This window comes from Perca flavescens, chromosome 1 (genome assembly GCF_004354835.1).
Source record: "Perca flavescens isolate YP-PL-M2 chromosome 1, PFLA_1.0, whole genome shotgun sequence".
NCBI lineage: Eukaryota > Metazoa > Chordata > Actinopteri > Perciformes > Percidae > Perca > Perca flavescens.
In genome coordinates this window covers 652,398-903,438 of record NC_041331.1, presented here as the reverse complement: position 1 = coordinate 903,438, position 251,041 = coordinate 652,398, and the positions used below count along the sequence as shown (strand labels likewise).

The 251,041-nt window shown below is 40.7% G+C and overlaps 1 protein-coding gene across 2 annotated transcripts; it reads left to right on the top strand.

Annotated features, from left to right (window-relative positions):
- The first annotated feature begins 42,483 nt into the window (after nt 1-42,483).
- On the top strand, nt 42,484-247,256 carry ntrk3b (neurotrophic tyrosine kinase, receptor, type 3b). 2 transcript variants are annotated; one of them, XM_028586038.1, is made up of 18 exons: nt 42,484-43,154; nt 80,240-80,314; nt 83,888-83,959; nt 123,391-123,459; nt 136,814-136,968; nt 137,599-137,741; nt 140,495-140,636; nt 146,096-146,401; nt 150,877-150,932; nt 152,868-152,970; nt 195,227-195,415; nt 224,820-224,950; nt 228,269-228,441; nt 230,349-230,592; nt 231,631-231,693; nt 231,942-232,010; nt 242,678-242,836; nt 246,746-247,256. In XM_028586038.1, exons 1-18 carry the CDS (start codon nt 42,913-42,915, stop codon nt 246,929-246,931), a joined length of 2,577 nt encoding a protein of 858 aa, XP_028441839.1. In that variant the 5' UTR covers nt 42,484-42,912; the 3' UTR covers nt 246,932-247,256. The 2 variants fall into 2 exon arrangements, with proteins under 2 accessions (XP_028441839.1, XP_028441847.1); XM_028586046.1 differs by lacking the exons at nt 231,631-231,693; nt 231,942-232,010.
- The last annotated feature ends 3,785 nt before the right edge of the window (nt 247,257-251,041 follow it).

Sequence of the window (251,041 nt, the reverse complement as noted above, 5' to 3'; positions counted from 1 at the left end):
AACTGAGGAAGCTGCAGATGTGGCTCTTATCCAGCTCAAGTCAAGTCTGATTATGTTCAGCTCCATAACTAAAATGAAAGTGGCTTTGCTGGTCACAAGTCCACCATATTCTGACTTTTGTTTACTTCTAAATGAATGTAGATCTGATAATGTGGTTTCTTCTACCCTAATATTGCATATTTAACATGAAGCGCTCTGGTTTCTCTGGTTGCTCTGGATATGACAGCTGTCAGAATTGTCATCAGTAGAGCTCAGGATTTTAAGTGAGGAGGTGGTGGGAAACTCACACGTTCCTGAGGAATCTGTCATGCTTAGCGCTGATATCAGAAATAGCAATAGTATACTGTCTGACTAAAGCACCAGAGGGACAGATGGCATTTTTTCGTGAATCACCTTTCCAACATGTTTGCGACCAGATGGTCCGGTGGCACAGAAAAATCCACAACAGAAATGGTAAAACTGAGTAGAGTAGTACTTATGTTCTTATGAATTACAGAATTTGACTTAGCAGTTTAAACCTTTTACATTAACATCTTTACCCAAAGTACAGTACTCTGTTAGTTGTTTTAGTCTCTACCAACTCTAAGGCAAATACTTGGCTTTTTGGCAGCTTAATGTAGGCCTGTAACAATTATTACATAATTATACATTTTTTTGCCATTTCTTTTTTTTTACATAATCGTGGTTACTTTGTTTAACCGCAATTAATTGCTAACATAAGCAAAGGTCTTAAAGTGCACATATTATGAAAAAAACACATTTTCTGGGATTTGGGGTGTTAGTTTGTGTCTCTGGTGCTTCCACACGCATACAAACTTTGAAAAAAATCCATCTATGGTGTTCTGAGTGAGATACAGATTCTGAATGATTCCTGCCCTCAGTCTCCTGGTGAGCTGGTCAAAATCGGCAGCTTTCTACGTCACTAGCCGAAACGAGCTGGCTAACTGCAACGGTTAGCATGCTAGCGTTAGCATGCTACGTCGTTCTCAATAGCAAAGCACTGCTACAACACACACAAGTTCACCATAATCTACAAAATAACTACTTCCATGTGCGCCCTCATTTAGAAGTCTCCCAGCTAATCCTGCCTTGTAACTGACTGAAGTTGGAGAAACCGTCTTTCTTTAACTGTCTATGGAGCTAGCTGACATGATCTACAATCTGAGCTACTGAGCATGTGCGAGTGAGATCAAAGATGGTACAGAAGAAGAAGAAGAAAAGAGGTCTCACTCTGTAGCTAAAACAGAGACCAGGTGAAAAGAGGAGCTGCAGCAGTGAGAGAGAGCTGTGCAGTACAACAAGAAGATGGTGTTTTTTGAAAATGAAACCATGTAATCCTATTCTGGTACAACCTTAAAATACAATTATGAACCGGAAAATGAGCATAATATGGGCGCTTTAAGGCGTATACTGGTAACTGTTGATTTTGTTTTGATATGCCAAATCGTAATTATATAAGTGATTATTGGTCAGACTATATATTTTTATTATTATTTCAATTGTTAGTTGTTGGCACGTGTCCTTATAAACATTCATAGCAACACAAATGACAAGGGGGGGTGGGGGGATACAGTTAGGAAAAAAGTTTGATGATAATGAAGTGGAGTGGTTTACTTCATGGGCTGTTTATTTGTGTTATTACATTATGTGTAAAAGTAAACCGTTAGCTAAAGCGTTATAAAGCACAGTAGAGCTGAGGGAATAGGGTGATCATTTTCTGTAGGTTCATTACAAGCCCCTTTCATTTAACACATCATTTGACATATTTCTTCTTCTTTTTTTTAAGATTATTTTTTTTGGGGCTTTTCCCTTTATTTGAAAGTAGATAGACATGAAAGGGTAGAGAGATGGGAGATATTTATTAGTGCAGCTTTAAGGTAAGGATATCTTGGATGGATTGTTTTGCTTATATTATTATATCTATAGTAACACCCCTATTCCTGCACCCACTTTTCCTTACCTGCAGAAACAAAAGATTAGCCATGGACAGCCTGGTCTGAAACCCCATTAGCAGTCATCCTCTGGTCTGCTGGCGATTGCTTATCCCCACGAGCAATGCTGCAAGTGCCTCAGCACCAAGCACGTGTCTAGTGGACAAGCCAGAATGGTCTTTATGCAGAGAGGTGCCGCCAGTGTTGCAGATATTTTGGTTACTCCCCCGGGCTGCAGTTGGAACACAATGATAGAGACGACCTTCTGTGCCAGAAAGAATGTGTTCAGGCTCTGCCCGACAAAGGAAGACTCCACGCCACCAACTGGATGACTAATGCCCTCTTGGCCATGTTTGCTCATTCAAAGTTATATTATTCTGTTACTCCAGCTTCTCCTCTACTAAGAAGAGATTGTTTTCTTCTACTAAAAGCAAGGACAGACTGCAGGAGCTGTAGACCGTGCGATAAAAGCACCTACAGCTTGTTTTCCTGCCACCCTCCACGCCTCAGCTGTTCATAGAGCGAGCCTAAAGACAGGTGACAGGAGTGAGACCTGTCTCTGTCTTGTTACCCCCACCGTTGCTGACATATGGGATAGGTAGAGACCTAGGAAACCATGTCAGTGCTCCCTCCCATACATATGTGCAGGGTTGATTTTTGATTTATAGTTTTAGTTTATTGATTTAACCCATTGACATCAATGTCAAGTTTACATTTTTGTTTTAATTACTTTAGGACACAGAGCTCCGATCACAATGGGAAGGTTTGCAGTGGAAATAGACTTCCCTGGTTTCTTGATGTACCAAATTTATTATGACTTGAGGAGTTCACATCTTACACTAAAACCTGATGTACACATGTTAAAGCCTGATTTTGATCAGTTCTTTTAGATTTGCTATATTTAACTTTGACTATTTTTAGACAACAATTTTTTTTCATTAAACAAATGTAGTTTTCCTTCACCAGTATTATATTCATAGCAATGACATGAGGCTTTAAATCAGCATTTGGACTGTCACATTTACAGAAAATATAGAAGTCATTTAAGGAAACGTGGAAAATGATTAGAGTGGGGCTGGACCGCACTGGAGGAATTAAGTCTTGTGTCAGTATTTCTGAAATCCTAATTACGGGCTCTAAATATGTAATTACAACTTTGTCTAACATATACATGAGATTAATGAGCATTTCTTCAACCTGCTACACGTTGTCCTCACTGTCAGCGAACACTGCCAGCATGCATACTAAAATCATGTACTACAGGAGAAAACACAAAGCAGGCAAAGATCTTGCTACAAAACATTTTACACTTACATTACACGTAGTTTAATAACCCGATAAAGAAGTAGAAATCCATCTTGATGGCCTATGCTCAAGAAAGTCTGAAATGTTCAGTGCTCACTAAAGCCGTTGCTGCTATCAGAATCAGAAAAAGATTTATTGCCAAGTGTAACACAAGGAATTTGCCTTGGTGGTTGGTGCGCACATAAACAAACATATTAAATATGAAATAAACAATAAATACAGAAACAAATGTATACAAAATAGCTGTTTAACCTAAGAAAAATGAGGCTGAACTGTTTAGTGCAGAATTTGTAAAAAGATATGATACATGATACTATAGTATCATGGATCATGTCATGAGCCTGTCCACTGCCACTGATGTTCAGGTGAATGGTTGTGGTGAGCGGCTGGTTGTTTGTCTGCCGTATAGGCAAACAATTCATCCCCCTCGAAGGACACTGAGGGTTGTGAGGAGGTGAAGGTGACCACTTTCACGTAGGTTTCTCATTTCCTGAGAGCCATCGGGTGAGTTCAATCTCCTCGCTGCTTCATGGGAGTGCAGCTGAGCACAGTTATGCTGCTTTTAAACATGCTGAGCTCTACACTACAATTAATACATTCATTTTAAAGGTTTATTGTTGCAGATAAAGTAGCACTGCACATAAAGTATTCATGTTCTTTGTTTTGTGTGAGAAGATAAGGCAATAATGCTGATATTAAAGATTTTCATTTTGTCGCCATTCCTCTTTGAAATTATTCGGCGAGGTGACGGGCCTCTTTTAATTTGTGAAGGATCTTCTTATTCCTCCCACCTCACATCTCGGAGGAACAGCATAATCAAGCAAGTCACTGCACACAGTACATGCAAAACTGCACTTTGTACCTGGAAACTTGAAACCTGACACTTGCTTGACAAATCACTAGCAAAAGGAAACTCAGATGTCATGCTTTATTTAACCTCTTGTAACCGATGTGTTCTAACTGTTATATTTCACCAAAAATCCATGTTTGTTGATATTTTGTTATTTATTTTCATATAAATCTGGTTTTGTGTGTATTTATTTTGGGGAGCTTTTATTTTGTTAATTTTATTCTGGCGGTGTGACCAGCTGCCTGTTAGTGATGTCACTTCCTGTATTCTCCTCAGTAGCGGTACGCTATGGTGAGGAGAGGTAAGACAATCTGAGCGCTCTGGTTTAAAGTGACTTAAAACATGTTATTTATAGCATTGGAAAATAAAAAAAAAAAAAAAAAAAAAAAAAAAGAAGAGGAAAAAGGGGTTTTGAAACTGTTCATTCTGCTTTTGCTGTCTTAAGAGTAAAAGTTGTCGTTTCAACATATTGTATTGTGTATCTAAGTGTACAGATAAAATGACAAATGCTACTGGGGAAATGGCTGAGGACAGTGTAACAGGTGACCGTTTTAGTTTTCCTCTTGGGAGGGGGAGAGCGATCAGTGGGTTGCCCTGTACTCCATTGCGAGGTGCAAGTAATGTAGACTCACCAGCTTTTAGTTCCACCCGCATACTTGGTCATGCAGCTAGCCATAGTCAGGGTGATACTCTTTCATATTTCCCAGCCACTAATGATCCAGATTTAAATAGTTTGATAACACATATCACTCAGCAGGTAGGACAGACTATAAGAGATCAGTTAAAAGGTGAATGTGAAGGGAGCAATGTTAGTGGTGCGCAAGCTCAGAACAGTGCAGACCAGCCATTCAGTGACTCCACTTACCTCAACTTGACCGGTGCAAAGCTCGTCCTACAGTCAGATGTGAAAGAGCCTCCCGCCTTCAGGGGAGATGGGTCTGACAAGAACACAGTCTGTGAGTGGGAAGATTTAATGGAAGTGTATCTTTGGAAACGTGGCATACCTCTGAAAGAACAGCATTCTGAGATAATGTCTAAATTAATGGGCAAGGCTAAAGACATTGTGAGGATAACTTTGAGAAGCAGCCCATCCATGAAGCCTCAAGAAAAACCAAAAGTCATTTATGACATCCTCCGACAACATTTCAGTGAAGTGACATATTCTTGTATGCCTATGGCTGACTTCTACAGCACAGCCCCAGTGACAGGAGAGTCCCCTGTAGAGTACTGGGTTAGGCTGAACAAGGCGGTTGATGCGGCAGAAGAGGGCTTGAAAAGGTTGGGACGGCGCATGGAAGATCCTTGTCAGGAAGTAGCTATGATGTTTGTTAAACACTGCCCAGATCCCACACTTGCCGCTGTTTTCAAGTTTAAAGCACCAGATAAATGGGCAGCCAGTGAGGTTCAAGAGCATATTGATTGCTACCAAATTGAAATGAAAGAAGTGCTCTCCAAATCAAAATGCCTCAGACCAATAGCAGTACACACTCAGGCTCCTACACTTGACGAGTCACCTGTGCAGAAGGACATCACTGTGACCAGACCTACATGCAATGATGATTGTCTGAAAGTGTTAGTAAGCCTTTTTGATCGTGCACTATCACAGAACAACCATTTTGCACAAAAACCTGCCTTCTCTGATCAGATACAGCATAAGTCTTGCAGGGTCTGCCAGTCATCGCAGCACTCCACTCTCGCACACTGCAGGCAGAAACGTCTATGTCTGGCATGTTTCGAGCCAAATCACATAAAGAGAAACTGTCCTAGGCGGCAGCCTGGCCAAGGTCAGATCAGCACCTTCCCTCCCCAAAGCCCCCAGACCTTAAACTAGTTGGCCCGCATTTAGAGAGGGAATGTGTGGGCACAAAGGACAAGACCCTCAATAGTGATATTGAGCAACAGTACATAAGAGCATGTGCAGCAGCTCCCACTGGTGCTAACGTAATAGTGCAAAACACACAGAGAGTGGGATCCTATGATGAACTCTTTTACACCTCTGTCACCATAAACAATGTTTTCCAGGTCCAGGGGATGCTTGACTCTGGTTCCATGGCCTGCACGCTAAGTGAGCAAGCAGAGCAAAAAATGTAGAATGAGCTCCCAGAACCCATTTCATTGACTCAGGAGGTGGTGTTGGTAGGCTGTGGCGGGTCACTGAGCCGACCCAAGTGCATGTATGAAGTGGAGATGGAACTGTACGGAGAGCGTTGCATCGTACCTGTCCTTGTGGTGCCTGGGCAAAGCGACGACCTGATCATCGGCACAAATGTCATCAGATTTCTGATGCACCAGCTCAAAATAACCAGTGACTATTGGCGCCTTGTGTCCAGTGGCAATCTTCTTCCTGAGTGTGAACAGTTTCTCGACCTCATGGCAAATTCATCCAGGTGGAGAGGCAAGGAGCTTCCAGACAGAATCGGCACTGTTAAGCTCCAGCAGTCTGTCACCCTGCTGGCGAGACAAGAACATCTAGTCTGGGGAAAATTGCAGAGTAAAGTTCCCATGTCACCAGGCAGCACAGTGGTAGTTACACAGTGCGCGTTATCACACCTTTATGGGGCGATAGATGGGTTCCTATGAAAGTCGCCAACATGTCAAACAAACCCATCACATTGAAAAGAAACAGTAAACTGGCAGATGTGTCTCCTTGTGTAGCTGTGGAAGATTTGGAGGTTTTCCAGGGCACCAGCCAACCTGAAAGAGACAAACCAACGACAAAGCCTGACACTGCCAGATCCACAGACTTAAAACAGCGACTGCAAAATGTTGGGCTCAATGATATTGATGTTGATCAGTGCCATGCTGGTCAAGTGGGCAGAGAGAAGCTGGTTGATCTGCTTGAAAGGTACAATGACATTTTCTCCATACATACACTACCGGTCAAAAGTTTGGGGTCACTTAGAAATTTCCATTCCACTCCATTCCAGACACAATACCTGCTGAGATCAGTTGTATGGTTTTTTTTAACCAGGGCAGCAGTTTTCAGATTACATTATTTGCTTACATAATTGCAAAAGGGTTCTCGACTGTTGTAGAAAGAAGTGGCTGAAGAAACACTTGAAATTCATGCTTTTTGGTCTAAACGTCATACCCAAATTAAAAGTGGTACAGCTCCCATATACTTTGACACTCAGGGTTGTGCCTGATATCATTGGAAAGGTGATTGATGTGGGTTTGTTTGTGTATTTGAGAAGTGTTGTATTTTGTAGTTTTTTTGGCTTTTTATTTGCACTTTTCAAATAGAAATAAAAAAAAACGCACAGACATATTTGTAGAAAAGAATTCATATAAAATCCATTTTTGAGTCTTTTAGCTTCTGAATTTTTTTCTGTAGTAAGCTGAGACGTGGCTAATGCTGTGTTGTCTGTCACCTGTCAGATGTGTTTACAGCAGTGTATTTTAATAATTTTACAGATTTATAACTTGGACAGAAATAAAAAATCTCCATTCCAGCCTCTGTAACTCTGTGTCAGTAAGGCCTAGAATCACCCTGACACAACTTGAGTGTTTCCTTTCCAATGATATCAGGCACACCCCTAAGTGTCAAAGTATATGGGAGCTGTACCACTTTTAATTTGGGTATGACGTTTAGACCAAAAAGCATGTTGGGGCTGTTAAGGCTCTCATGGGGGTTCACGACCATTGGGAAGTTGCTGCTGAGACAAGAGCTGTGGAGTTAATTCAGTCTGTTCAGGATCTGTCACCGCCAGGGCAAGACACCCTCCCTATGTTCACATTAGAGGACCTCCAGCGCAGCCAGGAACTAGACCCCTCCATCTCGGTTATCATGCCATTTGTCATACGCGGAAGGCGTCCCTCCAGGCGTGAAAGAGCAAAATGTGACGCAAAAGTGATGGTGCTCATCAAACAGTGGGAGAGATTGAAAGTTCAAAATGGTGTCCTCTACCGGGTTACTAAGGACCACATCAGCAAACAAAAGAGACACCAGTATGTTCTACCTGACAGCCTCAAAGAAAAAGCATTGCAAGGCATTCATGATGCTGCTGGACATCAAGGGCAGGCAAGGACCCTCCATCTAGCACGGCAGCGGTTCTTTTGGCCTAAGATGGAGTTTGACGTGAAGGAGTATGTCAAGTGCTGTCAAAGGTGCATCCTGGCTAAAACACCAGATCCCTCTGCTCGAGCCCCACTTGAAAGTATCAGAACGTCCGCTCCTATGGAGCTAGTGGGCCTGGACTTTTGGAGTGCAGAGGACAGTAAGCAGCACTCAGTGGATGTTCTTGTGGTGACAGACCATTTTACCAAGTTGGCTCATGCTTTCCCATGCACCAATCAAACTGCAAAACAGGTGGCCAAGAAGTTGTGGGACTGTGTTTTCTGTGTGTATGGGTTTCCTGAACGTGTCCACTCTGATCAGGGAGCCAATTTTGAAAGTGAGCTCATAGCAGAACTGCTCAGGCTTTCCGGTGTCTCCAAATCCCACACTACCGCATATCATCCCATGGGAAATGGAGGAACTGAGAGGTTCAATCGAACGCTTGGAAGCATGCTGCGATCCCTTCCCCTTAATAAGAAACATAAGTGGCCTCAACAGATACAGACATTGACATTTGCTTATAATGCGACAGTACATGGGATACGCACCGTTCCAGCTTATGTTCGGTCGCATTCCAAGACTCCCTGTGGACGTGATGTTCAAGCAAGTGTTGCATGATCCAGGGGTTGTTGATTACAAAAGCTATGTGAAAACACTAATGTCCCATCTTCATGAAGCAGTCAGAATTACTCAAACACATGCTGTCAGAGAACAGGATAAACAGGCAAAGGGCTACAACAGGAAGGTGAAAGGCACACATCTGAACATAGGAGACAGAGTACTTGTGGCAAACAAAGGAGAGAGAGGAAAGAAGAAGCTGGCTGACAAATGGAATGCAACAGTGTACAGTTGTACTAGTTGGCCTATGAAGGGCAGTCTGTGGATCACATCCAGGGCTCTCAATGTGACCAAAGCCACGCAGGGAGGGACTTTGATCTGGACAGTTTAGTTGCAGAACCTGCCTCAGACTTACTTTCCACTCAGTCACACTCAGCAGACACAGAGCAGGTAGTCAGGACTCGAGCAGGCAGGGTCAGTAAAAGAGTTAATCGACGCATTGAGTCTAAGGTTCAAAAGCCTCTTGGCATCAGGGACTTAGCAGTTTCTGTTCGCAGAAAGTCTCAGTCACTTCTAACATTGTTTTAGAGGGGCAGATATGTTTGTTTACTTTACATGTGTACTTGTCAATATGCATTTGAAGGATGTTGTGATTAATGTAATGTATATTAAGTGTGTAATGTACATTGAAGTGACCAGATGTTTGTATGGTGTAAAAGGCATCATATTAATCTAGGAAGGGGCTAAGGCTTGATCACCCTTGGTTCCCTCTGAGCCGTTACTAGGCAGCTAATACAGCTGATGTCAGAGTTTAGAACTCTTCAGTGAACCCTGGTCAGGTTTTCACACTCAGTGTTCATCTCCCGATGTTGCCATTTGCTTATCCTGAAGGTATGGTCTGGATTTTGGTGAAATCTAGGAGGGGTGGATGTAACCGATGTGTTCTGTTATATTTCACCAAAAATCCACGTTTGTTGATATTTTGTTATTTATTTTCATATAAATCTGGTTTTATGTGTATTTATTTTGGGGAGCTTTTATTTTGTTAATTTTATTCTGGCGGTGGGACCAGTTGCCTGTTAGCGATGTCACTTCCTGTATTCTCCTCAGTAGCAGTACGCTATGGTGAGGAGAGGTAAGACAATCTGAGCGCTCTGGTTCAAAGTGACTTAAAACATGTTAAAACCGCTAAGTAGAAGTTCTTACTATACTTTAACTGTCACTAGCTTTGTTCATTGTCATGGTGATATTTGTTTGAAGGTGTACATACAGTTTTATTATGTACGGCACTTTTTGTGTGAGATGCTAGCTCACTTCTCTCAGGCTAGCTTAATGAAGAGCACACGTGTGGATTCTTATGCGCTGGTTCTTTTCTCCCTCTCATTTAAAGGTGTGCGACGTGCATGTAGGAACCCAGAGCTGCTGTACTGATTTAATTGTGTGTTGTACACAGGTATGTGGGTACTCCCCTTGTTTTTTGTGATGAAAATGTTATATTTATACATGTAGTTTTTTGTTTGTTCATGTTTAAATTTTACATTTATTTATAAAATATAAAAATTGCCGTTGGTATGTGGGGAAATGGTTTTGATTTTATAATGACATTTTGACTATACGATCACATTGAAATGTATTTTGTTACATTATTTTAATAAGAACACTGCACGTGTTACTGAGTAGCGGTACGCTATGGTGAGGAGAGGTGTGCGACGTGCGTGTAGGAACCCAGAGCTGCTGTACTGATTTAATTGTGTGTTGTACACAGGTATACAAAATAAACCCCCCGTCCAACTGGCAAAGCAGAAGATGTCTGTCGTCCATTACTACGCATACTGAAATTGAGGGAGTGTCAGGCCAGACCGGCTACACTCTTATTAACAGCCATAATGTTTTCTAGTAAAAAAAAATGTTTTGTGGTGCTTTGTTAATGAATGTGCTAACACTGCTATGATGGTGGGTTAAATTCTGTGTGCAGCATGATGGGAAGAGTAACTGTCAGAGTTCTGGACTGGTTCTGGTTCTCTATGTGACTCCTGTATGCACTCCTACACTCATACTTTAAGAAGTTCTAGTTAATGAAAAGATTGGTATACGTAGTATGACTTATAGCTGGTGATCAAAGCCTTGTGTTCTTTTAAAAGAGGTCTCTGTAGAGCAAATGTTTGGCAACCTGAAAGTGCTGCTTAGTTTGATGTGTGTGAGGTGAAGTTCAAATAACCTAACAAGGCAGTTAAATTCCTTTTTTGACAACATGGTAGCTGACAGAAACACAGAAGTGGAGTATTAGCAACCACAAACTTTGGGGTAAAAGAATCGGGACTTATGTATTCCCACAGCCATCTGAATAGCGAGTTTGCGCCTTAGTCGATGTAGCCAAATGTGCATGTGTAACAACTTCAATATCCAGATTTGATTTGTGTGGAAAAAAAGGTTTTCCTGGATTTAAAGGCAAGGTTGGTTATGTTAAAGGGATATTTCACCGCTGGAAAGATGAATATATCTTTAAATTGGGTCACTAGAAATGTGAATTTCCTTTAGAAATTGGTGCCTTCTAGGCTGAGAAAAGCCAGAAAATGTGTTTTTGGCTCATGTAGATGAAAGACACCAAATCCCAGAATGCACTTGCTTCACTTCACTACGAGGCCACCCCAAGCCACGCCTACCGCTTACAGAGAGGCAACTGAGTCAGGTCTATTGTGTTTTATTGTCATTTCAACCATATACATGAAACGTTTCACCGTGGCTCAAGTGGTGTTACACATTTAAAATATATAAAAACGACATTATAAATTTATAAAAACAACATACGAAACAGGCTACATTTAGTACACACACATTATATGCTCCGTAAAGTTCTGCTAACGCTTTGGTATCACTTGGTGGGCTGTAAACACGAGTATAAACACAATGTAATGGTCGGCATTTAACAGTCACAAACTCCACCAGCAGTTAGCAGTTAGTTGGATCCAAGTACCTGTCCGTGTTAACACAGCCCACCTCCACGAGTTTTATCTGGTGACAGAGCAGCAGGCCTGGTAGCTGGATAGTCCGGTACACTGTTGTTCAGCCACGTTTCCACAACAACAAAAACACAGCAGTCTCTGAACTCACGTTTGGAGTTTCGTTGAAGTCTGTTGTCTAATGAGCGGACACTTGCAAGCAGGATTGATGGAACAGGTGGCCGGCCAGAGGTAGCTTTCCACCAGCTCTTACTTCTGCACACCGCTGTTGAGGTCCCTTTCCCCGGTGAGCAGTGTCGGGCGACACCGGAGGCTGAGGTACTGGTCTCCGTAGCAGGCTGAGGTGCTGGTCTCTGTAGCAGGCAGGCGAAGCTCGCGTAGTGTGTGGAGTATTCCGTCTGTAATAAAGTGTCCTGCATATTCTCAGATCTGTCCCAATGCATCCCGGTGGTACACATGTGCGGTAGTTTGAATGCATATAATTGTTGTAAAGGTTTGCTACCGAAAAGACAGAGGCTGTTAGCGAAGATTCAAGATGGTTGACACTCGTTTTGCTTCGGTAAACTTTGGATAAAGACGACAGTCCCGCCCCCTATGGGCGGGTTGAAAACATGCGGAACTTGCTGGCTGTAATCCACAGACTCTGGGCAAAAATGCCTCAGATGACGCTAAATGACGATTTTTGTGTCATTGGAAGATTTTTTCCAGACCCACAATACAGAGATCTCTCGTCTCAGGATGACATGAGGGAAGGAAGCACGGCCATTCGAAAATACTACCGTGTTTCAACGGATACAAAGCTTAATGTTAAATCGGTGAAGTATCCACTTAAAGGTGCCATGTCATTTCTCTGACGCTCCATTGTTCCGACCTCTCAATAACCCGAAAAATTCCCTTTGGTCCTACAGCCCACTAGTCCGAGCAGTGAAATTACGAATCCCACTATGGCCACACCAAGACCCGCCCTTCAATAGCATTTATTGGCCAGTCGTCCATGCTTACGTGAGGTAACGTAAGCCCATTTGTACAGGTCCTGTCACCTGACCAATTAGCTACCCTAACCTTAACCATTCAAGGTCAAATGCCTAACCCCAACCAATCGAGCTGCTTCGTAGGGCGGGTCTTGGCGTGGGATTCGTAATTTTGCCACGAGCGGGACGTCACACTAGTGGGCTGTAGGACCAAAGGGAATTTTTCGGGTTATTGAGAGGTCGGAACAATGGAGCGTCGGAGAAATGGGCAGTCCCCAATGTTAAAAAGCTAGCAAGATTTGAAAGTTAGCATCTCCTCGGGACTCCATCTAACCCCTCCTCCTGCCCTCGGGGCTCCGCCCTCACTAGGGTGACCAGACGTCCCCGGTTTCGGTGACCTGTCCCCGACTGGAGCTGTCCCCGGAAATGTCCCCGGTTTTCACTGTGACTGACAGACTCAAAACTGGAATGAAAGAAAGAAAACATTGACCAAACGCGCACCCTACGCCTGCAGGCTCAAGACAGCCAGAGCAAGCGCTGCTCAGAGATGTTCTAGAATGCCCATATTTTACGATGCTAAAATCGAACGCAATTTTGCTGACTTTTTTATGTTTTAAAAAAGAATTTTACTCTTTAACAGAAAGGTCAACCTCCTTAGAAATCCTTTCCATAATGTTGTCAGACACTTAGAATAATAATCTGAGTCTGTCAGTGGCAAAACAAGCACTTTTATGAACGTAAATACAAGCTGGACAATTGTCCTATTAACTTACATTGTAGCTTGTTTCTCCGTTGCCGACTGCAGCATTCTCGTTTAAAACTGGACCAATATGTCAAAGGAAAATAATTCCTCAATAGTTTTAATTGTATCCGATACTCAATGAGCTGTTGCAGAAACAAGCCCAGCGAAAGCCAAAGCCGTGAGTCTGGCACAACCACCTCAACCAGAAAAAAAGAGAAAAAATTAACATTGAACTTACATGAAATGTTATCATATTTGCATTTTGCATAAATCTCTGCACACCCATTACTCTGTGAAATATTTCACAAACTCTTCACTCAACACATGCATCGGTACAACATGTGGTTCCTGAGTAATCTGGTTTTGAAATTGCAACAAAATTTCTACATGGTCTCCAACTTTGGGCCAAAATTATGATGTATCCCACCATAATTATATTTATTATACGTTATTATATTGCCAGATTCCAGACAATCCCACTTACAAATATGAATATATATTTCTACTGGTATGCTTCCTAGTGACATTAATGCAAAAATATGAAGAAAAAACTATTCCACCTGTGTGTGCATGGTTAAAATTCTGAAGTGCAAAATATTTCAGGCCACAGCGCAAATATTTCCATCCATAGATAAGAATAATCAAGTCTAACCTCTGAATTTCTTTTCAAAGTGCACAAGATTGATGCATTTAAACGTTAAAATAGACAACATTTTCTTACAGGGGAGCATGCCCATGGACCCCCCTAGGGGGGCTTGTGCCCCAGTGCAGCTCTAGGTCTAGTGATGCCCCTGGGGCAGTGTCCCTGTTTTAAGTTTACAAAGATAAAAACATTACCTGTTTGGGAGGTATTTATGCTTCTGAGCTGAAAATGTCCCCGGATTTTGTCTCAGAAATCTGGTCACCTTAGCCAACACACAGATGTCCATGAGCAGAGCGGAGAAAGGACCAGCTTTCCATCTGGAAATTTTATCTCAAGTCTCAAGTAAGCCACCCGCTAATATTACCATTCCGGATGTAAAAAACAAACATTTATTTATTTATTTGAAAGAAAAAGGGGAACAATACATATTAATGAACATTTTCACAAATGTAAATATGCCAGATTATAGCCTTAGGCTAATTTCCATCTGCAGACCCCCTGGCAGGTTGGTGTTACACACAAATTAATAAATACATACAGAGACACTATATGCAGACTATATACAAAGAGACAAGGACAAGAACAGTAATCACATCATGTTAGGACAAACAATAACAAGAGTGGACAACAAGGGACATATAGAAAACAGGAAAGCATCGACTATAGTGGACAAACCACAAACATGACTACTGTTAGCAATGCTGCGACTACGCACACTGAGCTCAAGTTAGTACAAGGCAGAGGTAGATACACTCATCAGGGCAAGAAAGCATTTCATTGGTTCGGACTTAGATGGAGTGATTGGTAGGCGTTTTTTTTACAAGATTACACAGATTTTTTTCGCTTCTTTTCAGAGCCCATATGTTAGTTATTGCTGTCGGAGTGTAAAGACCATTTCAATCTATATACAAATAAGTATATATTGGAAAAAGTTACCAACCCTGCCTTTAACCTGTACATGCCTCCTCCATACAGGCTAAAGTTCATCTGGTCATTTCAGCTACTGTATCTGACAAATGTTGGTCTCCGACATGTGTGCATACATGAGTCCATTTGGTTACATTTGCCTCCAGAAGAATATTTTTTACTTCATATTGTGTTGAAATTAGATGAGTGTTTAAAACATTTATCTGTGAGCCCATTCTCTCATTATCATGTGCATTCCTTTATGCCTGGAGTTACAGAACATTGTGTTGGGGGCTTCATGTTGCCTTTGAACAGATGGCATCTGATAGTACTGCAGTTCTCTGGGCTGGATATTAACCGCCAAGATGATAACATCCTTCGACAGTGACCCAAGTAATGACATTCCCATTGCACTCTCCCCACACTTATCCGACGTACATTAAAGTAGTTTCCAAGTACTTTTCAATGATGGTGCAAATTGTAGTTGTGAGGTCTCCGTGTGTGAGTCAGCATTGCAGCATGCACTTTAGCCCAAGCCAGTCCTACTGAGTTGGCTGCCATACAATCCCTCCTAATATAATAGAAACCAATTAACTGAGTGGGTGGCTTTACCCAAATCTTGATTTAAAATGGAGCTTTATTAAAAAGAGTTACAATGTGGCATCACGCTTAACCTGACTGGTGGCAGAGATATGATAAGGAATGTAATCCCTGAGGCGAGAGCTGATTAGCTTATCCAGTCAGAGTCACAGCTAGTGCAGAATAAAAATGGCTGCCGTCTTGGGGGAAAAAAACAAATCTGTCATTTAAAGAAAAAAAACATTTTTGCTTTGTTTTGGGGGACAGACAGAAGACTGAGCTCAGCTGCAAGATTATTATTGCCTATAGTGACATTTACCTGGTACCTGGCCGATTCCACCCTGCAAATATGTGATTGACTTCCTTTATTCAAAATCATCTTGCTTTTCTGTTTAGGTTTATGTGCAGATAAACCAGGACTTGACCACCAGCAGTAGAGTTCAATTGTGCTCCACAGTTAGAGAGTGTAACCCTCATGGGCACAGATTGTTGGGGAGGATGAGATGCTAATAACATTTTAATAAGGTATCATCCATCTATCCATGCATGCGTGACTGAGAGGTAGTGATGTTTAATGTATAATAATCCATAATGCATTATGTTTGTTGCTATGAAAAATGCCCTTGCTCCTCACACAAGGTGGGCTTGTGTTTTATCCTTGCCAAAGTCCCTCAATGTCAATCAAGCAGTGAATGTAAAATATCATGTAAATGGTTCTGTGTTAGCAACCTCCAGCTGGCTTGTTTGACTTGGCTGGCTGGCACTCTGTATTGTAGGTACAGCCCTCTCTTACTCCTGCAGGCTTCCTGTTTGCCTGCTCCTTGTCAGTGTTTATCTATGGATTACACCTTGTCTGCTTGTCTGCATGTCACACTCCAATTGCTGCCACGTCTTCTTGCTGAACAAGCATCTCTCTTGGATGGGCACTACGGTGCAAATGAGGAGAACAGCATCTTTTTACACAAAACAGGATTTATGGGAAAGGTGTTTAGGATTTAGTCCTTTTTTTCTAAAAATATAATTGTGTTCCGTTAAATTGGCAGTATTACATTAAACCTCTTCCTGCAAGCTGAAAATTGAAATGCGTACAATGGAAAGTATGTGTCACTTCTGCAGATTTTGCGGGGCCGACTCGTTACTTGGAGTGGCTGTGCTTTAACATACCAGCTCAGTATCTTTAGGAATTGTTTCCATCTAACTAAAATGGAAGGAGTCTGTCTGTATGTCTGTCTTTCAATTTTCTCAACAACCGTTCATCTTATCGAATTGGTGGGTGTATTGCTGCACAGATCACAACTAAACCACCATAGTGCCCCTGTAATATTCTGTAAGCGGTGTTGCTTGAATCTAATTTTATTTTTTGTTCCTGAGAGAATTGGGCAACATCATTGAGACTCCCAGAGTTAATGCCCACTGTAGTCTGAAATGAATGGCACTAATGTAAACAACACTTAAAGTTCTACAGCAGGGGTATTAGATTACAAATTCAATTCGGCCTGATTTTAACCAGGAAATGTAGCCAGACATTTTCAGCAGCCTATTTAATTTTTAGCGTTTAGTAATGACAGTTTCTTAACAGATGCAAATGAATGTAGGGACACAGGGGACAAATCCACATTAATATTTGGAACACATGCATTTGTCCCCCACCCCCAAAGAAAAACCATGAAAGTAGCAGTGAACTTTTATTTCAACAAACAGCTAGAACACGAATCATACACTCAACAATGTATCCGGTGAACTAAGTGGTGGCAGTATGCAACCTTAAAAATAATGGTTTCTATGGGCCATAAAACGGAAAGCAGAAGGAGCAACAAGCACGGTTGAATCAGGAAGTAACGTGACATTTCTCCCGTAAATTGATGCAGAAAATGCTCACATTGGTGCATAAAAATTCACCAGAATGCAGGAAAGGAAGTGTTTGATGCTCTAAATGTATTTGGGGACGACCCCCAGACGCCCACTTAATATGTCCCCTGCAAACCACCCCCTCCCCACCTGCACCCTGCTAACCGCTGGCACTTTCCGAACACAGCGTGACAAGCTTCTATTAGACTCTAATTTTAGTTATCTTAGTAACAACAAGTCATGTCACCTCTGAATGAATAAAGTAATTACTTTTTCATGTCCTAGCTGTAATTTTTATTTATTCCCTTCATTCCATTTGGTTCTGGTCAGGCTCATTACTTCACACATAGCCCGCCTACACTGGATAATAGATCAGTGGCTGATATAGGCCATGATGACAGACTGACCTGAATCAATCTCCTTTGCTATGTATACTTTTTTCTTATACGCAAAAAAAAACAAACTCAATTCCCCAAAAGGAAGAAAAATCACACTGTGTCAAATGATAGTTCACATTTTTAGACTGACAGGCCATTGCTTGATGAAACATCCACTTGACAGAGACTGAATGCTGCCAACATGCACATTGATGCACAGGAGGCTAATTGCAGGGAACCGCGGTGGAACGTTGTTTGACACCACCTGCTGCGATGTAAGTACACAGAGGTATCAGACACCAGACTACTGAAGATGCTCGCTGAGAGAGAACCAGGTCACCGTTTTATTTTGCAACCTGCTAAATTCTCCTCCAAGACAGGGCTGTCTTATTTTAGACAATTTAGACATTATTAGACCTGCCTTGATAGTTTTTGATCTGGAAGTGTAGGAAAACACGTGCTCATATTATGCTTTCTGGCTTTTCCATTTCCTTTTATTGTATTATATTTCTTTTTGTGCACGATATAGGTTTACAAAGTGAAAAAGCCCAAAGTCCCCCCCCAAAGGGACTTACCATCTCCACCAGTAAACACTGTTCACAAACTGCTCCAAACAGCTCTATTGTAGTCCAGCCTTTACTTCAGTGACAAACGTGGTCACTTTGTAACACACGTTATAATGCTCGCCTAGCTGCTAGCATGGCACGCCCTCATACTCTGCTTCTGACTGGCTAGTAGTCCTTACCTAGGTACTGTCAGGGCACACCCTCATACTCTGTTTCTGACTGGCTAATAGTCCTTACCTAGCTACTGAGCATGTGCGACTCCCAAAAAGATTGAACAGAAGTGAGATGTCTCACTCTGTAGCTAAAACAGAGAGCTCAACACACAGGGTGAAAAGAGGAGATGGAGCAATGCGCAGTACAACAAAAATATTAAAACTTAAAAAAAATTAAACCATATAAACCTATTCTGATATAATCTCTAAATACAATTATGAACCTGAAAATTAGCAGAATATGAGCACTTTAAGATTTAAATTTGCACCTTAAATACTCAATCTCTTTTAAGAAGAAACCAATAAGTGCAACAATAATAGCTTGACTCTGATTATCAACACTAAAGGAAAACAAACAGTATGAGGCATAGGGGTCACAGGCATACAGTAGAAACCTTTAATTAGATGCAATATATATTTCCCAACATGGGGGAAAAAGGATATATAAACAGAACGGGGAGGTCATACGTCTGTTTATACTTTTGATGCCTCACATATGAGTCCAATAAAATAACCTCACACACCAACTTAATTTCACCCTCAAGCAGAACGCCGGTTAGAACATGAAGTGTATTAGTGTTGGTGTGGTAACCCAGGGGTTAGTGAAGCATTGCTATACATGCTGTAATCCTCTGATGAAGCTGCACATACCTGTAGGCCAGAAGACTGTTGGTAGACAAATATTAAATCATAATTTCACTCTTGCCTTAAGGCGAGGGGCAGTTTTCTGGAGAGAGAGAGAGAGAGAGAGAGAGAGAGAGAGAGAGAGAGAGAATGTATTCGTCGGCTTCTTGATGCGTGTTGCCAATGTGTGTGTTTGGTTTGAATTATGTTTTGATATTTATTTGTTATTTGCCCCCACGATCGCTTACCACTGCCAGAGTTGCAATTGAAAGAATAGGCTAAAGCAAAAACTGTTTATGGAATGCACGAGTGTAATTGTGGTCAGATCTTGCGTCGGCTATTTTTTGCCAGCTTTCCTTCCTGTGTTTAGGAAGCAGCGACTGAATTGCTTTTTGGCTGTATCACGTGTCTGTGTTGTTCATATTTCTGTAGGATTATCGTTTGCTCTTCTTGTGTAAAATATGCCGCTGGTAGACTTGTCCATGTTTGTGATTGGTCATATGGTGCAAATCCCGCCCCTTTTATGTGGTCGCTGGATCGGGAAACCCTGGGTTGACTGAACTAGTTGTTAACCACCATCGTGACACAGCTTATGCGAGACCACGTTGTTAGGTTAGGTGAAGCTGGGTAACTAAATAAATCCGGGGCATGCTGATCTTGACTCGTAGTACAGGCCTCTGTACGAGTACTAGTCATTCATTTCAGTCATCCAAATTGTGATTGTGATCCCGATGCCGTTATATAGCGGTAATGCTATGAGAATTACTGTCCTGTTTTCTTTGCAAACTTGTGGGCCTGCAAAGCCCTTTTGAAATGACATAAGGTGTTCCACCGAGCGGCACACAAAGTGGAACATCGGCCGGTGGCAAATGTTTTAGCTTAAGCCACACAATGGACATCAGTGGACTGGGAGGCTGCTGAGGTCCTTCTGGACTCACTCACTAACTGTAACTGGACTCAAAGTCATGGCAAAGTGCAATATATCTTTTGTACATATCATTTATAATATAACCTCCATTTTGCACACCCAATGCACATACTGTATGCATGCACATTTAAAGGGCAGACTTTTTTGTTTACTTTTTTACTTTTAATTCTTATAATATATTAGTACTTGTGAACTTACATTAGCCACAGTCATGAACCTTTGGCTACGGATAGCAGAAGGCAGAAGTCTATTTTTTTTGCAGTGTAGGCAGTTGTTACCTATTCTGGATTAGCAACTTTTTTTTTGCAAGATTTTCTGCCATTGAATCATTAAATCTAACCCATTTAAGGTAGAGGCTTGTGTGAGGTATAATTGACCTCAGCAGAGAGTTCCTTCACTGACGCAACCAGAAGTCCGCCATTTTGAATGAAATGTTTGGAATTAGTGTGATTTTGGCCATTTCCACATGTTGTACTTTAACGAACTCCTCCTAGAGATTTCATCCGATCAACTTCAAATTTGGTCTGTACCATCTTAAGACCTTAAAGAGTTATTTTGTGAATATTGATTTTAATTTTTAAATTCAAACCAGAACTGAAAATACAAACAATCATGCCTAGAGAATCTGGAAAAACAATACACATTTCAATCAAAACATGCCATGGGATAATTAATGATGCCATATGATACTTTGAACTTTAAACTCTAATGTTCTCTGGCTTGCACATAGATTCATGATGACTGAATGGAATGCTGCAGATCACTTGCTTAATTTAACATGTTTAACCTCTGAACTAAACCGATGCCCTGGCCTGTATTTGACTAATCAGACTCATCTTCAGAGTCACAATTCTGGCACACATAAATTGCCTGGCCTTAGTTGCAAGCATCATGGGCCCATTTGTTTCATTTTACACATTTTACCCAGGTCTCTTTTGGACGACTGTTTGAAAATGGCTCCACACAGACGAGGCAGAAGCACTCTTCATCATCTGATGATGACTCTTGTATAATTTTTCTTCTTTTAGCTTGTTCTTTGTAGGTCAAAATCTTGACCCCCTTACTTCCATTTCTTTTGAAACAGCTTTTTGCTAGATTGAGCCTTATTCTTTTCTATTTCTAATTGCTGCTTCACTGGCGTGTCAGTAAGAATTGCTGTTTTGCGTCGTTTTCTTCCTTTGCTGGCTGGTCACATGTGACAACTTGCCCCAAAGTCATTGAGACAACTTGCCCCAAACTGACATGTGTGCTAATGTTGGTTTAATCTCAAGATTAGCTCAACATAGCACTTCAGCTAAAGTATCAAAAGACACGTTATTGTCTCCTCTATTTTGAGCAAAATATATATATTTTTTAACATTCATACCTAACAAAGTTGTATAGCATAAAACTTAAAGTACATTATTTTTACTTTTTAAGCGGAAAAATAAGAAAATTGTGCTAACCTCAGATTATAGCTGCCTTGACCACATGTGAACAGGAAGTTGACTATAGAGCCTTTAGTGGTGGAGTTACGAACAGTGTGACAACTTACCCATCACATTTGTTGTTTTTCATTTGGAGGCCACAGTTCTAAGACAAAAGGGTTTTAAAGGGGATAACTTACCCCGCTCTCCCCTAATGGACTCATATAGCTGCTGCTTGGTAACGTTACTGGCTCTTCATTGTCACTGTTAGCAGCAAACTGGACTAGTGGCTGCTACAAGAAAAAGTTTGATTCATAAACATGAACAGGCAATGTTGTATTGTTTTGCAAGACCGCTAGCATCTTGCACTGCTCCTAACTATCTTAGCTTACCCGTCTCATCATCTTCATTTGGCGTTTCACTCTCGCTAGTTTTTATGAAAAAGTTCATCTGGCCGCGTCACTTTCTAGAGCTCTCCTTTTTAAATAGTTGCCTTTTCAGTGCCGTTTTGCGCTTTCTATTACCTGTTTAAATCAGCTTCTTTTTGCTTGCGGTCACATCCTCTTAACAAGCACCAGTGACTGAAGTGTATGAGGTGACTCTGTTTTGTTTTTTAGCAAGGTGCCGCCATCGGAGCACTCAAAACATAAATACATCAACATTAACGAGACTGCACTCTGCGAGTGGGCTGTATGAATGTAGAGAACAGTGGGCTGCAAGAAAAAATAAATACTGTAGATACAAAGAGTGGGCTGAGAGTGCAGGCAGCCTAGGGACCGCATCCATGATATTTAACTATGATTTCAACCCAGTGCCATACCTGAACACCGGCCCTCACAACAACAACCAAAAAACCAGACCGGCCCACCAGGAATTCTCCCGGTGCTTCCGATTAGCAAATCCGGGCCTGCATACAGCCAATTTTCTTGCCTCCTGAAATAGAAAGAGGCCTATTCAGGCTCTTTGGCCTTATATAAAGCTCCCTCTCATTTCTCCACACTGTTGTTTTTTACTCTCTGCTACCAGTGCTGCCTCTTCCACTCCACCCTGCTCCTCCTGCTATTCTGGCCAAGCTTAGCAACAACTGTCCCACATGCCATGTCTGCTGGATGTGTGAACAAAGCTCGGAGGGAGCGAGGTGCAAACGGACCTCTTAAGTGAGTGGGACGCAGTCAGGCGGGATGGTTGGAAATGTCTTCCCCTTTGATTCCCTGGAGAACAGAGATGGAAAACAAATGGAGTCTGACTCCCTTATTTTCTCAAGGTCCTGGAAGTGACCTGCCGGCGCTGCAGAACGCGGGTTGGAGTGCTGATGTTCACCGCCTGGGCGTTGAGCTGTCCAGCGGTCTGTCAGCCCGACACAATGGAAAGACCCCTCCACCCCCTTTCCTCATCCCCATTCAATCCCAGCCAGAGCCCACAGTGGCACTGCTGACAACTCAGTCGGCATGCTCACACGGCAATGACCCAGTGAGTAATTGGTCGATAGAAGTCGGCGGGCATCGACTTGTGTGGCTTTGCAGGAGGTGATGAGTCATTGTGTGTTCTGGCCATGCTGCGGACGCACATGCCTGCTCTGAGAACAATGCGAGATCCTGAGGGATAAAACAGATATTCACAGACAAATAAAAATATCCAATGAATAATTAATGCAACAATAACCGCATACATGCACTCACATTTATCTAATCATTCCGCAGTGGGAATGTGTACATAATAAGAGTATTATCTGTCAGCAGCGAGGCTGCCAACAGGCTTGGCCCATTTGGTTGGGAACTAACAGAGGAGTTTGGCTACCAGTTATCATACTGCTGCATCTCAGCAACTGGATAGCTAATTCTGTTAGATGAATACAGGATTTTCACATGAGAGCATTAAAGGAACACGCCACCGTTTGTTGAAATAGGGTTATTCACCGTCTCCTCTATATTTATATAGGTGGCAAACGCATTTTTGCATGCATTGTCTTAGTCCGGCAGCGCCACTGCTAGCTTAGCTTAGGGTAGTGAATGGAATCCTTTGTTGCCGGTTAGCATGTCGTGAGTAAAAGTGAGCGAAAAAAAAAAGAAAGGATGGATCAATGCCGAGAAATCCTCAGTAGCTGTGACACAACTGCGGGCATGCTCATCTTGATCTGACACGTTGAGCCTGGTCATCGATGGCAGTACCTTGTCCCACTCGCCACAGCACAGACACTCTATTTCAGTCGGCATAGCTTGGTATATTCCCCCACACTCACACCACCAGATCGTGTCGGCTCTCATCCTCACGTCCCCGGGCTGTTGAGCAATCACAACCTCCTCCTGTCGTTCTATTTCCAAAGCATGCAGCTCCTCTTCTGAGAACTCTGGTTCGTAGAGCTATGCTTCTGGATCTTGACTGTCTGAGAAGTCATCCTCTTCGTCGCTCACAAAATCCGCCATGTTCATCACCATTCATTGTCTACTGTAGGTAAAAGCTATTCACATCGGTATGTTGACGGAAGTTGGAGGGTTTCAGGTGCTGCATGATATCTCTGTGCCCGAGTATCAGTGCTTCGGCTGTGCTTCCACCCAATATAGTCCCAAATCAATATCTGCCTAGCATATCATCTAGTCTTAATCCACATTGCTATTTGTACTTGTTGTGGCCACAAGAAGTAATTAGGTTTTTCTTTTTTGTTGTTTGATGCTAATCGGCAACAAAGGATTCCATTCATTACGCTTAGCCAAGCTAGCGGCGGCGCTGCCGGACTAAGAGAATGCATGCACTGAAACTAAAATGCGTTTGCCCTCCTATATAATAGGCTAAATTTGGATGTGTAAATTTGAAACCGTTTACTGACACGGTTGCCATATCAACTTAAAAGATGATAATATCTAAGTGTAGTGTTTACAGCTTGTTGACAATGGCCTCAAGTGGCCAAGAAATCAGTTAGATTCAAGGTTTTGGAAAAAGTGTTTACTTTTTCAAAATTTAACCAAAACCATCAACTCCATAGTCTGGCTCCGCCTTCCTACGTACTTCCGCTCAATTTGCATTTTCCGACAGTACTCTAGTCTGGGTTTGCGGTATATTCTTGGGTTTTCTCCGACCAAATATTTGGAGGTCCAATCAGCGAACAGAGGGAGTTGCTGAGAACGATGACGTTGAAGTTGTGACGTGTGCTACTTTGGGTTATAGTTCCGTAATGGTGGCGGAGAAAGATGCGGTCCGTTGTGGCAACGCTGCCAAATATCCAGAAGTTAAAGCCTGAGCAAAGAACAACTGTCATTGCTGAGTTGTGTTTGTGGCCATAATATGTTGGTGTCGGTCTCCCCTCTTGTTAACCTGGTCCTACCAGACAGTACGTAGGAGGGCGGAGCCAGGCTACCAGAGTGGCTCTGGGCAGATCCAATAGTTTTAAACTTCAACAGAGTACCCGCCTTCAAGGAAGTTAACACTTGTCAATGGAGAGTGGCCAGACTCTCTGTACAAATGAAATGGACCAGAGTCTGGTAGGACCAGGCTATCAACTCCATCCTTTTTACAAAATAATTCTATCTTTTCACACCTGGATCTGCCCGGTGTGACCTCAGTTGTTTTATTTGTGACTGCGGGTGAGCTCCCACTTTCACTGCTAGCTGAGTCATTTAGGTGTTAAATACATTGCTTAATGGCACCTTGACAGGAGGCGAGTGTATGAAATTATCCCAGCAGGTCACAGAAATTATACACAACCTTATGCTCACAAACCCACATCTTTAAGGCATGTCAGGGGTCTCTTCACTCCAATCACACAGCCAGTGAGCGAATTGTGAACCATCTAGAAATCATTTGTTATTCATTTTGTATTTTCCCTCTCTCCACAGTAGGAAGGAAGCATGAAGAGCAGTGCAAAAGCTGCCGAGAGTTTGTCAGCCCTTTCTGTTTATCTGCCCAGTCTTAAAATAATATCAGGAATCATGGTTGGACTTGTAAAGAGTGTTGTTGCTACATGCTTGCTGCTCTACAGTGGGACTGTGTTTATGCAGAGGGAAGAAGTCCTTTTGGAAATCCAGTAAAGCAGTTCAAAAGACAATGTTTGTGTGGCAGTGTGCACATTCTGTTTCTGGAAGGCTGACATGCTGAAAAGATTTTAAAAGCTTTTGTTCTAATCACCAATCCAATTGGTCACAAAAATGGTCACATTTATTAAAAGAACAGTTGGTAATCCAAGCTTGGCAGCACAATCAATCACTTTCAACCTATCTTTGGATGCACACACTAATGCAGCGTTCCACACAACTTCGACCTCCTACTAGAAAATGTACAATATTGCCACTCAAAGTGGGAGTTCCTACTTGTAAACTCAGGGCAAGTCCATCTACCCCGACTTCATGAAATAGCAGTTGTCTGACATTACACAACAATGGCAGGACCCATGGAAGTGGTAAATGGTAAACCATAAACTAAAAGGCAATGTTGAGTATATTTGCTAGGGGTGTCCCCGACTAAGGATTTACACATTCGAATCAGAATTGACGAATCTTTCTATAGTCGACTGATAGTCGAATAATCTGTGTGTGTGTGTGTGTGTGTGTGTGTGTGTGTGTGTGTGTGTGTGTGTGTGTGTGTGTGTGTGTGTGGGTTGGGAGGGGCACGACACTAGTCACAGGAGGGTAACATGTAAACCACAGGCGCGTATGGACGCGTATTTCGCATCCGCCGCATGCATAACCGTCTCTCTTTTGGGAACTGTGTATCCTGGCTCAAGTGTGCGCATTAATTCTTTATAACCTTCACCGTCCACAACATTCACTGGCCTCATTGTGAAGGGAAATAAACTCTGCAATTTTGTCCGGGATTTCTCTTTTCCTTTTCTCGGGCAATGGCGGTCTCAAATCTAGCTTTCTTTGAGTTAGTTTTGGCGCAGCTCCGGTACTACTACTACTACTACTACTACTACTACTACTACTACTAGATGAACTGCTGTCGTCAGTCTGATACTGTGGGTGGATCTAGAAAAAAGACTAACATATTTTAAGTCCCAACATATGATATTGCTATTCGTAAATTAAAAGCGCCATTATATATGAAAAAGTATATTGATGCATTGAATCTTTGACTATTCGGGGTCACCCCTAATATTTGCTTCTTTTTTTTTAAAGTCAAATAATATTTAAGGAATATTTAGATACTTTTCCAAGTATAAAACTGATATAAAAAAATGTACAATGGTATTTGTTACCTCATGCTAATTTTTTCTCCAGCTGTTTTGTTTATGTATGTCTATAGTTTATATAGGCTGCACTGCTGAGGGTTCAAATGTGTGCAACGTTACATTTGCATAAGACATGTTGGAGGTCTGAAGTTGAAAATTCCAACCGGGAAATTCCCACCTCTGATGACTGGAACACAGCATAACACTGGACAATAGCACATTGATAAAAAGGTAAAAAAAAGAATTCCCTGTCATATTTCCTATTATTTCCCTTTCAAAAACCTGTTAAAAATATTTTTTTACTCCTCTAAGGTTGTCAGGCAACAGACAATCCAGGCAGTCACCAACTTAAACTGAGTGAATGAAGCGGCGGTGTCAGGGCTCTGCTAATTTGAAATATCGAAAAACCTCAAATCTATCAATGCTTGTGATGCAATTACGTTTTAAATAAGCCCAGGTGATAAATTGAATCTCTATACTGTTCTGCCCATAACCAAACTTAATGAATCCGTTTTTAATCAGTCGGTAGCAGGGAGGTGCCTTGATGTTTCATTTAACCGCGGCTGACAGCTGAGACCGTCACGCCTTTGTCAGAGTCCTGCTCAACATTGAGACAGGCAGAAAGACAAGAGATTTTCTTACATCACCTTTTCAAAAACCCATTTGATACCTAGTTTTGTCTGCGTGGGGACACTGAGTGCTTACATATATTCTAATGATGGTGGTGTGTTTGTGTAGGTTGATCTTACAGTAAAGAATGACCACCTTAAAGCAGCCTGCTCGCTTCAACTGCTGTACAGTAGGTGGGCGAGATTACAGTCCAGCTAAGGAGAATTGCTTCTAATTATAGATGACAGACAAAGACTCCCCCAACGTCTTCCTCCTCCCAGTGGCCACGCCGGGGAGAGAAACACTTCAAAATAAAGGAAACTTTGCCCTCTCAAGTTGCAAACTAAGAAGCTAAATGCAATATGAGGCCCAGTGATACATTGCGTACTGAATATAGAAATGGCTGTTGTATTATTAAAGCAAGATGGGGCAAAAGGCTATAGTGAGTTTACAGTAAGTCGTGGATAGTAAGAATTGTACTTCAGTGCAAATTCGAGGTGCTTGTACTTCACTTGAGTATTTCCATTTCATGCTAATTTACCTCTACTAGAATTCAGGGGGAAGTGTTGTAATTTTTACTCCACTACATTGATTTCACATCTATAGTTAGCAGTTACTTTAAAATTAAGATTTTACATACAACAAATAAAACCTACAAAATATGATGCAACTTTTGCTAAACAGCATCACACTCTGGCAACAGACAGCAATTATGGTACAAAGGTAAAGGTTTTTGGCTACTTTTCCTTTTTTTTTTTTTTTTTTTTTTTTTTTTTGAGGCAGTTTCCAGTACTGAATGTTAGGCTATATTCCAATAAATCTGCCTGTCCTCTGCTCGAGTAGGAAGATGGCAGTGAGACCAGCACGACACACAATTATTGATAACCAAATAAAAGCTGAACTTTTTTCCTTTGCAACATATTATTCTGTCAAAGCTCTGTGATAAAAGACTTGTGAGAATACATTTGTTCATATAGAGTTAAACTATCTAAAAGACTTTGTGTTATTTTATTACTTTATTACACTCATTGTAACCATGATTTTCATTATACTGATAAAACTGAGGCAACAGGATTAATAATTTTTCTTCTTGCTCGTATACAAAAAGACTTTTAATATTAAAATTAAAAAACATTTACAGTATGATATTTGGGTGAGTTCCAGGCTCTGATTGGGCTATTTTTTGTCTGTCTAATCTAGCAACGCTGTACGTCAGTTACAGAGCAACATCTATCTAATGTTTAGCTAACATTAGCCACCATACGCTACTGGTCATACCAGACCAAGAAAGGCTGCAGCAGCAAACCTGTGAAGAAGATTGTGTTATTGAATCATTGCTTGCTTTAATCTATCCACCCGTATAGAACAGAGGTGTCAACAGACTACAACAGTAAAATGTGTCACGGCACAACCACAACCCTGAAAACTGGAAACCTACTACTCTCATTATGTCTAGGGCTTACAGAGCATGGTTTTGCTCATGCAGTTAAAAACTGCAGAAGCTAACGCTGGACTGCAAGACTGGAGTTAAGGATTAGAGGCCTACATTTTTTATCGTTGACTCCTGGCGACACTTCCTCCTCTGCTCGGTGGCCAGCTCGCTCCTTGTTGTGGTGTCAAACAGCGTGGACAGTCAGTTGACAGTCAATTTGTAGACAATTAAGATGTGGACATAACAGTAACGCAACCTGGTGGGGTAATGTCACAATAAATCAGAAACACAATCCTTGTCCACTGACTCTACGTCAGTCAGTCTCTCACTGCAACTGTTCCACAGCAACATGTGTCCCTCCAGTTTGCTTCATGTCCCTTTTTGCAGACTCTATGACGCTGGTAAGCCACACCCACCCCAGCCCGGCAGACAATAGAAACTAACAGGTGTGTTATGACATGACAAATGCTTCCGAGACACATGCTCAGTATAATTAAAGGGTAACTAACTTCAACCTGGGCCCCATTTCCCCATGCATTTGTGTCTAATAGACTGATGTGACCAAAAATCTTTGAATTTGGTCTAGTACTGAGTGAGATCACGACGAAGAGCCGGCTCGAACCGAGCTACAATGTAACCTAATGGGGCAATTGTGCAGCCTTGCTTTTTGTCCAATAAAAGTGATTTGTTTTGCTACCAAAAGTGTCTGACATCATTATCGATCTCAGGACGTGACTTTTTGTCCGAAGACAGCGGTGTGGAGAGTGGAACGTGAGACGAGAAAAAGGTGTTCAGGATGTCTGTTGTTTTGGAGTAGGCTACAGAAATGATAGGTTCCTGTTATCCAAAAGATTTTCAATGTGATGGCTCAATATTTAAATGATTTCGACAGTGTGGATGAGGTCGTTATAATTGAATGGCCACATTCATTTGAGCCAGAGTAGGCTATGGATGAAGTATGAGGATTTGGGGGTGGGGGTTGGGGGGTTAGTGCACGGAAGGGAGGGGGAGGGGATGGGATGAGGAGGAGGGAGGGGTGAACTAGCCTCAGTTTTGTTTGACAATACTTTGAATGTCAAAAAGAAGTGCCGTCACCCAACATTGCTTAGAGCAACTTTCAGTTTTGTCTTAAAACACATTTTTATTTTTTGGCGTATGATTTAGTTTAGAGACATTTTTATAGAAGTGTGTTTGTATGATGTTCATTGTGTCTATATTTTTATTGTCTTCCTTTTGTTTTTACAACATAATATAACTTTCTACAGCACTTTTTTCAGCCTAGGTTGGTTTTAAATGTGCTCTATAAATAAATTGACCTGACTTGACTTGAATTTTCCTCTTTTGGAGAAGAGAGCAGATGAGTCATGTGTAGCTGCTGTGCAAATACATTGGATTTTCAGACTAGCTAGTTACAGTTCAGTGTTATGGTACTCAATGATATGAATTCACATCTAAAATCATAAAATCCACCATTTCCACCAAGAAACATGAACTGTCATCAGTCTGAGGGGATTACATCCTTCTTCTCGCGGCAGAGGCACTGAGGGGCGTAAATCTCAGGTCAGGATGTCAATGTCTAATGCACCTTGACTAATTGATTGTAGCATTTTGAATGGCAGGAGCTGAATGGATGTGAAAACAAAGAAACTATAGGGGCTGTTGTGGAGCAAGGTGGGGTCTATTTACTGTACTTACTACTATTTCTTCCAAATCCTCCTTTTAGTCTGTCATACTCATCTCCTCTTTCCTCCCACTCTCCTCATTTTCAATTCTCATGTCATTTTTTTCCTTGTCATTATTGCTTTCCTTTTCACCTTCCCCTTCTTCTTAAAAACTTGTTTGCATGAACGGGCTTGTACGATATCGAACGTAAATGTATGCATACCTTGCTTGTTGAGTTTAGCTGACAAAAAGTGAGCGTTTCCTGGGGGAAACTTTTGTTTTCCCAGTGAACTCCGCTCCCTGGCTTGAAAGCGTTGTGTTTTATAAGTTTAGGAAAAAGATCATGGTTTGGATTAAAACACTCCTGAGGTTTCCTGGGTGAAAGTCTTCTACGAAACAGTGAAACATCAGTTGCTAATCACTCCTCTCCTCTTTCATCTGGTGGAGGAGGGCAGGGATTTTACTTTTTGAATGATGTTGTTGACACAATCTTCAGTCAATCAGTCTTTCTGAAATAGAAAAAAAGTTAAAGATCAGTACATATAAAATAAGCACTGGGTGGAGAAGTTTCATACCTCTCTGCTGAACAGGGGCATCTGCTCTACGTTTGGGCATGCATCCCTCTCCGGGATACAATACAGGTGAGGATAACAGGATCTTAATGAATCACTTAACCGAAAAGAGAGACGTGAGTGAGAACTTTCTCTGAGTTGAGACCTTCCAAACCGAGTACCTTTCTTCTGTGTGTGTGTGTGTGTGTGTGTGTGTGTGTGTGTGTGTGTGTGTGTGTGTGTGTGTGTGTGTATATGTGTGTGTGTGTGTGTGTGTGTGTACTAATCAAATGTGGTAAGTTCCTCCATTAGTCTTGAGCAGTACACAGGAAAATGGATTCCCTAATCTCTTAAAACAAATTATAATCCTTCTAATGCAATATCCAAATTGACTATAAATTTGATGGAAATTTGATTTTGACCAGATGGAACTATGATCTACTTCCAGAGGAGCAAAAGTTAAACACGGTTTGTCTAACTGTGACTTTGGAGTTCTTTCATGTGATTATTCAGGGGAGTTTTAAGTCTGTTTGGCCCCATGATGTTGCCAATTCCAATCAGTGTTGAGCTGTCAGCCCGTGGGTGCAGCCTGGTCATCCTCTGCCACCACAGAGCAGATCCTCCCGAGTAGCTTGAGGTTACACACCTTGCTTATAGACATTACTGGAAGAGAATACAACACTTTTCATTTACTTACCCAGCTCAAAATATGAAGATTCACAGTATTGTCTTAGGTTGACTTATCCCCATGAATAGAGAAATCAGAAGTGATTTGACATTTGGTCCCGTTTTATCAAAGACAACCCCTGCACATGCACAAAACAGGGTGGCACCAGAATACGTAATGGCATCTTCAGTGCATAGTAAGCATGCTTATTGCTGAACAAAGTGGTTAGCTTGAGTCTATGTTTGAAGTAACTGATAAAGCATTACTTGTTGGAAAAGTCACAAGGCTCAGTCAAAAGTAGGGATGTTTATTTTTTATACTGATACTTTAAAAGAATAGTTTGACCTTTTTGCAAAAGATTTATACAGTACTCCCTCTATTGAAATACTTATACAAGTTTCATGTCTGTGCAGAAAATATGAAGCTACAAGGAGATAATTAGCCTAGCTTACTACAGAAAATGGAATCAAGGGTGAAACAGGGATGGGACAGTACAGTATATCGTTGTCCATCTTTGTGCAATATGAGAATCGACACGCTGTCGCCAAATATCAGGGGAGCGCATCTATGTTCCTATGTACCCCATCTTATTCTTAAAACATCTTCTTTTCTTATTCTAGTTATATTGTAAATATTTGTCATGGTGTCTTTTACATATGTTTTATTGTAATATTGTCTGTTGCAAAACTTTGCTTTATTGTTTCTTTTCTTTTAATATGTTTATGTACCAAAACCAAGGCAAATTCTTTGCAAGTGGAAACATACATGGCAATAAATCTGATTCTAATAAATAACCTAAGCTGCATTTCATTATCGGGAACTGAAAAAAGGAAAAAATCACAGAGGAGAAGAAAGTTCCATAAGGTTACATGTTATTCTGGACTTCCGGGTTGCTCTATACAGTGGACAACAGAAGATAGTGAAACACTGCAATTACCTGCAAGTCATACCGAGAAACAGCATCCCTAATTCTGCTGAGAGACAAACCAACACACAACATAGACGGAAGGCCAAATTGTGAACTACGCTAGTTCACAATTTGCTTCTACATGTAGTTTTATTTTTATTTTTTTAAATACTTTTGACTTTACTGGGTCATTTTCATTTTCAACTTAATTTGACCAATCTCTCTTTAGTCATTTTTGTAAATGGGGTTAGGTTCACCGCAAGTTTAAGTCCTTTCTCTCAATTATTTTGTGGGATTTACTGCCTCTTTTGTAAAAAGACAAGCCCAGCAAAGCAGCATTTTGACAAACAAAAAAAGTTTGTGGGCAAAGTATAAAAAACAGCAACAACTATTCTCTATATAAGCTGGAAATCCATCAGTCCAGTAGTGAGCCAGCTGGGTCAAATGCCGAGCCAACTGAGACCTGGATAAACTACTTTTTAAGTTTGTAGTTTATTCTGCAAACAGACAGGCCAAGCCACAGAGTTTCAGGGTTTTTCAAAATTCCTCAGAACAGTTCAGAAAAGTAAGTTGTCCATCCACCAGAGACACACTGCTCAATATAACAACACATTTTCAGCTACAGAAACAACACTGCGGTTTCAATTGTTGCATTACTGGTTAAGTAAAAGTTGAAACTCTAGAGACATAGCCTAGAAAAAAATTTGTTTTAGCTATTCTCATTAACCAGATCCCATTTGAATGAAATCAGTTGTGTAGTGCTGTAAAGATTCGATCCATAACTGTAGTATGAAAACTTATATGGAAACGCCATCAGTGCACTTGTGGGTAATTTAACTACTACTTTGGTGACCAGTTAGTGTGGGTGCTTCCTTCATTTCCTGTATTATAACTAATACATACTCTCATTTCAGACACTCTCAAGCACTAATCAGCTTCTTCTTCAGCTATATTGCCGATATGATCAGCACATGATGTAAAACTCTTTCCAGCCAACACTCAAGATACAATATATTATCAGTGAAATGTCAACTCATTTTCAGGATCTTTGTTTGGATATATAAAACCCAGAAAATACCATTGTAAAATGTAAGGCTAAGAAGAGGAAAGAACTTCATGTGCAGAGTTAGATGAGAAGATCAATACCACTCTCATGTTTGTCGATTCAATATGAAGCTGGAGCCTGCAGCCGCTTAGCTTAGCACAAAGACTAGAGACCGGTGGAAACAGCTAGCACTAAGGTAACAAGATCTGCCCACCAGCGCCTCTAAAGCTCACTAATTCACACGTTCTATCTCGTAATCCATATACAAATTGCTGTTGCACAGGGAGGTTTGTGTCAGACTATTTTGTGGTCGTGCACAGTGACTTCCTGGTGTCATAAAAAGTTGTCTAAATGTGTTCAAAATGACAGAGTTGCATCGTAGCATCCTTCAACATCTGAAGACAGCAGTAGACGACATGATGCTGAAAGACAAACATACATATAAAGCTACAAAGGAGCAAATCTATGTTGTTATATTCCTATCTTTATTCAAGAGCGCATTCTTTCAATTTGAGAGCATTTCTCACTGATATTACGTTCAGATTTTGTAATAATTTCCCTCAAAACCTTGCTCTCACACTCAAATGGTCATGCTCGCGCTTGGATTTGCTCTGCTTGTGCTCAAACTTTGTGCTCGGACTCAGATATGTTGTTCTGTGGACAGATTTCCTGCTCTCAGCTTTGAACCTTCTCCTCGCGCTCAGCCTGATTCTGCGCGCTTGCATATCTGCTGCTCTCGGATCTCTCCTGCGCGCTTGGATTTTTCTGTGTTACAACACTATCAAAATTCCACAACCAATAGAATGCCAGGTGTAGTGTTGACCAATGAAATGATCCCTGCCCCGTTGAGGGTGCGTTCGTTTTATGTGAGAACCTCCGTTGCGGCCGGCTCCTATGTAACCATGGGTCTGTAACCCAAGTTTATTTAACCCCGCCGTCCATCGCTTTATTATTAGTATATGTCAATAATGTGCACAGAATGGTCGACGGTCTTTCACCTGCACCCATCAGGAAACGGGAGAAAGCTTTGAAGTGGGACATATCAAGTTACGTAGCTACACAACTATGAGGGTGAGTAACATAAATTAAGCACATAGCATATGGCGCTAGCCATAGCTAGCCTAGCTTGATGTCTGTAAACAAATAGCTTTTCTTTAAATCAGTAGTTTAGCTAGCTAGATTGAACGACATATGACGGACAGTATGTGTGTATTTACAACTGGTATTTAATGACCCCACTTTGTAAATTTTCCTCGTTTGGTTAACCATGTTCTTGGGGATTTGGCTAATTTCAGACATGTTAGAGGCAATTGTAAAACCTAAACTTTAATATAACTGAAAAACAAAAGAAACTGGATTGTTTGTATCAGTTTTTACATCACTGTTGCATGTTTTTCAGATGTTCTAAATTCTTATAACATTATTTTAACAATAACATTCATATATAGGGTAACCCAGGAGAGACAATTACTGTGATGTCCACAAATCCAAAGCAGAGAAGAGAAGGTAAGGTAAGATAGTAATGATGTTAAAGAAAGCTATGTACACCTAATACCTTATGTGTTGATGTCTATGAATTTGTTTTAAATAGGAGCACACTATACAAAGACAACAGTGGAGAGTTGCTGGATCGGTCTGTCCTCAAAGTGCCAGAGATCTACAAGGACTTCACCCGTTTCTGCACCATCACCTGCATAATCCAAGTGATAAAAGAGAGAACTATTTTGTTCTCTGCTTACATGAATAGGTGCCTGTAATGTCTGCACACATAAACAATCAATTAATAAATGTTAAGTATCACTGATATTTCTTAAATCATTGTGGTTTTTCAGAGCAATAAGATTATTAAAGCCATGTTCATACTTGCAACAAATTAAAACCCTTATCAAGGCAAATAGGTTTTTCATTTTCTGTAATCTAAATCTAAAAACAGTATAATTAAATTTACCAGAGTGGACACTTGCAGGTTGTTAAACAGCTTTAATTTACCTTGTCAAAACAATAAGTAATTCATAACCAACTGCACAATATTTGACACAAAACCTAAAAAGCGTATGGTTCATACTCCTGTGAAGCAGTACACTTTGCCTGTAGGATTTACTGTAGCAGGAACATTGATATTGGCAAACTGATGACCCAGGTACAGGTGAGTTTGTGAGCAGGGTTATGATATGAACTAAAATAAAGATAAGATAAGCCTAGTGTTCACAAGAGGGATAATTCAGGTATTGCAACACAAGTTATAGAATAATTGAATTAAATAGGAGGTATATATAACTAGTAGAAAATAAATTAACTAAACAAGAGCAATTAAGGCAAAGTTATGAGGTAGTAGCAAGCTAAAGTGACGTATAATCAATAGCAGTGAGTCACATCGACAGTGTACACCAGAATAATATATACTGTGATTAAGTAATGATACTTAGTATTGTCTGTAGACTACTAATATAACAAAACAGAAAAATAATATAGTGTACGATGCAGTATGGAGAACAACCGAGTCCCATATGACCCCAAGAGACTTTAATTGCAGCTGTTGATGATGTTGCAGATGGTTGTAGTCTGTAGCCAGTCATACAGTAGGTAGATCTGGAGCAGCAGGGTGACTTCTAGCTTTCATGGGCTGGTGATAAGACTCTGCTGCTATGATGCAGCATTGGTCGAGCCCTTCATTCTCAACTGGAAGAAAAGAAAAGAAAAGAAAATGCTTGTTTTTTCTGTTCAGTTTGCTTTGTATTCATTAAAAAAAACTGCTATTTAAAAAATTATTCTAGATCTGTTTTTTAAGTGATAACATTGTACAAATTATTTTTATACAGACTGATATGAATTTTTTTCAAACTTATATGAAGAAATGAAAACTAAATTCTGATGAACAACACACAACAGTGATGCAAAAACAATCCAGTTTCTGGTGTTTTTCAGTTATATTACAGTTTAGGTTTTATATTGGCTCTAACATTAAATTTCAAAGGAGAGGTTAACTAAAAAATACACATACTGTCGGTCATATGTTGTTCAATCTAGCTAAACTATGAAAAAATATATTTGTTTATTAGGCTGTATGTTAATGTCTGAAATTAGCAAATCCCCAGGAACATGGTTAACCAAAAAACAAATTACAAAGTGGTGTCATTAAATACCAGTTGTAAATACACACATACTGTCCGTCATACAGTATGTCGTTCAATCTATCTAGCTAGCTAAACTACTGATTTAAAGAAAAGCTATTTGTTTACGGACATCAAGCTAGGCTAGCTATGGCTAGCGCCATATGCTATGTGCTTAATTTATGTTACTCACCCTCATAGTTGTGTAGCTACGTAACTTGATATGTCCCACTTCAAAGCTTTCTCCCGTTTCCTGATGGGTGCAGGTGAAAGAGCGTCGACCATTCTGTGCACATTATTGACATATACTAATAATAAAGCGATGGACGGCGGGGTTAAATAAACTTGGGTTACAGACCCATGGTTACAGAGGAGCCGGCCGCAACGGATGTTCTCACATAAAACGAACGCACCCTCAACGGGGCAGGGATCATTTCATTGGTCAACACTACACCTGGCACTCTATTGGTTGTGGAATTTTGATAGTGTTGTAACCATAGACAGTATATAATGGACCCATAGACCCCGTTGCTCTGGACGGAGACCAGTGAAGGCTATTAGAAGCACTTTTCCAGTGATGGCCAGCTTTACTGCGCAGCCTCCAACTGAGAGAATGTGACGTGAGCAACGTGTCTGAAAGTTGTAAGTCTTCTGGTAGCTGTGCCAAGAGAAATCTCAATCATTCCCAATCTTACAGATACGGAGACTGTAGGTGTATGTAAGGAGATAACATGGGCACAGGCTAATTATTGATCACTAACATGCTAGTTAACATTAGTAATTAAACCTAAACATCTCATGTAAATCGAAACTGCCTGTGAGCTTCTCCTGTACTATATGGTAATTCCTCTACTATGCGACAGTAAGTCACTTGGTTATGACACAATCGTTAGCCTATTTTTACAAAAACTTCTGCTATGGAGCCATAACGTGAGGTACAAGGTAATGGAGCCTTTTATACATTGTCGTGTTTCTTTGGAACTAAACAACGGACAAATAGAGTCTTTAAACGCTTCAGATGTAAAGTTATTCGCAGTCAAGTGACGTAAAAAAAAATGGCGGTCAGCGGAATGCTAACAGGAGGTGATGGCCAGTTAGCAACAAAATGGCGCCATGATGGCTTGAGTTCTGAAGCGAAGCTTACCCCCTTGGTTGTAACACAGAAAAATCCAAGCGCGCAGGAGAGATCCGAGAGCAGCAGATTTGCAAGCGCGCAGAATCAGGCTGAGTGCGAGGAGAAGGTTCAAAGCTGAGAGCAGGAAATCTGTCCACAGAACAACATATCTGAGTCCGAGCACAAAGTTTGAGCACAAGCAGAGCAAATCCAAGCGCGAGCATGACCATTTGAGTGTGAGAGCAAGGTTTTGAGGGAAATTATTACAAAATCTGAACGTAATATCAGTGAGAAATGCTCTCAAATTGAAAGAATGCGCTCTTGAATAAAGATAGGAATATAACTCCATACAAATCCATATGTATGGTGTGGTGCAGAACTGTTTCCTACTTTGCTAAAAAGCATACTAAAATTCCCATCTTGTATTGCCATCCCACATATTTTAGTATTTGGGTCTGTGGACATGAACTCTCCAGAAACAGTAGTATTGTACGTCTTTCTATAGAAGGAGTTTGTTGGGAGAGCTAATGTCTGGAAGCACAATGTTCTGCTAAATCATGTGATTCGTTGCTGTGGTTCTGCAATGCAGACTTGCTTATTGCTCTTTTCACTGGTGCACACAAAATCTTACTGTGTCGTCTTTTAAGTTGCTCAGTTTGGAGAGATGGCACCTAACACTCCCTCCACTTAATTAGTCCTCTACAACTCCATGCTGTACTCTTGCAGCCCTTCATCTTCAGCTCGACCCTTTGAAGGCTGTACAGTCCTATTGGGTGTTCCTGATTGATTCTAGCAGACCAGCTGAGCTGGAAAAGAACTGAAGGGAGGTGGATGTCACGGTAAAAACACATTTGAAATGAGACAGGCTTTTTGAACGGTAGACGAGCCAACGAATGGTGATCATTGATCAAGCAGGAAGAATTAGACCGAGGCGTCAGGCTGCAGGTGGTCTGGCTTCAGGTGTAGACTACTCTATCACAGAGAGGCTGAGCGGCTGTGGCTCAGGAGGTAGAGTGGGTCGTCCTTTTAATCACAAAGTTGGTGGTTTTACCTCCGCGTGACAGTGTCCTCGAGTAAGACACTGAAGTTGCTCCTGATGGGCAGGCCAGTGCCCTGCATCATTGGTGTACAAATGAATGTGTGAATGGGTAGCAAATTGTAAAGTGCTTTAACTGGTAAGGTAGAAAGGCACAATATAAATGCAGTCCATTTAGCATTTTACTGTTGGGTGACAGCCACAGTAATGGCAGCCTGTTTGAAAGAGATCACCTGATAACCCGGAGATTTTAAAATCTAGTGATGCCTCTGAGAAGTTCACTGGAACAAGAGAGTGATGGCTCCACTCATTCTCGTTTGATTGGAGATAGAAAGGTGTCATGTGTCATGTGGTCTTTAGTGAGTTTTGGGGAAATATTTCAAAGACAAGGACAAATAGAACTTCAGGATGGGATCAAGCGGCTGGGTGGCATATGAGGAGGAACCAATCACGTTTTGATAGAGCTCTGGATGACACTTGAAAAGACCTTGAAGGGCTTTCATATGTTTGGTTTTTAAAAATGAAACTTCATCTCAGATTAGGTCAGAGGGACTGTGACAGGTGGTTGTTACTATCAGCCGCATATCTGCCCCAAAAAACCTTTCAGAGAGGATACGAATGATATTCATAACATAACTTTCAAATGGAATATTAAATGTGACAAAATGATTTCAATGAACTAAAGGTGAAATAGTTAAACAAATAAATGATATATATTGATGAAATGAAAACTTTAAAATAATAATAATTATTATTAATATTATGTATTACATTAATGACACATTTATGAAAATAAATCAATATAATATATTTCAATACAAAATGTGATACTGACAAATTTCATTTCACATATATAGTATCCCATCACAATTATTGAATTGTCTGTTTTATATTTTAATGTAGGGAAATATATGTATTATCATTTGACTTTGAATATATTTCACTTCATCATTTATTTATTTTCATCATTATTTTTTATACTTTTGTCACATCTTGTCTTCAACATGATATGACAGGACAGACCTGGAAAAAGAGATGCAGTAATGAAAGTGATGGCACCTCCTGACATATAGCAGTATATGTTAATGGGACTTGGAAAAGATGATCAAAATGTAGTAAATATTCCAACATGTAGAAATGGACTGGCATTTAGACTCAGGTATCCACTCCAGTGAGTGCCACCTACTCTTCTCTTCAAGTCTTTCATATTTTATTGGCTTTCAGATTTTATTAGCTTTATTTTTATATTAGAAGTTGAATGAACATGCTTGGGGAGAATTGTGTAATGGCACACAATAAAATTGCACATTATTATTATTACTTCATAAGTAAAGTTAGACAGAGAAGAGTAGAAAAGAGAGTCAGAGGGGAGAGGTGGTTGGGGAAATGGGATGCTAAAGAATACGCATGAGAAGTGATTACAGCAAGAAAAACTTGAAAAATGTGAACTTATCTTTTAATATATACAATCTGATTATTTTACATAGAGGCATGTATTACCAGTAAATTGCTGCAAATAGTGTACATTATTTCAATAGAGGGTATACTGTTAAAATGAAAATAAGTTGTGTTGTAGAATGTGAAAGCACTTATGTATCCATAATGGTGCCTTGCTGGTCTCTGTCAGATAAACAATGCAGGAAGAAAGATAATTTAATTTGATGCCATCTAGTCTCAAAACTGCCTCGATAATTACATTTAAACATTAAATCATTTTGATTCAGCCTCCCACTAAAGCGGACGTTTCCTCATTGTCAGAACTTCACAGAATCCAACGCAGAGAGTACCAAACAGAACCATAATGTTGTAGCCCTTTACATCTCTAATCAACATGACAATATCATGACACAGGTAGTGTTTGCTTAAAATGTCAATAGGGCTGTGGATATTGATGATCGTTATAGCTGAGCCACTTTTAACCCCACATCCTAACCAATGAGTTTAGAGAAGGCTTCTGACTTCAAAGGTTATAGTTCCAGTTGTGATACAGTATAGTCAAATACAAATCTGTAAAATCAACTATCAAAAACACAGCATTAATACTCATATTGAACAAACAAGCTTCTATACATACACCTTATATTTTACAAATATAAAATAAAAATACATGTCTGCATAAGTAGACTATTTGCCATTTCCAAATCAGTATTTCGATTCACCTTTTGCAGCAATTCCATCCTTGAGTCTGTGTGGCTTGAGCCTGAGACACACCGCGCCGATAATCAGCCGTCAGCAGTCTGGCGAGGTCGGTGACTCGAGTCTGTCCGGTGGGTTCCATGCCGTCGTCCGTCTGAGGGGCCGTCGGCCTTCATTTTGGCCGATTGGACATGTTGAATCGGAAGGCGGGCACTGCCGGCAGTCAGATTCAAATGACCCATCTGATTGGTGGAGTGCTAACCCGGAAATGGGGAGCGGGATGAGCGTGACTAGAGTCTCTCAAAATCTGAGGAAAATCTTTTAAAGTGACCTTTGTTGATCTGAAATGAAGACAGATTCAGCAACTGCACGGCCTATTTCTCTCTTCAAATGTTTTCAGAAACATGTTTCAGTGAACTATTTTAGTACAATATGAGATCGTATTCTGAACGAGCCACCATGACAGTCTGGCTTTGAATTTCTGGAGAAACCAGACCCACGTGACGCGTTCGTCCAATCAGCTGCCGGTTTTCATTTTTGGGCGACAATACAGATTAGCGCCGCCTGCTGTTATGGAGGCGTATTACGCTTCGGTGTGTTCCGAGGCACTTTTTTGACCAACTCGGGGAGACTGATCAGTCCAACTGCCTTTTCTGCAGAGGGTCGGCCGTCTGGTTGGTGTGTCTGGGCCTTAAGATGTCCTGTATACTCACTGTTCTTGCGCGCCAGTGTGACGTCATGGGAGCGCTGCAAATATTTTTACTTGCACGTGGTGGTCGCGACACTAGATGCAGTCTTCTCCTGAACAGAGGTGGCGCTAATGAGGAAAGGCTACCGACTTTACTATTTCTACGGACTAGAAGAAGAAGAGAAAGGTAAACAATTGGAGCACTTTAAATACTTCAGAATGTCTGCACAACGATTCAATGACCTACTTTGTCAGATCCAGCACTTAAAATCCTGGCACACCAGCGAGATCGACGTCATTTTGACGTCACATTGGCGCGCGACAGGTCGGGAACGGTGACTAAAGAAGCCTAAGTGTCATTCTTCTTTACATAACTGCTCGAGCTCTGTCAGGTTTCATGGGAAGCATGTATGCCTTTTTCAATTCTTAATTGGATTGAGATTGGGACTCTGACTCGGCCGCCCTGGCACATTAACGCTGTTGTTTTTAAAACAACAATGGCCGATGCCTTACATGCCTATTCAAATCAATTAAAACTACAATCTCCATTTAAAGATTATTTTTCTTGATTGGGTTTAAAAAAAAGTTATTTTACAATATAAACTTCATTTATCCCTCTGTATATTTGTTCTGTAGGGATTAAGTGATGTTTTATTGAGATGTATCTATAAAGATATTATTCAAATAGTTTATAGGCCTATATTATTCTGTCTTTTATTTAATCATGATCAAATGAATTAGCCTATTCTTTATCTGTATGTTTATTTGTGTCTTTGATCTTATAATACACTCTGTTGCTTTGTGGCACAGCCATCCTCATATGAAAAGTCTCGTTGTGATCACTGTTGATTGCATGCAGTTTCTGCAGGTGTCAGTATGACTGTGTAGCCGGTAGGAGGGACTTGATGCTCCAACTTCTCATTTTGTGTCTCTGTGCTCTCCAGCCAGTCGTCCTGGTCCTGCTTGGAGAGAGACGACGGCATCAGCAGCAACAGCACGGCATTCCGGGGAAACACCATGCATCTTAGGCTGAAAAGACGACTGGAGCCAAACATCATTTCGCTTTCTTATATTTGATTTCCGTATATTTTTTCTTTCGTTTCGTCCTTTTTGTTTCTCCTTTTTTAGCCAATTTCTGACGCGCAAGGACACTACAGCATCCATCCACGGCAGACACGCTCACATAGAGCCTCCTCTGTGCAGACGCACCACCATCCTCCTCTTTCCTTCCTTCCTTCCTTCCTTCCTCCCATTCTCCTCCTCTCCTCTCTCCTGTTCTGTTCTAACCCAGAGGACATCGGGACCTCTTCTCCCCCCGTCTGCCCGGAGACATGGATCTATGGTTTCATTCGATCCGGATTTGCTGGTGGAGGGTTTTGTTTCTGATGAGTGTTTTCCAGGACTATCTGAGCTCCATGCTGGACTGCCCGCCGACCTGCAGCTGCTCTCAAACAGAGATCTATTGCAATAAGTCCGACAACGGCAGGTTTTTCCCTTTACTCGCCCTGCAAGATACTGGGAGCAATGGGACCAGTGTTGACATAGCAGAGTTATTCAAAAACATCACCTCTATGTAAGTAGATGCGGATTATGTCGTGCAGTTATTTTTTATTTTTTGAATCATTAATTGATCATGTCCTCAGTGAGGCGTCTGTGCTTTCAGGGTGTCTGTTGCTTTCCTTGCACTGATCTGACTTGTTAGCTGATTATCCCTTATTTTGAGACTTTTTTGCACTTCAATCAGTCTTTTAAGTGACCTTTTATGATAATACCATCTATGAGTCTACGGTAATCGGTCTTGCACGGAGGATATAGGTAAATGCGCTTATTATGTATACCCAGCACAAATAAGACCAATCCATTGCAACCATTTCAGACGTGACGACAGACTCCTTCATCTTGAACCTTGTTGTAGTGATATCGTATTAGTTTGTGTGTGTGTGTGTGTGTGTGTGTGTGTGTGTGTGTGTGTGTGTGCGCGCGTGCGTGCGTGTGTGTGCGCGTGTGTGTGTATGTCCTCATAAAGTTGCTCCTCCGCAGCGGCTCCGCAGGCCCATACACGGCCAAATGACAGTTGGGATGTTGCGGCTTGCCCATCACTTGACTCCCCGTCCTCTGCTAGAGCAGACTGGGCTAAATGAAACAGAAAGAAATGGTGCAGTGAGGTCAACCAGTTACATCCTCTGAGACCGATGCGACCTGACCGAAACTTTATTATGTTCCGATGATGCGGGCGGGGGTCTAGAGGAAGTGGGGTGTTAAAAACTTCACTTGTGGCTCCCCCCCCCACCCTACCCCACCCTACCCCACCCCCAAAGAGGTGGACATGAAGCAGGATGCTTGGGTTTCACAGGATTCATAAAATGTTTGCTTAAAACAGAGGAGCTATGGCAGCAGGCTCTAGAACCCCCCCCCCCCTTTACCCACACACCCACATAAGTAGGCTACATTTTCATTCTGCATTCTCCCCCTCCTCCTTCCCCTCTCTCTCTCTCTCTCTCTCTCTCTCTCTCTCTCTCTCTCTTTCTCTTTCTGTCTCTCTCACACTCACTCTCTCACACACACACACTCTCTCTCTGTCACTCACTCACACATACACACACACACACACACACACTCTCTCTCTCTCTGGCATCGACCCTTCCTGCCAACATCAAAGCTTTCTTTCTTGAAAAGTCAGAAAAAAGCGGAGCTCGGGCCTTAAAATAAGACCTCTGGTGTCGATGAGGCTGATTTGCATATAAAGTAAACATCTCCACGCACTGGAATTCCCCGCACGCTTCCTCCGCCTCATCTCACGGCACACAGGACTATCGCCCCCCCCCATCAGTTTTAGTATCCCTGTTACCCTTTATCCGTTTGAGACAGACAACTACTTATTTTGTGACATGGTTCAACGCTTTCCTGGGCCACTAGAGGGTAGCCTGGTACCCTACACAGGGAACCAAGTGCTCCTTAACACGGGAGTCATTTACGTGACTGTTTTATCAGAGAGAGTATTTAGTCACATCAAGCGCCAGTTTACAGCTACGCAGCATTAAAAGCAAAGGATGGTGAAGAGATAAAGGGCCAGAGATCACAGCACAGTCACACTACCAGTGATTAGTGTGACCCTAGAGTGAACCTCGGATATAGATTTCCTCTTTGTAAAACCTCCTGTCATTTATCTCTTCTCTCTATTGGGATCAACAGTAGAATACATTACTTGCTGGATTTTCATTGTGGAATGCCCAAATTCACTTTATAATAAGCACAAAGCCACACATTGATTGCTCTTTTGCCTTTGAGAAACCCTAATGAAATTGACCCAGGACTAATTGTGCATTTCATGGCCCCTGTGCCAAGCAGGCCTCTTGTATTCTTGTTGCTCAGCATGGACAGCAACCTCCACCCAGCACCACCAGCCGCTCAATGACAGCTTATCAGATTCAATAGCTTCCAATGACGTGTCGGTTTACACATTTCTCATAGGAACTGATACATTCAAATCCCACAGAGATTTGTATATGTTGTGTATAATCTCATAATCAACTATACATGTGCAGTTATGTGTGTGGTAATTATAGTTAAAAGCATACATATTATACACAGTTATGTGGCTTAAAAGAATAGCACACTATCATTTACAACATATTTCTAAACATATATTGTGCTATGAAAACATATAAATGAAGTGTGATTAATAATAGTAGTTAAAGGCTTGTGTGGCAAAAAAAACATGCTCTTTAAAAATAATAGCCTGTAACCATAGTAATACAGAGCGGTCAGTTATTGAGGACACATGCAGCACAAATTGTCCTCGGCCCTCTCTCTTTGTAAGGTGTTAGATGCATGGGTTTTGCTAACGAGAGGTCTATTTCACTCATCACAAGGGAAACAAGAAGAGATGGGGACAATTCATGGAGATGGAAAACTAGAGCGAGGGCTCTGAGCAGCAAGTGTGGGATGAGTGGCCAGCCAAAGAAAACTGCCAAGTCCAGATAATAGTTTTCCAGTTCTCTCACATTAGAGATTCATCACAAGAAGCATCACTGTTTGGAGTGGATAAGATAAGGCCTTGCTGTGATATTTCATAGAAAAAAAGGGTTTTCTGAGAGCAGCCGAAGCGTTTCACAGGTTTGTGTAAGTGCAGCTCTGACTGCAGGTGCTCCCTTCTTTGCAGAAACCAATCAGCGTTTCCACCTCTGGTGATGACGTTTGGCCTCATTTTGTTTTCCCTTTCTTTTTGTAACCTTTGAGAGCATATTTGTAAGGACAGGCTAAAAACATCAGACCAATCTGTACAAGTCATTACTGTGGTGTCTCCTTCTAAATGTCTCCAACATAGATTAAATAAAATCATCCCTCTGTCCTCCTCATCTCCTCTGCTCTTAAGTACATTCCATTCAACTCCTACAATACTAATAATCAATCTTAAACTGTGCTTTTAGATGGTAATATAACAATAAAACGGCTATGTAATGTAATATCGCCATAATGATTCTACACTTGTCTGTACTTAAACTATGGGAACTAATGGAAAGATGGAATTTTTGTAATCTTTCAGGATAGCAAGCCACCATCTTTAACCAAAACTTAAGTACAATCTAAATTTTACAAATAATTATAAGGTTCCACGTGCTGTCCTTAAAATATGCAGATTTTAGTTAGAAGTAGTTAAAAGTTAGCAGTTTACAATTCTGTGTTCCACTTATCCACATCTGGCAAAAAAAATTTCCCAGTAAACCTGCACTACTTTTAGTGAAATTATAGCACTTGTTCCAAAATGACTGTAGTATAATGCCCCCGCCCCACCACCACCACTGCCACCAGATATCTCTTAAAACATATTAAACACTACTTTGAATAATAATTTATGTCTGATATAATTCCACAGGACAGGTTATGTTGTGAAAAAAATCAAAGTTGTCACATTCATCCACACCTTTTACCGGCTGCATGCCACTTACAGCTGTTGCTTTCTTAAAAAGTTGTTTGGGAAGTTTTTTCTCTCTTTTTTCTTTTTCACATTTTAAAACAGCTCAGCTCTGCTTGAAAATATCGATCTGTGAACACCTTCAAATACACATTTTATATGAAACCTGCCAACTAGCTGATGCTGCCAAAGAAACCTGTTTAAAACAGGAATGTTTCCAAGGTCCGCTTATAGGTGACTTGTGTGGGCTGCAAGTGTCCCCCGGTTCAGACGCTGAGCATAACTGCATTACATAAATTCAGCATTTTCTCTACCTCTCAAAACTCCTGTGCAGCCCACATAAGTGTGTGACTGTGGCCAATAGCAACTTCAAATATCCAAATATCTGCTCTACAATTCTTGCGTAAGTATTCTGAATGGGAATTGACAAGTTAACTTTTATAGAATTTAACTAAAATTGACGTCAGAAGTGTGGTATTCCCTGTTAAACTGAGAGTATTTGCTAAAGTGCTAGAGTACTAGTTCACCACACAATGAAGATCTTTTGTACATATGGCTCATGTATTTATAGGGATGCTCCAACAATGTGGTATTTCATTTCCATAAAGGTGGGGACAAAAAAAAGAATGGTTAAAGTTGAAGCAGCGCAGGCAGAGTCCCTAGTAATTGGTTAAGCTACAAAAATGCTGGAACCTATTTTCCCTATAATGCAGCTCTATATTGGGAGGCCTCCTCCTGCTATGTGTTTACAGCGTCACTCATCTCCATGTCAGCCCAAATAACATTACCTCGCGAGGCAACCAGATTTGCGAGATCACGCAAGAATCATGAGAGAATCAGAAGATAATTACAAGATCATGTGAGAATCATGAGTCACATGAGAATAGCTCTCACGAAGGAAACGGTATGCCAATGTTTTTGAACCAGGATGGTGAAGGTATGACTCGCTCTACTCTACCTCTGATTGGCTAGAAGCTACTCAGGCCTTCCTTGGTTGGGTTGGTTAGGTTTAGGCAAGACGAGTGGGATTGGTTATGGTTAGGGTAAGAATGTCAGTGTAAACCAATCAGAAGCAGAGAAGGGCAGGACATGCCTTTGTCATCCTGGGAAAAAATACTCAAACGGTATTGCCAAACTCTAATGGTAGACACCATTTTACCTTGGCATGTATTATAGCCTATATAGTCCAACCCTAGTGAGCTCCTTCTGGAGCTTCAGAATACATTATACAACTGTCTCAACTTTTCCTCAACTTTCACAAGCTAATTAGGACACTAACCAATGTGTAAAATCAGTGGCGGGCCCTTTAACACTTTAGAAATAATAATATTAACGATTTAGAAATACATGCTCAAATAAAGACAAAGGATTGGACTAAATAATGGGAAATGCATTGATTAATCCAATTGTGCAAATATGTGCAGTAAAATATATTTATTTCTCAGCCTTGGGACCTTAGAGGAGTGTTGAAGGAGCATTCATCACATCAAAGATTGGTCAGTGGAATAAAGGTGCTGGATTTTGGTAGATTTAATGGCGACTTTAAGGGTAAGGGAGATACCCGTGACTGTAAAGAAATGTATATCTTCTCAATATGAAACATAACAGAACATCTAAAACATTTTATATTTATTTTGGACATTTTATGATGTTATCTAGTCTAATTGGTAAAAGCATACTTGCAGACTTGACTGTGTGAATTTCTTACATATGGGAAAATAACTGTCGATGTCCAGTCAACCGGAACCCTGTCACAGGGTTTTGTTCTGCCCCCTAATTTGGGATGTTAGATGGATGTACAGAATGGTGTGCTCCCTCCATCCACAATAACTCCAACACTTTGATTGTGCCTGAAACACTTGTACATTCACTGCCTCACTGCTAGCATATATACAGTATTTATCCCCCCACCTCCTCCCTCCTGCTCTTTATCCATATCTTTGTCTTTGTTCTCTGCTCAGCTGTGTGGAGTTTTGATGTCTGGGTTTCTGATGCCCACCTGACCTGTATCTGTTTGTCATCTTGATTTATTTTCTTTGTCACCTTGATATCTCTCTCTGTCGTTTCCATTTTATTGAGTTTAGTTATTATTTGTTTTGCTCTTTATGGGTGAGATGTTTTCACAAGCCTGCTGGGGTTTCTTTGTGTGATCTGCAGTTTTGGATGTGTTATTTTCATTTGAAGGCACAAATACATTATACCTAAACCTCACTTACCCTCTGTTAGCTGCTCATGAGGAACGTACATAGCTCAACGCTTTATACCTGTCTGACATCAGCCTTTAATATCTGCTTCATATCTAAGAACATATCAAACAAATATCACACTCTGTAATGTTCTAATGCAACACTGCTGCACCGTTACTCTATATTTGAGAGGAATTCTTTGGAAACTGGTTAATGTGTTGCTGTTTGAACAGGGCTGGGTAAGATAAGATAAGATCATCCTTGTTTAGTTCCACAGCAGGGACATTTTCAGTGTTACAACAGCAAAGGGGATAGTGCAATAACAATAGTACCCGTAAAAAAAAAAGTAAGTCAAAAAGCAGTAAAAAGAAAAATAATTAGACAGACTGAACGTCAAATTCACAGTATTGCACATAGGAAACATGTTTTCCATCATGGGGCATACCAGGACAGAGCTGGCCTTCTTAACCAGTCTGTTAAGTCTCTTCCTGTCAGCAGCCAAGCTGCTGCCCCAGCTGACCACTCCATCGAAGATGGCTGATGCCACCACAGAGTCAAAAGAGGTCCTCGGGAGTGCACCCTGCTCTCTAAAAGATCTGAGTCTCCTTAGCAGATAGAGTCTGCTTTGTCCTTTCTCATACAGTGCGTTTGTGTTATCCGTCAAGTCCAGTTTATTATTTAGGTGAACACCCAGGTACTAGTTGTGCGTGAAGTTTGCAGTGTACGTAGAGGGTGTAAAGATAGGGTGACAAAACCACTGTTCCCTGTGGGGCCCACAGGATCAATCCTGTTAGGTGTTGGTCCACCTCTGTGCATTCCAACCTGTACTTCAGAAGCATGGGCTGTGAAGGCACTGGAGAAATTAGAAACCATGATTCTCACAGTGCTCCCAGCCTTTTCCAGATGAGAGAGAGATCTACATAGGAGGGAGATGACAGCATCATCCAAACCAATGGCAGGTTGATAGATGAACTCAAGAGGGTCCATTGATGGACCAGCCTCTCCAAGGTCAACACTTTCTCAATTATAACTTGTTTATACTGACCCTTGCCAATGCAAAAATCACCCTTTAGCATCCTGTATGGGACGCACCAAGCATAGCAGCAGCTCGACCGCGGCACTATAAGATGACATAGTATTAAGAGCAACAACGGTAGCGAGTAGTATGAAAGACCAAAAATCCACGTAAGGAGGTTGGTTGGAGTGGTGGATGGATCAAACAATACAGCTTGTGCTTGTCCTGCATGTCACTGAAACGTACCACCCACGATCTTTTCCTAAACCTTACTGTCCCATTCTTGCAAGTTGAAAAATTATGACCAATTGGTCCCGACCCAGAGCATCAAAAGTGACGCCAAGAGTCAAAAAAGGAAGCCCCACTGTGTCTGACTGAGACGCTAAAGGAGACTTGTTGTGAAAATGTGTTGCCAGGGTCTTCATCAGGTGGTCTAAGTGCCACCGGCCTCTAGCTGTGGAGGTCCTGGCATACAGAATCCTTGGCACTGGTACTACGCAGCAGGAAGTTTTTCACAGCTGTGATTTGTCGTGAGTGACAGATTGAGGCAGGGGAGCTGCGTGCTGGAGGTTGTGGGTGAGGTGATGGGGCATTGGACAGGAAATGCAGTGGATGTGCAGGGTAGTGTTCCATTTTTTTTACGTGACCACTGAAACGATACCTGAGGTCTGGTACTGATACCAAAACAATACTTTTTTTAAACCTCAGTTTGAGAAATACAAATGTTTTTCTTCAACCTTGTTTAAATTTTTTATTATTTACTGATTTTAACTTCTTAAATGGCTAGTGTCAAACACAAGCAGTCGTACAAAGAGTTTACTTGAATAAAATAGTCTCAAACTGAAAAAATGTAGATTTAAATCAGAAAATATCTGAATGAAGAATAAATAAATGAGATTTGAATTCTGACCAGACATAACTTTTGGTATCATTATGATGGATTTCTATACTCACAAAATTTTAATTGACACACTTTTTACTATACCAAAGACCTATAGAGGTTTGACAACCAGCCTTACATTTTAGTCTTTAGAAGTTGCAAAGAATGGTTTTGTAAGAAGCAGGTGGATGCTAGATTTAATGGCATCATAATTTGCTACCACAATTTACAAAAAAATAATTGGGCTGTACTCAAAATTCTGAAAAAAAAACCCGCGTCTCTCATAGATCTTTTCCACAATATGTGAAATACCAACATTTTTTCCATGGTTACATGCACGCTTGGTCTTACTGGCTATCAAAACAAAGAACAAAAAAGCTTGGTATACAACACACACACAGGGAGAGTGACTTCATTTTCAGCTCAGGATGCCATTACTCCACTATATCTTTACATAGCAAATATTTGTGTGCTGCTATATTAATATTCTGAATGTCAAGTACATCCCCTTTAATTAATTAAAATGAGTAATACCTTGGAAACGCAATAGGCCTTTTTTATGGCTAATGACCAATCAAACAACTTCTGAGTAGGGCTAGGTAACTGAAGTTCTCAAATGTTAAAGGGCATCTAAACACTGGCAGACACACAACTCTGGCTCAATAAAATTGTCATAAACTGGCAAAATTATTAGAATGAATAAAGAACATTATTTCTGGCCAGGCATTTAATGGCAACTTTTGGTACTTACAATACCAGTTTTCGATTCTCTGTACTAAACACATTTCGTCTGAAAAAAACAAATAAAAAAACATTGCGGTTGGATATGCAGCCCCAATTTTATGCCTTAAGAAGTTTCAAAGATTTTGGTAAGACATAGCAGAATACATGATTAGATAGTGTTTGTGGCAATCTGCTTACTTAGCCACTAATGTAACTACAGTATTTCAAAAATGTCTTCAGTAGCTGCAGTATTTGCTAATGCGAAGAGATGCAACAAGGAGGACATTTTTGATGTCTGCTATTGTAGTTTCACTAGAGAGCTATTTAGATTAATTCATTGATTATTGGCTTGTCTCAGGCTATTAAACTACTTTGAAATGAAACGCTTTTCTTATGGGGTTCAGGTGATCTTGACAACCTTTAAAGCCCTTATTGTGTCTCCTGTCCCATGCTGTGTCAGTGGCATCACCACAAATGTCGTTTAACCACCCAGGACGGAGTAGCTAACACACGTCCTGTGTTGGTCCTCACCGTACAGACCCCCAGCTGCCTCCGCAGTGCGAGGCTCACCCCAGGCAGTGCAAGTCGGGCTCCTCTGTTATAAGCATATCATCAAGTTTTCATGAGCCTGTCTTTGTGTAAAGTAGGTCACGGCTGCCATCTGAGAATTAGGAGGAGAGAGCGGCGGTTTCGTTCAGATCTTCTACATGCGGGGGTGCAGTGAGATGTCCCGGCCATGTGACTGACCCAGCTTCTCCCACGCCCCCACACCACCTCAACTCAACTCCTGCATCCGCAGGCAGTCTTCCCTTAAAAGATGCATACTAATGAAGCACCCCACCACCCCCCCCCTTTAACAATCAAACGATGCATTGAGGATCGAGGGGTGAGAAATACTGAAGGCTCTGCTGTTTCACCCAGGATTAGAAAAACCCTTTAAAGCCTTGCTGCGGCACTCCAGGGGCTTTCTGTTGACATTTAGTTGAGCTTCTGCTTTTATACAGAAGATTATGAGTCAGTGCCGCTACTGTGGGCAACAGTTTCTCATGTCAAATTTGGGAGATTGAAGGCAGCTGAAAAAATCATTTATCCACCTATTTAAACTGCAATTTGTTCCATGGTGGTATGGAAAAACCAACTGAAAAATTTCCCTTGTGCATAATCCATCAATTTACATCTATTTACATGCATTGCCTTTTGCTGGATTTTTGTATTTCTTATTATGTGCTATGTGATTGCTCACTAGTAAGGAACAATTATCAAGTACCTGCTGCTGTAAGATATCTATTGATGAACACAAGGCAGACAGTTGTATGTCTAATTAGGTGGCATGAGCTTTACTGAAGGTTTATTACAGTTAATCATGTTTAAACATGATATCTGTAGGCTCAGCGAAGCCCCGCTGAAAGCAGCATTGCAGCTTATTCCTTCTCCTGCATCCTTCTTCATAATGTGTGATGGTGGTGGCTTAGAAACTCTTTTTTTCTCTTGATCTCTTTCTCTCTCCTCTGTGTCGGTCCATCACTCACACACACACCATTAATTTCCTCCGCGATAACTTCTTCCCAGGTGAGGATGTGTGTCTGACCTCCACGGTGTCCATCACCGTGTGCCGTATCCCACCAGACATCACAGACACGAGACCCCACCTTCCTTGTTTCTCTCCCGGGACCCTAATAAAGCTCCTGCTGCCTATTATTCATGTGGGATGTTTTGTGTTCCAAAAAACATCAATCATCATGTATTATCAAGTAGGAGGAGCCACCCCACTGTCCTCCATGTCAGCGATGACTGGCAGAGCTGTGTGAATAATGCAGCTCTCTCAGTTGTCACTGAGCTTCAGCCATGCTCTCCTACACAGTGTGCATGTTGATGGATGCTATTCAACGGCAATCTCTCTTCTTTTTAGTGAAAAAGGAAATGCCTATTTTGAAACAAAAACAAATTGTTCATCTTTGTGCGCCTGCACTCCTGTATCGTGTGTGATTGTCTGCATCAAAATCTCGCTTCAACATGTCTCAGCGTGACCTCAGATGGCTTCTGTTCAAGATCACTTGGGAGATGAATCTTAACCTAGCTTTGCACTAGACTATTATTATTTTTGTTATTCATGTTTCATCAATTTTCAAGGCCATGGCATTTTGGTAAGCTCTGAACTAGAAAAACACACTTTCTTTTAAAACCTGAAAAGTAGTTGCTTTGTGGTGTTTGGCCTTTCTTTGATTGAACAAAGCAATACATTAGCCCCAGTGAGCCGCCGTCCCTTATCTGTCCTTCAGCTTTCCATCTGTACAAATGAGATCTGTTTGAGGCAATATGTGTGCTGATGTTTAAGCGGCAAACACTCAGAATTAATTAATAGCTCTACAATCATGGCTGTTTAGCTTCGACCCCAGCATTATTAGTGGTCTGAGGATGTAAAGTGGTGAAAACATAAAGCATCGCAGCACAAACGCATTTTCATATTTCCCAGAAAGCAGAAAGATATACTGTATAATATATATATATATATATATATATATATATATATATATATATATATATATATATATATTTTGGCCCTGAGCAGCCTCTATTTATTGATTACCTCAGATGCTCTGATATCTGTATTTGCTTGGTTCTGTGTGCTATTGGTGCGTATTGCACTACATCGAAACATTATGGACCTGGCTGGCAGACCATTCAGCTATACTCACTGATCATTCTCAGTGAGCCGAGGACTCTCGGTGGCGGTAGTCAAGAGCACCAGGAGGGTTTTTTAGGACCCCGATAGAGCTTTGTGTGGAGGCATATGAGAACGCATTAAAAGTAAATGGTCCACTGGGACTCACCTCTCCTTCCTACTGGCTCCATGTTGGTGCAATGACCTTGCTACTCCAGTCAGAATATTACATTCACTCTCCATCTTCCTTCATAGGCTAAAAAACTTATCTTTATAAGAAGCACCTGACATCACCCTCTCTTCCTGCTAAGCTCCCTCCTCTAATATTCTCTCTCCTTGAAGTAAAAAACAAACACACCATAGCTGTTATTTCTCATATTCCATTCCTAAAATTAAGACTCTACCTAAGTTCACAAACTTTTTAAAATCCTGGCCCCCCTCCATGCACATACACCCCAATGCACCCACATATACATGCGTCATAAATGTCACATGCATATATGAGCTAATATCTATAATAAATAAAATATGAGCCTATACAAGGCTACAGCCTACAGCTGTGGATAAATAAAAAATCTGCTCTCTTATGTTGCTGTGTTGCAGTCCATCTGTGCAGATACATTTTGAACTTACAGTAAGTATTATTATTTGCTTTCTTGGTGAGAGTTACATGAGAATATTGAATCTTATCATGGTACTCTCGCCAAGAAAGTGAAAACTCACATTTCACACACACTTTTTCTGATTCTGTTTTTCTAGTTGCTTGAAGTATCTAGTATCTTTGCTGTGTCTTATTTTAAGATGTCTCCTGAGCTTCTTTGGTATCATTGCTGCACTTGACATTTGTTCCCTGCAGATGGCGCACTATGGTGCGCTACAGCTAGCTTCCCTCCTCCACGAAAAGCTGTAAGCAACGTAACTTTAAGTCTGATTGGAGTTCTTTTGGTCAACTCAGGTTCTCAGCTGCAAATGCAAAAATAATGAAGGGGTGTTGTGGCTCTGAAGTGTGCACTTTACTTGATGAATTTAATGTTTCAGTTAGTCATCTGGGAATTAGTTATTCAGTTGCACATCAAAAATAAAAAGTGGATTGGGAGAGTGAGCATTGCATTGTTGATGAAGCGGAATGGAGACATTTTTGTGGCTGCTGCTATGACTCAGATGTTCTTTAGGGACAAATGAGTCTGTGACAGCAGAAGCTTCAACTGTACGGATGTTTGTCCGAATTGTTTGACCAAATTAGCTATAGCATTTTGCAAAATTAACATTAGGGAGCATATGGCGTTTGCATTGACTGCTGAGATTGTTGTAAAGTAAAAAAAATCCCAGCAAAATGTGTTAAGGTGTTAACACATTTTTAGCATTCATTTGCTTTCTTTTTTAAATTTATTTTGAAGAATTATTAAAGGTGCAATATGTAATATTGTGTGTAATACTGGCAGCTAGCGGTTAAAATAGTTACTGCACTACCAATTCAAAATACTGGAGAGTCGTCTCCCCCGCCCCCTCCTGCCCAGACTCCAAGTTCACGGGGGTTGCCAGGCTGAGACCGCAGCATTCACAACAATGTTGCTAGACGCTTTTCTCACATAGCCAGACATTACTCCACAGCACAGCAGAGTAGCTAACGTTAGATGCTAGTCTCACATAGCCAGACATTACTCCACAGCACAGCGGAGTAGCTAACGTTAGATGCTAGTCTCACATAGCCAGACATTACTCCACAGCACAGCGGAGTAGCTAACGTTAGATGCTAGTCTCACATAGCCAGACATTACTCCACAGCACAGCGGAGTAGCTAACGTTAGATGCTAGTCTCACATAGCCAGACATTACTCCACAGCACAGCGGAGTAGCTAACGGTAGATGTTGGCTATATTGACAGTCATAAAAGCCCGTGCTCACGCAGAGCTCTGTAACCAACTGACAGACACACGTTTTCGGCTTAAAATGACAGTATGAACCGCTAAAAACACAACAACTCACTGTCCTCTCCACACGCCAGTCAGGCACACTTCCTCGGCTTAGAATTACAATACGAAACGCTAAAAATACCACTACCTTGCCGACGGAACACACTTCATTGGCTTAGAATTATGGCAACAATCGCTAAACACACTGCAAACTCACAGTCCTCTCTTTCCGATTTACAGCCCCCCTCTCGTGGTTTAAAATAACTCACCGTTGTCGGCTCCAGCCGCTGAAGAGGCTACACGCTGTAAACAGCCATGACAACAGTTAGCAGGGTTAGCATGGCGGCGTTAGCCAGGACCAGTCGGGTACTCTAGCTATATAATTCAATGTGAGTACACAAATGTTGAAATGACAAAAAATGCCCATCCCTAGTAGCTGTGATAAATTAGCCTGAAGCTAATGCTTACCTGTTCAGGAGAAAATAAGCCAACTCTGCGTCCTTTTGGGCTCTAAGCTGTCTCCATCTTTCAAATACATCTCCAATATTTACCAGGGGTTGTTACGTCTCTGGTCACGCAACTTGTAGAAACATGCTGTTTTCTTTTTTTGTCATGTAGAATCTATCTCTGTTGATCCTGTTTGTTTGTTTGCTGCTTTCATGGCTGTACTACCGTTACAGCTGTAGCGCGCTGGGTTTACGTTTTTACAGGTATATCTGGCAACCCGGCCTGGCTGTCAAACTGGGCCGTTGATAACAACACACAGATCAAAACATAAACATAAATTCCGTCACGGAATGTAAATTTCAAAAAGAAAAAATACTGACATTAGCATTGTTGTCAGAAAAGATAGTATTTCAGTTTAACATGTTTCCTTAATATCTGATGAGGCATTGGTGTCATTTTTGGATTTATTACAGTATAAATATTACATATTGGACCTTTTTTATTTAATAATTATTAATATTGATGATATTACAACAAAATGACTTTGAAATACCTTTATATGCACAATTTGCCAATGCTAAATCACTAAAAGACAAACTTTGTTGACCTCATACAGCTAAAACCAGGACACAGGAAATTTCAGCAAATTTCATCATCCCATATTTCATGCACTTCATGAAACACAGGTTGGTTTATCATTTATTAATCATGTGAGGTCACCACATTATGGGAGTCAATGTCAACAGAGTCAACAGAGTTAAACAACAACCAGGAGTGTATATACTGTATTAAGAGTAGGAGTGGCACTTTTGGTAGTTAAGCTAATTTGGTGCTTTAGCTAAATTAGCCTCCATGGGGAAAACTGGTATGTGCTCTTTGACAGGACTTTGATGGAGAAACGGATGGCACGTCAGTCAGGGGAAATGACTTGCGGTGGCAGCTGTCTACATTTGACACTGTGAACTGTGGAGGCTTCTTGTTTACAGAGGAAACCATCACCTGTCAAGCATCACTAATGTGTTTATTGTTACTGGAAAGATCATCTTGTTTGCCTCTGGTTATTTTAGGGAGGAGACAGTAGGAGTGTCAGTGATTGAATGTTCAGTGGTGTGCAGTTTTTCATGCTGTTGACGTGCATTCTTTTAGAGCCTTAAAGTTTTTTTCCTAAATAACCACTTTTAACATAGTCTGATGTGATTGGATAGATTATGAGACAATGGGCCCCTGGGCCCCCTCCCCTAGATAAGAGCAAGACACCACGATTGATAGACAAAACGACTACCCTGTTGTTAGTCCTTTTGTGTTAATTCACGGTGGTTTTGGGTCTCATTGAAGTTGTTTTCTTTCTTTGTAGTTGTTTTGCATCTCTTTGTAGTCCTTTTGTGTCTCTTTGTAGTTTTTTTGCATCTCTTTGTAGTTGTTTAGTGTCTCTGTAGTTATTTTTTGTCTCTTTGTAGTCCTTTTGTGTCTCTTTGTAGTTGTTTTGCGTCCCTTTGTAGTCATTGTGTGTCTCTTTGTAGTTGTTTTACATCTCTTTGTAGTCATTTTGCATCTCTTCCTAGTTGTTTTGTGTCTCTAAATCACTTTCCAACAAGAAATGTTAATAGTCCCTCATGACAAAGGTTCTGGACCAGGGCCCCCTGACCCCTTAGCCCTGGGGCCTATGCCCACTAGGCCCGTTGAATAATCCATACATGTGTATGTGTAAGCTTGTCACCCATGAAATGTTCAGTAGCACTTCAGTAGTAGTAAAACATGCACAGAGATGTGATGGCCAAGTGCCAAGGCTTTATGTCGTGAGGTAGACTGACGAGATGTGTCCTTTGGTTGCCCTGTCTGGCTGGACGGATTCATGGACTGCCATTTTGATAAATTACTGAGTGTGTATGTGTGTAAAACAGAGTGTGTCTTTGTCTGAGAGAAGCAGTTACTTAAATGGAAGCAAGGAGAAAAATAGAAAACAATCAAATATTCAACAACCTTGAGCTATCTCTCTCTCCAGTTCCATCTTTCATTCTGGAGGTAATTGCTTGACACTGTAGACTTATGTGAGAACTGTAGTATGTGAGGACTAGATGTTAATATATTTCACATCTCAGTCAGAAAACAAGAAGAAAAATCTGGGAGGAATTTAACAAGAACCTTCTAAGACTTCCCTTTCTGCTCATGTTTCACTAAATCAAAGAAAGTTGATGCTTATTGATTTGCCCAGAAAGATAGAATCGTAGAAGTGCAGCTTTATATTTCTTGTGTATTGTGTTGTAATGAAAGGATTATTCTGCCAAACACTGACAGTGTCAACGGCATCTATTCTGTCCACCTTTTTGAAATATTATTAGGCCTGCATGTACCAGCCTAAAATGTAACTGCTCAGGATTGTTAAGACAGTTCCAAGTGATCTGTTACCATTGTTGCACACATAAACTAAATACTTTCTGGTCTGTGAGTTTCCTATGTTTCAAAATGTGAAAACATTTTGGTGTGAATTTAGATGGAACATTTAGAATTATTTTTCTACGTTTCTGGCATAGATACGATTTAATTTAGAGAAAAAACAAACTCCAAATGTTTTAACCCTTGGTCAAACTAAATTAAAGGAGTAGCTCAAACTTTTGGGAAATTTTTTCTTTGCTGTCTTACCAAGAGTTTGATGAGAAGATTGATACAGTACCAGTCTTGATTTTTTAAGTAATATAGCTACCATCAGCAGCCGGTCTGCTTAAAGATAAAGATTGAAAATAAGGGGAAACAGCGAGCGTGGCCAGGCTCAAAAGTCCACCTACCAGCCTCTCTATAGTATCTATCTCATCAGTTGGATTAATCCACAAGTTAAAATGTAAAAACAAATTGTGTCCACTGATAGACTTAATATAATTTTGTTAAAGAACATGCATGCTTGTATAAATTGTTAATTGCCCATTTGCAGTCAACACCAAAATTCTCTGATCCTTTGTTTTAAGGACATGATAATGCTGTTTTTTTTTCCACCCTCCTTCTACATCTCGGTGTGTTTTACTCCCCGAAACAGGACACCTTCACTCACTGTCAACCCTGTTAACCAATGTCTGTGTTCTTGCAAAAATAGCATTCTGTTATTTTGACACCTGGCTAAATATCACCGCAGCTGAATCTAATTCCTGCTGCGAGCCTCGTTCCATTGCTGCATGTGTAAATTCCTCCTGTCAGAGTCCTTCGTCTACATGGAAATGCTAATTTATCGCGAGCTCTAATTAGCGCAAGGACTGAGGTGGAAAAGTGTCACACACGTGATACAGCTTAACCTTTTGCTTTGATTTCCCTAAAGCCTTATTTCTGATATTCACAGGAAAACAATTCTGTTTGCCCCTGTGGTTCTAGCTATGTCATATCACTGTGTATCATTTTGGAACAGTGTTCTCCATTTTTGTTATAGTTAGTAACCACATATTAATACACATATATCAAATAATGATGTGGTTGAAGAAACCCTATACTCTGTCCTTCTGTTCCATGACTCATTTAACTGATGTACATATCTTCTTTAAAGAAGGTGAACGCTCACATGAAATAACTCTTCAGACTTTTTTCTTCTACCTGAACTACATCCTCTTCCACTTTGCCCTTTTTACTCACCTTAATTTAGTCAGTTAAAATACACTTTTAACAAAAAGAAGCAGAGCACAGGGTTCTAAGCACAATGCTCCAGGATCCTTGTGAGAGTTGACATAATACAAAATGCAGACCATATGTTGGGAAGATTGTCTCACTTCAAGGAGAAAAGAATGTGTCAAAAGCAAGAGCTGACAGACTTGTTTCACCATCTGGACAATAGTGGACTGAAATAAAATATACGGACAGATATGTTTTAATATCATACCAGCCCTGAATTCCTAGGAATCATTCATATTGGATGATTGAGTGCCAATTCAGGGAGGTGTGTGCTCTACAGTATACAGTGTAGGTGGAAAGTAAGGGTGTGGAAGTTTGGGTGGCTTGGGCTGGGGTCTGGTGGATGGGCACCAGTTTGCCTCTTGTCACAGACCTGCAATTAACGCTTGATTTGTAATGTAAAGATACTTTAGAAAGAATTTTTAAAAGGTCACAGAATTAAATATTTTGCAGAATCATCCAATATCCACATTTTTGTCTACCGATATGGTTGGATCATATAATTTGGCAATTTGGAGATCATCATTTATATCGCTCATATTATTGTAGCCACTGCAGCTGGTGCCGGGTGATCTTGGGCTCAATACTTCTGCTGTAAGAATGTACCAATGTAGAGCAAACCAGTAGACCTGTTGACTCATTAGATGAGTACGGAATGTACAACTCCTCAACACACACATACCTTTCTGGAGTAGACTAGCCACAGTAATACAGAATCCCATTTCTTGCGTCCTTTCCCATATTTCCTGCATCTGTTCATACTGTATCACTGTGCTAGGACTCTGTGCTGCCCTGTTACACCAGATGTCCTGTCTGCACCTGCAGTAGTGGCTGTAAAGTGTGTCATTGGTGCTCCTGAAACCATGAAATGCATATGAGTATTAACATTCTAACCACGTTTTAGCATTTTAGCCAATTATTGCAATGCCTTGCAGTCAATGAGTACTATAATCATCAGTGTGTAATCATTGAATATCGGGGTGTGCTCCTGCACCAAGTTTAAAATTGCTGAGGAGGTATGTATAAACTGGCAGTAACAATATTGTGTTCTAGGATATAAACCACTTTTCTTCTGTGAACCTTGTAAATCTCAGGCTAAGAGTGTCTAAGAGAGTAATTTGCTCACTTTTCTCTTACAAAGCGATGGGGAAAATAATTATGATATTTTAATGAATCACTTATACTCCTCAGGGATACATGGATAACTTTGGGCTGCAAAAGTAGGCTCTAAACATAAACATTGGATGGAAAAATAAGACATTCATTCATCATTAATTCACTGGGCTGTCTCATTCTAGTACTGAGCAGTGAAGTTGTTAGATCAGAGTCCCGATTATGTTTTAGGCATGCAGCTTGTGCTTTATGCTGAGTGAGTTTTTAAGAAAGCAACAATGAAACAAGCATCATTTTCCAGATCATAACAAACAGCCAGTTATAAAGAGGTCAGAGGTCAGAGCATCTAGAAAAAATGGATGATAAAGAACAGCCAGATAAAGAAATGAAAAATGAACAGAGAAGTGAAAAGATCTTTAAATGTCAGTTTTTACTGTAAACTGGAAGATAGAGACAGACCTTATTCAGACCAAAATGCTGCGATGGAGTGCAGTGGAGTGTATCCCAACCTAAACCCAGTAATTACTTTTTTCTTCTTCAGATGATGGGATTGCCTGGATAAGAAGGTGGCAGGCTGCTCATAGCTTTTAAGTCCCCAAGTGTCCAGAACCTATATCAAAATGGGACTTCGGCAACAGAAGATTACTTTATTTTAATTGTGCAGTAAAAAGCAATATTATGGCAACTCTGAATATAATTTATTGTTGAAATGCTATGTGGTGCTGTCTATATTCAGCTAGATTCTCAAAGTCCAGAATCAAATGAACCGAGATAAGAAGTAGACACACATTTAACCCCGGTAATTCCTCTGTTTCATAATTGTAATAATTGGCGTGCCTTTGTCACGTAATCTCAAAATAGAGATTCTTATCAGATGCTATTAAGGCTTATTATACTATTGTAAATGTACTCTAGGCCATTCAGAGTACATTTAACTGATAATCGAGATGTGAAGTGATAACAGAGCAGAATTATCGATCAGTCCAAAGGATCTGTCACGTCTTGCCAAGTTTGAAAAGATCACAAAGTTCCATAAAGGTTATTTTGACATGTTGGCAGGTGTCTGGGGCGTACATTTACTTCACTCCCCGGCCCTCAATCCAAACCGTCACTCATATTTCAATCCAATTCTAAATTCAAACTTCTTCTCTCCACAATGACACCCAGCCTTTTAAAGAGTGACTTTAAAAAGAGGATGAACTCTGAGCCTGGCTAGTCAAATCAATCTCGTCACGGTGGAGGAACGGAGCGGTTCATTACTGGGAGGGCTGAGGAGCTCTCCGATCAGCTCTCTAATATCACTGTGATCCTCTTCTCTTTTCTTACCTAATTGAATTCTCCAGGAAAGATGCCCCTCAGCTGCAGATTTATCATATCCTGAAATTGGAAGAGACTAGCTCCATGAAGGACGTGCGCAGAACATTTAATCCACTCCTCATGCTGTAAGCCGAGCTCCGTGGTCTCTGCCAGGACTTGACTTTGTCACACTGTGGACCACTGGCCTTCAGAGACTTCAACTTTATTTGTGTCCCTGAAGGCCGATTAGGTGTGCAGCAAGTATAAACACATACAAGACACATAAATACATACAAGTTCTACACACAGTCCAACTGGGACACAACCGTAACAGTACAGGGACAAATAAATACCAGTACAAGGTGCATGGATAGCAGCGTCAAAGTAACCTACATAGGGTCGGAAAAAGCGCATATCAGCCTACAAAGTTGACACACTATAATCAGCAATGACCATCGTCAACAACATCAGCATCCATTACATTACATCACCAACCCTTTTATCAACGTTTCTGACATCCTCAACACATAGTCAACAGACTAGAATATATAACCCACCAAGGAGTAAAGAAAGAAAGAAAAGAAAGAGGATGAAATGAGGTAGCCAAGAGATCAAAGAAGACTCCTCTCCTCTCCTGAACCCTATTCATGAAGGAAATGGATGCAGGTATAAAGGAGTACTGGTACCTGTTGCTCCTTACAGATGGACATCTTGGACGGGAGTCAGACGGCAGTGACTGAAATTCTTTCCTGACTATCTGACCATGGAACAGGTCTGAAATGTGCACTGTTGGACACCCAATATCTTGTTGCTCATCTTCACAACTCTGTTTAGTGCTGTTTTGGACTTGATGTTAAGATTTCCGAACCAGCAGAGAAGGGCCAGGACAGATTCAATATAAGATCTGTAGAACAGAATCATGAGGGACTTGTTGACATCAAACTTGGACAGTTTCCTCAGGCAATACAGGCGCTGCTAGCTTTTTTTGCATAACGCTTCAGAGTGGAAAGTAAATTTGAGCTTGTTATCCACTATGGTCCCAAGATATTTATAGGTTTCAGCAGAGTATACAGTCTGTCCCTTGATAGAGAGGCGTCTATATTCAGCATTGGCCAGGATGAACAGGAGCTGCAGCAGGAGGTGTACGCGTCCCATATCAAATATGCTGCCTGTCATGTACAGCATGACCACCATTCACAACAGATGGCATTGTAATCTGGTATCAAAGCCCCTTAAATGCAGCTCACGGCACAATATGTCTCTCTCCCCTTCAAGTCGTTCTTTCTCTTTACCTCTAACTTTCTCTCTCCCTGCAGTGTGAGACATTTAGCATCTCCTTTCCTTTCCTCTCTACATTGTAGTAAAGTAAAGGTTTTGACATCAAAGGTACGATAACCGGCAGGATTGTTTTTCAAAGCCACTTCATCAGGAAGGTGGTCAAATGTACTGTAGGATGGGCTGTCTTGTTAACATAAAGATCGACTGCAGATAAGTAGGTGAATCAGAAAGAGGAGGATCTAGAGGACAGTTGCACACGGTGGAAATCTGCAGGGGGCTGTTTAAATTGTTGAGGATCATGTCACAGTGGCAGATCCCATGACTAACACCATAAAGAATTGTCTCTCATTATTTAGATAGATGGATATTTATTTGTCCTTTCGAGAAATGTATCATGTGCCATACAGCAATCAGCAGATAAATAAACTGACAACTATAATGCCACCAACAACAACAGCACTGACACCAAACAACCGACTACCTCAGTGTTATAGAAACATTCACGACTATTATTAAAGTGCTCTACATATTATAGGGTGTATTGTTCTCACACACATAGGTCCAGCTTGTTTGACAGTGCAATAGTGGTATAGGCACATATGATCTGCAAGTTCGGTTGGTTCGGAGGGATGGCGCCTCATAGTGTCAGCCTGATGGTAACAGCTCGTATCAGTAAATAGGGGATGTGGTACATCTCTACTGGTTTGGATCAATGGAAGTACATTTCCAGGATAATTGCCTGACGGGATGTCACTCACCTTCCGCTCTCTGTGTGTTGCCGTTCTCAAAATCCCTTTGCTTTGGTAAACAACAATCTTTGAGCTAGCAAGCTACATGCTGAAAATGGCAAGTTTTTAAGAAAATTTGGATTGTGCAATAAAGCAGGCCTGCTTGGTTTTTGGGGGAAATGATTGTAAAGATTTACAAAGAAAATGTTTACGGCATTTCCTCTTTAACTGGGAAGTTTTGGGAGTGATTGGTGAGTTTGCTGTGGACAAAGTACACACGGCGATACACTGGTAAGAGCCAATGAGGTTTAACCATGTATCCGCAAATTTAAAATCTCACGTTACTGTATTGTGTCAACAGTTAACTTTATTTAATATTGTATGTGGTGTTTTCTATTGCGGGTGCAAATGTTCCACCAAAACCAGTTCCTTCCTGGGAATATTTAGCAGCCACCGTCGCTGCGTCTGGACCATTGTGATTGGTTTAAAGAAATCCAAACAATCCAGAGCATTATTTTCTCCTATCCCAGAATGTATGTGTGGTGTAGCCAGACCTTCAGACTTTACTCCACTGTGCTGTGAAGATCTGGCAATGCAAGACTACCTCTCTAATAAACGCCTGCCCTCTCTTTGCCCCTCAGGACTTACAGGTCATCGTCATGCAATTTCGCTGTTCAGCAATCGTACCGGAGATATTGACTATCTTACGCAGTTTGTTTTTAATATTCACCAACAATGAAAAATACCAGGCAATAGAAAGTTAAAAAGCTCTCCACAAAGGAGCGATAGAAGAGGACCAATATATGTCTGTCCACTCTAAACTTCTAGATAGCATCTGTGTTTGAATTCCATGACAGTTTGCCATCTATTATTGTTCCTAGTCTACCACTTCAATAGCCTTCAAAAGATGATTTCTGGACCTCCACCAACCAACAAACTGATCTACTCACACACAGTGGCTGGTTTCATCGTTATCTTAAATCAAACCCCTGCCAGTCATCAGAGAATTTTAATTGTAACATGATCAGATGTGTTGCTTCTACATTCATTTCATTTGTATATACAGTAAATACAGCTGGGGAACTGTGCTACCCTGTAAAGCCCCAGTATTAGTGGTAATAGGAGAAGACACTGCCCCATTTACTCTGACACACTGTAATCAGTCAATCCTAAAGGAGAGATAACAATTAGATGTGTGGCATTCAGATCCTGTCCCAGTCTATCCTGTTACTTTACTATTCTGTTCAATTACAATACAATGTTATTTTACCTGCCCTAAAGTTTTGTATTGATCTTATTTTCTTTCCTATATCATTCAAATATATATCCTATCCTATGTAATTTCCTTTCCTATCCAAAGCCTATTTATTCTTCACCATTTTATCCAATCCTATATCCTACCCTATCCCATCTTAGGATAGGATCCTATCCTGTAGCCCATTCTATCCTTTATTTTGAATCTATTCTATCCACTTCTATCTCCTGTTCTATCTTAGATTGTATCCTGATCTTATACTTTTCTATCCCATCCTGTAGCTTATTCTATTTTATATTCTGTCCTTTTTGTATCAAATCCTACCATGTCTTCTAATAAATCCTATCCTATCCATTTCTATGTTATCCTATGTTCTATTATATCTTATCTCCTATCCTATCCTATCCTCCTATCTTGTCCTGTCCTGTTCTACTTTTTCTCAGCGTACATTGCCTTCCATAGTATAATCAGAAATATAACCATATATACTTTACTTGTATAGTCTGCCTTTTTGAGATTTTGTCTAATGTGTGCGGAGAATGCTAAGTTTGAACGAGATCCAATGTATACCATTCCAATAATTGTGCACGTCTCCAGATGGGATGTATATTAAGTAGACTGTATATATGTGTGCTTAAGGTCTGCCACATTTGCATGCATTATGGCTTTTCTGGCAGAGATCCAGTGCTATAGGACCACATATTTGATTAAACATTATCATGCTCAGCAAGACAGTAGAGCTCTAAGAAGAGTTGAGGTATAACTGCTGACAGCAGCACAAAGCCTTGTGAATCATGTTAAGGTTTTTATTGTCATAGTGAATGGGAAGATCTGCTCTTCATTTTATAGTTTCTCATGTGGAATAACCTTGAACCTCGCTGTGATTAGGATTATTGTGATTTTTTTGTATGTCATCTTACATTTTATATTTTCTCCTCCCTTTTAGTGTTTTGTTCATTTTTTAATGGGTTCATTTTTCTAAGCTTCCCTTTTCTAACAGTTGAAAACAAAAACAGAAAAAGGCTGTGCTGTGAACTTGTTTCATCTACGATTTGCCTTGTTCACATGGTGACAGACAGTCCCTGAAATAGTTTCCGAAGTATTTTATTTTGACTCAAGTTTTGATTCAAATGTGCCAATCAGTTCCAAAATGAAATATCCACTGATGAAAACTGAATGAAACGCTTATAAGCAGAAATAGTACATTAATTTGTGTTCTTTTGTTAGAAATAGCAGTTGCTGTGCAAATCAATCTTATTTACATTAGACTACTTATGGCTCAGTGAATACATGCAAAGAGTTGCTTATGACAAAAACCAAAGAGAATTACCACCCAGCTCTGCAATTTCCCTCAGCTCTAAACTGCATTTAAGTGTCTTTAGACTCATTGTTTTAGTTTTATGACTCACAACTCTACTCTTTGGATTCACTGTCACCATTCTCACAACGTTTCTAGGTGCAGTAGATAGCTGTTTTCAGCAAGAAAGCTTTGATAAACCTACTCAACTACCTGCTCAGCACTAAACTGCAAACAGACAAAGTAAGCAACCAGTTGGAGTATAGTGGAGCATTTAGCAGCTAAGGAGCCAGATATTTCCCTCAGGAGTTGGTGGAGACCAAACAGAGCTTGTAAATATTGGAGATGCATCTGCCAGGCTGCCAGAAACACAACTTAGTGTGTGTTTATAGACAACTATTAGCTAATGTAACAGCTTCATAAAGTGATAACTTGTTAACGTGCTATTAGCTGGTTCTGCTGCCCCCCCAAGTAGCCTAAAAATCAATTATTACTGCTTTAAGTTCTTGAGTTCAGGAAAACAAAGCAGACTGACTCCTCTAAATGTTATAAATATATTTTTTTAATTTATGAATGACGCATTTACATGCGGCTACTGCACTTTTCAAATGGCCTATTTTTAAGATTCAGAGCATTTAATGGTGTAATGATAACTTTGGGTTGACAGTGTTGACGTACTTTGCTTATTATCCCGCACAGATGGAGGTGTACAGGGTTGAAGGAGACATCCGTTGATGTGCAGATCCAGCGTTCTGAGCTACTGCTGAGTAACTCCAGAATGGAGCTGAATCCGGAGAGGATCATAGCCTGATGACACTTGGCAAAATGGCACACTAATTATAGTCATTTTCATTTTGGGCAGAACGGCTTGAGCTTAGTCATGTGCGAAGTGTTGATACCTTTCAGAGCATGGACCAATGCTCCCACGACGTTTAGCCCTGCCAAGTCTCTGCTGTGGATTGGCTGAGCCTGTGGCGAACACTGACACTCAGAGGCTTAGGTAGTTTCCACCCAGGGCTGGATCGGCAAACCAGTGACACAGAACAGTCTGGGGGCAGCCATGGGACGGCATCATGGCTGGTAATATTAGCAGTGTTAAAACACTCTGAGCTGATGGCTCTGGCATGGCTTCAGAGCAGCACAACTCATGCAGGAAGGGAACTAAATGGTAAACTGGCTGAAAGTTAATTTTACTGTTTAGAACTGCACTTTGAGTTTAGTTAGAGACTATATATTTATACATATATATATATATATATATATATATATATATATATATATATATATATATATATATATATATATATATATATATATGAAAATAAATTATTATAGTATAAAGTATCAGGGTTTCATAGTTAAATATTTTCACACAATGGAGTCAAGATCCTGTAGTTTAGCTGTTACACGCACACACACACACACACACACAAAGACACAGATACACACACACACACACACACACACACTGCAATAGCCTTAAGGCTATGTCTAGTATATGCAAAGCCCTCTTAACGAAATGAATGGTCAAACATTGTTAGACTTTGGGCCCTATGTTGCACTCAGCGCAATTGCCTTTGTACACCGACGCATGTACTGTATCATTCCTATTTTGCACCCGACGCACAGCGGACTTTTCCCTCCACAGCTGCACATCGGTAAATTAGGGAATGTATTTGCGCTCCCGGGGGCGGTTCAGCGAAAAGAGGAGGCGTGTTCAGGCGCAAACGTTCCCTGATGCTATTTTGCAGTTTCAGAAAACAATTCCGCCACTAGTGATGGGACAACCGACTCTTTTACGTGAGTTGGTATTTACACACTCATACTGACCGACACTAGACTCACGCACTGGCCACGGTTACATTCGGTGGGCGGTCTCCTTATGACAGTCTAACTACCATGTAGCAACATTCACTTCTAACATTTAACTTAACATAACTACCAAGATAATGTGTATTTGTATGTGATATCATACTTTTCCCTTGGTAATGTAATGAACACAATTCTAAAATGCACGAGACATAAAGGCTTCTGCTATCGGTAACTCAAACTTGCCGAGGACCTAGACACCCGTTTGATTACATGACTCAAGCATTAGGCACGGTTACGGTCTCTTTCAGTAGCCTCTCCTGGTGACAGCCTACCTATCACGTAACAAACATTTAACTTAACATAACTCCTAAGATAACATGACGTGCATTTGAATGTGATATCCATCGATAATGTAGTCTATGAATTTGTATGTACACGATCATCTAAGATGCACAAGAAATAAAGGCTTCTGGTTGATAAGTCAAACTTGCCGAGAACCTAGACACCCGTTTGAATATAGACTCGTGCAGTAGCCTACCCTCGGTTACGGTCCTTACGGTCTCGTTCAGTAGCCTGGTCTTGGGTCTCCTTGTGACAGCCTAGCCTAGCTACCACGTAGCAACATTCACTTCTCTAACATTTAACTTAACATAACTACCAAGATAACATGACGTGTATTTGTATGTGATGTACTGTACTTCCCCATCGATAATGTGTGAATTGCCGTGAACACAATCCTCTAAGATGCACCAGAAACAAGGCTTGATAACTCAAACTTGCCGAGAACCAAGACCCCGCTTGATTACATTAGACTCGAGCGGACCAGCCGGTTGCACGGTTACATTAGACTCGAGCGGGCCGGCAGGTTGCACGGTTACATTCGGTCTCGTTTAGTAGCCTGGTGTGCGGTCTAGATAGCTCATTTCCTGATTGATTCTACCACCACCACTCCAGTGGAGGCGCTAATGAGCTAGATTACTACACACACAGTAGCAGAAGAATACCAGCTACACACAACCATACATCCATGCACACAACGGCACAAATGAAGTAAAAGAAAAAAAACAGGAGTGAGTCGGTTCATTGACGTATGGCATTCGAGTCTCCCGGTTCAGTGACACGGGTCGGGTTAATTAACCGGCTCTTCGGTCAGTTCGTCAACACTATCCGCCAAAAAAAACCTGGTCTAAAGTCAGTGGCGCTAGTCTAAAGTCAGTATTCAGATGCTATTTTAGGGGCACATGCTTGGCCATAATGTAGCATGCGCAAAACGCGCATACACTTTGCTTCTCTCATCTACACGGACGCAGTAGTTCCCAGTTTTGCAAACCATACATAATTACAAGGAAAAATATTACTGAAAATGCGCTTCAGGTGTCTGGATAGGTCAGGAGGCACTTTACTGGGACAGTCCTCAAGAAGTCGTAGGATTCTTTGTGGCTGAACTACGGCGGGATTGGACACTCCAGCAGGATCTGGTCCGGGAGTGGCGATGCGCTCCTGGTGGAGCGGATGGACGGAGATGGAGTGGGGGGAAGAGGAAGGGGCACAACAGGTGCAGGTGGTGCGTTTTGGAGGCCCACGCTCCATGGCCGCAGCAATCCTCTCCATAGGCTACTGTGGAGATGCGCCCGAGAGGCCGCAGCAACATTGCCATCCGATCAAGACGGGCATTTATTACTTTGCCGCATCCCGGACAGCTCCCGCTGGCATGCGCCAGGCAAATCTGCCGTCATAATACTACTACATACTATCCGCCATGCAACAAGCGCGCCTGCTCTTAAAGGGAATGTGAGATGACGCTCTGATTGGTTTATTGCACGTTACGCCCAAACCACACCTAGCTACTTCAGACCAACCCATTTTAGATTTGCGTCGGGTGCAAGACTCATTTATCCCGCCGGTATCATAGCAACAACGGCCGAGATCCGCCCACAAAGCTACTTGCATTTCACGTTTGAAACTTCAGATCGTTAAAATAGGGCCCTTTATGTGTTTCTCATGGCTTAACAACTTAGTTAATAACTAGGAACAATACTATTCTCTAATAATATTATTATTAGAATCAGGAATAGAATATGATCCTCTTTTATACCGAGCGTAAGAAAAATAGGTTTAATTTGAAGAATGTTGGAGAATAAGGACTAAAAGTATGATGATATCACCAACTACAGCATTCTCAGTGTGACTGTTATTGACAAGACAGTTAAGGGGTCTGAAGGCAATGGAGAATATTTAGGTAGGCATCAGTACACAATAACTACCTACACAGTCTTTGCAGTCCTCTTAAAACTGGCCGTAGAATGCTGTAGCCCAAATCATGGCCAGGTCCACTGAGACCAATACTTAGTAGAAGCAACTATTTGGCTGGTCAGTCCATATTTCGGGCCATCCCTCCCCTAGAGGATCAGTCCCTGGGAAACCTCTGATAACTGAAGCAATCAATTGAAATGTCATTCCTGCTATTTTTTTTAATTTTGCTTTGTACTGATCTGTACTCTCTGTCTCTCCCTCCATTTTATCTGTCCCCATGGATTTTCAGATGCAGTTGCTGGAAAAATTGGGCTCCATCCTTAGTGCTGAATCCATTGTTTCTATGCAGGAGAATAATTTTTAATATAGCTGTAATTTGGTCAATTTTGCCTGTCACTTTAATATCGATATCATATTCTCCAGCTCACAGTCTCTGCTGTTAATGTAATTGAGACAAATTGTCACAATTTGCCCGGTTTTCATATTTTTCCAGTAAAAGTGCAGCGGAGAAGAACAGTGTGCCCATTTGTCTCCATGATGTTTCTATCTGCCAATATGAACACTGAATAATTTTACAATTTTAAACTTTATACATCAAAGAAAGACTCCCTGATAATGCATGCCTGCATGCTCATTTAATGTCTCGTGGCCCACACAGGGACGAAATAAGAGAGGAAAACGAGTTATAGATGCCTTTCTCCACCACAGCCTTCGTATGCACAGCAAAAGCTATTAGCGTACACTTGAAAGGCAGTCCACACCGACTCCTCCCGTCAAGCTTCTCAGTGTCCATCACTGTGTGTGGAGTTGTACAAACATGAAGCAGGGTGGGGCTCAAACATCCCTCTATGGAGAAATAAAGGTGTAAGAAAGTACACTGTGCACCCCAGTTGGGTTTGTATATTAATACGGTTGGATGCCATTTCATGAATCAGATTCTGACCAACAGATGGAAGGTGGATATAATTTCATAGGCTCATACATTAGGAAGGAAGCCTCTACATCTGTCTGCCTGTGTGTATGATTGCATTTGCATATAGGTAACAGGCGTGTGTTTGTCTCAGTGAGAAACCGGAGAGATCCTAATACTTAATTTTTATTTACACGCTTTGAGTGCCAAATAAATGTTGAGGGAAATAGCTTCCTTTCCTCTGGTTTTCATCATCGCCTCTTCCTCTGTGTCCTTTTAAAGCGTCTCAAGGCTCCATGTTAACAATGCAGCTTGCAAACACTTATGAGTCAAGGATAAAAAAAAAAAATACAAAACAGGTTATCTGATTGATGTAAGGCGTGTGCTTTAATCTAGATGAGTGCTACTTCACCACCACATCCCCACCCTGAAGTGTTTGGGCTGTAGAAGACTGCTGCTCTGCCTCTATAAAACTGAGAGGGATGCAGAATGTAGATCAATATCCTAGAAACACACCAGAGACATTCTATTTTATTAAACATTTTCCCATTAAGGCGATGGTGCGATCGTTGTAGATCATCCCAACAAAGTCGTAAATCACAGGCAGACAGCGGTATTGGAAACAATGGGCAGAATCAGAGGAGATTACCAAGAAACAGAACAGACATGGTGTTTGTGCTACTGGGAGCCTCATGTATCTTGTTCTTGTATTACCACATATTTAAGCTGAGGGATTGGTGTATTGCTAGTGTAGCATCAAAATCATATCATATTCATCACAGCACAATACACATCTTCATGTCACAGGCATGGCTCACAAGCTAATCACCTCTTTCTAACCTTATTCAAGACAGACTGAGGTCGCATTGGTTGCCCATTCAAACCATGCTTTCCTACTGTTTGCAACTGGCTAGACAATGTCCTAAGATACAGAAGCTTATCAATGACAAAACTACTATGTGAGCCCAAAGCAGATTTAAAGCTGCACTGATCATTTATTTAAATCAACAATTGATTAAATGGCTATAGATAATGTGAAGGGAGACGCTACTCAGTTCTACAAATTGTTCCAGCGTCTTTCAGCTCATTGTTTTGACCTCAGGGCCCAGAACTTTGCTGTTTTGGTCTCACTGCATTCATAAATCTTGTTTCTAGCCGCATAAGGCAGCTGTTCTTGACAAAAAAAAAAAAGCAACGCATTCTCACTCCTAACTTGTCACGATGTACGTTTAAACACACAGAACACAAAGCCCGGTCTCCTGAGTGAAAGTCCTATGTTGTTTGACCCATCCATCATCCAAACCTTCTTCCTTACGTGGATCGGTTTTTAATACTTCTCCCTACGCTTCTCCCTCGCTCTTAATACCATGTCATCTCACAGCACCGGGGTCGAGCATCTGCTCTACCCGGTGCGTCCTATACAGATGTGGCAAGGTGGATTGTGGGTTGATATTTGACGCTGAGGGCCACTGAACTGGCGTCAGTATGTTGACTAGTTGGGAATGAGAAACAAATAGTAGACAAAATTGCACATAGTAGAACATTGAGTCACTTAAGATAAAGATATTTCCCTCAAGAGTTGGTAGAGGCTAAGAGTACATATTGGACTTACATTTAACAGGTGGCCAGAAGCATGACTCCAAATGAATGCTAATGTTGCTTACAGTTTGCAGGTGTGATGACTTTCTGACGTGTATAAGCAACGGTTTGCTTAAACGGTCCCCATATACATTTTAAAGTTAATACGTCAGTTGTACAAAGTATTTATAGCTTGTTCTGCTGCCCCAAGTGGCCACAATAAATCAATTATTACTGCTTTAAAGTGATGGTTTGAAGTAATTTCACCCTAGGGTCCTTTGCACCATGACCTCGAGCCAAACACCCCCCCAGAAGCTTTTTTCACCTGGGTCGAACATTGGGAGAGTTAGCTCAGAGTAGCGTTATCAGCTGAATAGCTTAGCGCAGGGGCTAATGGACCCACGTTTGTATCTCGTAAGTTACCCCACTAATGATACCAAATGTCTACAGTAGTACAAATAGGTTATGCACTCATAAAACTATGGATTGGAAAGTTTGTAAGTACACCAGAAGTTTATGAACACTTGCCTGCTCTCTTCTACTAGCTGCTGCTGCTAAGTGCAGTAAGACGAGTGCTTAGGGCCGTCTACAAATTACAACACCGAAAAGAGATATAACAAAAATATTTATTAATTTAATGATTAAATAAGGTAATGTCTCCAAACTTAGCTCAATTATTACTTCTCTCCTGCTAGTTATACTACAGCACTTACTTTAAAAAAAAAAAAATTAAATTAAAAAATATTTTTGTTGTATCTCTTTTTGGTGTTGTAATTTGTAGACGGCCCTAAGCACTCGTCTTACAGCAGCAACAACAACAGCAGAGCGCAGAAGCCAGCAGGCAAGTGTTATTTACATAAACTTCTGGTGTACTTACAAACTTTCCAATCCATCGTTTTATGAATGCATAACTTATTTGTACTACTGTAGATGTTTGGTATCATTTCGGGCAGTATTAGTGAGGTAACTTACGAGATACAAGCCTGGATCCATTAGCCCCTGCGCTAAGCTATTCAGCTGATAACACTAACTCTCCCAATGTTAGACCCAGGTGAAAAAAAGCTTCTGGGGGAGTGTTTGGCTCGAGGTCATGGTGCAAAGGACCCTAGGGTGAAATTACTCCGAATCATCACTTTAACAGGACATACCCATATGTGTTGGGGTACCACATTTTCCACAGTTAAATATAAAAAATGGACATGCTGATGGAGCATACCACATCCTGGCACTAACAGGGTGGTACTTTACTTCCCCGACAGTTCCAATGGAGTTTGCTCTGCTCTCAGTTTGTGTTAACCAACACGGTCTCACAGCAGTTCGTGAAATGGTCATGTAATTTTTTATCTATTGATTTGTGTACACAGACACGTTTATCTTGTTTTTTTCGTAGTGGTCAGCACGTAATTGGAAGCATCTATACGGAGGTTGTGTTAAGGAAAAGAACAACGGGGAAAGGAAACGTCACACGCAAGCCATGATCCCCGGTCTCTGGGGTGAAAGTCCTGTGTTGTTTAACCCATCCACCACCCCAACCAACCTCCCTGTGCGGATTTTCGGCATTTCATACTACTCGCTACTGTAGTCATGCTGTGATCACAAAAGATGCTTCCCATTGAAATACATTAGTTTAAAAAACGTGCTGACCACCACGAAAAACAAGATAAACGTGTCCGTGTACACGAATCAATAGATTAAATAACGTGACCATTTCACGAACTGCCGTGAGACTGGGTTGTGTTACAAATAGCCAGTGTGAGAGAATGTACATAGACAGTACCAAGCAAACAAAGTCCCAATCTTTGCTAAAAAAAATCCTTCCTGTGGTCCCCTCTCATTCTGAATAGCACATTACGGTTCAGATTTGTTCTGTGCTCGCTCAATAGTTTTGTCACTAATACACTTCCATACATCAATAGCAGTTGCTAAAGGAGAACAGAGAGCTTTTCATTGGCTTTTAATCCAGAGCTATCCAGTTTGTAGTGCTCGGATTGTTATCTCTTCTTTTGAATTCTGTCTTTGCACTGTTATTTGTTGTTTCTACCTATTAAGACATGAAAAACTGTTCCTTTTTTCATATTCACAGGAGCTCAGAACAAGATAGCAGGTAGGGGTTCAGTGGGTTGCCCAGGGCTGCTTCAACACAACAGATGGCTGTAGCTGAGACCGAATCTGTTACTGTTTGGTTCCAGGGTGTTCTCCTCAAGCACTGAACCACCCTGCCACCCAGTTCAGATTGTACTTGGTTGGAGGCCATTTTCTAAAGCAGATGGAAGATGGCTGTAATTTCATAGTCTTGTACGTTAGACAGCAAGCTGGTAGATCTGCCCGTGCAATTTGTTTTGATAGTATCCTGCTCATTTCCTTTGTGCTTACAAGTTATTAATCAAGTCCTTTCAAGGCAAATTTATTTAGAAAGCCCTTTACGAAAACAGAGCCGTTATAAAATACTGTACAGATGTACAGAGAACCAATAATTAAAGAGAGATACGAGAGAAGAAGAGGCAGAAATGAGAGAGGCAGACTTTCATTCTAATCGCGTTGCAAGTAAGAAACCTCACATCTCCATTGCTCAAATCTCCCTTTTTCTGTGCAATATTCATTTAGACAAAGCAGCGATTTAAATAGACTCATTTTAAGTCTGGCTGAGAGAGTCTACTTGAATGCCTGAGATGTAACATTTTAGCATCTCCATTACTTTTGGAATTATGTTGATTTTTATTTTTGAACAATTTTATTTGTGCATCCTCCGAGGATGTGGGAATAACAGGACAGTGATTAAATGCCCGTATAATCATGGCATCTTTGTTATTCATATCCATCTTTTCACAGCAGTCTAATCCACATGCATATTCAATGTGCCGCGGACAATCAGAGGTTCTGAGCACACACCATGCTCAGGTCCGCAGGGAGGTTGTTCCCTGCTTCCTCTCTGCTGTTTGTTGACAGCAGCCTGATGACAATTGGGATAGTGCTAAATTCGATCACAGAGCATAAAGTGGTGCTGCAAATGAAAACATGTTGTGCTCACATAAATTATACTTTTTTTTCCCATCACAATATTGCATCAGTATCTCACAAGGGAATACAATATTGTTGAAATGATGTCCCACTGATGCAAGCCGGTCATATTGCCTTGTGTATTTAATCATTGTAGATGTGAAATTCCTGATAAAATGTCTATAATGAAGATAGAAATTATATAAAACGGTCAACTAGAGTGCGAATATAATAAAAGTATATGAAGTGTGAATATAAACTGCTAAGATCTGAACAAGGTCCAGTGTGTATAAGCTCTTTAAATATGACAGGAAAGTGCTCAGCTGTTTATTATTTGGCAATCATCAGTACATGATGGATAACAAAAAAAGGCTTTGCTTTCACCTCAGTTGTCTTGCCCAAAACTTAAAAACTCCCCTTATTGAAAAACTATAAAAATTTTCAGTTGCTAAATATTACCCCTCTTTGGTCCCAAGATAAAGATACGTCAATCTTGGCCACTAAGTTCCTTAGGAAATGGAAAGAAGCGGTCTTATTTTCAGATGCTAAGATTTTAGCATTAGAGTTTTTTTTTTTTAAAGATATTCAATAAAAGAGAGTTTTGGAGTTTTAAAACCAAACTTATGTAGCTGTTGTTGTTTTTACTCCACTTACAATTCTGTGACCCTATTATCTTGTGGTTTGTCTTGTCACTTCAATGATAACGTTTGGTTCAGTACTTTTATTTAGAAATGTCTGTATTAGAGGTGCAACATGGTTTAGAGGCTGGCCAGACATGTGTTTGGTCCTTGTTGGATAATTGCCAAAGATTCAGCCGTGCTGTATCTTTGATCTGCAGCAAGATGGGTTGGTTGAATGAAGTGCAGACTCTTGCTGTAAGTTAGCTCTAGTTGCCTTTCTCTTTTTCTCTTTTCTGTGACTTGAGTTTTTGTGTTGCATGTCTTCTTTGACCTGAAAAGGTACAATGATGTTGTTAGAATAAATTTAAAAAAAAAAATTAATTCTGTAAAGCCAAAGTTTTAAACATGTCATTTCACCCACTGTTAAAGGCATATGCAGTGGAAGTTTAAGTTAATTGACTGGATATTTATTACAGTTGACTGTAGTAAGGCTCTTCTGCAGTCTTCAAATGATTCATCAACAGAGAGATGTATTTGTTTTGCCCACCTGGAAATGTTTAACATAAAACACCAACACTAAAAGCTACATGATTTGGACTTTTTAGAATTTTGGAATATAACCTCACCCATGTTGTCAGTCTTTTGAAAGACCTCAACCTTACCTAATAGCACATGAGACCTGCCCGCTCTCCCGTCGCTTGGGTAACATAACATCACAGTGAGTAAGCAAAATTGCGAAGGGGAATCCGCCATGTCTGCTTGCAGGTCACATTAATGACTCAGCTCCCTGCCTTCACAATCAGCTACTTTCAGTTCAACACTAATCTCAACGTCAGCAATGTTACTCTGTCGGCGTGAAGCACTTACAGTACAGCTGCCACGTTTTCAGCCACACTTACTTTCAAATTTGCAGACGCACACACACATTTTGCCTTCATGTGGCGGTAGCCTTTTAGTGCCTTCACAGTTTTGTATGATTGTTTGTAGGATTTTCTCTGTGAATAAGTGACTACCTACAGTTTGAATGGGCTTATGAAACAGTGGTAATGTTGGCAGTGTTTAAAAGCCCCCAATAACTGCCCCAAATCTTACATTTCATACTATTGCCAACAACACAGATTTAAAAGTTTGTCACCTTTGTATTTATGTAGCTCAGCTGACTTGTTCTAGTTCTAATAAACACATGCATGTTGGGCAGATCAGATAGCTATCCTATATGAAATATATATTAAAAAAGTTAAACATAATTCATCCAAGCATTCAAACGGATGCAAATCTGATTGTAGATGCATTTTGGCTAGATGTTAAAAATACATGCAACAAAAACAGCACTGAGCTGTAGCATTTATCTGATCCCTGATCTGTTTGACCGTTGAATGATCTGTGTGAGTGAGAGTGCAACGTGAAAGACAATACAACTTTGGTCTTGCTCCTAGTTCATAAAAGCAATTCATCCATGTGTTTGTGTTTGGATAGTTGTTAGCGAGCTAGCTGTTATTGCTAACCACTTATACTATAGCCTACTGCTAAAGTGCGAAAGTTATTCTTCTTCTTGTGTTTTTTTTAATCAGATAGCTTTAGATGCATTACCATCACCCTGTGGACTGGAGTAGAGCTGCCATTGATTTCCATGTGGCCTGGTATAACCGGATTGCAATTAGATCAGTGATCTGACTGATTGAAACGCATATATATGTATGTGTCTATTTTATATACATTCTATCTGGATACGAGATGCTTGAAATGACAAATGTAAATGGGGCCAAAATGGATGGCAATGGTGCTTCCTGGAAACGGTGGTAAACAGGTGCATTTTGTTTACAAAATGTTGATGCTAGCGATTGTGGATCAGCGGTAAACGGTCTCAGTCACTGCTTCACTGAGTTTTTATGTCCCAAACCATTTGGCAAATCTGAGCTCAATTTCCTGTGACTCCACTCACATTACAATCTGAATTGCTGGTATTCTGTAATCATATATTTTAAGACTCATCTACTGAAAAAAACACCCTGAAACAGCATCACTCATGTTCTCGTACTGCTAACTGCTCCCACCAGCCTTCATAAAAACATTGGCAACACAGTTGCCAACAGTAAAGTCATGCACAACGGGGATCCACCAGTGCAGGTTACATTTGGCAGACCTGTATCCTCCTCTCCACCCAAGCAGGTGATGCACCCCAGAGTGCAGTGCTCAAATAAACAGAATGTCTCAGAAGCTGCCTCATCATGGTACACCAGATGCACTAGAGCCAACAGATATAATGGTACAGGAGCAAGTTTGCCAGAAACCAATTGCAGTAATGTTATTTTCCTGCTGTTGTCATAAAATACAAACTGCAAACGGATCTGATCGCAGAACTCATTCTGAACGATGAAATGTGAGGGCAATGCAAATCTTGGGCTTACCGTAGGCTACAAGATCGGTGTATGTGTATATGTGCATGTATATATGTATATTTATTTATGTGTCTCTATATCTATTTTGCTGTAGCAAAGTGCCAATCAAAAATATGTATGTGTATCACTGATTGTTGTGTTCATCATATTAATTTTAAATTTAACATTTAGGATAAAGTTCCTTTTAGTGTTTAATGATTTTTACCTCTATCCAAAACAAAGCAATGAAGCCTTTGTCATGTCTACCGCTACATCTCCTCATTTCCCCGGCTTAATTGAAACCGGTGTGCCCTACGTGTGTTGCCTATTTCATTTCCAAAACCATAACAAACAAATCATTTACAAATGCTCTCTTTGTCCTGAAGCTAATTTAAAGGCACCAGCATCCCACCACACAGAAAATAGTTTCCCCTGGGAGTCTAGAGATATTGGAAGAAGTAAAGTCATCTACAGTATTTATTTGGTCTGCCCCCCCCCCCGCACATAGATTAAGCTTCAGCAGCCGCCTCTTGGCAATTAAATCTATCAGAGGGCAGCAGAGAGCGCTCTGTCAGAACTGTTCCAATAATTGCAATTTAAATGACTATGGATTCAAAAAACGTTGACAACACATAGCCAGTTGTTCTGTAACTTGGGACTTACTTTCTCCTGTCATAGCTCCTTGTGTGTTTTTCCTTTCGCCTCAGATAGACAGGAACCTGTCATTTGTCATTCTCTTTCTCTCTGTTTACAGACACATAGAGAACTGGACGGGATTGCAGACTCTGAGAGACGTCGATATGGAGCTCTACACTGGACTACAGAGGCTGTGAGTGTTGATTATCTGGAGGGGGGGGGAGGCCGATGATAGAGACACTTCACTGTATTGCAGTCCCACTGTGTTGCAGATATGGAAAAGGACAGTGGGACCTGTACCGCTGTTAATCCCTGTTTTCCATCAGGTTGCCTGCCTGTTAACTGCAGAGAGGCCAATGGTTTTCTCCTTGAGATGAGAGCAGTAATTTAGCTTCGAAACACAAGTGGCTGCCGATGTGGCGTCACCGGCAAGGCATCGGGATTTATTGTCCGATACTTTTCTGAATGTGACACAAACCCGGCTTATTCTCAGAGGAGATGACAAGGTGTTAGTCAGGCAGTGAAAGAGAGAAGAGGGAGTGAAGGGTGTGTTTCTGATCCTAACACAAGCTGATGTTTAAACAGGCTTTTAATTCTCGACAGTCACGCCGGTGGAACATCCTCTTCGCTTTGCTTAGCCACTGATCAAATAATGCTAAAAAGCAGCAGGGAAAATTGAATTAGGGGTCCCTGCTGTAGCGTTGTAATTTTTTTTCTCATCTCTTCACTTCTTAAAGCAATGTTACGCTCCTTTCCTTTGCCTTACACTATAAGGCCACATCCTTTACATTCCTCTCAGCCCGCCACTCCTCCCTCATCCGCTGCCGCCTGACCTCCTCTTCCTATTCATTTTTTTTTCTTTTTCTCTGCAGAGAACCGTATTCTCCTTTGCCCTCCAAAGTCAGAGCTGGCCTCTCCCCTGATCCCCTTGATCCCTCATCAGGGAGGCCAAGTGCAATATCTCCACAACTAAATTAGCATTTTTCTCATTACCACCAACTCTCTCCTGCTGCCTTGTCTGGGGACGCTGGCTCCTCCCTGGCTGGAGTTGGGCCTTCCTAGGGAAGGCTGTTAGCTTGTGTGATGCAGCCTTGTGGGGCGGTTCACAGTGTGGAGGGATGAGTGAGAAGAAGTCCCTAAGATACCTTCCATCACCTCATTTTACATTGTCCCTCATTCATCTTTATATGAATCAAATGAAAAAGGATGCAATAATTCATTAAAATAAACATTTGACTTATTGAATATTTTATAAACTGTACAGTTCATCTCCTGAATAAGACCTGACTGCATTCCTCAACTTTATTTTTTATATTCTATAAGGACTAGAGTAGCTTATCTTCACTGTTCTACAGATGGAACATTAAAAACCTTAAAAGACAAGCTTGGGGATATTGTATACTTTTGTTATCTACAAATTCCATGAAAAGACCAAAAGTCCATGTCTCAAATCTTTCTGACTTCACTGGCCTTTCTGCAGCACTCAACCCAAGGCCCATTGGTTCCTAATGGGGACATGCATCTTTGAAAATGGGTCACAAATGTATACTTTCATTTAAAAAAGATTAAATAATTTTGTAATACAGCTGGGCACTGCAATTTTGGGAAAAATATTTTTTAAAGAGGGGTAAATAGTGCATTTGTTTGGGACTATTTTCAGCTACGGACTAATACTTGTTGCACTAGTGAGTATGACGGTGTATGTGGGATTGAATCACAAACAAGTTTAGTGTGTGTGTATTTTCATGGCAATAAACATGTCACCCATTGCAACAATGTGGCTCATTGATTTTGAATAGCTGTTGGACATGTACATGTATATCACACTTTGGCTAAACAGCACATACTGTAGTTGTTAGTGGGATCAGTTCATTGCCACTTTTAGTCTTTTAATGGGAATTGTTGCAATAAAAAATATAGAATATAACCAAACTCATCCCTGTTGTTTTGGTGCATCAATGTGCCAACATGTGCTAAAATGTGTGCCTTTTATTTTCTACCCGTTCTCACTCCCAACTCGTAAAATACAGATGCTTGGTCAGTGGCGCTCAGCATCGGATACCAACACAAAAAAAACCGTTTGCTTCCGGGCAGAGCAGCAACTCGACCGCGGCGCTGTAAAATAACGTAGTATTAAGAGCGAGAATGGTAGCGAGTAGTATGAAAGCCGAAAATCCACATAAACCTAACTGTCCCTTTCTTGTGCCGCATGTCAGTTAATTGTATGTCCTCTACCAGAGCGTCGAGAAGTGATGCCAAAAGTCCCAACCAAGCGCGTCTAAATATGACGCTAAAGGAGACTTTTTGCATCGATAACAAACGCCAAAGGCATCTGACCAAGGCTTGCTTTTTGACGCAATGGGAGTGAGAATGTGTTGTTATTTAAAGCTGTTGGCAGTTAGCAATTTCATGCTCGAGTCAGTCGGCTTTTTTCTATCTGGCCAATATTTTACAGGGTAGTTCAAAAGCACCCTTCAAGTAAACACGTTTTGGTGAAGTGCTGTGGCCTTTCATTGGTTCTTTGTGGTTTGGAAAACTTAATAACACAAAGATCAAAAAGGTCCTGTTTTATGACTACTAAAATGTGTTTTGGTCCAGCCTCCAAATCTTTAAAACTTGTTTAAGAGCTCACATTAAATGCAGCAAGCATCACACTGTTTACGGAGATGATTGTCTTCAGTATAATTGTCATTACTGCTCGAAGGATAATAACCAAAGCTCAACAGTCATCCTTTCAAATTGTTGTGCTAATTTCTATGGAGTGAAGTAATGGTGAAGTTATTCTCGTTAGTATTCTGGGAAACCCATCAGAAAGTTTCCAAGGGCCCAAATACCCTCTCAAGGACCCTTAAAGAACTTTTGGGTGATGAAAGGCGACATCCCAGTCAAACACCACAGCGGTGTGATCAGACTTTTCGAAGGTAACAGCTGGATATAATCAGCACACTGCGTTATGAGGCGCTCACTGATGATGTCAATGACTTCTTTTGGAGAGAGACATCTGTGATTACAAGATTAGAAGTCATTACTATTGTAGCCCAGTCACCCGAACTGGGTCACTGGGAATTCCAGGACTCCTTGAGAGGATTCCACGGGGTCCCCAGCAAAATGAGGATTAGTTTAATGTTCACAGTTATTTCACTATACATACAACGCTGTGGAAATGTGTTAGAATGCATGCTCTAATCCGAGGTTTCACTCGCTTTACAGTAAAGAGACACAAGTTCACAAATCTTTCATCAAAAGGTTGTTCAAAGTGAATTTCCATTTCAGTGCCAGCTCTGCAGGGGTTACACATGCAGATCAAAGTAGAAATAATTGGAATAGACACAGATTTGTTACAGTGGACTGCTGCAGCAGATGTGAAAATATGTAAAAATAGCTTGAAATGCACTATAAGACCACCATTTTGTGCATTAAAAAACAGTTTATTTGCCGTTTTATTCAAATGCCAAAACATTTTCAAAAGGGGAAAAGACACATAATGAAACAAACTTGGACACCACTATGACTAAAATGTTAAAACGATTCAATATTTGTTTTTTAAAATGTGGGAAAAAACGAGCAAAATGTGGAGCAGAGAGGCACAATGAAATGCAGCAATAACAAGGAAGGGAAATGGCAAAATAAGTCAAACGGCCTTGATGCATGGTGATCATAACACTGGTGCTGTGTGCATGTGTTTGTATGTGCCCACACTGAGAAGAAAAGACATGTCTTTGTTTAGGTTGTTTCATCTGTATTTTATTATTTTCTCCCATTTCAGAACTATCATGAATTGCAACCTGAGGGTGATCCAGGCTCGAGCGTTCGCTCAGAATCCACACATACGCTACATGTGAGTAAATATTCTATCTTTGACAACCATGTTTCCCGTGCCTTCAAAACATGTGTTATGATCTTTAATGCTTGACAGCTTGTGGCATATGGCTATAGATGAGTTAGTGTTGAGCAGAAGATGATGCAGTTGATACAGAGTAGCTTCAGGATGATTGTGGCGCTGCCATTACTGCCGCAATAGCCGCACATCTTAAATGAAACCTTCATTATTTGCCTTGGATAATTGGATTCCTATTTGCCCCGGTTCTTTGTGCTTTGGTAGAGCAACATGCCAAAGATGCAGTTCCATTTAGTCTGCACTCACCAAATGGACAATTTGTCCAGGAGGCCGAGCATCAGAGAGCTGTGCGAAGAGCAAAGTAATTTCTTTAACAAAGGCTGATGTGTCACCGTATGACAGCCTGTTATTCTCCAATTTTCCAGGAGTAAACACGGTGAGGAACTCAGTCACAGTCTTTTTACCTGAACACATTGCCATTTGCAATTTGCAGTTGTCAGCTGAGAGGCAGTTTGGTCCTCTTTTCTTCTGTTAGACTTGAATGTGTGTGTGTATGTGTGTGTTTGTGTGTGTGTGTGTGTGTGTGTGTGTGTGTGTGTGTGTGTGTGTGTGTGTGTGTGTGTGTGTGTGTGTGTGATAGCAAGCAGCAGTTCATAATCTTGATGCTAAAGTAAAGAGGACTTAACCCGTTCTCACTCCCAACTCGTAAAATACGGACACTTGGTCAGTGTCTCTCAGCGTCGGATACAATGCAAAAAGCATCCTTCAGCGTGTGAATGGAAGACACCGGGCAGAGCAGCCGCTCTGTGGCGCTGTAAGATGACATAGTATTAAGAGCGACAATGGTAGCGAGTAGTATGAAAGCCCAAAATAGTTTGTTTGGGGTGGTAGATGGGTCAGACAACACAAGACTTTTACCCAGGAGACCGGAGTTAATGTCCTGTTCTTGTCCCACGTGTCACTGAATAAAGTCATTTTATAACCCCACCCATGATTTTTTCCTAAACCTAACATTCCCGTTGTTGTGCTGCGTGTCAGGTAAATGTACGTCCAGACCTATAGCGTCTAAAGTGACGCCAATAGTCCCGACCAAGCGCCTTTAGATAAAACGCGTTTAGATCTGACACTAAAGGAGACTTTAAGCATCAATAACAACGCCAAAGGCTCATGCCCAAGTGTCCGTATTTTAGGCGATGGGAGTGAGAATGTGTTGGATTTAGCACAGACAAATCTAGTCCGAGTCATTATCTTCACTATCTTAGTCACTATCTATGTGTTTAGACTTACACTAAGTATTGCTTGTCTCTTTATCTAGTTGGGTGACTGGTAGAGCTAATCGAGCTCATCAACATTTAATGAAAGTTATTTGAATCCCCCTTTCTCTTTAATTGTATCTCCAGAAGATGGATTAACTAACACAAGACTGCAAAGAAATACTTTGTAAAAGAGTGTAACCTCCTCATCTCTGCCTCCCTTAATCTTAGTAAAACGACATCATTGCTGTGCAGTGTTAGGGACTTAAAAAGAATCAAGATGTGCAAAAGATATAAAAAAAGATTAGGTGAGAGGGTGATGATGCATTTTTCCCTTTGTTGTAATGTTAAACAAAAGTGGGAATGTAAACAATTATAGCAAAACCAAAAGTAAAATATTTCCACAAAAGTGTTATTTTTTCTCTTTAACTAAAGATATATCATGTTATATGAAATTCTCTTTAGATTCAGGGAGACTGTCCTCGCTTGAAAAATGCCCACGTCAGTTGTTTGTTCAAGCAGCTGTTACGACGCATATTTACATTTTATAGTGGCGGTGCCCTCTCGCTGCTTTAGTAAGGTGATGAAGTATAAAAGTGCCAAATTCCACTTAAAGAGGCTGGTTGGGTTGGTGCATGGGTCAAACAAACTGGGATTTGTGTCACTTTAAAAAAATAAAAGTAAATGGTGAGTTTTTTCTTTACTTTACGGAACAAACTGAACTACGTCACGTGCAGAAGTGAAGTCACGTATATAGTAATGTATATAATCTTCATGATTTTAACCCTAACTTAATTAAGTAGTTTTGGTGCCTAAACCTAATAAAACTGCGAATGTGTCTTAACGTTAACGTGTTTAAAACCGTGACGCAAAACGCTCCTGTATGGACGCACAATGATCCTGTGGGTCGTATTTCCTGCCACTGCTAGGTTAATGTTAATGCTAAGTTATGAAACGCTTCTGTGGGTCGTATTAGAGGGAAAAAAACGACCTATATCGTTGTATGGATGGAGGACTTGTTGGATTCAGGCTAAGAATGTGATGAATGCTGTCCTACAAATAGAAACAAAAAGATAAATCAAGTGAGTTCACTTCATCTTCACTTCTCCCACATGGAGACATTTGAACTGTAACCAGTGAGAGGCCTAGCCCAGACCGTCCATGACCGGTTCCTTTCGTGGTCTCATTAATGCTGACAGACAGTTGCTAGGTGACACAGAGGATGATGATGTCAAAGCAGATTAATTATTATGCCTAAACTTAGCCTCAGAAGGCCGACCTCATTGATGTGTGTGTCAGAGAGGTCTGCTCAAAGCCCAGGCCATCCAATACTCAACTGGTTGCTCTTTTGAGGAGAATTAAAGCTGTTCTCATGATCACATGTTCAGACATGTTAAAGATAGAGTAATCTAGGGCAGTGACAATAGATTTTATTTTCCTCTTTTAACAAAAACCAAAGTTGAATAATACACTTCTAGAGACAATATATCAAGAGACATTTCTAAAAAAATATTGTTTTCTAAGAAGAATGCACATCTCACGTCAGTCTAACATTTATTTCCTTTGTAAAGAAGTACATAACATGTATTTTTTCTGCATTTTCTGCTTTCACTCTGTTTGCTGGAAACAGATAGGATGTAGTCGCCATCAGCGGTACAGTATGAACAGAAAATATTTAGGTGAATCATTGGTAAAAAATTAATTCTGATTGTAGGGAAAAGAAAAATACGCTCTATCGTGATACAGAAAAATCATGATATATATACGATTTTTGATTTTCTTTTCCCACCCCTATAATAAACCTTATGACTATAACTAACACCACTTCACACTTAACGCTCTCTTTTCAGATCATATTCTTCTACTGTGTTACATACCTTTTTACTTGACAATTGTACAGCAATTGTCCAATCACCGGTTAGCAACTGTAACTAGGCACAGCAGGTCTGTCATGTTGAAGCTGTGTACACGGGGCTGTAGTGAGAGAGATGCTCTTAATTCCTATTTGATGATATGAATTAGCTTCCAGACCATCAAAGCAAATATCAGTTTAGTGATCATTTGTGGTGACTGCAAATAATGTTAATAACTTAATAATGTGCATCATTGTAATGGTAAGTTAAACATCAGTGCTCTTTCATTTTCTCACCATCAGGCTAAGCGATACCTGCAGTGGATGTGATGGTGTCAGGTCATATGAACTCCTCATAAATGTGGACGTGTGTTCCCAAATTTATAGAAGGTTGACTGAGCCAATCAGGACCATGACTTTTTACTTATTTACTATAGCCAGAAATTGTGACTGGAGGGACTGGAAGTTGGAGGAAATGTAAAAAACAAAAACAAAAGGTCGACATGGTAACACCTCAATAATCAACCAAAACCAAGTAAAGCTTTTACATGAATTATTCAGACACAAATGTAAAAAACAACAAAATGCTGTGTAAAACACAGCACAGCACTGACAGCAGCCTCACAGATGTCAAAGTACAGTACACAGCTTACAAGCTTTACCAGATATTCTGGCTAAAACATCTGCCTGGTTCATTAGAAATTAACTCTGCCATATTTAATATCCTTTTTTGTAGCCTTGTTTATTTTCCTAACGGCTCTTGTCAAAGCATTAGTGGTGTAATTATGAGGTGACCTCTATGGGGCCACCTTATTTGAGCTCAAAATAAAGCTAATTAAGGTATACCCGTATGAGCTAATTACAGTTTACCTGTATAAGCTAATTGCAGTGTACCTGTAATCCTGAGGGAGTTCTGTGTTGTTATCAGCAGGATGTTGGTGCATAAAGGAGGTGCAGAGATTGAATCCATGCAGCAGCCAATATGTTGAATAAGCCTATATTCTGCAGATGGTGCTGTGCCGTAATTGCACTAACACTAAAGTAGCGCAAAGATTGAACATTAAACTTTATGGCTTTTTTCTAACCATGTATTTTGTATGTATAATGCAACTTTATACTTCTGAGTCATTCTTTTTTGGCTCTAACAAAAACAAATTCAATCTAAATAATAATAAAATCTAAACCTTTCTGAAAGACTGAAACTAAAATTAGCAAAACATACTATGAAAACTAACTGAAATAAAAATGAAATAAAATCTAATTAAAACTCAAAACTATTTTGACCTTGAGCTTCTGAGTGAGACACAGAAGCTCTGCTTTTCAAGACAACTCAGATGAGTTCCAGCTGAATGACATAAAGGTAAATGTACATTGTGCAAAGCTCCGGACAGTGATTAACTCTCCAGCACTAAATCGGTGTAACATACACTCATGACAAAAATATTTGAGCAGCATTCTGAATTAATGTGCTTGCAAGATGCAAACAGGAAATCAACATGTTATATTTACTGCTTGCTGATGCTTTTTTTGTGAATCATTTACAATTAGTGTGACAAGCTGAGATTTCAAGACCACAGGTACTACAAGCAGCCAGTGGTCAAAGGACCAATATGGGGGGGCGTTTGATCAGAATATAGCATTGAAAACCTGCTTAGAGATATAGGAAAAATTGGATAGGATAGAACAACACAATGTAATTTTACTAAATAAAACACATCACATTCATTATTAATTTCACTTATTTTTATTTTCAACAAATTGTGTATCCAAATATACACATTTTCTGTGGGCTCTTAAGGCAAAAATTTGGATAGTCATCATGGAAACATTAATAGGTCATGACTCATGTGACAAGGGCTGGGAAGATTTATTTTTCTCAGAACCGTTTAAAAATAAAGTGCAATACACTTAAAATAAATGTAATAAAACACTTTCCTCAAACTTCAACAAAGAAAACCTTGCTGTACACAGTTTTCAGAAAACAGGAAACAGAACAGAAATAAAGAAAAAGAATCTAATCTAGAAGTGTCAAAATGGCCCATTGAATTTTTAGGCGGGATTATGTGCCAGACTAATTCTTGGTCTAAAATTCACTGTGAGGTTGCCAGGAAAACAGTGGCGACTAAGCTGGAGCCCCAGAAACTATTTCCTGATATTTTAAACAGAAAAGCAAGATCAAAATGAGTTATATGGGTAAATGACAGATATTCGGTTCATGGATAATACCCTCCCAACGTTGTACATTCCATTCACCTCAGGTGGGGTTATTTGTTACATAAAGTGCAAAGACATATAATAAAATGGTCTAAATAATTCAAACCCATTGAAATATTAATACAGTTCTTCCTAAGTTAACATTCAAGTCATATCTAGTCATATAACCATTCTCTAAAGGCTCTGAGTTTACCCTGTTCATTTTTCCAAGAGTTTTTTTCATGATAGGGTGAGGGAAATGTTTGCTAAGTTAACCCATAAGTGCATACATATTTCTTTGGGGGTTTTGTCTTAAAACAGACCACTCATCAAGTTAATATATTAACATGTTTGTCTAAGTGGCGCCAGTGACTCAGCAGCAAGTCCCATCTCACCAGTTGTTGTGGTAAAACTGATGAAACAGCCTTGAACCTCTTTAGCACCATAAGGGGACATTAAAGGATCAGTAATATTTTGCACGTTCTTTGCAGAAAATGACCATACTCAGCGCCAGTAAGTCCACAATTACATCAATGGCTGGGGAGATGTGAAGCTGTCTTTTCTGTACTCCATATTTTATTTCATGCATGTCCAACCTCTGCTCCCTGGACTACCCCGAATGTGTGCCACCAAACTTTGCTCAGTTTTATTTGTACATTTGTGGAAGAACATACAGCTACGACAAGGAAAAATTGTTCGTTTGGCAGTTTCACATCTTAATTTCACACCACAAAAAATGTAATGAGACTGTTTTCCAGTTATAGCTCTTTGTTATCTGCAGGCATTTGTTTACGACTTTGAGAACGCCTTGGACCGCTGTTGAACGTTGCCATGTGAACACAAACCGACCATGGACAAATGCAACAACTGTATAATTTTAGCCCTTGAATGGAAATAAAACGAAAAAGCTACATGTGCGAAAACGCCCTTCATCTCCTTCAGAATGTGCTTTGAGATTACACACACACACACACACACACACACACACCTGGTGCCACAGAAGGTTTTGTGCTACATGCCCTGCATTGCTGCCATGCCAATGATCTAAAGGACATCATCTCGTGTATTGCTGCTATGGAGATTTATATTAGAGGAATAAATTGTGTTATCTCAGCATGGTGATGGGACTGTACTGGGTTAGCTTCATTATCATTTACATCATTAAATTTATTGCTCATTGTGGCCTGCTCTGTGTCGGTCTCTCCCACGCTCTCGCAGTTCTAAGCGTCTGAGGAGTGGTAATATGACCTTGCTCTGCTCGGTCAGGCAGGCAGAGCGGGCGTGCCATTGAAGAACGGTCCCACGATGCAGGATTGTGCATCAGCAGTTTAAAATGCAGCGCGTTCATCGAGGCTTTGGGTCGGGTCATGCAGCCACAAATACTTTTTTCCACAAATATTTCTTTCCTGTGATAACCGTATGTGTACTTGACCATTGACCTTTTATATAGCCCCACTCGCTTTACTGGGACTCGTGGCCTGCTTGTTGCTCGGACCATAATGGTCTGTATACCAAGACGCTGATTACTACATGTAATGATGATTTGAAAATGTAATGAAGAGTAATTTTTGAAGGTTTGAAATACAGAGTAGTACTGTTTTGAAAGTTGCCCTGAGATACGGTTTGTCCAGGATAAGTTCTCATCCGTAAAGCCTTTTCTCTCTTAAAAATGAAATATTAAGTACTTTCAGTAAATAATGTAAGTGACATACTCCCACACTCTCCTGTTACAGTCTTGATGTGGTCAGAATGAGCTCCTCCATGACATTCTGTGACAGCTGTAATTCTTTGCTGATCAACAGAGTATTTTTATTTATTATATCATTATTATTATTTATTCTCTCTGGTTCTTTTTTAACATGTAAAAGCAACACACACTTGCACATGTGTGTGTATGTGTATAGTACAGTATTTATATTTATATATTTATATATATATATATAGATAGATAGATAGATAGATAGATAGATAGATAGATAGATAGATAGAGGAAGGAGGGAGAGAGAGAGAGAGAATGTTAACAAATAGAAATGAACAATCAATATAATACTGCAAAATATACAAAATAAATGACGCCAACACTACAAATGTTAACTATTGTACAAACAAGGTGTAACGAGGAATAATTAACACCATTTCTAATGAATTCATGAATCTCATTGGAAAAAAGTAAAAATTATAATTCAAATTAAAGATTTTACTAAAGGCAACCCAACAACAAATATCAATTATTCACACACAAAAAGATAAATTAACAATTAATATTCAACTCTACTGAATCGCTAGTTGCCTTAAATTAGCTGTTCCCCTATGGGAGTTCTGCTACCAGTGCCGGCAGGTCACGCCAACCGTTATGCTAGCCGGAGCAGTTTGGTGACAATACAACATAACAGACATAACTCAATGCTGACTGCAGAGGATTCAAGAAGAGAATCTGGGCGACCAGCAAGTCAACTTAACACTGTACAAAGTGTGATGAGCCCTGCATGACAGTGATATCAATCTTCTCATCTAACTCTGTGCAAGAAAGACAATACGGGTATTTCCCAAATATAATACTTTTCCAAATATAATTTCCCAAATATAATATGTCTTATAATACTAAATATAATAAGACAATGGTGGACTGCTAGCTAGATGGAGACCTAGCCAGCGTAATTTTAGTCTCGCATTGCCAGACCTTCCTCCACAGCATTCTAGGATGAGAGAAAAACGTCCTCTGGTTTATTGGCATTTCTTTAAATGGAGCCACAGAGTCTCTGCAAAATAGCCTCAGGAAGGAACTTGTTTTAGTGGAACATGTGTACGTTCAAAGTAGTTTTAGTCGTGCAACAGAAAACTCCGATTGGACAGATAGTCTAGCTAGCTGTCTGGATTTACCCTGCAGAGATCTGAGGAGCAGTTAACCTGAACAATACCGGAAATGAAACGTCGTTGATATAGACTACCGTTATTTTAACAGTCACTTCCTGTTCTGCTGCTCCATTTGATCCCTCCTTGTTTCTGGGTGTGAAGACTCAGTATTCTAGCTCTCCTACTACAACATTCATCTCACATTTATCCTACACTCAAAGTACCAGGTGGAAATGTAGTCAATAAACAAAGACGCCACTACAAGCTCTTGTTCTTTCAACTCATTTCTGCCCCCGCTGGGTCCAGTTCTCCATTCGATGCTCCTGGCCGGCCAGGCGTCGTGCGCTGTGCTTGTCCCCGCCTGTGTCAACTTAAAGGTCAGCGTCTGGATGGTGAGGCAACTCCTCCCTTTATTCCAGTGCAGCCGAGGGAGAAGCACAATAAATCTGGAGGGAATGTTGTCACCAGGGAGTCGGAAAGGTCACTCCCCACAGGGAGAAGGAAGTGGAGAGACACACTCTCATTAAATCTTCCCAGCTACTTGTTTTATTTTATTTTATTTTTTTATTCCTAAATGTCATTTTCATACTCTGGCCAGTTGGCCAGCGAGCCTGAGACCACCTTTTAATTAGAAGTCTGATTATTCTCGGTTTACCGTGTCGAGGCTTTTAAACTCTCTGCTTTTTCTTTGGCATTCCTTTAAAAATAACTTCCTTTTCTCCTTCCTCCTCTGTGTGTTTTTGAAAGAGTTACTGGCTCAGGTCTTTAGGTAGCCTATTCACTTCAGGCAGTGGCTGCCTGGGAAATGAAACCGTTATCCAGATGACTGCTGCAGTCTCTAGTGTTCTGCCTGGCCCTTCCACCGGCACATAAAAATAGAGTTGTGATTTTAAAGGTGTAAATGAATGCTAAACCCTGATGTACTGTCTGTGTCAAGCATCTTACATTCACATTTGAGGCAGTTAGCTGACGCTCTATCCCAGAGAAAGCAGGAGGGGTCCAGTGTAATGCTGGAGGTCATTTTAACCAAACAGTGCTGTCTTGACTCATTGGCTGTTGATAGGACTGAAATCGAGACCTTTTTTATGAGACAGTTCTGCAGTCATAGCTTAGACAGGTCAATTGTTAAGTGTGTATTCACTGTTTTCTTTTACTTGGTTTCAAAGGCAAAAAAATCAATTGAAGAACAGCATAACCCTTCACTGTTGTATGAAACAAGTTGAGGTGGCAATAGCCCAGTAGTTAGAAAAGTGGACTAACCATTATGGAGAGCTGCTATTTGGAAACCCAAACAAACTGGTTAAATCTGTGAAAAAGTAATGAGACATATATTTCCTGTAACCTATGCAAGTGCTTCATTAGAGATGCTCCGTTGTACTGAGGAGCTCTTAGGGTGAGTGTATGTAACAGTATGAATATGAAACAGGATGCTGTTAAGAAACAGAATCCACTGAGCTAAAGTTTTCTGCAAAAAATAGTAATGTACCAGCTGTTTTACTCTCACTCTCACTGGGTATCAGGGAGAGTCTTTAATTTACAATATATGAATGTAAATGTGAACAAAGCCCTGTTATTATAAAACGACTTTTTTCGTATACGCATGTAGAGCTTTTAAAGCAAGGCCAAACCTCAGTCTAGTTTTAGCAGTTAGTTACATATCACACATTAATGTCTCTTTTTAAGATGGTAATTACAATTTCTGAAATCAAAATCTAATAGTGATTCATTAATGCCATCAAAGTAAATGTTAGGGAACTAAAATAGCTGAGGGATGTGATTAAAATACATCTACCTCTCCCAAAAGGAAAACATATCCCTCTGTCTTTGGATTTCTGAAAAGGAATACAGCAAGGATATTCAATAAAAATTCAAAGAGGTCCAGTTACTAAAATGTTCTCCCAGCTTTGGTCTGAACCTCATGTAGTCTGAATGGCGTCCTCTAGCCAACCCCTACGTCTGTCAAATAAAATCAACATTGTACTTTTCCATATTATTTCAACAATATTTTTAGATACTTTCAACATACAGACACATTGAACTTGTATAGAAAAACAAATAGCTATCTTTACCATGAATACAATCAGTGCTAGCCCAATGAACCAATGGCCAATATTCAATAAAAGAAAACAAGACTGAATCTTCTAAATAATGAAAAGTGCAAACAGAGCTTTTGAGCAGCCCCTTTTCCCCTCATAATGTTTAAATATACATTGCTACTTCCTTTCCTATGCTGTTGTTCTCTCTTGCAAACTGTCTAAACACGATAAGCAATCAATTTGATTGACTGAAGTTATTGCTGTATTAACTGGATTAGCTGCACACGCGGTCTATAGTTGTGACCGTCAGGGGTAAAAAAACAATGCACCATGAAGATTATTATTTATTATCATTAATGTATTGAAATACCACGGCCCACTATTCAGTAATGTCGGCTACCATAAATGTTTTGCTTCTACCCATCCTTTCTCAAGTTGATCATTGCCCTGGAGGAGGACTACCTCCTACAATATACCCTTTGATGACCAATGTTGTTTATTCCAGCAAGCCTTCATTTTCATTAAATAATGCATATGCGTATGCTATACATACTGGCACTGGATGCACATAGAAATGCAGAATCCACCCTTGAATCAACAGTAATTCAGCTGAAATCATGCTCACACTCGGTTCCTGCCCACTGTGCTCTGTGTGGTCGCGTTCCTGCTTTCCAAGTGTGCTAAATTGAAAGTTGGCAATGCTCTGCGGGTAAAGGTTGCGTGAACCTGATTTCCTCCCACAGGCTGGCCTGCCGCTCTGCTCTGCCAGAGCTGGAGCCATGTGACTGTGGGGGATAGCTGATGAGGAGGTGTAGGGTACTTCAGGATCTCCCTCTAACATTAGATTTTGTAGTAGACTGCCCCCGCCATTTAAAAAAAACAACCTTACCACCGACAATGCACCACATGAAATCATTCTTTAGTGTGGGAAACGGACCATTGAACGTGTTGTTGCTGTGCCAGCTGCTGTGTTGCTACAGTGTGTAAACCAAACTGGTGTTTGATCATGCAGACTGCTTGGTTTTCAAGGTATTATTCTGGAGTGGTGGTAATGGATTATTTCCAATGTAGAAAAAGGGACTTTTTCATTTAAAACAAAAAAAAACTGCAGCTCTACAACAGAGAAGAACACAGGGCATATAGCAAGGCTTATTTCCCAGACGTGGAGGTTTGGGAGAGCAAACAAGCATTCCAAATTGAATCAGCGTATTCATAAATTTATACGGAGTTCAAATTTACAATCCATCCTCATGCTCGGGTGCTTGGATGTGCGTGTGACTAATCTCACTGTAAACACAAACATGGAGGCTTGCCCTGTGATAGTGGTGTCATGGAGCATGGTATCTGCCGGCCGTGTGGACTGCAGGGAGAGACGCCTGGCTGGTCACCGGCCGACTATCTGCCACAGCTTGACCACTGGGACACTTGCCGGCTGTGAATGGAATGCATCAGTCCATGCTCTAGCTCTATACTGGTTGTATTTATCTATAGAATGAGCTCTGTGGCCAGAAGAGATTGTACAGAGCTTAAACAGACTGATGCTGAGGGAGTACATCTCAGAATACAACATGCAGACAAGTGGCTCCAGTGTTCTGTCAAACAGGAAGCCCTGTCAGACATGGCAAAGGCTGCTTTTTGTGCACAGGGTTTCTTCCTATTTTATTTGACTTGAGACATTGTCACCATTTGTTTCACAGGCATTCCAGCATTTAACTGCATGCTTGTTGTAGTAGTAGGATTGTGCACCACAGCCAGGACTTATCAGTAAAAGCCTTTTAAGCCAACTGAAGTTAAAGGAAATTGACTGAAAATTATTCATTTGAGATATAAAGGAGTTTTATTCTCAAATACACCACAATGAATATACTACTCTCACAGCTTTCACAATCTGATCATACCCAGCATGAAGTTGATTGATAATTAGTGACTGTTAAAATCAAATGTTTTCTTTGTGAGACAAGGCAAATGAGGGAGTGCTCCAATCCCATTTTACTCTGTTTCCAATGGATGTATAAAGAGGCAACTATTTGCCAGAGGACTTAAATGGATAATTTTGTGTTTTTACAACTTGTATCTTGTTTTGTTTTTTTTAGCTTTGGCCATCTTTTCTATTGGTCATGATAACACTGCACTCACCAAAGTAAAAACTGAGATCTGATGAAAAGGTTGCAAGCCATCTAACATTAAAACAGTATAATTATTTGATGTAAGCAAACCTGTTAACTTCAGCAGAAGTCAAAGTTGAGTTAGGTTTGGATAATAATTTTTCATTATGCCTAGTTAAAATAAGCAAATAAGTTTGGCTGACCTGGGGGATCTAATTATGTAATTATTTGGCTACTTTTTGTCATCCCTAAAACTCAGCAACTATTTTGTGTTAACAGTGTTAGCAAAACCAATATCATAAATAATGTCCAAACCTTAAAATAAGACCCACATGACTGGCTTTGTTTTTGAGTATTATTACCTCCTAGTGGTCCTAAATCACTTAAGGCAACTTCAGGCTAAATGACTAGATGGACATTAGCGTGTGTGTGTGTGTGTGTGTGTGTGTGTGTGTGTGTGTGTGTGTGTGTGTGTGTGTGTGTGTGTGTGTGTGTGTGTGTGTGTGTGTGTGTGTGTGTGTGTGTGTGTGTGTGTGTGTGTGTGTGTGTGTATGTGATTGTGTGAGATTGTGTGTGAGATTTTATGTGTGTTTCTATAAGGCCTTAATTACTTTTCTTGCTTTACTCAGTCAACGTCTCGACAAATTGATCTTGGAGTGATGCATGGCTATGAAAAGCCCAGGCTTTTCATAGCCATGCATACAATATACTATAATACATTATCAAAGTATAATGGTTATAATACATTGTATTGTAAAACATTACTCATAAAGCACTGTCCTGTGATTTGACGGATGGTTATTTGACACTAAATCAGACTTTGATGCAAGATTGCAGGACTGAGTCAGTGAAAGAAAATCACAGAAAGAGGAAAAGGTGGGCAGAAGAGAGAAACAGGCTCTAACCAAGCCTGGAAACTAAGTGGGGAAGTGATAAAGAAGACAGACAGAAAGAGAGATTCAGAAATAGAAACTGAGACATAGGCCATAGTAGATAATGACGGGAAGGAAGAGCAAGAGACAGAGAAATTAGGCATGAAAGCAGTACTAAGGGAGAAGGAGGCCTTCACCTCGAGGCCCATTCAGAGAGACAGAGAGTGGCCAGGCTGCGCTGGCGATCTTTACATCCATAATCACAGAAGTCTAACGGAGCCTAATGCTTTATGACGGCTGGTCCTGAGACTGCGGTGGGTGGTTGTGGGTCATGGTGAGCCACAGGAATAACGGCTTCAGTTAATCTGCAGTACAGGACATTCAGTCTCAAGGGTCTCCATGTCAACTGGCGTGACTGGATCGATAGCGTCTGTAACACTGAGCTCTCTCCCACCCGCCTCAAGTTCAAACCTCCCACCGATAGTTCATTGCATCCTCACCTCGCTTCCTTCCCTTTCCTGGCGTCGCTTTTGATCTCTTGAGTGTTGAACAACCAAAAGGGTGGGGGGGAATGATCGAGGCAAGACAACATTTTCTTTACCTGAGCTGACAGAGCGGCTAAAAATAGTTGCTTTCATCTCGGTGAGGGATTGTTTTTTTGCGGTGTGCAGGAGCATCTCTGCGGCGCTCCGTCCTCTTAGCCAAGGTGGTGGAGTGCTTTCAAGTCGCGGTACAGGGGTCGAACATGCAGTGTCATCATGCTCCACTCGCACAGTGTTAAATAACTGTGTGCCTGTCTGTCAGTGCCTGCAACTAAAAGCTGGAGGAGCAGAACCAGCAGCTTCTCTCTCTGAGGCAGCAGAATCCCACAGGCCAGATGAGGTTCTCTGACTCCTGAGGCAGCACTTTGCTCCGGCCACCCTCCCCTCCGCTTACTTCCACCCTCTTCCATCCTCCCACATCACTCGCCACTCAAGCCGCAACCTGTGAACTGACAGACAATTGTCTGGCTGAGGCCTGACATTTGGTGTACACAGCGCCAAGTCCTCCGACACAGGCGCTGTCAATCAAATGACAGTGGCGAGGAAGCCTCAGATGTGTTTGGACAAGAGGATGAGGATTTCAGCCGAGTAGATTGTTATTTACTTTGCCACGAGGGGTGGGGATGGGATGGGGGGGATCGGGCCTTTTCTTTCCAGTCCTGTGGCTCCGATGCCTGGCCTCTGGTTGGAGCCTCCGTCCTCTCATGCACTGATAGTGTGCGGTGCGGTGAGAGTGCGGCAGTGGTCTGATTTCCTCTTGACAGAGACAGATAGGAGAATGACTTGGATCATTTCAAAAAGGAAATACATTTTTTCCCTTCTGTGTATCCAGGGAGGCTGATAAGATGGCTGTTGGGAGCGGTGGAGTTGCAGTCTGTTTCCATCTCCACACTTTCACAGAATCATAGATTTCAGCTTTAATAACAGATTGTAGAAATCAATCAATTTGTTCCCAGATTTAATCATGAATAACAACTGCAATCTATTAGAACAATTTTGGCCATACTAATTTTACTTGGCTGCACTATTAATTGTTTTAAATTCAAATCGTGGTTTGAAAAAGTGTAATTTTCAAAATGCAGGAGCGGCAATTTGAATTATTACCTACATAGATAATAATGTCATAACAAGCTGTTGCACTTTAATTGTTAATTTCATTTACTAGAATAACTGTCTCCGTAAAACATTAGTCAATGTGAATATTGTGAGTTGGCAAAACAACAAAAATGACTTAACTGCTTACTTGTTAAAATGCTCTCTGCTGGTCACTGTCTGATCCACACGCTCAGACAAAAATGGTTTGGTCAAAGAGGAAACCTCACTCTGTATCATTTTGATGTTTGGGCTATGCTGTTTTTTGCTGTTCAAAAATGACATACAAACAATCTAGGTGTTAATTCCAGACAGTTACAGTAGTGGCGGATAGATCTGCAGTTGTTGAGTGCACATGAAATACCAACAGTCGTAATAAGTTGACAGAATCTCCCATTAAACATTAAATGATGACATGATGTGCTTAAGAGTTCATTTCTGTAAAATATGTGAATTGATAAAAGAATCCGAGCTGTGAGGTAGCTCATCCTGTCAGTCTCTGTAGCAAACGTTAGCTTTAGCAGCTACAGCACAGAGCTGTAAACAGTATCATTAATGGTTATGTATAATAATGTTGTCAGACATGACATACCACAAATGTGTCATCATTATTGTACATGGGAGATTAAGTAGCTGTTATCAATACAAATAAAGCCACTTTAGAATGTGGTATTTATGTTGGAGTAGTATAAATTGATGCCAAGTACTGTAAACCCACTGATGTAATGTGGTCATGCATGTGGACTAAATTAGTCAATTATTCTATAGAAAAAAAGTTTGACTTTTTCTCTAACTGAAAAAAAGAGTCCTGGAATGTAAGCTATAACAAAATAGCCTAGTAGCATATGTGTGTATGTTATTATCATGACACAATTTAAAATGCGATCAAATGAAATGTGCCCTCAAAGCCAGTAGAGCGTGTATGGATTATTGAGACTCCACATTGAATGGTTTTACTAGTTATTTAGCTTTACTAGTTTTATTAGCAAACTAGGTCTAGCTATTGATCTTAAAAATAGCTAGCACATTTCACAGAAACAAAAGTGTATTTGAGCCCCAGAGAAGAGACAGCTCGAGTAAGTGCTCGTTCTCAGAGGTGCTATAACGCCCTGCCTCTCTCCAAATGTACTAAAGACTCTGAAGTGATGTTAGCAATCACAGCTTAAGACTCACTGAACCCTTTGATAATCAGTAGAGCCTTCTCTCATAAATGTCACCATGTCTCACATTCTGCTGTCATTATCACTGTCCACATCAGAGCTGGTTTTTGTCTTACAATCCATTTTTTAGTGGTGTGTATCCGTCTTATTGAGACAATTCAATCTAAAAATGTAGTCCAAATAACAACAACATAATATTGTGATTCAAAGTGTGAGTAAAATAAATTATTTCCTCAATTTTTGTTGAAAACTGAATAAAAAATGCCTTAAAAATGACATCCTCTGCCACATAAACGGTTACAAACAAGCTGATTGATACACTGGATAACTGTTTAGTCAGTCCCTGAGAAGGATTAATTTAGTCACGAAAATGCTGATTGGGCATTGCTTCCCTCAGTTCCTGTCCCTTGTACCTCATATCAGTGTAAATGAAACAGCACATGGCTTCAGTTACCGGAAGCGGTTGCAGCATTAGCAGTATATGCTACCATTAGCGTACCTTGACTGCAACAATGAACGACTTCTCAGTTACTTTCCTCTCAGTGCACGTCATCTTCTTCATTGAGTAGCGAGGTTTGAGGTAGTGCTGGTCGGCTATATTTTATGACACAGTTGCTCCTTTTGAAGACTGCATAATGCAATGGAAGGATTTGAGACAGTATCATGAGTCGTCTGACATTTCTTTCAAGACAGGAATTCAGTATGTATGCAGTTATGTATGTATCTACGTAAGCAGTCTTGATATGGAAATATCGTTTTTTTCCAGATTCCTTTTGTTTTTCATGCAGAATTTGGGTTGGATCTGTGGTTGTGCATCAATTTATCAGAATCTAAGTTTAATAATTTGAATCTATTTTTGAAGTATTCTGTCATTTGTTGGTAATGAATTTGTGTCTTCAAGAATTGAGAATGTTTCTTGTTTGGCAACTACAAACAAACTCCCTCGGGACTCCCTCAAGATATGTGAGGACCAGTCCATTGCACCCCCTTTCCTTGACAAACTGCTCCATTTTCTTTCAGCTTTTGATATTCGACCAAGTTTCCCAGGTGCAGATTTAATGCAAACCATTCAGCTCTGGCTGTAATTAAATCTGTTCTGCTAACGATCCAATTAAATCTGAAGAAGTTACAGAAAGGCTATGGCACTTTAATTAAGTCATGTCAGCGGAGAGTAAAACATTGGCGTAGCCTTCCTTGGCTTTCCAGTTGGCTTAGTGGCTAACTGGACAGCATTGCTCTGGCCTCTGGTTTGAATAGTGTTCCTCCTGCACAGCTCAATGCTGCTTGCTTCCATGTATAGATGCTCAACACATTAATCTATATGTGTATGTATGTATGTATGTATGTATGTGTATATATATATATATACAGTGAGGAAAATAAGTATTTGAACACACCACTATTTTGCAAGTTCTTCCACTTGGAAATCATGGAGGGGTCTGAAATTGTCATCGTAGGTGCATGTCCACTGTGAGAGACATAATCTAAAATAAAAATCCAGAAATCACAATGTATGATTTTTTAACTATTTATTTGTATGATACAGCTGCAAATAAGTATTTGAACACCTGAGAAAATCAATGTTAATATTTGGTACAGTAGCCTTTGTTTGCAAGTACAGAGGTCAAACGTTTCCTGTAGTTTTTCACCAGGTTTGCACACACTGCAGGAGGGATTTTGGCCCACTCCTCCACACAGATCTTCTCTAGATCAGTCAGGTTTCTGGGCTGTCACTGAGAAACAGAGTTTGAGCTCCCTCCAAAGATTCTCTATTGGGTTTATGTCTGGAGACTGGCTAGGCCACGCCAGAACCTTGATATGCTTCTTACAGAGCCACTCCTTGGTTATCCTGGCTGTGCTTCAGGTCATTGTCATGTTGGAAGACCTAGCCTCGACCCATCTTCAATGCTCTAACCGATGGAAGGAGGTTGTTCTCGCAATACATGGCCCCGGTCATCCTCTCCTTAATAAAGTGCAGTCGCCCTGTCCCATGTGCAGAAAAACACCCCCAAAGCATGATGCTACCACCCCCATGCTTCACAGTAAGGATGGTGTTCTTGGGATGGTATTCATCATTCTTCTCCAAACACGGTTAGTGGAATTATGACCAAAAAGTTCTATTTTGGTCTCATCTTACCACATGACTTTCTCCCATGACTCCTCTGGATCATCCAAATGGTCATTGGCAAACTTAAGACGGGCCTTGACATGTGCTGGTTTAAGCAGGGGAACCTTCCGTGCCATGCATGATTTCAAACCATGACGTCTTAGTGTATTACCAACAGTAACCTTGGAAACGGTGGTCCCAGCTCTTTTCAGCTCCTCCCGTGTAGTCCAGGGCTGATTTCTCACCTTTCTTAGGATCATTGAGACCCCACGAGGTGAGATCTTGCATGGAGCCCCAGTCCGAGGGAGATTGACAGTCATGTTTAGCTTCTTCCATTTTCTAATGATTGCTCCAACAGTGGACCTTTTTTCAATAAGCTGCTTGGCAATTTCCCCGTAGCCCTTTCCAGCCTTGTGGAGGTGTACAATTTTGTCTCTAGTGTCTTTGGACAGCTCTTTGGTCTTGGCCATGTTAGTAGTTGGATTCTTACTGATTGTATGGGGTGGACAGGTGTCTTTATGCAGCTAACAACCTCAAACAGGTGCATCTAATTTAGGATAATAAATGGAGTGGAGGTGGACATTTTAAAGGCAGACTAACAGGTCTTTGAGGGTCAGAATTCTAGCTGATAGACAGGTGTTCAAATACCTATTTGCAGCTGTATCATACAAATAAATAGTTAAAAAATCATACATTGTGATTTCTGGATATTTTTTTTTTTTAGATTATGCCCTCACAGTGGACATGCACCTACGATGACAATTTCAGACCCCTCCATGATTTCCAAGTGGGAGAACTTGCAAAACAGCAGGGTGTTCAAATACTTATTTTCCTCACTGTATATATATATATATATATATATATATATATATATATAAATATAAATAATGATTGTTTATTTTTTATCAATTTACAAAATGCAAAGTGAGTGACCAAAAAAAGATCTTAATCACATAAATATTTGGTGTTACTACCCTGTGCCTTCAAACCAGCATCAATTCTTATAGGTAGACTTGCAAAAATTCAGGGATTGTTGAGGATCGTAGACGCAGTGGTCAGCCAAGGAAACTTAGTGCAGCAGATGAAAAACACATCAAGCTTATTTCCCTTCGAAATGGGAAGATGTCCAGCAGTGCCATCAGCTCAGAACTGGCAGAAACCAGTTGGACGCAGGTACACCCATCTACTGTCTGGAGAAGTCTGGCCAGAAGTGGTCTTCATGGAAGAGTTGGAACCAGGAGCCATACCTCCGACATTGAAACAAGGCCAAGCGACTCAACTATGCACAAACACGTAGGAACTGGGGTGCAGAAAAAAGGCAGCAGGTGCTCTGGACTGATGAGTCAAAATTTGAAATATTTGGCTGTAGCAGAAGGCCGGTTGTTGGCCGAAGGGCTGGAGAGCGGTACACTAATGAGTGTCTGCAGGTAACATTGGAGCATGGTGGAGGTTCCTTGCAAGTTTAGGGCTGCATTTCTACAAATGGAGTTGGAGATTTGGTCAGGATTAATGGGGTCCTCGATGCTGAGAAATACAGGCAGATACTTATCCATCATGCAATACCATCAGGGAGGCGTATGATTGGGCCCAAATTCATTCTGCAGCAGGACAACGACCCCAAACATCCAGCCAAGGTCATAAAGAAGTATCTTCAGCGTAATGAAGAACAAGAAGTCCTGGAAGTGACGGCATGGCCCCCACAGAGCCCTGATCTCAGCATCATCCAGTCTGTCTGGGATCACATGAAGAGACAGAAGGATTTGAAGAAGGCTCCATCCTCAGAAGATCTGTGGTTAGTTCTCCAAGATGTTTGGAACAACCTACCAGCCCAGTTCCTTGAAAACCTGTGTGCAAGTGTACTGAGAAGAACTGATGCTGTCTTGAAGGCAAAGGGTGGTCACACCAAATATTGATATGATTTAGATTTCTCTTCTGTTTATTCACTGTATTTTGTTAATTGATGAAAATAAACTATTAACACTACACTTCCATTTTTGAAAGCAATCTTAGTTTACAGCGTTTTTTCCATACCTGCCTAAAACTTTTGCACAGAGTTTTATTTATTTCTATTTTATGAGATGACTATAATTTTAACGATGTTTGATGATTGTTTGTTTGTGAAGTGACCTTGGGTGTCATGAAAGGCACTTTAAATAAAATGTATTATTATTATTATTATATAAATTGAATAAATAACAACACAGTATGATATAAATTGAGCAGTAGGTCACTATAAGGCTATCATAGGGTTATGCATCTGCTACGGGTGACAGGTATTATACATTGAATGTTCCTTTCCTCTTATTGGCCTGTTTTCATTTTCTCCTCAAGAAATTGAAATTGAGGGGAGCAACTACCGATGTGGTCTTGACCTGCCCGCTTAAAACCTCTATTAATTTACTCAAGGCAAATAACAGGAAGGGTTGCTGTAGACTATATTATTACATGGCTGGTGGCTTTGCACACAATGCACAATACTTGGCTTTATATGTCAATAAGAGTACTCATTCTGTATTGTTCAAACATAATTTTGTGGTTATACATGTAAAATGATAAACATAATGTTACAAATATTGTAATCAATTTAGTCTAGACTGAAATATCTCAAAAAACTATTGGATGGATTGCCATTACATTTTGCACAGAATGTAATGGTGATTTTGATGATCCCCTGACTTTTCATCTAGCGCCACAAGCAGATGGAAATTTAAATTCATACAAAAACTTTGGTTTAGTGTATGTCCAAATACCTTAAAAACTGACATAAGCAGGTGTTAGCATGCTAACATGCTAAACTAAGATGGTGAACATGGTAAACATGATCCCTGCTAAACATCGGCAACTCAGCATTGCAATCAGGTTGTTGCATTTAGACAAACAGAATTACCCCCAATAGAATGTTTGGCAGAGTGCTAGCCAATGACCTAGGGGCAGCTGGGAGGATGGGCTGTTTGAACGGTCTTTGCTGGGCCTGGATCTGCTTGGCCCGTGGTCCTCTGTCTCCAGTGGGGTGATGGGAATTAAGATCTGGTGGGTCAAGGTGGCTTCCTGCTGTCTGAGACTCTCAGGGATGCCCGGCTCAATGCCAGCCATGTCACCCCTGCCAGTTTAACGGTACCATCTGCCCCTGCTCCTCCTTCCACTCAGCCAGCCTCGTCAAAACAAGTCAGGATGGCGGCCCCAGGTGGCTGTGTATGACAGCTACTGCAGAGGGGATGCAAGGAGATGCTGAGAGCTGCTGTGTGGTAGTGGCAATCATCCAGGCAGGTCCCGGCTGGTGTTATACCATATCACCACCTCAACACCTTCTCAGCTGCGAAACAGTGATGTAGCAACCTGCTGCCCCCTCCACCGGACAGAGCCCTGGTTAGGGATTTTAAGTTAGCTCAAAGGGGCTGGCAGACTGCCTCTACTCTGGAAAGTGTGGACTGCCACAGTTTGATTTCTAAGCTGCTGTTTTGTCTTTTGCTCCATTTCTGTTTCTTGTAATTTAAGTATTACGCTCTGGAAAAAACTTCAGTGGACCTGAATTCAAATTAGTGGAGAGTGGCAACTGTTATGAGACTATTCTGGACATGTTGAAAAATTCAATATATTATATACCTAAATTAATTTGACTGTGGTGACTGTAGAATACACCATTGTGCTATGAACTTAATATTCTATAAGTTGCTTTAATAGCTGTTAAATAGTTGATTACTCTCTACGGAGGCTATTTAAAACATGCTAAACATTTTCCATGTGCTAAACTTGAAGGAGCACAGCTGGCACTAGTTGATCGACTGCTTTACTAAGACTAAATTGTCTGGGGTGAGAATGGACCAGCGGTGGTGTTATTAAATTGATACGTGTGTTTGGATCATGTGGGCTGGTGTAAGCCACCTAATTAAGAGGAAGAGGTAAATTAAGCTGGTAATGATTATGAGTAATGAGTTAGAGGAATTTTTGGCGCCCAGAGGAAAATGACCAGCACCAAAATGATAAGTATTGAGAATAAAAACAATTCAGATCCTCTCAGAATATGTTGCAGAGCAATTTACCAAACAACCCTTGAACCAGCAAAACATTAACTTCAATATGAGAGCTAATCTCAGTTTTGTCTCCAGAGTTTAGCTGTACCGGACTCTCACAGGGATATATTTAAATATTAAAAAGATTTTTTTAAAGCAGTTTTGTTAATTGGGGTTTTATTTACTCAGACATAATACATATATTTGTTTATCAAATTGTCAGAAATAAATGCATATATTTCTGTCAAATAAGGTAACACAGATTCATTGCCTGTACTGTACGGTAATACTGCCATGCGTAGTCCCCCCCCCCCAAAAAAAGGCCCATTCTGAGCCAGGAAAATCCCAGGTTATATTAATTCCTCCATAATACATGTGGTTGCTTTCATTGACCAATGTGATTCCACATATCAACAGGTGCTGAAGTGGAAATCACTGTGCCCCATCTGTTCTCATTCTACAGCCCTTCTATGGCCTTCTATGGCTCCATTACAATCTAGCACCAAACTGATTGACAGTACAGCACCATATGCACTTTTTGCACAGTTTGTAATAGTTTGCACAGATTGAAATGATTTATTTTTGTCTGAGACCCATATGATGTTTACTTTGACTGCACTTGTTGTGCAAGAAAACCCTAACTTCTTCATATAATAAATTTATAAATTAAAAATAACCTTATTTGGTGTGGTAGTAGACATTCTGCAGCTTCAGTTCACACATAACAGGGTGAGAAGTTGACAGTTTCAGGTGTGAAATAAAAAGGTTGAACTGCTCCCCTGAATGCTAAATTTCCTCACAGGTGACGTCATCATCGTCTACTCTTTTCATCTTACATCCCTTCATCTTTCACCCTTCTTTGCTCCCGTCGCGCTCAGGAGGAGTTTAAACCCTGCGCACCTGAGTCAATGTGATTCTTTAAACCATTACTCATTACTAGGAACGCTGAGAAGCCGCCACTTGGCCAAAGGCGCCCTGATGTGTGACGCATGGCAAGGCGATGGTGTTATTGTTGCAGGAGTGCAGTTTGATGAAAGCATAAATGGATCCTCCAGGCTAATGGAGGGAGGCGGCTCAACCTGCAGCCTACTGACTGGAGTCAGCTGCAACTGAGCTGGGAGGAACCTCTCCGGCTGGGCGGCAGAGCTGTATTTCATGTTCTGAATGTCGCCGTGCTCATTTCTGCTGCCGAGAGCGGGGAATGATTTGGATGTCACCTGCTAGGGTCCATCCACCTGAATGTATCATTGTCATTCAGCTCACAGAGAGAAGCTGCCAGCTGTGCAGATGTTAGACATGACAAGTCTGGTTGAGCTGACAAACAGCTGCTGTTTACTAAAGCTCTATGTATATATACTGAACATTAAGAAGGAAACACTTTGTGTTTGGAGGATAAATTGACTCACTTCAGCGAGGGGACACTTGATGGCAATATTAACTGCCATTTCTTTTAATAATCGCTATTATTGTTTTCACTTTGTGCTACTCTGTGAAGTCTCTAAAACACCTCATATTTATATTTCTTTTGGCATCAGGCAGGATGTGACTACATTACAAAGTTACAGTATTTCCACCACTTTAATCTGCTATGCTTTTATGAGCAATTCTCAGCATTATTGTGGGGATTGGTCAAGTAATTACTTCCAATTGACTGGCTCTGGAATATGATTAATTTTGATGCAGCTCCTTGGTGAATTTTAGAAAATGGCTCTTGCTGGATTAATATGATTATTTCTTCTGAATAGAATTCCAGAAGTGTTGCTTTGCTCGAAATAATTTGCAGTAGCTCATTTTCAGGATAACCCCTCATTGTGTTTTTTGAAAACTGTCCTCACCCCAAAAATGCCTACACACGTTGTTTGTTAATGCAGCAATTACAACTTCTTTTTCTATTTCTAATGGCGTCTAATATGTCTGATTTTATCCCAAACCACAATCTTTTTCTAAACGTGACTAAGTAGTTTTGAGGCCTTAACATAACCAAACTGCAACTGTTTCACAACGTTAATGACATATTTAAAACCACAACCGTTACGTTCTCTGCTTTAGATATACGGTTGCCTTTCCTGTCACTGCTAGGGGAGTGGGATTATTTGTATATAATATTGTATTATAGGGTAGGAATAAATTACCTATATTGTCGTATGGTTTGGAGGACTTTCTTTTGTTACCACGGTCTATGTTAACAATTGGCATGGCTGTTTGTTACTACTGCTCCTGCACATTTGATCATAAAGAATGCAGATACTACACTCATCATCTATAGGCAAAATGTGGTTTATCTTGTTAGTTGAAACAAAAAACGTTATCAAAGTATAATCAAATGTATCTCTTTTTAGCTAGGTGTTTGCCTGCCCAGCTACAATTAATAATGAAATTCATAAAATAAATTAATTTAGTTAGTTTAGTTAGTTTAATTTAGCCACACAATCGCATACATACCACTAAAGTCCAAAGCTGAGGTGGTATAAGGAGAAGCTATCTACCTTTAGCGGGAGTTTAGCTGGAGTTTTTTTCCCCATCATGATAGGATTTAGCTTCTGCCCCATTTAATTATGTGGAATAATATGACATATATATATATATATATATATATATATATATATATATATATATATATATATATATATATATATCAGTTTATCAAAATGGATATTTTTTCAGCAAAAATCAACAAAACAAGTAATTTTAATTTTAGCTAAGGCTAGCTGTGGGACTCTCTCCAGCTAGCTTTAATATGATAAAGCTCTGTTGCTTTAACTGTCTGTCTGTTGACTTCCTCTCTGACCGGAGAGAGCAGTAACTGAAATGAAAAATCTTTTTTTTTTATAATTATACCTAATTACACAGCCAGTGCAGTTACTGGGGTTAAGCTTGTCATGGTTGTTTTAGCCCCATTTTAAAGGTCTGCAGTATACATTTGAAAAGCTTGTTCACAGAAATGACACAGTCCTATGTATTAATACATTTTTATGGTGTATATAGTAAAACTGAAAGTGAAATTTAGGTCCTTGTTGTCAAAATTGTTCCTTGCTTTTCATGGCAAAATTGTCCATCACCTTGGCAGTCATTTCTTTTATGTATGTGTGATCCTGTATAACATGAATAATAAGCGTTGAGCTTTCTGAGCCCCCCGCCACCCATTACATATCCATGTTATGTGTCTGCAGTAGCAGAAAAAAAATGTGGGTGGCAGGCCATCACTTTAATAAAGACACATTATCGGAAGATGCTTAGACAGTAAATATTGATACCACACACCCATACCTGTATTTCCATAAACTGGCATCATTGTTGTGTTAGTAAGTGGGGCATTGGGAAGTTGACAACCTTGAGGCTAGTGTTTTTGACCCGTCAAGGAGAAACTGCTCTTCATTTTATATATATATATATATATATCATTTCATGCATCAGATTGTTAACATACTTGAAGGCGCTAAAGCATACACACATACACACACACACAAACACGACACCCTGGGTCACTGGCTGTCTTGCTCTTGCACACTACTGTATACGCAGTCAAGGAGCTGTTTGGACAGTAAATAGGAAGTGCACACTGAGCAGATGCTTTCACAAGACGCATATAAGCTTTCTGGCTTCATTATAAGAACAATCAACTATAGAAAGACACTCGAGTCTGGCATAAAAACAGCTAGATTTGAAGAAACGTGGAGTGTACTTCATGACATAACCCTTTATGTAATGAGTGCATCTTATTTTTTTTATATTATATCTGTATGTCTCTATTGGGCAGTAATGATTGTTTTGTGTCCTAGAACTGCTTCAACAAATTAAAATTTAAACAGTATCAGTTCTTGCTGCAGTTAGTCTCCTGGTTTCCACAGTAACCACTACTCACACATTCTTGAGACTAAGCTACACTTCAGCCATAAGAGGATGGCTTCCTTTGAAATTAATGAAAGATTCTCCATTACTACAAAGTGTTGGCAATGTCTCACACTGACATGGCATTGGTATTACATTCCTGATGGAAGCAACCAAGCACAAGCCTCAATAGTTGATGGGTGCATTTATCTTCTTATAGTGCATTAAAATAACCACATAACCATAAAGTTGCTTTTTGTGTATTGATGATGTAAACTAAATTATAATATGGACAGTAATGCTCACAGGCTTTGATGTCTAATTTACAAAAGATGGATCATCTGTAACCATCTGTAACAAACATGACTGCAAACTGTTTTTTAATGTTCTACAGTTATAGACACTCTGAATCCACTTCAAGACCACTCCAATGAACAAAATCAGATTCTTCCAAACTATTTTTCTTGGGGAAGTGTATTCGGAGTTCAGCAAGTCTGCAGTATAAACTGTGATTTCTGCAATAGTTCACTCTGCAGCTTCTGACGGGCACAGGATTCCCCTGCTCTACATCTAGGTGATAAGAGCTTTGATTGCACAAGCCTTCAGCGCTCTAAAGAGTTATGTCCATTTTTTTGCAGCCCCTATGGCTGTTGTCTTGGTTATTGGCGGGGAGAAACAATCATTGTGGCAAAGACAGAAACAAGGGCCAGGCCTGTGGCTTGGTAGAAATGCTTTAATTAACTGAAACAATGCTTAATCCACGCCTCTGGACTGTGGAATTACAAATGGGCACTGCAGAAGCCCAGTGTTGCACTCTGGTCTGGCTGCCCGCTCCAGGCAGCAGTGGAATTGTATTCAGGTCCAACTCATATAAATGACTTCTCTGAAATCTCTGAATTATGACTAAAAAGTACTCACTCACAGATTTAAATAGTTATGCTTTTGGGAAAGATGCCAAAGACACACGGTCTTCTTAAATGTCTTCCCTTTGACTACCTTCATATCTTTATTTTCTGGATGGAAATTATTGGAGGCAAATATTGTCTGAACCCAATAACAAAAATCACCTGGTCTTGAGGTTCATTATTACCTCTGCTCGAACACATAGGAGAGTATTTTTCAATTATGGATGTTGACGTTTTACTATGTAGCAAACAAATACAAATAGGGATTGTATTTCCTATGAGCAAGCTGTGTGGACTTGCTTGCTGCAAAAACACTCTGAGAAACAAGGCCGGAAGAGAGGCTGAAAATGTTTCTCGCAGTCATCTGAAGAAAAATACTCGCGGGGGTCTTTATTGGTGTTTTAATCAACTCTAACATTTTATCGATTTCAGCAAGAGGCATTTCATAAAGCAGCAGGCCAGAACAGGTTGGCAGTGTGTACCCTCAGCTGAACAAGCAGCAAACTTCTCTCCATGGGAACCATGAGCCCCGGTTCACTATCACAAAACTCCACCGCAGCCCACTACTGACTCTCTCCCCGCTGTTTCTCTCCTAGAACACATACATTTGTTTGCATTGCATTTAGTCAGAGGCTGTTCATATTTCATCTCTTCATAATTAGCAAACGCAATCAGAATTATGACTAAAAGGTTCAAGTCTACCTGTGGCATGCTGTCAGCCCAGTGGCTGTTCTGTCTCTGCTTGTCTCATTAGATTAATGGCAATTTTCATTACATTACTCAGTCTATATTTACATCTCCATCCCTATCTGGAAAAATAATCAGAATCATGGCTTAAAGGCTTCGTTTTCTTGTGTCTTGGAACGTTGACTCACATCTCTCCCTTACCATCAGCAGCGTAGACGGATGACTGTGCACAATATTGTCTTGCATTAATTACACTGGCAAACTGAAACCTCAAATGATATTGATATTGATACCGTAATAGTGCTAACCTGACTTTAATGGCTCAGTGAGTTTGAATGTAAGGTGCCTTTCCTTATAGGGGAATTCATAAAAAAATACTGAAAAGGCAGGATTAAGCTCTTATTAAAGGTAATCATTCCTCATCATTAGCAGCTGTTGCTACAATGAAAGTAACAGATATTACGAGCTGTTTACAGATGTTATTGGGCTGAAGATAAACATCTACTCTCAAATTGTGATTAATTAAGGTAGCACAACTTTTGTGATCCTTGGTTTTTTCTACTATGACATCATCAGGTCAAAATTGTACTTTGTCCAAATAATTTGGTTTATGACAAAATACCTACACACTGATGACAATGATGCAAATTGGCAAAGGTTAGCATGCTAACCAACTAAACAAAAATAATTAATGTACAAGCGTTAGCCCATATACCTCAGCTGTAGGCTGTTTAGCTAAAATTAGAAAATGTTAGCATGCTACCTGCTATCTGCTAATAATCAGCATGTTAACATTATAATTCTGAGCATGTTCGCTAGTGTGGCTGTGCTGTATATTCAGACAGACCACTATAGAGACACAATACAAATGCATACAAACTCAATTGAACGACACAAAATGTGAATTTGCCTGGGGGCTGCGTAAACTGAGAGAAACTGCATAAAGATTCGGAAACGTATCAACTTAAACAAAATAGGATTTGTGTTTAACCCGTGGGGTTTATGAATCTTATAATACAGACTGCTATACTGTTTATATTCCAAAGCTGCAGTTGGACTCATTAAAACAGCAAAGGGTTATGTACCTTGCTCAAGAGTGCGTTGATAGTACTTCCAGTTTCATGTTATTTAACCTGGTTGGATGTGGAGGAGGAATAAACAGGTTTAAAAGCAGATGAGAGGAATTCTGCTGCGAGATTAGCGAGACACATGCACACATACAGTATACCACAACCAGAGGATTTTTCTGAGATTAAAGAATCAACTGTTTTTATCCCTCTTCCCCAGGGCCAACCTTACCTATGCTTGATGCAGATTTAGGGCAAATAATTTCTTGATTTATAATGAAGTGGTGGCTGTTTGAAGTTTCTCCATGCCTGTTTTGACAAAATTAATTCCATATGGTACCTCCAACACAATTAATGGATCTCACTCGCCCTCTCCCTCTTTGTATTTCCAGTGATTGAACTGCCTATGGAGGGAGATTTTAAGTACATTCACTTTAATTCCTTTGTTGATAATCCTATGCAAGCACGGTCTCACTGAAGCACATCCATCAGTAAGATACATCAGTGAAATGTATTTATTATTTCTCATAAATGATTTACGGCTTGGCCTCATTAGCTCATGGTGGATTAGTGGTAGACCAATCTGAGGAGATTTGATAGGACGTTTGAAATGGAAGATAAATATTAGTACTAAGAGTGTGTTGTTTATACTGATAATTCCCAAATATATGAGCTTCGTCAGAGTGAAAGCTGACCTAAAGAAGGTCCATCAGCGATGACAAGTGATTGTTTTCCACTTGTGTACTAGCCCCCGAAGACCTCTCCAGGGACACTGCACTACGCTGCAATCTGTTGCTTCTAGTGTTGGGATGATAGTCCATGTCCTCAATGTATAAGTAGGGAGGGATATGTGTAAAAATGCATTTGCTTTGTGCAAATTATTGTAAGTTTTCATTATGTTCCACTTTTCAGCATTAATAATTCACTATCTCATTAACTTTGAAACATTTGGGTAATGACTATAAACAAATGAGACAATCATAGTCACCTGTCAGTTCTTCAGTTCTAATGCATTGCATTTTACATAAAGTTAAAGGTTAAATTGTGCCCAAATCATCTGGATTTCTTTTTGTTTTTAAACATGATTTAAATTAAATTGTAATTACATTGCTGGTAGTGATTTGATCCATTGTAGAGCAATGACAGGAAGTCCTGTTGGGACATGTTTGAGAGCAATTGGTAGAGTTTTTATTGAACACTATATACTCAGCCCAGTCTCTTAGGATGATTTTGCAGTAGTACAGTATTTATGCCCACTGCAAATTCAGGAAGTAGTTGGACATTCTTTTAGCTCAGTAATAAGTAAACCTGTAAAGGTCAGGGTGTTAGGTGGGCATAGAAACCTGAAACCTGATTTAGTATCCTGTCTCTTTACAGCTAGTGTTCATTTTTAATATGAACATCTATATGAACTTATTTTTAACCATAGAAATAAAGCTGTACCTTTTACAATTCAGTGAGAGGAACTTGGATCAAGTAATTTACCTTTTTTTGGTTATACAACTATCTACAATTAGATTTGTGTGAAAAGACTTTGCTCTTGAAGGAGCTGTCAAAGAATCCAAGCAGAAACATTATTTACAGTAATTATACCACAATTAGCACGATTCATTTGACAAAGTTACTGTATACTAAAAATTATCGTGTCATTCTGATACAAAAACGGTTAAATGATCATTAAAATCAAGTATAGCCAACTAAAGGTTAAAGACAATTAACAATCATAGCCTGAATATCATTAGTACAGAGGTCAAAAGCTCAACCAGACAGTTCTTAATGTGTGTAGCCTACAGTATCTAGCCTACATTGAATTTCACCATTTGCTAAGAACAGCTCTGTTCACCGATTGCACCTGCATTGATTTTTTTGGCTTGCCGGCGAGCGCCTGGTGGCCGGGTTTGCCACGGAGCCCGGCCGGGCACAGCCCGAACAAGCTACGTGGCAACTCCCTCTCCATCCCATGGGCCCACCACCTGTGGGAGGAACCGTTGGGGTCGGGTGCGATGCCACATGGGTGGCAGTGAAGGTCAGGGGCCTCAACGGACCAGACCCGGGCGGCAGACGCTGGCTCTGGGGACGTGGAACGTCACCTCTCTGTGGGGGAAGGAGCCGGAACTGGTGCGGGAGGTGGAGTGCTACCGGTTAGATCTGGTGGGGCTTACCTCTACGCACAGTCTTGGTTCTGGAACCATACTCCTGGATAGGGGTTGGACTCTTTTCTTCTCCGGAGTTGCCCAGGGTGTGAGGCGCCGGGAGGGTGTGGGGATACTCACAAGCCCCGGCTGAGCGCCGCTGTGTTGGAGTTTACCCGGTGGACGAGAGGGTCGCCTCCCCACGCCTGCGGGTTGTGGGGGAAAACTCTGACTGTTGTTTGTGCATATGCACCAAACAGGAGTTCGGAGTATTCGGCCTTCTTGGAGACCTTGACTGGAGTCCTGCATGGGGCTCCAGTGGGGGGACTCCATTGTTCTGCTGGGGGACTTCAACGCACACGTGGGCAATGATGGAGACACCTGGAGGCGTGATTAGGAGGAACGGCCTCCCTGATCTAAACCAGAGTGGGTGTTTGTTGTTGGACTTCTGTGCTAGTCATGGATTGTCTATAACGAACACCATGTTCGAACATAGGGATGCTCATAAGTGTACCTGGTACCAGAGCACCCTAGGGCCGAAGGTCAATGATCGATTTCATAATCGTTTCATCTGATCTGAGGCCGTATGTTTTGGACACTCGGGTGAAGAGAGGGGCAGAGCTGTCAACCGATCACCATCTGGTGATGAGTTGGGTCAGAGGGTGGGGGAAGACTCTGGACAGACCTGGTAAGCCCAAACGTGTAGTGCGGATAAATTGGGAACGTCTGGAGGAGGCCCCTGTCCAACAGACTTTCAACTCACACCTCCGGCGGAGCTTTTCGTGCATCCCTGTGGAGGCTGGGGGCATTGAACCCGAGTGGACAATGTTCAAAGTTTCCATTGCTGAAGCTGCGGCGAGGAGCTGTGGTCTTAGGTGCCTCAAGGGGCGGTAACACACGAACACCGTGGTGGACACCGGTGGTCAGGGAAGCCGTCCGACTGAAGAAGGAATCTTTCCGGGATATGTTATCCCGGAGGACTCCGGAGGCAGTTGCAGGGTACCGAAGGGCCCGAAGGGCTGCAGCCTCTGCCGTGAAAGAGGCAAAGCAGCGGGTGTGGGAGAAGTTTGGAGAAGACATGGAGAAGGACTTTCGGTCGGCACCAAAGTGCTTCTGGAAAACTGTTCGCCACCTCAGGAGGGGGAAGCGGGGAACCATCCAAGCTGTGTACAGTAAGGATGGGACACTGTTGACCTCAACTGAGGAGGTAATAGGACGGTGGAAGGAGCACTTTGAGGAACTCCTGAATCCGACTAATACGCCCTCTATGTTAGAGGCAGAGCTGGAGGATAATGGGGGATTGTCGTCGATTTCCCAGGCGGAAGTCACTGATGTAGTCAAACAACTACACAGTGGCAAAGCCCCGGGATTGATGAGATCCGTCCAGAAATGCTCAAGGCTCTGGGTGTGGAGGGGCTGTCCTGGTTGACACGCCTTTTCAACATTGCGTGGAAGTCTGGGACGGTGCCAAAGGAGTGGCAGACTGGGGTGGTGGTTCCCCTTTTTAAAGGGGGGACCAGAGGGTGTGTGCCAATTATAGGGGTATCACACTTCTCAGCCTCCCTGGTAAAGTCTACTCCAAGGTGCTGGAAAGGAGGGTTCGGCCGATAGTCGAACCTCGGGTTGAGGAGGAACAATGCGGATTCCGTCCTGGTCGTGGAACAACGGACCAGCTCTTCACTCGCAAGGATCCTGGAGGGAGCCTGGGAGTATGCCCAACCGGTCTACATGTGTTTTTGTGGATTTGGAGAAGGCGTATGACCGGGTCCCCGGGAGATACTGTGGGAGGTGCTGCGGGAGTATGGGGTGAGGGGTCTCTTCTCAGGGCCATCCAATCTCTGTACAACCAAAGCGAGAGCTGTGTCCGGGTTCTCGTAGTAAGTCGGACTCGTTTCAGGTGAGGGTTGGCCTCCGCCAGGGCTGCGCTTTGTCACCAATCCTGTTTGTAGTATTTATGGACAGGATATCGAGGCGTAGTCGGGGTGGGGAGGGGTTGCAGTTTGGTGGGCTGGGGATCTCATCGCTGCTCTTTGCAGATGATGTGGTCCTGATGGCATCATCGGCCTGCGACCTTCAGCACTCACTGGATCGGTTCGCAACCAAGTGTGAAGCGGTTGGGATGAGGATCAGCACCTCTAAATCTGAGGCCATGGTTCTCAGCAGGAAACCGATGGAATGCCTTCTCCAGGTAGGGAATGAGTCCTTACCCCAAGTGAAGGAGTTCAAGTACCTTGGGGTTGTTTTTTTCGCGAGTGAGGGACAATGGAGCGGGAGATTGGTCGGAGAATCGGGCGCAGCGGGTGCGGTATTGCATTCAATCTATCGCACCGTTGTGGACGAAAAGAGAGCTTAGCCAGAAGGCAAAGCTCTCGATCTACCGGTCAGTTTTCGTTCCTACCCTCACCTATGGTCATGAAGGCTGGGTCATGACCGAAAGAACGAGATCCAGGGTACAAGCGGCTGAAATGGGTTTCCTCAGGAGGGTGGCTGGCGTCTCCCTTAGAGATAGGGGTGAGAAGCTCAGTCATCCGTGAGGAGCTTCGGAGTAGAGCCGCTGCTCCTTTGCGTCGAAAGGAGCCAGTTGAGGTGGTTCGGGCATCTGGTAAGGATGCCCCTGGGCGCCTCCCCTAGGGAGGTGTTCCAGGCACGTCCAGCTGGGAGGAGGCCTCGGGGAAGACCCAGGACTAGGTGGAGGGATTATATCTCCAACCTGGCCTGGGAACGCCTCGGGATCCCCCAGTCGGAGCTGGTTAATGTTGCTCGGGAAAGGGAAGTTTGGGGTCCCCTGCTGGAGCTGCTCCCCCCGCGACCCGACACCGGATAAGCGGACGAAGATGGATGGATGGATGGATGATTTTTTTGGCCACTTGGCGCAACAAGCAACAACCCGCAACATGTTGGCAAACAAATGCTTTCTTACACATCCAGCAAACACGGAGCGACATTAGCATTCATTTGGAGCTGTGTTTCTGGTCTCAAACACTGTCCTTTTTCTTGGGAGAACAGGCTTGTTTCTGGCTGCCTGGGAAATGTAAGTCCAATACTCACTCTCCTATTAGCTCTGTTTTGGTTTCCACCAACTGAGGGAAATATATGGCTCTAAGGTAATAAATCAAGGCAGAATTAGGGTCAATTTCCCAAAGGCTTCTAGAGAAACAAACTTCTTTTTGCAACCAGTGGAGTTGCCCCCTGCTGGAAATTTGATAGAATGCAGGAAGGCACTTTCGCATTTGCTTCACTTTTCAGACTCTGAAGCTTCGTCCATTTCTTTTTACAGTCTATGATAATATCTCCAAATGGCTGAGAAGGTGAACTAGGAAGGCTAAGATATTTTACATGAGCTTTTCGTGCCTGTGACAGAGGCATTGCGATTTCCATTTCAACATACATTTGATACTCTATCACTATGGGCATTCAGGCAGGATACAGTTGTTGGTTTCAGCTTTAAGGGGATGGAGCATTGGACCATGGATACATTGTGAGTGGGATGAAAAGCATGAAATAAGTTGTGAATATTAACACATTCAGAAGGCTGCAGTTATTAGTAGCTTATACTTGTATTTTTCACTGTGTTTTTACGTGACCTTCAAGCTATAGAACAGTCTCAGGGCTGTAGTACATTCAACCTCTTCAAAGGAGGGGAAGTATTTCTTTTTGTGAATATCTTTGGTGATAAGTGGTAGATGCTTTGATGTTTTAGGTAGCCTACTGGATCAAGATAATAAATAGAGAAACGGCAGAAGAATACATGGCATCTTTGAAACTGAACGCTGACATTTAATATTCTTGGAGTGAATGTTTCCAGGTAAAGAAGGATCTTTTCTTTGGATGAAAACAAGCTTGAATGCGAACTTGACTGCAGGCTGAATCACTGTTGTGTTGCATCAGTCACTGATAGAGAGAAGCAGAGAAAACCGGTTTGGATTTGATGTATTTGATGTAATACTGTAATTACCCTGTTCAGAAATCTGAATTATACACACTGTACTGCCAGTTTCCTGTTTGAGACAATAGATGGCCTAGATCAAAGTACTTCTACCTTTTTAAAATTATTTACGCAACATTATTTAATAAACTGCACATGGCTGCTGTACTGTAAGAGAAAGCTCCCTTCTCTAAAATGTCAGCTCTTCAGGACTGGAGAAAACCAACTTTCTTTTAAGATTGACACCCATAATATTTTAAAGTTAGACATATTTTGAACGGTGTGTTTTTCCATCTCACAGTCATCAGAGTTACTTATAAGATAAAGAGCTCGGAGGCATTCCAGGAAACAAAATGCTGTAAAAAAAAAAAAAAAAAAAAAAGAATGGAGAAAAGGAAGCAATTTAGTTTATGTTGCCGCGGCAAATATTAGCAGCTTCTCCACAGCTTGACAGATGACGACTAGATTTCAGGACGTCCATAGTGCTGATCCGTTGCGACGCCTCGTTCAGCGGCTGTCTGGTTCTCCTCTGTGTGGTCCTGAATGTCAATCTGCAGCGCTCCCCCACACTCAGACACTAGCTACCAGTGATGCTGCACTAATTAGCCAACCCTCTCGAGTAGCCAAGCCCTCCCAACGGCATCTGTGCCAAACAGAATTATTAAAGAAGGAGGGAGGAGGAGTCGCACCTCCTCTGCAGAGGAGCAAACACCCAGGTTTCAGTTTAGCATTCACTTCGTCGCCCTCTGGCTGGGGAGCCGACGCTGTCATCAATATTAACACCTAGATACATCCGTCGCTGTAACGCATATTTTTTTGCCCCAAACTAATGAAAATTTCATGTGAATCCCATAATTATAATTCCTTATTCAAATGAGTGCTGTCTGGAGATGATTTGGTGGCACAGTGAGTGAAAAGCAGCCGGATGCTGCTGCTGGTGGAGATCTCTGGCTGAATATATACGGGTGTTTGTTGGCTGGGCGACATGTCCTTCACTGGCTGGAAACTGAGCTTCCGTGCATCTTAATGGATTATTTTTCTACACTACTAATTTTTTTTATTTAATAATGATTGCCCCCCCCCCCCACAGTGCTTGGACTTCCTCACCTCCTCTCTTTTGGCATTCTGTCAGCTTTGATGGCTTATTTGCTGATTTGTTTATATATTTATTAATTCATTTACCCCTCCCAATCCAATTTTAGCTGACATTTCTTGTCGAGATGCGAAGGATGACCTTCGAAAACGAAACACTTCCTGCCAGAGATGTGAAGGAGGTCTCACTCTCTTCTCAGAAAACACTCCTCCTCTTCACTCGTCTGTATACAATAACAAAAGGTGTAAGAGACATTAACATCTGTCAGTTAATTTAAAATGCTTATACCATCTTTAAAGTAGATTTGTTTGCTTTTACAAGTAATAACTAATGTGTATTTTATTAGCCACATTTGTAACTGAAATGTCAGTGTCTCAGCAAGCATTTCAAAAGAAACTGGCATAATTGTAAATAGCATACATGTAATTTGAACAAACATATAAAGGGTAAAGGGAACAATACAAAGTTGTAAAATTAAAATTACATTTTTCAGGGAGTCAGATGAGAAGATAAAAACCAGTGTTATATCTGGAAAGTGGTATCAATCTTCCAAGAAAGCAAATAAGCATATTTCCCGAAGCTTTAAATGTATCTAAGAGAGTGGCGTATTTAAAATGAATCAACATGACCTCCAAACCATACAACGATAGAAGTCATTTATTCCTACCCTCTAATATGAGCCACAGGAACATTTCATAAAAGGATCCCTAGCGCTGGCAGGAAATACGACACACAGGACTCACGGCTATAGTTTGAAACACGGCGTTAGCGCTGTGAAACAGTCACAGTTTGGTTATGTTTAGGAAACAAACGTTGTTAGTTAAGTTTAGAAAAAGATCACTAGATGGTCTAATAATAGCATGTAAATGTGGGTTAATTTGCTGCTTGTACAAACGATTTATCACATGAATAGGCTACTAACTCATTTAGTGGTCTTTGTAGTTTTTGGCGACTCGGCTAATATTAGCTGGATAATGGTCTATATCCACAACGTTTCATTTACAGGATTGTTCAGCGATTCCGCCGGATAGCCCTCATTTTTGCACGGATGTTCCTCACCTTCGGCTTTCTTTGTGTTGGCATTCTAAACTCTGGTCGATTCGGAAAACGTCCTCTGAGCTAGAACCAATCAAATTACATTTGTCTTCTTTTGACTAAAATTCTCATTACACACTAAACAGCCATTTTATTATGAGATCTGTGTTCCAAATGTATTTTGGGGGGTGTGATTTGCCCTACATCACCTAATGAGCTGCTGTTTGCTCGCCTCCTGCTTCTCTCTCTCTCTCTGTCTCTCTGTAATGTATTCTTTTAGTGTATAATACAGTCCCTTTGGGACCACAGGTTTTCTTTGTGAGGTGAAATTCCATGCAGCATTTTCACACATTCTCATACATCCCCTGTATTCAGAGCAGCAGTGCATTTGCACAAGCACACATTTCAAGGTGAAAATATTTAACCAGTGTGTGAGTGACTTCCTGCAAACGTACTTCTGTGGGTTTTACCTGTGTTTCTGCACATCTGTGTTTCCCCAGGTGTGTGTGTGTGTGTGTGTGTTTGTGTGTGTGTGTGTGTGTGTGTGTGTAATTGGGTGTGTGCATGTGAGATATCACAGGAAATAAGAAAGAACATCCTTAGCTCCCTGTTGCCATGGTGACACTTCTGGTAACAGGAGCATCTAATAGGTCTTTCATACAAATTAACCTGCCATAGAGTATGTATGTAGAGTATGTGCATTAAATACTATACAATATTTATGTATATAAACAAATAATTAAAATGCCAATATTGATTAACATTCAGTGGTATATAAGTGATCAGCAGTATATATATATATATATATATATATATATATATATATATATATATATATATATATATATATATAGTACTGTGCAAAAGTTTTAGGCAGGTATGGAAAAAATGCTGTAAACTAAGATTGCTTTCAAAAATGGAAGTGTTAATAGTTTATTTTCATCAATTAACAAAATATAGTGAATAAACAGAAGAGAAATCTAAATCAAATCAATATTTGGTGTGACCACCCTTTGCCTTCAAGACAGCTACAGTTCTTCTCAGTACACTTGCACACAGGTTTTCAAGGAACTAGGCTGGTAGGTTGTTCCAAACATCTTGGAGAACTAACCACAGATCTTCTGAGGATGGAGCCTTCTTCAAATCCTTCTGTCTCTTCATGTGATCCCAGACAGACTGGATGATGCTGAGATCAGGGCTCTGTGGGGGCCATGCCGTCACTTCCAGGACTTCTTGTTCTTCATTACGCTGAAGATACTTCTTAATGACTTTGGCTGGATGTTTGGGGTCGTTGTCCTGCTGCAGAATGAATTTGGGCCCAATCATACGCCTCCCTGATAGTATTGCATGATGGATAAGTATCTGCCTGTATTTCTCAGCATCAAGGACCCCATTAATCCTGACCAAATCTCCAACTCCATTTGTAGAAATGCAGCCCCAAACTTGCAAGGAACCTCCACCATGCTTCACTGTTGCCTACAGACATAGTTTTTAGTTTACAGCATTTTTTCCACACCTGCCTAAGACTTTTGCACAGTACTATATATATATATATATATCTCAAAATAAATACATTATTAAATACATTGTTCTGTTTTATTATTGTAAATTTGTCTTATGCCTTTGTAACTTACCTCTACTGTGCCCTTAAAATGTATCCAATTTTTGGTACAAAGTCATAGCATGTTATAAGGTGAACACCTGAGTCAACAATAATCTTGAATTTGTATTCCAATTTAATTTTTGATTGCTATATTTTATTGTTATTTAAAAGACCTCTGAGTTTCTTATCTCACGCTGTATGTGGCTGAATATATGAGTCCTTGCTGCCCAGATGTGATGTCATGTGTTGTGTTCAAAGTCGCCGTAATGTGCAAAGTATGTGAGTTATGACCCTGTATTTAGGCAAAACCATGCACATCAAAGAAAACAATGTCACTCTTTAATTTTTCTTTCATGATGTAATACATGGACTCATAATAGGATTTGATAGTGTAGCTTATGACAAACCACTGTGCAAATTATCTCATGGATATGTTGTATTTCTTAATATCATGTCTGATGTTCATTTTTAAACTGATTGGATGTTCTGGTCAAATCACTTGTAAGTCTCTGGCTATTTGCTATTGAATTTAGTGGCTTCCTGAGCCGGAGGGGTTCCTTAAGTCAATTGAATTATTTGACTTGAAAGCGGTCAACTTTCTTTTATTGAGTTGGCTGAGCCCTGAAGCTCCACACCAGGCCTGTTTCCCTGTCTTTGTCAATAGTACTTTGCCTTATTTACAGTCATTATTGCAGGCCCGTATATCCACTTCTTCCCTTGCTTATTCTATTTTATTGTAGTTTAGTTGAATTTATTTAATTTGACTGATTTAGTTTATTTTATTTTACATGCAGATAAACACCACTGCACTGTAGATATAAGTGCACAATGAGAGTGAAGTTGGGACAAGAAAACCCAAAGAGACTGAAAAATCAATTTAACTTCAAAAGCAACAGATAAAATATCAAAATGACCCACAGAAAGATTTTCTAATGGGGTTTCTGAATCCAAAGGACATCAAAACATAAAAGTTAGGGAAATGACACAAAACAGAACAGACACGACATCAAGCAAGAGTCATACAATAATTTATATAAAATAAATCCATTAAACTTTTGCTTTGTTTTTCTTTCCTCTGCAGAAACTTGTCAAAGAATCCTCTCAGCACTCTGTCATGGCAGCTCTTCCAGCACCTCCAAATCTCCGAGCTGTAAGTCTTCTTCTCTCGTCTGATCTCTCTCGTTGGCTTTTGTTTGTATTTTATTAGAGCCATTTATCATCGCTCCCTGCACTCTATCTGCCTCAATACAAATTGTCTTCACTGCTTGCCATTATAATTCCTGTCTTTGTTGTACAAAACCTCTAATTTGTCTGAGCACATAAACGACTGAACCTATAGGCAGTATGGTGGCACTGTGATCTTTCGAAAGTCATTTGTTGACTTAATTAATTCACACATAGGAAATGTATAATGGTCTTGTAGGAGGAGGCAGTCTCACCCCATTTTCTTGTTTGTTATGAATATTTTAGCGATCATTGTGTTCATGAAATGAGTTTGCTCTTTCACCACCAGGGTGAACATTGTGATGTCGACCCGCTTTGTAATTTACACATCATTACAAGTGTCAGCGCTGTCCATCATTTGAGCCTTCGCTGTGCGCAGAACGCAGCCGCTGCTTCCTGCGCCTCCTGGCATATAAAGCTGAGATATTGCAGGATGTATTTCAAGCAGGCCTCCTTATTGTGCTATTTTCAGAGGTAGAAGCAGGGCAGGTCCTCTGAGAGCCCAGCACAATGCTGATCTGGGGTTGTCCGGTTGCTGTACACTCCAGGCAGCAAAGTAGAGGAAAAGCCCTGCTTACATTGACAGTATAGCTTTGCATTTTTTTTTGGCATTTAGCTTACGCTGTCATCCTGAGGAAAAGTTACACACACACACGCAGGACCCACCGATATTACAGAGTGCTCCTTCTTATCCATCCTGTGTATGAAGCAATTCACAGAGGACCCCACACCAGTGCTACACAAGTGTCATCTCACTATGGGCCCTCATCCGAGGCAGATGGGTCTTTGAATCCCTCATTGTGCCTGTTATTGGGTTGTGAATTTCATTCTTCACTGGATTGTACAAGTTCTGTACTTTTTTTGTCTTACCAGCTATCCAATTCTGCTTTTGTTGAATCTAGTTTGGCTTTTAGCGTCTCTCATTGCTGCTGCTGCTGCTCTGTTTAAGTGTTCTATCCCATGCTTCCATATGTACGGTACAGTATGTTATGTAATGTATTTAGTGATGGAAAAAGTTATCTAGATCTTTTACTTCACAATACCGCGCATCAATATCACAGTGTAAAAAATACTCCATTACAAGTAAAATGTAGCTTTCTGAATTATACTTAAAGGCCCTCAAAATATTTGTTCTCATTCAACTTCTTAGCACCCTGCATGAACACACTGCCTTCTGCCAAAGTTGGAACAGCTTTGGTTATTTTACATAAGAGATTTCAGTATTTCTGTTTTTCTTTACTCACCAGTGGTTTGTAGTGGGCGTGGCCGAGTTAGGAAAAGGTGATGTCGCTACTTCCGTGCACCAATCAGGATTTAGCAACATTTGAATCTGATGGTGGGTTGTTTTACTGTCGATCAGTCTAACCCATACAGGCCTGAAGCAGATTATCTTTTGAGGGTATAACTCAAATAATAACTAAATATGTTTTTTTATTTTTTATTATTGGATTATTGTTGCGAGGTGTAAGCAGCATATTGATGTTGTATCTGGTGAAGATGGAGTAAGTAGTTTAATCTATAATGATGTATCATGTTATAATCCGATCATATGCTTCAGTTACCACCATTGCATACATGATATAGTGTAGCTTTAATACTTTATACCAAAAAAAACTAGATCAGGGCCATGTTGCCTACAGAGTACAGTATTAGAGATGAGCATTCACATTTCCTGACATTCCTCAACAGACTAAATCCCATGCAACAAACTAAAATAACCAGTGCATATACTTCCTTAACCGAATCACCATCGCAGCTCACAGAGCACGATTTGCTCTGATGTGCAATCCTATTTATTCTTAAGCAACCATTTTAGATGTGTACAAATGGAGTCTTTGTTGTTCTACATGAAAAGCATGGCCAGGGTGATGCCCGTGTTTCCCAGAGAATGCTGATGAGGAGTGAGGTTTATGTCTATTCCATTTGGTGGGTTTGGTTAAGAGGTGTCAGTTGGAGTGGCGTGGCGGCAAAGACGTGGGCTGAGGCGTTGTGCAAGTAGGAAGCCATGTGGAATCAGGCCTCGCTAATAGGAAATGAGTCACTCTATCATGGGCAGAGTCTGCGACGTGGCCCCTGACATCATTATTGCACTGTGTTCGCCCAAACCATATTAGCTTGGTAAGTGCCAATCATTCAATCATGCCAAATGAAGCGTGCTCATCGGGCGACTATTGCCTTTAATTATTAGAATAATACACAATGCAGTATCAATGATAAGTGCCCACCCGTGCTGCAGAACCACTCTGATATTATGTTAATAGAGAAAGATCAAACCAGCTGAAATAATTTGTTTTATGTGGTGAACGGAGAGCATGGCCCTTTGCCATGACGCTGTTGCTACACCGTGTTATCTCACTCACTCTAGGCACTGTTATTGTAATTGTATTTCATGTTCTTTAACAATGAAAGAGTTCCAATTTCAAAGCTGCGATGCGGTGACAGTGACCTGCAATGAATAGGAAATGTAAAAATAGTTTTGTAAGCCTGGAAAAGCCTTACAAAAGCATTAAAATACCAATGTTTTCATGGATTAATTCATTGTATATTTCATCAAGGTCCATTGTTTCATTTCACTGCTACGCTTGAATTGCTTCCACAACTTCTTGTAAATAAAAAAATAAAAATAAAAGAAATGAAAATAAGGGGGGAAATGAGTGCACACAGTGGCATATAGAAATTACTGTGAAGAACAGAGGTAATTTGTACACATCAAGCATGCTGATCAAAAAGGCAATACAAACAAAGTGACGCAACACTGAAATCACCATTAAATATGTAGTTTCATCAAATCATTGTGATTGGCCAAGTTTGGAATTAATCCTACATTTCCTGCTTTTAATTGCTACTTCGCACATAATTAATAAGGTGGAGAACAGGTTGTAGCCAATAAAAAAAGGTGTGTAACTGTTAAAGAATTGTTTAATCAGCTACTTTACCATGAAGGCAGGACTTCTTTGTTAACATCCAACAGCCACTGAGTGTGTGGTCCAGTGCTCACTCACTATGTGATCTTAGGTGTCGCCTTCTATGGTTTAGAGGAGATGATTCTTGTACCTGGTTCCACAATTAAAATCTGATTTGGGAACAGCAGTCATCCTGTATGATGAGGCAACAGTAAGGTACCTCCTATCAGTCAATGTGCATTTAGTCTGTTTTTCCGTTATCAGGCACTCCTTATCAAGCCTTGTGAAGTGTAACTGCAAAACAGTTGGTTTGTTCTGCAGGGTTTTTTACACTCCCTGCAATATCTTAATATCAGTGACAATGACAATACTATCAGTGACATCTCAATAATCTCAAGTCTTTTGTGGCTCCTGTGAAAAGGCCCCAACATCACATTGAAGCCTTACAATAGATGTCTGCTGTGTGCTGCCTCTGGATGAGACACAGATAATCGGCTCTGCCTCTTTGTTTGTGTGCCCTTTAGCCAAAGGACCAGAGCTGCTGCAGTGTAGTGCACAACCAAGCCAATCACAAGCGAGAGAACTGGGGGAATGGGGGCAGTGAAATGCTAAATCTGCCGCTGTGGCATCCAGGGTGATAATATTGGATATTATTTGAAGCTGAGTTAGTGGTCATCACCGATACAAGTGTCTTTGAGGAAGCCCATTCTGTCTGGTCCACAAAAAGAGGAAAATATTCTCCTTCTTTAGCAACTAAAGCGATCCGCCTGAGGCAATGTGCATCCCGAATCCATTTATTCTGTTAGCGCTTCTTTAATCCCAGCTCTCTGGGAAGCAGGGGCCGACGCAAAGTCAAACATTTACGCCTCCTAAGAGCAAAATGGAATTTTTCTTTGAATATGGATGAAATATGAATAGATCAGACCTGTAATCTTCTGATATGACTCCCAGTGGATTAGGATGGATTAAACATTACATTTCCGTGGGCTGCATGACAGGTACATTACTAAATTTGAACCTTCATTTTATTGGGGTCCAATTGCACTCAAGGCAGACTCTTTCTGAAATTACATGACATTTACTCTTCAAAGACATGAGAAACGGACTTGCAACGGAGATGTTCATTGTAGTAGAAGCGACTGGATTGGGGGCAGCAGTGGCCTAGACATCGCAGATGTCACCATCTTAAAACCCAGACTTTATAGCGCAATCCATTTAGGGAAAATGAAGAAGAAACCCTTGCTTATAATGACACAAGGCCAAATGCAAATACAGGACATTTCCCTTTTAAAAGCAATATACCTCTATGCCCTGTTATATTTATGGAGTAGGGAGAGAAGTTATGCTTCCAGATTATGTCTGCACAATAAGTTGATATGAGTGCAATTAACTACAGGGAGTTAACCAGCTGAGAAGTAGTGCCTTCAATCATGTACAAGCAGCAGTGGATGGCATATGGTTAAGAATCACCCATTATTCTAACCTTGCTCAGGCTCTGCCTTAATCACATTACAAATTGTATGTTTAAGGTACCCTCTACCTTTTGATATGACTACTATTGAGTATTTTAAGTCACTCTAGATACTAGGCCTACAGTATGTGAATTCTGTAAATGTAACTAAAGCCACAAAAAATGTCCCTTCCGATACACATACTACCATACTTTTCAGTATGCCAGAAAAATATTTACTATGTCCCAATACATAGTATGTCAAATGCAGTATGCCAAAAATACCAGGATCTCACACTGCATCCGGTTAGATTTTGTGGTATGAAAGCCAGCATGTTTTTCTGGCTATTGTGACCCACAATCCTTTGTTCAGCAAGATGTTCAAAGTTCAAGGTGCAATGTTATGAAGAAGTAGTATGTCCCACTTGTATGCCTACTGCATGCAACAGTACATAATTTGGAAGGGTAGCTGCAGTACATACTAAAAGTAGAAAGAAAAGGTATGCAAAGTCACAGTGCATTTGTGATAATATCTTGCCTCAGTAGGCATAAAAACATGCATAGGTTAGGACAAAAACTGGATACCAAAAACATACCTTCCCCAGCAACTGCAATTAAACAACGACTAGTGCACCACTTCATGCTTCTACTGACGCATGGCTTGAATGAAGCCACACAATTACCAAACAGGCACTAAAAGAGAAGAGAAGAGTTGCACTTTGACATGTTTGTGCCTCTGTGCATCTGAATGAAATGCAGTCATCTGCTTTGTCTTTTAGTTTGTTTTAAAATGTATGCTAAAGTTAGAGTATGACAATATATATAATTAGAATGGTACTCAGAGAGTGCAGACCTCTGCTATTGGTCCAATTTCCTGAGCTGGGAAGTGGTTATTCCGACTTCTGTGTGTTTTTTAGCAGATGTGTTGTATTGTATTGTATTGTTCAGAGCGTATAAACAACACATTCAAGTATTTGCGTGACAACAAAGAGCAAAGGAAACGGATCAGGCGAACCATGAAATATGATAGGGAACTCATTTGTCCAATTATTCCAATATCGCATGAATGCAGCACAAATGCCCTATCTCGCAATGTTAACAAAAGTGAAAAATGATTGTGTCTATCCGCCCAGTGATTCAGATCTCCTCCAAACTTTAATGAATTCTTCCTTGGCCCATGCTACTCCCATCCACCAAGTTTCATGGAAATCAGGCCGGTACTTTTTCAGTAATCCTGAAAACAGACGAAGAAACAAACCAACCGAGATGAAAAACAAGACCTCCTTGGTGAAGTTAATTAGAATAATTGTTAAAAAAATAATATACAATTGGTCTTGCAAAGACAGTAAAGTAACACCTATCCCTGAAATACATTGAAAATGCACAGCACAAGAGAGTACACCATATATCTTAGGCTATAAATGGATAGTGCACCTATCACTATATCATCCATCCTGAATATACGATATGAATGCACACATAAAGGACCTCTGACAACATCAATCCTCTAAAAGATAACCACCAAAAGTATCTGTGCATGAAATGTCCCTGCTAAAATCTTTGACTCTGAAAAAGAAATTGCCTGAAGCTCCCGCTCACTTTGTCCATTTTTCCTGCCTGAAGCATTCCCTGACCTGACTCGGGTGTCCCTTCTCCTTTACATGATTGCAGTGCAGGTGGTGTTGACAATAAGCCAAAGTCAGATCTGGCTCCTCAGACAAATAAAGCCGTAATGGTTGGAAAAAAGAGGAGGAAAGAAAGTCAGGCAGTGAGAAAGCCTGCAGGGACGCTGACCGGCCAAGTGGCTGCAACCTTACAGAAAAGCAATGATGGGACAAAACAGTGATTTATTTATTTGCCGCATACTGCTTTATCCATGACACAAGCAAAAGACACAGTGTGTGAGAATGATGGAGCGGGTCCAGAGACAACCAGGAGTGTGGTGAAGCAATGATACACACTTAGTACGGTTTGGTAAAAGCAGCTGTTTAACAAATTTAGAAGGATCAGGGGAAATGCTTATGTTGTAAAAGCTGTTGCTGACGAGAACAGTATTAAATTTGACATTGGTTGAGTTTTTTCCACATTTATTCCCCCTCATTGATTTATACTATGTTTTTTCTCAAAACTCTAATCTCTCCAACCTGCTGCTCTACAATGACAACTGAGCATAATTTGACATTTCTGACAGAGGAAGAGCAACTGTGCAGCAGTGATTGTAGCAAACATGCAGTTAAAGATGAGACCAGTTCTTGGCTACATGTGATTATTCAGCCTACAGCCTATGAATAGATGTCTGACTGTCAATCAACTGCTTCAAGACTCTGGAAGCCAATCTGATGGCATGACAGCTAGATTATCTCTTTTTCACGCAATAATAATAATGGCTACTGGCCACACTGGTTGATTGACAAGTGATTTATGGGAAGAAACACGACCCCCCATTAGTGCTTTGTATCAAAGATGGAGACAGAAAATAGACTGATATGATTAAAAAAATAGGCAACAAAAAAAGACAATTCAATATACCATCAAAGAGAGAGAATTAACTGTTCACTAAGCACCGCTTATTACTGTTAGTACGCCTGTGGTTCTTTCCTCTTGTACAGCACATACCTATATACAGTATACAATGAAAATGATGTTTAAAGCACACAAAAAAAACATTGTTTTGTTGAAAAACATAACAGCAATGTTTTTTCATAATGTTTTTTCCAGAAATCATGACTCAGTTACTCAGGATTACATGCAGACCTCTTTGCAGTTTCATGTTGGAACTAAAAAAATTAGTATACTGTACATGAAACTGCTCACAACAAATCTGTAATTAATCAAAAAAGGCATCTCTATGGCCGATATCTCCAAAACTCCGCTGCTCACACCAAAACAATCTATGATAAATAGCACTACAGGAAAAATATTTATTTTGATTTTTGGGTAAACTGTCCCTTCAACCTTGACTATATGAATGTTAGAATAATTGAATGTTTAATTTATTAGCGGTAAATATTTTGCTGAGAACCTCATTAAAGATTAAAGTTATCTCTTAATGTCACTTTTAATAGATAAGATTTCAGGTATTTCCAATTGTAAATATGGCTACTAAAATGTCTTGGACATGTGCATCTGAGGGATATCATTTTCTATGTACAGTTTTAAAGAAGTATTTCTGCACACTGCCTACTAAAATCAGTTTAATAAAATACTATGTGGTGTTCCAACATTGGAACAATAACCTACATGCAGGTTTGATGACCAAAACATGGTATTCAACAAAGCTAATAGTAAAAAAGACATGGGACTCTCGTCTCATTTACAATTACTGGCTTTTTCTCAATGCTCTTATCTTGTGTTTTTAACTCACTGGCATTTTTTAAAGTTAAGGTTTTTTATGAATCCTTGCAAATGTGGACAGTTGGGATTTTAATGTCTGTGCGTCTTTAACACGTCTTTAGTTGACGTCTACACACTGTCCAGAAAAGACGTATAAAAAACGTTCATTCTGGTTCCTGTGAGAACGTCTTCTAGATGTCTAACAATTACGTCTTTAACACATCTTTTATTGACGTCTATACAACGTCCAGAAAAGACGTATAAAAAACTTTCATTCTGGCTCCCGAGAGGACGTCTTCTGGATGTCCATAAATCACGACATATTCTAGATTACTTTTTGCTCACTGAAAACCTTTTTTATTTCAAAATGTGAGGCCTAACTCTAGTTTTCAAGTTTGTCCTGTATGACGTTACAACCTTTTCAATGTGGCGCTTGTAGGGGTCAATCGCTATTAAGTTTGACGTATGACACTGCAGCTTTGGGTGGATTGATCACTGGTGTAAAAAGGCATTGTAATTCATAGAACGTTCATCATATTAAACTATTCTATGACACAACTGGTTCCATAATGGGTTAGCTGGAAATCCCAATGGATTTCTGCCTGGCATGCCCTTGCCTGTTATAATATAAGTTATTCAGTTTGGGAGAAAATTAAAAGAAAGGTCACATCTAAAGTCAAAATGCATTGTACCATGTCATATTTTTTCTCATTTGAACTCTCACAAAAAAAAATCCTTTGGAGTTATGCTGTGTTATTGATAATATAAACACATGAAAAGATTTTACTATACAGTGTTGGAGAAAATTAAAAGGGAAAGTCACTTCCAAAGTAAAAACTATACCACTAACAACACTGCTGACCCTGGCTCCCACACAGTGAGTTTTTAATGTAACTCCAAATAATAATATAGTTAGCCAATGAAATACTCCTTAATTTCTTTGGAAATAAAGCTATTTTATTACTATCTAGTCAGGGATATATTCACAGATAGATTTTACCTATTAATACGCATTAACATATGGATGTATTTTATTGTAGTAAAAGTGACAATGTTACGAGCAGAGCACCTCAGGCACGCTTCTTTCTGCTGAATTACCACAAAGCCAGGCATCACAGGAAATACAACCTACAGTCACACCCAAGATCAGTAGCACTGTGGTAAATAAGGCGATTTATTAAACACACAGGATTTTAAAAACCTCAAATAATTCCCGACAGCAGTATAAGGAGAGGAAGCAGTGCATTCAAGCTGAGATCAAAGCGCACGAGCAACAATGCGGTATATAGCTCATCGTTGCCTGTGATCCACGGCTCCTCAGCCAAAGCACCTGTGTGTACATTTCCCAGAAAAACAGCCTCCGGTGGTGATCATTACCTCTCCTCTGGAGTAGCTGGGTGGATCGTTAGCCAGCTTCAAGGAAACACCATGCTGTTAGCCCTTTGTATCTGGGGTCACACTGCTGTTTGCTTTTGTTCTTTTCAAAGACTAATCTGCTCTCCTCCAGATATTTATCAACTTCCAGCTGTCAGTTCGTTGTTTTTTCCCCTCTTTTGTTTGTGTTATAGCTTGTTTATGGTATGATGGTGGAGCTGTAAAATCATAACCATGTTACAATGTTACTGTACTGCTCAGACTGGGCACACGTTTGAAACGACTTGACTTGACTTTTGGTGCATTCACAAAATATTAACACAATGAGATTTTTCATTAATAATCATCAGTAATGTGGATATAATAAGTAAGTGTGTGAAGGCAAATAATAGCACAGCTAGAACAGTCTGGTAAGTTCAGGTAAGTGTAGCCTTTAAAACCAGGAAAAGACAACACATGTCATATTGCGATATTATGATATCCAAAATTTAAGATGATATTTAGCCTCATATATCGATATCTGCACAATATTGATATATTGCCCAGATTAAACTACTTTTAGGCCAGCAAAATGAGTAAAGGTCATTATGAGATTCAGTATTTATTCATCCTTATTTTTCATCATTATTCCTTTCCCTTACTTTTACTCCAACTGTGAGAGTGGAGAGGCCTTTGAAACCATATGGACCTTCATGTTGGGAAATAAAATGGCAATGCTTGATATCTCGGGGCCGTGATTCCCCAATAATTTTCCAAAACGTTTCCTAGAAAGAAATATACTCTGTTACAAATTACAGAGAAAATAGTTAGTAATAGTAAAAGTTGATTACATTTTGTCTGAGATAATACCTGAAAAGTAGTCATGTACATGGTGTATGTGATCAGTTCTGAAGAAAATAGTTTTGCTGCTTTTGTTGTGATTTAATTTTTCTCCATTCAAAAGTCCTATTACGCTTATTATAAAAGAAAAATGGTTTCCTTGCCCAATGAAGGTTCTGTAATCAAAAAACAAATTGCTGCAATTGAAGACACAATGGATTTGTTCCCTTTTAGATTTTAGATCACCATGCAAAATGTTTTGGTAGGTAGCGCATGATGGCTCCGTTCCAGTGTAAAAGAAAGAGGGGAAAAAAGCAAGCAAACAGGAACCAAAAACCATTACAACAACACACCCAAAAGGAAACAGTTCATTGCAGATTTGATCTTTTTGGTTGTTTTTTTCCGAGATCATAAACTGATGCACAACTAAAGAATTATTTTTATGTGCACTTACTTTGAGTCATAGATTTTGACTTTGATCATTAAGTCAGTATTGGCATCAGTGTTTGAGTTCCAAATGGATATTTCTTCCCCTAAACCACTCGGATGGTTTCATTTGAATAACTGTTTGAGACCCAAAGGGATCAACTTATCCAAAATGTCTTTTTTTTCTTCTTTCCTCTCCCATTAATCATATCATGAGCCCAACTAATAATCTTGTAACCTTTGGAAGGGCCTGACCCACTGGAGTATCAAACACTGATGCCAATACTAAACTAATGATCACTGTCAAAATCTATGACTCAAAGTAATTGCATAAATAAAATAATATATATATGCTGGAAAAACAACCAATAAGATCAATTCTGGGGAATTGAAATGTATATTTTTAGATTCATGTGTTTCCTTTTTGGGTGTGTTGTTCTAATGGTTTATGGTTCCTGTTTGCTTATTTTTTTTTCTCTTTCTTTTGCACTGGAACTGAGCTACCATGCTGTACCAACACTGTAACACACTGCAAAACACATCAGAGGTAAAGAAAATAATTCCAACGCTGACTGCAATCAGAGTGCACCTGTAAAGAATATCTGCTAAAGTCATTAATAGGTCAATGAGTTTTTTTTTGCAGGAATTAAAGAGAATAGGATGGACACATATGGGGTTCCATCCCATAGCTCAATGAGTATGCTGCCATATAGAAACTGTGAACAGACTCTGCTCTAACTACAGTATCAGATCCAGTGAGCTTCTGATAATAAGCTAGACCCACCTGCGGAAATCTATTCTCATTACTTCATATAGCATGGTGGACATCGCGCATACATTATTCATGCTTTCTGCAATATCTTATAGACCTCTGTCAAGGACATCTGGACAGGCATTCATCTTGACAGAATTGGCCAATCACAGCCTCCAAATTGGGCATATGCAAAATGCAGAGGTGGGATACAATGTAGAATAATGTGACTTTCAAACGGCACACTGCTGAGAGAATGAAACTCACGTAAAGAGGAGCCTGATGATACCTGCCTGCTGCTAATAAAGCCTGACACTGAGAGCCTTACCACTGCTGTGACCTTTGACCTGCTCACATTTGAATGCCGCGGTGCTGTCCTTCATTGTTTTTCTTCTGTTCTGTTGATTTGAATAAATCCAACAATGATGAAACTATGGGTGTAACGATACATTGATCTGGATCGAATTATCGATTCAATTATCAATGATCCAATATTATCGATACAAAGTGAAAATATCGATTAACGGTCTATTACCCTTCTACAGAGAAGAATGGCGTCACTGTTTAGATTTTTGGGATACATTTGGGCCTTTTTTGAAGAAATGTAAATAGTTTGTCATTTATATGAGTTATAATGTTCATTATGTTTATTTTTGCACTGGATGACTCCAAATATATAGGAGAATTGTTTTAGACAACACAAATGCTTGTGTAGCATTGCTGTGTGTGTGATATCAATAAATATGACATTATTATTTTGATTATTGGCAAAAGCGTCTGGACTTTTTTTGAAAAAATTTATATATTTTGTCAACTGTATAAGTTATAATGTTTATTTCTTCACAGTTTGACACCCAAGACATATTGGAACTGATTTAGACAGGAGATTGGCTTAGCTGTTATTGCTCTGTGTGTGATATCAATAAATATCTGTGAGATTAATTTTCTGTTTTATTTATTTATTTGTCTTTAAGGTCATACAACCTTTTTTTTACATTCAAGTGACCTCACTACAGCACAAATATTCTAATAGCCCAGGTTTTCCTGAAAGAAATTATGTACATTGATTGACTATAGACAACAGGGTTGATGTTTTACAAGCTTTTTTAGAAAATAAAACCAGACGGACAAGGAATTGTAAAAATGGCCTCAGGGTGATATTACATATTATATATACAAACCAGACCAGTGTGGACTGGTTGTTTGAGGAATGGGATTTACAAATTGTTAGAAGAAGAAGAATGCCTTTATTTATCCCGCGAGGGGAAATTCACAATTTTTAGTATAGTTGCACACACATTGAACGAAGGCCTGAATGACAAACATGCTCAGGACCTATACATGCTAAACACACTAGTAATGGAGAGACGTTGGACGTTTAGTTATATTTTTAGGGCTATTTATGTAAACAATGCTTCACCTGTTGAATGTCACTCAGCCTAATTTAGATGTACAGTAGGCTGCCATTTAAGTATGAAAAACAATACAAAGCTTTTTTTACAGTAATAATGGCATTTCAATATTGGGCTATAGCTATGACGGTTGCGTTGTAGCATTAATTGAGGACCATATGATAGTTTTCATATCTTAAACACAGGGGCACACAGATGCCCCAGATTTTGACGAAAATTCCCGGGAAATAATGGGATCTAAATTCCTCGTATTCAACCCTACAAAACATCTGTGACTTGCTGTCATGCTAAATAGTGTTATTTTTGCTGTTGTTGAAGAGGCTTATTGTCTTCAGTTGTAGACGGCTGTGTCACTGCTACAGTAACATGTATGTTGCTGAAGATATGAACTGAATGCAGCTTGGTGTGTTTATACTAATCTCTCTTCCATTATTTGCATGTTTTCTCGAGATACCAGTGTGGAAAGTGTTTGGCGTCTGTATTTTTAGGTAGATGGTAGGTTTGCTAAAGAAAATACAATTAACAACACATAACAAAACCTTTTCTTAAAGTGAAAAAGAGGTGTCTCTTAAACATCAGATTTAGACTTTTGTCAATAGCATTCTCAATTTTAATCATAGACTCGTCAAACCAACTTTACATTCACATTATACACACAACCTCCAGTGTTTTAAGATAAATCATGAAGTATGGCCCCAGATATTTCTGTGACATTAAGAGATATGGATAGCACCTTTGCATTACATCCCTAGTGGTTCGACTGGTGTTATTGTCATTGCTGATTATTTTGTTTCTTAATTGTGTGTTTCCAGGCGCCTGGAAGGCGTGGTGTTTGACTGCGGCTGTGATATCCGCTGGATCCAGCTGTGGCAGCAGAGAGGAGAGGCCGGGCTCCACACACAGCAGCTGTACTGCAAGAACGGAGCCTCCAAGATACGACTGCACAACATGTACATCCACAACTGTGGTAAGAGGAGGAAGAGAGGGAGAAGGAGAGTGTGATCTGCATATAAAAAGAGGAAAAGAGAAAGGAAGATGAAGCAGCAGAGGGGGGATGGAGGGGTTAGAACAGAGGAGAGCAAAGGAGAGGGAAAAAGGTGGAGGGTGAAAATGAGTGCTTGACGGAAGGAGACAGGAAAAGCAAGAGAAGGAAGGAAAGGGTTAAAGGTGAAATAGAGGAAAGAGAAGAGGAGCAGGGAGACGAGCGGAGGCGGGAAGGGGTGGAGGTGTGACAGAGTTCAGAGGGTGAATCTGATGTGGGGAGCTGTGTGTTGATTCTGACAGAAGCTGTAGACTCTGCAGTATTATCTCCTGGTGGTGACTCATCCCTGTGACATCTTGTGTGTGTGTGTGTGTGTGTGTGTGTGTGTGTGTGTGTGTGTGTGTGTGTGTGTGTGTGTGTGTGTGTGTGTGTGTGTGTGTGTGTATCCCATTGCTTCCTTTGTACTAATTTTGTTACATTAATGAAAAGTGATTACTTGATTTATTGTGAAAATATGTAGACACATGCAGTGACAGGTGTGTATTAACATGAACATACACTGTGTGTGTGTGTGTGTGTGTGTGTGTGTGTGTAATTGTATGTGTGTGTTTTCAGACTTACCAGAGATCAGCGTGAGCCACAGCAGTGTGTTGGTAATGGAGGGCGACAATGTGACCGTGAGCTGTAATGGATCTGGATCACCGCTGCCTGAAGTGGACTGGACTGTTAGCGGCCTGCACTCCATCAATACACACCTGGTCAGACACACACACACACACACACACAACCACATACACAGAGCTATGGATACAGTGTTATCAGTATGTTTTCTTTATATCCAAAATACCCAACTATTTATGGAACATATATTTGTTTATTTTTATTTTGGACCATTAGGGGTAACAATTAGCTAGTTGAGGTTGGGCAACGTAAAGGCAACGTGAGTAGAGAGTCAAAAACAAGATCAACACTCACGTTGGCTAGGAGCTGATCATGGGTTTGCACTTACACAAGGTACAGTAGGTGTGTTGGGAAACCTCCCATCATGCACCAGGGTAATAGACTTAGGGACATTCATTGTGATGTACAGTATGTCTGTTCCGGCATTGTCATTGGTGTTATTGTGTTGTGCATTGTACACCACAATGTTTTCCACAATCCCATTATGTATGCAGTCAGTTATTGAGTGAACCCAGTTACACTATGACTGATGATGTTTACACTATTAGTGAGGTTCTCACAAATGTGAGAGCAAAACATGTGTTGTTGCAGCATCATAACACCACTAATGACCCACCTGGTGGCTAGGACATAATATTCATACCTCTGACAACTTGCCATCCCCTGATCTTATACCAATTCAATTCAATTCCATTTTATTTATAGTATCAAATCATAACAAGAGTTACCTCAAGACACTTTACAGATAGAGTAGGTCTAGACCTCACTCTATAATTTACAAAGACCCAACGATTCCAGTAATTTCCATAAGAGCAAGCATTTAATGCAACAGTGGTGAGTAAATCTTCCTTTTAGGGAGAAACCTTGGACAGACCCAGTGGCAATTATAGTCACAATAAATACGCAGGGCGTAGCGGGGTGTAGCAGAACATAGCATGACGTAGCAGGGCGTAGCAGGAAACCGCATGACCTAGCTGGACGTTGCAGGGCGTAGTAGGGCACTGCAGGGCGTAGCAGGGCACTGCAGGGCATAGAAGGGAGTAGCAGGGTGTGGAGCAGAACCACAGTGACGCTGCAAACATGATTTAGGTGCCACCCTAATCCAGGGAAAACTGCAGGGCAAGAAAACATAAGGGCTCCGGAGAACAAGCGCCCCAGACCTAGGTTAGTAACAAGCTTTTACCCACAGATAAAAAGAGAGAGGAGAGAGGAGCTCAGTGTGCCAAAGGAAATCCGCCGGCAGTCTAAAACTATAACAGCATAACTAACAGCTGCAGAGATAGGGAAGGGGCGCGCCGTGACTGTGGCTACACACCCTCCCCTGCCGGTGGAACGCTGCAACTCCTCACTCACTAACTATAAGCTTTATCAAAGAGGAGAGTTTTAAGTTTACTCTTAAATGTGGTGACGGTGCCTGCCTCCCGAACCCAGACTGGGAGCTGGTTCCACAGGAGAGGAGCCTGGTAGCTGAAGGCTTTGGCTCCCATTCTACTTTTAGAGACTCTAGGAACCACCAGTAACTCTGCATTCTGGGAGCGCAGTGCTCTAGTTGGACAATATGGTACCATGAGCTATTCAATATATGATGGTGCTTGACCATTTAGAGCTTTGTAAGTCAGAAGAAGGATTTTAAATTCAGTCCTGGATTTTACAGGAAGTAAATGCAGAGAAGCTAATACAGGAGAAATATGATCTCTTTTCTTAGTTCTTGTCAGAACACACGCTTACCAACATGTCTTTTTGCTCATGTTATCCAAAACTAAATTTCAATTGGTTCTTTTTTTCGTGTAACTATTTTATTTTTATTGTATACTTCATCATGTATAAGTATTTAACACTTCACTGAAAAAAATATATTGTGATAATTACACCAACAGATTGTAATGGTTTCTGAATAACCTGCATATTCCCATCTAAAATCATAATTATATCATACTGTGTCTAAAAATGAGTTAATTTGTCCCTAAAAACACACAATCCAGCTAACTGTGAATTAGCATGGACCTTTGCAGGTTTGGGCTTTTGAATGTGTTGCTATGACAACAGCTCCAGATACACTTTAAGCTTGCTGTTAAAAAACAGGCTTGTGTCATGTCATCATCAATTAAGTCAAGCTTCCTCACTTATTGTCATATGAAGAACAGGGCCTCGGCTTAACCAGCTTTGTACAGCACTCTGATTAGCTGTGCAGCATTACCATGATGATCTACTGTACCTGCAAAAAAAGCTAGATTTGTGAGACAGAGTCCTGGGTTGAACCCACAGTGTGCCTGCTAACCCAGGCCCCAGGGACGCCACAGCAACAACAACAGCAGAGATAAACAGCAAGAAGAGGGGAACAGCAGTTTGTGAAAATGCAGTGTGGCTGTATTTGTCATCTGTCTTCAAAGCTTGCAGTGACTTTACAGATGAAAGTCACCTCAGCCTCAGGCTCGATGTTTTAGGGTAGACGGATACTGTAGCTCATCAGGATGAGTGAGGTTTTGGGGAACCTGGCCAACTGAAGACAAGAAGAGAAGCATAAGCATTGTATTTGGTTATCTAAAGGTGAAAAGCTGTGAATCAGTCACATTAGAGCCAAAATGTACAATATATCACGCTTTTTTGCTGTAATTCTAGCACTACATTAATACGACTAAATCACTGCAGTAATTAATTCCCACTGGTATTGTATACTCTATCTATTTTAATCAATCAATAATTAACTTTAATTTTAATTTTGTGATTAAATATTTAAACCCCTAGTAATATAACTATTTATGCTGTATATCCTTCACATACCTAAATGTCTCTCTTTTCTCTCTCTGTGTGTCTTATTTTCTTTCTCTAGTCCAATGTATACTGGCCGAACATCCACTCTATCAACCTGACTCTTTTCAACATCAGCCGAGATGACAACAACTTCCAGCTGACCTGCATTGCAGAGAACGTGGTGGGGATGACAAACTCCTCCATCCAGCTCAACGTACAATGTGAGTTGGATTTCTCCTACAGTTCAATCAAGGAAAACTCTGGCCATGCCCTGCAGAGGGGACAGGAGTGAGCTAAAGGCAACATTTTAGCTCATAGTGGACACAATAACACACATTTCAAATCGACACTTCAGGTTTTTCTTATAGATTACCTTGTGCATCTTGTTACTTACATTTGCGTGTTATTAAGAAAACATTATTCCTTTGAAATGATTAAAGCTCTGTATTGCTTTAAGATTCAAAGTTCATATGCTATGTTTTGCAAAAGTAGGTATGTTGACAGAAAATAGATGCTCATTCTCTTCTAATTTGCATTATTTAGTATCTTGGCCCAAACTGAACACATTATGTATAGTAATATCACCAGGACAACAATAGCATAAGGAAAAAAACAAAACCTGGGTTAAGAATTGAGTCTTCTGGGTGCTCAATTTTGCGGGATGTCACATTGTTGGCTAATGCACTTAATTAGAATATTTTTGGAAGTAAAAATTACTTTACAAACTTTAACACTGTTGTATTTTTTTCCAGGGTTTATTAACCCAAAGTTAAGAGATGTTGATTTTCATTTGACTAAGAGTCTACAGCCACGCAAGCAGCTCTGTGAGTCTGTACATAGGCACAGCTCTGGTTTGAGCTAAATGCTAACATGTTCACAATAACAATTCTAGTTTAGTGTATTAGCAGGCTAACATTTACTTATTAGCACTAAATACAAAGTGCAGCTGAGGCTGATGGGAATAGCATTGGCATAGCAAGTAAAACCAAAGTATTGGACAAATTTTGACCTAATGATGGTGAAATGTATTACAATTTGAGGGAAACATGAATGTCTGTACCAAATTTCATAGCAATTCATCCAATAGTTGTCAAGACACTTCTCTTAATGCCAAATATGTCAACGTCATGGTGGCGCTGGAGGAAAAGTCCAAAGTGGTGGACTGGCAGACCGATATTGCCTCCTCAGAGCTAAGCTGCTGGTGAGCCCAGAAATGCCAGGTTGTCATGTTGTATGCTGTTGATTAAATGCAGGGTCGGTACAGATTAGCCCAGTGATAAATGTAGTGTGAACATCTGTATTGACTAACAATCTCCATCAATCGTGCAATAACAAAAAATCTCATCAATTCGCTCACCACAACACCTGTAGTCATCTTTCTTGGGTATTAGATCTCATTTGCTAACTTTTCATGGATGCTCTGAATAAGACTCTAATGCTTAAAATGTGAAATGATGCGGCTCTGTGTTTGAAGGTGCTAATCAGTGAACGCTGCCAGTGTAATGATTGTAAGGAATGAAATCTCAGCCAACCACTGAGCTAGTGGTTTATCCACATTAGAGGCCATCAACTCGTCTGGGCACTGCCATGGTTTGGCAGCCAGGCTGGTACGATTTAATAATCCAGTGCACCAAAAGACCACACAATTTGAAAATACTGGTATTTACTTTGAGTAATGAAATGACAGTTGACAGCTTATTTGTTAGGCTTCTGCCAGTCAGGTGAGGCATACATCAATGTCCTACAGCTAGTGTAACTATTAGGTCATAGCCAAGACAAGCTGGCCTGGCTGGGTTTAAAGGCAGTAAATCTGGTGGTTGGGATTTTGTTAAATCACCTTATATTATCTAAAATCATAAACAACTTGTTGCATGATGCTAGATCAGGATTATGATATAAATTATGTATGGATTTAGCTATATGGATATATTATTAGTAATATTAGTAAAAAAAATGTAATTCTCCTTTCTGCAGTACGCAGATCGTAACAGGAATGGTCATCACTGCATTTTAGTTTAAGTGGACAAAGTGGCAGTCAGCAAAGACCAATAATGAGTCAAGAAAAAAAATCTCATGTAGCTGGTATGAAAACTTGGAGGCAAGAACACCAGTTTTCTTGTCTTTCTTTGTCTTTTGTGGCAGCTTTGATGGACTTATGTTGGGAACTGAAATAAATCTTGCATTACTGACTTTACAGTCTAAGAGAATAATTTACAACAGGAAAAAAAATCTCCTTTATCAAGCAGAACAACCAAATTATGCAGGTACATTTAAAATGCAATGAGGTGTTGCACAGTAACAAACCAAGTGAAATTGATGTAGCCAATTAGCAAGAATATACCCTCCAGCCCACATGAAAGCTTTGCCTTGATCTGAGTGGAAAGAGAATAGGGAAAAAAAACACAGAAATGATAAAACAATGATTTGGTAACCATCAGATTGTTCCTCTGATGTCCTGACCATGAATTACACTGTATGTCAGCTCTTATATAAGTTTACCTTGTGGATTGTCCCTGGGCAGATTTGGGACGGACTGTATTCAAAGCCAATATTTATTAAAGGTGCCTGACAATTTTGTCTTTGTAGCAAGCTGGCTGTAAAGCACAATCTATTGTGGCTGTTTGCAATGCATCACGCTACAGGACAGGGGAGATTTGTCATCAATTCAAATACTCCTTTCTGAAGCAGAGCTGCTAAGCACCATGCTAGAATGACAGATTGACTTTGCAACACCTAGTCTTCAGGGCTTCCTCCACACGGCCACTCAATGGATGTACATCTCCGGGCATTTCTTTTTCTGTTGACACTCTCTGCTGGTGCTGCAAATTAACATATTAATTTTACACCACATGCTCCGATGGTAATTACATTTCCTCCCATGTGCAGCCTATTGTCTCTGGAAATGTCATAAAATAGCTTAAACTGCTGCTCTGATTAGGGAGTAATCTGATTGACAGCGAAATTACCAGCCGTCAAGTAACATTCTCTGCATTCAAAGATGAGTTCCCAATTTTAGCGAAACTGTAATTAACCACAATTTAAAATTCTGCAGACCCATTATTCTGCTGCTGCGTGGAACAATAGCAGCTCTACAGCATTGTGGACTCACATACCATGTTTTTTCCTTTAGCCCTACTGTATAGGCATGGTGTTACTATCTCTGGTTAATAGTTCTGTTCCTACTCTACAGGTAAAGCAAGGCATTACCTCTAACAATGAGTAATTAATGAGGAAATTTTGTGACTGAATCCCTCGGGAGATTCGACATAATATCGCTGTGCTGCTTCTTACAGGTTAAAATCTTAATCACAATGTGGTTAAACCTAGAGGGAATATGTGGCGATATCTGTCCCATGATACTCGCCTGTCACCGCCAGCTATGTCGTCCTATCTGGCTGGAACATGGCATTTGGTATATGCCACCAGTGTTACCACTAGATAACATTGCATTCAGTGTTCTCACAGATCAAAGGAATGTAGTTATCAAAGCTTGTCATCTATCTGAGCGCCACAAGGACACCATGTTGTTACAGAGCAGTATGGAGCGCAGTAATGACTTGTATTGTATTTACTGAGACTGAGGTGACAGCCATGCTGAAGGAAAAATGGATTGGCCCCTAACTGTCCGTCAACAAGAGAATTTCGTTTTCTCACGCTCTCTCTCTCTCTCTCTCTCTCTCTCTCTCTCTCTCTCTCTCTCTCTCTCTCTCTCTCTCTCGTTGCCTTTAGGCTGTACAGCTATATACCACCCTCACTTCATGCCAATCTTCCTCCCTCTTCTCTCTTTCGTTTCTTTTCTCTCATCTCTATCTTTTCTCTTTATTCCTGAGCTCACAATCACAGCTCTGCACACGCCCCCACACCAGCACTTACACACATACACTTGCCTTAGCCTTTAGTGCAATTCAATGAGTTTATTGTCACTATTGTCTAACAGGAACAATATCACCAAAGCAATTTATCAAATAACAGCTTACAAGCACCAATACATACTTTTTTCCATCATTTTAATGGGTGATTATTTTGGTTCGAAAACATCCGTTGGTACACAATCAACAACAATGAATGACATTTATGAATTTAATCAATCAGTCTATTACTGTCTATTAATGATAAAGCCCAAGTGCAGTGTGTACAATTAGTTTGGGGTTATGCTAGAAAAGAAGTAGTTTGTACAACATTTGGTTGTTTGACCACAAAAGTGTTTGTACCTGTTCTAAGCAGTCACACTGGAATTGACAAAGCTCCCATGATGGATTACCAACTGGTCGAAAGGTGCCAAGGGGGCAACTGCCCTGCGCTCATGGACCCCCAGGAGCCACAAAAGCTCCACGTTCAATGGGCGTCAAAAGGTTATATTTAATTTAAGTAAGTGTGAATTTGATTTATTGCACTGCAAAAGTATCAGCTGAGACAGACTGCGTTATAACCATCTATTGGCCTGGTGTAGTAGACACATTTTTAGCCATGCTAGCTGCATTGCAATTTTGCTCTGTCTACACCATTGGTCTAGACTGCAATATCTTTACAACTTTTACATAGATATCCATTACACTTGTTCAGCCATTCATGGTCACCAGAGAATGAACCCTAATGACTTTGGGGATACCTTTTCTTTGGTTTTTAGGTCAAAGTTTGTGTCATCTGCCAGATGGCTTGGCACCAATTCTTTTTACAGACATTCATACCCAGAGATGAATCCTACTGACTTTGGTGATCTTCTGACTTTCCTCTAGTGCTCATTGAGGTTGACATTTGGGCTTTTGAGTGAAATACAGGTAAATATTGCGGCCATGCAAATCCCCCATTTGGGTCCTGTAATTAATAAATTACTTCATTAACCCCGGCCCTTTTTCTTAATTCAAATTATAAACGGAAAACATGTACTACTAAGTAGCACATTGCACAGTGTTGTCTGACTGAAAACAAAAATACACACATGCAACAATGATCTAGCTAATGTAAATAGCATTGCTCAGACATGATCTATTATGTCTGTGTGTGTGTGTATGTGTGGGGCGTCTGGTATGTAGAACAGACACAGAGAAAGACTGCCAGGTAATGCCATCTGCCAAATATTTCCTTTTGATGATAAAGCTGCAAGAGTAACTCATCGCAAAGACAAATCAGTGGATGAATTGTTTATGAAATGTATCTGATGGTATTAAATTGATAAATTGCCTCTCAGCTTAGCGGAATTGTGGATTTAGAGGTGTTTCTGCTGCACGTCAGAAAAGGAGGTTATGTGCTATGTGCTATATGCAGAAGAGATTTCTATCTATTTCAAGCAAAAGGTGTCCCTCTATCTTTTTGTTTTCCTTACCGTCCCAATTACTGCTGCAATATGTAACACACTGTAAAAGGCTCATTGCCACTCCCTGGCAAGAAACCTGCCTCCTAAATGTCATGCTTTCAAGAAGAGATCAAAACAACTTTGTGTTTTAGTCTGCATTGTTTAGGTCCTTCTGGGGCAGGCTTTCATCAGCCCAAGGGTTGTGGAACTTTCTCAACACATGAAGGTTTTTGTACTAGTTCAACTTATGCTTTAACACAAGGGAAATATAACATTTAGGTGATCTAGGATCTGTTCATTCTGCTCTTTCCCTCACACTATGGATGGAGTGTCAGTATGCCTAAAATGGTTATCTGTCATATAAACGACATTCCCTCTTCACTGCAGTTCCTCCAGTCATCCTGAGACTGGCTGAGCCCGAGCAGCGCCATGATACCTGCATTGAGTTCACGGTTCGGGGTTACCCCCATCCCAAGCTGCGCTGGTTCTACAAGCAAAAGGAGATTCTCCAGAACGATTACATCCGAACTGACATGGACTTCTACCAGGACTATCTGGAGGGCTGTCTGACCTTCCAGAACCCAACACACATCAACAATGGCAACTACACTCTTGAGGCCAGCAACCCTTTGGGAACAGTCACCAAGACAGTGTATGGTCACTTCCTCATGGCCCCCGACATGGATGAAAAGGGTGAGTGGATCATTTCTGCTTGGTATCTATTTCTTAATGTGCTTGTGGTTGATGAGTGATGCACTGTTGGTAGCCGGCAGCACTGATGTCCCCATAATCACAATTGAGAGTATACTCATGGGTAAAATGTTTATGTCATTTATGCAAGTGTTATTAACACATTTTTACTGCCTGAACATCACCTTTATTTTTCTTGATTTAAATAAGAATAAAACACAGGAGAAAAGGAGAAATACTGCCAAGTAACTCCCTGATTCCCACAAGAGCTAGCATTGCCCACTTTTAGGAAATGAGCATCACGATTGGAACAAGTCTTCAACTAGTTGAATTTCTCGTTTAAAGTGCCTGTTGTATTAATTGCTGGTCCCATCCCAGGTGGAAGAACTATTGGGAGCTTTTAGTTTTTATTAAAATCTCCCTTCACAGGGTGCAGGTTGTGCAGCTGATCCCTGCTGGTTGGATCGCAGCCAGGGTTCAACCACAGTTCAGTCAGGTAGATTGTTCGCTAGCAGTTCATCCTAAGTGCATAGGGAGGGGGAATAAACCCACAAAGACTGGCAAATTTCTCCTCATGGTCAATATTCCAAGGTTAATACCTTGTGTCATTGTTTATTCACGTAGTGTAACTTTCTCCGTCTTCTCTTTTGCAGACATAGTGGAACTAGGTGAGTGTTTGTATTTTCAAATTTAACCCTGTTATTTCTTTGGTTTTGGTTTTTACTACTTGTTTGTTTGCCATCCCCCCCCCCCTTAAGATAGTAACCATGGAGAAATTTGATCACTTTGTGTTGCAGTTCATAAAAAGCTGTTAGGAATTGCTGCTCGGTTTTCTGGATTCTGATAGCATTATTGATCTCCAGGAAGGCTTTGCTACATTCATACTGAATGCTATGTTCATTCATATGCCTTGCTCAAGGGCATCTCAGGTTGTAGAGAGAGAGTACAGGCAGCATTTCTCATTCACCTTCCCTGCATGGATCTCCCTGACAGTCAAGAGATTTACACCTCAGAGTTGTTTGAGGTCTCTAAAGCAGAGCAGCAGCCGCTCAGTGTGTGTTTTCCAAATTCACCAGATGCTTATTTGCCTTTCTTTTTTAGAAAAGGGGATATTTGATGCTTCAGAAGATGCTTTAGTGATGCCCTGCTCACCTCATACGTTTCCATACACTCTCTCACAGTAAGGTGAACTGTACAACCACACTCTATTTCTGCTGGTTAGTAAGCAGCTCTACTTGAGCAGCTGATACCTCACTCAATGTTTCGCTAAGCCCTGCTCCCTTAGTTACTGTTGCCACAATTGTTGATAACGGTGGCAGATTTACCATTCAAAATTCTTCATAATTTGTTTCAGCAATGCTGGATGGTAGACAAAACTCACTTCTCTTTATAGCACACAACTATCAATTCATCAGATTTTATCGTCTGTAGCTAATAAGCAAATAATATTAGCTAGCTATTCAAGCTAACAGTATCTCCATCAGATGGTTAAAAATGCAGTCTGCAGCTAACTTTTAAATCTTTCAAGCTGACTAATTTTAAAACGAGAACTATAGCCTCTTGGGGGCTACGCATGATATCTCAGGTAACGCTGGCAGAGGTGGCTGGAGTGAAATTTTCCAAGAGAAGGACAGAGAACTATATATATAGCAGCATCCAGGAGCAGCTTCCACACAGTGGGTACATTGTTGCCAACTCTTTTCTAATGAAAGAAGCTAGCATTAACTCAAAAAGTTGCCAAATTATGTCATACGGTCATTTGCATATTGGTGACGTTATCACATTTGCATAAGGCTTAGCATTTGTGTCGGCTAACTGCCTGCTGCTCAATTTGCAAGAGAAGAGGGAGCGAGACGCCGTGCTGTTGGCTGAAGAGCTGTGGACTGTGATTACTCTGAGCAGCATGCATGGAAACGAATTACAATATTATATATCTCGCTTTTCCAGTGATGGTCTGAAGTCTCTAAAAGCTTTTTAGAAATAATGTTGCTAAGAGGTTCTTAAAAGTCACTAAATCTAGTGAGAAAGAAATGCTCATCAGGTAGCTGGTAGTATTGCTCTCATTACAGCCCTATAACCACCGCTTCAACAAAACCAACAAAACCAGTCAGACTGACTGAGTATGACATGCAACAAAGGAATTAAACCAGGCATGTAGCAGTCATGTGGTACAGTATGTGCTAGGACACCCCAGGAATTAGTCATTCTCTTTAATGCGAACTGAATCAGTAACTCAGCGTGCATAACGCTTCCTCTCTAACCCCTAACTAAGCAGCCACAGTGTAAACAAGCTAGTTTCCCAGCCTGTTAGCTGCTGATGTGTGAATGTTTGTGAAGCGGTTAGTGCAGTCATATTACTGTAACGATGTTTTGGCCTGCTCTCACACTGCATCGTAAATCTCCTGTGTGTGATGTGTGGTTTGGCCTCAGGCTGTTGTGGCAGCCTCACTGTTGACGGCCTAAACTAAGTGGGCCGGTCTGATCTCTGACCTTCATCAGAGTCTTCTTCCATCTCTATATGAGGCCATTCTTTCTAATCAGTCATGGATTATAGAGCCTGCAGCATGGCCCGGGATGGAGACGGATGGACGCCAACCGTGTGGCGAGCTGCATTAGGCGGGCAACGACTTCATGTTGCCACACATGCGCGCACACTCGCACAGCTTGTGGGAGTGAGGCAAGTGAGGGAGAAGTGTTTAGATGATGAGTGTGAAACATTATAGCAGCGGTGTGTAAGGGAGTTCAGCCGTAGAAGGGAGAGTGACAGGCAGACTGATACTAATAATGCTGAGGAGAGAGGAGGGCAGAGGGAGGAGAGGAGAGAGGGATGAAGGCTGGGAAGGAGGGACAGAGAGATGGTAGTCAGGGCACACACGCACTCACACACAAACAGAGCAATGCACTTTAGTGTACTGTGTGTGTCTGAGCCAGTGGCAGCCAGTCTACCATGTGGCCATTAATTTGCCCACAATTACTCTCTGATGTCCTGGCTGGAGGCCTCAGACTGGAGTTTTCCCTGACACCAGTTCATTTTGTTCTGTCCTCTTCTCCTTACTCTTCCCACACCTCTGCTGTTTGCAAAAACTCTCATTAATAGAGGTGTGACATGTAGCATTTTAACATCAATGAATTATTTTAGGATCATTTTGAGACATTATAGCTGTGGTAGGCAAAAAGTCCATAATAATCTTACAGCATATTGTAATTCAAGTGGTTTGAGAGAGAACTAGACTTTTGCACCTCCCCTTGGCTCTGTTCTCAGGCTTTATGTAAATCTAGCCCGTTATAGGAGACTTTGGCCAATCACAGGTTATTTCAGAGAGAGAGAGCGTTCCTATTGGCTCTTCAGTTCATGCATATGCCAGTGTGAGGGGAAAAGTGGAGCTCCAAGAAGATGTGTGAACTCTACTTATATTCTGGTGGGTTTTTTTTCACATTCTGCAATGCAGCTTTGATACATATACAATACTGTAGACTGTAGAGTTGTGCTACCTGAGCTTTACCTGAGAGAGTCCAGCAGGCTCCAGTTTTGTGGGTCACATTTATTAGGACAAATATGTCAAGTTTGAGTTGGTGCGGTGCATTTTTCAGCTGATTTCATTTAATGTTATTTAACATTTGGTGCTCTTGGCCGTATGAGCTTCTTTTCTGTTGTTTTGCTTGTATCGTGTATAATTTTAAAGCAACATGTTTTAATCACTCTCTCTCTCTTTGTGTATGTAAGCACAAGCATGCATTTGTGCAAAAAGAATCACAATGTCTTTTCTGCTACTTTTCTCAACACTGGATAGCAAATTCCAGGCTTTGTTAGGAACCGTGTGACAGGTGTCAGCCTTGTCTGTACAGACTTCTAAATCAAAAGCCTTTTATCAGCCTTGACACATAAAAATGTATTGCTCATTAACATTTTCTCTCAAGCCATTATGGCCCAATACAGTGGCAATGTTCTTCCTGTTTAAGTAGGACAACTTCAATCCATGTGAGATTTAACATTATTCATTACTCAGAAAAATACGAGGGCCAAGCGCTCTTAATTGCAAGAGTTTGTTTTTAAAATGAGAGACACATGAATAAGGAAAGCACTAAATAATATTTTCAACTGGTAATGAGAACTATCACAAAACATTTCTTAAACCACTTGGCTTTGTGGAGATACTGAAAATATGCTCTGAATTATGTACACCAGAGAGCACATCAGGTCGTCTTATTCTAGCCTGTTAGGCTGTGCATTACCCCGTGTTAAGTGTTACTTACACTGCTTTAGCGTGATAATAGGTGCATAAACAGGTTCAGTGGAATAAACCAGACTTGACTACTTCTAGTGCAGCCACCGTGCATGAGAACACACTGCAATAAGAAATCATACAAGAGTTTATACCTCAGTTTCTACGTATTTACTGGAAAGTGTGGGAGTGAACCACAGATGTTAAAGGTTCATTCTCAGCCACTGATGCTTGTTTTGTGTTTTCGTGTTGCAGTTCCTTCGACGCCGTCAGATGGTGATTCAGGCCGACCAGATGAAGATACATTTGGGGTGAGTTTTCTCCTTAATGATGTTGATGAAACAGCAACTGAAGATGTTGCCCCTGGACCTAACAGAGAGCTGCTGTGTGTTTCAAATCTGCACTGCTTTTTATTAGTCAAAGGACCCTTTTAGGGGTTTGTACTGTGTGTTGACACACAGTGCTGAGGCACAAAGACAACATTTTTTCAAAGGTGTGTGTTTGGACATTAATGATGTTCATGATGGCAACACTATACTTCTGTGTGTGCTGCTGAAACTGTATGTAATATGGAGGATTCTGTACAAATGTTTGAAACCAACACTGGTGTTATTCCACTGTAGTTCAGTATATGGAAAGAGATGCTGTCACTGCCGTTGTTACTGGGCTTTTTTTAATGGCAGACATTTTGACACGTCATAGCAGGAAAAGCATAGGTGGTATAACTAACGTTGAAACAAAACAAACAAACTTTATTCCTAATTGTCACTTACACACAGTACAATGTAGTGACATTTTATTTCTGCAATTTAACCCATTCTAAGTATATAAGGAGCAGTAGACATACTGTATATATTTCAGTGTCTTGCTCAGGGACACTTTAAAATGTGGCCGGAGGAGCCTGGGATTGAACCACCAACCTTTTGGTTATGGGGTAACTCTACCTCCGAGACACAAGGCACCCCTCATGATGTTGAGGGGCAGTTACTACCGTGAGCTAGTTAGCAGGACAGGTCTTTGCGTAGCTTTAGCGGAGCGGAGAGCTGCTTCAGGGACCGTGGTGCAGCTGGTGGAGTATCAAGCATTGACTTGAATGGCTGTGATTGCTCGCGGGGGCCGCGGCGCATCCTGAACTCGGCGCAGACGCTCCCGGTGAAAAATAGGGAAAAGGCTCAGTCTTTACTGCAGTGGCCTGGGTTCAAGTCCAACCTGTGGCCCTTTGCTGAAACTTGTACCCCCTCTTTCTCCCTCTTTCCTGTCTTCAGCTATCCTATCAAATAAAAGCAAAAAAAAAAATAAAAAATCTTAAAACAAAAACAAACAAAAACATTAATTCAAGAATGTGAAGTTTAAAAATGAAAGAATATTTTATTTGCATTCATTAATATTCTGGAATCAAAAACAAAATGTTTCATTTTACTTTTAAGATCTCTGTGAGCCTGAGTTTTAAGTGTTTTAACATGTGCAATCGCTGGTAAACAGAATAATAAAGAGCAGCTGTAGTAGTAAATTCTCTGTAAGACATGGTCATTATTCAAAACAATACGTATCATATCTTGGCTGCTCTATCGCAATCATATGGTAACGTTGGAGGCAATACCCAGCCCTAATAAACATATGAAAGAGGAATTTCTTACACTTTAGCTCTTGTGTTTTTGGTGTTAGAAGGTATTTCTCTCAGTACAGCCCCAGGCTTGCTGTGCCAATAGACCTTTTTCATGGCACACATTTTGACTTGACTTGACAGGAAAAACAAGTAAAACAAATGAATTAACTATGGTTCAGTTTAAATCTTAATCTGTTCATTTATTTCCTTTTTTTTAGAGAAGAAACAACTGTTTATTGGATTTTTAAACGCTGCATTAAAGATAAGAACGTTAAATCCTGTCTGTGATTATAACAAGCAAACTGTCCTATGTCAACTGAAAAAAGCAGCAGTCTATATTTTTATTATTTACATTATTTATTCTGTACTGTAGTTTTTTCAATTGAAATATTTGGTCAGAAAAAAAATGGTTGTTATGATGATGAATAGCCAGGCTTGTACCTACTGTAGTTCTTTCTCCGAACTGCAATGGGAGTAAATCTGGCTGTAGGTAGCTTTTTTCCAGACTCCTGTAATCTATGAGAAAGCAGTATTCACAATCTAGTGGATTAAACTCTGATTTGCAGTATTTAAGGTGATCAGAAATGTGGAGAGGATTATGATGTGATCACCGTCTGACTCAGCATTTCGTTTCTCTCAGGTTTCCATCGCAGTGGGTTTGGCAGGCTTCGCTTGCGTCCTCCTCCTCGTCCTTTTTGTTCTCATCAACAAATACGGCCGGCGCTCCAAATTCGGTATGAAAGGTAAGTCTACGCAAATAGGCAGACAGGCAGATAGGCAGGCCGACAGTTAGCTTTGTTTTCTCCTTTCTGCCGGTTGCATCATTGTGCAGAATCCATTCCCCCAGCTAATCTTCTCTTCAAAACCTTTGTTCATCAGAAAATGTACACATGCAGCTACTGTAGAAGTCCTACTTTTTACTGCATGTTTTTTTAAGAACCTCTACTACACTTTAGTCACATCCCACGAGGACTCATTCGGAAAAAAAAAAAAAGAGGGTTTTCCCATTTGGAGGCACTATTAATGGTCTTAGTGCTTGTTACAGGGTTAGAATATTCCAGGGTTGGAATATTGTGTGTCCTGCTAAAGGCCATACATTTGCAACCACCCATACACATGCACACGTAGAGACTAGCTAGATCAATACTAAAGGGCAGTGTGCATGCAAACGAGGTCTATGCACTGTACATACACTTCACACATTCACCGTGTCTGCTAGAGCGATTGTGGAAAGGATCCTGAATTAATTAGTGGACTCGGCGCTGTCGATCATGCTGAGAAATTCAATAGGATTAAACATGGCTTTTGTGCATGCTGAGCTTTCATTTTGTGTCAGCTCCAGGTTTTGCTTGTCTCTGTGGCGTTGGCGTTATGGAAGAGGCGAAAGCTGTCATAGGGCTGATCTAGGAACAGAGAGCAGAGAGGAGAGGACCCGCAGCGGCTCAGGTCCTGTGATTCAGGTTTCAAGTGTTTGCCCACCCAACTGCAGCTTATCAGTTGGCAGGCTGAGTAGCGGCTTTTGCTCGTGTTTGGTGGACTGTGGGGGGTGAGTTTGTGTATCGCTCACAAAATGCACTCTCCTGCGTCCCTTTGCAACAAGCTCCTGATCATAACCCATATGCATTTCTTCTTCTCAGTGAGTTTTGTTTGGATTCACTCGTCAATTTCTAGCATTTGTCACTTTCTTCTTATACATCACGCTATGTTCTAATAACACGCCACCGGGACCCAACACCTCAAACCATTCATTTTCCTCATTTCATACCGTAAGCATGGTGTAGAGTAGCATTAGCCGCAGCCACCCCTTAATTAGCTACTTTACAGGATTAGTGTTTGTTACCTACCTTGGTAAGGAACTCTCCGCTGTAATTATTTAGGGGGTTGGCAATTATTGCATTGGCCTAAAGCTGGCTCTTATCAAGGATGAGTCTTAAACAGTAGTTAATGAGGCTTTACAGACGTCTTTGTAATGTCATGGCAAGTCATATAAATGTATGCTGTGCTAACAAACGACCCAGAAAAACAAAGTTGTCAAAATAAGAAATAAAAGATAATTAATGCAATATGTTTGCGTATAAGAGACCACATACAGATTATCATAAACTCCATGATATGTACTGTAGGTAGATTGACCCTTTGTGTTTGTATACAGTCTATGAGATAGACTTTAATTGTTGCCACAGCTGCTTGCTTATGATGCATCTACCGTGAACTGAATTTCTTATTCCTTTTTATCTAAAGCACGTAGATGCATTTGACACACAACAGAGTAGTTTTGATATCTGTGTTACAGCTCTGCCTTATTTCTACACTTGCTTTCAAATAAAAGGAGGCACTGCTTCATATTGCTGGCAGCATTGAGAGCTTAGCATGTTTCAATGCTCAGAGCACCCGGTGTCAGAGCCAGAGTAGTCTCGCATTGCTGTGGAGTTGAGTCTGGCTACACCACAGATATATTCTAGGATAGGAGCAAAAGAAACGCTCTGGGTTGTTTGCATTTCTTTAAACCAATCACAATTGTCTTGATTGGTGCTAATTTCCTGATGCAGTGACAGTGGTTCTGCTAAATATTCCCGGGAAGGAACTGGTTTTGGTGGAACATTTGCACCCATAGAAAACTCCACATACAATATTAAATGAAGTTAACTGTTGACACAATCCAGTAATGTGAACTATTTAAATGAGCTGATACATGGTTAAACCTCATTGGCTCTTTGTATCGCCGTGTGTACTTCATCCACAGCAATCCCACCAATCAGTCCCAAAACATCCCAGTCAGAGAGGAAATGACCTAAACATATTCTTTGTAAATCTTTACAATCATTCACCTAAAGAAACAAACAGGCCTGCCTTGTTGTACCATCCAAATTTTCTTCAAAACTTGCCATTTTTAGTGTGTAACGGACACTTTGTCAGGCTTAGCCTGACAATGTACTCCTGTCGATCCAGACTTCTGTAGGAGTTATTTCAACTCTTCAAATGCAGTTTCATTACTCGCCAAGCAGTAATCTATCTCATCCAAAGTTCTCTTGGACACTGTGGGGGTTCTTTTTTTTTTTTATTGCATTGCGTGGCTATCTCACTGAGTGCCACATGGTTCTCCAGCAAGACTTGCATGCTTCCTACGATATGTTAAGATTGTCTGCATTGCTCAAGGGCACCAAAACATTTTCCGTCGAGAGACTGAAAAGCATATTTTCCTAAACTTTTCTCTGTTCACATTTTTCCCAAGAGTCATTTGAGCTCAGCTGCCTTGTTCAAGGTAACACCTAGTTTTATGAACTAATGTGCTGGAATGGATGGATGGAAATAGAAGCATATTGAAGCTTGAGCATAGCACCAAGTTGAGCCATTACCGATGATGGTTTCCAGTTTTTACGTTAAGGTCAGTGTTGTGGAGCATGTAGTGCAGCATGGTGTGTTTCAGCTCTGTTCTACCTTATTGTTGCCATAATGTCTTCATGTAATGATTAACAAATAAGAGGCATCTAGGCTTCTCCTTTTCTATCAGGTAGTAGTTTGTATCCCCAGACTGCGGGTGTACATAAGCCACTTCAGTTTAAATAGAGATGCTGCCGCCTCCACTGTCACTGTGACAGATTGAAGGTATAAAAGACTTAAAGAGAGGTGATGTCGGTGTGGACTCTTTCAGGACCTCACGCTGTTTGGTACAATAGCCTGATTTGTCGTGTGTGTGTGTGTGTGTGTGTGTGTGTGTGTGTGTGTGTGTGTGTGTGTGTGTGTGTGTGTGTGTGTGTGTGTGTGTGTGTGTGTGATCCCCTCCCACTCTTGTTCTGGAGAATCAGCTGGAAGGCTTGAAGAAGTCATTACCTGGATGGAGCCATAATGGATTTTCGCTCCACTAAATCACTATGGCTCTTTTGGCTGTTTGAGTTTGATCACCGACCGTTTCTGGGCATCCAATAAAAACTCTGTGTTTTTGTGTGTGTGTGTGTGTGTGTGTGTGTGTGAGCTACAATACATTCAATTGATTTGCTAGCATTTCAAGGCCCACCGCCAGGTCCGTCCACTGGCTGCCCTGCGCTTACAGCTCTGACTGATATACTCCAGCTCAGTTTATGTGGTTGTAATCGTGGTTTAATGTAAGATACTGTGCCTGCCTGCGTGTGTTTGTGTGCACATGTGTGCGCGCTGTACATAACCTGTTGCTCTGATCAATATGTTGTCAACTTACCTTCCCAGCTAAAGCATCTTGCTGTCTAAGCAGCAGTCTCATCTTTTACATTGTGATTCACACTAGTGGGTTTGAAGTGTCGTTCACACAGATTTTTGTCAGCAGGGAATCAATAATGCTTCTTTAGAAAAAGACACACAGCACGTTAGTAATAAGTATTATGCTCCCCTGTTATCTTTTCTTATATTCTGGTAGAAAATTACCCCACCCCTGCTGCTGTAAGTGCAGCCAATAGACAACTAAATGTATATCATTGTGTCATATTCCCTGTCTTCATACATAAAATTTCCTGAGCAGAGATCCAAACAAGACGTTTCCATATTTTTTTGTGTTTAGACCTATTGGGTGCACCAATTTTTTCTTAGAGTGGGTGCAGTAGACCTGTCTTTTAAAACTGTAACTGACTGTAAAAACAGAAAATGTTTCAGGCTTTACCAGAACACGAACACAACCATACCTAAAACTTAATAGAATAACATTGCTATTATACAATAGCAAAAAAGAGTGAAAGAGAAAGTTGTCACGTTCCTGGTGGTATTCTGTCATTCTCTGTCATTATAACAACACAGTAACTTACCCTGATCTGAATTTTTAAATATAACCATTTTGAATTAATTCTGAGGGTCCCAATAGGGCTTTGGAATCAATGCCACATTGTGTTGCATTCTGGGTATTTATGTGGCTCATCCACAATAGTTGTTGGCAGCTGCTGTGTGTTTATATAAGGAGCAGATGATACAGGCTCTATTTTTGGCTCCATGTCACTGCAGAGTTTAGACTGAAAATATACAGTAAACAATCAAAGGCAGAGGTGACATGTCAGGAGGAAGTGACAAATGACGGAGGAAACGGTACTGAGTGACGTTCATTTTAGAAGGCAAGACAATGGTAGTTATTAATCATTTGTTCAAATATGGATCTTTTTCTTGATGTATTTGTGTATCATTCTTTTTTTTTGCACATTTGCCTTTGATGAATTCAGTACAGTAAAGTTTTTTTTTTTTTCTAAAACATTCTTTTAATGTATGCTCCCAAGTTATCTTTTCTTATATTCTGGTAGAAAATGACCCATTAGCTGATGCCGTAGCAGTCAGCTACTCCTCCTGGGGTCCACACTAACACACAATGCATACGCATTACATCATAGACAACCCATTACAAGAATATATGTAAAATCACATCAATGTGCAATACACTTATAACACCTACATACATACACATGCAGGTGTATGGCTCGATACCTAATTTCTTTTTTCTATGGCAGAAAATAGCACTCATTTGAAGCCAATCCCTGTTGATTTACTAAACCTAATTCATTTTGTTGCCTAAACTTAATTTGTTCTGTTTCACAGCATTAACTAAATATTTAAAATGTTAGGTTTAGAGTTAACGTTACATTAAATAGAATGCTCACATGACTAGAGTCACATGATTAAACTGCCAATGTGCGGCATTAATATAACGCTCATATGTGTCATTTTGGGAGTCTTTTGAAATTAACCTATAATGTTGTTTAGATAGGACCATGTCTTGGTAAAATCACAACTTGTCACTTTTACATAAAGGGTTTTTGTACCAATTAAACATATATATATATATATATATATATATATATATATATATATATATATATATGTATATATATATATATATATATATATATATATATATATATATATATATATATATATATATATATATATATATATATATATATATATATATATATATAATGTGAAGAGAGTTTTAGAGGCAGGCAGGCTTTGTTGCCTTTAGACAGAGCCAGGTTGGTGTTTCCAGTGTTTATGCTAAACTAACTAGGCTGTTGGCTGTAGATTCATATTTGCCATACAGACATAGACAGTGGTATCAATCTTCTCATCTAACTCTTGGCAGGGAAGCAACAAAGCATATTTCCCAAAAGGACAAACTGCACTTTCAGGCCACTGTGGCTGTTGGATAAATCACACACAAGTCTGTAAGTGCAGAATGCATGCGAAAGAAATTTGGCCCTCAGTCTTTAACCCTATTAAATACTATGAGGCTGAAAATGCTGAACGAAGCAAATGACTCATAAATGCTGAGACTCCAAGAAGTCAGGGTCAGATGAAGCCCAGTTAGAGGGGCCGGGCAGGATGCTATCTGTGTCAAGGTGAGCAGACACTGTTCTCATTTAATGACATTTAGCCATCCAGTCAACACTGTTACTCAGAGCGTACAGGTGTGGGGCATTCTCAGTGAGCAGTAGAGCATGTTGTGTGAACTGAAACTGTGACATTTTTAAGACATAGGCCAGTCCGCTCATTAGGGTTTTGATTTAATCAACATAGGCAGTTTTCAGGTGCAGATAGACAAGTAGGTAAATCACAGAGATGACCAGAACACACACACACACACACACACACATATACATAAACCGTACCCCACTGCGGCTTGCTAGTCTCTGTGATCCAGGCGTGTGTGTCAGGGCGGCTTACCCTCTTCTCCGCTACATTACCTGAACCAGGCCTGGGGATGATCAGCCCACACACACACAGCAGCATTTACCGCATCACTGCTTGGCTTGGCCTCCAGTGGCCAGAGTGAGCTCTGCCCCTGAGCAGGGAGACATGTCCGTCTACAGACAGACGGGCAGACAGACACTCCAACTATGTGTCTGTACAAATGTCAAGCACATTTCCAGCCAAAAATCTTTTAATTAAATGTGATTTGCATAGCCCGTTAAGTACACTTACTCAAGTACAGTAGAATTTTGAGGTACTAAGTATTTCCATTTCATACCACTTCTATTCCACAACATTTCAGGCAAACATTTAACTACATTTACAGTATTTGACACCAAAGTTACTTTACAGATCAACACTTTACACAGCAAACCTATATTGACTTAGAACAGAAACTAATACATTGTTAAGGGTTCATCCATCCATCCATCCATCTTCGTCCGCTTATCCGGTGTCGGGTCGCAGGGGGAGCAGCACCAGCAGGGGACCCCAAACTTCCCTTTCCCGAGCAACATTAACCAGCTCCGACTGGGGGATCCCGAGGCGTTCCCAGGCCAGGTTGGAGATATAATCCCTCCACCTAGTCCTGGGTCTTCCCCGAGGCCTCCTCCCAGCTGGACGTGCCTGCAACACCTCCCTAGGGAGGCGCCCAGGGGGCATCCTTACCAGATGCCCGAACCACCTCAACTGGTTTCCTTTCGACGCGAAGGAGCAGCGGCTCTACTCCGAGCTCCTCACGGATGACTGAGCTTCTCACCCTATCTCTAAGGGAGACGCCAGCCACCCTCCTGAGGAAACCCATTTCGGCCGCTTGTACCCTGGATCTGGTTCTTTTGGTCATGACCCAGCCTTCATGACCATAGGTGAGGGTAGGAACGAAAACTGACCAGTAGATCGAGAGCTTTGCCTTCTGGCTCAGCTCTCTTTTAAATCTAACGGTGCGATAGATTGAATGTAATACCGCACCTGCTGCGCCGATTCTCCGACCAATCTCCCGCTCCATTGTCCCCTCACTCGCAAAGAAAACCCCAAGGTACTTGAACTCCTTCACTTGGGGTAAGGACTCATTCCCTACCTGGAGAAGGCATTCCATCGGTTTCCTGCTGAGAACCATGGCCTCCGATTTAGAGGTGCTAATTGGTCCTCATCCCAACCGCTTCACACTTGGTTGCGAACTGATCCAGTGAGTGCTGAAGGTCACAGGCCGATGATGCCATCAGGACCACATCATCTGCAAAGAGCAGCGATGAGATCCCCAGCCCACCGAACTGCAACCCCTCCCCACCCCGACTACGCCTCGATATCCTGTCCATAAATATTACAAACAGGATTGGTGAAAAAGCGCAGCCCTGGCGGAGGCCAACCCTCACCTGAAACGAGTCCGACTTACTGCCGAGAACCCGGACACAGCTCTCACTTTGGTTGTACAGAGATTGGATGGCCCTGAGTAGAGACCCCCTCATCCCATACTCCCGCAGCACCTCCCACAGTATCTCCCGGGGGCCCCAGTCATACGCCTTCTCCAAATCCACAAAACACATGTAGACCGGTTGGGCATACTCCCAGGCTCCCTCCAGGATCCTTGCGAGAGTGAAGAGCTGGTCCGTTGTTCCACGACCAGGACGGAATCCGCATTGTTCCTCCTCAACCCGAGGTTCGACTATCGGCTGAACCCTCCTTTCCAGCACCTTGGAGTAGACTTTTCCAGGGAGGCTGAGAAGTGTGATACCCCTGTAATTGGCACACACCCTCTGGTCCCCCTTTTTAAAAAGGGGAACCACCACCCCAGTCTGCCACTCCTTTGGCACCGTCCCAGACTTCCACGCAATGTTGAAGAGGCGTGTCAACCAGGACAGCCCCTCCACACCCAGAGCCTTGAGCATTTCTGGACGGATCTCATCAATCCCCAGGGCTTTGCCACTGTGGAGTTGTTTGACTACATCAGTGACTTCCGCCTGGGAAATCGACAACAATCCCCCGTTATCCTCCAGCTCTGCCTCTAACATAGAGGGCGTATTAGTCGGATTCAGGAGTTCCTCAAAGTGCTCCTTCCACCGCCCTATTACCTCCTCAGTTGAGGTCAACAGTGTCCCATCCTTACTGTACACAGCTTGGATTGTTCCCCGCTTCCCACTCCTGAGGTGGCGAACAGTTTTCCAGAAGCACTTTGGTGCCGACCGAAAGTCCTTCTCCATGTCTTCTCCAAACTTCTCCCACACCCGCTGCTTTGCCTCTTTCATGGCAGAGGCTGCAGCCCTTCGGGCCCTTCAGTACCCTGCAACTGCCTCCGGAGTCCTCCGGGATAACATATCCCGGAAAGACTCCTTCTTCAGTCGGACGGCTTCCCTGACCACCGGTGTCCACCACGGTGTTTGTGGGTTACCGCCCCTTGAGGCACCTAAGACCCTAAGACCACAGCTCCTTGCCGCAGCTTCAGCAATGGAAACTTTGAACATTGTCCACTCGGGTTCAATGCCCCCAGCCTCCACAGGGATGCACGAAAAGCTCCGCCGGAGGTGTGAGTTGAAAGTCTGTCGGACAGGGGCCTCCTCCAGACGTTCCCAATTTACCCGCACTACACGTTTGGGCTTACCAGGTCTGTCCAGAGTCTTCCCCCACCCCCTGACCCAACTCACCACCAGATGGTGATCGGTTGACAGCTCTACCCCTCTCTTCACCCGAGTGTCCAAAACATACGGCCTCAGATCAGATGAAACGATTATGAAATCGATCATTGACCTTCGGCCTAGGGTGCTCTGGTACCAGGTACACTTATGAGCATCCCTATGTTCGAACATGGTGTTCGTTATAGACAATCCATGACTAGCACAGAAGTCCAACAACCAACAACCACTCTGGTTTAGACCAGGTGTCTCCATCATTGCCCACGTGTGCGCATTGCCCACAAGTCCCCCAGCAGAACAATGGAGTCCCCCACTGGCGCCCCATGCAGGACTCCACTCAAGGTCTCCAAGAAGGCTGAATACTCCAAACTCCTGTTTGGTGCATATGCACAAACAACAGTCAGTGTTTTCCCCTCTACAACCCGCAGGCGTAGGGAGGCGACCCTCTCGTCCGCCGGGGTAAACTCCAACGTAGCGGCGCTCAGCCGGGGGCTTGTGAGTATGCGGTATCTCACACACTGGGCGACTCCGGAAAAGAAAAGAGTCCAACCCCTATCCAGGAGTACGGTTCCAGAACCGAGACTGTGCGTAGAGGTAAGCCCCACCAGATCTAACCGGTAGCGCTCCACCTCCCGCACCAGTTCCGGCTCCTTCCCCCACAGAGAGGTGACGTTCCACGTCCCCAGGGCCAGCGTCTGCCGCCCGGGTCTGGTCCGTCGAGGCCCCTGACCTTCACTGCCCCCCATGTGGCAGCGCACCCGACCCCAGCGGTTCCTCCCACAGGTGGTGGGCCCATGGGCTGGAGAGATGGGAGCCACGTAGCTTGTTCGGGCTGTGCCCGGCCGGGCTCCGTGGCAAACCCGGCCACCAGGCGCTCGCCGACGAGCCCGCCGTCTGGGCCTGGCTCCAGACGGGGGCCCCGGGCTTCCTCCGGGCAGGGTCACTCCATCTCTACCTTGTTTTTCCATAGGGTTTTTGAACCATTCTTTGTCTGGCCCCTCACCTGAGACCACTTTGCCTTGGGAGATTCTACCAGGAGCACAAAGCTCCAGACAACACAGCCCTCAGGTTCACAGAGACACACAAACCTCTCCACCACGATAAGGTGATGGTTCACGGAGATTGTTAAGGGTTCAACCGCCAGATATTAACTTATATAAAGTACTGTAGTTAATATTAGCTCCACCATCACTGCAGGCATACTAAGAAACAGCAACTTGTGGCGTCTTTGGTGTGATGAGGTCGATCCAACCTTGCAAAGAGTTTTTTCACGCAAAGACTTTGTAATCTCAGAGAACATCATATTTTTTTCCTTAAATGTGTACGTTTTTTCTCCTAAACTTACCACTTTATTCCAGAGAAAATCCAGATTTTTTTCTCGTAAATCTACATACTGTATTTTGTCTGTGAATATTATCCCACTCCCCCAGCTATGCATTTTTTTTCCTACAATGTCTTAAAAAATGTTGTTATTGGTTCAAAAAATTAATTAAAAGTGTATATCCACACTAAGTCACAGAGGGCAGACAGACTAACACATTGACTCTGTGCAGATGGAGATTTTTAAATGGAAGCAACCAATTGTTTGGCTTCCCTCATTCTGGACAGGTGTTTAAGGGACATTTCAGGCCCCCTGTTGAAACCACGGTGTTGGAGACTGATTCACTATTCATGTTGATACATAATTAATGACATTTAAAAAAAGATTTTCTTTGATGTTTAAAAACATTACATTTAAACATATTCTGCGTTGTCAACAGATATACAGATCGCAAAGCTCTTGTCTTTCCTGCACAAATGGTGTTTACCCTTTGCTCAGTTGCTACAGTGCCAGCCATCTTAATTGACTGTAATTCATTCTTGTGAACGCGTGCGACAGATGGGGCCTGCCAAGAAAACAGCAACAGGCACATCGGGGAAGTGTTTCTTGTTATATCTCTTCCCAGAAAAGAAGGCTGTTATCAGGAGTTAAAGTCCATCTTCCATCATGTCTGTCGTCATATTGTGTTGTTTTTTAGACTATCTCTGCCGCTGATGCCACAGATCGCCGGCATTTTAAGTGAACCCTAAAAGGATTTGGAAGCTGCTGACTGCACTCTCTCAGCCGCAGCATTATCTCACATGTCGTTCCCTAGCTCTTTTTGCACCGTGTATGGAAAATGAAAATACAAGAAAAAAAGCCTGTTTATTTATTTATCTCACTTACAAGTTGCATGAGAGCCTTCCCTGGGAGTTTGGCTGTGGTGCTTGTCTGTCCCTGGATGGATATAAAGTGCAGGGTGGCCTAGGGTTGTTGCTGTGGACATGGTGTTCCTGGTATAAATAGGATTGCTATTTTTTTGTTTTCTTTTATATTGGGCTCCAGACGGTCAGCATAAGACTGCCAACAGTTAAGTGCCCTCTGTCCTCTTGGTATCTTTCTGCAGAGCTGTGCACTGCTCTGCTGTGCCACGCACTGTAAAGTAACTTCCAGTAAAAGGCCAGGCTTTGCAGAGTGGTCTTGCTGAATGCACTTTGACTGGGTGTTTGGAAGCGTCTTTCCTTTTAAGTCTTTGCTATCAATAGTTCAGAAGGTTTAACAATAGCTTAATATAACATCTTTAAAGTTTCAGCGTATGGCAGAATACAGATGCATGAGTAGAGGAAGAAGCCACACTCTTCTACCGCAGGCTTTCTGAACTGCTGCAGAAATTTGTCTCTGTCCCCCAGGGGGACTCATTTCGAAAATATCATGTTTGTTCCTTTTTTCAGCCATGGAAAGCTACAAGAGCCAGCTGTGTGTGAGTCTTAGCTTTTTGTCTTATAATGAATACAAACGTAGTTACACTGTACAACAGGCTAAACACACTTAGTCAGAGTTTAAAAGATCAACATCTCTCCCCTTGTCTTGTCTTTCCATGCTTTCACATATAGAATTAGCAAACAAAATATCTTTATAACAAATGCAGTTCAGTCACCTTCATCACCTTGTATTCTAATGGCCTGAGAGCCAGAACATATGGAATGGTTTTTCACACAGGCCTTGGATGAATAAAGGCCTTGGATGAAACATGTGAACATCAAGGATGACTACAACAGGCTTTTCAGTACATAGTGCATAGGTTAGGTGAAATCCAACACTTTAAAAAGAGTCATACAGTGACGTAATACTTAATTAAATGTTAAAAGATTTAACCGTTTGTACACTTTAAGAGTGTATTATTCTAAAGCAATTGGTTACATATTCAAGGCAAAGCAATTGCTAAACAAGCTCACTTTAATACACCCTTTAAGAGTGTGTATTATGAGAGGAGTATATGTAATTACACAGCTCAAGCGTTATACTAATAATTGAAGCAAAATGCCGTAAAATAATATGAAAGAAGGGGTGATTACTTAAGGTTTCAGACAATGTCATGTGTGTAATATGACTGTGTATACTATAGTCAGTTACCCACACTGCGGCTCGCTTATGTTTTCATTTTATTTTATTTAGATTTCAGTAAGCTCTATTTTTCAATAGGCTTGGTTAGGGACATTGTCTCTAGAGCTTCTTTCTTGTGAAGGTTCGTTGCCACTGTTTATTACAACTCTGAATTTTCACAATTTTTCATCGCCTTCAACACACTGTAAACCATTTAGGAGACGGACGCTGTCTTCAGTGCAGCTGTACAACAGGTCCATGAAAATGCATCAGGGACAACTTCTACATCTCCATGTTTCAATTAGTATTGATCAGAAAAACTCCTCAACTGCTGCTCCATACTTCTTTTCATTGTGTGCATCATCTGAAATGGAGAAAAATGTTCTGTGTATCTAACCATTACATCAATGCTTTTGTTCCGATGCCAGTCCTATCAAGTATATTAGTATTTTTAAAGTGAGCACAATGCTTAATTGTTTTTTAATTTTCACACTTCTTAAAACCTTTTATTTAGCTCATTGTAGCAGCACATTTCTTAATATTGATCCTGCACTGCACACCCACAGTCCTTTGTCAGCCATTTACTGTGCCCATATTTCTTATAAGGACCTTGGTTTTGCTTGAATTCACTTTGACAGCTGGCTAACAAGGGGGACATTTGTATAATTAACTTCCTGCCTACACCTCTCTCTGTGACTGGAATTGAAACACAATGTGTAACCATTGAGATACTGCTTCACCATGTTAACCACATGGTTGGCACATTCTGGATAGAGATGCATTCATGCAGTATTACCTTCTTTTTCTCTTTTACTTTTTTGCGAGAGGCGAGATAATCTCTATTAGCTCCGTAAGTAATCATAAAAACATTTATTTCTGCCTTGAACTTTCATTCAACCTCCCAACCATACAGTATATTCCCTATCCTGGAGGACTTTGCTAATGGTTATTGCGCTCATATTTTCTGCAATTTACATGAGGCCTTGGAATAGACCTATGCGGTATAGTGCTGATGAGTTTCTTCTAGGTTAATGAACATTAACGGACTCAGTCTCACCAGACTTGGAGTACAGCAAACTGCGCTTGGACAGCACTCCTCAAATCTTGCAATACAGCACTGACGGTTCCCTGTTGGAGGGGTCAACGTGTCAACTCGACTCACTTTTTTGATACCAGTACTTTTCTCTTTTTGTTTTCCACTGTGGATATTCAACACGGTGTGGGCGGGATTCTCAGCTGATTACCATAGCGACGCTGCATCATCTTCAACGCAACATCCTGAATTTTGTCATCGGAAAGGTACGTCTGCACTTCGTCAGTTGCTTGCCATAGTTTAGTGTACACAGTGGTGGAATGTAACTAAGTACATTTACTCCAGTACTGTACTTCAGTACCAAATGTTGAGGTACTTGTACTTTACTTGAGTCTTTTCTCTTCATGCCACTTTCTACTTCTACTCCTCTACATTTCAAAGAGAAATGTTCTACTTTTTACTCCACTACATTCATCTGTTACAGCTTTAGTTACTAGTTATGTCAGTTACTCCACTACATTCATCTGTTACAGCTTTAGTTACTAGTTATGTCAGTTACTCCACTACATTCATCTGTTACAGCTTTAGTTACTAGTTACGTTAGTTACTCCACTACATTCATCTGTTACGGCTTTAGTTACTAGTTACGTTAGTTACTCCACTACATTCATCTGTTACAGCTTTAGTTACTAGTTACTTTAGTTACTCCACTACATTCATCTGTTACAGCTTTAGTTACTAGTTACTTTTCACATTAAGATTTCTGCACACAAAACACATGTAGTTTATAAAAAAAATATTTTATTATTAATTGAACTACCCAACAATATAACGGCCTACAAGTCCAGCTGAAATTAACTGATTAGCCAATTAAACACTTAGTTGATTGACAGAACTGTTTTGATTGTTTCCAGTTTTGAGTACTTTTACTTTTAATACTTTTAAACTACATTTTAAGATTTTCAATGCAGGACTTTCACTTGTAACAGAGGGTTAGGGTTACGTGCGTGGAATTATGGGAGTTTTTAGTGTTAAACACCGTCACTGCCGGTTAGAATGCATCAGTTCACGGACGAGTTAACCCATTCAAGTTTATTCACGTTACGTTTATTCATGTTATTGTAATAAAATAGCTGCAGTTTCCCCAACATAATTACGTTTTTCTTGATTAGATTTTTATTTGTAGCTGACCAGTTAGCTAGTGAGCCAGCAAGCTAACAGTAGCCAGCAGCTAAAACACAAAATATTTCACATATCAATGTCACCTTTTGGATGGTTTCAACACCGGGGCGGACGGGGTTTGTTGTAACGCTAGCTAGCTACTAAACGAGGCTGAGAGACGGGTGTGGGTGGGGATTGTCGGGGGAATCTCCGCGATAGCGAGCCAGGACGTTCGGTGCCTGTTGTGCAGCAGCAGAACATCTCCCAGCTGACCGGAATTATCTCCCCTTCACTTTTCAGTAATCTTTACTTTTTGTTTTGGTGCTTAACCCACCTTTTGTCGGGTTAATCTAGCTAACCGTAAAGACAGCTAAACGCGAAGGGGGGAGAAATTCGGCAGGTAGGAGATTTTCAGCACATACACCGGTAGCGCTACGGAGATGTAGCTAGCTACCGCTATGGATGGGCGCTGTTGTGACTCGGTGCTGGGTCTGATATGGTCTGTTCGTAAGCGTCAGGCACTGGAGATAAGTTCTGGCCGGGGGATGCTGTAATGAAAGTAGCTGGCTGATAGCTGACTGGGGGCTAACGGTAACTAGCTAGCTATATGTCGTCAGCTGTCATCCCAACTGAGTCTCTCTGCGCCGGGGGAGTGAGGCAGACAGACCGGGGTGTGCTACTTGGCTAAATTAGCATTAGATTAATCGTCTATCTATACAGCTAACGTTAACGTTACTAGTGAAGTTATTCGTGGGTTAGCTCAGTCCTGTTAGCAGTGGTCGAAACAGTCATACTAAAAATAACTTTATTAGCGTGTTGAACGATTTTGTAACCTCATAATGTTACCCACAAAGCTTTAGCATCAACGTTAGCTAGCACATTGTAGTAACGTCAAGCTGGTATCGATATTGAACTTTCAAAATAGATAAGGTCTCTGTTGTATTACTGTGATAAAAAGTGGGATGTAATTAATCACAAAATGATGCTGTATGGCAAAAAAAAAAGCAGTATTACGGTTACAAGTATTTTTTTTTCTGTGACATTGTATGATTTACAATTACTCCTGAACGTATCATCTTGGTGCCATTGTTCGTTCTGACGGAAGTTAGAGTAACTGGAGGGTGAAAGGTTATATGACGACACTGACGGGCGACTAAAGGAAACGTGCCGTGTCTGAAAATAAAATAACAGATTTCTCTGGGTTTGACATTTGGTGGAAACATTTGGGATAGTGTAAGAACACAGCTCATAAAAATATATAACATAGGTATGGTCATTTTTAGACATTTTAAAGCAGAAATGTTACATATTGTACCTTTAAAAAAAAAGCCATGTCCAAGCCCTGTTTTGACTAAAAAAGGATATATGAAGGTCCGGCCCAAATTGGAGATCTAGAGAAACTTTGCTTTCTTAACTGCTGCGGGCTATTAACAACACCTCATCTACCAGCTAACTGACTGGAGAGACAGTAACCTGCACCGTAAAACTAGCCCCAAAATCCAGCCAAATGAAGAGGTGTAGCTCAATCATAAACCTTCAGCGTATGCAGCTCAACATTTTAGCCCCATGTTCCCATGCAGAAACCATTGGCATGAATCCAACTTGGATTTTCAACTTGCAGAGGGTGATGCTTTGCTTATTATACCACATGGGAGAGCATCTACTCAGAGGTGGGAAGGTCATTTTCAGGGTCTGATTTAAAAAAGAAAAGAAAAGAGAAGCATGCTGTGAAGGTTTTTAGCCCCCACTGTAACCACTAGTTAATTCAGTGTGAATTTTAGCCACCGGCCTGGCAAACTGCTCATTTTATGTAACTGCCAAATGTAGGGTGCCGCATGCTCACTCCTACGCTGGATAAGATTGTGAATCTTTTATACTGACATTGAAATTAATTTCTTTGCTGAATCAAATATGATGTGAGAGTATGTTTAATAATGACATCATTCCATATACTGTATATGAGTGAGTGTTTTTATTACAATATATATCCAACTATAATCATGACAATATTAGAAACATTACATCATAGGTTTAGTAGTGACAGGAGGTCTAGTTTGAACAGTCCCAGCAATATACTATACTTGATAGCAGCATATTCTACTGTGGTTAATGTTGACATATTCTACTTTGTATTATATAACAATAAAAGTATTCCAGTATAGAGTAGCTACATACAAAGATGACACTATCAAAAAGTACCGTAACTGTAACAATGACAGTATTGTACTACAAACATTGAACTGTGGGTGTTATTGTGACAATAATCTGTTATAAATTAAACTGTGACATAATTCTACTACACGTGTTATTATATATCATCGCTTCTCCATATTTCGTCAGTAAATCTTTTTTTTCCTAAATCAATGCTATTGGTCCCCCTTTACGTCTATCTGTGGGTTTTACAAATATTTAAACAGTGACGAAACGATTTTGTCTGAGGGGAATAGTTCAATAAAATAGTTTCAAATGAGCCTTTTCTCATTTCCTGAAAAACAGCGGTTTTGGACATACAAGGTTTTTTACCTGAAAGCGACAATATATATGGGCTGCAAGGCCAACAGGCTAGAAAAATATTTTTTTTATGCCAAAAATAATGCCAAATATTCATTGTTTCCCCTATATTCATTCAGTGGCGCACTGTTGTTCTGCAGCGACGCACTGCTGTGAGTCCATGAGCAAGGCAACTGTCTGTTGTTAGTTCACATCTGTAACAGCAGGACAAAGCTGCTGAAGTCAGTTGAAAAGGTTAAGAGAAGATAACGTTGTCTGTAGCCTAACGATTACAAACAGGCTTGGTAATGAATGACACGCTAAAGTGCTGGCGGATTCTGTGTTGTGGTTTTAGCTGCACCAGAGAATATTTGGATAAAACAGTTGGATGATGCTGTTTTGCCCTCATTGTTCTTTGTGAAGTTTGCTGGAAGTGATGTAATGTAGCGTTTTATGTGGAGTGAGTGTTTGAGTCCGTAAAAATAGCCTTTTTAATGCTATATTGCTTGTAATGAAATAATGGACGTAACAAGCGAACCAGCTTCATCCGACCAAAGTTATATATATTGCTGTAGCATGTATATGTTTAATGTAATAACTGTAAAATCATACTTTCACCTATTTAGACATTCAAAAAGACTTCAAATGAACCAATCTGAGAAAAAAAATCACTTATTCTCAAATATTCTTGGGCATAAACTGCAGTAATAGATGAACCGCATACAGTTGACTAGCAGTCCAGTGCGACCAAATTCACCGTGATCAGGCTGCCTTGCTTCTGTTAAATATGGAGCTGTCCTTCCATCAGTCTGACTTTCCCTCTCCGCGTACTCCCATAGGCTCGTGTTCCCATCAGCCTCTCCCCAGTTTGCATTAACACGCCTCTGGGACCTGCAGGCCGCAGCCTCCGCCGTGTTATAGATAAAGAACAAGCCTCCATCTTTCATAAAGATGGTTAAAGTTTTAGCTCTTGAAAGTAATTGTTGTGTGATCACAACTGGGGGATTAATTATTCATAGACGCACACACACACACACACACACACACACACACACACACACACACACAGAGACACACACACACACACACACACACACACAGAGACACACACACACACAAAGTGAATCTCCTCGATTCTCTTTCTGTGTCTCTGCTCTCTTCCTCTAATTGTCTAACTCTCTCTCTACCTTTATTTCCGTATGTCTCTCTATCATCTGATCTCCTCTCTCTTTCTCCATCTCTCTTACCACAATAATGGAGTTAGTGAGCACCAAGGATAAAACAATTAAAACAAAATTCATTTGAATGAATTAAGGAGCAGAGAGCTGCAGTAACTGACACTTCTGAGGCAAGACGAATTATCCTGCATGGCTGCTTTAGTAGCATTTTACAGTGGCTTTGTCCCACCTCATTAACCTGTGTATTAACCCGTAGAGAAGCGTTGTTAGTACACAGTAATGCAAAATAGATGGTGAGTGAATATATGAGGAAAGAAATGGTTACGGCTCTGTGTTAACGTTGCTCTGGGCCCTTCTGATGGACTCAGGCTTACCTGTGAGCCTTTGAAGACTGTGTGATGAATAACAAGTCATCTCTATGCATTTTCCAATATTTTCCAGTGAGCAGCAACAGGAGATGCACAAGATCTACAGCCCGGAAGACTTCAGAGGCTGTTAAGGAAATGCCAAGGCCATCTGTGCTGCTCTAAGAGGGTGTGAAATGAAGATGGAGAGTGTGTCACACTGCGATGAGAGGTCATTACTGGCTCCTCAAATGCAGCAGATTATGTCAATTTTGCAGGTCACAGTCTTGTGGGTCACCACATTTTGTATCATCTTCGTCACTGCGACACCTTAACACTTGATAATGAGTCCAGAAGTGTCTGGAGTTCAAATGTCCATTTAGAGCTGTGGTGCTCAGGAACAGCAGCTAAACGGGTGTTGCTGGCAATGATGAGATGCAGCCAGATGGCATCAGGATGTTGCTCCTTGTGCTCGGAGTTGCTGCAACAATCGCTCTGTCTCTCCTGGCAGATTGTCACTTTATGTGTTTCGTAATGACTGACTACACTCGGCAGGTTGTGCATCTCGCTAGCTCAATAGCACCGTTTTCATGTGACTGAACTGCCTGTGATCAAGGAGGTCTACAGTACCGTGTGACATGTTATTAAGCAAGACACTGAAACCACTCTAAGCGGAAGCTCTGTTCTGTTGCTGGCCCTAACCCATGATCTTAGAATCAGAATCAGAAAGCCTTTTTTGTACTTGCATAGGAATGCAACAAAATTAGTTGGAACTCAGGTGATGCTGTCTATGCAGGGAGCCATATATAGTTTCAGGGATTTAGACAGGGATTCATAGTGAAAACAGACCTGCGTAGAAATTGTGTAGGGGGCAGCGTGTTGTTTAAGGTACCGGTGAGAAAATGAAACATGATCAGTTTGAGTAACATATTAATGCATTTAAAGGCTAATCAGCCAATACACTGTACTTGTTAAAATTACTCGGATGGATTAGTGTTTGGTCACGCAGCGCTACTGACGGTCTGAACACAGCTTTAACAAGCAAGCACTTGGGTCCTTGATTGGACTTTTAAGTTGCTTTCAGCAATTTGGTCTGTTTTAACCAAACCCTGGACCGTTTCGTGGAATAGTCTGGTTCACTTGGGGTGGTGTGAAAGCTCATTTGAACTCTGGTGTGGACCATACAACTGAACTCCGGTCCCCTTGAAAACAGGGGTCTTGGTTCGCTAGGGTTCTGTTCACTTTAGGTGAGAAGGTGAGAATGCAATTTCACCCAAATACAGGAATTGAAAAAAAAAAAAAACAGTGTATTAACTGACCTATAGTTTCAACCTTGCACGCAATTTACGGATTTATATATGTTTTTATGGATGATTACTTTCAAATCCATAAACTATTATGACCATACATTGCTCGTCGTCGTGTGACAACACATCATCATCTCTCTCGCATCAGTGCCCGCCCTCCCCTTCACTCACACTCGTCTGTCAGCTGCTCACATTGTTCGCCTTCTTCTAAAATATTAGAAAAACTAAAGCAAAACTACCCAAGACGTTATACATTTGGTGTTGCTCCATTATTTCCAAGACCAGAGTCAGCGAGTTTCACTTAGATATTCTGTCCAATAGACCAGCCAACGTTTCAACCACATGATATTTGTTCACAATGTGCGCTTGACAAATTCCAGTGTGAACGCAAACTGAACAGTATGAAAAAATGCAACAATGTTACAACTTCACCCCTGAATCACATCAAGTAACCCTAACCCACTGCACTCTGATTTCATGCAAGGGCAAAGCCATGTGAAATGTCATTTTCATCAAGTCAGGTGTATTCTTCTTATTTCTTGTCTAGTTCTGTACTTCTCTACTAGTTTTGCACTTTTCAAATTTTAAGTCTATAGTGTGAATCATCTGGACTATAGAAGGCATCTCCTGATCTCTTTCCATCTTGGCGTATTCCCAGTTGTCCCATTCATCAAGTGTGTCCGGATCACCACCTAATGTCACTGCATTCCTCCTGATAACACTGTATTCATGGTTTTTCAGTGCTGCACCAAGGTATTTCTTTTACCTCTGGTCACCAAAATCTGACAAAAGAAAACTAACATGACCTTGTGCCACATGAATGCACTTGATTGTACTTGTGTCCATTTTCCTGAAAATGGTGCCCCACTGTGAAACCTAGACCTCTCTGTCGGAGGGACGTTTTTTTTTCAAACATCCCCGAAGGAGTTTCTGTCTTTTTATATCCCTTTTACTGTGCTTTTGAGAACCTTCTTGAAATCGAATAGGTGCTGTTATATTGTATTGTAGCTGTAATATTGTGTTTCAGCTGCCTGGCAAAGTGGCTTCATTTCTGTGTTTGGGCTTCATGGCAGCTAACTGGCAGGGAGATAAACTCCATGTGGCCCATGGGAGCGTGGTGATGATGAGCTAAACAAACAGGCTAACAGCGCTACAGCACAACGAAGTCTGCTGAACACAGCCTGTTCTGTATGTATGGGGAGGAAAGAGAGAGAGGAGGAGGAGGTGTAAGGTAGGAAAGGAGAGGAGGAACAAGGAGGGAATAGAGGAGGGGGGGTGAAAGAAGAGAGCAGCAGGCAGTGTTAAGGGAGCTCTAACAGGCTGGCTCAGCTGTGTTTTAGCTAATGGGTTAACTGGCTACTCTGCTGACTCTCCTCTGTGACTGTTGGGATGAACATTTCACTGTAGTAGGTTCAATTCCTTTTTCCATAGAGGCAACTGAGGTCCTCTAAAACAAATCTCTCCAGTCCTGAGAGGTGGAAGGTTGGACATAGCTTTAAACAGCCGAGAACCTTGTTATTATTACTACAGCAGAGAAATATAGCATACGCAAGAGTAAAACGGACCTCTAAATAAACACACAGCGTTGACTATTTTATTAGACACCACAAGGTGGATTACACACGAGAGAATACACTGTAAAAATTACATCATAACATATGCATGATGTGCAAAACTGCCCTTTTATTCACATCACGTCTACAGATTGTTACATGTATGTATGGGTCTAGAGAGTGTGTGTGTGTGTGTGTGTGTGTGTGTGTGTGTGTGTGTGTGTGTGTGTGTGTGTGTGTGTGCGTGCGTGCGTGCGTGCGTGCATGCGTGCGTGCGGGCACACTTGATTTAACACCACCTCAAGGGACTGAGCTTTGATTTAAGAGCATCTTCATGGCAACCACGGCAATAGGCACTTTCTGGGTCATGTGATAGCTGGCATCACTTAGATTTATATATCAACCCCCCACACACACACACACACACACACACACACACACACACACACACACACACACACACACACACATGCACACACACACACACACATGCACATATGTGAATGTGGATAGGTACACTATGTGTGCACAGAAAAGGGAGACAGGGCTAGTTTGTGTGCTTGTGTTTATATGTGGCCAGCATCTTTGCTCTGTCAACAGTAGAACACAGTTAAAAGCTATTTCCACAGAGAGAGGGGCAGTAATATGTTTTGGACCAAAGCTGTAGCTAAGATAAGATCCACGCTACTGCAGCCCACAATCTGATCCTGCCGCCGTGCCAGAGGGCAAAATCCAATTTCCTCCACACTGCGAAAAAAAGAAAGAAGCAAAACGAGAAAAGCAAAACATTTTTTCTAATCAATGATTAATGCTTTGCAGAGGATGGCTATTTATCTTTTGCATATTCCAGTAGGACAAAGTGTAGCTGGTAATACATTGTTTGTACTCTGAGTAGGTTTTTGGCAGAATAATTGAATGAAAAGGCCTGGCACGTCTTTAACCTGAGCTTTTGCCTTCTTTCACCAGGCCATGTTTGCCTTCTCACAACATGACATTGGAGCGCAAATTGTCTGGCCTTTCAGAAAGCTGGACTGTCTAGCTCATACTGACAAGACAGACAAAACAGTCTCTCAGATAACTGCACCATCTTCAATTATTAGACTTCTTTGAACTGAATGTTCCTCGGCTGTGCATGTCTGTCACCACTGGAGATAAGCAGAGAGGCCAACAGTGCAGCTACAACTCGGCTGTTGATTTGCTACTGGACTTTGTCACTGTGTCCCTCTGGGTGGGGAGAAGCACTTGTTCACAGGTCAGCATGAGAGATCAAACCAAAACATCATACAGCGGCATGTTAAGGTAATGTGCATGGAGCTGTAGTAAGAGAGACTCTGTATATAAAGAGTTTGGAGGGTGGTTTCTTCAAAACATAAAAGCAAGAGCATAAAGAATGTTTGTCTGCTCTAACAAACAGTAATCTCAGAATCCATCGGACGACGATTTAGCCTCTGGTAGCAGTGGCCAATGTTTCTGGGGTTCCAGCGTAGTGGCTGTCAGCACCAAGATTTTGTCTTCCGTGCGCCCGTCATTGTTAACCGTCCGACTTGATACTTTTTGTAGGTGTTTTAGGTCCAGACAATAACAGATATCACACATTTAAAAGAAAAAGCTAATAAAAAGCTAAATCATTGTCAGACGATAGCCAATGGGTTCCGTGATTGCATTTTGTTCAATGCACTCTGCCTTTTATTGCTTTCCACACGGACCGTTTACCTGCATGCAATCAAAACCTGCTCAAATGTGATTGGTCAATACTCTTCGGACTACAAACAGAAACCAGAATGCTTCCGATACCAATATCATATCCCATTGCCTACAGATTCTGCATTCATATGCAACATATTCTCACTCCCAGCCTATCAAAATTCAATGCTTGGTCAGGTGCCTTTGGTGTTTGTTACTGACATTTTTTCGACGCGCTTGGTCGGGACTCTTGGCGTCACTTTTTTATGCTCTGCGTCATGACCAATTTGGCATAATTTTTCAATGTGCAGGGTAAAACCACTTAGTTAGACTTAGGGAAAGATCGTGGGTGGGGTTAAAAAAATTATGTTTCAATGACACGCAGGACAAAAACGGGACATGAACCCCAGTCTCCTGGGTGAAAGTCCTGTGTTGTTTGACCCATCCACCCCCCCTCCGATCCTTGTTATGCAGATTTTCAGTCTTTCATACTAATCGCTACCGTCGCTCTTAATACTACGTCATCTTTTTTGTTTGTTTTTTTAAGACTATTTTTGTGGCATGTTTGGCCTTTATTTTTGACAGGACAGGTGAAGACATGAAAGGGGAGAGAGAAGGGGAATGACGTGGCAAAAGGCCGCAGGTCAGAGTTGAACCTGGGCCCGCTGCATCGAGGCGTAAACCTCTGTATATGGGTGCCTGCTCTACCAACTGAGCTATCTGGGCGCCCAATACTACTACGTCATCTTAACGCAGTGCGGTCGAGATGCTGCTATGCATGGTGTGTCCCATGCAGATTTTTGGGTCAGTACCTGACGCTCAGAGCCACTGACCAAGGGTATTTGACGAGTTGGGAATGAGAACGGGTTGTCATATGCAGATATCTGTTAATAGAGATTAAGCATACAGTAATCATATGTAGCCATCAAGTGCATAGTTGAGACTCCTTTTTGCTTGTTCTAAAATGAGTCCGCTTAATCAAGTTAATCAAGCATGCAGCAGGGAGCGGCAGTGCTACGGCAGCACCATCTGTATGTAATCCTTTGTTCATTAGCATGTAGTGCTACTGTATAGCTCAGCTAGCCGGCTCGTCTTCTTGCCCCCAGAGTCTTAATCCTTCCTCCGCCTGTTGTGTTTCTGCTCCACTGGGGACCAATCGTGCCAATTCCACTCATCGAGCTTGATAATTAGTGACAATGTTAAAAGTAATTTACAAACTCAAGCGATGTCTTTGAGCAAATGGTGCCAATTAACTAGAGATGCTAATGTGGGCAGAAATGCGGAAAAAAGCTGCATCCGACCTCCATTACAGTGAAAGGAGGAGTGCCAGGAAGCTGTCCTCTGATTGTCAGGGAGAATTGTCCAGGGAGGAGAGGGGAGCCGATGCACATTGTTGGGCTGGGAATGTCACCATGCTGCAGATTATTCCCACAATGCAAGAACAAGTATCGTGACCAGGGCAACAACATTTTAATTTACATTTAAGGCTATTAACTGATGCCATATGTAGAGTCACTGCAACTCCACCAGTGGAATATGGCTCAACACTTACATCATCACCATTGCAAACAACCCAAATAAGACTTTTAGGAAATGGTACATTTGTCTTATCAGGTGACATTAAAAGGTCGTGTGCATTATTAAAAGGGCAACACTATCACAGCTAACGGAGATGCTGGACATGACCACACATTTTTATTGGTGTCAAATGTGGTTACTTGTTGAAAATCTTCACCACACACAGGAGCTTATCAGCTGAAATGTTAAATCAAGAAACCACAGCAGACCCCGTCTATAGAGTAGCTGGTTCTTAGTGCTTTTTTAAAATCATGTACTAATTAATATCTGCAGCCTGCAGGTTCCTGCCTTTTAATTAATCAAGTAAAGTAGCCTGGAAACGGAAGAATCGTTTAGCTAGGAGGTTCACCGTTTGATGTGTTTTAAGTCTCCAGCAGGAGGTCATAAACTGAGGTAACATACTTTTGAACCACTGCTGTGCAATACTAATTCAAACAAGCTGGATAAATTAAACCCACTCCATGCCAGATTGGACAGATAGTCTAGCTAGCTGTCTGGATTTACCCTGCACAGATCTGAGGAGCAGTTAACCATAGTCCTCACAAATCCACCAGAGTTTAAAATTCCAACACAAAGAAAGAGGAAGGGGACGGACAGCATCAAGGATATAGACTAATGATTCCTAGTCTTTTCTAGCGCTATCGTCAGATCAATATTTTACTTTGTCTAACACTTTGGTTTATTTCATTTATTTATTTATTTTATTTGTAAGGGACTATGTACAATATTAAATGTAAATGTTATACCAGAGTTAGTCCCTATGACCGCAAAACTAATACTTTTGAGCTTTACTTTGTGTTTTGTGCTGATTGACAATTGTTAGCTTGTTGACACGCTAAACTAAGATGGTAAACATTACACCTGCTAAACATTAGCATGTTAGCATGATGACGTTAGCACTTAGCGCAATGCACCGCTGTGTGTAAATACAGCCTCATGAATATTGTTCAATGCTACTTGGGGCCACATAGTCACACATTGTGGCAATAAGGATTATTTTAATTGGGTGATTATAACCATCATTTTATAATTTCATTTAAAACAAAAACATTAATTCTGTGTTTTTTTTCATAGTGCAACTACAATGTGAGGCATCGAAAACAACTCGTCTGTCCCCCAGCAGTATTTTCGGAGAAATGGGAGAATGATTCACTTGTTTTTTTCCCCATACAAATATTCCCTGCCTTTACCCTAACTTCCCATTTTCTGTTTGGGATTTAAACTGACAACCTCTCATTATCCCACTTCCCTGTGTAACTTCTAGGTTTCTGAGTGTCACAAAGAGATCTACAAGCCTGCAGGCGTGTGGGAACATATATTGTAGATGACGTGGACAGATTCAAATTTGTTCTATTTCTGTTTTTGAAAAGAGGACGTCTCGGAGAGGCTCGTTATTTGAAGTTAAGGCCCCGCTGTCTCATTATGAGTGCTGTAATTGTTTGGTTCAATGCCTCCAGCTTTCCTGAAAAAGATTTGGTAATGTAACTAATCCAGTGTAAGCAGGATGGAGCCTACCGGTCAAGGGGACAGTTTGCATTTTGTAGAAACCTTTCCTTTCCTCTCCTCTCCTCTCCTCTCCTCTCCTCTCCTCTCCTCTCCGCCTTCCCTTCCTCTTCCCCCTTTCTTCAGGATTAAAAACAGGAGGTGTATTCCCATTCCGTCAATCACAGCCACTCTGCCTCCTAGGCCTCAGCCTCTATCAGTGTAAACAGAAGAGGGGAAGCAGTCTGGTGTTGTCTCCTGTCTAAAAACTGCCTTTTGGTGTCTCTTTGATCGCGGGTGCTGGAAAAGTAATTGCTATCACTTATGAAACAAAATGACAAGCGCTGCCAACAGCTTGGCAATGCAAATACAAAAGAAGGAGAGAGTAGTGGGGCTAGAGGTCTATGAGGAAGGATTTATGCTTGGGCTCTGTGGAGGTCCTGATCTAGCAGTTGATAGTCATTGCCGTTTTTTTCCCGGCACAAATTTAAAGTAGAGCCAACTTTTCATAGAAGCTGCCTTTGCCTTTAATGTTATGTTGATGTCAGGTTTGAAAATTCTAGTTTATGGTGTAAGACTGAAGTATAATTTGGTTCTTTAAAAGAACTAAGAACTTAGGCCACAGGTTGGGGTGATGTAGTTAATAAAATATTACTCAGAATTGAAGATGTATACTTTACTTTTCTGTATTTTTATACTTCATCTTCTTACAACTTTTGATGAGAAATTCAATGCATTTGGGATTATGTCTTGTTTATGGTTATACTTTCTTATATATTTTTACCCCGGAAATTGAATAAAACAAAACAATAAAAACTTGGTCACAAAAAAAGAAGCTGCCTTTTGGACAAATTTGCAAAATCGATAAAACTAATTCTAATTGTCATACACATGGATACAATAGTGTATACATACTATTGTATATACCTGTGTCTATATATATATATATATATATATATATATATATATATATATATATATATATATATATATATATATATATATATTATTTATTTTATTTATAGTGTAGTATCCTCACACATACTGCATTTAACATAATGCATCACAGACGTTCAAGCCTGCTGAAATATCTATATTATAAGAAACCCTTCCAGTAGAGCAAAGGCAGAGAGAAAGCTCTACCGGGAGATGAAGTCTGGCCTCTCTGGCTTACATAAAGTGGACACAGTCTAAGCAGTGACGGCTGGATGCTGGTTATTCAAACAGCATACAGAAAGAGAGAAATGAAGGGACTGGATGGCTCCCTCTTTAAAGCTGTGGAAGTGGATAAGCCTCTGGTGTTATTCACAGGCTCCCTCAGACATCTTCTGTTGATGTTTATTTAAATGACGCTCAGATCGGTGTGGAAATTGTCCTGTTGCGAATACCCAGCAGGACACAAAACAGCTGGGCTCTGGAAGGGAAACAGAGTGTGAGAGAGATAAATATTTCTGAAAGGACAGAGGAAGAAAAAGAAGAGGGAGAGAAAACTTGAGGGTTTTATGTAAAGGAAGGGATTTGTGTGGAATATATTTTGTGTAATGAGACGCCCCAATTCTGCTATTTGAAATGGCGTTACCTGGAGCTGGAAAAAAAAATCTCTCCTTTTGCCTGTCCCCCATGGAGGCGGCTGTTCTCGGCTTACACTGGGCCCTATCCTCCATTTTACAAAAACATTCAAGCTCTGTAGATTTCCTAGATTCAGTCATTAGGAGAGGGTGTTATTTCAGAACTCCTGCTGGAAGATTGCTCTTTCTTCTCGGACATCCTCACACAGAGCATTAATAATGTAGCTTTCCTTTAACAGCACTTACAAACACAGCCACCTACCCCATTGGCCATCAACAGAAATGTCCATCCGCTGAATAAGCTGCTGTTTTCTGCTGTATTTGTCGGCGTAGCCAGACGTAGTGGGCTTTGTTGCCTCTGTGTGGAAGGCTTTGGACACCCATTTTGCTCTTACAGCATGGGAACATTGTTTTATCAGTGTGATGAGCATCATTTGACAGTCCCCTGCCTCAGCATTCTCAGCATCCACACGCATTTACAGCCAGCTCATTCACTCTATTGCCATTCGCTGATGGCAGCACTTTGAAGTGTTTGCTAAGGGAGGGCGGGGGGTGGGGTGGGGGTGCTATGGTGGGCAGGGGAAGTTTAATTGGCTGCATTAGTTGGTTTGCTTCTCTTCTTTCTTTGTGCCCCCCAGTCACAGTGAGCCAGATTAGGCGACCTACATTTAAGTTTTGCTTTTGTCCCCCCCACATCCTGATTCAGTGCTACTAGTCTTCCTTATGTCGTGTTTTGGCTTCTTTGAAGAACCCCTGTGTATCTCCACCAGCTGCTCTAAAATGAGTTTTGGTTGTTTGATTTGTGTAAAAGAAAAACAGACAATGAGACGTCTTCAAGCTCAAGTCCACAGTCCCCTGCCTTTACATTGCCATGGATGTGTTCCCATGGACTACAGGGAAAGTTAAATTTAGCATCTTCATCCCTATGCACATGACACTGATTGACAGCCCGCTATGGGTAACGATGTGTTCCGTTTCACAACGTGTGGCCCACAGCAGTCGCCCTCGGAGAAGTTTTGATGTTTGTTTTGTTTGAAATGCCTATACGCTCTTGTACATCCAGTGTGACATCTCCCGCAGTATGATTGGGCTGGATGAAGCTTCCATGTGGAGAAATCAATCATTTTAAGGGCTTGATCGGCCCCAGAATGATTACATGTTCCTTCAATTCTTTCTTTTTTACGGATTTAATTTCTGTACCGGAACCTTGCATTAAATGTAAATGCTCTGTAAACATTAATTGATGTAGAACACTTAATGTTGCTTTCTTACAACATTATATACAACCAATGCAGAGAAAATAAGCATTGGCCAGCTTTGATGTAAATACATACAAATAGCAAAGACTTAAATATGTTTGACGTCAGGTATCATTTAAACAAAACCACGACAAATTAATCTCAATTTTCAACATATCTAATCCTGACCTTTGGATGCTAATAAAAATAAAACCAAACTAGCACAAAATGTATAAACTGCATGCATTTAATGTAGAATGTAGGAGTTCCATTTAATTTATTTTTGACCTATTTTCTAAAAAGACAGCAATAAATTAATACTTAACTTACTCCTCATAATTGCAGTTTGTCACACATGCTATATCAGCAATGATGAAATGGTGTACTCCTTATGGTGCTGTCAAGACCCATTTAACAGCTTAGAAATACATTCAAACAAAGTTTCTTAAGTACCGTACAGAGTTAATCCAAAATTTAGCAGCTATGTATTATATTACATTTGAGGCATTATGTGATTATGGAACTCTTACCCGAACCTCGGGTTTCTCTGGCCATAGTAGTACAGCGTTCTGGTTCAAATGAAGGGAGGTTAATGTTACAGCTAACCTTGGCTATGTGCCCTGCATGGCTGGCCCTGTAAGCCATCAGTCTAGTGGGAGTCTGACTAAAATATTAAAGAGCCTGCTGTCCACCTCACCACAAAGCATTAGTGCATGGTGTAGTATATGTCATAGGTACAGTAGGTATGTAATGGATGGAGAACGAAGTGAAAGACTATTCTCAATTTAGTTGACACTCATATCACCATCAGTCCTTTGATATATTTATCCATCCATCTATACATTCATTGCATGCCGGCAGTACATTATATTTGTTGCTGATAGAAGATTGAGATTATAAATATATCCTGTTATTATGGGAGTGATGCCCCTGGAGGGAAGTAGTGTGTCCTTTATGTAATGAGGCGAAAAGTGGTTGTGTGATTAGGCAGAGGAGTGTGAAGGTTGATTTGCGTTTATGTGTACTGGTTAGATGTGTAAGTTAGCATGACCCCCTCACACACATTCACATTCAAACACAAATGCATACATTGCCTCCTTCTTCTCAGTGGTGGGAGAAGTACTCAGCTGTTACTTAAGTAAAAGTAGCAATATCACACTGTAGAAATAATATGTGTGTCAGCTAATCTGTCTCAACTCGAATTGAATTAATTTAAGAAAAGTGTTTCAGGAATCAAAAATACAATTCAACATTTGCATTGTCCAAATTGGGACTTAAGGAGGAAACTGGAGTAAGCAGAGTTGATTAAACCTGATTAAACCCACGCCAACATACGGAGGAACTCTACACAGCGACAGGAGTGGAGGTTGGTGTGACCCTGACCTTGTTGCTGCGAGGCCACAGTGTTAACCACTGAGCCACGGTGCAGCCCTAAAGACTTCTGATAATGGACTTTGTTGCATTGCTTCACGCCTCCTCCACATGCAGCTAATGGTGTGCTGCTATAACCGGGATCACATCTTTCCACCTACAGCGGGAGGCAGCCTTCTTTGCAGGCCAAGCAGAGAGCTTGTTGATGGGGGCTTGCAGACTGGACAATGGCTACGTCCAAAACTGGATCCTGTATGTAATAATATTACAGACTTCAGCAGGTGCCTGCCGCTGAAGGCCTTTCAGCACAGCTTTGCACACTTTCTTGGTACGCTTCACGTCCGGGCAGAAGCCTTCAGGGATGGTGAGTCCCTCCATCGTTTGGTGTACCAGTCTCCTCCTGACAGAGGTTCTGGAGAGGGTGACACCTGGTCATCACTTTCTCCATCAGCAGGGTAACAAACAACCAGAGCTGGTTCTCACTTTATGCCTCGATTGTAGACTCACAACTACAGCCAGAAGGATCAGCAGGCTCTGTAGATGTTTGACGTTGGTCCATGGTGACCTTCTCTACGATTGTCTTTGTAATGACAATTTGACATTAACCTAGACAACATAATCTGTCATAAATATGTCATGACAGGCCCAATTATCAAACTTTAATAAACTATTTAGCTTTATGTGTTAACATTACATTAAAGTGTCATTATGAGGTTTATTACTTCAAGACTTTAAGACTTTTACTCAAGCACTATTCTAAAAGGAGACTATCTTCTATCAAAGTCATTTTCTGGTAAGATACTTGTACTTTTACTCATGTATTGCATCCAAGTACTTTATACACGACTGTTCAGTAGTTCGGTAGTCTCTGGTTTATGATCTAATCCTCAACCTGGGAAACTATGTGCTGATGAGTTATATATCCCTTTCCCACTTTCAAAAGATCCACTCATACCTACTAAAAATCTGGCTTTTGTCTGCAGTGGGAAAGGTTACTTTGGACATTCACTCCGGGTAAAAATTTACTCTACAGCAGGCTTGGGTATTGGAAACAGGACACCCAGGTAGATACGCAAATTTTCCTCCCTTTTCTGGTGCAATGCCGTGATGTGCGTGGGCTCCGTCTGTAACTTGTGTCATCTCAGTCACAAATTCCACCCGTCTCCACCCAAGCAAAGTGTGTGTGAGCAGAGGAGAGATTAACTTCATTAGCAAAGTTTCAGAAAGCTGTAGCAGGAAAAGTTAACAGCACCTGGCACGTTCGTGATGTTGAACGTGACACACCAGGAAAAAAAAAACACAGGCATACTCGTCTACTGGCAATGGGAAAGGAGTCTATCGACAATTTTTTAAACAGGTTTACCGGTGTTTGAAAAAAACTTGCATATACATGCGAATGGAATTTGGGTGGAAAAAGGGTAATAGATTCCAGAATTCCAATGTAATCGCACGCATGCACGCATGCATGCACGCACGCACATTCTTTCCTAATAAAATACTCAAATATCATTAGTAGACACAGACCAGCATCCCCACTCATATCCTCCTGAATCTTCAAAGTAAATAGTAACTAAATTCATCAAATAAATATAGTGGAGTAAAAGATAATACAAGACGATGTTTCCCTCTAGAGTTGAAGTATAAAGTAACATACAATGGAAATTGCTGAAATTTGTACCTAAGTAAAGTACTTAATAATAAATAACTGTAGTTAGTGACTTTCTACTACTCACTTCTCCCTCCTCCACCTCCAAGGCTTACAAATCTGTTTGGTAGAGAACCCTCCAATGGAGGGAGTCAGTTGCGAAAAGAACTGAGGCAGCAACCAAGACCCCTGGGGCTAGAGACAACTAAGATAAAGGGAAAAAGACAGGGACAGAGGGAGCTAATAGAGAGAGATGAACTAAATGACGGGAGTCTTTTTTTAAACTGCTTTTAGGTTATGATGAAACGGCAGTTGCTCGAGTAAAACATGCCGATAGAAGAATTTAGGTTTTGAACAATTGCAGTTTTTGTCATTCTGGAGGCATTTTATTTTTATGATTGTCACTGTATGATTGCTAGTATTTCGACTCACTTTGGCAACATGTTCAACATCCTGATAACAAAGGCTATTGAATGGACATCAAGTAATCAAGGAGAGAAAACAACGGAATGAGAGTGCATGAGAGAGAGGCAAAGGGAGCGCTACTGGAGAAAAAAAGGAGAACAATGACACCTCATTTATTGATATCCCATGGTCGGTCAATGATTTGAGTGTGTGTGTGAGTGTGTGTGTGTGTGTGTGTGTGTGTGTGTGTGTGTGTGTGTGTGTGTGTGTGTGTAACTGAGACTGAATGAATGCTAAGGAAATGGGACTGGAATGCACCCAAGTGCAAAAAACATAGTTAACAATGACCTTAATGTGCTGCCTCCAATTAATTGCAGGCCCTCACAGAGTGCTTGCCTATGTTACCTTAACCAGCTGGGGAAACCTCTGATTAAAAATAAATCAGCTTTTCTCTGGTGTATTCTAAACTGCCATTGCCTCGTTCACTTCAGCATTACAAGAGTCTAATCCTTCTCTCCTGGGAAGGTGGCGTTTTAGCCACTTTTTGTACTTATATTTGTGGTTCCCAAAGGATGAATCCTAATGACTTTGGTGATTCCATGACGTTTCCTTTGGCGCCATAATGCGGTTGACAAGTTTGTTTTTTTGTGTGAATTATCTCAACAAATACTAAATGGATTGTGATGAAGTTTGGTAAATTAAACAAAGTTTGGTTTGTGGAAATCCAAATTTGTTCTTATCTAGCTAATTTCTGACATTCATGGGCAAGTGTGTCTATGTTCCCTCAACCCTATGTTCCCTCTTCCCAAAGGTTCACCACATTTTACCGGAATTGATCACATTGAAGAAATATCTTACCTCTGACTAATAATTTATCTTTCAGCTAATCCCCCCCACTAAAACACTTGTTTCATCCCAGAAGAACGGGGGGACACATTAGCATGCAGTAGCTTTACCCGTAGCACTGATGTGCACAATCATCAAGCCATTGTTGTGGGCTGCTGTGGCTGAATGTGGCCCTCCTTTGTGATTTACATGCTAACTCTGCCAGATGCTCAATGCCGGGGAATCGTTTCATATTCTAATGCCATGACAAGAAATATAGACATCGAGCGAGTGGTTGCCGCTGTGCATATGTTTGTAGTGTGTGTGTGTGTGTGTGTGTGTGTGTGTGTGTGCATGCACTGTTGCCTTTAGTGCGGAGTTTATGATGCAAACTAGTTTTCGTAACAATGCCACCACAAGCTTTTTTATTTGGCCCTTTCTGATTACATTTCCGTAAGAGAAAAATTAAACCTTGTATGCCACCGAATATATTCTCAGATTGCCGTATGTTTAGTTTTCAATTTGTGTTTGGGCACATAACAGGTAATAAAATGTAGACCCGGTGTAAGTAAGGATCATAAATCTGTCATAGTCATAAATCAAGGAACAGTCCCATGACAGCTAGGCTGTTGAATTATGTCATTTTCCATCACTTTTCATACTTGTGTAAAATGATTTTGTCGGTCTTCAGGGAGCTTACATACAGAGTAATGTGTTGTCAAAGATGTAAAAGCTGATAGGGAACTGTAAGAACAGAGTCAGAATAAGAATCTCACTGTTTAGCTTTATTATCATTGTGAGCATCAAGATCACAGATATACAGCGACACAAACTGTAATTGGTTTAGTGCTGTGTCATTGCAGATAATGTTCGGCCCGGTGTAGGCACTTCATTTTTTTGAGGACGTACAATACAAAGTGGCTTCAGATACAATGACTGATTTGCAGATTTTGAACTGCATGTTTTTTTCTGTCTCGACTCTGGTGTCCTTCCCCGCAGTGTTCGGCCTTGTTTATACCACAATAGAGAGGCAGCACGTTGAGCTGTGCAGGGCGACTGTAAATTGTCAATAACCTACATTTCAGAGGACCGTAAATATCATCTGTCCAAGCGCCCAATATTTGCCACAGTTGGTCACCATCAACTGGAGAGGCCAACAACAGGCAGTCCAGGGCTGTCACATGTTGACCATGCTCGTCTGTGAGTGGGTGGTTGAGCCGGATGAGGCCATTTGTCTTAAGAGCTATTTACATGTCTTCTTCAGTGCAGTGAGGAGAGCTATGCACATAACCTTGAGGCTTCTTACAACAATAGTGGCATTTGGCAATTAACTGGGCTTTTTATACCACAAATGCTGCACAAATTTGCTGCTATAAAGCAAGCAGACGCAACTTCATAATAGTTCAAGATTTTGGAATATATTTTAATCAAACATTCTTGGAAAGGATCTTGTTTGGAAGTGTTGTGTTTGGATGGCAGGTGTTAAGATGTTCCGTGACATATTTGCTGGTTTTAATTACAGCGATATATCAGTGATTGAAACTGTTGTGAAGTCACGGCACTGAATGACAAAATATCATCTCTGATTGATTCCTGAAAAAAAGCTATAAGCCCTTGTTTGCTGTGATTTAACTATTTTCTTACACTTCCCATATATGGACTTAATTTGTTTCAAATCCATTGTTAACTATGAGCGTGGCCTTGCCTCAGTAAGTTATCCTTCCTGTGTTCTCTTGTTCATTTTACATGTCCTCAAGTTAATTCCAGTCCTAATTAACTACCTTTGAAAAGAATCTGTGCGATAATTACCACAAGGAGGTGGAATGGAAGCAATCACACTCTGCACAATTTATTCCCTATCACAGGGAAAGCCCTACAGAGTCAGCCGCTGGCTTTTTTTTTTTACATTTTAAAATGTATTTAATTTTGTCATTAGAATCACCTTCAACACTTGCTTTAGAAGTCAAGACAAAAAAACTTTCAGGTGGCTCCACAGACAAACACCCCAGCTAAGTTTTTAGTCTGGTGTGGCATTATGTAAAAATAATGATTATAATAAAAACAATGAGAGCTGCAATAAATAAACACAAAAAGCCACAGGCTGTTGTGGAAAATGGCTCCCGCAGCAGAGAACAAGGAGAAAAAAATGAGGTATGGACATCATAATAACATCTAATAGCACCAATGAGGAGAACAGAGCATAAATAAGGACACACACATTAATGCATTGAAGCACCTAAATCCCAGACCCGGCCAATATGGTCCACATCTAGAGACGCTGCAGCAGCAGCAGTTTCAAAAGCAGGGGCACAGGCAGTGTACCAAATAACAGAAATGCTATGTACTGTAATGCTCCGTATTGTTAAACGTAATAACCCTACTTAAAAAAAAATTACTATGGATATTGTACATTTACTGTCTTGTCTGATGCTCACCTTTGGCACCTTTTTAGGAGAATATATTTATATTTAAGAGTATAGCCCAAAAGATGAAGTTGGCAATTCTTTTATTCAGCCCAGAGCGGTGTCTGCAGATATTATTTTCGACTATATACAACCTCACCAACCTTTAACAATAAGATAGATACGGCAGTTTCTACAGTATATGTGGCCTGAAAGGCGAAAGCCTGGGCAAAACAAAGCCCACAAGGCTCTTGCTGCTCCTTAAAAGCTTTGTTTTTCACCTGGGGGCCTTGCCTTAGGCCTACTTTCTGCGTCACACAGAGTGATAGCAAAACCCTAACCTAAAAAGTTGTTTATTTACCTAATCTTAGCCTTATCCCCAAGTTCCTGTATTCTGATATCAATGTAGGCTAGTATCTTCTGGCCCTTAAGGGAGACTAGATTTAGACTTAGATTTAACATGTACATAGGTGTGAGACCAAATACATATATAAATTATACAAAAACATGAACAGTATATTCTGTATGCCTTGATACTTGCATGCATCAACAATACTGATCTCATGTCCGCCTATATTATGTATTCTGTTTTAGGGAGTCCCCTCCACTCACACAGTAATAACTGAAGGCAACTCAAGTAACCATCAACATTATTATGAACACAGATCTTGTCTTATCTTGAATATGGTGGCAGAGAAAAAAGTAAAAACATAAGTGAGGGGCGCAAATATAAGAGTTGGACATGCCCCCTATCATGAGTGTAATCCCAATGTGTCATTTTGTGTATGTCCTCCTGGTTACTTTAGAGAGGGACGGAGAGGGCCAATCAGATTGTGTTGTCCAAAAGAAAAGAAGCTATATATGTTTCATAGAAATAAATGATTTATACAGTCTGATATAATCTTAGGCATTTAGCGTTATCAGCCGCAGGATTAATGTGGTGTCTGAGGGTTACTGTGACAAGTCATGGTGCGCACACACACACACACACACACACACACACACACACACACACAAACACACACACACACACATGAAATGTGATGGTGATTGTCTGAGGTTCTATGAAGCCATAAGGGTGCTTCTTATCCAAGAATAGCAAAATGTATGAATAGCTACTAATCTGCAAATGAATAAACTGTGTAGTCATGAGTTCACTTGCAGGTTGTTTTTTTAGCATTCTTAAAAAGGTCAGTGTGATTATACAAGGGGACAAAGCCTGGAGATAAAAGTTGGTTTGTGTCTGGAAGGTGGCCAGTTCAAAGGTCTGCATACTCTTTTAATTCATCACTGAGGCCTGGTCAACAGATGGACCCGCTGGCCCAGCACTTTGACAATACATTAATGAACGAGTCCATTTTAAAACCCAGAAGGGGAAGGCGCCGCTGTATCTGCTCCTGCACAGTAAATTAGATTGACTTCTAAACTCAGAGAAACAGATGATGCAAATGTCACACTTGATTAATGCATTTGGCTGAATTAGCTAATGCACCTGCGAACCACACCTTACATAAACATAAAGCATTTGCTGCACCGCCACGAGGCGGGACTGCAGAATATATGCAAAGGAGCATTGAGTAATGCGGACTGGAGTGACACTTCTCTTTAAAAATTATGGAGGAATTTCATCTGGAAAGACATATTTGCCACAGAAAAATTAAAAGGATGTTTGCTGGAGAAACATATTTGGTGGAAAAGCGTAGAAGGATGTGAGCAATGAGATTTAAGTAACCTTCAAACGACGGTCCACCACTGTGATCTGAGACTTTGCCAGAAGGAATCCCTGAACAAACTGTTGCCTGTTAGTATGAACATGTTCAATTAATGACTTTTTTGATTTTTTTGCCGGTGTTAGCGTATCCTTTGATGAGCAATGGCCTTCTTGCCAACTTGTGTGTGAGATGCAGCTGTGTATGAGGCTGGATATGAGGTGAGAGGGCAACCAGTCAGATTTCTTCTGAGAAAAATGATTGCATTGAGTTATTTAGATATTTTCTATTCATTACAACGTTACATACTCAAAGGATTGACATTTTGCTTAATGCGCTTGCCGAGAGTTAGATTAGGAGATCAAGACCACTCTCATTTCTGTACGGTAAAATATGAAGCTTCAACCAGCAGTCGGTTAGTTTAACTTAGCATAAATGCTGGAAACCAGAGGAAACAGGTGGTCCACACACTTACTGCTAAATTCTAGCACTCCAGAAAGTTTCTAGCACTCCAGAAAGTCTTGTAGATGAGAGTGGGTTGACTCATAAACAGAATTCTATGTCCTTAGATAATGTTGAAGGACAGAAACGTTTTGAATAACGTGAGTACAATTGATGGACAGTGTGCTAGATTTCTTTGGTTATTAAAACTGGAAAGACATCAGAACATTTAAAAAAGCATCAATGGGTGCATAGAATCTAAGAGACACAGACACTGTGCTGCATTTAAAGTCCTTTCTAGGCAACTGTCTAAACTTTTAACAACTCACCTGCTTTTGTTTATGGGTCCAACAAACCTGCAATATGTTTCAATGTTACATTTTTTTGGAGCAATAAAATCGAAGGCAGTCATGGTCTAAAGTCATTTTACTATAATATAATGTAAGTTTAAAGTAGTTAGTTTGATGATACTGTTTACCTTGATATTTTTGGCCATTATAATTGTAGTATAAAATTGTAATACTTGCACATTTTTACATGAGACTGGTATCGATCCCCTCATCTAAATATGCTTTACATCATGAAAATATAGAATTTTAGATGAATAGACACAAATGGTAAATGTGGATGTTGACATATTTATCATCACACCTCCTGTCATAGGACTGTAGTAATTTGAGGAATAGAAAGGTTAGAGGCGAAAAGCCATCCAAAGTCTTTTAGTCAATGTCTGAATTAGACCCAGTGGCAATTCGTAGTGCATGGCTGAATTTACCTCCTGCATGAACCATATTATTATTTTAAAAAAAGTTGAAGATGAAAAGAATGGAAAATAGCCGAAAGTTGGCTCATTTCATTTTCCAGTTCTCTTGAATAAATCAAAGTTGGTTTAATAGAGAGGAACTTTACTCTCAGATAGACGTTTCGGGGAATATGTCCACTTCCTGTTCCAATTCCATTCTGTGCACAGGCAACGTCTCAGAAGATAAAAACCCTCTCAGAGGCCGTTGGGCCTTTTCATCACTCAGGTAACATAAATTCAATTTTTTTGTGGATGGTCTGAAGTCAAGAAGTCCAATTTCCCCTTCACTCCTCAGAAAACCTTCATCTCCCAAAGAATCAAGTGGAAGGTTTTGTGTAGTTTTTTTGAGTGCAGCAGTTTGGAGGGAGGCCAGGCATACCCTCAGGCCTCATCGATCTGACACTGGAGTCTGACCAGATGGGGTTTCATTCCAATTCATATTGTATTAAAATGCAGAGCATAATAGGATCCTTTTTGAGGTATCTTTTCTTGAGGATTTCCACACTTGGCTCGTCATAATTCTCTATGTAATGGTTTTATTTCAAGTGTAGTGATGTTTGAAGCATTATGCTGCACATATATCAGAGATTTAGGGCTGTAGCGTGCCACGTGTCCCCAGTGGTTGGGTAGGTAGAAGGGTCGCGCGGTGAAGACCTGCGCTCTGCTGTGCACATCTCTCCAATAAAGCGGGTGCTCATCTATGAAAACCCAAGAGCCAATGTTGTAAATAAATTGATGCTCACATGTGTCACTCCTTCACACCCCACCTTCCTGCGGCTCACAGTCTATCATTTGATATGACTGTGTTTTGATTACTATTTACTGTGTTGTCAAGGTGAGCGAGAGACTCAACTTTGTGGGTCACAGCACCATGGAATCAGCTACTGTTTGCTGTTGAATTTATATCCACTTACTGTTTCTTTCCTTCCTCCCCTCTGAAGATTGCAGTTGTCAGAGCTGTGTGTCACTTTGGACACAGTGACAGAACAGGAACCTGGATCACATTGGCTGACAGTGAATCATGTCAGGGATCGTTTTTTGAATTTTGATTAAAGAAAGGAGGTTATGGTTAGTTGACAGGAATGTGTTGTATGCCACCATAAATCCAACCAGCACATAACTGTCAGATTATGCTTTAAACGTATGTGAATATTTTGATTTAGTAACTCATTTTGTAGACTAAAACATTAAAGAATGGATGAAGGGAATCAATGGATGAACTTGGGCTACAACTAATGATTGTGTGCATTATTGAATAATCTGCAAACAATGTTTTTCTGATTAATCAATTAATCTTTTTGTCTCAAAATATATTTTCCTGTTTTTATCAGACTTACAGTCCAAAAAAGTTGACAAGCCGGAACCAGAGAAAATTGGGCATGTGATTGAAACGAATAATTGATCATCAAAATAGTTGCAAGTTAATTTTCCGTCAAGTTGAATAGTTTTAGTCTTGATGTACAGATGTACTGTAATACATGAATGTATTTTCAGAATTTAATTCAAATTGAATAATGGTTAGATTCAGGTAGAAACATTAAGTCATTTTTCACCATGAGATCCAACTACACATCTTTTCACATTTGCAGCACTGCAACTGTCCCTGCTGTAACTCATTTTCTCTGGCCTGTGGCGCAAAGCTGAAAACAAACCACCCACCTCCCTAACAGTTACCCATATGTCACATGATTAAGCTGACTATTAGTTAAAGCTCTCCTCCAGACATGTTTTAAAGGAGACCTAGAATGTGTTTTCCTTATTTTCTGTCATTGATATAATGTTACAATGTCTGATGTTCATATTAAACGTGACCCGAGCTTTAAATAATAAGGTAAACGTATGTAAAAGAAATCCCTTTTAGCAAAAACCTCAGATTTCACACTGTTTTTAACACTCCAGTTCCAACTGTTTTTTCAACTCTTGGCTTGAGGTGACGTCAATCCGTGCCAGAGTTCTTTAAATGCTCCTGGCACGTCACTACAGTGTTTACATTATGTAGCTACATGCTAACAGCAGGGAAACCTGTAATCTTGGTTGCAGATGTTGTTAATTCGTTCGTAATTTCGGATAACCTTCCTGCTGGAACAGGCTCCATTGTGTAGTTTTTGTTGCTTTATAAACTTTTATTGGTGATTATTGACTGTATAAAGTGCTGCTATACCCCATACCAGTTGCATTGGACAGTACAGAGACAGCGAGAGCACAGAGGCAGAGACCAGTGTTGCCAACTCTTTTCCAATGAAATTAACTAGCACTAGCTCCAAAAGTAGCTAAAAGTAGCTAGATGATGCAGCCACAGGAGAGAAAGACCTCGCATGCTCGCCAGACAACAATACTGGCGTCTTTTCTACAGAAAGTCGTCAGATTTGTCGCTAGTCGCTTTTGTGAAAAAAAGTCGCTGAGTTGACAACACTGGCGGAGAAGCCGAAGACCCGGAAACACTGACCAATGAGGGCAGACTGGGCTTTTTCAGGAGGGGGGCTTAAAGAGACAGGCGCAACAACAGAGGGTCTCCGACAGAGGGTGAATACAGGTGCAGCAGCCATGGACAGTATGAGAAAGATAAAGTGTTTATTGAAAATTAAAGCATGTTCTACTACAAACACAAAGTACATGTAGGAACCTGAAAATGAGCATGATAGATCTCCTTTAAAGGTGCACTAGGAGTTCCTGCATGACCTCACTTCTGTTGACGTTCCAAGTAAATACCAAACAAAACAGAGCAAGCTTGCCCCTCCCCCCATTGTTTCTGTAACTGTCATGACTAACTGACTAACTGTCACTAACCCCCACCCCTTCCCCCAAACATCTTGTCAGTGATTGGCTGGAACGTGGTTTGTTATATTTTGGTGCACAGCCTGTGCCCCTAGTGTTTGTTTGAGGTTTACGACCCCTGTGTTGTCTCCTGAGACCGGGCTTTTTCACGGTGTGTTCAGGGGGCAGGCAGCTAGTGGATCAAGGAGAGATGCCTACAATTTGAGACAAAAATGAAATCATGCTAAAACCATGCAGGAACTCATCGTGCACCTTTAAGACATATTAAATACCCAGCTTTGAATAATGTTTGATATGTTTTTTTTCACAAACTTGAATTACCTTGTTAAAAATTATTGTAATCCCTTTCGATGTCATTGTAATATCCAGAATCTATTAATATGCTGTTGGACAGAAGGTGTCTGCAACTTCACTGAAAAGTCCACCTCACACACATCATGTGTACATTGCACACTCAACCCCAATTGGCCTTGACCCCAAATGTATGCACACCAAAACGTATGATCCTACGAAATGTGGAGACCGCCAACTGGTCACGTGACGCCAGCAACAAGCTCCATGACGCCAAGCGGCAGTTTCTGGATGTTTAAGCCGCTACAGAACTTTGTGACGCCGGGTACGGACATCCGTTGTATCAGCGGTAGTTGGTGGTTCAGTTACCCAAGAATAGGTGACTGTGAGCCGGGTACAGAGCACCATGAGCTGCCGGTCGGTACGGTGGACATTACGGTTACATTTTGTCCACAAAATATGATGAAAGCGATGAAAGTTAAGTATAGGCACCAAAACGACTAGTTAAGATTAGGAAAAAGATGGTGTTTTGTATTAAAACACTCCTAAGGAACATCCATCTCCTGGGTGAAATGCTTTAGTTTTCCTTTCCGTTTGAAAGTCCTGTATGTTAACGCCCACCCATCACCCCGACCACCTCCCTTCATGGCCAGCCGTGTTCTTATACAGTGGCCGTCAATGTAGTGAATACAGCAAAAAAAGTGGAATGGTTACGAATTACAGTGCTTAACTTTTTGTAGCTTTTTGAACAAATGGTTCATAAGAATAGGCTGGAAGTAACAATGAGCACATTTCATATTTTTACTGTAAGTGGAGGGCGACTTAATGTATGATACTTATTTTTTCCAGTCAGTATGTACTGTATGTAAGTATGTTGTCACATATAACAATGACACTGACCAACAGTATTGCATAAAAGTCCACCAAACTTCATTTCATCATTTGGACTTTGAACTGTTAAATAGCTCATCCTTCTTATGTTCTTCTTCCAGGTCCTGTAGCTGTGATCAGTGGTGAGGAAGACTCTGCCAGCCCTCTTCATCATGTCAACCATGGGATTATTACCCCCTGTACTCTGGATGCAGGCCCTGATGCGGTTGTCATAGGGATGACTCGTATTCCTGTGGTGGAGAATCCTCAGTACTTTAGGCATGGACACAACTGCAACAAGCCAACCACCCGTAAGTCCCTGTAAAGTTTCTACTTGTTAGCACTCCTTTGTCATGATGTTGTGTGGTGACCATTGTTACACATTTTTATGGAGATACAAAGTGTCCCTTGAACTACAGTTGTTCAAGCATGAGGCTAAATATACTACAACTGTATGGCACTTAGGGAACACAAACTCCCACTGAATGTTATTCACTGTATAGTAAAGTGCAGCATCTGGCCAAATATCAAACATCACATATTTATGAGGCTGAGTCCAACTGTTGCATCTCCATTGTAATTTGTTGTTATCTTTACAATGAGAAAAGTGGCTGGGCCCTCGGGGCAATAGTATAATTTAGTGTCATCTATAGAGTCGGTGTGATCATATGGTATTAGCATCTGCTGGCTCACTTCCAGGCTCTTCATATAGGATCTGTTCAGACAAAATCAGCCTTCTGTATACCAGCTACTGGTGTTCAGACAGCCCCCCTCCACCTCATTTACTCTTCCTTTGGGACTCATGTTCCAGGTTGGGGAAAGACAAGACCACTTTAAGGCCTAATTACTCACAATTACATCAACTGCTCAAGAGAATCAGCAGAAAATACCTGTGCCAGCAGCTTCCCTTCCCCACCATACCAGTCAAACCAACTGGATTCAAACATGGAAAAGATTCTCCACCTGTCTGAGCGAGGTCAGGCTACCCTGAACCCTTTCAGCTTGGATCTGCAACTTTACATCTTGGCTCGTTCACGAAATGGCCGTCAATCAGGCTAACAAAAGTTGACTTCTGAGTTTGGGCCAATGCGAAGGAAGGAAATCCCATTTAGAGGTGATAAATAAATGACGGGTCTTATGTTTTATGAATTGCATTAATTGTTAATGGCCAGCCGGTGATTGATTTATAACATCTCATGCCTTGCACAGGAGATCTGATTGCGAGCTAATGAATAAATGACAGTGGGCACAAATGAAACTTTCTCCCGATTACCGTGCGCCTGGAATTGAAAGTCAGACCGTGGCTGTGCCCAATTGCAGTTTTGACGTGGGCTTTACAGAATGTTCTCCCTCTCTGAATACTGCATCCCTTGTCTTATTTTTAGATTTAATTCTATGTGGGTGCATTAAAAAAAGGAAATGAACCCTGAATTCACCACAAGGTCATAATGGCTACTGCTTTCTGCCAGCGGCTGGAAAAACAAAATGGCTCCAAACGGCTTTTGCCTCTGCCGATCATTCACTGAATATGAATGTATTCTTTACCCTCAGGACACACTCACACACACACACAGGCTGGGGAAAGGAAATGTCTCTGTGTATCCATGTGTATATCTACAGTATGTGTGTAGGTGTATGACAGAGAGAATGAGTCTGTGCATGTATGTGGATGTAGGCATACCATTGGTGTGGCTTGTAGGTAGAATGAATTTGCCAATATCTCTCCTTACTTTCCTCTACCTCCGCTATGGTTTGATAAGGGTCTTCAGTTAGGGGTCCCTTGGGTCCCCACTGTGCTGCTGGCCTTGCTCAGCCTGACTGTCCTGCAGCTTCACTCCGCTTACATCCAGTGTGGCAGCTTTATTGATGCTTGGCCACCAATCCATAATATATTCATTCATTTACTTGAAAGCCTCTTATCCAGGAGAATAGCTTGCTGCCAGTGTGTCTCTCACACACACACACACACACACACACACACACACACACACACACACACACACACACACACACAGTCCAGCATTAGGCACACATACATTTAAACACACTCACACTTCTCCTTACCTATAACCATCAGGAGTTCACAAATGTGATGGTCAGTCCCAGTCTGCTTCCACTACCAGTCTCCTGCGCAATTTATAGTGTTGGGCGCTGTGCATTTTGAAACCGGCTCCATCATTAACAGCGAGGAGGAGGAGGAGGAACAGTTTGTTGCTGCTGTGTGCCATGCTGGCTTCTGTTAAAACAGCTGCATGTGATGTGAAATTGCCTGCTGCAGAGCTCATACCAGTGATTCCGGTGTGCCTTACCAGATGTATTATTCATGAGTGTTTCATCTTCAAATCAATACTATATACAGTATATATTTCTATAAATTGTACATTGTACATGTAATTTTAATCAGTTTAAAAGTTCTAGTTACACAAAACAGAGTTGGAGAGAGGAAAGCCTGAGCGAAGAGTATCTCAGCTGTCAAAAACAGAACAAAAAAACATAAAAAAGAACAAATATTATCAAATTGTACTTGCCCTCTAGTTGAACCAGCAACTTGTACACATTCAGTTGTAAACAAGCTTGAGATATTACGAGCATTACCAGAGAAGTGTTAGCACAGTTGTCATTGTGATGCCAATTTAAAAACATGAAGTGCTGTCATTCAATTGGTTCATCTTCTGGATGAACTGGTGGCCTTGGCTTTGGTTGCGGTAAACAGGCAAGCCGTGACTGATTAGAATATTCGTTGAGATCAGCTCTTTTTATTTTTTTCACTGGGGCTGAAAAAGACCAATCCAGGGGAAATATAGCCGCATTAGGGAGATAAAGGCAGAAAAGGCAAAGGACAATTCTTTAGCCTAATGACAGATCCATATCAAGCCCAATTCGCTGTCTCCCAGCAAGTGGCTTTGTTTTATCATTCAGCTTGCTATTTTAATTACGGATTTGTCACATCCCGTCGGCCAAAATTAGACAACAGCTTTTGATGTTGGAGTATAGCGTGTAGCCTTTCATTATATCCATGTTATTAGGGATGTCACACGTGGGCATAGCTCGGACTTACCACCACTCTGTCCCCTCTGCTTTCGGTGTAACAGGGACATAATTATGCTCAAGGTGATGTTTTTGAAGATTAAAATGTTTCCAGCAGAGACAAGGAGTGACTAATTCGGTAGCCTTAAAGCTCAGCAAATGAATTGAAATGTAGAGCAGATTGATTGAAAGGCAGTTATCTTGCTCCAAGGCTATGATTCCATGAATTACTGTATAGTTAGAAACAGAAAAGCTCCACAGGATTGCCAGTTGTGAATTTAAACAACTTACTTTAATTAGTTACTCAAGAAGTCCAAGATGAGTTCCTTTCAGCTCAGCCCAGAACGGAGCAAACTAGAAAGAGCTCTAAAAAAGATGTTTGTTGATGCCAGGTGCAATCTAATAAAATCTAGTACAATCTAATTCGGTTCCAGATCGACCGAAACCATATTAAGATTCACTGAAGATCCCGTCATCAGACAAACTTCCAGACACATTACAAAGTGCAAATGCAACTGCTGTTTCCAGTCCATGTACAGTACAACGACACAGACTGAGCAGTAAGCAATGACAATTAAATAAAGTAAAGAATAAATTAAAAGTGTTTGCTTTTGCAGACATGTTTAATTGGTTTTCAAACCTTTTGCAATCTAGTGGCGAAATGCTAAAAACAAGCATAGTCAATTAAAAATACCAAACCACTTCTATACATTTCTTGGCTCCTACCACTGTAAGCCAAGACAAATGTGTAATTTGATTACATATATAAGACCTATTTTCTGAGACCATGTGGTGTGTACAAAAACACATTCAGTATAACACTGGACCAAAGTGCTGCCAATTAAAGTAAGCTGTAAACCTAAAAGCACACTCTTATGAGTGTTGACAGGTCAGCACTAATATAATTAGTTCATTCCTTGCACAGAGCAGCAGTAGAATGAAACAAACTTACATAAATGTACTTTTCAGCCTTTATAGAAAGATTTTTACACTGTATCCGTGGGGACTAACAGCTCCTCTAAGATGTCAAATATAGCTACTTTGTGTTGGTAGTCACTTTTAAAGAACCTCCCCTGAGCAGCAAGTGTAAAGTACTTAGTGCTTAAGTGTACCTAATGCTTAAACTTTAATCCAGCAATAACACTGAGGTTGAGCTTTGGGAGAAGCCATTGTCAAAAGGAAATCAATACACAATTTTATCTCTATGTTTACGCATTGTAGAATGGAGCCACTAAGTGATGAATATTAATTAGATGAGTAAGACATTATTAAATGACCATTTGATTAAATTGTGTAAACTTATTTAAATAAATCAATATGTTCAAAGGTCAAATCATGAATACTACTTTTTAAGACGGTGTTGTCACCAATCATTGCCTGATCTTTCAACCAATCACATGCCCCCTGGCCCTCCTAAGCAAGCTCAACAACTGCTACTACATTTAGCCAGTTGGTTAGCCGCAGTATCAACAATGCCCTTAGTAATTAGGAATCCACTAGTCTCGCTTTGCCAGACCCTCCTCCAAAGCATGCTGAAGGAAGGTCTGGCTACTCCACATAGCGTTTGGGGATGGGAGGAAAACATGCTCTGGTTTAATGGCATTTCTTTAAACTAATTACAATTGTCATGGGTGGTGCTAAAAGCACAGAGCCGCTACAAAATAGTTGTGCGAGAGAAAACTCCAATTGGACAGATAGTCTAGCTAGCTGTCTGGATTTACCCTGCAGAGATCTGAGGAGCAGTTAACCATAGTCCTCACAAATCAACTGGAGTATAGAACGTCAACACAAAGAAAGCGGAAGGAAACGGAAAAGACATGCATCTGGCGGAATTTCCTGCAGCACCGGAGCAATCCTGGAAGTGGAATGCGAAGGATATAGACTAGAAATCAACCAACTAGCTTGAGCTGTAAATGTATTGAACACTTTGGGACTCCATATCGTTGGACGCAGTCTTCTGTAATGTTTTATGAAATGCTGCAATTTTTCTGCTTCTAGCTGCTACAGTAGTAGCTTAGTACATGGGCTTGGCCTGGTCTTTGATTCAGGGAATTTTGATGTAATAAATGTAAACAGGATGATTTTACGGGAGATGCTTTTTTCGTTATACTGTTAGTGTAGCTAAGCTAGGCATAGGTGGTTATCACACACAAGCCACAGTGTTCATTAAGGCCAGGCAGCAGAAACCCAGGCCGGGAGTCAGCCAGCCGCAGCAGGTTAGGAGGAGATACCCACTGAGAGTCAACAGTAAGTGCTGGTTGTTCATGTCACAGTCGCACAACGATGCCAACAGACACAGAGCCCCTGTGCTGCAGTGAATTTAATGGCGGAGAGCTTTTTGTATGCTATTAGCTGCTGGATGAGTACCTCTCACCTAACTATTAGCTCCCTGTGGTGCTTGTTTTGTAGGCAAGCTAAACTATGAGTACATTACAGTAATCTCAGTGAAATTACTTTCCTTTGTAAGTCACAGTGACTATAAAACCTCAGAGGATAATCATTATCAATATATATATATATATTTTTTTATCAAAGAATCTTATAATTGTAGCATTAATCAGACAATGTATGATTTATGTATTTAATGCGTTTTGACTTGAAGTGGTAATGTTTTAAGATGGCTGGCCTAATGTAGCAGTGTCTTGTTTTGTCCCTAAGAAAAAAACTGTGAATGAATTATCACAATTTCTGACAAGTAACGGTGTGTACAAAGTAACTAAAATGTAGAGCTGATGCAGGAAATGAGTATATTTGAGGATGTCCTCAGCATTTTTGATGGAGCTGCTCCATCTCAATATTAAAGCATCCACCCTGCAAAAGACATGTTGTCAATGACCAGGAGGCACGCATCGATCGACCCACCGCACACACTCAGGAAAGCTGTCAGGCAGAAAAATACTCACGCACACACCTGTGAGGCAGAAACACACACATGAATGAACAAAGTTGGCAGGTAGATGGAGAAAAACACACCTTCAAAAACACATGCACACACACACACACACACACACACACACACACACACACACACACACACACACATACACACATACTGGAAGTGGGGAAAGTTGGCAGGTAGTTGTGGTCAAATGCACGCGCACACACACACACAAACACACATATACACACTCACACACACACACACACACACACATACACACATACTGAAACTGGGGAAAGTTGGCAGGTAGTTGTTGTCAAACGCACACACACACACACACACACACACACACACACACACACACACTCACTCTTAGCTGTCCATCGTGTTCAATGATGACGCTTGCTCCAGGGGTGGGGGTAGGGGGGTGTGTTCAGCAACATTGTGTTCGCTGGTGCCACTTCTCGTGGGCGTAGAGTCCGATCCTTGAGCCGCACACTCGTCCGCAGATGGAGCAGGGGAAACCATATGCCAGGGGGGCACCAGCCGCCCGCTGGTGTCTCTGGATGCGCCTCTCGGTTCGGTGGTCTTGGCTGATTTGGTGTATCTGAGAGACTACTTTAGCACAGGTAACCTGCCAGGCTGATCTATCAAGTGCCAGAGATTCAAGCTGCGTGAGAGGGATGTTCGCTCGCTTTAGGAGGTCCCTGGTGTAGTCCGTAAAATGCCGCTTTTGCCCTCCGGCGGAGCGTTTAGCGCCCATTAGTTGACTGTAGAGGACTTGACGGGGCAGGCGGTGTTCAGGCATGCGTATGGTGTGCCCTATCAAGTGCAGATGTTTTTTGGCCACCCCTGCTTCCATACAAATTGAGTCAGTGTTGCTGAGAATGTCTGTATGGGGGATTCGATCTTCCCAGGACAAGCTGAGGATCTTCTGTAGGCAGCGGATATGGAAGGCCTCTAGGTTGGTAATGTGCTGGCGGTATGGGGTCCAAGACTCTGCCCCATAAAGCAGAGTGGAGAGACATACCGCGTTGTAAATAGCCACCTTGGTGCTGATCTTCAGGTTACGATTTTTAAAAACCCTGCTGTGTAGGCAACCGAAAGATGATGAGGCATTATTTATCCGGGTGTGTACTTCTGTGTCAAGGGAGCAACATGAGGACAAAGTGGAGCCGAGGTAAGTAAAGTGGTCCACTGTTTTAAGTGGAACACCATTTATGTGAAAACTGGGGGGTGTGGGGGCGGGGATAGTGAGATGGGACATGACCTCGGTTTTTTTAGTGTTTACCTGTAGGCCAAAGGATTGGTACAGACTGGATATTGTGTTAAGAGCGTACTGCATAGAGTCCATGCTGTGAGCTAGGACGGCACAGTCATCAGCATACTGAAGCTCACAGATTTGGCGGGTCTTTGTCTTTGTGTAGGCCTGGAGCCGACGAAAGTTGAAAAGACTTCCATCAAGTCGGTATTCCACGTGGACGCCGTCGTCATGTCCCATGACACGGTGGAAGAGGCAGGTGATGGCAGAGAGGAGGATATTAAAGAGCACAGGAGCCAAGACACAGCCTTGCTTCACCCCAACGTTTACTTCAAAAAACTAGTTGAGATGTGCTCAACCAGTCTAGTTGAGATGTGCTCAACCAGTCTGCTAAGCATGATCTTGGCCAGAACTTTCCCTGCGATGGAGAGGAGAGATATCCCACGGCTGTTGCCGCAGACTGCTCTGTCTCCTTTCTGTTTGTAAATGACCACGATGTTTGCGTCCTGTCAGTCCTGTGGGAGGATCCCATGTTCCTAGAAGTTTTGGATCAGGAGGTGCAGGCGACGCGTTAGGGTGTATCCTCCATGTTTGAAAACCTTTGCAGGGATTCCATCGGGTCCAGCGCTTTTGTTGTTCTTCATCCCGGCAATAGCTTGTCGGAGTTCTGAGTAAAGTGGAGGAGTGTCCAAGCATGTGATTGGTGGCAGGTCTGGGAGATAATCCAGAATATGTGGGTCGACAGGGTTGGTGTGGTTGAAGAGACTCTCAAAATGATTGGCCCAACGGGCAAGAATCTCGTGGCGGGCCTTAAAGAGCATGGACCCGTCAGCTGATCGGACTGGGGCGATGGCCCGCTTCCTGGGGCCGTACAATGCTTTTATGGCATCGTAAAAGCCTTGAGTGTTATTGCAGTCTTCCAAGTTCTGGATTTCTCTCGCCTTTTGCACCCACCAGGTGTCCTCCATAGTCCGGAGGGCTCGCTGGGTTTCAGTTCTTGCAGCAGTAAAGGTGGTTTTAAGGGTGGGAGATCCAGGGCAGGACAGGAGAGCTTTGTGGGCCTCATGCTTGGCTTTTAGGAGTAACTGTATATCAGCTGAGTTGCCATCAAACCAGTCCTGGTGACATTTCTTTGATAGGCCAAGCGCCTCTGAGGCTGCCCTGTGAATAGCCAGGTGCAAAGCTGGCCAGTCAGTTGTTTCCTCTGGGAGCTTTTTGAGGTTTTCAGCAAGGAGCCATCACAGGTTGTCTTTGGTGGTGAGGCTATTCAGCGCTATACAGTTGAGTTTTTTGTTCGGAGCAGTCCTCGGGCCACGGGTTTGAATACTCATGAGTAGTTTGGATCTGACCATAAGGTGGTCAGTCCAGCACTCAGCTCCACGCATAACACGGGTGGTGAGGACATCTTGTCTGTCCTTTTGACGGACAATCACATAGTCAAGGAGGTGCCAATGTTTTGAGCGGGGGTGCTGCCAGGTGGTCTTAAACCTGTTCTTCATCTGGAATATGGTGTTAGTGATGACCAGCTGGTGCTCTGCACAGAGGGAGAGGAGTCTGAGCCCGTTGAGGTTCATTTTCCCCACACCATGCTGGCCAATGACTTTACTCCACACCAGGTGCTCCATACCCACTCTGGCATTGAAATCTCCCATGAGTATGAGCCTGTCCGTAACCGGGGTTTTCTGCAGGATGGCATCAAGAGCTCTGTAGAAATCCTCTTTGATGTTGTACTCGGCATCAAGAGTTGGAGCGTATGCACTAATGAGAGTGGCAAAGCATCCCTTTGCCAGGGGGATGCGCCATGTGATCAGTCTTTCATTGATGCCGATGGGGGATTCCTGAATGTGCTGCAGCAGTTTAGACTTCACAGCAAAGCCAACTCCATGGTTACGGCGAGTGCCTTCGGGGACCCCCTTCCAGAAGAAGGTGTACCCAGCACCGACCTCTGTCAGGGAGTCCTCCCCATGTAGTCTGGTCTCGCTGAGAGCTGCTATGTCGATCTTGTATCTTGCGAGCTCCAGGGCCACTAGTGCTGTCCTACGGTGGGGCCTGTCAAGCGTTACGACCAAGTCCAGCAGTGTGCGAACATTCCACGAAGCAATGGGACACACACACACATGACATATTAAAAATCTGTGCCTTCCGAGCAGCCTGACCTAACTAGTTGAGTAAAATTTGATTCTGCATAGTCTCTCGGCTTCCAGGGAGAATGTTTGCTGGCGTCAATGCCTCAGGTGAGCCAGAACAAATGAATGATGCTGATTTGGGGGATGGAGATTTAATCTCAGGGCTCTTCAGCGTGCCACTCTGGGTAAATAGGCTGCAGAATATAGCTCGAGTCTGCCTGCAGAGGAAACTGAAGGTTAAAGTAACTTGTTCTCTCCACTTTCGACAGGTGTGTTCCATAATAGCTGCTTCATACCCATCAGTGGTGAGGAACGAGATGGTCAGTGGCTATTTAGCGTATGAACAAAACAAACCTAGATGGAATATCTACATCAAGGAAATAAAGAAGAGAAGGCAACTGGTACAAATGGAGAGTTAAACAGGTTTTCGATCCTGTTGAATTAGTAGTGGACACAGTGGTGTCCTCAGGAGATCTCCACATTTAACTTTCATCAATTTGCTGCAGTTGTGCAGACATTATTTAACAATAAATTACAAGGCAATAACCTGGAATCTGTTCACCCAACCACCATGCTTTGATGATAATATTCTGTTTATATTTAAGTATTATTATTATTATTATTATTATTATTATTATTATAATAGTCCAAATAAGTTAAACAAGTTTGTTTTGGCTGCAAGAGGGGAGGAAAGATGATGGGATTAATAACATGTAATCTTGTATTGAAGAAAAACTGTAAAACTGCTTTTACACATCAACGGTGGTTGACAAGTGTTAAAGAGTTCTAACTGTGTGATTACTGTACACTAGAATTAAAGAAAGTTCTCCTGGATAATGAAAATGAAAATCACCTTTCACTCATGCATCATATGCAATAAGATAAATATTCTGCATCAATAACCTCCCTAGTTGTACCACCATTTCCGCAGTGGAAGAATTGAGCTAAATGCATCTAGTTAAATAGAGCTGTTCTGCTGATTACAGCCCCCTCTGACACATTCAATTAGCCAATGCAAATGAAGAAGTGTTTCAGTCTCATAACATTAGTTTGTAAATGGTTACACAACCTCTGAGAGTGAAAAGATATGTTTTTAGCCAATCTCTCCAGTCTGGATGTGGACGTTCTGTGTAGCAACCATGCCAGCATTACTTGCAAGTTTATGATTATAAATCAACAATTTCTTGTTTTATAATGTGATTTTTTGTAAAAGTGAAACGTTGATCAGGAAACAGAGAAAGTGCAGGAGAGGAATTAAAGTTAATTTCTGGGATCAGAGTTTTTTTTTTCCTTAACTGAGGACAGCACAACCCAGTAATTGGTGTTTGGTGATTTGCAGGAGAGAAGACTTAGCCATCTATTCAAACCCGTCCAGCTACAGTGTTTTAAATTCTAAACTAGATTTCAATAGCATTTCAATTACTATATTATATTTCTTCGCAAAAACAGCTAAAAAGTAAATTATCATACATTACAGTGAGATGCCAGCGCAGTAATGGCAGCTTGTTAACGTCCCTCCTCTACCCGGATTGGTCTATAAGTAAAGCTCTCAGTGCACTCACAATGTACTGATGGATGGGTTCATTTTTATGTCAACATCAGTCTTACTCTTACAGTATAACAATATGTTCCTGTGATGTATTATATTATTAGAGGCAATGTATGCCAATGTACCAGCCTGCTTAATAGAGTCTCAAGTAAGTATTTACATGGGTTTGAAAAGTTTCCAAATCTGGTTACAATGTTGCTAAATTGTTAGAGATGAAAAGTGACACTGGTGTTCTGTTACCAGATGAAGAGTCCACATAGCTTGTCAAGCTGTGTTTCAGTCTCAAACTAATGTTATGAGACTGAAACACTTCTTCATTTGCATTGGCTAATTGAATGTGTCAGAGGTGGCTGTAATCAACAGAACAGCTCTATTTTCTACAGCTCTATTTTCTCCACTGCAGAAATGGTGGTACAACTAGGGAAGTTATTTGATGCATGAGTGAAAGGTGATTTTCATTTTCATTATGCAGGAGAACTTACTTTCTTTAATTCTAGTGTACAGTAATCGCACAGTTAGCACTTGTCAACCACCTTTGATGTGTAAAAGCAGTTTTACACAGTTTTTCTTCAACACAAGATTACATTTTATTATAGAGATGAAAAGTGACACTGGTGTTCTGTTACCGGATGAAAAGTCCACATATCTTGTCAAGCTATCAGTTGAGTTCCCATCAGTTATTTTACTCAGTTGCAGTTAATTCTTGACACATTTTGACACTACAGTTAAGGCACATTTTGGTTTTCTTACCGAACGGTGATAACAGATCACAGTTTGTAACTTCCATGGAGTAAAAGTGCAGAATTAATTCATCTAGCACCTGGTGAGGGTTGACTATGTGGTTAGTAGGCAAACATGTCAGACAGAAGAGTTAATTGTTCAAATAGTGAAGTAAGTTTTCCAATGAGTGTGCTTCAGTTGAGTTATTTTGCATAATGACAAATATAAAAGTGTAGATATTGTAATAAAAGTGATAAGATTAAAACAGCTGCTGTGAGATAAAAATAAATCATTCTATAAAATCACCTCACCTCACTGCAAAGGAAAAGTAAAAGTCAAGAAAACACTCAAATATTAACTTCTATGGAAAAGTTAGAAAAATCATATTATATTCTGGCATTGTGGGGTTAAAACAGTTTCTGAGCCTCCACCTGCTGATAGATGAAAACCTAAAATAATTTTGGCATTTCAACAACTATCTCATCCAGAAAAGCTTAATGTTGGGTGCAACAATAGTATAAGCTTCAATACTTGGATCATCAACATGACAGGAGAGTGATAATAAGGCCAACAGTGATCCTTGAACGATCATGAATGATGGATGAGTGCACGGAATGGAATTAAAGTAAAAGATTATTCATATTTCTTAAAGAAAGTACATTAGTGGAGAAGTAGAGATAGGATTCAGTGGGAGATAGATGTTAAGTCTGGAAACTCTTGAGACTTGTGAAAAAAATCTCTGTTTCTTTATCACCTGAGAAAGTGTAAGAGACATTTGGCCTTCGAAATCCAGTTACATTTTGAATTAAAATGAATGTGTATCGACATGTTTTTTTCAGCTCTTGGAAAGCAGATTTTCAGAGTATGAAGCTTTGACAGCAGCGATGTGAGTGTCCCTGGTGGGGCTCTCACCCAGCAAACTGGCTGCCAGTTTCTGCAGACACTTGCATTGTGATCTACTTTAAAACTGGGACATGTCTTCATATTTAACACTGATTTCAGAAAGGGTGTAAGATATTGTCTGACGGAAACACCAGGAGCAGGTGACATTTTTATATCAATCGCCTTCTCAACAGAAGACCAGATGGTCTGGTGAATCTGGAGAAATGACTTAAAAGAAGAAAAAACCCAGAGGAATGGTCCGACTGAACTAGTAATCAGTGTCTGTGAATAAGGAAACATTTACGCCACTTGGTGAACTCCTTTTGGGTAAAGCTACAGCAAACTCTGCAAGAAATAAATGGAGCCGGTGCCTCCCATTTATTATCTCTAGCAGCAAATCTTATGCAAGTTGTATAACGGGATCACAGATTTCAAATAAATGAACTGAAACATCATGGTGCGGTACCCAATTACACCTAAGATATAGTATCTATTTAGTACATTAACTTAAACCAATTCCCCCAAACAGCAGTACTATTGATTAGTAATTGCATAACTGCCAGTGCAGCGGGTCAAGCTTTTCTCAGCTGTGCATTTGGCTGTATCAAGAGTTACTCTCTGTATATATATATATGTAAAAAGTTTGGATAGTGTTTTTTACCCTCTGCAAAACCAAAAACAGGAGCAAAGGTTTAAGGAATGGATTAATTAATGGCGTGTTTATCTGTAAGCTGTGAATGTTAGCATGCCTGGCTAACTAGCTTAAGCTACGACCTACAGTATAAACCCTACAAGAGCCAGTCTACGGAGAGCCTGTTCACTCCCTATTTAGCCCCATTGTACCGAATTTGGTTGCAGTTTCACCAGAGTTCCACTGGGGGTGATCAGGCGAGTGCACAATGAATGGGACGCTATGGAGCTAGATGGCTAAATTTGTCTCTTTCGCCTGATTGTTGTTGACAAATCTCAGATTTGATTGTAGTTTTTGCAAGTTCAACATGGATTATAGGTCGAAAGTTGAATGAACGAGTACTTTCGATTTCTTACAGGTTGAGTCGTTGTTGCCCATTAAGGCATGGATACCCGACCCGAGGCCGACGGGTCCCGACGGTACCCGAGCCCGACCCGACCCCGACCATAATTTCTAAATATCTGTCCGAACCCGGCTCGGTCACATCAGCGCGATAAGGCAACAGCTTATTAACGTGCGCTTGTTGCCCCGTGTGCACTGATGCGCTCATCTGTTCACATTTCTGAATGCCTTCCTACAGTTGCTTTACAAAAGCGGGCTTTCCACACAAACAAACGTAGCCTACATGTGTCATTAGTATGAGGAAAAAAAATTAGATTTTAACTATGTCGGGCTCGGACACAAATTTCTTAATACCTGTCGGGCTTGGGCCGGGTTCGGTCACGGCTCTGTCGGACGCGGGCCGGCCTCGGACAGAAAAATTCGTCCCGATCCGGACTCTATTGCCCATAACACGCTAGCATTCTGCTGAATGGTCAGAGAAGGACTGATTACAACCAGAGACCACGCTTGAAGGCATCCGAAGCGGAACCAGAATGTCAGAGTGAATATTTCGGCGTGGTCTTTAAAACATGAGCAAACCTCTTTCTAGCACATGTATTAACAGGGAAAGTTTAACCTGTTAGCTGTGTTGTATTAACAGGGAGAGTCTAACCTGTCAGCTGTGTTGTCGATGCCTCAAGAGAGCAAAGGAAGCGACTCAGAGCTTGCTGTAAAGCAGTATCTCTGGCCGTATATGTGTATGATGTCATTGACATTTTAAAAGGCTTTTTAACACTGACATTTTAAAAGGCTTTCTAACACCCAGCAGTGTGTATTTTCTTAGCTTCCCCTTTCAAATGCAACATTCAAATTACAAAAATGTATATCCTGAGAAAAGTGGATTTTGAGGGGTATAGCTCCATAGACCACCATTCATTTTGCACTGGCCTGTGAGCGCACTCTATATGGAACCAAAGTGGAAGTGCAACCAGTTCAGAAGCCGGAAGTATCGAGAGAGTGGAACTTCTTCCCTTATTAGAAATTCTTTGACCCTACCCAACGTTACTTCCAAGGCCAGCAGCAATTCATACTACAATTTGTCGGGTTACTAAAAAAAGACCCGTAGCACATCTACTCTGTAGGCCTAGTAGGTCAAAGTTGTTACCTACAATGGCGCCACAGTCTTTTGTGAAAAGACAAGCTATGAAGCATCTAACTTCTGTCTTCTCCAAGAACAGTCTAAGCTAAACCGTCAAACAGGGTTATTTCAATACAAGAACAATGCTATTATTTAATTTTCATGTCTTTAAAATGTATCATTAGCGGGTGAGGATGCTGTCCTTTTCCTGGGAATATCCGCCTTTTGTCTATTTCTTTTAGCATGATATCTTTTATTTTTCATATGAAAAATTTTAAAAGACGCTGGCGCTTAGAAAAAGAAGGATTTCTGGAAACTTTAATTAGCTACAGCAACAGTTGTCCTCTCAGCCAATAAAATTGATGGGTTAGAAATGAGAAGCTGCATTTTCCTCTGTCGGAAACCTCTCCCTCTGTTCAATAATTAATATGAATTTTGAGTGTAAATCCACAATCATTATCATTGTAAACTGCGTTATGTGCCGTGTAGTCTATATCCATGACGTTCCACTTCCGAGATTGCTCAGGTGCTGCGGAAATTCCGCTGGATGTCCCTCGTTTCGGCCGGATATCCATCCCCTTCCTCTTCCTTCGGGTTGGCGTTCTAACCTCCGGTGGATTTCTGAGGACTAGGTAGGGCTGGGGTAGGGCTGGAAAGTGAACAAAAAGCATCAGCAACATTGAACTGCTTCAGAGTTTCAGGATTCCTCTCTGTTTTGCTTGTTGAGGACAAAAGATGCAACAGCTCATGAGCTCTCGTTGCAGGGACATCAGTGTTTTCTCAGTTTATAGTCTTGTGTGCGCATGAGTTCTCAATTACATATTTGTTATGTTCCATTCACAACTGCCACGTGTGATTTAGAGAACACACAATGAGGATGGATAAAGATCCTGGAAGTTTACTTCTCTACAAAGGATGCATTAGACTTGATTACGTGGCTAACAAGAATATATAGAAAGTCTAAAGATATATTGTGAAAAAGTATGCATAATGTCTCCTACAAAAAATCCTGTACAAAATAGTTCATAATTGTTCAAGGACAGTAAGGTCAATGCCTGCCAATATACAGTACACTAAGTAGTGCCCCATTTATTTAATTATTTTCATTGGGGTGGATACTTGTACACCTTTGCAGTGAAATCTTAAGCTCATTATGGTATAGATCAGATAAAGAGAGAAGCATTACACAAACACTGACTATTCTGTCCTGGGTCATGAAAAAAAACATGACTTTTTAATACAACAAAAATATTTATTAATTTAACTTTTTTTTTTAAGTAAGTGCTGTAGTATAACTAGCAGGAGACAAGTTATAATTGAGGTAAGTTTGGAGACATTACCTTATTTAATCATTAAATTAATAAACATATTTGTTGTATCTCTTTTTGGTGTTGTAATTTGTAGACGTCCCTAAGCACTCTTACTTCCCGGTAGCAGTAGCAGCAGAGAGCAGAGAGCAGAAGCCAGCAGGAAAGTGTTATTTACATAAACTTCTGGTGTACTTACAAACTTTCCAATCCATCATTTTATGAGTACATAACCTATTTGTACTAGTGTAGAAGTTTGGTATCATTTCGGGCATTATTAGTGGGGTCATTTACGAGATGCAAACGTGGATCCATTAGCGCCTGCACTAAGCTATTCAGCTGATCATGCTAACTCGTCCAATGTTAGATCCAGCTGAAAAAAGCTTCTGGGGGGTTGTTTGGCTCGAGGTCATGGTGCAAAGGACCCTAGGGTGAAATTACTCCCAACCATCACTTTAAACAAGCTTGTTTCATTTCATTTATATTTTTAAGCAGAGAGATAGCTATTACAGTATACAGCTTGAGCTACTGCATGACGTCCAACCTTGTATATTGTGGTGTTAGGCACTCATATAGTCTTTATCTTTATCTAGATGTCTTATCTGGAAACTATGGAAGGGTTAATGCCTGACGAGATGTCCATTATCAGGAATTAATGGACAACGGGGAGGCCATTAATTCCTGATTATGGACACCTATGGACATGCTTATACCATGATCACTTGCCAAAGAACTTTTTTTTTTTTTTTTTATTAATTTATATTTGGGTGAGGCTATTTGCACCCCTGGTACAATTAGCAGTGTATGCTATTCGTACCCTGGTACAATTAGAAGAGCTATTCGTACCCCGCCGGTGCACACAGCAATGTGTTCTATTAATACCCCGTCTGGTACAAATATCAATGTATGCTATTTGCACCCCTGTGCATTTACAGTACCTTGGCATATATTTACACACAGTTATCCATATATCACGTATTACACCTTTTGGGAATATTATTGGCCTGACATTCTTATCCTAACCATAACCAATCCCACTCCTCTTGCCTAAACCTAACCAACCCAACCAGAGCAGGCATATTCATGAGTCTTCCCCTACCACCTTGCCAAAAAACATTTCGCGGGCCCTAACTTGCGCAAAATCTTTAATGCAAATTATCCAATCCAAAATGAAAAAAACAAGATTGCCTCACCAGTGAATCAAACTCCAGACTCCCAGACCAAAGCTCAGCATTCTAACGACTTACCTAGCAATTCTTACAGGATGTTGATCAACTGTTTACCACTTGGTGTCTTCAAGCCTCGGTTGCTAGGTAACCATACTGTATACCAAAAATAGGTACTAACAAACTAACGGTTGTATGCTTTCACTGAAGACAGAAAGCGCAACTGTAGTATCCATTTTCCGCTAGAAATTCAATTGTTATAAACTTTAGAGACAAAACTTTCTTAATATGCCAGTTTCTGCAGTCATGGAAGATGAACGTCCGCCATGATTTCGGTGCACGTGAGCAACGTGTTTTTGTTGTTATGTCACAGGGTGTGAATAGCTCAGCTGTGTGGCCGAGGCTATTTGTACCGGGTGTGCAGATAGACACTCCGTTTATATTTTCATGCATTTCAAATCCAGTTTTTTTTTTAAATAACTCTGTTTCCCTGGTAGGGGTCAGACTAATACCTGGAACAATCATTCCCATCCCATAAGGTTCTTATGCAGTGGAAACGTCCACTTTTCCAGTAAATAAGACGGACCTTGGATACAACCTGGCAACGGGAGTTATTTCTAGTCCACCCCTTTGGCTCAGCTACGAGCCAGATCCAGAAAGCTAATGTGATGCTAGCAAGATTCAAAGTCAATAATCTTGTGTACGGTTGACAATCAGTAAATATAATTTTAAACTATGTATAACAACAAGAAACACTGCATGAAAAGTGGGATTTTTGTCAGTATGCGGCACTGTAGATTGTCGTGGAACTTCAGGTTTACGACTGCACACGGCAATTTACAGGCAACACCGAAAACGGCCGTAAATTGTCGGAAATTGACGTGGGCCTTGCTTGGCAGTTGTCCCCCCATGACCCCCCCTCTCTAATTCTAAGGGAGGCTTTCACATGTAAATGAAAATGCTGTGAGCTATACAAATGCAAATCAGGGTAGCAGCAGGGGGAGTTTTAACCCAGACATTTTTCTAAAAGCTATTAACTTCATTTTAAGAAAATCTCTTAAAATAGATCAGACTCAGTATAGCCTAATTGTAGACTCTTCAATTTTAGCTTGAATTGATTTATTTAATGAAAGTATGCTAGATTAATTACTTTGTATGTAATTAGCAATGACCAATGTTATGTAAAAAAGATACACAAAATAATTTATTTCAACAATTAGTTTTACAGGATTTGCCACAAAGGTAAAATGTGCATTCCATGATTCATTCCCAGTCTCCTCGAGCTGAACCACTGAGCATAGTGACATGACTACAGTCTTTGGTCTTGCTCATCCAACATTGTCTGGTGGAATGGAGACAGAGGCTCCACTGTACAGTTTTCTAAGAGAAGTCTTTCTGCTGACACCAAAACACTGGGCTTCACATAAAGCATATCAGCTGTGTCATTGCATGACAAGGTCCCAACCATTTCTCTTCTTAAAATACTGGCAAATTCAGCACCATATTCACATGTCCATGGCATATGAAGCTGTTGGCTCTGCTGAAATGGCCTCATAATCCAGACTTCAATTGTCCTATTATTAAGCTTTCCCAGTAATCCATTATAACTCACTGTAATTCACCTCCACACCAGTATGTGCGCTGTTCGCGCCCTGCTGGTTAATCTGCTCCACGGTCTCTCTCTATCATTCTGCCCCGCCCCCTACCCCCGCCCTCACTGCTTCCATTTGAAAAAAATCGGCGGGACTCGGGAGATGAGTCTGAGAGTTAGAGCAAAAACTTCCAAAATATGGGAATATTTCAGGCGAAATGGTAAAAGAGTTGTCTGTACACTCTGTCAAACTTCACTTGGAAACACACAGGAGTTGTTCGAGACGTTTGGAGCGGTTGTTTTCTCTCCTCCATGTCTCCTCCGGGGCTCCAAAGATGCGCTCACAGAAAAGAAGAAGTCAACGTAAGTATATGATTATTAATGAAACGGCGAGCTAGTCTGTACTGTTTATTAACTCTTGATCGTACAGTGACTGTCTTTGGATGTTAAACGGGCTACTTAGACTTGGCAGTAATGTTTTAAACCCACCAAGTTTAAACGCGAGCAGCACAGCGCTGTGTGTCTGGCTGCTTTCAGCGCCATTCATTACAGAGCTGAGCGGGTAATGTTGCTTTATAAAAGTATATTTTTTTTATCTCGTAATTTTCAGAAAGCAGTCCGCCGTCTTCACAACTCTGATATAAACTGGCGCTACGAACCGGAGCAAGGGTAAGATTTAAAGAATATGCTTTCATTGAATGAATTTCATTAATTCTTCTGTATAAAGACATAGATACGTTAATAGATACCGATCTTAACCATAGTTTTTTTACAGACTAACCTCGCCTCATAACGAGGCCGTGACCTATATTTGCTCGGAGCTGTCTGCAAGTCCAGATTTACATGACGCTGATAATGACGCCATTGTGTGTAAGTAATTTTTACTTTTTCATCTTTCCATGTTTAATTTTACTGTGACTTATGTTTTTTATTCATACCACTCTCATTTCATTGTTTTCCAGCTGCCTGTAAGACATATCACCAGACAGCACGCAGGAGCTTCAGCTATAAACAACCAGATGTGGCATCGCGGGAAGAAGCTGTGAAGAGTTCAGCTCGGAGTTGGTCGAGAAGAAAAGAGGGCAAGATTAGATCCGTTTGGTCAATGTGAATATTTTTCAGGTGCATTCATAGGTGTGTTGTGGCCATAAATAAATATCGTGCAGTACTGATTGTCTTTATTGATTGATTTTACAGCTGCTGGAAGCGAGACAGGCTGCGGGTGAAGTGACATTTGGAAGTGCTTCACCATAGACCTACAGGACAACACACCACAGACGTCTGCTAAATGGACCGAATTCAGACCGAATGCTGCCGGTTACCTACAGCTCCGAGCCGGCCACGGGTTAGGGGTGGACGGTGCTGCTTCTCGTGAGCGTGGGATATTTATTGTGTGTGCTGTATGTCTCCAATGCTTTGTACCAGAGACTATTTAGAAGAGACATGCCACTTCCTCAATCCTCAATACAACTATATAAGGAAAACCCGTAACGGCAAAAATGGCGGTTGTATGCACATGTCCCGCCCCTCCCGCTTGAAAGCCAATCATCTGCTTTTTAACAGTCAAGCCGGGAAACATTTAAGCCTATCGTCTGGTTCCACTGACGCATGCGCACAGTTGAGGTTTTGCGACAGCGGAGACGATTTGGCCACAGCGAGTTGTGGCGTGTCACGCCGCCTTCACACTGGCAGTTGAAATCAGCTCCGATACGGCCGGAAGTCATTCATTTCCTGTGGAGATTCGCAGAGCGCATGCAAATGGGTCCAAACCGGGTCCAAACTAGTGCAGTGCGAAAAAAAGTTGTGAGTTGGTCATCCGGATGCGTTCAAAAAATTTAACTCTTGCGAAAAGCTACGGACGGTTCCTATCCGACGGAAGGTAGCGTTGCTATGGTACTGATAAACAAACCTGCTAATGCTAATTGGTTAGCTAGCAACAGACGTCTAACTATTGACATTATACCGCTATATCACATTTAACCGACGTGACATGTCAACGTCCTGGGCAACTTTACTCCACGCAGCAGCCTTTCTATTTATATCTGTATAAGAGAGGTCCGAGAGAATCGGACATTCAGACACTTATCAGTCCTTCTAGTTGTTCTGCCATTTTTGTAAATCGCTTCCGAAGCTCTTCAACGGTGTAGTACGACGTCCGCTGGGGGCGTATTACGGAGCTGATTTCAACTGCCAGTGTGAAGGCGGGTGTGTGCAAGATCAGATGGAAGAGGATGATAACAACGCCAAGGCACCGGACTACCAAGGTAGTTAAAGCACAACACCGGCATTCTGGATAGAGACGTAAATGAAGTTGGTGTCGTGAACCCTTGCGCATACGTAGTAACAATATAACCTGTGGGGAAAAAAGCGTTTTAAACGTTCTTTTGAGGCAAAGTCATCAAACTTTTCCAGCGATTTTTATCATATTCTACTACTTTTTCTATACATGTAGTTTTTATGTCCCGATGACCAGTAAAAGTGCAGTTTTGACTCTCTGCCCATTCATTTAGACAGGAGCCTGGTCTTGTTAGTCCGAAATAGCTGCCCGGAGGCGTTGCCAAGATGGCGGCCGAGTGGCATGACTTGCCTAAAAGGACTTTGTTTGTACATAGTTTTTTTTTCTGATTGCGTTTGTGTTTTGTGTCAATAAAGCTCTATCTTTGAATAAACAGCACGTTCCTGGCAAATCATTTTAACTATGATAATCATGACATGAATATACAGCATATATGAAATGCATATATGAAATGAATATATATATATATATATATATATATATATATATATATATATATATATATATATATATATATATATAATTTTATTATAATAATAATGGCCCAGATTGACCAATAGCCTAATCCGTGACAGACCTGTCAACCAATCACGAGAGATTTTTCTTGTTTAAAAGTAGTGGTTTCATCCAATAGTGAGTGAGGAAATTCCAGCCAGGCCAGACGTTCTCTGGCCAGGCTCCTATTCATATTCTAATTAGATCCATTAACACCTCCGCGGGGGCTCTCCACATACGTCATGGTTCGTTTCCGACAATATGTGGCACAGACGAACGTGACGTTCGCAGCCTGTAAATTGTCGATAACTGCCGAAAATTAGGGGGATTTCCGGGCCTTTACAAGCATTTACGGGGACGGAAATCCCACTTTTCATGCAGTGAAACGCTAGCTATCTAGCCATTTCATTGTCAACAAATGATACGCCACGTGTATTGTCGGCTGCAGTCTGAAGTAGCGAGTTGAACAGTGAATGAATGGGATGTGAGATGATCTCTAAATGTGAAACAAAGTAAGTTCAGAGGGGCGGTATAACTCACTTACATCCTGTGGTGTTCAGAGGAAGAGGCACTGAATGACTTAATTTAGTGTTAGAAATAATATATTCAGATTTTTATTTTATTTTATGTAGTGCATTTATTTGGAACAGTAAACTGACAGTTTCACTGGAACTACTTAGGTCTCCTGTATCACTTTTTAATGTACACCCTGCAGCCAATCATAATCAAGTATTCACCCAGACTATGGTATACTGTACGTATAAATATATAAGTGTGTTTATGTGTACACTATTATAAAAGCAGTTGAATTTTAATAGTTAACCTACAAGCTATCATGTTTTATTCAGAGTGAGGCATGAAAAGCAGTTCTGTCAGGAGCCAGTGACTCTTTAGTTCTGTGATCACAAAGACTGCAGTTAATAAAAATAAAGATTGAAGGTCACAACGTCCTAGATAAATAGACTTACCTGTCCTGTAACTCTAAAATGATCCTGTTAGAGAGACTTATTAAGAGGGCTAGTGAGCAGCTATCCAAACAGAGGTACAGTATCTCACAAAAGTGAGTACACCCCTCACATTTTAGTAAATATTTCATTACATCTTTTAAACACTGAAGAAATGACACTTTGCTACAATCTAAAGTATTAAGTTTACAGCTTGTATAACAGTGTAAATGTGCTGTCCCCTCAAAATAACTCAACATACAGCCATTAATGTCTAAACCGCTGGCAACTAAAGTCAGCCCACCCCTATGTTAAATTCCCATAGAGGCAGGCAGATTTTTATTTTTAAAGGCCAGTTATTTCATGGATTCCAGGATACTATGCATCCTGATAAAGTTCCCTTGGCCTTCGGAATTAAAATAGAGATTGGCATGGGGTACTTTCCATAAAATCATGTCTCAATGCAAATAAAACTAGCTATTAGGCTAACTGACATAAAACCATGCCAATCTCTAGGTATGGTGAAGGCTATGTGATGATGTGGGGCTATTTTAATTCCAAAGACCAAGGGAACTTTATCAGGATGCATAGTATCCTGGATACTATGCATCCTGAGATGATAGAGAGATGATTTTATGGAATCTATCCCATGCCAATCTCTAGGTATGGTGAAGGGTATGTGATGATGTGGGGGGGCTATTTTAATTCCAAAGGCCAAGGGAACTTTATCAGGATGCATAGTATCCTGGATCCATGAAATAACTGGCCTTTAAAAATAAAAATTTGCCTGCCTCTATGGGAATTTAACATAGGGGTGGACTGACTTTTGTTGCCAGCAGTTTAGACATTAATGGCTGTATGTTGAGTTATTTTGAGGGGACAGCACATTTACACTGTTATACAAGCTGTAAACTTAATACTTTACATTGTAGCAAAGTGTCATTTTTTCAGTGTTGTAATGAAATATTTACTAAAATTTGAGGGGTGTACTCACTTTTGTGAGATACTGTATCAAGATGTGGAGCACATTTTGATCCACACAGGGGCCAATGACCTGACTGCAAGGATCGGCGACTTACCAACAGCACTGTTGCAGGTGGCAAAGAAAGCGAGAGAGAAATACCCCAGAGCAAGAGTAACTATATCATCTTTACTTCCAAGGACTGACACACCCCAACACAATCAATGCTGAGATTAGAAAGAAATGCACAAAACTGCAGAACGTCCATGTAGTCCTCCACAGAGACATACTTCAGCAGCACTTATGTGACCACATCCACCTCAGTGAGAGAGCTGTGGGGCTATTTGCAAAGAGCCTCAAAGACACAGCCCTAGGCCGAGGCACATCCACATCCACACCCACACCCACACCTGACCGCAGAAGAAACTCCACTCAATCAGGAAACTCTCTTCACCCACACAGATGTCAGCCTACCCAGCAGATGTACCCTCAGCAGCCCCCCTACACAAAACAACCACAACAACAGTACAACCAAACAAACCAAGAAATCTACCTGTCACAACCCACTATTCAAAGAGAGAGTGCTACCTACCATTTAATTTTCCATACCTTCTGTAAAAAAAAAAAAATTTAAATGGAAGAAATTCAGGGGGAACATTAAGCACAATATAAAAATGATATCTCACCAGTGAAAAAAGGAAAAACTCACCTTTGGATAAAAATCAACAGAGGTATAGTTAATAGCACCAGAGATATATATGTATGTGCAATATATATCCCACCTTCAAACTCCCTCTATTACACTGAGGAGATCTTTCAAGAACTTCAAAAGGAGATAATTAATTTCCAGTCATTGGGTCACATCTTAATATGTGGAGATCTCAATGCAAGAACTGGAAAAGAGAAAGACTACATCGAAGTAGATGGAAACAAACACATATTCAGCCAAATCTCCCCAGTCCCAGCTCACACAATACCACAAAGACAAAGTTTTGATAATATTATAAACAAAAACAGAAAACAAGTTCTCCAGATATGGAAAAGCCTGGGCTTATACATCGTTAATGAAAGGACCCGTGGTGGCTCTCTGGGTAGAATGACCTACTGTATTCGTCTGTGTTAGGTAACAGTGTGGTGGATTATTCGATAACCAATATCGACCCAGAGGATATCAATGCATTTGTAGTTTTACCACAACTTCCCTTTTCAGATCACTGCCAAACAAAACTTTATTTAAATACGTCTACAAAGTATAGCATTGTACCAGAATCAGAAACCAGCCAAATGTATGACCTCCATCAAAAATATATATGGATAAAATGCAGCAACATAGATAATTATTTAACTGTACTTGACAGTACAGAAATCAAATCAAAACTTAATCTCTACAGATTCACTAAATTCCCATGCACAAAAGATGGAGTTAATTTGGCTACACAGTATTTAATATATTTGATGAATTAGCTACAAAATCAAATCTCAAAATAATTAACTATAGTAACAAAATAACAAAACACAAACCTTCAAAAGAAAAATGGTATGACAATGAATGGTATGATAATAAATGTGTTTATGCTAGAAAACAACTATTATCTAACCAAAAACACGGAGAACCCCATGAGAGTCAAATACGGGTCCAATACCATCAGGCACTAAAATACTACAAAATATTAATCAATAAGAAAAAAAGAAATTTACAGATCTGAAGAACTTAAAATAGAAGAAGCCATTGACCAAAACTTCTTCTGGAATTTGTGGAATAAATTCAGTCCAAAACAAAATTGAGCGTCAGCGTCAGTTCTGGCAGGCCAGGTAGTCAAGACGCTGCTAACGCTATTGGCCATCAACACGGTCTCATCAGCTGATCTGGATTAGCCCATCAGCTGGTCAACACCCCTCGCTGCTCAATGGCTACACTCAAACAGGGCGCCCTATTTAAAGCAGATTCAGTTTGCTCCTACCTGCTTGCTGCTCGCTTCTCTGCCGTCCGCCACCTCCCCAGCTCCTCCTGGTCGTGTGTGACGTGGCGTTTGCTTCTATGTCATCGTTGCTGCTCTGTTCACGTGGGGGAATAGTTCAGCTCACACAGTCCTAAACTGTGTAAGCGTTCCCTAATGCTGCTGCTGCTGTCCTCTGACTCTCTGCTATTTCATGGTGCTCATGAAAGGTCAGAAGACTCCCTGAACAGAGCCATACCGCCAAAATTTAATTCTGAATTTATTAGCTGAAATGCAATTATTCAATATAAATTTCCTAAATAATTTTTATTGTCATGTGTGTTCTTGACTTTATGGACCTGACAGAACTAAAGATAAATTAACAATACAAAATAGTTTGATCTGGAAAAATCACTTTGAATTTTTGTACAAGAATATTGATTATAGTGCAATCACCCCCCAACAACACTCAGTAGTTGAACATCTTCACCAGTTAGAGGAAAAGGTGAAAGACTACCAAAACCCCCTAGATACAGAAATAACACTAATAGAAATACAGAGCCAAGTGAAGGCTCTGAAGGCTGGAAAAACTTGTGGAGTGGACAGCATCTGCCCTGAGATGCTAAAGCACAGTAGCCCTACACTGCAGGCAACCCTCCACAAGCTGTTCAACCTTGTTCTGGAGTCTGGTTATTTTCCTGAGATCTGGAACCTTGGACTCATCACCCCTATTTTCAAAAATGGCGACAGATTGGACCCTAACAATTACAGAGGCATTTGTGTGAACAGTAGTCTGGGGAAGGTTTTCTCCAGTATTATTAATGCCAGAATACTGTCCTTCCTTACCAAGCACAATGTCTTAAGTAAAAATCAAATTGGCTTTTTACCGAAATATTGTACATCAGACCACATTTACACTCTGCACACCCTTATTAAAAACTACACCAAAATTAAAAATGGGAACATATTTGCATGTTTTATAGACTTTAAAAAAAGCTTTTGACTCAATATGGCATGATGGGCTTTTTTATAAACGTATTGAAAGCGGTACAGGGGGTAGAGTCTATGACACTATTAAATCACTGTATACGGAAAATAAATGTGCAGTAAATATTGGCTCCAAAAGAACAGAATTCTTTAAAAAGGGCGTGGAGTGAGACAGGGATGCAGTTTGAGTCCAACACTGTTTAACATTTACATCAATGAACTAGCAGCAATGTTGGAACAATCTGCAGCCCCAGGTCTCACACTTCACGATTCCAACATCAAGTTCCTGCTCTATGCCGATGATCTGGTTCTGTTGTCTCCGACAGAATAAGGTACGGAAGCGAAGTTTGGGGCCCGATTTCGAAACCAGAATTTAACTCCCAGGGATAAAACTCCCACTGAAAAATTACAATTGGAATTCTGTAAAATTATTCTAAAAGTTCGCCCAAACACCCCAAACAATACATGCAGAGCAGAACTCGGTATATTCCCTCTGAAAATTCAAATCTAAAAAAGGTCAATTAATTTTGGCAGCATTTAAATCAAGCTGATAAAAACTCCATTGCATACAAAGCTCTCCTGAGCAACCAGCAGTGTTCAGATGTCCATCCCCTGGACCAGCTGGCTCGGAGGTACACTGAGCTAAACACGGAGATGAGTATACAGAACTAGGGCTGCAGCTATCGATTCTTTTTGTAATCGATTAATCTAGCACTTTATCGATCGATTAATCGATTAATTGCATAATCTTTTTTTTGCGTTTTTAAACAACCCAAACTAGGGAAAAAAAGCAACATTTGTATTGCCTACATTGCTTACTCTCAAAAAACTAAACATTAAGTGCATTTAAGTGCCATATTACATTGTTTTTAAAGAATGTTTTTTTTCAAATGATATCAACCTCAAACTAAGGCATACATTAAACATACACAAACATTACATTAAGTTGTGCAACTTAACTTTCAGAACTCCAAGTTTCAACCTGACTGATCTGTATATACAGTAGGCCTATATGTAAATATTAGTTATACTCAACCTATTTTCATTTATATATTTGATTATGTCACACAGCTCTGTTACACTTATGCTATTAGATCGTTGATCAGCTGTTTCTCCGTAGGGAGAGAGAGAGCGGGAGAGAGAGAGAGAGAGAGAGAGAGAGAGAGAGAGAGAGAGAGAGAGAGAGAGAGAGATGTGCAACAATCAGCTGTTTTTCCGAAGGGATAGTCAACGCGTCAGCTCTTTAGATCAGATCGTGGTCTCCACTACGTATTTTCTTGTCTTTGATTTTGGTAGTTGTTGTGTTTGATGTAGTTTCATCGTCCATACGACTCGGTGATGTACTTTAGTCGGTCCTCTTCGTGGAATGGAGGATTAAGTTAGACTCCATGTTTTCTGTTGAGATGCTAAAGCACTGACGTCGTGCTATTATTGTGCTAAGCTAGTTTGATTTTGCAGTAGACACACTGTACAGAGTTTTAGTTTTAATTACATTTGAACTGATTCCAAACTTTGGACACTTTCTGTCGTTTTCTCCAGCCTGTCTCTTCTCTTAGCCCCTCGCTATTTACCTCTGGCATGTGTCGCCAGCAGCAGACTGAACCGCGTCTGTGCGACAGTAATAATGCTCCGTGCGGAAACACCGTCCGTCAGCGATACAACGTTGGTAACATTGATTTAACGAAGCTTCGAGGCAAGTCATTTTGCATCGAGGATTTTTTGTAATCGAATTATTTGAGTTATTCGAGGAATCGTTTCAGCCCTATACAGAACAATGGCAAAATGAAAATAAAACACAACACAAACTCCTCTGTTATCAATCCCTGAACAGAGATATCCAATTGGCCGAATATCTCAAAACAAAAAATCCAAAAGAAATATGAATTTTAACAAAATACAGAGTCAGTGACCATAAACTGGAAATTGAAAGAGGTCGACATTTAAAAGTGTGGAGACCAAGAGAGGAATGAGTCTGTACACACTGCCACCAGGATATCCAAACAGAATTACATTTCCTATGTACATGTCCCAAATATGAAGACTTAAGAACCTTATGAAAAACATATACCAGGCTTCACTACCTACATGGAGGACAACAAGCTTCCTTTTTTATTAGGGGAAGAAAAGCACGGCATGGCTAGCAGCTAAATATGTCTTCTCCTGCCACAATACAAGGCTAAATCAATAGAAAATTGTATATATATATATATATATATATATATATATATATTTTGTCATGCCAATAAAGCAACATGAAATTGAAAAATTTAAAATATTAGGAAAGAATAGAATACGAAGTATGGAGAGAGACAGAGCTCAGCTAGTTGTTTTATTTACCTCACAGAGATTTTTCAGAAGTAGACATTTTACTTTTATTTTTCTGTTCTCATTAGAAAAAGTCCCCCTGTGTTGTTTCAATGCCAACAGGAAAAAAAACAATAAATCCAGATAAGTGATTTGCAGCTCTGCAGGTCCAGTGTCATCTCGCAGTTTATTTTCACTTTGGAGATTTAAAACCACTTGAACCCTAATGTTCCCATTATTCTCTTTTAAGTAGCTTCAACGTCAAATAAACTTTTTTTTTTTTTTTTAGTTTGACAATGTCACATATTCGATAACTGCTTCACTGAAGCTGTATCACACTTGTATTGAGAGAAATATTTAAATATTCAAGATGTTGTATGGATTCATGATTACATTAAAAAGAAAATGTAAGATGCCTTGTGCATCATTTTGTAATCCCTTTCTTGTTATTTAGCATGATATATTTAATACTGCGTCTTTAGAAACTTGAGATCTTGACTAGAATTTAAAATAGTACAAAGTAGCTGCACCCACAGTGCAGCTACTTTGTACACTCTCTCGCTGTCTGTCTCTCTTTCTGTCTCTCTCTCTCAATTTTCAATTTCAATTTCAATTTGCTTTATTGGCATGAACAAAGAAAACATGTTGCCAAAGCAGTTTACATAAAATGCATATATAGTACATATCACATATTAAATACATACAGTAGGTGTCACATAGATTCTATACTGCACTGATAGTTATACAACCCACTATATTACAGAACAATTACATAACACAATATAGTACTTAACAGTTTTGTATAATATAGTTACTGTACAATCCTAAACCAATGTGTAATGTTGGGATCTCTCTCTCTCTCTCTCTCTCTCTCTCTCTCTCTCTCTCTCTCTCTCTCTCTATCTCTATCTCTCTTTGCTTCTCTTGTGTTTCACTGCTTCATAATCTCTCTGTCTCCTTTTGCCTCTCTTTTTTCTCTTCAGCATTTGTTAATTATCCTGCTTTAGAGATGATAATATTCATGTGGGGTGAAATTATCCCTCTAAATATATTTTTCTAATATCTAGCATGTTTTTCACCTCTATAAAAATGTACTCAAGTTTAATACCTTCCTGACTGTCTGTGGTTTAGTTGTCCAGCATATAAAGCGGAGAGACATCATCCTGAAGAGAGAGTTGGGTGAAGGAGCGTTCGGAAAAGTCTTCTTGGCAGAGTGCTACAACCTCAGTCCCACCAAGGACAAGATGCTGGTAGCTGTCAAGGTATGTTTTCTCTGTGTGTGTGTGTGTGTGTGTGTGTGTGTGTGTGTGTGTGTGTGTGTGTGTGTGTGTGTGTGTTGTGAAAGCACAAAAGGAATCGTTTGACATTTTGGGTAATACACTTTCTCAATTCCCTTTCTTGTGAGAGTTAGATAAGAAAAATGAAGAAGATCACCACTTACAGTTACAGTATAATATGATGAAGCTACAACTGGAAACGGGGAACATGTATCCTTATCTTCAATATAGTGCTCTCAAAAATTCCTCAATGGAACAAAACAAGTATTGTTCATGTGCACTACTACTTACTCTTTTTATAGATTTGAAAAGTACACGTGCAGTTAGTTATCATTACACAGTAAAATGTGCCAAACGTTAGGTGAGCCTTCCGTTAGCCCAGTAGGCATGTTGAATCATGCTTTGACCTATCACTAGGCCCTGCTGTGGGCTGTGCCATCATAAATCTAGTGAGCCCTCTGACACCATTCTCTAGCTCTGATCTAACTTACCTTTAAGCTGCCTTTAAATCCTACTCTTACCCAAGCAAAGAGCAGACACTCAGTGGCATGACCCTGCCTTGTGTCTACATTGTATCTGCTTAGGTTACAGTGGCTGGCCCAACTTGCATGATAAACAGTTTCATGTGAATGTCATTGCCTGCTCCACAGTCCAGGGAGATTTGGCATCTTTAAACTGAGACACAATGTCGACAAAAATAAATAAAGTGGTTGGTTTGGTGGCTAAGGGCTCTCCTATCGGGGGTTGGGTTCCCCAGTCTTTACCTGTTTTTGTACCCATTCAAAACTTGTTTAACTATCAGCCAAGAGACCTGCAATTACTGTCAAGCAAAGTTAATACTCCAGTGAACATGATGCTTTGTTTTGAAGAGCTTAAAGCGTTTAGAACCATTGCACATGTGTGGTGGCTCTCAATGCTTTCAAAGTGCTCAACATTAGGTTGTGCTTGCCAGCTCCCAGTGTGAATATGCAGAACTGTATGAATGTGAAGCAGGGTGATACCGAGTATGAGGTTGCTGACTCAGCAAACCCAGAAAAAGAAAATTCAGTCAGAAAACCGCCCTGACCTTGACAGTGAGTGTTTTGTGGAAAATAATAAAAGAGGCGATCACATTCCAGACAGGAAAAGTTAGTGGAGTTAAGATGAAGATGAGTCTGGCTGTCACTTTCTTTTCTTGGCATTACAGAATTATTTTATAATAAGCCTCCTTTACAATGACTTCTTTATTTTTTTAAACACAGTACAATGTGCATATTCATCTGGACATGTTCCTGTATGTGATAAAGCAGAAAGAGGCTCTCTGAATACACCTAAAGGTCAACAAAGGGAAAATTTATTGCAGCGCTTTGCCTCAATTTATTGTAGTCAGTATTGTTTTGGAGGGATGCCCAGACACAAAACATTTCCTTAAGAGTGTGGTTTGATTTGGTAATAGAGTTTTATAGCCATTTTACCTACTCTGCCGTACATCTCAACCACCTCAAGCACTTCACTGCAAGAACAGCACATATGAGTAAATGCATTTCCATCCCAAGGTCTTTCCATCTGTAATAACGTCAGCAGCACGCTGGGAAAGCAGGACTCCAGGCCAAGGAGATCAAGAGAGGCAACTTGCTGTGTTTTCTTGTTACGGATGATGTGTCAAGAGTCTTTTTTTCTCCAACAGAGGCTGCAATAAAGCATGTTATTGCTGTAATTTGATTTGTTTTCCTTTTATCTGATACTGGCACCTTCAATTGACATATTACAAGATTTGATGTGTACTCTACTTCAAAGGAGTTCAAGGCACTCCCTGCTTGATCCGTGAACCAATCAGATCAATTTGTTTTGTGTAAAGTTGTTTCAGCCAGCTGCCTAAAAACTATGTACAGGGTTATTAGGTGGATATAATGCATATCCACCTACTGTACACCTTATTACTAACTAACAGATTAAATGCTGTTCAATCAGGACAGACTACTTCACAGTTTCAAAGCTTTATATATATATATAAAGGAAATTTAACAGAATTTGGTGTAGGCCCAATCTTGTGTTTACCATTGACTATCGGGCAAACCCGAAAATCATACGGCAGCTGTTTGCCCCTGCTATCTTCTCTATTCCCATGGAGTCAAGCTTGTGCTGGTAGGATTAAAGGAGGAGGTGGGCAAAACAAGCGCATCGACAACATGAGCTGGAAGCAGTAACAAAAGGGAACAGATGATTGGGTATAAAGAAAGAGTTCCAAAGATACTGTATGACGTCCAACGTGGAATATTGTCGTGTTAAGCCCTCACATAGGGCCTCTCATCTTTATCTAAATATCTTGTAGAAACTATGGAAGGGTTAATGCATGACGAAATGTCCATCATCAGGAATTAATGGACGATGGTGAGGCCAACAACATGAGACTTCTACAGCCATAAAATTGTTAGGACTTACTGGGGACCTTGAATATCTGTGCCAAATTTCATGCTAAATCAATTAGCAGTTGATGAGCCATCTCACTCAAAAACAAATCTGCCAGCCCCATTGTGGTGCTAGAGGAAAAGTGAGGTGATCAAGGCAGTGGGAAGAATCCACTGCGGACCATGAATGTCTGTACATCATTTTGTGACAATCCATCCAATAGTTGTGATATTTCAGTGTGGACCAAAGTGAAGGACTGACGAACTACAGACATTGTCAACCCTATGGCCACGCCTCTAGCATGGCTCCGAATTGAAGGACAATTTGGGTGTACTGAATGGACGACTCAAACCAAAGAGGAGTTAACTAATTGAATTATAGAGAAAGATAGGCGAAAGATGAAGAGCACAAGGTAAAACTTAGAATGTTGCACACTTTTGGGGCCAGACACAGGATGTGGACAAAGAAGGTGTGTTCCTGGAAGGGCCGGACAAATAGGCTGAACCAAGGACAGGGTTTATTATAGGCCTCCTCTACAGGATACATGGTTTTGGTCTTAAACCTCACCATGATTAAAACGTCAAACATTTTCAATTTCATGTTCAGGAAGTTGCCCTCATATGTTTTGCTTCAACGAATGAACAAGCAATTTATGTACCAGTATAATTATAATGATAACGTTCAACATTTATCTGGACTTATATATAGATTCATACCTGGCTTCCATCATCAATCACTGGAATTTACTATTAGACAAATGACTGACACAATAGACTGTGAGGAGCTAAGGGTTACAATGGATACATTGGTTGATTTCTCCAAACTTAGACTGCAACAGGAATTTGTTAGCTTTTTAGGACTGTCTCAACCATCCATTTCCATGTGTGAAGATTACTTTTGTATTTTCCCTTTCAGACACTGAAAGATCCCAACCTGTCGGCAAGAAAGGACTTCCAGAGGGAGGCAGAGCTGCTGACCAATCTGCAGCACGACCATATCGTTAAATTCTACGGAGTGTGTGTAGACGGAGACCCTCTCATCATGGTGTTCGAATACATGAAGCATGGAGACCTCAACAAATTCCTCAGGTCAGTTTTTCACTGAAGGTTAAGTCAATTTAACCATAATGTATCAGGGTATGCTGGTGGAGCAAATTACAAATTCATCATATGAACAGAGAGTAGCAAACTATAGTGGGTGAAAGCCTAATTGCTGTGTGTGTGTGTGTGTGTGTGTGTGTGTGTGTGTGTGTGTGTGTGTGTGTGTATATTCACTCAAGGTACTGGTGTGACTTGTAGAAAGAACCAATGTATTAACAGTAAGTGTGAAACTTGATAGGATACAATATCCAGCCAACTTCACAGATTTCTGGGTTTTGCAAACATGAGTGCTTTAGTGCTTTTGTTCCATAATGTCAGACTGTACCGAGGGAAGTGACCTCTGATAAGCTTCAACAAAAGCGACATGATGCCTGTACAGCGAGCCCTTTGGTAATGGGAAGCTTCACTGGAGTTGATGTCAGTGCGTACAGGAGGAGTCTGGGACAGAAGTGTGTTGTTTCAAGTGCATTGACAGCAGCTGTGTGTGTGTGTGTGTGTGTGTGTGTGTGTGTGTGTGTGTGTGTGTGGGGGGGGTCTATCTTGTTTTTGAAGTTTGTGCAGTAGTTGAAAAGATGACATGTTACGATTGAGTGTGTATGCGATTCAAGCGTGCGTGAAGACTTTCTGTTGGGAAATCATTCCTGAAATGAAAGGCAATGTCGCGAATGATGAAATTCTTTCATGCAAGGTGCAAGACGCAGCTGATTTCTGGTCTATTTGTCCTGTTGGTCACATTTAACAAATGAGATGTGTGGGGGAATCGGTAGGAATGAATAGAGTATCTGATGTGTAGGTCCAGCTCAACCTTCAGATAAAGGAAGGGGGCGACCTGCACTCATTCAGCCAATAATAGATTTCTCTGAAGTGAAAGAGAGGTAGAAATACACAAAGACACACTAAGGAAGAGTACTACTAATCCCTCTACAGTAGGGCTGAATTATTCCACACCCACTTAAAGCCCAAAACATTGAATTGCACTAAAATTGAGAGATGGTAAAAGAAAGACAGCCTGAGAGAGAGAGTGGGAGAAGTTCCATCAGTAGTCACAGTGACCAGAAGGACCTTCTCACAGGAAATTAGTTGTTCATTGTCACCCACAAATGCTAAGCAGGGAAAGAGCTTTTTCTGGTAAATGTACAACTTAGAGTACCTTGATGAAACTCCTGAGCCTTAGTTAAAATTCTTGACAGGATGGGATATGCGAAATTGTGGCAAAAACTGCTCCAAACCACCAAAGACTCAGCCCCAAAAATAATAAAAACTGACACATAACAGTTTATCATTGCAAATAAAGCTGCCTGAGTACTTCCAGGGTATAGTTAGTGTGTTAATATTTCTTGCAGTCTGTCTTTGTTATGTTAATTATTCTCAAAAAATACAAAGAAGCACCAACACTGCCAGGATAAGGGTTTATTAGGACTCTAAGGAGCTTTGGGTTACTTCTTAAAGGGGCAGTGATGTCACAGTCTGTCGTGCTGAAAAGACTCTAGGTTCCCACATCGAGTTGTTAAAGTGAGATTATGTAACTTTAAAAGGAAGAAATGACACAAATATATTATATTAATATTCCCTGAGAAACGAAACATTTAAATCCTAACAATAAAACATACCTCAAGTCAATACAGGCTGATGCAGACTTATTTGGTCTATAACCACAGGTGTATTGTGGCTAATGTTAGCCCACTCTTCATGACTGACATTACTGAGTCAGTTCAGTAACGTTAGGACTCTTCTCTACTTGTGTGACTGTTTCAGAACCTTTAGTTAGCCTGCAATTTCCACTTCTGGCCACAGTGGCCGCTAGTCTCATTTTAAAAACAGAGAAGAGAGGACTCCATCATCAATATTAGTTCTTCAAATCAAATCAATGTGTGTTTTTTGTTTTTGTATGCCAGAGCCCACGGCCCAGATGCCATGATCCTAGTAGATGGCCAGCCGCTGCAGTCTAACGGAGAGCTGGGCCTTTCCCAGATGCTGCACATCGCCACGCAGATTGCCTCGGGCATGGTCTACCTGGGCTCCCAGCACTTCGTCCACAGAGATCTTGCAACCCGTAATTGTCTGGTGGGCAATGGCCTGTTGGTTAAGATTGGAGACTTTGGCATGTCCAGGGACATCTACAGCAGTGACTACTACAGGGTAAGACTTCACCACCATTCTTCTTTATGCCTGTCTTTACCATCAAAATACTGGGGGGCTAGAGAGGTTTCAGAGGCCAGGCCCCCAAAGTGATAAAGATGAAAGAAATTTGTCACACTTAAAATATGTTTTCCATAGAAACTATGTTCCGCCTATGTTCAAATGGAGAAAATGTCACTATGCCCTGGGGATGTCATGATATGGTAGTTGGTACCGATACCACCAAAAGTACACTATACTCCATACCAAAGTTGATATCACGGTGTGTAAAAAAATACATAAATAAACGAACAATAATTGAGCATTATTTCCTTTATTACAGTCTCATGTCACTCTTTTTTCAGTTTTTTTTTGTTTCAACTTTATGTTTTGGTGTGGAGTGTTGGGGGCAAGGAGAGCATGTTTAATTAGATTCTCTCTGCTGTTGTTATTTCTTTATATAGAACTGTGCTGGTTAAAGTTAACTTTACTGACGTTATAGAGGTTGGCTAAAACAAGCGATAAAGTTAGCTAATGTCAGCTATCGCAGCTAACGTTGTGACAAACAGCAGAGAGAAACAGACTTTACTTTCTGTCTGCGGTCAAGCCGTCCTGCACGGCAACGGAGATGAGGCGCTCTGTTTTTCTGTGCTGCTGGTCGTTCTTTTTCATCTCCAGCAATTAGCGGCAGACTACAACACTTGTTCCACTTGACCTTGTCAGGTCCGGAAGAATTGTATCTCCCCGGTACATACGGTACTGTAGAGTACCATCACGCTTTCAGAATTTTGGTACTGACTTGTTACCGAAGTATCGGGTCTCGTTACATCCCTTGCAGTAAGAGGCACATTACTAGACTCCACCTGAACCAAAAAAAAGGCAGTTTTAGTTGTGGATGTTCACAATACTTTTTACTTTGTTTGTAATTGAGTCCAAATCAACCCTAAATAAATCCTTTGGGCCTGCTAACTAAAAATACATTTCTAAGGGGTGAAGACTGCTGCTCTTTTTTGGGTTGATTTTTTGTTTATACGTTTTTTTTTCCTTTTCTCCGGATAGTTAACAGCTGTCCCACACCAGCCCTCATGCACTCCTGTGAGGACGAAGAGGTTCAGCAGTGTGGTAGGAGCCTCCAGCCTGATGCTTGGAGGCTTGTTTATATAGCTTCCAATTCATGTCTTCTCTACTGTTTAACATGATTAGCAACTCTGAACCATGCAAACCAGGCGGCTCCTGCTGGGCTGAAGATTTTAGCATTTTGCTGAATAAATAAGTGGATATTATGGATTGATGGCTGCTACATATCTGGATCCCTTGAACAGCCTGGTCTTGTGAAATGACTTTAGGTGCGTCTGATTTTGTTTTCCCAGCGTGGCAGCTGGGCCAGTTCGGACCGTGCTGGGGGCAACGCCAGCAGTTATGAAGTACTTGCCTGCTGGGTGAGCAGCTCTGCACACATAAAATGATTTGTAAGGATATTTGAGCAAGATGTCTTTAGTGTTTGGTACATTGCTCCGCCATGCACACCATCTGTGTGGTGTGTATATTATAAAAATCTGAATATTTTTTGGGGGTTGTTAAAGAATTATGGCGAAATTGTGTGTTTGTGTGTGTGTGTGTGTGTTTGGCCCTGTGGATAGACAAGTTTTAGGTTGTCATTGAGGACAGGAATATAACAAATCCGTACTCTTGACTTTATTAAAAATGGTCATTCATATTTCTGTTTAAATATCTCTGATCACAGCAGAGCAGTGGGAGGGAGGCTTTAAGACCAAATAACATAAAACTTAACAACAACTCAAACATACATAAATTCCAACGTTTTCTTAATCTAAGACCAGTTTCTCCACTGAATTGAATTTTGTGCTCATGTGAAACAATTTAAATTACAGAATATCAAAGACTTTATTTGTGCTTAATGGCATATATTTATTTTCCAGCCCCACTCCTGAAATGTAATAGTCCAACCTTATTGTGGGTTTAGCATCAAGGCCATATAAATACTCTACTCACAGTCGTCTTGAACACTAATAAGCTCTTTGTGGAGGAGGATAATTGAATGTTTAGACACTGGCGGCTTCATGTAGGCCAGTTTTATGGTAACTGTGGTTACTGCTATGATCTTTTGCTATTCATCTTGCATGAGGGTTTGTACAGCATCAAGTCTTCCTGTTCCAATAATAGGAATATGCACGCAGGGATTTTGTGTGTGTCTCATCTGAATAATTATTATTCCACGGAGGCTTATGAATTCATGTTTGGGCTTACTGTAGTAGCCTGAGATGAACTTACAAACTAAACCCTCTAAAACATGTTTTACTTCTGCCAGGAGAAAGTTAGTCTACGAGACATATATTTAGGTTTGAGCTGGAGTTTCTTGGGATATATTGGCATTTCTCTCCCTCCTTACTTGAGTGCAGAGGTGGGTAGAGTAGCCAAAAATTGTACTCAAGTAAAAATACTGTTACTTCAGAATAATATGACTCAAGTAAAAGTAAAAAGTAGTCATCCAAATAATTACTTGAGTAAGAGTAAAAAAGTGCTTGGTGAAAAAACCACTCAAGTACTGAGTAACTATTGAGTAACGTCTGATTTATTTTTTAACACAAGCATTCAATCAGACAAAAATCCATAAAATTAATGAATTAATTACAAAGTAGCTTCAATTAAAATAATCCAGGTAAATTCAAGTACTTAAAAAATAAAATCCATAAAATAATAATAAATAAAAATAAATAAGCTCAAGTAACACAAATTTCCAAACCTTTTATACTTGTTTACCAGGCTCTGCAGGCAGAACTAGACCAAGGTAATGGAGCTGCTGTTTGGCCCTTTTACTAATATATATATATATATATATATATAATATAAGGTAACCATGCTTTCATTATGAGGCCAGGGCTGGTCCTCCTCGTCTGGGTCTGCATTGCCGACGGTTGATTCTGACATTTTAGTTTTGCTACGACTGTAAAGCTAAGCCGTCCTGCCGCTGAGATTGAGTATGGTCACGTGACGAGACTGCACAACTACGTTTGATTGGTGAAACCCAGTCACGTGGTAGAGCCTTTAGCGGAAGTCTCTCTCTCTCTGTCAAAATAAAACGTTAAAATGAGGCATACGTGGGAGGGGAGAAAAACACTGACGCATAGAATACCAAAGAGGTAAAAAGAAAAGTAACGAGCTCATTGTAGCCTGATGTAGCGGAGTAAGAGTACAGTTTCTTCTTCACAAATCTACTCAAGTAAAAGTAAAAAGTATAGTGATGTAAAACTACTCATAGAAGTATAATATTTTCAAAAACTTACTCAAGTAAATGTAACGGAGTAACTACCCACCTCTTCGTGAGTGTCTAATTAAATCTAATTAAGACTTTTTCATTACAAAACGTTTGCTCTGGCAATATACTGTACATCATTTAAAATTTGTCATACCACTAAAAATTGTTTAAATTGGTAAATAAAATTGCTAGAACAGCCAAATAAAAACGTATATTAGCCGGCCAGGTAAATTTGTTATGTATTTATTTAATTTAGCTAAGATCACCAAATGGTATCAACTATGGGTGGACAAATACAGGACAAAACTGAACATCAATGAACATTTCCTCTAATTGTCTGTAAAGACCGAGTCACAGCTCATTTAGCAGGCACTCACTGCTCAGTTTAAAGATTAATTGGTTCAGCAGATTGTTTTTGTCTGAACAATTATAAGCCTAGTATACTGTAAGTGCTGTGAGTCAACTGTTCAGTCAAAAAACAGACAAAGAGTAGCTGCAAGGATATAAGAACTAACAGGGAAATTAGGAGTTAGTTAGGTTTTGTACTTTATTCTTATTCATATGTATGTCTATACTCAACCCAGTCTCACGGCAGTTCGTGTAAATGTCAACGTTATTCTTCACGCAGACGTTTTTCTCGTTTTTACGTGTAAATGTCACGTTATTTTTCTCGTGTTCACGGAGACGTTTTTGCCCGTGAGGCGGCCCGCTGGGGACACGCTGGATGAGGCGGCCGAAAAAGACGCTCCATAAGCCGGGAGGCACCCGCGAGGCGGCCCGCTGGGGAGGCGCCACAAAAACGGGATAGCGGAGGTTGGGTATAGGAAAAACCTTACGGGGAAAGGGTGCCTTAAATGCTGGGAGACACGCCACAGTAACACACGCAACAAAACGCCAAACAAAGTACCACACACGGGACGCGATCCCCGCTCGCTCGGGTGAAAGTCCTGTGTTGTGTGTGCAGAGTTTTTGGCTTTTTATATTACTCAATACCATTTTCGTGCTGGCCACAAAATATGCTTCCCATTGAAATACATTACTTCACATTTTCGTGTTGTCCGCCACGTAAAAACCGACAAAAACATCTCCGTGAACACGTATCAATAGATTACAATAACGTCACATTTACACGAACTGCCATGAGACCGGGCTGCTATACTCTTAGATTATGTAAGTGACTGTGAGTGAAAGATGCAGTATATTAATAAGGGAGTGTCAGGGTGTTGTGGGGTACTGTGGTGCCCGACTCAGTCATATTCATAAGTAGGAAGCCAGTGAGGGATCATGTCCTTGACACTACACTAAAGACTCATGCTGGTTGCTCAGGGTGTGCAGTGCGGGCTGGATCTCCGAGCACATAAAACTGACGGGTGAAAAGAAGCAGCTGGTCACTCCACATGTATCTACACTTTCTCTGCGCTGGCTAACAATGGAGTTAGTAGTGAAAAGGACCACAGTGTGATAAAAGGGGAATATGCAGCAAGATACATAGTAAAAAAAATAAAAAATAAATCAAAAGAATTTGCATTGGTTCCTGCTATCAAACTCAGTGGTACACTTATTGAGGAAGGTTTAGACGTTTGAATAATTTATTGAATAATTTAATGAATCAACACATACAGACGCACACACTGCAGTGAGGAATATTTCTTGCAAATATGTATGCTGGATTAGTCAGAAACCAGAGAAATAGTTTGTTAAAAAAGTGTCAGTTTGAATTTAAGGTGGGGTGTATGTGTGTGTGTGTGTGTGTGTGTGTGTGTGTGTGTGGGGGGGGGTGGCCTTGTGTGTGTGGCCTTGCCCAGCTTCACGCTGCTGTTTGGTGCATTGTGATAGCATCGCTGCCCGCCTACACAGAGGAATATTGACAGAGCCCAGAGATAAGAGCTCCTAACCGTATTGGACACGTTCCCTGTGTTGAGTGATTATAAATAGCAGCGCCCTGCCAAGTACACAATCCTCCCATCGCTGACTAGTCGTATTGACGCTTGTTGCCCTCTGGGACTCCCGAGACACTTCGCAGCAGGAGGGAACAACCTAAAGAAAGAGATGAATATTGTCCTAAATCACACCCATCTGTCATATCCTTCTGCTCCGCCTGCTCTGAATGCGCTTTTGTGTTGTTTCAAAAGAGTGAACTGCAGATCCTGCACAGGCTGCCGCCAGCACCGGCACCTGCTATGTAGGTGTTTTATACCACTGCCTCACGATATATCAGGTAATGTTTCACTGAGTTCAGAGAGTGAAGCAATGAATTATGCATGTTTAGGACAGTATAAATGACAGTGAATGCTCTAAAGATGCCTATGCATTAAAGTAGGAAGACTGAGAGAAATATTGTTTGTTTTTTTACCAGAAATGTTTCAGGAACAGCATCTAGGGCCCTTGACAGCTAATTTGTAGAGATGCACTGATTGATGGGCCATGACCGGTGACCAGCCTCAGCTATAGCCCATTCTGTGCCCATTCTCTGCACCTCGCGATGGTTCACATCAGACAGTAACCAACGTTTGTCTCAGACTTTTCAGACCCTATTAGCAACTTTATTTCTAAAAAGCGACTAGCGGCAAATCTAGCGACTTATTCAGACCGTCAGGTAAAGTGGGATATATTGCAATTCACTTTTAGGTAGCACTTGTTATTTTAAGATTTGTTTGAGTGACAGAAAAGTCTTGGAGAAGTTTTGGAGAAAATCTAAAAGTTATTTAATACTCAATGTTCTAATATGAAATTATTAAAGAAAAGTTACAAAAATGTTTGTGTATGATGTCAAATATGGTCTAAAAATACAGTCTAAAAAAATTCATTTTTCAAATTTAATTTTTCTTATAATACCCAGTAGTATTTGTACAATAGTCATTGGTTATGTTGAATCAGGGGTCCAATAAAGCTGCTCACTGATTTTATACAGTAATTGCATTTTTGTAATTTGTGTTAAATTCAATTTCTGGTGACATAAAAAAGTACTACAAAAGTTTTTCAGTTTAGCTTTCTGAAAGATTTCCAGACAAGGAGATAAATGGCTTCAAAACAGCTCATTACAGCCATATTATGACTTATAGTTCCCTGTCAGAGGATAATATGTAGAGGCTTCCAGTTTCTACTTTTTTGCTTGAGAATATTAAAAAATCGTTAGACTTTTGTGCAGAGGTTTGCTTGCATCCTGCATGTTTTCATTTAGCAATGGCAGGAGTTTGTTCATGGTTCTTATTTCCATGAGTGATGATTGTCTGAATATAAAGGAGGGTGGTTTTGAGAAAAAAAGCCTGTGTCCATCTAACCTTAGTAAGGTAGTAGAAGGAAACAGCAATACGATCTTAACATTTCGCTTGGATATATAAATATAGTTTTAAAGCCAGAATCTGCATTTGTGGATCGGACTAATGGCACTCAAAGACAGTAACAATGTTATAATAGAATGACTCCGTTTCAAGGACTCAGTGTTCTTTGTGACTCTGCCAGGAAGCCTCCACTTACCTGTACTGCTTTGCTTTGAAGAAAAATGCTCCCCAGGTTTCTTCTGTTTCAAGGATCAAACAGCCATTCCTCTGCTGCATTATTTAACAAGCACAAGCTCCTCAAAACTGTGTGCAGCTTGGTTCTAATGAGTACACAGGCCATATGTATTACTGTTGCATGAAGGGATGAAAAAACTCTTTTTGCCTCTCTCCTTGGGCCTTTTTTTTTCCTTAGCCTAGCATTCCTGCCTCCTGACATGATCACTCTCTTATTGAGTAATAAATCTAAGAAATGAAGAAGGCGCTACTGTTGACTTTAGAGGAAGTCTGCCGCAAGAAATACAGTTCTTTTGAGAAAGTTCAACATTTTGGTAAATATGCTTAGTCGCTCTCTTGGCAAGACTTAGGTGATGCTTGTAGAGTAAATATAAAGCTACTGCCAGCAGCTGGTTATCTTAGCTTAGCATTTAGCAGAAGCAGGGGAAAACAGCAAGCCTGGCTTTGTTCAAAGGTAACACAATCTGTTTACCAGCACCCCCAAAGCTCACCAATGAACACGTTACATGTTGTAATCCATACAAAAACCAAAGTGTAACATTTTGAGCATTTTCATTTTAGAACACTGATGTTAGCATTTAGCGCCAGCATTGCTGTGCCTAAATGTAGCCTCACAGAGCTGCCAGCATGTCTGTAGACTCTTAGTCTTGTTACTCATTTATCACCAAATTGAACCCATGTGGAAGGCACTCCTATGCATTCTCTTCTAATTTACCGGCATCACAGGGCTGTAATGCTAATCGTTTCATATTCAGAGTGCAGTTACAAAGTCAGCAACACTAAGGAGCTCATCCACACATTGAATTGCACAAGTCGGTCTGGAAAGCTAAATACAAAAAATGTGATTGTGAAATTGCATGAAAGCAATTGTGTGTGTGTGTGTGTGTGTGTGTGTGTTTTGAAAATCTTCAGAAACTTTCACCACCCACTGGCATGCTGCGGCCAGAGTAGATACCACTTTATCTCCACTTGGCAGCAGCGCAGCAGGTAGAAACCTAATGGACATCATAGCCTCTAAAATGGAACTTGTGTTCGCTGCTGTTTGAGCTGGGAGAGCAGAGATAGCAACGTGGTTAGAGCAGGGAGAGAGAGTGTGTCTAGATGGTTATCGGGGCCCTTCAAGATGTCTGGGGCCTCCCAGGGCTCTCTGCAGGCCACAGAGCGCCCATCGAAGAGCCCAAGTGGGGCAGTAATCTATCCCCCTGCCATGCTGCTGTGCTCTCCACGCCGTTAATCCAATCACTCCCCTGCTACGGTGGGACAGGCAGAGCACTAATCCAGTTTACACAGCAACAAAAAAAGCCCCAGACTCATTCCTCACTCCCCGCAGAGCATTGCCAGCTTCTCGATGTGACATTGAGTGAGAAAGATGAGGATAATTACTGGGGCAATTATTTTATTTTTATTATGTGTTCAGCCTTTTTTTTCTTTTCCCCCATGTTCCAAGCTAATAGCCATGGCCTTGTGACAAAAACCCAAGGTGATAGCTTGCAATCATTTGGGAAGCAGAGAGTCAGCCAGTTTGAATGCCCTCGCCACAGCAGCAGTGGTTGAATCATTAGTATGCATCTGATGAGCTTTAGCCTTGCGTGCAATGGGCTGGGTGGACCTCAGATAAGTCATTTAGACTAACAGGAACTTAATTAATTTTGTTTAATCTTTCTAAAGCTCCACAGGGGGACAGATTGGTATACAGCCCCTCGCCAACTCCTTCACCTCACTTTCAGCCCACCCAGCTATGCTCGGCTAAGAGCTTTTACACAACGGGGGCGACTGGTCTCGGCATAGATATTAATTATTAATGTTGTGTACAATGCTAAAACATGTAATGTCTAATGAGACCAGGTGGAGTATGAGTCAGTGTTCATTTGGCCATTAGCTTGTAGTCTGGGAGAGGGAGCTGACAGGGTAGGAGTTTGAAAAATTAGGAGGTAAAGGATGTTTCTGTCTTTGAGACTCAAATGCCCTTGGGCAAGTTATTGAGAAGCAGAAATGTGACTGGAGGATCCGGGGGAAAACAACACAAAAGTGTTCTCTCCTCAGATTACAACCTTGAGATATACTGAGATGCAGTTGAGCAGGGCACTCAACCCCTGGTGGGATTAGTAGAAGACTGTGGTTGGACTGGGCGGCTCTGAGGCATAAATGTGTGTAAATGTATAAATGCGAAGCAGGATGGAACTGAAAAATAAGCGTTTGCTCAGCAAACCCTCTCTGGACTTTAAGATTAAAATTTTTTTTGAAACACAGTGTGCTAAGGAGTCAATCGATTCAACATGACAAAATTCCGCTGTCTATTCAATATTCAAAGTCCACTTATTTTGATAAACGTTTTAAGACTATTTTTGAAGTCACAGCTTTAGTTCCACTTTCATCTAATCACTCGTTCAAAGAGAATAAAGCGTTAAAGACTGACTACAGCATTAAATGATAGTTTTACAGTGAAGGAGGAATGGAAGTGAAATGATGTTTGTTTTGCTGAAAGACTTCTAAGAGAAAAGTTGGACATTCTGGAGGTTAATGGAGTGTGCTTTTGATTCACAGTCAGCATATAGGTGTTGTAGAAAACTGTCTCTAATGGTCTTGTTGACCTCCAGGCTATGTATACACATATCGATTTGTGTTAAATGTAAGCAAGGCATGCAGCCTTGTGATATGACTGTGCAGTAAACGCTCTAGACTACACACAGTTATTGACTTTTACAAGACACTCATAACAAGGGGTAACACTGAGGAGGTCCAGGGGGTCCATATGGCACACGATACCTAGAACCCTAGTGTAGATCCAATATTGAGAGGATAAAGAAGTTGAAGTTGAAGATGTCTTGGGCTTTCTGAGTTAAACAACAGTTATTCAAAGCTCTTTGTTTAAAGAGTACACTTTACTTTAGGTGTCAATGGTGGACTCTTAAGTCTCTTCGGAGGCGGTGGCATCAGCCGCTCTTAAAGTGACGCTACAGTCACTTTCAAACCGAAACTCCACAACAGCATCGCAATGAAGGTCTGCTATGCCGGCTTTGTTTGTTTTTTTCACACAGAATCAAGCATTGGCGGCATAGTAATAATCTACAAATAACTGGTGCGGGCCAATCCAAGACTCCGGAGAAGGTTATAGATGAAGGACGAGTAAAGGCAAACAAACAGAGGCCTCGCACTCAGCAACTAAATTTGATGAAGTGTACAAACAAACTAGAGGACGTTCCGTATGAATGCCCAGGAAGTAACAGCCTTTTGGCAGAATGACAAATCTCATGTTTCTTTAAAAAACATTCAGAAGATTCATCTGCCGTGTCAAGCTGACACGGCAGAGATTGTGTTGGACTTTCAAAGGAAATGTGCAATGAGCGCGCTACGGAACTAGGAGGTAATTAGTAAGACTTGAGATGATTTTTTCTTCTCTTCTCGATACTTAAAATGCTTCACAATCCTCACAGCTGAAGGCACACAGATGTTGGAGCTGGTAAATGGAGTTGGGAGAAGAGCTTATTATGATTAAATGAATGTGATTGTGTTGTAATCCAGAGGAGCCGTGTGAGGGCGAATGCAGCTACAGTAAGAGGTTGTCCTAATGATGATTTCAGAGCTGATGGTATTTTAAAGTAGTGCCCTTAAGCACAGAAAAGAGCTGGGAAGGATAGTTGGCGCATGGATGGTTGGTTGGATAGATGGATCCGTGAATGAATGGATGGATGGGTGGTTTGCGATGATGGATGTCTGACCTGATACGCTGCAGGAGTACTTTCACTGAATAAGAGATTTTTTTTTTTTAAACTCAAAGGGGCTTAAATATCCATCTTTTTGTTATCTTGACAAAAATATCAAGATAACAACAGCAAAAGCCAAAAACTAAAGCAGATAACAACAACTAAATGGCAGCAAAAATCACCAAGGAAGGAAGTGATTAGGACAACAAAATCCATATAATAGTTATTGTAGGTATTGCAATGTATTCCCAGTGTTATTATAAAACAACACATTGACACTTGGAATTAAATTGATTGAATGTTTAAATGTATTTACATGATCAGGTAGGGAGTGTGTATTAAGTTTGACAGTATATTGCAATATATACTCTATTGGCTCTTTATTAAGTGTTTACTCAAACCTATCAATTCATTTGTATTTTTTTTTCTTTGTAGTATTCCATTTGTACTCCAGATTTTCCATTACATTTTTGTTGTACTTCAGCTTTTTTAGATACCACATATTATATTTTTTGTAGGACTTTGTTTTACTAAATGTGCCTAAGTCAGTAGCCGACCATCATATTTATTGTACAGTATATGGAAATTAATTTTGAGCTTAACTTTGACCAAAAAAGGAAGAAAAACAACTTAACCCAAGACGACCTTTTGAACTATTAAACACTTCTCTTAGGATGGAAAGTAATCACAGCAGCAGTTCGGCATTCTGCAGCAAGCGTTACATCAAATCACAGCAGCATGTTAATAATATTATCTGCCCATAGTGACTCCTGAGCTCCACAATCATCACTGTAATTAATACTGTCCGAGGGTTTTGAGCTGAAACTTGCAATACTTTGTTGCTCATTCCCACATCAGTCTTGTCCAGCTCATTAAAACACTGTAATGACATGAATGAGAAATAGATTTTAAAACAATGCCTGCTAATGGAAGCTGAGAGCAAGGATGATTAATGGAGGATTGTTTAATCGATTAATATCCAGCCTCAGAGGATTTACAGCAAGGGAGACTTCATTTCATGTGTTGCTGGTTTGAATACATTAGAGAGTTTAAAGCAGATGTAAACCATCTCAGCTGGCACTTGGCTACATGCAAGCCTTCATATGAATGCAGGAGGTTTACATGTTGGAATGTAGAGTTTAATCACGTTTACATTAGCAGCCACATGAACTTCTTTACTATGAGGATCCATTTGAACATGCATTCAGCGGTTTTCTTAACCCCTTGGTTGAAACCAAATTATTTGAAACACTGATTGAGACTCTGATTCTCTGCTTTGTGCTAGTACTTCTACAGAGAAGGGATTGCCGATTGCTCTTTTCCATCAAGAACAAAAGGGGAGGTTTAATACCTTTAACCTAAAGAATTTTGCATCCTGCGATTCGATACATGCAGAGCAGGTGGCCGATAAGTCGGCATTTTCCTGTATTGTGTCAGTGTCAACATCCAACTGCACAGCAGACATTCATGAGATGTTAAGCCCGTTGTATCAGTTACATGCAAGGTCAGTTAATCCCCAGACGCCTGCCTGAATTTTCTAATCTGTTTTTTTAGCTTCAACATTTCATTTGCAATAAATATCTCCTTTGTTTTTTGTCCCTTCTCCTCAGGTTGGAGGACATACCATGCTACCTATTCGCTGGATGCCCCCAGAGAGCATCATGTACAGGAAATTCTCCACGGAAAGCGACGTCTGGAGCTTTGGAGTCATCTTGTGGGAGATCTTTACCTATGGGAAGCAGCCTTGGTTTCAGCTGGGCAACAACGAGGTACAACGCGCCTGAAGCATTTAGATAAACCTTATTTATTAACAAAGAACGTACTGCAAGCCTTCATGCACACATTGAAAATTACAGCTCCAGGTTATCCAATGGAAAAATGTTAAAGGCTTTTTATTTTTTCTGTTCAAGTAAATGTGTTTATTTCAAATCACAAAGAAACAGTAAATGAATTGATTTGTTTTTAAAGTAGGAAACAAATAGCTTGGCGTTCCTTCACAGAGCATCGAGAGCTGAAGGGAAAGCAGATTAAATGAACACTGCCACTCTGGATCTTAATCTACTGCCTCTTTTTGAGACTCGAGCTGGCCCAACGAGGTGATAAATTGATGCCACCAGACAAGATGCCGCATTACATAACACTTATGATTGTTTTTTTTTTCATTGGAAGCTCTGCTTTGAATCAATAAAATTCAATTAGGATTACTCCTGTAAAGCGCGCATATTGAGAAAATGAAATTGACCTAAAAGAATAACCTGGCATGCATTGCACTTAAAAGTATTTCAATTGAAACATCAATATGTTCTGGGGCTTGACACAAATAGGTATAACCACATTTCTGTACATCTTGAGGTGAAAGATTTTTGAAACACTCAGCTGATTAAACTACATTGCCAAAACCTTATGACAATGTAATGAGATGAGCACCGTATTATGTCATAGCCATACAAGTGAAAATCCACCATCAGCTGTTTTAACTATTGCAATTTGGTGTTCAGGTAATGTTTGACTGGAATATTGTACTTATTTTTCAGTTATGCAGATTTGCACAACAAGTTATGCAATTATACATTACAGCAACAATTAGAAATGGGTATCAGTGACAATGATAAATGATCAGCTGTGTACTGTGGGAACTTGTTTCAAACAGGCATCATTCTCCACAACGCTCTATAGGCTCCACCGCTTTCCAATACTGTTTTCCAGGGAAGAAAAAGACATTACAAACTGCCATGCTGGCAAACATTTTTCCAACCCACAGAATTTTATTTTAAATTCTAAAGGAGATTGCGTAGTTTCCAAATATGTCAGGCTTAATGTGTATACAGTGATGCACAAGACATTTGATGGGATAGTGCAGCCATAAAAAAAAAATAAAAACATAGGTTTGTATATATCACTCAGTATAAACACAAAGCTTCTATGAAGAGCTGGAACAAGCTGATACAGAATATATAAAATTCTGCCAGGTTGTGAGTGAAGATGATAATGTAACAACTCTGAAGCTACTTCAGATGAAATAAAAGGGGACATGACATGTTAACATTTTGCTAAGATACCTGAGCTACCAGAGGTCAAGGATGAACTAGTCTCTAACTTCAGCAGTGACCCTCCTGCCTGGCTCTCTATGCAGCAGCTGATCCTCCTCCAGCAGCTGAGACTCCCGCTGCTTATCTGTCCATCTGAGTAGCTTGTTAAGTTGTGGGACGGGAGTCGTGCTGCATTTATCACGAGCTCTATGACCACTGGTGGGATCATAGAGCTATGGTGACAAAATACACTCTTTGTTTTCACGGTCCTCCTTTTCTATTACAGAAAGTTGCATTATTTGCTTTCCATTAAGCACCGGTAAACTTCTGTTTTCTAAACCATTTCCATGTCCAATGCCAAAAAATTATTTTATGAAGTGGTCATACATAGTCCTTATCACGAGATCAGACGAGAATTGCAGGAGCAAAAATCACACAAAAATCCATCGTGTCAGGCACAGTGCTGTGCAGTAATGTCTGGCTACAGCACAAATACATTCTAGGATAGCATTTCTTTAAACCAATCACAGTCCTCTTGGGCGGCACTAAGCTCCGGATGCAGTGACGGTGGCTCTGCTAAATAGTCTCAGGAAGGAACTTGTTTTGGAGGAAATTTTGCACCCCGCAAAAGAAAACACCACATACAATATTAAATGAAGTTAACTGATCACACAATACAGTAACGTGAGCTATTTAAATCAGTATATACATATATATATATATATATAGATACATGGTTAAACATAATTTTCCGTGTGTATGTTGTCAACAGCAATCCCACCAATCTGTTCCAAAACGTCCAGTTAGTAAATGACGTGAACATTTTCTTTGTAAATCTTTACAATTATTCCCCAAAAGAACCAAGCAGGCCTGCCTTGTTGAACTGTCCAAATTGTCTTCAATACTCAAAGTTTGTTGTTGTTTGTTGATTTTTTTTTTTAACTGTCCATCATGAGACCTACAATGTATTAGGAGTGTAATGCTAAATCAGTGGATCAGTGGAAATTCCTCTTCAACCAACATATAACCACAACAATGTTACAGCTGTAAATTAGCTGGATTCTCTGTCATTCATTTTACTCCCAGGATCATTTTCTTCAACATCTATTTGGCAGGATGCTGTTGCCATGACCACTGCAGCCTTTACTACTGGTTGTTTGTAATGTTTGAGATCTGGGAATTTATCATATGTCTTTGCAGGAATTGATGCTATATCCCCGCAGTCTAAGTCTCAAGGCAGTCTGTCTGCCAGGCCTCTCATCCTTGGGTAAAAACGACATAAGAAACAGAATGTAACAGTAGAGAGAAAGCAGTGCTTTTTTCCCTCTTAACATTTGTTTTTATTTAAAAATTGAATAAGAGGATAAACCCCTTGAGATGCACCATCTCGTTTTCAAGGGGGTCCTCAGGCACAAAACATGGACGTTAAGAGACGTTTAAACATAAATACATAAATAATAATATGAATATAAATAATGATAATGAATTGAACAATCCACCAAAACAGAACAATGAACACAGTAACATCAATAAGGACATACACATAAGGGCTGTCCCTACACCTTAAAACCACATCTGCTAAATCTGCTACAAGAGTCATCTACGTCAAAATACTGAGTCCTCACAGACTTAAAATCAAGCTACATACAATCATAAACAAGAAGGTTTAGTGTAAACAAGCAGAGAGGTCTTAAAGTGAAGAAACAAGTAATTTGATCTGAGTGAGTCTGGCAAATTATTGCAATCTGATGGTTCTTTTAACTTTAAAGCACGCCTCCCAATCTCTTTAAAGAAAGGTATAGTTGAGTGTCTAAGAACAACAGAATAGGGTTTTCCCAGTTGGTTGTTGTAATATTTTGTATTGTTTGTTGACACTCTTGAGTCAAAGCCAGTGAAATCATATTCATTTAAACACAGATTAGGTGTGTTGTGCATTCTTTCCTGAAAATTAGGCTTCAGATAGCAGTAGATTATCAAATGCTTTGCTCTGACACCGTGTTGTTGTGCTGCTAGCTTGCAAGAGCATGAAATTGCATGACACCATAATATGTCTTACGGGGAGAGTTTTCATTTTTCCTCTTCAGCTGTATTGGTAATGTTCTACGCCTTTATAACTGAAAATCTTTGTAAAAAGAATAATATGTTGGAGCTGGTTTCATTAACTAAGAAAATGCATTGTATGAGGTGACAATGCTTTAAGAAATAAATACAAAATGCTGTGCAGTTCTTCAGTGCAGCCACAGTGATTACACACAAATAGACCCCATCCATTCTTTTGGCCTAGAATTGACACACAAAATGAAGTCAAATTGTCACAACAGCAATGAGTCATCTGGCTAATTAGAGCACAAGTCCAACAAAGAAATAATCAATCCCTCCTTCAGCAACATCTTGAACATCCACCCCCACGGATCTTCAGTATTATTGTTATTTTGTGCTGCGGCACAGAAAAAAACAATCTTGTTTCCCGTTTATTATTGGACAATTTTAAGAATGAATGCACACAGTTTATATTTTCATCTCAGTTTCATTAGTTCAAACCTCAAAGGACAGTCTGCTCAGTGTCACCGGTTTCTCATTATGACCAAACCAAAGCAATCAGTCAGTGAAAATCATCTGTCTCACTCCACTGCCCTGTCTCTTCTGCAGGTTATTGAGTGCATAACCCAGGGTCGGGTTCTGGAGAGGCCACGGATCTGTCCTAAGGAGGTATATGACATCATGTTGGGCTGCTGGCAGAGGGAACCGCAGCAGCGACTGAACATTAAGGACATTCAGAAGGTCTTGTTCGCCATGGGGAAAGCCACGCCGGTCTACCTGGACATCCTGGGCTAGCAGTGGCCCGGGGTGGCCCGTTCTTCACCAGACAGACAGAACGACAGAGACATACAGACAGACCAACCCACACCAATCCAGGAATAACCAAACCAACCTACTCCACTGTCGAAAACCACCTACAATGTTTGGGAAGGACTTAAGTGCCTGCAACACTTTTGGATATAGTGGATAAAACGTATTCAAAAAACACACACTTTTACATTTTGTTTACTTGCGTATAAGATGTACAGGTTTGAAGAAGACTCTTTTTTTTTTTTCTCGAAAAACTGCAAAAATACACAGAAATGGATACAAAGTAAAGTGGACTGGCAAAAGGAAAATGGCCACAGTTATATTATGGAGAGAATACATCAGAGTTAAAATCTATTCTGGGTTTGGTTTTATGAATATATATAGAAATATTACATATATTTTATATTTATTTCTTTTTGTCAGGGTGTTAAAGGGTCTGCCATGTGTGTTGCTAAGGGCTCGGCCCTGTCCGAAGACGTCACCGACAAACTATTGGCAGGGACTTGACGATGGTAGCCTTACTTGCACTCTGACTGGCTGGCACGGAGCTTTTAATGGGAACTCTGATAAAAAAGGAGCGTGCTGTAGAGGACCTACCCAATCAGACAACCGACAAATCTATTTTAATTTAAAAAATAATGTACATATTGTAAAATTCTATGTGTCAAAATTATGTTAACTTATTTTTTCGGTGTTATTTTGGTTCCTTTTCTGACTGTGATCTGGGTGGCTAAAGTATAAAGCTATGGTATTTGTTTTCATCCTAATGTAGAGGAGATTTATCTTGGGAATGACCTGTGTCAGTGATGGTAGGTTGTCTTATGTGGTGAAGGCGAATGGCAGTGAATACAGTTTGAAAAGTCAGCTGACACCGAATCACAGAGACTGTGGAGAATGGGGGGACAACTCGCAGCCATCAACACCACACTTTTCAAAGAGGTGATGAAGCCTCATATTTACTTTCCAGTTCATTTGCTTTTTATGGCAAGAATAACACGTTGATAAGTAATATCTTACACCACACCCCTCAAACACATACGCACGCTTTGAAAAACTGCTCTGTCATTGTTAGGCGTTGTGGTGTGAAACTGCTTTTCCACTCTAAAGAAAACATTTTTGTAACTGGAAGTATGAATCATTTGTCCTGCAGGTGAGCTGCCTCACATTTAAAAAATAAAATCTGTAACTTAAAAGAAATAGTTAGACATTTTGGGAAATACACTTATTCGCTTTCCTGCTGAGAATTATGAAGAAGATTGCTGCTACTCTCGTATCTGTCAGATTAATATGAAGCTATAGTCAGTAGGCGTTTAACTTAGCCTAGCATTAAAGACTGGACACATAGGCTGCTGGAAGTAGCTTGGTATATACTGTACAGACACAAGAGTGGTATCGATCTCGTCATCTAACTCAAATTTTTAGGTTAACTTAATACCATAAGGATCCTGTCACTTCACCAGCCGAAAAGGAGCACGATGGCTTTTCCCCCTCACATTCCATTCAGAAAAACACAGAAAAAAAAACATTTTGTTTTTACTGTTCATTTCTTTTCCATCAACTGTACATGACTCACAGTCACTTTTTTCTTCCTCACACTCGTGGCCTTTGCATGTTTAGCAATGATGAGGTTTTGCACCCGTCTATTGCTTTGTTAAAAACCCCTTCTGCTACGACCAGAGAGGAGCCACTGAAGCAGGTACATCAGAAATAATAATCACTGAAGCAGATTAGCTAACTGTGTGGTTTTGCGCGTTCCATATTTTTGATAATTAGTATTTAATGAACTGGAAAACATGAAGAGTTTTGTTTCAAAATGTGGCAATTAACATGACCCCTAAAATGCATAACAGCAAAAAAAAAAGAAAAAAACCAAAACCAAATGAAATTACTTTTAAAGACTCGTTCCTAATTAAGTGCTCCAAATGAGTTCATTTTTACTGAGTAAATTCTGTAGATTTCTTAGACACTGAATGATAAACCTCAGGCAACAATTTTATTTTATGTTGTATCTGGATATATAGCGTTTTGGAGTGGAATTCTTCACATCTCTTCCTTATTATCCTGACATGACTTCTCACAGTATCACAGTGTTGTCTCTGTTCCCCTTGGGACTATGTAAATCATTAATGAGCATTCAGTTATTTCAAGTATTTTATATGAAAGGCAGGATCAAATCCAACGAGTTACCCAAAGCATTGAGTTTTTGTGTATTCTCTTGTGGTAAAGATAAACGCTTAAAGACATTATGACACAGACCGTGAGCATTTGCAGGGTATTGTAATCCTTTCATGGTGAGTTGAATATTGTTTAAAAAGTAATTTTTTTCTTTTCTTGGATGAACTAACTTAACACTTTTTGAAGCAAAGTTGGCATATTACCATGTACACATGTTACAGAATATAAAAATGTGGTATAACAACTGCAGTATATAAAATACTGGTATTCCATGATAGATCTTTGTATTAATGTGACTCTCTTAAGAAAATGTCTTCAAACAATCAGACGACCTCCTTTTCCATTTTGTCCTGTCTTATAAAGATGTGTAAATTTGACAAAATCTTGTCTTCATCTAAATCTCTCACAAAGCTGAACATCATGTGTTCAGTGTGTGTCTGCTGCTCTTCTATCCACTTCTGAAGTGATAGCAACATGTATTGAAGGGGTGGCTGTGGTTCATCACAGGGTTTGCAGTTCGATCCTTGGCTCCTTCTGTCCAAATGTCAAAGTGTTCCTAAAGATGGACAGACCACCTCCTTGCATGGCAGCTCTGTGGCCCAATCAATGTGTTTATTTTTTTATTGTGGTTGGTCAATTCTGAACACATTTTCCCAAAATCAGAAAACCTTTACTTTCTTCAGTCACAATGATATATTCCATATACAGACGTATACATAAATCTGCTGACAACTCATTACAAAACCTTCCCTACAACTTGAAGATCTTCCTCAGTATCAAACGTAACCCAGGCAGGTGATATATGCCTGTAAAGATAACAGCAGGAACTTCCATTAGCTAGTGCAGCATGACTTTTCATAGTGCAGAGTCACCTAAATGTATGCAGGCTAAGCCATACTAGACAGTCTGAAAATAGCACTCCCACCATGTATGTTTATCTAGTAAAGACAAATGGTATTGTTTGTTTGTTTTTTTAACTTTATATTATACTGTTAATATTCTAAGACACTAGAATCAAACACCAGTGAAAGATAATCATGTGTTCCATTTGAACTACCTTTTTCTACCTAAACAAAAGTGCACTTTCTTATTTGATTGGCCAGCTCGGTACATTGTCAGAAGAGGTTAGAATGTGCTGCAGCAAAGGTTGAACCAGTATAACCTATTTTTCTCTGTGATCCAGAATGTTTTTTTTTTATTTTTGCCAAAGGCCCTTTTTAAGCCTCTTGATCCAATAACACCTGTTCCTCAAAATAAAAAAATAACAACATACTGTGGCTGCTGGTCACATCTGACCTGCCAGAAGATGTAGTCTCAAATTGAACACCAGTAGTAAAATGTATCCAGGGAACAGTGAGATCAGGCAGTGTTTAATAAACTAAGCTAACCAGCTAACCAAGCACTGGAACAACTGTAGATTAAGTGCCTTCCTCAGAGGCACATAACATGTTGAGGAGAAGAGATTGTTTGACAACCCTCTTAAAAAAAATAAAATAAATAACTACCTTATTGGTCAGCTGATAATATGGAGCCAGGCAGGAAATGAGGAGAGAGAGCAACAAAAATGACGTTGCAATAAAATAACATTAACCATTTGGTATCAGAACACACCACAACACTAGTTGCTTCATATTAAATCACACCATCATGTTATGCATATAGGTATGAACATACATTCATGTATTGTGTTTAGGGTTTCAAATACCTTAGGATAGTCCATCACAGTGAAATGAAAACAACATCACAGTCTGACAATGCTGAAAAAGAAATAAAGACTTTCAGCTTCATGGTTGCTACATACTTTGAGGCTTCACTGGCGAGTGTCCGACTCTGCCCTCCCCCAAAAAACGTTCCCATAAGTCGTTTGTTCAAGCAGAAATTACGACTCATATTAACGTTTAATAGTGGCAGCGCCCTCTG

Excerpts from the sequence above, each read along its gene's own strand:
- ntrk3b (XM_028586038.1), top strand. The coding sequence starts at position 42,913 with ATGGATCTATGGTTTCATTCGATCCGGATTTGCTGGTGGAGGGTTTTG. Across the intron at positions 43,155-80,239 it reads TTCAAAAACATCACCTCTAT|ACACATAGAGAACTGGACGG; the intron begins GTAAGTAGATGC and ends CTCTGTTTACAG. Across the intron at positions 228,442-230,348 it reads GACCTCAACAAATTCCTCAG|AGCCCACGGCCCAGATGCCA; the intron begins GTCAGTTTTTCA and ends TTTGTATGCCAG.